General features: G+C 38.9%; 4 protein-coding genes and 1 long non-coding RNA gene across 7 annotated transcripts; 1 reads left to right on the top strand and 4 right to left on the bottom strand.

The window, feature by feature from the left end:
- Window positions 1–12,273: 12,273 nt before the first annotated feature.
- Window positions 12,274–28,041, bottom strand: BBOX1 (gamma-butyrobetaine hydroxylase 1). The gene is made up of 7 exons (XM_041485182.1): window positions 27,713–28,041; window positions 25,952–26,066; window positions 19,822–20,020; window positions 16,354–16,459; window positions 15,260–15,456; window positions 14,404–14,570; window positions 12,274–13,248 (listed from the first exon to the last, which is right to left on the bottom strand). The coding sequence occupies exons 1-7, from the start codon at window positions 27,932–27,934 to the stop codon at window positions 13,088–13,090; spliced, it is 1,167 nt and encodes a 388-aa protein (XP_041341116.1). The 5' UTR covers window positions 27,935–28,041; the 3' UTR covers window positions 12,274–13,087.
- Window positions 28,042–34,732: 6,691 nt separating this feature from the next.
- FIBIN (fin bud initiation factor homolog) lies at window positions 34,733–39,731 on the bottom strand. Of its 2 annotated transcripts, none has more exons than XM_041485007.1 (2): window positions 38,633–39,731; window positions 34,733–37,057 (listed from the first exon to the last, which is right to left on the bottom strand). In XM_041485007.1, exon 1 carries the CDS (start codon window positions 39,601–39,603, stop codon window positions 38,980–38,982), a length of 624 nt encoding a protein of 207 aa, XP_041340941.1. In that variant the 5' UTR covers window positions 39,604–39,731; the 3' UTR covers window positions 34,733–37,057; window positions 38,633–38,979. The 2 variants fall into 2 exon arrangements, 1 of the variants encoding a protein (XP_041340941.1); XR_005956616.1 differs by lacking the exon at window positions 34,733–37,057 and adding an exon at window positions 37,285–37,530 and having other exon boundaries at window positions 38,633–38,734.
- A 24,445-nt stretch (window positions 39,732–64,176) lies between these two features.
- LOC121363112 lies at window positions 64,177–73,041 on the bottom strand. Its single transcript, XR_005956637.1, has 3 exons — window positions 72,868–73,041; window positions 69,672–69,746; window positions 64,177–64,304 (listed from the first exon to the last, which is right to left on the bottom strand). It is a non-coding gene; the product is annotated as an uncharacterized LOC121363112 (long non-coding RNA).
- Window positions 73,042–83,915: 10,874 nt separating this feature from the next.
- Window positions 83,916–98,956, top strand: SLC5A12 (solute carrier family 5 member 12). Its single transcript, XM_041485057.1, has 15 exons — window positions 83,916–84,272; window positions 86,276–86,341; window positions 87,345–87,396; window positions 88,679–88,746; window positions 89,733–89,887; window positions 91,141–91,281; window positions 92,660–92,789; window positions 93,121–93,209; window positions 94,084–94,196; window positions 95,353–95,420; window positions 95,773–95,859; window positions 96,463–96,641; window positions 96,843–96,946; window positions 97,184–97,305; window positions 98,480–98,956. Exons 1-15 carry the CDS (start codon window positions 83,916–83,918, stop codon window positions 98,636–98,638), a joined length of 1,890 nt encoding a protein of 629 aa, XP_041340991.1. The 3' UTR covers window positions 98,639–98,956.
- Window positions 98,957–109,999: 11,043 nt separating this feature from the next.
- ANO3 (anoctamin 3) lies at window positions 110,000–211,532 on the bottom strand. Of its 2 annotated transcripts, XM_041484994.1 has the most exons (28): window positions 189,328–189,380; window positions 173,599–173,799; window positions 172,644–172,715; window positions 164,836–164,972; window positions 163,844–163,846; window positions 155,305–155,457; window positions 153,503–153,603; window positions 149,730–149,774; window positions 144,397–144,528; window positions 143,011–143,117; window positions 141,545–141,600; window positions 138,373–138,494; window positions 137,057–137,191; window positions 132,766–132,862; window positions 131,850–131,910; window positions 123,484–123,566; window positions 122,420–122,560; window positions 121,916–122,080; window positions 120,838–120,874; window positions 118,719–118,830; window positions 117,393–117,450; window positions 115,840–115,937; window positions 114,231–114,376; window positions 113,972–114,124; window positions 113,187–113,334; window positions 111,901–111,981; window positions 110,952–111,057; window positions 110,000–110,182 (listed from the first exon to the last, which is right to left on the bottom strand). In XM_041484994.1, exons 1-28 carry the CDS (start codon window positions 189,371–189,373, stop codon window positions 110,000–110,002), a joined length of 2,979 nt encoding a protein of 992 aa, XP_041340928.1. In that variant the 5' UTR covers window positions 189,374–189,380. The 2 variants fall into 2 exon arrangements, with proteins under 2 accessions (XP_041340928.1, XP_041340917.1); XM_041484983.1 differs by lacking the exons at window positions 163,844–163,846; window positions 189,328–189,380 and adding an exon at window positions 211,376–211,532.
- Between the last annotated feature and the right edge of the window lie 20,870 nt (window positions 211,533–232,402).

Below are 232,402 nucleotides of genomic sequence, written 5' to 3'. Positions count from 1 at the left end.
TGATGTCAGTTTGCAGGAGTCACTTGTGTCTCCGATAGTGGCCTTATTTTTCTTTGTTGCAATATTCAAACAATCATACATCCTGCACCCTTCACATCCTTAGGATTTATTTTGCCACTCTGATCCACAGTTCCCTGAATAGAAACCCCAGCATTTCCTTTGTTTAACAAAACTCATTCACCCTGGTTCTTGCTGTGATTTTGCACGAGGTGCTTGGTACTCTCATAGCAGCCTGAGTTTGTTGTGGTGTCTACTTCAAACGAGGTGGCATCCTGCACCATGTGGAACCTCTGCAGGCAGTCAGCTACTCGGGGCCACGTGCCTCTGAATAAAAATGCCGGCTATTTCCTTCGTTAACAGGACTGACCTGGGAAGGCCCAGGTTTGTGGAGTCAATTTGCAGAAGGCGCTTGGGCCTCTCAAAGCAGCCTTAGTTTCCCGGGGTGGCAGCTTCGAACTGGGAGACATCCTGCCCCATGCAGAACCTTAGCAGGCAGCCAGCCACTCAGAGCCACAGACCCTCAAATACAAATGCCGGCCTTTTCCCATGGCGGCAAAAATCTCCAGCCCAGACTGCTGATTCAAGTTGGCTACAGGTGCGGGGCAGCACACGTTGGAGGTGGTTGGTGGTTGGGACGGGGAGACATGCGATACACTTCAGAATATGAGGAGGCAGCTGCCCACTCACAGGTAAGAAACCTCTAGCTGTCATCACATTTATGCAAGTCGTAATGCGCTACAAGAATGCTAATGAGTCTCCACTTCGGGTGCAAAGGAAGGCCGCCTTGCCCACAGGCAATTTCCTGCAGTAGCCGGGCTGTGGTCCCTTGGTCAGCTACAACTGAGAACACCAAACATCACTGCACCATCTTAGCTGCACAGCAGCCAAAACCCAACAATTCTGCTACTCGCCATTCTCCTAACAATGCCTGGCTCCTCGGGCCGCACGCTTCGGCCGTGCTCAGAGGGTGACGCTGTTGTCCCGGGGGACAGCCTGGGTTAAGACAAGGTGTTTTGGCATTGCTGAAACTTGAGTGGACCCTGGCTCCTCCTCACAACTTCCGCAACTTTGCCCACAGGCAATTTCCTGCAGTAGCCGGGCTGTGGTCCCTTGGTCAGCTACAACTGAGAACACCAAACATCACTGCACCATCTTAGCTGCACAGCAGCCAAAACCCAACAATTCTGCTACTCGCCATTCTCCTAACAATGCCTGGCTCCTCGGGCCGCACGCTTCGGCCGTGCTCAGAGGGTGACGCTGTCATCCCGGGGGACAGCCTGGGTTAAGAACAGACAAGGTGTTTTGGCATTGCTGAAACTTGAGTGGACCCTGGCTCCTCCTCACAACTTCCGCAACTTAGAGCAACTCCTCAGCAATTCCTCAAGGCTCCCCGGGTGACACCGTCAAATGGTCAAGGCTTCATCACGGAGCCCTGTACTACTTCCCGAATTCTCACAAGAGCAACAAACCGGGCCTGTTGGCCAGTTGCTGAGAGGGTCTCGGCATAATGCCAGTGGACCAGCTAAAGCACACAAAGCAGAATGGAGGCTAAGAGCTGCACCAGTAATTAAGCCCTGAACAATAGCAACTGCTTCTGTCCACCAGCCACTGTGCACCTTGCCCACTTACCTTGACTGCTGGCATCTGGCTTTACTTCCTGAAAATAAAGACAAAGAACAATGCTGTGAAACAGAGTCACCACTTACGCTTCACCTGCAACAACAAACGCTGACTGACCTTCTTGGGGGAACCCACTCACCCAGCGTGGGGCGCTCTGCCACGTATGTCATCTGGCTGCATCTGAAAGAAGGTTAGGACAGAAGTCAGAGTGCTGCAGGATAACTCAACAGCTCCAGACATCTATAGTCAATCTACAAATCTCATCTGGAGGCCACCTACACCCTGCATTACAAATTTCCAGGCCCTGGGACTTGTCCCATTTTAACTACACCAGGCTATGCAGCAGGGCAGAGCAGCTTCAGCCCAAATACCCAGACACCCGTGACACAGAACAAGACAAACAAGGGGACACAACAGGGAGAGAAAGCTCTCGGCGAGAAGGCCCGCAACGAACGAGACAACGCGGAACAACATGACCTAGGTAAGACTGACGGCGAGCCAATGAGGCTCAGAGAACCCTGGAGGAACAAGATCTTAATTGAATGACTTACTCCAAGCACCACAAAGATGGATGCCTGAGAATCCTACGGTCAGAATGCTTTATCTTTGCATTTGCACAAGTCCTAATGCACTAGAATAGATCGTTGCCATGCACAGCTGTCGAGAAGAGCTCAGAACAAGACCTTTAAAGACATCTGACTGGATGCTTCTAAAGAGAGATGCTATGCCAATGACTGTCCAGGCTCCCAAGTCAAGAGTTTGAAGAAATCAGCACTGGGCCGAGTAGCACAGATATGTTAGATGCAAAGACGGACACCTGGATTTCTGATAAGCCTCTCAAAGGACTAAAGCAAAAGACATGCAACAGGAGACACCCAAAAGACACAGAAGGCACAACAGACAAGTGACACAAGTGACATGCACCGGGACTGCTTCCGGGACTGCTGTGCCCTGAGCACCTCGGCACCGTGAGACTTTTTCTTCATGTGGCCTAAGGGACCACCTCTTGCACATCCCCGCCTCCTAAGCTGCTACTCAAAAGGCCCTCCCAGCACCTCGCCTTCATTCCTCTGGGTGTCATAGCCCTCGACTTATCTCTCGGATGTCCAGGGATGAGAATCCACATCGTCTGGTGGGAAGGAAGGCCGCTTTTCTCACTAGGAATTTCCTGCAGTCACCGCTGTGGTCCCTTGGTCAGCTACAATCAAGAACACATACATAAATTTAAAAAAGAACAATACCTAAAAATTCCACCAAAAAAAGTCAACTCCATTTTCCCATAACCAAACGCAATTACAAAGACCCCATGTCCAATACACTTAAAAAACCCTTTAAAATCTATGCAAAAAAATACCCTTAAATCTAAAAAAGGCCTGCTTCTAACCAAATAAAATCAAAAAACCCATGTCTTGTAAACTGTATAAATGCATTAACCTAACAGTTCAGACCCATGAAAATATAAAACCTTAGTGAACACCATTACATGCTACCCTTATCACAAAATATAAAACAAAACATATTTCTATTACTAACCTAACACAAATATCACAAAATTTAACTGTAATAAAACCTAAAAAAACTCACTAAAAATAAAATTTTAAAATTCTATTTTGACCCAACAATTCATACATTCTGAACATGAGCTTCCTCCAAAACTAATATTTCAAAAACCCAAAAAACTCAAACATTTAAAATAACTACTACAATGCCAAGAACTATAAAAGACATAAACACCTAACCTCAACTATCTAGGACCATCTGTAATAAAACTTCTTTAAAAACAACCCAACAAACATCCATTACCACCTCAACAATACACCACCAGCAACACCAAGCAACTCAAAATACTCTAATCCCCCTCCAAAAAATATTCCAAAAATTAAAACACCAAAAAGTAACCAACAAAACCTACTCAGCTTTCAACAGCCCTGTTTAACCTATACACAAATCTGAAACAAATCAAAATTAACCACAAACTACTGTACCTTAAATAACTCCTGCTGCTCATCCTGGCTGGATGGTGACAGGGAAGGCAGCAAATCCCTACTTTGAGCCTCGTTCAATCCCAGCTACCAGTGATGGTGCAGCATAAACAAAGAGCAGCACCACAGGTCCTGGGGTAACTTTATTCCATGGTAAAACTTCCCCTCTTCAGCGTCCCAGGACCCCAAACTGGGGGCAGACAATGACTTATAAACGGGTGCAAGTCCCAAGGGGAGGATAAAATCTCTAACAAATCAGGAAAATTTGTGACACAGAACAAGACAAACAAGGGGACACAACAGGGAGAGAAAGCTCTCGGCGAGAAGGCCCGCAACGAACGAGACAACGCGGAACAACATGACCTAGGTAAGACTGACGGCAAGCCAATGAGGCTCAGAGAACCCTGGAGGAACAAGATCTTAATTGAATGACTTACTCCAAGCACCACAAAGATGGATGCCTGAGAATCCTACGGTCAGAATGCTTTATCTTTGCATTTGCACAAGTCCTAATGCACTAGAATAGATCGTTGCCATGCACAGCTGTCGAGAAGAGCTCAGAACAAGACCTTTAAAGACATCTGACTGGATGCTTCTAAAGAGAGATGCTATGCCAATGACTGTCCAGGCTCCCAAGTCAAGAGTTTGAAGAAATCAGCACTGGGCCGAGTAGCACAGATATGTTAGATGCAAAGACGGACACCTGGAGGGAAATTACTCAAAAGAAGGCAGGCTGGGGAAGAGACTGGCAGTTAATAAAAGGAGGAGTAAAAGGATTCTGGGAAAAGGACAGGGAAAAAAGGAACAGCATAAGGAAACTACAAAATTACAAAGCAAACAGTAAACATACCAATAAAACAAAAACACTACAGCAAACTCCACCACTAAACACTACAGTAACAAACTTATTACAACTCCAATACCAACTAAAATCCAGAACAACAAAATAACACACCACTATTAACATTACCAGTACATTTTTCTCCATTCCTCTAACAAACAAATACAAACTTCCATTTACCTTCACTTAAATAACATACAATACACCTATAACCAACTACCCCAAAAATAAAAACACAGTCCTAGCATCCACCATAAATTCATCCAAATTAAACTAAAAAAAACCTCCAAAACATTTACAATGAACCAACAATATTAGATAAAAGTATAATAAAAATAATTTAAAAACTCATACAAATTGTCCTAAAAAACAACTCTACCATCAAAAAAGCAAAACCAAAAAGCCTGAAAAAGATCCAATTCCTAAAAACAAAATAACAAAAGAAACAGCATCAAATTCCCACCAATATCATAAAAAAGTCAGAATAGCTCCACCAGCCAACAAAATACCCTAGCCTATAAGAAAACTCCAAACCACCTCAAAAACAAACACTAAAACACAATTCCTCCTACCATCCTAACCACAGTTATTAAAATGCATATTCTAGGCAAGAATGTCCTCTACCCTGCCATCAATTCCACATAATACAAATTACTCTCATCATACATCGCACCCGTATCAAAAATCTAAATCACACTAAAACCTTGAAAATAATTACAAATTAACCCCAAAATAAAAACTTTAATAATTAACTAACAAAAAAACCCAAAAACAAATAACACAAACTAAAAAAACTCCACCATACAACCAACTACCAGGAAAAAACCCACACTATGCTCTTTTCACTAACAATTCTTATCACATCACAAAAATGAAACAAAATTCAAAACCAACCCTATAGAAACCCACAGAGCAAATGTCAGAAACCACAAAAAAAAAAAAAAATCCAAACAACTTACTAAACTCCAAATTGTACAACAGACCCTATGTGTTATTAAAAAAAATAACCAAAACTCTATCTCTGCACTAACTCAAAGAGGAACCAATACTCTATAAAATTAACTTAAAAACCAAACAAATTACCAATATTTTAAAAATCAACAACAATTAAAAAATAACTACTCAAAATAACTACCTAAAAAAATCCACCATATAAATACCACGTCCCCAAAAATAAAGCTAATAAAAAACAAAATACATCAAACTAGAAAAAACTCAAAAAACTAAAATTAACAAAAAAAAAAAAATATTCCTAACACAATAAACCCAAAATGCCTCTATCCAATAAAACAAAAATACCACCTAGAAATAAACACGAAGCCTAAAGATAAATGTAAGCATAAACAATACCTCCCTAATTATCCGTAACCATAAAACATACGCTACAATCTAACAAACCAAATAAATAAAACCCCGATAATATACTAAGCAATAATGCAATTATAAATATATTTTAAACCTCACAAATAAACTACACGGCGCTACCTCAAACCAACTGAAACAAATGCTACATACTCAACTCACCCCAGTGAAAGCCACCGCAACAGAATTTAAAACCTACCTTCTACTTCGTGCTATGATCCATAAAAACCATAGTACACCTTAAAAAACATATCTTAAAAAAACCCATCTATTTTAAAAACATAATATCCCACCAAAAAAAAAAAAAATCCGACAACAAAACTCAAGTCGAAAAAAACCTTATCATCAGCACCTGAACCAAGAACCACAACATTCAAGAAGTTCACAACATCCCGTACCATACACCAACTGCAAACAAAACGAAACGATACAACAAATTCCTCAAAACCACGACATAAAAGAACTCTGAACAATTCAAACCCGCGCTCCCGGCACCGGAGGGAGCGCGGCTCCCGGCAGGAAAGCGGCTCCTCCGAGCCCCGCACCGGGAGCGGACGGAGCTGCCGGGAGCAGCGCAGCGCCCGTGCCGCCTCTCCGGCCCGGCACGGCTCCCATCGTCAGCCCAGCCAAATTCCCCTTCCACCTCAGCATCTCTCCCGGCGATGCCAGGAGCGCTCCCGCGCGGGAGCGTTTGGTGCCGGGCCACGGGCAGAAGAAGCGGCCTCAAAGGCAGCGGCACAGCCGGATTTCAACCCTGCACACGCTGCGAGAGCCGGAATTCCCTTCAACTGCACCCCCGAAACTTTTGCAACAACCTTGTTCATTGGTGACATTGCTCCTACTTTTGCAGTTACAATGGCAAAAAGTTTTGCACAGGGGACGGCAGAAATTTATCATCAGTGCAAAATCACAAGAGACAAAGGACTAAAATAAGTCTTTGAAGGAAGGCAGCTTCATTCCTTGTTTTAAATCCATGTGCCAATCATTAGCCTTTAAGGGGAAAGTTCATTTCCAGACATCTCTTGCTAGTCAAAAAATCTGTATGTCTGTGGAAGATGTAAAGAAGCACCTGCTTCTTCTCTTTGCAGCTTTTCATTGGCATCCCTTTGCCAATGCCACACCAGTAAATGCTCTGCTGCTGTAATAACATGTGAAGCATCCTTCTTTTCCTCCCATAAAACAAAAACAATCCTTCACCAGTCTACAACACATAAGCTGATAACAACAAAAAATGACTTTGACATAAATGGTGCTCACCTCGCTTCAACAAGGGCAAATAAATGTGTTCTCCCCTTTGATTTCATCCCCTATAATAGCAGAAAAAGAGGTTTTCCTCAAATTATGGAAAAAGAGGGATTTTTACCTCAATTCAAACCCTTTAAAAGGAGGGACAACAGGGCTGCCCCCTCAATTTAAACCTTAGGATGATGAAAATGGTGGGGCTACCTTCAAATCAAACCGTAATATGACAACATTTTTACCCTTCCATTTAAAATAGAACACAGGCACTCCCTATCACCCCTGTGATACCCCTAACACCCTAGAAAAGCCAATCAATACCTTGAAAACCACAAATGAAGGGGGACCCCCCCCGTTCACACACAGACAATAATGGAAGAAGAGACGCTTCCTTCTTTTTAATTTCTTCTGCCCTCATAACCGCCCTCCCCACCTTTTTTTTTTTTTTCCTGGGGCACCGGGGAGGGATCGCCAAGATGAAATTGAAAAGGGAACGGACAAAAGTCCCCGCTACAAATCCACACCGGCTCACCTGTTCGGCTGCTGCTTCCCAGCACGAAGCTTTGTCCTTCGGCACCTCCTTTAAGCAATGCTCCAAGCATCCAAGTGTGTATCCAGGTGTTCCCCCAGACTCCGTGAGAAGCTCTCACTGTCCTTCCATGAGGCAGCCCCGGGAGCCCCCCACAGACCCCTCTTCTCCAGCAGCTCCACGCAAAAAGGAGCTGAGGCAAACTCTCCCCCCTAAAACAGCCCCCAGCAGGAGCCACCCCCCTCACCATCCTCACAGCTCACACCTGGGGCTGCTGGGAGCCCTCACCATCCTCACAGCTCACACCTGGGGCTGCTCGGAGCCCTCATCATCCTCACAGCTCACACCTGGGGCTGCTCGGAGCCCTCACCATCCTCACAGCTCACACCTGGGGTTGTTGCCACGCACCAACAGTATCCCTCCCTCTCCAGAACACAGCCCACCTCCCAGAGACACAAACCAAACAATCCCCTGTGGGTGTTGGCTTTTCTTAGTCCGTCTGGTTACACGATTAAAGCACGTACATGCATTGATGGTCATTGAGGGAAAGCTTTCCAGTGGAGAAAACAGTCTTTGGTAGCACACTTTGATACACATTCAGAAAAAGCAGAATCAGCACCAACTCCTAAGACCCCTGCTGAGGAACCCAGCCCTCCTTGGGATACCCAGTGCAGCAGTCCTCAGAAAAGGAGGGGAGAAAGTCAAGCTCAGAATGGAAAAAGAGAACATAAGTACACCAGCCCTTAAAAAAAGCCTTCACACAGCAATAGTGAGAACCAGTCACATTTCTTCCTTCCTTGCTTTCTGTGATAACATAAATATGAAAAAAAAACACATGAAACACAAGGCAGAGCTAGGATTTTACAGGTCTTCATTTGGCAGTCTGGATGACAAATGGGTGAAGAAGTAAAATGAGAAAAAAAACATGACTCTTTGCCTTGTTTGGTTGCAACAATGCTAAAAGCTAAGGGCTTGTCCTCCAGCATCCACTGCCCAAGGAGAGTGATGTCCTCTCACAGATACATCCATTGTTGAGACAGCAACAGAGAGTACTGCAGGATGCCTTAAATGTAATGTATGTATATTCCCTACAGTGGTGATAACTGGGTTCAGTGAAGTTTAAAGCAAGTTTTTGTGAGTACTTATTTGTATATCTAGCCAGCTTCAGGGTTGTGCTGGGACCCTGATGCCAAAGGTTATGTTGACCCAGAAAGGAACTGGGACAGATCGAGGCTCCTCTACATCCAGCTCTCTGATGTATCCAAATTAATAGGGCTGCTGCAGCCATGTTGAGTTTTGAAGACAGGATTTTTCATTCCTGATTTAATATCTATGCTTAATACTGTGATGTTTTATGGTGCTTCTCCTGCCATTACTGAGCAGTGTTGTGATCCTTGTACAAGTCCTTGGGTCTGTATGCAAGGGCAACGTGAGGGATCTTGAATGGTGAGAGGAAGGTACTTGCTATTTCAGACCTTTCTTAATTTTTTTTTTTTTTAATTCCTAATAGTCCTAAATATGCCCTGGAAAGGAATCCATGAACTCATGCCCCTTCTATATTCAGCAACCTTATTTGAGAGAGCACTTTTCCCCTTACAGGAGGAGGAGCAAGGTGTGTGCTTATGAGCAAGGATGGCTGTGCACGGCAGCAGAAAATGTGAGCTCATCTCTCCTTTCTTAAACAAGAGCCTAAAAATACTGCTGAAATCACTCACTGGAAACATAGAATACAGCTCCTTGGCCACATAAAAGCTGACTGGAGCATTGCCTCTGTCCAAAACACTTCCAGATTTATATGCCAAATGAAATGGACTAAATGAAAATTCTTGGAAGGAAAAAGGAGGTTTTCAAGGATTAATGTTTCTTCACCTTACTCTGAATAAATAAATAAATGGGTAAATAGAACACAAATGCACTTACTGAGATGAAGCATTTGATCTGATGGGGAGAGGTGGTTGCAGAGCCATACTCCTGTTTGCTGTCTAATCTCCAGGATGTCTTGGCTGCAGATCAAACCCCTTAGGCAGCCCATAACCCCAACAGAGGTAAAAAAGGTCAGAGAGCACTGTGGCAACCCTTATTAACCCTTAGTCTGAGCTATCATGACTTTTTCAAGTTAAGTCCATGACTTGAGAGCCCCTTTCTAACCTATGTGAGCCACAGCTAGTCCACACCAGGTCAGCAGCACGGTCATCAGCTTGGGGCTTTGGTGTGCCCAGAGTGATGTGAGGCGAGTGGAGCTCTGCACATCCTAAGGGCATTGAGAGCAGAGCAACATCCACTTCTAATGAGAGGCAGCAAGTGCCAGCATGGGTTTCTTCTCCCCACTGGGGAGGCAGCAACAGGTGTGGATGCCAGGGAGATATGTTCCTCTGGGAAGGAGGAGAGGTCAGGGTCCCGGGTTTTCCCCTGGGGCACTGGAGTAGATGGTGAGAGTCCTTTCCACTTAAACTGGGTGTTAATAAGGTCCCAGTTCACTGGCTGCTCTTATGAGCAGAGGCTCACTTGCGGTAAAGAAGAGTCAGTGCCAGGCTGGAGTCCCTGGTGGAGGGTAATTTTCCCCGTGGCAGCAGCAACTCGACTGATCCCCTCTTGTCCCGAAAGTGAGAAAGAGAGAGCCAGGAGCTGATCCCAGCCCCTCAGCCCCCCGCCAAACACCTCAGGGCATCCCTGCCCTTCCCAGGAGAAAAGCCTCTGGCTAGGAGGCTGCGGCCAGCTGCACCCCTTGCCCCCACCTTGGACACTTTTTTCTCTCTCTCTTAAGTACTGGTCGCTACTACCTCTTAGGCAACAGACGAGAGAGAATTTCCTGAGAGAAAAGGAAACAAAAAGGGGGAAAAAGAATTCCTAACTTTCAACAAAGCTAGAGGAAGAGGTAGAGCCCCAGGTAGTTATGCGATCCCTATCCCTGGATGAACAGTGAGAGATGCAAAAAGATTTCAGCTGCCAGTCACAAGGTGACTGTAAAACATTTGGTTTACTTGGCAATCTTGTAGAGAAGCCAAGAAAGCGAACGGATAGGATGTTCCTCCTACCTGCCCTGTTCTTGCGTGCTTGCATGTCAAAGTGAAAGACACGTTGCCAGGAAGCAGCATGGAAAACCCAGTGGAGAGCACAGCGCTGAAGACAGCAAAGGACAGGAGGCAGCTGTGGGCTGGTGTGACCAGGAGCGGGGGAATTGTGTCCTGCTGCTTTCCAGCCGTGCTGTGGATGTCAACCAGCTCCTCCCTCATGAGCAGCGCTTCCAGGCATCCTACCTACCCCAGTGCTCGCTGCAGCTGCTTCTCACCCGCTGCCCTGCAAGGGCATTGTATGGCCTCTAGCACATTCTCATACCAACACTCCTGTTTGAATAAAAACAGGGCAAAGGAGGGGTATAATCTGAAAATTTCTGTGTCTTCACCATGTCTGTTGTTCTGTGATTTCCACTGCTTTGAATGCATCCAAAACTAACTTTAAAGAGATGCATAGCTTGATTATTGCCAGCATGAATAGATATTGGTTTAAATGGCTGCTTGGAAAAGAAAAATAATAGAGAAATCATCTTCTGTAATCCACATCCAATGTTTAGACCTGCCTTACACTCTTGCCAGCATGAATAGATATTGGTTTAAATGGCTGCTTGGAAAAGAAGAATAATGGAGAAATCAACTCATGCAATCCACACCAATGTTTAGACCTGCCTTACACTTTGCTTGAGCTAATGGCTAAAGACTTGTATAATGGTACAGCAACAAAGAAAATCTTCTGCCTTCTTTAAAGCTATTGGCCCCTTAGTAATTAAAAATAATTAAAAATACATTAAACTTTCGACTTTTGTTTAAGTTTGTTTACTTTAAAAGGGGATTTTTGTGTTTTCTGCATCTTTACCATCTTTTTTGTCCTACTGGACTGGCATATCAGCATGGGGGATGTTTTGCTGTAAGTTTGAAATGTGTGTCTAAAATATGTTAGACTTTACCACCAGTGATTTCATATTTCCAACACGAAAATTTTAACTATGGACTTGCCCTGACAGCTGGCTTTATGAGGGTGTAGATTAAAGTAAAACCTCATTTACCTTAAGGAGAATTCGAGACAAGATCACTAAGTCTATTCTCTGATTTGTGACAGAGAAAAATACAGTACAGAATAAATACATGTTTTTCATCCAAAACTAGGCATGTGCTGGAAAGCTGCATTTGATTTGTTTTGAATTTACAAGTGCAACCTTATCACAGCCAAGACAGCCCAAATGTGAAACAGGACTGCATCTCCTTTTATGCCTCTGGGTAACATGATTCTAAGTATATACACTAAAACTATTTTAGATGTATCTGGACATATTTATATAGATAAAAATTAAAATATATTTAAACTTGTACACCTAGGCAGCTAGTCCAGTTTTCTTCCCACAACAGGCATTTGGAGATTTCTCTGGACTCTGGTTTACCAGCCAAAATTAGTTGGTCCATGCAGCAGGTGGCTCAACAGCAGCAGAGTGGAGCCTGTGCTGAAGTGATCCACAGAGATGTGAGTGTACTGATCCGCCCAAGATGCTACTTACTTTCAGTAAACTTTAAACAATAGCTGGAAATCTGCTGTATAAAAGAAGATTTTACAAAGTATAGATGAAAACAGTGCTTTGGGATTGGATCCAATATCCATTGCTACAAAACGCAATAGGAGGAGAAGAAAGCTAGGACAACAGAGAAAAAACATTTTCAAATAGTAAAATGGGTATGTATTTTTTTTTCTGTTTCTTCCACAGCCCAGTTAGCTGATGTATCATTAACAGCACAAAGCTAACACAGCATTAGAATGTCTGGATTTCAACGGCTGAGTGAAATCATGTCTTTACAGCCCAAAAGCTTCTTCAGTGTTGTCTTGCAAACACTTATTGCCAGCTGATTCTTTTCTTGCTGCTATAAGATGGCAGGTAGATATGTAGAGGCGAAGGAAGGCACTGTGATCCGCAGTCAGGCCAGCGAAGTGATCACCTTTCAAGCCACTTTGCACACTGCTTTTATAAAAGCACATAAGCTTACAGACATAGCAATATATTTCCTAGATTCAAAGACCAAGGCACAGATAAACCTTAAATTGTTATGAACAAAATGTTTCTTAGCTTATAGAAATCAAAAGTATATTTATGACAGACTCATAGAATGGTTTGGGTTGAAAGGGACTTTAAAGACCATCTCATTCCACCCTCTCTGCAATAAGGATACCTTTCACTATTCCCAGGGTGCTGCAACCCCACCCAGCCTGGCCTTGAACACTTCCAGGGACTGGGCAGCCACAGTTTCTGCAAGCAACACGCTGCAGTACCTCAGCACCCTCACAGTAAAGAATGTCCTCCTAATATCTCACCAAAACCTACCCTCTGTCAGCTCAAAACCTTCACCCTGGTCCCAAGACAAGCCCTTGTCAAAAGTGATGTCAGTTTCTGGAAAGAAGACTCATTTTTTTAATATTGCTGTTGTGATTGAGGTTAGATAATCAACGTTTTGCTCATTCTAGTTAGAAGAAAGCTCAATCCCTATTCAGGACTCTTTTCCTAAGGAGCTGGAGCCTTGACATGACTACATCCCAGTCTGCATAGGCGCCTTCCAGGTGACGTGTCACTTCTGAACAGGATGGGTAGCTTTGGCGACCATGAAGCACACGCCAGTTATCAAATGTCAGTATGTCTCCTGTAAAGAGATTGCACAAATGTTAGAGCTGATTCCTTCAAAAAAATACAGAGGTAGATTCATATCAACAGCTAGCGAGCAATAATTTTAAGTAGCCCAGCTGGAGAAACACAGCAACAACACAGTAATTTTAACTTTCTCAACCAGAGAGGCCAGTCCTCTTTTGACATCCCTTTCACTTCTTGTATAATGAAGAGTTAAAAAGCAGGGTGGTAGAGGAGTCCGTATTGAGAAAATCAAGCCTTGAGGAGAATGCAAATCCATAGAGGTGAAATAAATAAAATGTGTGAAAATCACTAGGGTACATTTTATTTGACCAGTCTAGTACTATTTGTACTATACACATACATACTATCCCTGTTAAAAGATAAAAGAATTATCTTTTACCCATTTATTAAATGTTAAAAGAATTTCATGAGAACAAAGTAAAAACACTGAAAGTTAGGAAATCACATAATTAATGCTAGAATACCAATTTAATTTTTCTCCCTTGTGTGTCACCATTATGGTAAATCTTGAATGAAATAAACTCACAATCTTTCTTATCTCCTCATTCCCTCTACCACCATTTGCGTTAATCAACAAATTGAATGCCACTAATGTAATGTAAGGCACTTTGTTTTTCCAGTAATGTGATTGTACACATTATTTTATTGTGTGTTTCCAATGGAGAGAGATTAATTTCCTCACAGACATTTTAGACACAAGTACCACAGTATATGAGGCAGTCAGATGCAAAGATGAATTTACTTTTGTAGTATCTCTTGAGAGATTCATATATTTATTTTACTGCTGAGGAATGAAAGAACAGAGATTAAGGCCACACATGCTATCACACATAGCATTGCCAATCTATGGTGCTATTGATACATCCATTTCCAATACGCTTTGTAGCATAAAATACTGTTTTGTATTTAGTTTAGAGATACATTCGACTAATCTACAGGTAGACTATTCCCCCCAGCCACTTTTTTCTTCTTTATAGTGTAACAAAGGCAAAAGATATCTATGAGATGAATGTAAGAAAGCAGTAAGAAACAAAATAGATAGAAAGACTTGGAGTTCCTCTCAGTACTAGTGCTAGCAGTGTTCAAGTATTTTGACTGTCAGGAAAAACCTGTGAAAAACTGTTGTGAGGAGAAGCAACTTACTTACCTGGTTTCATCTTGAAAGTAAACTTGTGTTCTGTGCTGTTCAATAAATCATTAAATTCCTTTAGAGCTGCATAAAATGGCCTCACTTTTTCAACTGGTATATCAAACACTGTGTCTCTTGTTGCATTATTAAAATTGATGCGAATTGCTTGGCCTCTGGAATCCGTGCTATAAAACAAAGAAAAGGGGAGAAAAAAGGAAGGAAAAAAGAAAAAGGAATGTATTCTGCTGTTACTGAAACAGTTCAAGATGATTAAACAATAACTGAATTCTCCTGCTGGAATATCAGTATGTTTCTACAGTAAAATTCAGATTGATATTGGATTGGATTTTGCTAATTAAGACTAACTAGGAAAAGGGATAACCAGGAAAAAGTGTAGACATTTAATTTGCTCAAAGATCTATATTACACACTCTTTAATTGTAACCTTTTTTAAATAAATAGTATTTTTTTAATCATAAAAGAATATGAAAATTTGCATTTCATCTTCTGATAGTATATAATTTGTAATTTAAATATTTCAAATTATGACCTCTCCTTGGCATGATATATACATGCACATTGGCTGGCATTTGGCTGTTTGCTAACCTGTGCCTAGGAGTTACTCTAATTACCACCACTTCTTGTTTGTGTGTGGCAAAACCAAGTGAGCAGCACAATGCACAGAACAAGTCACACATTGGCCAAAAAAACCAGACTAAAGATCCCAATCAACCAACCCCTCCCAAACCTAGGACTACAGACCAAGTTACACCAGTGTTTTCCCACAAGGTGGCAGGAGCAGACCTTCTCCTACCAACACATCACCCACCAGATGACAGGGATTTTCTTTTCAGGTGTTGTTGAAAATACTCACTCTATAATCCTTTGTTTACAGTGCACAGCAAAATCGCAGTAATCCACCCCAACATCAGTGTAGTCTACAGCAGTAGAGGACAGGATCTGATATGCCTCAGGATTTTGTTTCTTCAGCTTGTTGGACACATGAAATCCATCTACAACTTCACTTTCACCTCCTGCATCTGTTTGCTTTATACAGTGAAGGAATTGAACCTGGAATGAATTAACAGCTCTTTAAAAAAATAGTTGGCTTGCATATTTAACAGTTTATTAGTATCAGTTCTCTCACATCTGTGGTTCTTTTATCCTGGTTGTTTATTTTTTTTTTTTCCCAGTGACAGACTGAGCTCTCATTTATTGCAGCTTCACAACACTCTGCCACCAGTATCACAAAGGCAGAAAATTAAAATAGCACGTTCATAAATCCATCCCATTGGGATATCTTCTAATGCTTGCAACCTGTTAGTCAGTGGCAAAGAGGTCTGGCTTCTTTCCTTTGAGTCCCTCTTTCTCTTCCTACTACTTTCCAGTTGTCTGGAACGATGTGAATTATGTGGATTACACTTTTATATGACAGGAACTGGGTGAAAACATCTTTTCTGTGGTTGTCCAGTTTTACAGAATGGCCCTGATTTTTTGTCTGTTATGAAAGGGCAAACAAGTATTTATCTTGCACCAATTCACAGAAAACAGAATGTACCATCTTAACCATATTTCTTTCTCTGTTCCCCTCCTGAGCTGAAGAGATGAGTCCTAAAATGTCACAACCTGACTACAGCATTTAGACACCTAACTTTTGTGAAATAATGACAACAGTATTCAAAGCATATAAAGGACCCAAAAGCTCTCTCATATGGTAATATTTTCAACACTTTGTGAATTGAATTTTAAAATTATGGGATATATGGGAGACATGCTGAATTTACATCATACTGTACAAATTGCACACCGTGTGTACATAATTCAGCATATGCAGATTAATATATTTATATTTTTACATTGCTCTTTTAAGACAGAATTCATAGCCACTGATCACCAACCATATTTCACACCACAGGAACATTTTCCTTTCCTTTTTTGTGGAGTAAAAAGTCAGTAAATTCAACTTACCCCAGGTGGGTGCTGCAGAACAGGGTAATCAGTGTGAAAACAGAGTCTCTCAGTTGTATAAGCTACATTGTTAGCATCTGCTTTGTCTTGCACTTGCCAAGTTGGTCTTTATAATGAAAGGGAAAAGAGAAAACATGTTAGAACATCCAGCCCGCGTGCCAGACAGTACACACTGAAACTGTGAAATCACAGTACAACAGTCACTTCACCTTTGGACATGAAAATATTGTAACATTATAACGAAATAAGGATTTAGCACTGTCCCTCCACCCCAACAGAGGCTTATTTCAGCAGTCCTAGATAAAACTTCCAGGGACATCTGGCACCAGGGCAGTACCTAGAAGAAGGATGGCTTTCTAGTGGTGGCAAAGGCCAGCTGGAGACACTAACCAAGAGGCTTCTGGCAGTAAAAATCATCCTAGATGCTTCAGAAATAAGTGAGTAGAAGCTGTCTCGTTTCTTTTTATCAACCTTTAACTTGCCCTCTGCCACATGGATAACATCATCAATGAAATGCAGAACTTGTAAAGGCCATGTAACTTTCCCCACAAGTTATTTTTAAGGCTTCATAATCTTAGAAAATATACAGTATCCTTTACCAGGAGATCTTTCCTGTAAGTTGAAAATTTGCTTCTGGAGAAAAATGTCTTGATAAAAGACTTTGAAACTTCTTCCCTTTCTATGACACCCTTGTTGAGAACTAGCTCTGTTTATTTTATTACATAGTTTCTCTCTTGGAATTTGGCACAATTCAGTAAAAAAGATTTCTGACAACTGCAGTGAAAAAAGTAAGTCACAGCTATATGACTGAGACATGAACACCTCATGTTGCTGCACAGACAAAATGTGTTTTGAGTGACACCACGCAGGAGAATTTGAGACCCAGAACCACAGGTTTTATTTACACAAAGTTCACATGATTGAAGACAATCCTCAGCAGATGCATGTTATAGATCCAGATGTTCATCTGGAAAAGTGTAATTTACCATACAGAGATGGTATAATTGCACGCACATAAGGGACCAAAAAGAAATTATGAAACTCATTTTCCCTTGTGGAATACTATAGACAAAATATGTTCCAGATGGTGTGCGCCTAGTTTTACTTCTTAATAACAGTTTAAAAAGAAAATAGGCTAAAGAACATGCAGATAAAATTATTTATATATAGTATATAAATGCTTTTGGTTTAGGAATGGTATTTAGTATAGAAATTATGCAAAATGCTAAAATTAGATTTCTGCAGTTTCCAGAGGGAAAACCCTCTTGAGTGTTTGCAAATGTGTTTAACTGCCTAGAAGAAATAGTTTTTATTATTTGGTACAGCACATATTCATCAGTACATTACTTAACAGCACATATTCATCCATCACATGACCTCAGTACTCAAGTATGATCATTTCAACCACACTTCCACAGTTTGACAGCCAAAAAATAGCCCCTTTTTATAATTCCTGTAATTAGTGCTGAAGGCAGCTAGATTTGCTCCATCTTTAATAGGCTATGGTGTCACTTGATGGATCTAAAACAATTTAACACATTTTAGCTGTCTTATTTATACAAAATATATAAAATTGCTGGAGTGATAACACTGTATAGAATCATCAGAAGCTTTTGTAAAAGCAGTCATTGCTTTTGTACTGTCAGGATTTGCAAGGGAAGCTGCTCCCCAGGAGCTTTCCTTCCACACAGGGAGCTTTGGTCAAAGCCCAAGTTACTGACTTGAAGTCAAAGAGGCTAATGGGGATCTCAGCACTGAATATGGAAAAAGCAACCTTACTTTGTCTAAGTCTCAACTGAGCTGAAGCATCAGCTTGGCCATGTTGGGTGCACAGGTAGTAAGGTTATGTCAGAGGACTCTGGGACCTTAAGGAGAGCAAAGTGGGTTGGAATGGTTTGTGGTTTAATAGTTAGGGTCAGATTTCAAAGCCCATTGTTCAGGCTGTTTGATAGAGTAGGAAGATTGGCGCCAAACAGGTGTAGCAATTTTTTTGCATTAGATAGCAATATGGGTTCAGTCTCCATCAGTAGAAAAACCAAGATGTTACCTCCTTAGTCCTGACAAAGTGCAGCACTAGGAACTGAAGCCACATTTGAATCATTTGGTCTTATATTTCATCAAAAGTCTATGTCTTATGCATATGAGACTTGGGACACATGTCCCTCTCCTGCTGCTGAAGACCTCCAGGTGATACTGATGGACTGGCTGTTTGCATGGCAGTGCTGGAGCCACCAAGGAGGGCCTTGACACCACACCAAGCACTGAACAAAGCTTCAGAACAGAGGAACACAAGGTCTAGGGCGTGAGAAGTTGGAGAAACGAATTGTGGTACGACTGGAGACTTCATTAATCCAGTTGGGTTTCCACAATTGAAAGAAAAAGGTTAATTTAAAAACATGGAAACCCTTGATGTTGTTATATGGCTGATAGAATGTTTCCACTTTTTACAGTAATGACATTTTAGGGAGGTCACACCAAGCAGACATCTAGACAAGAAGAAAGGCTTTTTTTCTTTCATGCATTAGAATTATATTCATTGCTGCTACATTTCAGTTTAAAACTCAGGGTTCTGTTGAGGTAATGTTTAATTTGGCAAGTTTGCCAATTCCAAGTTTATCCTTTTATTTATCATATTTTGTAGGCCATGTATTTGGCTCCCAGTGAAACACCAGGGAAATAATAACCCAGAGTTATTATTTTATTACAGTTGTAAAAGCCAACCCAGAATTGGATGCCAATAAGAACTGAACTTCTGTTTCAGAGATGAAAATTACGAGAAGTATTAGATACAAACATTTCTTCTTAGTTAGATGGAGGTCACTGATTCAGCTCAGCAAAATGAGAGTTGCCATCACAGTTTGTCTGCTCATTTAGTAAGTGCTTGCAGAGCTAGAGCTTCAGTTTGCCAGTTCTTGGCATCAAAAGGATAATTTACAAGTGCCTGCTTGTGCTCCCTCCAGCGGCACTCCGCTTGTTGGGATAGTCTGTAGAAAGCAGGAAAATGGGTACTCAGCCCATCTTCTTGGTGATGTGGGCCACAATACCATCATCTAAGTCTTGCCTACATCCATGACTCAAAATCAAACTAAGAAAAAGTTTCAGAACAGATAACTTCCTCTGTTCAGAACAGGACTGGATTAGGGATTTCTGGTTTTGTTTCATGGCATAGATAAGTAATTCTATCTCACTGTTCCCCTATATTCAACAACATTTGTTTTCAGGCACTTTTCCTTCTCTCAGCAGTTTTAGTGTTATTTCTGCTCTTCTTTTAATACCCTACCTGTAACAGCAAAGCAATTATCTTTTACAGTATATGAACTGGATGCCAAATTTTCTAATATACAGAGAAAAAAACATACACCTTTTTTTAACATATAAATCCACAAAAGAGAGATAACAAGCTTAGATGAAGAACATTAGAGGTGATTACAACACTGGCAAAACAAAAATTTTATAAAACAAACTCACCCATAAAATGTGAGACGCAGGAACCCAATCCTGTTGCCCAGTCTAACCAGTTCTCCCTGCCTTGTAGCAGCTCCCGTCAGCAGAACAATTCCTACTTTCTTTAGGGTGCACAACCACTTGTATGCACTTTCATCATTGCTCATGATTTCTTCAAAAGGTATTTTGGGAAGCTGAAGGTCTGAGCCCCAGTACTGACGTTCTGAAAGGGAAGAAATAGAGAAACAAGTTGTTTGCTGTTTTAGCATCAAAACTCAGGACACGGTCAAAGCAGGAAGTTAGTGGTATTTCTATGGATTTGTGAATATTCCTCAATCCTGCAAACCATCTCAAATGGGGTCCCTGAGTTTGCACCAATGACAAGCAAACTAATGATGAAATTCAGCAAGACACTGCAGTATCAGAATTTTAGGTCAGAAATTGAATGAAAGGACATTTTGAAAGGAATATTTTTTGCTAACAGTGCATCAGAAATGTGAGTATTCATTTTTCTGTCTGTACTGATGAGCCACAAGAGTGAAAATTTGAAAATATGACTGCTTTGAAAGTTTCTTGTCAAGGGGGAAAAACCAAGGAGCACCCAGAGACATCCCTCATTGGTCAACCCAAGGGCTTACTTGACTTCAGACGCATCACTTGGGACCATGATGGTGCTATCTGGGTTCAACCAACTAGCCTGCTTGAGATCAAATTCATAAATTTGGACAATGCTGGGGTCAACCACTTAGCCTATGGGGGTCACTTGAGGTCAGACTCATTGGTTGGGACTGCGCTGGGATTTCCTGAGTTGAGCCAATTAGCCTGTGGGAGTTACTTGAGGTCAAACTCGGGGCTTGAGACCGTGCTGGTCCATGCAGAGCTCTGTGAAAAAGCTTCTCAAAACGCAAGCCAGTCGTTTCAGCTTCCCTTGCCTGTATCCATGAAACACTTTTCATGCCCACTCATTTTCTGCCTCTCTGCTCTGCTGAGACCCCACTTGGAGTACTGCATCCAGCTCTGGAGTCTCCAACACATGAAGGGCATGTGGAGTGCAGCAGGGCATGGTCCCTGCCCTTAAACCTGAAGTTTAGAACAGTGTACTATAAAGCATGAAAAAATTTTATCTAGAATAATTGTTTTGTTTAAATCACAACTACCTTACTTGGTATTTTAACTAATATTCAGATAACTTGCCCAATCATCAATCACAGAGATCACACACTAGAAATGAGACCACATTAACATTTGTAAAATTATGCAGGTGGCATCACTTATAGAACACATGTATCTCTATTTATTCTATCTCTTCGATGGACAGGACCAATAAAAACTACAAATTCCAAGGAGCTTTCAGAATTGAGAACTCTGGTAATTTTACCTTGTGACTGAAGGACACACTATAGTTCAAACAAATGTGGATTTATTTTTTACCTCTTTCTAGATATAGGTAGGAAGCACAAGATACAATGTGCTCATAATTAAACCCCTGAACTCAGACACTACAGAGTTAGGGTAAGGGTTCTTCTTTCATCTGGCTAAGGGTAGTAGTTAGAGATGAAGGGTCCAGGAATCAGAACACATGCCCAGATATGAGCTATCCACAAAGAGCATCTTTTATGGTCTACCTGTGTTTCAGAAAAGCAGCATTATGATTCAATAAGCTGTTGAATTTTGTAACACCTTCACAAAATAAAAAAGCACAAATCTTGAGGAGACATATAATCTCACATCATTAAATTCCTTTTTGATACCACTCCATGGTCAGTTACTCACTTCTCCATTGTGTTTAACTTAATATACATCTTTTCATGCATTTAAAAGACAGTGAAAAAATAAAATATTAATGTTTTCCCTTTATCAAAAGTTAAGAAATTAAAATAGACTTAAGTATGTTGTATAAGTGTTCTAAGAAGATCTTTTGAAAGACAGAGCAGGTGAATAACCATGTGAAAACTATCAGAACATTTTTAAGTTTCATCTTTCCCATCCTAGTTTTCTTACTGACTTGCTAATAAATATTTTCCTGATTTTCCAGAAACAACAAGTAGAATTTCAAGGAATATATCAACAGATTTTTCTTCACTTTGGAAAATAAATACCTGCACCTGGAATTGAACTGCAGCTCCAGGAGTCCCAGGCTTCCAAGGGCACACGGACTGTAGTGTCCTCTTGTTCAAGTATCCAATGCCTATTGCTCTTGCTGGAAGTTTGACCTGATTTGGGATGACCCTTCTGCAGCAGGGTCTGCCTGTGTTGTCGGGTTTTCAGGTGGGTTTGGCTTTTGTTACAGACCTGTTCTTTGTCACAGCACTGCAGAGCAGCACATGCTCAGCATGCCAGGCTGGGACTGCCTTGGACTTTGGCAGGACAGACCTGCCGGCCCCTGCAGCTGGCCTGTGGAACCAGCACCCTCCATCCTCCACCCAAGCAGACCCGCAGCACTGGCCGCTGTCATCTGGCCCCACATCCAAACAGCTATGCAGCCAAAGGGAGGCAAAAGCTAAATTCAAAACGTTTCTCATATCACTTAACTTGAAGAGAAATAATTTTTCTGGGTATTTAGCCTTTGCCAGACTCTGAAATGTATTTGGGAATAATACTATAACATTGCCTGCTGACTGAAGAGGTATTTAACCTCTACCGTACTGCTACAATGTGGAAATTGCAAAGTGTCAAGGAAACTGAACTCTACACTGATACTCCCAAAACAGCTAATAAAGCTGAAGAGCTTTTTTTTCTTTAATGTTTCGCCACTTTGCATTTTAAAAACACCAACAAACAAACAAACATAGTCCCCAAACAACAACAAAACAAAAAAGATAGAGAGTAAACATGGTTCAATCCCGCCTTGCAAGGCTATAAACTCTTTCACTTTTCTCATATAAATTCCCTTACAGTGACAAGTGTAGCCAGCATCCTCAATGGTTTAGGTTTATCTCTCTTTGTAAAGGTGCAAGCTGGTACACAAATGCATATAAATCCTACCTCAAATTTCAGAGAAGAAAGAACCCAAGTTTCCAGCCCTTCAGTGACATGCTGATGCAGTCAAGAGCTTGGCCCTTGAGCTACTGCAGGAGCAGCCTTTCCCCCTTCACATGTGCCAGTGCACTCTATAATGACACCATGGTAAATACACTAAAAGCTAAATACACTAGAAGCTGAAACCTTACATATAGCTCCAAGTGGTAATACCAATGTGACCACAACATTTAATACTAAATATCCCAAAGTAAATTATTAATTTTAGCAGACAATTTCCCGCTAGAGTAAATTACTTCATCTAAAATTATTTTGCCTACAGCAAGTATTTTAATGTTTGTTGAAAGCCAAGTGTATTTTTGCTGTATTGTGAGTTATGTATATGGCAGCCTAACTCTTCATTAAGTCCTTATTATTTATTACTGAAGTATAAATTCAAATTACCAAACTTTAAGTAAAAAAAACTACTTTTAATTTCATCCCCCTAAAATTATCATCTCTCAGAACCTAGTAGAGAAACTGAAAACAGCATTGATGCTGTTAACGTCCTGATTCAAACTTTTACAGTGCAGGATATAAACATCCCGTATCATATTACCACATTTTAAAGAATTATCATCATTTGAAACCTTTAAACTGTTGTTTAAACCCTAACCTAACCTAAGGTTAAAAATATTAGGTACCACTACAGATTAGCTCTGCAGAATCTTCTCTTTCACCCAACAGGAAAATATGATTGTGATGTTATCTAAATTCCACCCCTTGAACCCCACCAGCCCCATCCTGTTGTTGGAATGCCAGCATGTTGGAAAATGAGCCCCAGCTAACACAATGGAGTTAGATACTGGATACTGGCTTACTCAGTGTCTCTCACAAGCACCCTCTACTACCCCCAGCATCTGAATTACAGACATGGTAAATCATTCCTGTGACATCTGCTGCGTAGAACTCAAGTAAACAGAAAGAAAAAAGAGTATCTTTGAGACATCACAGCTGTAGAAGTAGAATATGGCTCTTTGGCTGTTCTTTGGGGAGCATCTTGTAAGCTGGGCTGAAATGAGCCTTGATATACACAAATAGCAGATTTTGATTTTGCATATTGCATGGATAGGATCTGGGAATGTTTTAAAAGAGAAATCTTGACATACTGCCATAGAGCTATTTATAGTCACTTCATCATGCACTGAAAATCTGACTTAGTCTTCTTTTTGGGCTTGACACAATGTCTGACATCTACGTTTTTTGAATCAGAAACTACGATGGAAAAAACCAATTTTTTAAAAAGCAGCACTAAAAGCAAATAACCACTTGCAAAAGAAAAAAAAAAAAAAACAAAACCAGCCACAGCTGTGAATGTCAGCAGTGAAGGTTAACCTTTAACTACAGCAGTCTGGCAAGCTTGCATTTCTCTTTGTTGAATCAGCATGCAGGCTGGCATTTCGTACCACTGTTTGTAACATTATACTGCTGGGGCATGGTTAGCTGCCGAAGGGCATGTAATTTGCACTGTGCTTCTCCACTCACCACAAGGAAGTGTGTTCTAAACTTACCAAAATATACAACAAAAACAGATCTCAAACAGCCAGCAAGCAAACTCACAGCCTTTTTTTGCAACTGAAACTTGGGAAAAAATGCAAGAAGGTGTCAACCATAATGAGCCAGGGCTTGTCTGAGAGCATGAGGAAGAGATGAATGACACCACTAAAAAAAAGCCGGTTAATTGGTGTAACGTTTATACACTTAATTTCTTTAGACTGACCACGTGAAACAGAATTTAAAAAAGCATTGCCCAAAGAATGAAACAGATCTTTCGTGTATATTTTTACCTGGATGGCTCCAATGGAGAAGAGCAGTGGCACAGCAGAGAACTGGCTTCCAAAACATGCACTGTATTTAGATGCCAAGAGTAACCACTGTGCAAATGCATGCATGTGAAGGCAAATCACAGCCAGTTAAGACCTCATAATAGGTGAAAAGCATAGCATTACATCTGAAATACTGAAATCTCAGTAATTAATACCTTTGCCAATGAACACAACCTGAGATCTAGATTATTTTGTCAGGGTATTAATTAAAGCGATTTACATTGACCCCTTTGAAGACTACAAAATATCCTGCTAGCTTTCATAGGATATTAATTTTCACAAATAAAAGTTCTTGCCATCTGAAAAATTAAGTCTAGTTTCCCTGAATGAGGTTTGTATATTCACTCTGAAAGCATGCCAAACTCTTCAAAATAGTAAACACAACCGTTTATTTTTGCCAAAACTAAAGTAGATAGAAACTTTTATATTACCAGGGGGAAATAGTTCCATTCTGAACTATGAAGAGTCTTTTACAGCATCCACTGCAATGAATGGAGATATTTCTTATCTTTTAAACCAGTAATGTCCTATTTTAATAGATACTTTCTTAACACTGAACACAGATGCACAGCTTTCTGCAGCAGCAGATCTCACAGGAACACTGTCAAGAGCAATCACAGACATCTTGCAAGCTTTCACACTTTCATGCTCAGTCTGAAATGCTGTCAAAGTATTGATGATATGCATCATGCCAAACCTCGTGGGTTTATAATTATTCACTTTAAAGGGTAAGTGATTTGTACAGGGTAAATGTTACAAAGACAGTTGTACAAAATACTTTGTGATCAAAAGACAGTCTACCGCTAAAATACACACGGGAAGCAAAGCAAACACAACTTGAACTTCAGCACTACACACTGCCATGCTACACAGTTACTTTTTAACGAGAAGGCCATGAAAAAGGGGGGAAAATATTTCAGTTGTAACTCCCTTGCAATTCCAAATAATCTTTATTTTTATAAAAATTTAAATAGTATAAACATCACTCACACACTTGCGTAGTCACAGACCACTGGTCATCCATGGCTTATTTATGAGAGCTACTAACACTTTCTGGAAAGAGAAAGCTTTTAGGAAAGCGAGTGCAGCCCAATTAGGTGTACTTCTGTCAGGTAGAGAAGGTAGAAGAGGGAAAAGATAACCACGGGTCCCTGTCACTCATGCACAGCCTGGCACCGGGCACCAAGGGCTGCTGCCACGGCTTCAGCTGGGTGAGCCCGGTCCCCACACAGGCACTGTGTCCCAGGACTGTCAGTGTCAAACCCCTTGCATTTGGTCACAAGCATGGCAGACATGGCTTTAATTCCTACCTGGTAAAAATAAATCTGCTCGCATTACAGCTCTGGCTTCTTCAGAGAAGCATCGTTTCTTCAACCACTCAGCTTCATATTCACTTGTGTGCTCATCAGGCCACGTAATAGAGATCTTTCAACACAAAGGAAAAGGTGAGTTTAGGAAAAAACATATTTGAAAATATCATCTAGAACAACAAAGCCCCTTAGAAACAGCAGAAATTGTAATACTTAGATCAATAATATCAGAGTTAAACTTTCCCTGAAGCATGATAGCAAACAAGTAATGAAAATCCAGCTGAAAAATCATTCAAATTCCGACATTTTTTATAAATGCTTCATTTTCATTTCAACCCATGACCTAATTTGCTGGTTTGTGTGGACTGTTTCCACTGTGGGAGCTGCACTTAACAGAAAGAAGGGAATTGTAAAAACTGGCACGTATCACTGGGGAATACACTTCACCCCAGCTCAGAAGAGCAAAAATTTCTTGCAAAACACTGACAGGTCAGGAGAAAAGAAAAAGAACAAGACAGACAAGGATCTTGTGCTAGGGGAGAAATCCATCTCCTACTTCTGAAGTCTTCCCTCTATCAAATAAATTTTTAAAAAGTGTTGGTTTTTCAATTCCTAAAAAAAACATGGATAGAAAACATATGGCTTTGCTTGTCATGAACTGAAAGAGCTCAGTCCAGCACAGACCCTCAGCTGAATTTTTAAGGTGGATGAATATGTATCAATTCCCAATTCACATGGCTCTGCTCATTCACATGATGATAAAACACTACCAGTACCATTTTAGCATTAGTGCTGTGCTTTTATCAGTTTCTGAGTATAAGTGGAAGCAGACAATTCCTAACTTGCCTGATCAAATAATGAATTTATGTTGCATTCATTTTGTCTACAATCAACTTGGGAGCCCAGAATTCCTCACCAGAGACCCTCATCCTGTGGCTGAGGTACTCACACCTGAGTCAGCCTCTGCAAACTGCCCCTGCAGCAAGGCTGCCCCATCTGACCCAGGGCTGACTGCTGCATATTCAATATGTTTAAAACATCTTTAAGAGTAAAACAAAGGAAACTAGTTTGCCAAAGAAGCCATGTACTGCTTTTAATAAAACATAAAAAACCTAAATAATATACCAGGATTTTATATATCAGGAAAGACTGAAAATCATATGTAGGGCAGCTCCTGTCCTCTCTTGCTTAATAAGCTTCCATTTTTCAGGAAGAAATGTTAATGTAAATAAGTAGACAGGAATACAGACATTACTCCAATCCTGATTATAGGATTCAGATTTGGTTTGAGTGTTCATTCAAGATAAAGGTTATTTTGCATCAAAAGTTTGCTAATAAAGCTGATATTTTTGTTATGGATTAAAGTAATCATCATCATCTTGCCATTTGTTTTTCAGATTTTCAAGCCATTTAGTTAAAGAAAAAAGAGAGGAAAAAGTGTAAGATTAAATGTGCAAGAAATGTCTGTATTTTCAACAACTAGTGATGAAGAAGCATATGGCAGAATTTTAAAAAGCATTATTCTATGATAAAAGCTGAAGCTTGGGTTTATGCAGCCTCTGCATAACATACATACAGTGGATGTTATGAAGGTGGATATATCTGAATTCCCCAAATTGCGATTCTTCCTGAAAGCTTTGCAAATACCTGGTAAGGTTTGCAAACAAGCAAACCGTGATTAGAGCGTAACTCGGAATTGTCTCGAAGTTAGATTAATAAGCATTGTTAGACAAGCTCCACGAGAAGGTTTGCTTCAAATACCTTTTCGCCGCCTGCCAGAGCAACCTCCTTCACCACGATGTCCACATCCAGGTGCTCGAGGAGCAGCCTGCGCGCCCCGGCGGAGGGCAGGAAGCAGCGGGGGCACTGGCAGCTGTCCCGCAGCCACACGCAGGGGTAGCTGCTCTCGCTGCCGTCCTCCCACTGCACGCAGACGAGGCGGCCCCCGCCCGCAGCCCGCACCCTCCGCACGGCCGCGCTCATGCCCGGCGCTCCCAGCCCCGCGCCCGGCTTCGCTGCCCGGCTCCGAGCCCCGGCTCCGCTGCCCGGCTCCGCTGCCCGGCTCCGCGCCCCGGCTCCGCTGCCCGGCTCCGCGCCCGGCTCCGCTGCCCCCGCCGCCCTCCGCAGTGAAAACGTCACATGGAGACGTCAGGGGGAACTCCTGAAAGCGTTTGCCATTTGTTCTTTATATTTTTCAAGCCGTTTGCTTAAAGAATAAGGAGAGGGAAAAGTTTAAGCGCAGTTAAATGTGCAAGAAATTACTGTTTTCAGCAGCTAGAAGAAGCGTATGGCAGAGCTTTAAAAAGCATTATTATATTATATATTGAGTTCTATAGCAAAAACTGTTGTGGTGCACCAGTTTTAGTTGTTCTCTTGCACTGGGTGATTGGGAATTTGCACAGAATAGTTTTATATTGCACTGTATAGCTTATGTTATATCACGTGGTTTGTTATCCCTTTCCCCCGTCTCATGGTCTTTCCCTCACCTGTCCCGGTACCCCCGGTGGTCTCTCCCCTGGGTTACCCCTCCCCTCGCCACTCCTCACTGATATCCATTGGCTGCGGACCTCTCCCTCTGTCCCCATCCCGGGGGGTATAAAAGCTCCCTGCCACCAGGGAACACCCTCTTTTCTCCCATGGTTTGTCCGCCTGATGTGTGTCTTGGAATAAAGGACAACGTTTCCCACGTGGAGGAGAGCGCTTCCCAATCTTTTACCTTCGTCTATGAATTATCATGTGGGCAAGGCTCCATAGTTAGCCGGAGTGGACCCCAACAGCCCAGGGAACATGATTCTTCAGGGAACTCCATCACGGGCTCCTAAAACGCCACCAAGAGCAGCTTATTACTGAAGAAGTAAGTACAGCAATGTTGTACTTACAACAGTGTTCCAATAATTCTCCCTTCCCTTCCAACTACCTAGACTTCAGGAATAGTCATTACATGTCACTTACAGAGGGTATACTCAGACACATCTATTCAAAAATCCCTTCAATCTGATCCATCATCCTGGCTGTCTTTCGTTGCTACGCGCTCTGACCAGAGATGGTGCAACAGCCCTGAACCCTCCTCTCCCCGTGGTTGGGGTAAGGGTGTGTGCAAACAGCAGATGAGTCTGGGGGCCACAGCCTCCCCCACCCCAAACACAGCCAGAGCACATTCTCAGGACTGGGTCTGGCTTTCTTGTGGATGCCTTCTTCTTCCCAGGCCTTGTTTACTTCTCCCTGGCCCTGAGGTAACTGGACAGTAGTGTCACTGTTATCTTATCTCATGCTCCCTTAGGCAGCTTAACTCCCCAGTCCAAAGTTCCAATCAGGAAGCATATTCAGGAAGGGGTGGGCTTTGGTGGTCACAGTTTCATTATGCAGTTTTGCCATAAAGGGCAAGAAGTCCTTCATAACTATGTTTGAGCACTTAGCCATAACATTTCAGTCTCTCAGAGAAAGACACATCAAAAACAATTCCACAAACCAAAAGCCAGAGCTATCACTAACCATGTTCAAAACATAAAGCATGAAAGTACATACACCATAACCCCTGCTGTGGATACTATGGAATGGAAAACGCAAAATCCACCTCCCTGCAAGGAAAAGCTTTGTAAACGTGGCTTCAGCAATAGCAACCGAGTTCTGTGAGAGCTCCTCTCTCCTTTCACAGCCAAACCACTTTCTATAGATACACTCTTTTATTTAAAGCCAGCTGCATACTGTACTGCAGAACGATGGTCTATCCAGATCCTAGAATTAGGAAAGCTCTGGTCCAACGTTTTTTCTTATTCAGAAAAATTCAGGGGATGCTCCCTGAATCAATAAGTCATTACATACGTATTTTAATGACTTTATCAACATCAAATAGTGCATATTTAAGAATCTTCTCTTTTTGTTCTTAGGCTCAGAGGGCAACATATTGATGCTACCAGGACAAAAGTCTCGCCAGCTGTCTTTGTGCACAAAAAAAATGTCCTGGGCTTCAGTATCTTAACTCACAAAGGCTTACTGGAGTTATCAGATGGTTTTTCAATATTTTTCCTTTGCTGCAGTTTAGAACTAGGCTGCACAGGACCCTTGGGTCTCCATTTGTTCTATTTAATTTGATTGAGTATAGCAAAGCAGAATACTGTGGCTTTTTTCGTTCTTGTGTTTATGGATAGCAGTCCCATTGGAACCCAGTAATTGCTAATCCTCACCTGCAATGCAGTACAGCTAGTTTTGTGCATACAGACTTAAACACTTTTATCCAAAACTGTATTTATATCTAGATTGAATAGATTGTCTTTTCTACAAATATACATATGTCATATATATATATATATACACACATATATATGTGTGTGTGTGTATTTCTACCATACCACAATTTCTTTTGAACTGTAAAAGTATTTATATTGCAAGACTGGCTGCAGTGTCCTTCTGAGATTTTTTGGATTAAGTTTTATTATGTATGGCTGAAAAGTTGTGTTATGCTTTAGGGTTAAAAAATGAAAAATTCAACATGCCATAAACTTTTGCTACCTCGTTTCTGGATAGTTCTCTGTTCAAGTTTAGCAGTTTACCTGATGGTAATGAGTCACATTGCTTGACCCCTGAACAATGCTGAACTGCCCAGCACAAGGCATGGTACTCACATCCACAGAAATTGAGGCCCCTGAGCAACAGAAATGGTCGGATCAAATTATTCCACTTATCTTTCAATATGTAAGGAATTTTAGAACAAAGCACTCTTCCCAGAACCAACCACCCAGTTCCTTTGGGGACAGGGATGCTTGTCTCTGTGTACTAAATCTAGTAGGCACTCCTGTAGCTGTCTGCTCAAGAAAAGACCATGAGAACTAGAACTTACTTTAGATGTTTAAGGCCATCAGGAAGCTCCTCCAGCTTACTAAATAGGGAAAGCAGGAAAAATCCACAGGTCTGGATATACATATTAAACCCCTAAGTATTTAATTTCAAAGTTTCTCCATAATGTATTTCATACTCTCATTACATTCCTCTATCCAGGTGTCCACACACTGCTTTTGTACACAAATTTCTCATCTTATCTAAGGGGATTGCCAAATAATTTTAGTATTATTTGCATGCTTAGTGTTTAACCTAAGCAAAGGCTCTTCTTTAGCAAGGTGGTTATAACTACCTAGATTTTGTATACAGATATTCTATCAATATTTTTCTTCAAAATGTCAAAACATGGGACTGGAAAATATATCAAACCTTTACATAGGCCTCTCTTTCTCAGCTGCACCATGCACGACACAACACTTAGTCTCTCTGAGTGCCCCTGGCCTAATGGCAGTGAGGACACAAAATAATTAGGTATAGAAGCCCTAACTCCATCAGTAGTGCAGCAGTGGAAAATAGGAAATCAGATGTTTGGTACTGGGAGTGGCACCTATTGTCTATGCAGAAACAATGCCTATAAATTACTTCTTAAAAGAGAGTTTGGTTCCTGTTTCCAAGCAAGATTAATTTCTCCCATTAGGGTACTTTGGCAAAATGCACAATAAAGAGTTAGGGCCAATAGAATATTTTCCATCCAGGGACTGCAGCATGATCTGCAATACACCCCTTTGATTTCAGAAAGCAGAAGATTATGGTTCATGCTATGCCCCATGTGCACTACCTTGTCCTGTGAGTTTATATAAACAAGCTAAATAGATTATTAGACGTGGCAAATGATACTATTTAAGTATTAAACAGCACATCCTTTGAGCTCCAACAAACACGAATGGTGGCTCTAGAGAACTGCACGGCCAGATTATCTGATTGCCAGCCAAGGAGGAACACGTATTATTATAGGACAGAAGTGTTGCATTTACATCAATGATGGGTTTGAAGTCCAACAGTCAGGAACCACCTTGACAGAAAGTGCAGTACAAAGAGGAAAATTCTTCTTGGTAGGAGTGGCTTACTTCATGGTTACCAAATTGGAGACCGCTACAAAACACTTTTATGGCAGTCATTGTAGTGTGTGTACCTGCCTGTATTATGATTCAATGTTATAACTATTGTAACACTTTGTGCTGGAAAATGAAGCATTGAGACTTGCCTAAAAGAGACAGTCTCAAGAAAAGGGGGGACTGGACAGCTTGACAGACAATAGATATTTTCAGTTCCCCTTGAAGTTGCTAAATAGAGCTTAAAGACTAACTAGCAGAATAGATACAAGAAAGTAAAAGTAGACACAAAGGATGCTAAACATAGCTGCAACCAGTAGATAAGCAGATAATGAGGAACACGCTGGCTTTTGTGGCAAAGCCATGTAACAGGAAGCAGCAGTGTATGCCCTGAGATAAGTTCAAGGTGAGGTCATCTGCAACACTGGGGACACTCAGTGAGTATGACCACCAGAGACCCTTAGACAACCCTGTAGGACCACAAAAGGACTCCCAGTAAGAGGCAGATGCATGCAAATTAGTTGCAGGAAAAGTGGTGTTTGTGTGTTAGCTAGGAAGTATATTGTAATTAAGACGTACGATCATGGTGGAATAAATAACTTGTAAAGTTTCATGACACACCTGATTAGGGAGATACTGAGTGTGTTCAGCATGCTGAGAATAAAAAAAATTCCTACTTTCTAATGCTTCAAATTGTGTCAGAAAGTTTGTTTTCTGGGTGAAATCATGCCTGGTATCACTCTTGCCTAAATACGACATGTCTAGTGCCTTTGGTTGCAAGGCTAGACTACATCACCTTGTATTCCAGTGTCACAGCACATGTTGCAGTCCAGACGGCCAGGATACACACAGTACCACCACACAGTATCAGAAGGCTTTAAGCAACCACCCATACACAGTAACACCACACCATACCAGAAAGCTTTAAGCATCCCCCAAACGGACTAACACCATACCTCTTCAGAAGGCTGCAGGCATCTGTCCATATTGTCCTTTAATCCAGCTTTTTATACCCTTCATCTCACATGCAGTGCACCTGTGTGCCCTCTGCTCCCTGTGGGATTGGGCAGCACCCCGGGCAGCCCATGGCTCCTCACCTTCAATAGCATTCACCTGTGCTGCACAGCTGCACCCACTGGGGACGAGGCTTGGCCCCAGCCCCACTCCTGATCACCACAGAGTGCCCAGATGTGCCAGTGCCTGCAGAAAAAACACTTGTCTGATGCTGTTACCTCACAAGCCAACAGCAAATAGCACCATAAAGGCAGAGAGCCCCCTGTAGCCACCTTCCTTCATGGCTGCACAGCACTGCCGTGGAGACACTGCCTGAAAACCACTTCAGGCTCCCAGGAGGGAGGAGGAGTGGTGGTGGTGTGTGGAAAGAAACAAAAGAACCTGGGCTTTTAATACCACATGTCATCTACATCTGGTAGATCAGATGAAGATGGCCTCTTGTTCATTCACTCTTTTTTTTCTAGGGTTACTCTTCTAAAAGTAGAGAGTATGTAAGATATTAAAGTCACAAATCAAATAGCATCCTGATTTATGTGCAGATCCAGTTATGAATGATGAATTAGCTTGCATTTTGTTGTACCTCTGTTTGAATCCTGAGTAAAAAGTGCATTATTACACTTCAATACAAATCTCAGATGAATTACATTAGATTAGAAACAAAATCATATTAATAAAGAAAGGACAAAGCCTGTTACTAAGAAAAATTAACTGCTCTTCATTAACCAAGAAGCTGTCCACACAGAAAGTGTAAAGGAAATAATTCTTAATCATTACCCCAAAAAAGCCATAACAAGGTCTTAGATAAATCCAGCTGAGAAACTAAAAGTCCACTGAATTGATTTTTGTGGATTAAAACCTGACACTAAACTAAAAATCATAGTCACGGTATTTTTGAGAAGAGATAACAAGTAGACAGAAAGAAAACATCTTGCAGTTTGGAGTGTGTCCAAATTTTTAGTGTAAATTATAACATTTACACTCTATACCAAATATATAATACCAAACTATTAGTATTAATAATAGTAAATTTCTATTATAACACTGAAACTACTCTATGTTGGTAACTCCTGTCACAGGGAAAAATTTGCAGAGTGGAATATGTATGGAAAATATGATGCAAGTATATATATATTTTTGGTCATCATGCTCCTCACAATATTCACATTATCCACGTCACTGGGTAATGAATCTCTTCCCTAAGCCAACCTCCTCCAATGACTTTCCTCCCTGACCCTCCAAGAGAGTTTAGACACGAACAATGACTACTAAACAGTTCCTAAGCACCTACAAGGGGTGTACACAGTCTAAGGAAGGTTTTCATCTGAGAAAACACGATACTCTTGGCATTGTCTTTTCTTATGAAAGAATGTTAATGGCATGCTGGAGGCTGCCAGCAGTACCTCCCCAAGGTAAGGCAGTTTTCAAGGAGGAAAGGCTCTGTCCAAGCCACATCATTAAAAATGTAATGGTTATGGAGACCATATGTTTTCCTTGTTACAGACGTAGTCATTAAATTCTGTCTTTTCCAGTTATAAATTGATCTTGTAGGCAGGATGACAACTCAATGAAGAAAAGAAAATAGGCAGTTTTTAGTCTTTTTTTTATACATATGTTCTAATAACAGCTTTTAAAAGAAGCATATAGCACAGTCAGGTTTTTTTGCCAGTTTCACATATTATAGGAATGAAATGCAGACCCACAAATTGAACAATGTTTTGCTAATGGCTCACCAAAAAAGAAAACCCTAGGTAATAAAAAAACAATTTCCCCAATGAACTGCAAGTAAAAATACATTTTAAAAGACAGAAAAATTACAGACTTTGAATCCACAGGCTTACTTTAGGAATAGTTGCTGTGAAATGCACTCACAACACTTCAGTGTTAGCTGAAAATTTCTTTAATAGTCACAAAATTGACATTCAAGAAGCATGAGCAAGAAACTGGTAAAGAAACATGAAGACCATCTAAACAAGCAGCCACACCAACAGTAATAGACACATCCAACAGAATTTCCCCACAAAATACACATTTCCTAGACAAGATTATAACCAGAGCTCTGTAGCTCACAAGGTTGTTTCTAGAGACCTAGCCAGGTATATTTTTTGCTTATGAGGTTTACGTCTTGCTAAACTGCATCTGAGTACATGACAACCTAGAGGAACAACAATTTAGCTTCAGACAATTCATACACCCCAGCTTGGCACACATAAGGTTTTTTAAAGGCTCACCAAGGTTTTGAAAACTTCGCTCGACTTCCCTTTGTGATGATGGTCCTGGGTAAGTCAACCTGTGAAACTGAAAATTGCAGTTTTGAAATCCAGTTTGCACACTCTCCTCTGAATTCCTACCCATTAACTCAGCACAAGACAAGTACACTTTTCTTTCTCGAGCTTTTATTAATGGTTTTGTGCATGCTCTGAGCTTCTTCCGTTCTGTGTGTACCAGTGGATGTGAGAATGTCCACACCAGAGCACTGCCTTCAAAAGTGAGCTACCTGGGGAGAAGTGCAGGGGAGTCCCTTAGTGCCTTGCTTTGACTTCAATCCTAGAACGCTTTGAGCTGGAAGGGACCTTAAAAATCATCTCATTCCAATCCACCTGCCACGGGGAGAGACACCCTCCACTAGACCAGGTTGCTCGGGGCTCCATCTAGCCTGGCTTTGAAAACTTTCAAGGATGGAGCATCCACACCTTCTCTGGGCAGCCTGTTCCCCTTGATGAAAAACTTAAGTGAGTTCTCTATGACTTTTCCAGCTGCAGCACCTTTTTTTTCCCCCCCAGAAAATAGTCTTTTGCTCTTCAGCATGATAAACTCTTTAATAAATTCAGAAATAATCCATGTTTTGAAAATCATCAGAAAACTACAAAAGAACCCCACTGTCAGCTCAATTTTAGCTCGACCTTCTGCATTCTGAAAAAGAAAAAAGAATCTAGTACCAATATAGTATTTTAATATAAGAGAAGGACATAATGGGGATGACTACTGCTACAATCATCCTTTTAAAGCTCTCTGCTTAAAAGTAACTACCAAATTTTCAATGATAAAAGGACCTTTACTATTTAAAATAGGCTGTATGAAGATCCAGAACCAGGGGATCTTCATACCTCCCAAACAAGTAAGTTTTATCAAATAAAAAGCAAAAGAAAGACATTTATAAGATTGCACAGAGTATTGCAATATAGTTTTAATAGTTTTTAAAGAAAAAAATTGAATTTAAAACTTTAAACTGCTGAATATCACTAAGCACTCAGTTCTTGCAGACAGCTCTACAAAAACCATTTAATGTATCAGCTCTGACTCAAAAATTATATATTTAACATATACATTTGCTTAGGTCAGCCAAAATTATGTAAAACAAACTCTAGTAGATTTAAATGTCCTAAAAGATTTTTGTATTGGCTTCATCAAATCTGCATAAGATTGAACATTTGTATTAAATGCATGAACTCATACATAGACCAGACTCAGATATCTTCATTTTCTCTTAGAAAGGACCATTTAAAACCTTCCAAAATCAACGCTACTGAAACAAAATCAGAATTCTGCCATATTTAAAATAGAAAAATGTTTCTATTTTACTGAAACATAAAAAGTGTCAAGAGTTCATATATGATATGAAACATTAGTGTGGACTTGTTTCATTAGATGACAAATTACAGGGCACTGAGTGGAATGAGTTATACTATAAATACCCACACATCTCCTGCTTGGAAAAGTAAGCATTCTGCAAACATTTACTCTTTTGGTATGCTGCATGCATTGCAATAGTTTCAGCTTGACCAAACATTTGCTACTGCACATAGAATAGTCAAGCTGCTTCAAGGATATTCAAGAAGCTGTCTCTTATGCTACTACTGCTTTTCTATTAGGATTTGAATACTGCTCTCATATACATAAAAAACAGCACGGTCATGCCATTTCTGTTTATTTACTGATGTTATAACAAATAGTCTGATGCTATAACAAACACTGATGTTTATTTACTTCATGTTACAACAAATGACTCAAAGTGGGTAAAACACAGACTTAAACTTCCTTTAAGAAGCCTCTAGGCACTAATGGAACTGCATGACATCTTCGGGGGAGACACCAGTCAGGCACTTCTGGAGCTTGGTCCAGCCCAGAAACGCTATTATGTTTTGCCAAGACAGTGAGCACACAAGAATCCGTGACTCAGCTCACTCTTCTGGTGTGCCATCCATCTCTAGAGGCAAGGAAAGAATCAAAAACAAATTAATTTTTAAGAGCTGGAACTTGTCAAACAGTTTCTAACTTGAGAACAGAAAAATAACACTGAGTGGTTCCACCACAGTCAACCAATAAAACGTTTCCTTTTTTTTTTTTTTTTTCTCAGACAATCTTTCAAGGTACTGAGGACTAAAAAACGCAAAATGACATCTAAAGTATCTTGCCAGGAGGCTACATTTTTTTTTTTTTTTTTTCCCAGCCAAGCTTTAAAGGTACTGAGGACTAAAAAAACGCAAAATGACATCTAAAGTATCTTGCCAGGAGGCTACATTTCACTGCCTTCAGCAAAAGGAGCCCTCTGGTTCTGTGAGCACCTACCTTCATGAGACTTTCCTGGTGTCTTCAGCACTCTAGTCCAAGCTGATTTATGTTGACCCACTGCACTGCTGAGTAACTCACCCACTGAATGGTTTGCAGACTGAAGTACAACTAAATGGGAGCAGGGTTAACAAGAACAGACCTCAGAAGTACATCAGCTTCTCTTCCAGGGGTGCTTAAAAAGGCTTAAAAACTCAAAAAAAGTCTGCCCCGCAAGGCCTTTTGTATTGTTGCTTTTAATGAAACTTGATTACCTCAGAGTCTGTAAATTTTTATTTGTTTTTACTGAAAAGCAAGTTATTTCACTTGGCAGAAACTACAAACTTTCAATGTTTTGCTGAAAAGACACATTTCAACAGAATGTTTTAAAATCAAGAGCATCTCGGAAAGTAATAACAAAAATGTACTTTAACATTGTTTTCAAATATTTATTACAACAACCTATAAACTGATTTCATCCCAACAGGTATTCTGCCTGCAGTATCTGTAACCTAATAGCCACATTACCCAAAATTGTCAGTTAAACAGCAATGAGTCTAAAAACCCCACCCTCTTTCCCACCAGGCACTTTTGCTATTGTCCAGGACCACAAAGTTATATTAATAACTTAGCTAGCAAAAGTACAAAGTCACCGACAAGAAAAGTCAAATGTGCTTGCACAGACAAAACCTTTTCGTCTGCTTTAGAAACACGCTCCTGGCTCTCAAATCTGGGATCCAAAACTCTAATCAGGGCTAGGGCTAATTCTTTTTGCTATAAAAATCTCCACCAGCATTCTCAGGATCTGACATAAGCCTTTTTGGCTGCTTCTTAGGGTTATGATAGCTTAGAGTCACAGATAAGCAAGGCTGGAAGTACAAATCCTGCCAGAATAGTTCCCATCTTTCCAAACACAAAATGAAAATCACAGCTTTACGTAGTGGAACAACATTTAAGGAACATATAATACGTATCATTAGAAAGGAGAGCCAGAGGTTCACCCTGAAGGACTAACAACAAAAGCAATTGAAGCATTTGCTACACAGGAGTCTGGAAGGAGCTGGCCAGCACCTCACTTCAGCTACACTTAGGGCGGGTGACCCACAGCAGAGCAGGTGATACAAAAACAAACAACAGGGAATCAGACAGGAGAAAGCTTACTTCACTTTGCAATCAAAGATGGTATGTAACAGAGGGTAGATTTTTTTAATACGGGACATTAACTTAAACATACCTCGAACCTCCTGGTTTATAGAATTGGGCTATTTGTTTAAAAGGTAAAATAAATAAGGTTTTTTTCCACGAAGAAGAACGTATTTTGGTTGAGTTACTATCCCTGGAAGCGTCCAAAAAAAAATGAGCAAATGTGGCACTTCTCAGCATGGTTTAGTGGGCGTGGTGGTATTCAGTCAAAGGCTGGACTTGACGATCTCGGATGCCTTTTCCGAGCTTCCTAACTGCAGGCTTTGTCCAAGGAGGTGCTCCTTCCAGGCGGACGCCAGGGCCGTGCGTGCGGGGGCCCGGCGGCGGGGCTGGGGGTGTCTGCCGAGGCCGCCGCGGGTCGGGCCCGGCCGCGGCGGCTCAGGCGCGGAGATAGTCGTTCTTGAGGCGGCTGAGGCGGGCGCCGTGGCTGCGCACCGTCAGCGCCAGCAGGTCGTACTTGTCGCGCAGCCCGCTGGAGACGTGGCGGGTCTCTCGGAGCAGGGCGCGGGCGTGCAGCAGCAGCCCCAGGAAGCTGTCGCCCAGGCGGGACTCCTCCCGGCCGCCCTGCTCCTGGCCCTGCCGGAATTTGCCCTCCAGCTCGCTCAGCGAGCGGTCCGAGCTGGAGTAGGCGTCGCTGATCTGGGCGGACTCGCGGCGCAGGTAGGCACCGTAGCTCTCCTCCCCGTCCAGGTCGTAGGAGATGCTCCTGCCGATGCCCTCCAGCACCCGGCCCGCGTCCTCCACCTGCCGCCCCAGCACCGTCAGCTCTTCGCGCAGGCTGAGCCCGCCGCCCGCCGCCGCCGCGCCGCACCGCCGCTGCTCGCTCACCCGGAACAGCAGCTGGCACCGCTCGGGGTCGTCGTTCTCCTCGTAGTCCCCATCGGGGACGAAGTAGTGGTGCAGGCTCCCGTTGGACATCTCGGGGTACAGCGGCCCCTCGAAGTACCCGCGGCAGAGGCTGCAGAGCCCGAGCAGCCACGCCAGGCGCAGAGGGAGCCGCATCGTGCCGCGGCCGACGCGCAGCCTAGGGCCGCCCGTGCCGCATGGGGCTGCCCGCTGCCGGCCTCGGCTGCGCTGCGGGCCGCCCGGGCCGAGCACGGCAGCGCGGCCGGAGAGCTGGCGGCGCTCTGGGGCCGNNNCCCGCCGCGCCGCCCTTAAGAGCGGCAGCCCCGGCAGGCAGGGCCGGGCCGGGCCGCGCCGCCCCCGCCGCGGGCACCGGCCGCAGGGCCGCGAGCACCGCCCCCGCGGGGCTGTCACACGGCAGGGAGGGAGACGCGTACCCCTCTCGCCTCTCAGGGAGCTCTCTTTAAAGAAAAGCCTTTAAACCTGAGCTGCTCGGCTCCGCTCTTGTTCCCGTTAGAAACGACTGCTTCGCTAAGAGCCTGGTGTGAACTGAGGCTCAAACGCACGGCTTGGGACAGAGGGACTGCTCCAAGTTGCTCAGGCCACGTAGTTTGTCATTGATAAAAAACTTGGACGGGAAAGTGACGCAGGATCAAGTATAAAGTGTAAAACAATAAACCTTGATAGGGTAAGATGGGAAAATGAAACACAGAATTTGCTCTTAAACAAGATATCTGATATGTTCAAGGAAAACCCCAGTACAGTGCATCCTATGGGGCTCACTTCACAAGCGTTTCTTTTTCATGAAACAATATTTTGGGTGAATCTAGTAGCAGAATTGTAGCACACTTGAACCATGCACGTAACTTTTAGAAATCTCTCTTTACCATTTTTGAGTTGTTAAATCAAGCTGAGATCACAAAAAGAAAGGGTCTGTAAAGTTACCAACTCCTTTCGTATCATTTTTCCTCTTTCATGGAAAAAATCACCACCTTGCAAAGATTATACCAGATCCTGCAGTCATCCAGAGTTAAAACTCCTACTGTTGTTTGTGGGAGATTTGCATGCAACAATATTTATGCTGCCCTATAATGTAAGTACTTGAACTATCATCTTGACTTTCTGCATGTGGTAAATAACTACAGCGCTTACAGTTAATTTAGTTGGCAAAATAAGCCAGACACTTGAGATGTATCTCTGCTTTTTTTCACTATTCTTCTGGGCATTGTAGATTAAAGGCTTACAGGACTCAGGGGCCTTTGGGTCTACCATTTCTAATGCTGCCATCATTTTAGACGCCTATAATTCAAACTCAGTCTAGAGCCCCTTCCCCTCACATCAGCTTCTTTCTGTAATGACAAGCTGTCCTGTCTCTGCCACAGAGAGCAGCTGCTCATCTCAATTTCAACTGTACTGAGCTCCACAAGCTGCTCCCTTCTTTGCTGACTGTTCCTTGAGGGAAGGCACCTATTCCCATGTGTCTGGTAGGTTCCTGGGAGCTCAGTGGTGGACTTAACTGGAAGGCTAAGCCCTTTAATGTAAGACACAGTTACTGAGTGCAAGCTGTCACTTCCATGTGGCCTTTAATACTCCATGCTAACCTGGGATATCAGTGTGCCTGGGTATTGACTGCAGAGCCTACTGAAGCACTTCACATAAGCTCAGATGGTCATAAGACTAACACCAAGAGACGAAACCAAAAAATAAACCAAGCAGTCAGACAGCCAACACAAAACTAACCAGAGACAACAAGAGCAGTAACTGAAGCCTTCACTTACTGAATTGATTTATAAGTAGTCTCTGCAAGTTCTGGAGTCCTTTGAGATCACAAACACCTCAGGATGAGAAATATTTGCAGTGTCTAGGCATCTTCTCTTTCCAGATGTCTTTCTGTTGAGAAGCCCAGCTAGACAAGCTATTGTAACAGAAGCACTCCACTCATTTGGAAACATTTTAAATCTGTAATTAAGTTCACAAAACACTCATATAAATAGGTTGGATTAGGCTAAGGTACTGTGTTTCAGCTTTCTATAAAATGTTTAAAGCTTATTCAGCTAAGGCTGTTTGGTATTTGTTCTTGGTCTCTGTTAGCCCACAGGGGCTCCTTGAAACAATTCTATTCCCAGGGTGCTCTTGTTTCACCCAATGTTTTGTTTGGATCCCTGTTCTTTGCCAATCATAGTACATTTTCTTCATCCATTTCCACCCAGGTGGTATTACTGACAGTCAGCTGATTTGGCTGGTACTTGGGTTCTAGTGGACTCCCCTTTTGATGTCTCCTCATGGACGTACTGCACTGTAAATCACCCAGCTATAGCTTTGTCAGCATGGTTATGCTTTCAGCAGTGCCACAGAGAGTAAAAAAACCCCTAGCCTTACTAAATATGTTGTCTCTTTGTACATTTAGAGAATAAGAGGTATATGCTGTTTCCTGCTGCAGCTGCCTGCCTGCCACTGCTGTTTTCAATCGGGCACACATTATCCAGGTTTAATTTAAATTTTATATCCAAACAGTCTCACCCCAATGGAAAGCAGACTTGGAATGTCTATTTTTTTAAGGAAGTCTGCAATTCAGGATCTGCAGTCTTAGTGACTCAGGAGGCAAAGGGTTGGTAAAAAATGGAACTTGACGAAAGATACACAACAGCCTGATCCAAGGCAATACCTATTACGGGTCAGGATTACAAAGCAAGAGAATTCTAAGTTTTAACTGAAAAGCATCAAATGGTGGAAAAGATGAAGGCTTACACTGACAGAACAAGACTGTGAATGAGTAGCCACTATTAATTCCAAAATCACACCTAAAAGACAAAAGTCTCAAGACTGCAATGAGAAAATCTAATATGAATACCCTTAAACTGTCTATGAAACCATGTGCATGCAAATGAAAATCAGGTTATTTTTTTTCTGAAAGACATGCACTGAAAGTAACAATTACCTTTCTCTATCAAGACTTGAGTGAAGGGTCTGAAATCTTCACCACAGTTAACAGCAGCAGGCACACCACAGCAAAGGCTGAAGGAACAACATAAAAATCAGTCAGTGTAGAACTTTGTAAAGTAATTTCTGGCAATAGCTGGACATTCAGAGGGCAATAAAACTGAAGGAAGACAGAAGGGAATTTATCAGGAATACCAGAAACCTGGGTGCAGAAAATCAGGGAAGTGAGTGAGCTGCTTTTCTGCTGAATGTTGCATTTTCTGCTGGGAGTCCATAGGGATTGCTGCATGACATCAGATATCTGGGGAGCTTTTGGGATGCATCCAAGTGGCACACTCCCATGAAGGCCCTTATTCAAATCCTGGCATTGCCAAGAGACTGGTTGATTTCAGTATCTTATCCTCCATGCCTGCTCAAGGATTTAAACGTTCCTTTTGTATAAATGAGAGAAAAGTACAGGAAGCAAAAAGTAAAACAGCATACTGGTACTGTTCTCTTAAAAATACTTGGCATTATATACTCTGTTGTGGTAAAGCCACTGTTTTTGAACAGTGGCTAAAATAAACAACATTTAAAACAAAGTTTAAAGTAACATAAAAAACTGTAGAATTTACTCTGCATAACCTGCTTATGCAGCACCAAAATCAGCCTCCAGCCCAGAAATTGCCTATGAACTGATGGCAAATGCACAGCTCAGCATGGATTTCAGGTGATTTCAGTTGTACACATATTCTTCCTCAAGCTATGCTTCATCTTGGGTTTTTGGCTCACATGTAGTTGCTATTTCTGTTGTAGATCATGGTAAACTTTGCAACATCAGAACATTTCAGATGTAAATGGCCATTTATTCAGAGAACAGAAATATGTTATATGGTCCTAAAGGCCCCACAGGCTTGAGAGTATAAATGTTTTCTGACTACTGGCTTCTCTTTTCCTGCTATGAACTGTACTATGCCTTTACATAAAGAAACCTTGTTTTAAAATGAGACTAAAAAATATGTCTATGTCATTTCTAGTTGTAGGGCACAGTGCTAAATGCTCAAAGGGCATTAAAGGGGGGGCGGGGGGAGGCGTGAAATAGTCCATGAAGGAGTAATGCCAGGAATTTTTGTAGGAACATTGCCATAAGCACATACCAGAAATTATGTAAAGTGAAAAAAAGGTTTGGGAAATGAAGCTTTTATGACGAATTTAGTATTCATTCAGTATAACTTTGCAATACAGCAGAAATTCAGAATCAGTATGCTGAAGCACAAACCATACTGAGTATTCCAGGATCAGAAGAATGTCTGGGGTTTCACTGAAATTTTTAATTTCTCAAAAAGGCATATTTAATTTAGAATTGGAACAGCTGACCAACAGATATCTCAAAAACAAATTTGTAGAGAAAACAACTTTAATGTTAGCTTATTTAAGCTAACTGATTATGATAACCCTTTTCTCCTTCACCAACTTCAGGCTGAAACCGCATCTGTATCTGGGCACAGAATGCTCCGAGTCCATTAGCACTGGTCTGTCTTGGATAAGCATTACAGAGAACCAAATTAAAAAAACACAAGTAGCTATAGAAAGATTTGGTATGAGGCTGAATAAGAATTCAACTAATGGAAAAGGTCTGTCAGGCTCTTTGTCTCAGAAGAGTTTGCAAGTAATATTGAACCTACTTCAGTTTTAGCCAACACCAAAATGACCTTGGCCTTGGCAAAAAAATATGGAAAAATAGTTTACCACAGCCCATCTCTGTAGTGGGTGCTGGTTTACTTTATGGAAATATCATTTCCTTAAAGCAGAAAACTGAGGCTATGCTCAGTTTGCTTTTGTAAAGTGAAGTGATGCATCTGGATGCTTCCTAAGAAGGGAAAAGGTTAAAAGAGAGCTGAAGCAGGATAAATATGTACTAGTATTTTAGTAGTGCAGTTTCAGCCTGTTGATGAAAAATCCTGAACCCCAAAAGGGATATTGCTAGCATCTCTTCAGCAAGGTTCCTGAAGTGGAAATAATAACATTTCCTCATTGGAAATGAAAACACTTAAAAAACATCATTGCTGGCCAGCACATGGAGAAATTTTCCAATTACTGTAAATGTGGTTTGTTACAGAGACAGCATATCATGCTTTTAACATGTTGATTTGATTTTCAATCCTTTCTATGTTATTTTTAATGTTCTCTGTAAGCATGAAAAGGCTGCATGTGGAAACACATACTTTGCAGTGGTTACAGAAATATAGTTCACTAATTTTTTGTAAAAAAATGCTTTCTCCTTCCATCTAACCTGTTAGGAGTAAAATAAGATTTTAAAACCCCCAAAGTTTCTTTTTCCTTCTCTCCCTGTCTCACAAAGTAGAGAAAGCTTACAATCTGTCATGTCCTTCTCAGGCAGGGGTAGCAAAAAATTTAAATAAAAGCCTTGGAAGAAATCTAGAAGAGTCTGGTGAGGAAATGCTGATGTCATCTCCAGTGGGATTAATCCATTTATACAGTTTCTCAGGTTTTGTAGACCTGTGAGCTAATGTAGTCATTTGAGGCAGGGTCTTGAGAACATAAATTTTCTGAAAGCTGGATTTCACCAGGTCCATTCTTCAGGTCAATTCCCCAACAATTTAAACACACTAAAGAATTTTCAGTCTTACCATCTTTGTAAGGATGGCATTTTGTGATTTATAAGTAAACTTATACATTAAGATCAGACATTAATTCCTGAATAAAAGCCAGATCCTGACACATTTATACTAGTTATTCATCAAATTTCCTCTCCTCACTAATCTTTTGAAGTCTTTGCTTGTGAATTTAAAGGGGGAGCCTACCTGTTTAGGCTAACCAAATGCATGTAGTTTTATTAAACATGCCTCCACAGAGGATTAGCCTTCCTGCCTGAGGTAAAACTGAAATATATGTAATAGTATCCTCTGTGCAGATAAAAGTAAGATGAGATGGAAAATGTAAAAAAATTCATATGATGTAACTAGTTTAATCTCCTCTCAGCCATATCTTTCCAATTGTAGCATAAAAAGAATAACCCCCACCCCATGATTCTAAAGTAAAATTCACTTGTATTCACAGATCTATTTTTTAGGAGTTGAAAAATGTCCTTTTGGTATCCCAACACAGTCACTCTGATTTTTATTTCCTTGTTTTTAACGGTGTATTAAACTTAAAACTAGTCAGACTTTGTATGTGAGCAGCATAAACCCAGACATATGGTTTCAATTCATATATACCAAAATCTCTGTGTTAAAAAAAAAAAAAAAAAAAACAACCAACATTCCCTTTAGCAAACATTTTTATAAAATTCTACTTGAAAAAGCAGGTGAAGAAATTACTTACAGTCAGCTGTGTATTTATTTTTGTGCAGCCATGGTTGACTAGTCCACAGGTTTTTAATGACTCCGGGCACACAGAGCACTCATTCAGCAGCCTGAACAGTGCGTTATTCTCCCATGCTTGAGGCTGGAGCAGAATGCCAATATGGAATTTATACCTCCTACTAAAATTTATGACTTTTATTTGGAATGGCATGGCTTAGCAATTGGCATTCAAGGTTATTTCCTTGTGGCTTTGCAGGTCCTTCAAAGGATGCTGGTGAAATTTGCCTCTGCAGCTCGACCTGGAGCCCCAGCATGGTTGTTTGCCCTGACTCTGAACCATGGTGTGTGGGGTGTCTCTCAAAGCTGCAGGAATGTGACCTGCCTGCTTCCACATTGACAGTCAAAAAGCAAAGACCTATGGTTGGCTTTAAAGCTTGGGGGCTAGTTTAGGCTTAGGAATTATTACAGCTCCTCCAGCTTGGTTGCCTTGGATGGAAAAGCCCCACTGGGTGTCACTCACAGCCTCTGAACATCATGTTTGGTCTCACATATCAGTTTGTTCAGATTCTTTAATCCCACTGTGGTTTATGCTCCCAGAGATTGTGCCAGCTGTGCAAGCTTTCCCTAGGCAGTGGAACCCCAGTCTTTTCTGGGTGCTGAAAAGTCTGAGGCAGCAGTACTGTAGTACCTTGACAAATTTGGAAGGGTTTCCCACAAGATTAGATAGGTGATGCCTGAGCGTCAATATGCAAAAGGATCTCCCAAACCCACAGAAGCACACAGAAAAGCAGACTCCCTCTAGCAACAGAATGCTTCTGTTTCACAGTAAGTAGCTTTGGAGGCATTTAAACAATTCCCTATTCAGAGCCCTAAGAAGGTTCAGTAAAACCAAAGCAAATACTGTGACAACTGTTTGAAATTAAAATTAAGAGGGTATATTCAAAAAGAAGTAGTATCTGGAAGGAAGGACAGGACAGCCCATCCTCTCCACAGGAGCAGCCCGGAGTAAACCTCTGTGGGTTAAATAGCTGCAACATGTGCTGTCCATCACACCATGGTTTGGGTTGGAGGGGACCTTTAAAGGTCATTTAGCCCAGCCTCCCTGCATGGAATAGTGACCCACACTGCAGCAGTTTGTGGAGAACCGTTGCCTGTGCCATGGACTCACATTGGAGAAGTTTGTGGATGACTGTTTCGTGTGGGAGACAACACCATAGAGCATTTTCTACCATCCATGAGTCAGCGCAGAGGTAAAGTGCTGGCCATTTCTTTTGCTCAGCAATATCCAAAACCAGCTGTACAGCTTTCAGATCTGCAACCTGACTCGACCCACCTTGTCCCTCAAAAGCTTCTGTCACTCACTGTGTAGTCTCCATATAGAAGTATTCTATTTCTTATGTATTCCTACAGTATGTAAGGAACCACCAGTGAAGACAGTACATCACTATTTGTACTCTGGTAGCTGATTACGTGGTGGGGCCTCCCCAGCACATGTCACCTTTTCTTCTTCCTCTGATGACAACAGTCTGAAATTTTCACCTTCAGGACAGTTTGTGATGAATTCCAAGATCCCTGGGCAATTTGGGTGCCCAGTGTGTGATCAGCATGACTCACTTACTCCACGTAGCATCAGTGGCATGATGTGTGGAAGGGACTTTGTTGGATTTTTTCCAGTACACTTGGGTTTGATTATTTTGTTTTGTTTGCTTGCTTTGGGTCTTTTTTCAGGAAACTACTACTTACTCTATCTTGTTTAAAATTTAGTTTAAACTACTGTATTTCCTCAAATAATTCTCTCTTACATTTCTTACATCCAATCAATGTTTTGAATTACTGTACCACAGCTTCAGGCTCATGTGACCAGATGTGGAGGATCAGGCATAAGCACGTAAGAACTTTTTTCCTCAAACATTCTGACTGACAGTTGTGACTAGAAAGTTGCTAATGGATAAGAGATTCCCCCCAGAGTAGGGGCAGCACTTTGCTGATCCAGTTTTTTTTCTGCCTTCAGACTCATTCTCATTGCATCTGCATCAACTCTCCCAATGCCAACTCAGTTCCTGGAGGGCTTGATATGGCTGGTGTGGACCAAAAGGCATGAAAAATCCAGTTTGCATGAGAAGCATGCAGCAGGTTAACTATAAAAGGAAGTAGATCAGTCCCCCTCTGTTTTTCCTCCCCTTCTCTTTGTCTCACTACCCCAGATCTGGACCACCCTTGCAGCAGGACCAACAGAGGATCTAAGACCTAGTGATCTTCTTTCTTCTCTTTCTCTCTCTTCTGCATTTATTTCTCTCCTGTCTTGCTTTGTCTTGGAGAATTGTGGCTATCATATTATACCTATGATTCTATACAGAAGTATCCCAGGCGGGAGTTGGGGTCTTGTTAAAATGTGTTGCAAAAACTAAGGGCTTGTGAGCCAAGGCTTTTGAGACTGAGTAGTGGGCTAGTTGCCAGAGTTAAAACAATTCTACAGTAAAGCAGAAGATTCCCTGACACCTGGACTGGTGTGTTTGTTCAACCTGACAAGAATTTATAATGAACACCATGCCCCCTATCAAGCGGGTCATGACACAAGGAAATAAAGCTGTAGAGCTCTAGCTGCATAATAAAATTCCCTATAGACATACAAGGTTGTGGTAACACTAGTATTTCCTTTCCTTTCCTCTTTTTTTTTTTTTGCAGTTATTATCATACCTATATTTGACCAGCTCTAGTAGATGCTGGCAGTTTCACTGTGCCAGTGCTGCTGGGATAGGAAACAGGAATAAACAGAAGAGGTAAAGACTGTACTACTTGCCATACTTTTCATATTGGGGAAAAAAAACCTCTAGGCAACATAATCCTGTGTTTAAATCATCAGCTACAAAGGACAGAGCGACATTTGGCAAACAGATGTAACACACATATTGAGCTTTGGGACTTTTAAATATGTCCATGTTTCTATTGACACCTTTTCAGGATTCACAGTAGCAACAGCACACAAGGGTGAGAAATCAAGAGATGCCAGCTGACATTGGCTCCATGCCTTCAGCACGATGGGTGTCCTTCAACACATAAAAACAGACAATGGACCCACATATGCATGTCATAAACACAAGAAATCTTCCATGTTTGGGGTATCAAACACGTCACAGGTATTGCCCCTTCCCCAACAGGGCAAGCAATAGTCAAAAGGACAAACTTCACATGAAGAAACATGCTACAAAAACAGAAGAGGGCGAATCCAATAGGCATGCTTCCTCAAGAGCAGCCTGACAAAGCAACCTATGTTTTAGATTTTTTTTTAATCTGTCCAGTAGAGATGACTTAAATGCACATAAAAGGCTTCTGGGTCAGACCACTGATGGAGAAGGAGTTCACCCAGAAGTTACATACAAGGATGTCACAGTGATCAGTGTCCAGTTCCACTGTGAGCTTGGGGAAGAGGCTATGGGTGTGTTTCTTCACCTACAGGACTGGCTTCCAGCGAGACAGACCAAACCCAGCCAAGGACAACAATGAACCTCCTTGTCTTTCTACCGCTGTGCTGCCATCAAATGGCACAAGGGAGAATCTGCTGGGCCCACATCATTCAACTTCCACTGTTCCAGCCTCTGACCCGGTGGGATCCAGAGCCTCCTATCAGCACCAATGGAACAGAATGGGCAGGAGGAACTTGGCTTCCTCCCCTGGGTCAGGATATTGTAGATACATACAGTATTTACACTACTTTTGTTACTGATTTACTGCCTATCTGCTTAACATGGAATCAAACAAATGCCTCTTTGCCTTTACCTTGTGCTAACTTTTCTGTGCAGTTGCATTTAATATATGCACACTCAGACAATGCAAGGAAATTGGCTGCTACTACATTGCCAGCCATTCTGTTTGCCTCCAACTAACCTGTGGATGCCCTCCACCTCATTTCCCCCAATGTCATTTTACACCCATCTCCAATATAAAGCATTTGGAATGGACATCATGTAGAGGACAGCTGCCACAACAGCAGTTCTTACAGTACAGGAGGGTAACTGATTGGGGACCCCGTGGTATCTTTAAAGAAACTGGGACCAATACAACCATTCCCCTGTCCCAAAAGGCAAACTGCAGTATTGTTTGGTGTGATGGTGGGATGGCCAGATCATTAATTCAATATCATTGAGGTAATAATCAATCCTTTGTGCACAAACAGTTGTGGAAAATGTGGTTACCTGCTTTTGGCAATAGGATATACCAAGTAAAATTAGATAAGAATGCGACAATTGCTACTTCAACACTGCAAAAGCAACAATTGCTAATGACTTGTACTGCACACCGGTATCTTTTTGCTTTAGCTAATGATTTCTTGACAGAATATAGAAATGGTTTGGGCTTTTTTATCTGCTGATCCTTTTGTTTTCAACTAATGCATCACCTACGGAGATATGTGTAATTATTCTGTCCTTCTTCCATTTAAAAGAAGATTTGAAATTTGGGTACCTGTAAATCTGACTTGGTCTTGGGAAGGACAGGATGGTCTCTCGCAATTGGTTCGGTGAGTTTGCAAATTTCTGGGTTGGTTAATCTTTGCTACTGTTTCTGCTGCAATAATATTAACCACAACCTCTGTGGATATCACTGCCACTGTCACTGTCATTCCATCCAAACTGCTCATACCGTGGGACAAACTTTAACTAATATCACAAAACAGTTACAAAGATAAGAAAACATTGATAAAGAAATAATGGTCAGGTAAGATGCCTTGGAAAGTGCTCTTTCATCAGTAGGCAAGAGAGTTGAGGCCCAAAAAACTCATCTATCCCTGCACTGTGATTGGGAACATATCCATAATTCCTTATGTGTCACTCCCCTTCCGCAGAATGATACTGGGAGACAGTTAAAAACCACCTCCAAGGGGCCTTTGATAAAGCCTTATAACAGAATATACAGTCACTTCACACTCAACTAGAAGATCAAGTCAGAACTTTACAAACTCTGCAGGAACAAAGGTTTTGACATTAAAAACCACCTCCAAGGGGCCTTTGATAAAGCCTTATAACAGAATATACAGTCACTTCACACTCAATTAAAAGATCAAGTCAGAACTTGACAAACTCTGCAGGAACCAAGGTTTTGACAGATCTGAAAAATGATCTCTCTTGGCTAAATCCAAAAAATTGGTTTTCTGGGATAAATTTACGAATTTGGGTTTTCATTGGACTGAGTTGTCTAGCAATAATATCCTTTTTAATCTTCTGTCTTGTCCTTTTTAACATAATCAGAGCTGTTAAGAGCACGCAAAAACAAGCAATGGTTACCTTAGCCTTAACTATGACTCCTTTAAAAAGAAAAGGGGGAGGCAAAAGGAAACAGCAGAGCCTGGCACTGCAGAAAATTCCTGGGGAGCACGAGAGAAAGTAGATTACACACTATCTGAGAGCAGGAAGGGCATCCTGTTTCTTCGAAGCCTGCAAACCTTGAGGAAACTAACAAACTGTCAGGATTTATTACAGGCCTGCAGCCAGTTGTGTGCAAAGAACTGAACACAGATTCTCACACTAAGTGTGCAAGTACTATCTCAACTCTGTAATAAAATGATTCATTTTGCTCTCAGCTTGTGAGTGTAATTTTCATACGCTCCAACCTATAAATGTTCTTTCCAACACAAGCCATTATATGATGTAACTGGAATTCAAGTAAAGAATAACATTGTGCTATACAAGATTCAGAATTCAAACACAAATGTAACACTGGAACAGAATCAGACAAAAATATAGAAAAATAATTGGACCTGAAATGCTTCATTGGAGTGCCTCATCTCCAACATGTTTTCACTGAACCCAAGATAGGGATTTGTGGCTCCCCAGAAGAGCAGTTTCCCAATGCCAAGGCAGTTATTCCCAGGTGAAGTCCAGACACTACAAACATACATTACTCATTAGCAGCAGGTTTAAGAATGACTACTCCACTGAGCATCTGGAAGAGCCACTTTGCTTTAAAAAGCATTGAATTTAGTTTGATTTAACTCAAGGTAGACTTTGAGGAAAATATAATTTCCTGGAGGCTTGAAACCTGGCTTCTCAGGGACCTTCAGAAGGGAATTTTGGATCCCTGAGGATAGTCCTTGGCTGCTGTGGTGGCTGATGTGTGTAATCCTTTCCATTACCTGACTGCAAGCCTGCTTTTGCAGGATAAGCTGTCAAAGAATGACACCTCAAAATGCTTTATGAAGAATTTAACAGGAAATAATATTTTACTAAATCCTCAATCATAGTAAGAAACCGTCTAAATTTACTAACAGATAGCCCTTCAAAGGTAAACTGGTTTTTACTCAGTTCCCAGAATTAATGGAACATTCTTATCCCTAGTTTAGGTCTACTGTGATATTCCATAAAATACCTGGAACATTCTGCTTATGAATTTCTGATATTTCCAATTTCTGATTGGGCCATTTTTCCTTTGTTAATTTTCTTAATGCAACCAGTGGAGACTAAAAGAAAAGAATCCTTTATCTTAAAATATAAAAATTGAAGTGTCACCTTAAACTAACGAGTACAGCAGCCAGATCAATTCACTCAACTATCAAGTATTTTTACATCTCTACAATAAGACTGCTACACTGTATTTCATTCTTTGATTAATGATGTTCTAATAACGTTTTGGGACACTACAAATCTTAGAACCACAGAATGGTTTGGTTTTGAAGGGACCACAAAGATCATCAGGTTCCAGCTGCCCTGCCATGGGCACGACACCTTCCACTAGAGCAGAGCCCCATCCAACCTGGCCTTGAACACTTCCAGGGATGTGGCAGCCACAGCTTCTCTGGGCAACTTGTTCCAGTGGGTCACCATCCTCACAGTAAAAAATTTCCTCCTAATATCTAACAGGTTAGAGAAAATGTAATACAAAGAAGTTTACAAAGATATCTTTTGGTGCCAGTAATGACTATTTGTCAATCCCAAATATGTTTTACTGTAACAGTTGTTAGTTGCCATCAAAGCAATGCACAGATGAGGGGCAAAATTAAAGGAAAATAAAGTTACAAAAATTGCAGTAAGCATTGCTGAGAGGGGATGAAAATGGAGGATGGAGCAGGGTGGAAAGTTACAGACATAGCTATAACAATATTTAAAATTCCAGGGAGAAATTGCTGCTGCTACTCCCAGGATGGAATGTGGTCAGCATGCCCAACTTCCCACACACAGTACATGCTGAGGGGGCCTAAATGGAATGGGGTGAAGTGGAAACACCAAAGTCTTTGCCAAAATTCTTGCAAAAGGGGATACTAGGTGATACCTGGTACCTGATTAGCCACATAGAACTGTCAAACAAGGGAGGAAAAAGATTTCTTGGCATTGAAGCAGCAGCCATGGTGAGATCACAGACACCCATCCCCATTCCCAAAAGTTACCTCAGATGCACCACAGATGTTACCCACCTCCAAGGCACGACCACCCTGCATGGAACATGATATACGACTGGTAACTCAAGCTCCACCAAAACACAAAAATTAGTATAAAAGTAAGTCTAAAATGTGGAGAAGATAGGGAAGACTCAATTGATGCTTCTGGCATCAGCTGACAGGCAGAACATATCTTCTCCACCACAAGGACATCTGTGGGGTAAGAACTGCAGGCTGTGTGCAGATCACTTAGCTCAGGCTAGGTTTTTTTAGTGATTAGAGCTTGTTAGTGTATTGTTTTCAATAGATTTTTTTTTTTCAGCCAGATACTACCACCTTCAATCTTGAAACCTTAACAGTTTTGTTATATTAATGAGTGTTCCATGAATTGTTATGTGTGAGTCCTTCAAGGGGGCTCCCAGTTGCCAGCAGTAGACAACATAGTTGACTGCAGAGACCTGGGAGGGGGTTTCTCTTACCCTGAATCTTCCCTGAGGCACCACAAACCAGTTAAAGGTATTGAGACTTGGGAGAAGGTCCTTCTGTCTCCATGTGACCCTGAACTGCCCTCCAACCCACCTGAATTTTTAATGAAGGGCCTCCAAAACTGGACTCTAACAGACTTGGTTGTGCACAAGGGTCTCAGATGACCCAAGGCACTGACAGACTAATCCAATACAAAGGGTTTGAGAAAATATCCTCTTTCACATGACAAGATTTTTGAATTTACATGACACAGTTCATGCAAACGTTATAGTAACTTCCTAGAAAACAAAATAATAGCCAAGATTTAAATAGTGAATTGGAACAAAAAAGATTGCTGAGAAGAGTTCATCCTTTAGAAATAGCCAAAATATGTAGCTCACATATTACTATTTTCTTCAAAGGTAGGCATAATAATTCAGTTTTGACCTAGGTCTTTATTGACTCACTTAGCTAGACTGACATATGTCTTTAATACTTTAAAGTACATTGATGATTTTCTGATATAAACCAAAGAGCCCCTTATTTTCTTGTGATTTATTAGTTGTCTATAAAGACAAAATATACATCACTGATATGCATCATCTGCTCCCCCTCTCTTGTAAGATGATGCAGTTCAGTTTTTGCAAAACCTATTTATGCGACACCTAATAAGTTAGGTGACTACTAACTTAAAACTGTATGAAGAAAGACATGTTAAAACTGTTTCCTTTTACTGTGCATTTTTGTTCAGTATGAAAAGGGGAGAAAGAACACACTTTCATTGTCTGGAAAGCAGATGAAATTCTCATTAATTCCTCCTCCTTATATTTTAAGGTACGTTAGACATTTCAACTGACCAAAATCCTGAAATTCGAACCCAATTAAATTATCAAAAAGAGTGAATTTTTAATGACCATGGCAAAGCCCTTGTGTGCACTAAACAGAGCTGGAAAAATGCAGGATCTAAACTAACTTAAAAGGATGGCAGATTTCCACTACAAATAATGTTTTTGTTAATGACTGATGTCAATCTTGCTTTATGATTCCAACTGCTCAAACCCCCCACATTGTGATTTTATAATTTGTTATTTTAAGAAAATACTTATTAATGATTTTAGGGGAAACATCTTACCTCTAAAGTAATCAGCAAGCATTATATAATCCAAGATAAGTCTCTCCTTCCAGAAGTATTTAAGTATTGCTAAGGTGGAACACCAGGTGCTTCTACTGTAATAAAATACAAATACCCACCTTCAACAAGATAACTTCTTTCAGAACTGTTCTTGGAACCAACATAATTTAACATTTTCATTAGTGATTTTGCCACAGAGAGCCAGAGGATATTAACTAAATATGATGGTGCCCTAAAACAAGAAGACATTGGATAAAGGAGGATAAAGAAGAATTTATAACTTGTAAATAGAATCAGGATAAAATTCTGCAAAAATATGTGCTCTGGAACTAAGAGCATGAATTTCTGTCTTGAGCTTGGAACTCAAGACAGAGAACTCAAAGGCAGAAGAGGAGAAAAATCTTCAGATATTGATTGATCACAGGATAAGTAAACCACTCTATTACAGCTGTGGAAGAAGCTGAATGGAGTCCATTCTATTGCAACCAAGATATCTGGGACAGAAATAAATAACTATTAGTGTGATTGTATTAGCTGGACTAATGTACTTTGCAGCGTGTTAGCAGAAATTTCCTGTTAAAGCAAGATAATTTCAAATTAAACAATAAAAAAAAGCCACCATAAAACCAGAAATATCTGTCTTATGACACAGACTGGAAGACACACTAAAATAAAGCCTGAGAAGCAATACAGTTACTTTCTATAAATACACCATGAGCTCATAGGAACATATGAGAATGCTAACATATGAGAACGATTTAAGCTAAATGACTATACACGTGCACATACATCCAGCAAATAGACATAAACTGGAGGGAAATGAGCCATCAAAGAAAAAGAGCTCTTGAATGTCCTCCCAGTAAATCACCACAGGCCAAGGACTGATACAACTCAGAAATTAAGTTTGAGCAAATCGTGGAAGCAATTGTGTGCAGGGGCTGACCCTCAGAACACAGTGCTGCTTTCTGTGAGCAAAAGGGCTCACGGATGGACACCGAGGCCAGGTGTTTGCTGAGCTCATGGTGATGAGTAGAGGAAAGCCCAGGAACTAACCAGCACAATTCAACAACTCTGGATGACTCACAGTGGGTGCTCACCAGGGGAGCAGCTGTACCAGGACACGTGGAAAAACCAGAGCCAAGCAGGGGATGAATGGCAGTGGCTAAAACTGCAGAAAACTGCTAAAACTGCTGTGATACTGCTGGGGGGGATAGTGGCACACGAACTGGCACACGCAGGAGGGGCAGAAGGACACTGAAGGGGAGGTGAGTTACAGCTGGCTGGAAAACCAACCAGAAAAGGGTATCTGCCAGTTGTGCACTTGTTATTCTCCAGCTGCTTGACTTGAAGACCTGGACTTAATCTTGAAAATTCATGCACCTGAAAAACCAACTCTAAGATTTCTTGCACTGAGCACTTCAAAATACTGTGTGAGTTAGGTTCTCAGACCTCAACTGGCTTCAGCCTTCTGAACTGAAAACAGTCAGCATCTTCTATGAAAAACTGTCACACAAATGTTTCATTTCCAGCTGAACAAACATCTCATTTACGGATGCTACACCAAAAACTAAAGATTCACACTATTTTAGGCATTTCCCTAGTAAAAAACTATCTATATTCCTTGAGTTTGTTTTTTGGGTGACTTTTCAGCAAAACCTTTCAGCCTCAGCATACATTATCACAACTCAAGTATCTATGCCACTTATACAAAATGTCTAATCTAACTGATGCCAGTTCTTACTTTCAGTATCAGTACAGGGAAATAAGTCACTTATTTTCAGAAAAAATCCTGTGGTAGGTGGGGTTTTTTGGTTTTTAAATATAGATAAATACTGAAGGAATCTCTTTCTCTGCTGCCTTCTGAAAGACCATGCCATGCCTTATATATACATACCTACTTCCATCTTTTTTTCCCCCTGCATATTCATTGTCCACTCAAAACAGGCATTACTATAGTTCTTTCTAAACTTTAGGTCAGAATTTATTTGGTACATCCATTGTGGTGGTTAGTAAAACCTCTCAATTAAAATGTCATGTAGACAAGTAAACAGTTATACTTCTATTTGTGGAGGGCAGCTTAGCTGGAAAAAATAAACACCTGCTCCACTGTATTTTACAGTGAAAGAAGTAATTTTTCAGAGAGCATGTTGTTTTTTGAAAGGTGGATGCATACCTGTGAGAGGCTTTGTGTTTGCAGTGCAGCTGGAGTGGAGTCCAGGGCTGGTCGTGGTCTGCATCCACCCAATCCAAGGCACATCCAGAGCCACAGATTCGTGCACTCAGTGACATCTGCCAGCACTGGGAGGAACATTTGAAAGGCACGAGGAGTGTGATTACAAAGATATCACAGAAGATGTTTGATATATTTAGAAGATGCTGCAGCTGAGCTGTGCATCCCTTGCTGGGTGCAGAAAGGGTCTGCAGGGGCAGCTTGCGGGGCTCAGCTGGGGAGGGCACCCAATGGCTGCTGAAATAATTGAACTGACACACAAAAAGTGCTGCCTGGGAAAGAAGGAAGTGACAAGGCAGGCTTTGAGAAGAGGAGATGCAGCAGTGAGCAGCATCACCACTGGTGGCAAGAGTGAGACCCTGAAGGAATGTCCGAGTGTCACACACGTATTCTTGTGCCTGCATGCTGAGGGCAGGGTGAGATGGCTTCACCTAGAAGGAGGCACACAGATGGGACCTGGAAAAGTTGTAAACTTCCTAAATAGCTATCTTGTAATGCAGCTAAAGCTGGCACAACTCCCATCTACAGCAGCTGCACACTGGCAGCCTTACTATCCATAACAAGTTCTCTGACAATATCCAAACACAAGGCAGCTTCTGACTGTCGAGGTAAGTGGGTTTTTTTCTGGGTGAACACAGACCATGGAAAAACCTTGCAGGAGTTTTGAGAAGATTTAGTGGTGCTCACTTTCTTGTCCATGTCATCACCTGAGCAGCTTTTTCCTTGGCAATATCTTCAGACCTTTAAAATCTGTACTCTGCTTAGGACTCAGCATGTAGGTCCAAAAAGCACTCGTGCCCTGACTATCTGCAGTAGCCAGACTCTATCCACAATCACCACAATCACCACAAGGGATACAGCTAGGGAAGTTAAATCCAAATCTCAGAAATAATGATAATGTATTATGAATTTATATGTGATATAGCATTATATGGTATTATATATTACATAAACCCATAAACATATATTACAGTTCCCCAATTTCTCATGCCTTCCAAAAATGATAGTAGCTCTAGACAGAGTTCCGTATCCTTCCCAAAAATGACTGAACAATCCTGCATTGCTCCTTTTCTACTCTGACTTTTTCTCCTCAGGAAAAAAAATCTGTCCTTGGTTAAAATTATCAAATAAATTACATTGTTTTGATTTGGCCTAGTGTGCTAATAATTAGGAATTTGGATTCTCTTTTGATAAAGTTTGTTTGTGGCAATGAAAATGTAGGACTGCAACAATTAACCCTTGGCTGCAAGTTACTTTCTGTAATAAAGTGTGGACTAATTTTGCCTCTCTGGTAGGTTTAATTAATTGATTGTTTAAAAAACTACGTAATTACAACTGAAATGGTATGTAAGCTTTACCAATGAATCCAACTGGCTGAATTTCTTTGGTTGTCCCACTTGAACATCTAGTTAACACAGCTGGTTAGAAACTTCTCTATGTCTACTTGTGCAAATGTGGTTTTAGCTAATTTCTAGTTTGCATGATTTTAGTTGAAGCAAGGTAATCTATGGTGTCTAGACCTTCTTTCCCACATGACTCCAGCATGGGTGGTTTTGACCAGCACAATCCCAGCCTGTGTAATTTATACATCTGTAGTGTATTTTCTCTGCATGCGGGCCAAGTTCCTGTGTGGATGGATCTCTGCCAAAGAATTTTTCTAGTCCTTGTTTGATCACTCAAGCCATGATTCTAATACTGGTTCACTTCTTACTACAAACTGACAGGAACCAAACACAAATCTGTTTAAAAATATCCACTGAAAGTGTATATATATAAAAAAAATCATCTTTCTTTTTATTGTTCTGGTTTTATGCTTTTGTTGGTATTTTAAATTTGTAATTAAAAGTAATTTGTCAAGCTATTTCTCAGTGCTAGAAGAAGAAATCTTTTCCATTTCTTGGCTTCCTTTTGATTTCTTACAATGGCTGTTGAAACAATTTAATTAAACCTGAATATATGGAATGTGAGATGGCAATTTGTTTCAGGCAATTCTGCACAGACAGTTTTAAAATGTATTGCTCAAAACAAACAGATTCAAAAGATGCTTTAAAAATTTATTTTAAAATAAAATATGAATGATAATACAAGTCTAAACTCTAATGTCATCTCACCTGTAGATTTTGCCCATTTTGGAGAAAAAGTATTAAACTGATTGACTTTTTGAAAACCAACAGAACTACTACTACTGGATTTGCTTTCATCTGAGATTTTGTGTGCTTTAATTTCACCTTTGGCCCACTTAAACAGTGTGGAGACAATGTTTAATGACCAAAATACACAAAGAATTTTAGCAAAAATATGGTTGAAAAGGACATAAAATTACTTCAGCCTTAGGGCTTGGTCTTAACATGTTTTTCAGTAGTTCATTCAGAGGGACATATTGCATTTAATTGGCCGAGTTGTGACCCTTGGTCCTGTGACTCTCATAGCACTGGAATCAGTAGCTCACATTGGAGCTCATTTTCATGGGCTGTAACACTTGTTGTTAATAGAGCAACAGAACCACTTACAACTTGATGTTTCACCCACAACAAAAGGAGAAAGGCAACTTACATGATGCTGAAATCATGTTCCACTTCCAGGGCAGTGACTGCTCGAATCATTAGACAAAGAGAGAGAGGTGATGTGAGTCTGAAGAAATACATTTACTGTGATTCCTTTCCCCATCTCCAGAGCCAAGCACTGCATTCCAACCCTAATGTGCCTTGCTGCATTTTATCAACCCTTTTTGCCAAATCTCTGAAGCTCCTCTGGGGTTTCTTGAGTGGCTCGGGATGATGAGATACAGCAGATAGCTTTCCTGTGAGATTTCTGCTGTCTTTTGACAGGCTCAGGAGCTCTGAGCCCTATTAACCCTTTTTTGCTCACCATCCTTTCAGCTCCGTGAGGGACCAGACACAAACATGCTTTGTCTCAAACGTTCTGACTGTTAGGAGAGGAGAGGTGTAATTGGAAAAGAGGGTCCCAGGGAGGGGGGCAGACCTGTTCTCAACCAACATCCTGCTCCACCCTGGGACTCCTGCTCAGTCCACCTGTCCCTCTACTCGCTTCCCAGAGAAAGGCTCAAAGGGGCTGTCTGCACACGGGCAAACAAAACAGCAGGAAAAATCTAGTTTGCATCAGAGGCATGCACCAAGGTAACTGATCAGGCCCCCTTGTGCTCTTTTTCCTCCCTTTCTCTTTCACTCTTACCTCAGCTCTGGACCATGCATGTGGCAGGCACCAATGAAGTATCTAAAGACTGGTGATATTATTTGTTCTCTCTCTTCTGTCTTTATTTCTGTCCTTCCTTGCTTTGCCTGTGGAAAGAACAGCTATGATATTCTACCCCAGACTCCTTACTGGAGTTTGTTGCTAGAGTGAGGAGATTGTGGAAGTGTCTTGTGGTGTGTTCCAGTACCTTTGAAAAGCAGTGTTGTGGCTTGTGCCAGCACCTTTGAGAAGTGCTGTAGTGTGGCTTCTCAGCCAGCAACTTCGAATTGTGGGATTTGAGAGCTTATTAAAGAGTACTGTAAAAACTAAGGGCATATTAGCCACTGCTTTTAAGTGTTAAAATTTAAGGGCTTGTTAACCAGTGCCTTATGTGTCTAAATAGTGGTCTGTTGCTGAATCTAAGGCAGCTACATAACAGAAGCATAAGAGTTCTTTGACACATAATATCTGTTCAGCATGAGGAGGACCCAGAACGAACATCACGCCCCATACCAGTGGGTTGTGACAGCCTCCAAAGCAGCCCTTCTGCAGCATGTGAGACTTCATTAATCTCTCAAACAGCTATTTCCTATTTCATGATCCTCCCGGCACCAATATCAGCAGCATCGAGTGGTCCTGGAACAGGCTTTTCCAGGAAGCCAGGATTAGTTTCATTAGCCATTAGCCATCCTCATCTGAGCTTCAGGGAGGCATGTGGAAAATCCATGTCACTAAGGAAGCTACAGAGGTGCTGCCATGGTTTAAAGAATTTGTTCCTTATGGATATTTCTTTTCCAACCTATTGTATTGCTGGTGCAGTTTTCCAGCCTTACAAAGCCTAGGTACCAATAATCTCCTTCTCAAATCTGCTTTTCAAGACACACATTCTGCTCTTGGGATTCAGAAAGAGCCACTTGCATCTTGATGTCTGAGAATGCTATGGACTTATATATGTACATGTACACATACACAGTTATACATATACATACATATATATAATGCAAAACATCATCCTGTAGTCATCCCTAAATGGAAAATATTCAGATAGCTCACAATCACTTTATTAAAAACCACAAATTATATAATTGGTATTTATAGTCACAATCATCTTTCTTCACAGCAGAATTACAAGCCATATTTTTCATGATATGACACATGAAGGATGAGCCATATGTCTGCAAAACAAGGCATGTAAGTTGCTGTGTAGAAGCAGAATATTTGATTTTAAATATAATTCACAAGAACTCATGGGTACTTAGTCATTCCTAGCCTTTCCTACTTGGAAGCAAAACACACTGGGGTCAGATTCAGTCACAGCTCAAGATAACATAACTCAGATTAGTTCAAGGTGGTTACATTACTGTGGACACTTTTTGAAATCTCAAGACAAAAGCTTGTACTACAGATTATTTCAAGTGATAAGCCCCACTGTACTGCTGTGTGGCATCAGGAACAGAGCTCTTCCTCTGCTGCAGCCACCCACCCTCCAGCAACTTCTCCCTTGCTAGAGAGGTCCATGCAATTTCCCCATTTGGGTGAAAGTTTATCCCTCTTGGCAAGCAATAAAACCACCTCCTCTGGGGCAGTGAATGTAGTTTCAAACAAAAGGAACCTTTATTTTCCTTTGTTTCAATGATAATATATTCCTCTAGCACAGGAGGAAGGCAGTCTCCTTGTGGCCCCACTAGCACACAGCTTGTCCCACTGGCTGCACTCAGAAAGAGATGTCTTTCCTCTTGATGCAGCACCAGCTAAACACAATAGCTGCACTATTAGCAAATTTCTCTTTTCCACAGATTCTCTTCCATTGTTAAGTTCTCCCTGGGGTCTTACCAAGGTACTGTTGTGGACTTACCAGTTTCTTGATAGAAAAGATAAAAATTGCATTTACAGAGACCAGAGATATTGATATAAACACAGAATTCCAGATATCTGTGGATATCACAGAAAATGGAATTCCTTCCTTTTTAACCTGCCTCTGAACTTGAAAATAGTTTCCAGAAATAAGGAGGTTTTTGGTTATTCTACAAACTTGGTGGTAAGATACTACCACCAAACTAAAATGAACAAAGACTCGACTTCAGAAAATGTGAGATCATATTTTTATGTGTGGCCCACAGAGCCTTGAATTTGTGTTAGCCTTTAGAAAGAATTTATCACTCATGCCAATGGAATAGCCTCAGAGCCTGGATGCACAGAAATCTCAATGCCCATTGCAAATGTGCTTTCTATTAAAATTAGTTTCACTTGCAAATTCTTGTTCTCAAACAAGTTAATTGCACACAAATTGCACTGCGAAAACTTGCAGCTCAAGATAAAGCTGAGACCCAAGCACCAAAAAGTGGTTAAACTGCACTGAGAGTGCCAGTGATCCAGTTTAGCAATCAGTCAGAAGCAAAGGAAAGAGGCTTTAATCCTGGTCTCAACCTGCTGTCCCTCAGTGGACAGACCAGTGCCACAAGAGGCAGGAGCATCTGTAAGAAAACAGTGACAGCCTCAGAGCTGTCACACAAGCGAGGTCAGCCCTGTCCCCTCTCCAGCTCTTTCCAAGGGAGGGGAGAACCACTCTTCCTCAACAGCCCACCTCCTCAAATCTGCCCCTCCTTTCTCTCAAGACAGGACACCAAAAGCAAGAACCACTTCTGCTGTATTCCACACAATAATGTAGGGGGGATGCCACCTGACGTTAGAAAAAGTTGTATCATATTAAGCCTCATTGCGAGCTACTAGCCATCCATCAGGATGGTACAGCTTCACAGCAGATTAAAGCATACTAGTGGCTTTGCAATTCAAGCCTCAGGTTAATAATAGCCTTATCACAGGCTGAAATCCCAGGAGTGTCATCTCTTCCTCCTGGAAAGAGAAGATTAGTATTTTGCACGTGGTTTTCATGCTCATTTCAAACAGGATATAGCTTTAAAAATAAAAGGTGTCTTTATGTCTGTGATTCCAAAGTACTTTCTTTAAAAGGTAAGGAGATTGCTTTTATTTTCACCTTTTACTTGCTTTGAAAGCTGAGATGAACAAATAATTGGGAAAGCTAAAGCAATCCCCCGAATTCCATATGCATGTATTCCATGTACCTGTTTATACACATATATGTGTGTGCATGATATTGTATTAACACTGCTTAAGAATAAGTTATTACTCCTTATATTGAGTGGAATATACAAGACTTCCACACAATATTTCCAGGCTTCAAAACAGCACTTCAAGGCTTCAGTACTCTTGCAGATTAGACAGCAATTCATTTGGGATCTAGTCCACAAGAAGGCCTTACAGACACTGCATGAACCGTGTTGCAATCCTGTGCTGGAGTCCAAGTGGACATTCAGACACAGCACACTTCTCCCTGAGTACCAGCTACTCTCTCCATGTTCCTTTCCCCATCAGTGCATCCCCTGACAAGGTCTCAGCTCTTGGATGAATAAGGTTCTGCATCTTCCAACGTTGTCTTTATTCTCCTACTCCTTCACCTCCTGCTTCTCCTGCTTGTCCCCACAACTTCTCTGGGCTAAAGTATTTCCATGTGAGAGGGTGTGTTTTTGTGAATATAAATACTCTGTGTGAAGCCATTTGTAAGGCAAAAAAAGAAGTTGGATCAAGATAAGAGCAATATTTGAGATATCTGCAGAGGTACAATAAATACAAGGTAGGGTATGGTGAAAAATAGCCTGACCAGGTGCTTAAGGAGTTTAGACATTACTGGGTTTTGCTCTATGTGGTTTTGTTTTTTAATTTTGGAAGGTTACTAAGTTTTAGAGCAATTTCGCTCTAAAAAATGAATGGATATGACCTACACTTTATGAAACTATTTTCTATACCTTTCACTGGGCTTATTTTACATCATTGCTGCTGCTTTAAAACCGGTATTACAGATGGTGTTGTCAGAGTCATCATAAATAAATAAAGGTGTGAAGTGTGTGTAAGGTGCCCTGCCAGCAGGTTGCAAAATGGGGGTGAGGGAGTGGAGGACAGAAGGAGAAAGCAGAGGTACTTTGTTATGCTTTGCTGCAGGCAATGCCTGTTAGTAATGTAGTTACCTGTGAAATCTTCAGTGAAAGCTTTTGAAAAAAATGTTCATGTGGGGCTGTATGTGTCTTTATCAGGTACAGCAACATAAATCCATTTTTCTGTTTTCTTCTCTAAGAGCTCCTTGGACAGACAAAATAACTCAGCAGGAAATAAGACACCGTGCTGAAAAATTGTCCGCCTTCTACAGCTCTCCATCTGGAAAATAAATCAGGTAGAAAGAAAAACAGTAAATCAGGAGCAGTGGGGACTTAAAAAAATGAAGTTAATGTTAACTTAGTTAGAGGAGACTACAGAATGAGAATGATTTATTTTTTTTTCATTTTATTTTTTTTTAGTTCCCATCACCCCACTCCTCATCTGGAAAACAAAAAATCAAAAGAAACAAGAGAAAATACTGACACAGAGCTGGTGATCTTAGTGTGGGGAACATATAACCTGGTTTTTCAATTACATGGAACCTTTGAGTGTGTGTATTTTCCTTAGGTTTAGAAGCAGATCACTTTTTCAGTACTCCAGCTACTTGTGTTACTCTTCTCAATTTGCCTGAGTCCCATGGATGGGAGCTGGAAATAGTTTCCTTTTGCACACTGGGGCTTTGATTCTCCTGCTGTAGTAGATAAGCAAATCCCAATTAGACTGATGGAGACTTATTGATGTCTTTTTGTGGGGGGAGATTTGGGTTTCTGCTTTGTTACAAGGGCTTAAAGAAGGGTTGAAGATCAGACTTCATAGGCAAGGATGACTAAAGAGATTATTTGATTATTTTATTTTCCTTATGTACAGATTTAGATTTGTTTTGAGCAGTAAACTTCAATTGTTTGTTCAAAAGGTGGTTGAACAGCCCCTCTTTATGGCTGTCACATTAACGAAGCTTGGGAGAAGCCTCTGTTTCCTTTTAGAGGAGAAGATGAAGCAAAGCGCTCAAGGACTGGAAATGCCATCTGAGTCTTTGCAGCACAGATTTAATTGAAATTAGTATTACAGATTAGAAGCTGTTGTGGTTTGACACCACCAAACACCAGACACCACGGAAGCCGCTCGCTCACCCACTCCTTCCACAGCAGGGCAGAGGAGAGAAAATTCAACATAGAGTTCATGAGTTAAGGACCCAAAGAAAACACTCCAGGGGCAGAACAGGCTCATCCTAGAGGTACAAAGTGAATTTTGCTAACAAAATCATAGTGGGATAATGAGAAGTAAAATAAGCCTTTCAAAACATTTTTCCCCACCTCTCCCTCCTTCCCACAAACAGCACAAGCAGACAGGGTGTGAGATTTTGGTCAGTTCATCACCCAAGGTTTTCTTCTGCTTGGCTCAAGGAGAGAAGTTGTTTCCCTGTGAGACCGTGAGGTTTCTCCCAGCAGAGACAGTTCTCCACAACCCTCACTGGCATGGTTCCAATCTCACCAGCAGCAGTCCTCCCAAAACTGCTGTGACATGAATTCCCACCACGGAATGTAAATCTGAATTTTCAGAGCCCACTGGAGCTAACTAGCCAGGGAGCTGAGCAGGCCATTTGTCTCTGGCTTGTGTGCATCCCAAGCATCCAGCCTGCCCTGCTGGTTGATGCCAAGTGGAATAGGTTTTGCTTTGGGCTGTGCTTTGCTGCACTTGCACTCACCAGCACACTGGGACGGTGGGTGCAGTTTGCCACTGCAGCAATTACCCCCACCAGCATGGATTCTGATGGCAGTAAGCAACAAGGAAACATCAGTTTATTGAATTGTTAGCTGTTTCCTAATTTGTACATAAAAAATGCCCATAAAGTCACTACTGAGAACGTGTTTGTCCTGTGGGTTACTCTTACGAACATTTTCAGAAGGATTTAAGCAACATATAAAGAATGTAAAATATTATATATAAACTCTACAGTTAATCTCATTTTAAGTAATCCAGGCAGAAAGTGTCCTTTGTGACTGCCTGTGAGGATGCTGTATGCAGAGGGGGCTGACATGGCAAGAGTTACCTCCTGTCATAAAGTGCAAGGGTGCACGTTAAGCACTTTTCCACATTTTTCCACACCTGTATTGGAATGTCTTTACCCAAGGCAAATTGTTTCCACATACATTTACGTCAGGTTTATGCTGGCTGATTCAGCCAGAGAATTTTAGTTAATAAATTTTACAATATGTAGGGGAAAGGTAATGCCTATCATATCTGGAAAAAAATTAATGTTTTAAGAGATGTGAGTGGATCTGGAGTTACCTTAGTATTTTCTTATTAAAAATGACCTAGCAGTTAAGTTGAAAACATCCATCTTGTTGTAAATATTTTAATTGTATTTATTAGGAGCTGAAATTTACTTCAACCTTTCTTATTCTTGTAATAGCAGTGTTCATAAATGTGGTTAACATTCCACAGATTAAATTTTTATTCCCTCCTCCCTGGTCACATAAGAGTGGATTTCCCTCTTCCCTTTATGAGGAGTTTAGAACCAGATATTTTTCCCTTCTGCTTACCAAGGGATTAATAATATAAAACTTGGCAAGGAAATTGCTGTCTGTGAACCAGAGTGAACATTACTTGATGTAACCCAGATATAATAGTTTTTTCTGCAAGCTAAAATTTTTGAAGCACAAGGAACATAGGAATGGTTTAGTGGCCTGTGCAAGTCAAGAGAAAGTGACTTTAACTTGTAGGTATGAAGGAGAGCGTTTGCTCTGCTTTGGAAAGAACACTAAGGAAATAGGATTTAAAAATAGCTCCAGTCTGGGGGAAAGAAAAATCCATTTGAAAGAGTATGAAATTTCAGGGTGGAGTTTTTTGGTTGGTTTAGGTTTGGTTCTTTTTGGTTGGTTGTTTTTGTTGTCTGGGTTTTTTTTTCTGAAACCTTCCAAGTTTTTATTTGTTCTGGACTGGTATGATTCAAATCTTGATGGCTGCCAGGTCTTTTTAAATGAACATGAAGTTGGCAGACTGGGACTGGGCAGGCATAGAAGCACAGCAGTAGCAGCCATGATCTAGATGGAGCTGCTGCATCCCTTGTTTATAAATCCTTTAAACAGAGGACCAGAGAGGGCAGCTCTCCCCATGCTTTATATCAAAAAGTTCTCAGTGTGAAGTGAGGTCAGAGCACGAGTCTGAGCTTTGTCAGAAACCTTGTGTTTCTCTGAAAATGCAGTCCCAAAGTGGAACCGTTAGCTCCCTCCACAGTTATGCTGTTCAAAGAAACCTGGATTTGTAGCCACAAATGCTTCCTCAGGTGGGGTATGCAAGAGGATTGCCTACTATAATATTTTTAATCTGAACTTTGGCATTTTTCACTGTATATACTACATCTTCCTGAGGCTTTTTTTGTTCACACGCTTTCCTGTCTATACAACAATGAAGAACACGATCATGAAAATTTGACACAAGCAGCTCAGTCTCTGTTTTAGATATTGTTCATTTGTGCAAGCCAGTATCTGTGAAATACCTTTATCTGATCTCAGAGTGGGGTGAAAATGACTCAGATACTCAGCTTTGGATATGCACTGGCTTTTCATTTTTTTGGTGCATTTGTTAAAATTCTCATGGCACCACTTCTGAAGCTTGTCCTTCAGGTGTGTCAGCCACACAGTGCTTGAGTGGTGGGTATAAACTACTGCACCATGCACTTGTGATCTCACCTCCAGAGTCTGGTGTTAAATCTGTGTGTGCATATAACTACAATTACTAAAAAAAACTGAGTTTTGGTAGACAGTGGTATGTTGTTATAGGCAACTTTAACCATTTATAGGAAAAACTCTATATCTGGAAATATCTTGAGGACTTCAAGATGAGATACTTTTATTAACCTCTCCAGACTGTTTCTAGAACTTATTTAACTACTAGCTTTTGGTGGGTGTTTTTTTTTTTTTTTTTTTTTTTTTTTTTTTTTTTTTTTTTTTTTTTTTTTTTTTTTTTTTTTTTTTTTTTTTTTTTTTTTTTTTTTTTTTTTTTTTTTTAATTAAAGACATCAGTGTTGCTTTTGGAATTTTGCTAAACTTCCTCCAAATGCTGTGCATAATTGCAAATTCAGCTAAGTGTTTTAACACATGCCCGCGTCTATTTTTAATACCATTTTAACTAGTGTTTCACTTGGACCCCATATATTCTTCATGCAGTTACTGTACTTAAGCCCCATGGAGTCATAGATATTCTTGCAGCCATTTTCCCCTGACTATCCCTCACCATAAGGGAGTGCTCCCCACTTACGACAACACTGAGCTGAATGCTAATTTTTACATCCACAGCATGAAGGAGGAGCAAAGAAAACATTTCTAGCAGCATGGGGGCATCTCAGTGTCAGAGGGAGTGCTCTCCTCTGTGAAGCTAAACCTGTATCTGTCTTTGTGACGTGTTTCAACTTTTCACAGAAGGGTGTACCTGAAAAGTTAGGCAGAAGGACTTTGTTTGCCCAGATGCAATTGAAGCCGTCACATCTCATCTTCTTTTGAGCAGAGTTCTTTCCTCCTGAACCTTTTGCCTCTGTTGAATATTAACAGTTTTCTTTCTTTGGCACTTATGCTTGGTGCTTCATTCGTTCATTGTTGTTATTATTTGCAAGAGCAGCCTCTTAAACACACATTTCATCATCATCATAATCAAAACAAATTATATACATTTCCACAACTTAAACGTGCTGCATTTAGCGCTGATTTTTCATTCTTCCTTTGTTTAGGTTTTTGTTGGCATTTTGCATGCTCAGGCTTTTTTTGCAAGGGGGATGATAAACGTTCTGTGCCCCCAGGGGAGGGGCTGCCTGAAAGTTATTTGGCAATAGCTGTGGATATGTGGCTCCAATTTAAAATCCCTCTTTTTCACCCTTCAGTTGTATTTCTTTAAACAATACAGCAGAAATACAAGGATTTGTAGTCAGCTCTGGTAGGATGGTTGGATGTTGCTGCCAAATTAATGTCAGTAGCCTTTGAAGCATGCCAGTGACTGTGGCTATAACACGAACCCACAAGATCTTCCAAGGCAGATAGAAAGGCATGCTGGCTAAAAGTCTTGTGTTATTTTGAAATGGCGTTTTTGTTGAGTTATTTTTAATGTAATGCATAAAGAAATTTTTCAGTAGTGGTAACATTTTCAGCACCAACTATACTGAAATCAAAGGTAGTGTCTTAAGACTATTCATGCAAAGATCTGGGATTACATTTTGCAAATACAGTTGCATAACAGAAGAAGGAAAATAGCACATATAAATTTGCTTATAAATTTGAAAATTGGTACTTGTTTATAATTGCAACCATTCCTCAGGAATAAAACTCCACTTGCTCCTTCATACTGAAATGGCTTTACAGGCTGAGGTTTTTGATATAGTGATGCAAAGTTTGTGAATAATAACTAAAATAAATACAAACCCATTTCATTTTCTTTTGGTAAATTATCTTCTATTACTTTTTCATGAGGTCATGTACATACCCAAGGTATTTTTAATGGAATGACAAACGTAGGACTTCATCACATGTGCCATGATAACTGTTGTCCAACTTGTATCAGGCATTGAGGGTGATCAGACCTTTACAGCTATGGGTGTATGTGGAAGAAAAATTTGCTTTTTTTGGTGAATTCTTGTATCATTTGAAAGATACCTACCAGGCGTCAGAGCAGATATTCGGAGAGGAGCGGATATTCATTTGTCCACAAACATAAAAACTTGATTATCTTGTCCTAAACAGAAAAAAAAATTGTGTTGGTTAGGTCCTTCCTACCCAAACATACAAATAATTATGAGCTGAAAGGAAGGACACTGGAGACCAGTGAATGAATTCCTTTAGTGATTTAATGAGCTTTGAATTAGGTGCTGTGGTAATCAAAATGCACATAGCAGCAAATCTTTTGAAACACTCACTGTTTGATAAAAAAGTTGCAGACTCCAATTTAGTATAAAACTTGGTTGGGAAAATTTGATCGTTTTTCAGATCTATATGTTGTTTTTTTCTAAAAGTCCGAGGTTTATATAAAATTTGCTGTGTTTACATTAGCAAGCAATGTGGTGCAATAGATGAGCAGAGTGAGGTGGCCAGAGCAAAAGCCTCTAGACCTACATCATCAATAAAATGCAACCTAAAATGCAATGGGTACCACCATGACAGAATCCTATGGATCCCCTTTACAAACAAATGCAAAACTGTTAGTTTATTTATTTCAGAAGCCCTTACATAGTTCCTTTTTTTTTATTTGGTAGACCGCTCTTCACAAATAAAAGGTGCAGATTAAATTTATATTAATGTTTTATTATTTACAAAGAAACTGAGAAGCTTGAAATTGGAACCAAATTTCTTTTAGGATGAAAGTTTCCAGTCTTGAGCTTTACATGAAACTGTCCTTATAACAAAACATATTGGTAATGAGAGAGGAAGTGTCCCCAGAACATATCTGTATCAATTTGCTCTCAGCCACCTTTTGCTTGGAACAAAGGCAAACATATCCTATGCAGAAAAAGCAAAACAGGATTTTTTCAAGACTAACTGAAAGTCTCTATTACTCTCCACTTCTTCATGCTTACTCTCACATTCACAGTTCTTCTTAAAATCTCTGATACTGATACTTTTATGTAGATACTATTTGCCTCCCCACTGATATTTTGTATTTTTCTTCTTCACTTCAATCTGTTAAAAATCACCACAAATTACATCTCCCTTCTTGCTACACACAGTAGGCTCCCTGCATGTGCAAACTGCTCCTTTACTAATATGTAAATTTAAACTTATTATTTTCCTGCCAGCTTAGTATGACTGGATTCTGACCTCAAGACCTTCTGTATATTTCTAGTTTTGTCATTACCTTAAGTGTAATATAAATACCCAAGCCAATTCCTGACTTCCATTTTTTGGGGCCTGTAGCAGTTAGCTTTGGATGTAAGTATTTGGTTGGCATGCAGAAGAGTTTAAGATGCTGTTTTGTGGCAGATTAGTTCCAAAGGATTGGCAGAATTGGGCATCATCACCTCCTCATATCAGTGTTGTACAGAGTGGTACTGTAGTCTCTGAAAACAGAGCATGCTCTATTTTTATTATTTTTAGTTTAGAGTCTATCCTTAGTTTAGTTTAGACTATATCCTTAGAGTCTTTCATGGTAGGGAAAGGACAGTCCTTTGTCTGCTTTTGAAGCCTTTACTTAAAAGCACTTTTTTCTCATGACAGCCTCAGACAAGAGGAGGAATGTTCTCTGTAAAGCCCAGCAGTTGCCCAAGAATCTGCCACCACACAGCAGTAATGAGAGTTATTAAAGTTCAGAACATCAGAAGTGAGTGTTTCCAGTTGCAGAATATCACAGTCCTGGCTCGTTGCCACCAGCCTGTGCTCAAGCTGTTTCCATTTTTGCTAACCAGCAAAAGAATAACAGGATGTTTATTCCTTTTTTTTTTTTTTTTTGAGCAAGTCCTGCCTATAGGGCTGCATTGAGGTTAAGTGCATCTTTCTACTTTTTATTCTATAATTTGCAGAAAAGGGATGTGGTAATAAAAGATGGGGAAGAAGGAAGGACTGAGCAGTGTTCACATGGATTAAAGGTTTACTTTGGCAAAGCTCACCAGCACAACATGTACTTGCATCACAGGTGTTTTCCCAAAGCATCTCAGCTGCCTAGACAAGATGTCATGGCAGCAACTCATGTGTGCTCTTTACTGCTGGAGCAGGGCAAACATTTTGCTTAACCACAAAACAGCTCATGAAAAAAAAATATATAAAAAACCATGATGCTGTACTCTCAATTGTTTTCAATTACGTAAGTGATTCTTGGGGCCAGGGTTATTCAGATTTAGGCTGTCAGAGTTCATTCTGTCACCACAGGAAATGTAATCCTATAGCTCAAGGCAGAGGGAGAAGATTGACAGTGTGCTCTGAGCTTTAAGCAAATTGCTTTCCCTTACAGGATGGTGTCTGAGCTCCTGCCTCTCTTGTCTTTTTTTAGATCAGATTTGCTGGTAGCATGACCTTCTGGACAGGGGACTTCTTTTAGGCTGCTCTTGGGCAGCACTCATTTTGTCTGGGTCTGACTGACCCCTGCAATAGCAATCACAATTAGAAAGATTAGCAAACAACATGTAAAACTGAGTACAGTGTCGTAACTGTTGCTGAGGCCTGTCATGCTCAAAATCCTTGAATGCAAATTTGTATGGAAATTTGAATTATTCTGGGAATGCTCTCTATAATCCCTAAAATAATTATAAATGTACTGAGGTAGTGGAATGTAATGAAGTTGATATATTTTAACTGAAACCAGCACTTTTTTGTTTCTTGCTCTGGAACCTGGAATCAAACACTCTTCTCTGCTGTTGAATGGAGCTATTTGTAAATACCTGACACATTAATGATTTTGTTCTGAATCTATTCCAGGAATTGCACCTATCAACAGTACATGCTTATTGTATGAGAGCTTTGATTAGTGTTGGTGAACTGGTTTAGTAATGCTGGTACAGTTTATCAATTATTTGCAACTTGTAATCTAATGTAATCTAAAGCAGTCCTGCATGAGTAGTGAGATAGCTATTTGCTGTGAAAATTTCACTGCTTTCCTATTTTAATTAAGAGGAGTTTCCTGACAAGTGACAGATAGTTTGGGACATAACTTATACGAAACAATGCAGGAAGTAATGAAAATGGTTAATAACCAAGACTGAGAGACAGAATGCTTTTGTAGAAAGTCAATATTAATATTTTAAAGGGTTTGGAATATTTTAATGTGTTTTTATGATTTTGTGATCCCCAAAGAGTATATTAGGCAATGGGAAATTAATGGCTGTCACCATCTTTACACTTTAGGATATGTTTGTGTACAACACACTTACCCAAACCCTACGGAGAGCAGCTTTAACCCATGCAGTCATAGCAATTTGGACAGAGGTGGTGGGAAGTTGCTGGTATTTGATGAGAGGTTCAGTTTGCCCCACGGAGTTCTATGCTTGTAGAATATAAACTCTTCCAGTAGCTGTGTGTGCCATCCTGTACAAGGTCACAGAGACCTCCATCAGAGATTCTTGTGGAATACAAACTCTTCCAGCAGCTCTGTGTGTGCCATCCTGTACAAGGTCACAGAAACCTCCATCAGAGATGTGCTCAGGGATCTCTCAGCACAGGCGAGCTGGGATAAATCTAGTCAAATAACACCAGCAAATCCTGATCATGCTCTGTGGTTGCTGTAAAAAGACATTGGAAGTTCTAGTTCTTTGTATTTATGGACTTAGAAATTTGTATCATTAATTAGGCCTTTGAACTGCAAAGATGCATGAAATTTTACCTTCTTCATTTGCCCCAAGGACTTCCATCAGGGTTTGATTTCCTTCATTAATGAGATTTGGTACCAGGAGTTTTCATCCACTGAAAAATTAAACATACCACATTAGTCTATGAAAAAATATCAAGAATTAATATATAGCAGATGTGATATATTTGAGCATGAGAAAAGCATGCATTTGTGTGAATGTATTTCAGCAAAACCTTCTTCAGAGCATGGTGACAGCACTGTCAACTTGCTCTTGTGGGTAACACCACCAGCTTTTTGGCTATTCTTTCAGCAAAAAGTGACAAATTCTCAATTTTTAAGTTACTTATATAGAGAAGACCATGTAATTAATTGAAACACAATTGTTTATGAATCAAAACAAGGTATCAAGAGAGGTATTGTAACACTGAGTAGAATTACACACCAGTCCATGCAATTACGAAGCAATTGTTTCCCAAATGTTTCCTACTGGTTTAGATAGGATTTAAATTAAAACACAACTTGAACTATGGCTGTGAGGAATTTATGAGATTGGGTGACACTTCATGTGACGATGTTTATGAGCTTAGGCAGCAGTATTTCATTTTTTGAGTTATCTTGAGGATAACATATTCCTCATTTTTTAAAACTGTGAGAATAGAGAATTAATATATGCAAGTTTTTATTTCCTCCAACATTATCTAAGGTTGTCTTTGGAAATAATTTTTCTTTCATTTCACATCATCACGTGGTAAATCTAGACAGCTGATTCCCTGGAAGAAAAGCAATCTATTGGCTTATTTTGATTTCTGTCCAACAGAGTGCATGAAGAGGTAGGAGCAGCACCTGCCCTCTTCCAGGAAACTTTATACAGAGCATCAACAAGCACATAAAATCTTTCACTAAGCATCACAAGCATGTTTTACTTTACATTACCTTAGGATTTGTTTTAACATTTAAATATTAATCATTATTTATAATATAATTTCAAAATAATTATAAATAATCATTTAATATTAAGACAGCTTTGTTCACTCCATTCTTGGAAAAAATCCAAGCCCCATCTTTTTCAGCATTCTTTGTGCAGAACTGTCCTATTGAGATAGTTGCCACACCTGTATAAGCAAGATTAGGGACCTAAAAACATGAAGGGCAAGAATTATATTGGACTTCTGGCATGGAAACAAGTATAATTATACTAAATCTTACATAATACAAATATATAATAATTTAATATATTATCATATATAATACCATAATTTAATATAGGATGATATATAATACCATATAAATAATATAACACAAAAATAACTATATAACATAATCAGTAAAATTATACTATGTGTCAAATAGATTGTGAACCTTTAAAAAATAACAAAGAGATTGTGAACCTTTAACAAAATAACAAATTAATGCTGATTTATGCTCCTTAATAATGTGGGAAGTTGCTGAATTTGCCATTCAACTCATGCCTACTTTGAATTATTCCAAAAAACAGAGGAACCAGTATCAAAGCTCAGTGTGGTTTTGAGTTCAGTATTTTCTATTTAGCTATTATTTTCACACCATCTACACCCACACAAAGCCCAGAAATAATACTCACTAGAACACAAACAACTAAATTGTGCTGGCATAAGAGTCGTACCCCAATTATCAAGGTGTTTACTCAATAAATTATGTACACTCCTTAGGTCTTTTTTCTAAATCAGTCAACTCCTAAGAAAGTAAAGTGTAAGGGTGGTATTCTTCCTCTGATTTTTACTACTACTCATTTGTAAGCAAGATGTTTAATCACACTGCCTCTGTCTTCATCAATATAAAAGCAGATCAAACTCTGTACTACAAATTTCACTCACAGTTCCAAAGAGAAAAAACTGACTCCTTCCAAACCACTTGTTTTCAAAACAGTATTAGTCCAAGCCTTATATACAGTCATGTTCCAAATTCTTTACTATTATTTCCAGTTTATTTCTATCTCGGTTCTTCTCCAGACTTGTCAGTTCTCAGCTATTTCTGTGTCATGGAGCTGTGCCTAGTCATCATGTCTTAGGAAGAAAAATGAAGAACTATGCATATAGCAAAATTAATTCATGAATATTTAATGTACATACCAGTAGTCCAGTGAGGGGTCCTTTGTGTTAGCATAATCAAATTACCAGGTTAGATAACATTTTGAAAGCAAAGTGTCCTACAACTTGTCCTAGTTATAAATCAAAGATTACAGACTGTAAAGAGCATTTAGGTCAGAACTACCAACTCTTATACTGATGGAGCTGAGGAAAGGCAACTTGAGTGTTTCTGCATTTGTGAGGGGGATCCCAAAGGGTTTCCCTGTGCAGCACCCTTTGGCTACCTCTTCAAAAGCTCATTAGCCATGTCATTTCCAACAGCTCCAGTTCAGCATCTGATCTTTTTTTATTTTACCTTCCTATGGAAAAAGAAAATGAGAACTTGAATTACTAACCCAGAGCTGTGCAGCCAGCTGGCAGGAGCGAGGTATCCCATCAGAGGTCCTGTTTCCAAGGCTTCACCCGCAGACAAAGCCTGCTCAAAAAAGTAAATCTAAAAAAAGACTGCTGCCTTTCAGTTTTCCCTCCTCTCCTCTAACCAGAAAGCAAAAGTTAATGTTCCACAGATGTTACAGGGCAAAACAACACCAAAGATAAAACTACAAATATGCTAATTCAAAAACATCCAACAAAAAGCCAAAGCAGAAAATGCCCAAACCATAAAAACCCCAAACTTCAATGCAAACAGGGGAAACCATATAGTACCAAACTATTACCCCAAAATTCAGCAAGCTACGACTCTGCACTGGGTGTGTTACATACAAGAAGGAGAATCAAGAATATCAGTTCCAGAAGCCAAATGCTGAAAAATAATTCCTTTAATTTTCATGTCAAAAATTCTTTCACTCTGAAGTTGACTATCAACAGCAAGTGATTTATCCTGAATTTTTCAGTTGCTCTGTCACAGATTTAAAAGGAATCTAAGCCAGAAGCAAAATAATTGATCTATTCTCAAGCCTGCAGGGGACAGGCGAGATTTGTTTCACTTCTAAGTTTTCATTCCAACAAGGCAGCATGGAATAAATATGAAATAGAGAGATGACCTGTTTACATAAACATTTACATTCATATTTACATAAATAAAATAAAACAAAACAAAAGAGAAGTGTTTCATCTTAGAGAACGTGTTTAAAGAGCTTCATGTGTCCTGTGAGGACAAAACCCTCATCTCTCCTCAACAGTATATACTACATCAAAAGTGCAGTTTTCCACCATATGCCTTCACATACAGCAAAAATCTTGGTTTAGAATTTATTGCTGAATGGATGCTCATTTGCACTGTCCTTAATTTGGATGTGTTAATTACTGCCATTCCTAGATAGCCTTTTACTGTCATAATATTTTTCTTTTACATGTATGATTTCAGACATCAGATTTCCAAAACAGTTCAACATGTGTACTCGGAGTCCATTTCCCAAATGGATGAATGACTCAGACTGCATAAAAATAACACTAAATTCCCTGCAGCTCAAACAGAAAACCACCCCAAAGTATTTTGATAAACAATGAAAAAAGTGAAATCCCAAACAAAACCAATGTGACTAACAGAAGCTCTTCCCCTGATTCTTTCAAGCCACATATATTGTACAGTTGCAAGCAAAATCCTATTTATTCACTTATTTTGATGGTATTTAACTATGACTAGCTCTTCATTTTTTATTAAACTTTATTTATTTTAATCTAGAGGAAATAAGAGATCATAATTTAGGGAATTTAATGATAGCAAGCAATATAACAAACAGTTCAAGAGAAGCTATTCTCTGCAGAAAAATGCATAAAAACTTTTTGCTTTGTAATAATATTGCACTCTAATCTACATAAAGATAAGGATGTGAGGGCATAAGGAAACTGAAATTATGTAGGTAAAACAGGATTAAGAGATCCTTTTGAAATACACTAAGAATGAAAAGTGAATGTGACAATCTAAGTCAATAATGATTAAAGATGATTCCTCTCCAAGTCCTACTAAAGAAGGTGTCCCTCTAACTTGTATTTTCTGCGATGTGGGAAAGCATACTTTTTACAACACAAGTACACTGGAGTGTGTGAACCATCTCATCTGGGGGAAGATGCCATGCCTCTTCAGTGTTAAACACCTTCATTCCTCAGGCAGTGCCTGAATTTCTCCTTTACGCTGAGCAGGGTAGCACAGCGGCGAGGGGACGTTTGTGATCCTCAGCTCTGCTGTAACCAGGGATGCTCATCAAAGCTGTTCATGAACGGCACAGACCTTCTGCATGGACCCTCAGCTGCAATCCTGTGAAGTACATACTATCTGTCTATCCCTAGGATTGCGGCCTGACTGTTCCCAAATGCTTCTTTTGCAGGGTTAAGGTGGAATGTCTATAACTTATTAACAAATTAAGACCAAATCAGATTACTTTGGTTTTTGAAGCTTCTAACAGCACAGAAATAGTGAAGCACACATTACTTTTTCATTCTCCTGAAGTATGTTCTGCTTCTTTATTCTTACATCACTTGCAGCGAGATCTCAACCCCCTCTTTCCTTCCCAGCTGCTACTACTTTCTCCCCAAAGTGCTTTTCAATTCATGTATAAAGTGCCTTACTTTTGCTGTGCCTCTCACTCATTTTAAAACAAAGCAGAACTGTAATGCTGCTATTTTGGTCAGTCCTTGACTGCCTTCTTTTGCTGAGATACACTGGAATGCACAGCTGGTCCTTCTGTCAGTCCCCAAGTTTTACAACCTCTTGGCTTGTTCAGCAACTAAAAAGACAAACCCAATTTAACAGCCTTAGTCTGCAAAGCTGTGAGCCAACCAGAAAATAAGTCATGTTTTCCAAGAAATAAGTTATGTTTATTCATTAGTTATTAGTAAAGAGTAGTATCCTACTCTTCCCTGTAAGGATCTCAGATGGCCACTGCAGTATGAGTTCCCCCAGTGCAGCCCAGCCCTGCCTTCCCTCAGCCAGCCTCATTGCCTCCTCTCTGCCATGCTCAGCCTCAGGCATACTCCCTCTCACAGTCTTCCATTGACAAAGTCAGCAAAAAACCAAAGATGACCCAAGGACAGCCTTACCTCCTTGGTGTCCACACCAAGAGCACAGAGCCTTTCCAGCCTGTTCTGTTTCATCAGCAGATCTGCACCAGCTGTTTTCACACCTTCACCCCACTCTGATCTGTTATGTGCTCTATTGCCTGGGCTATCCAGCTTGTGATCTGACTGCAATAGACAATCATTGATTTTGGGTGATATTTGGATAGAAACGTCATATCTGTGTCATTTCTGGAGAATTATTCATTTGGTTGTCTCTATTTTCCACACAGACACTGTGGCAAATACTCCCCGAAAGGTGGGACTGGGAAATGTCCCATCCTGTTTTGGTGCACACCCCAGTTACCGTGTCAGGATGTGATGTGTCTCATCCTTGCTCTGCACTGATGTCTGCCCACTGGTCCAAGTTTATAGGCTTCAGAGGAAAATACTCCCTGAGCAGATGAGCAGCAAACTACTTTCCTATATCCCACTTTCCTTCCCACTGCTGGGAAGAGGCAGCTGGGAAGATGTGAGGATGGCTCAGGGCCTTGGGAGACTGCAGCCACAGAGGGACTCTCCACCACTGCAGTACTGAAGGGATAAATGATAACCAACATAAGATTTTAAGCTGTTGGGTTTTTTTCTTGATAATATGACTATTCACAATCCAGTGTTTCAGATTGTTTCTTCCCATTCAACTTTCTAGCTTTCTTTGTAGAAGAAAATCCAATTCTCAGTGTAAACCGTGCATTTTTCTCCTGAAAAATGCTCACGAAGTGAACAACTGCGTTTGCAAGCAGCTCCACCAACTTTGCATCCTACAACAAAAGTAGAGGAAGCAGGGCTGGATGGGTCCTGACCACTGGCCACAGAGGCCACCGGGTGCCCTGATGTGACCTGGCACTTCCAGGGAAGAACAATCCCACAGGAAGGACTCTGTGTACCCAGAGAATGATCTATTTTGTAACTCTAAGCAATACCTCCAGTTCCTCATACTACTGGACTATAATCATCTTTTTATAGATAAATGAGCAAACTTTCTGAGGAAAGAGTAATCATTAAAGAAGAGCCTCTTAAGAAAAACCAAAGTCCACTGTCAAGGAAAGATAATAACCCCTAAGTTTAACAGGATTTCTGGAAGACACAGTTTTCAGTGCATTTTTTTTTTGCTCCAGAATTTTATTTTTTCTCAAGAAACTAGTTATCACTTCTTTTTCACCTATCCAATCAAATGTGACTTAAATCCTCCAGTGCATAATTCTATTAATTTTTCACAGCTTGATATGGAAAGATATTGAAAAAGAATAAGAAAATAATGTAGTTGTGTATTAGGATACAGCAAAAGAGTTGGGTTTTTTAGCAATATATATTATTCACATAATTTATTCTATTAGCTGCATTTTTAGAAGGAAAAAAAAAATGCTTCAGTACTGCACAGGTATTTATTTACCTGACAGTTGCACTTGAAATGACTTCTAGTGGAAAGCAATGTACTAAACAGAGAAACTGTCTGACCTAGATGTTAGAAATCCTTTCCTTAGAGAAATACATGTAATTTTGTTTTAATAACTGTTTATGGATACTATGCGAAGTGTACAACCTGTGAGGAGATCTTAATTTTCTAAGTTAAAGCAAGTGTATTTTCTATGTATAGATCTAAGCATTTAGAGTAGCACCAACAAATGGATATCAACAAAGGGATATCAAATTTACATGTGACTTGATATTATGTTAGAGAATGACACATGTTTGTAACAGTGGACAAATCTCAGACTCAAGTACTGGACTTTAGCAACAAAATAAGTGCAGAAGATGAAAAAAATGTAAGTAATTTCAGAATTCAAAACTCATTTTTCTTCTTCTCAGCACTAGTGATCAGCCAGTCCTGGATCAAGGGTCAGGTCCTGGATCTGTTACACATGACAAATCTAGCAGATTAACTCAACTGAAGCCAGAAAAATGTTCATGATCTGACGACTGAGCATCAGACTACATGATTCTAGTCTGGCCTCAGACAGGGATGGCTTCTATCCTCTCAAACTGGCCTTGACTCCAAATGGAAAGCTCTCATTGCAAGGAGAAAAAGAAGAAAAAAGGACAACAAGAGTGGACAACGTAGCTGTGGTGTGAGAGCATTAGGCAGAGGTGTCTTCAGCTTCCTCCTAGGGAGCTGCTTGTAAATATGCACGGTGTGGCACATACAGCATCACTTTTCTGCATTTTAGGGTAAGGCAGGTGCGTCTTGCAAGCACTGCAAGAAATGCTCAACTCTCAAGCCAATAGAGCGCTAAATAAAGGTTTGTCTTTTCCCTGATCCCACACTGAAATACGCAATGGTAGATATCCGTTCACCCAGCTGTGTCTCCTCTCTCCTCAAAAGGCTATTCTCATGTTCCCCACAGTCAGGGGCAAAAAGGGACAGCAGCTCATGGAAAAGAGCATTCCTTGCAAGTTTTCCTGCCTGAGTGCAGCAAGTCAGGCTGCAGCTCATTAGTCACACCCTTAACTTTGCTATCCTCAAGTGATTTTTTCAGATGTTGAAATGAGGCCTGACATAGAACCTCAGATGCATAGAGCCTGGAGTGGAAAAGTGAAACATTCAGCCTGGAATTTCATGTCTGATTCTTGGTCAGATATTGAAAGAGGTACTGAATCTTCAAAAAGTGAAGGTTCTTCTTTGGGTTACCCTGGCTAAAAATTGGTTTCACAAGAGTTTGCATAAATAAGTTTAAAATAATCTTATTATTTCAGGGAAATAAAAATACCAATTATTTCCACATAAAGAATAACATCATGACAAAATAACAAGTGTTTCCATACTATTTAAAAATATTTTTTCTCCAGAAATTGTATTACTAAGCTCTATTATTTTTTCTGTCTGAGATTTAGCCAAAATGGTTATTCCGAACAACCCCATGACATGATGCTGAAAATGTGTCAGAAGACTATGGCATGATAAATACACAAATTTACATTTTTAGATTGATTTTCAGTTTGTTATTCCATTAGTTTTTTCCTACTTTGTGTAAAATACTATCATTCAAAAATTCCTGATTTTCTGCTGGAAAAAACATTTGTAATTTAAAAAAAAATTTCTGCAGGCTTATATTTATGCCAGTAGGAATTATTACACTACACTTATTTTCCTAGAATTGATATTACAGGGATCTTCCACTTACAGTTTCTTTGGTAACATGACTAGGAGAGAAACCTTCTGACTTAGATGATTATTTTCTCATTTGCTTTATGTTTTCATTTTTTATCCGAGGCTTTATAAACAGTTTCCCCAGTGCAGAACTCAATACTGAGTTCTCCGCCCTCTCAACACTGTAAGACTGATGAGGTCTTATTCAGATCATGCATGTTCAGCAGCTCAAATTTAAGAAGAAATACCCTTAAGTTTGAGGGTTTTGCATCTTTTTGTGAATTGACTTGATGTCCCTGTGATCAGGCTAGATGGAGCTATGGTTTTCCTGGTCGGCCCTACAAGCTGCATACAAACACCATTAAATTAGTCTCCTGCCAGACTGGGCTGGTGGCTGACCCCAGAAACTCCCTGTTGTAATGGCACAGCTCTTACCATTGCCAGAGACATTTATTAACAAAACCCTGTAGGTATGAAATAAAACACGCAGAAAATATCCATATCCACACTTAAAAGGAGAGAAGAGCAAAAGGGGGGGTGGGGGGGCAAAAGCAAAAAACCCCACCCTCTCAAAAGCAGAGCAATGCTTTGTTGCTTTTTTGGGAGTGTAACACACTAAGGCACTTGGTCTGTACAAAGGAGAAATATTAACTAGTTTTGGTTGCATACTCGGATAGAGTTGTGTGAAAACTCTCAGCCTGTTACCCACACTGACTCTGATCCACACCACGGAACGTGGCTCACTGCTGTCTCCTCTGGCCCCTCCATCTCACCACCCAGGGATCACAGGTCACACAGTGGTGTGCCATGGCAACTGCTACATCCATCACCTGGCTTTCATAGGGGTCATCAGTCCCAAAACTGCACTTCATATTTTTAACTTACGGGGACTAAAGGTGTTTTCTCTGCATGCAGCAATAACCTTTAAAGAAGTATCTTTGCTTTGGGTTTTTTGTCTTTTTTTGCTCACATTTGGCAATAAAAGAGGAATTTCAACTCTCCCCTTCACCCTCAGTCTCACCAAAATCAGCTATAAAATTGCACAATCTCTACTGCACACATGGGCAGAAGAAGTCCCTCTCCTGAGCAATGGATGGGAACAGGCAAGACTTCAGGCCTGGACACAAACTAAGATGCTACTGACACAGCAAAACCACCTCTATTTACCAATGACTTAGGAAAAAGATGTGTGGATCCATCCCTAACCGGGACAAGGCTGAGGGAAAAGGACTTCTGCTATTTAAAGCTCTCCAAGGTTACATAATTTCTTTTTAAAAATTTTCTTCACAATACACACTCCGCCCTTCCTTCAGGGCTGTGACTACACACACTACCTCTCTGTACAAGTTAATCCTTCGGGATGACAAATAATTTTCTGCTTCTTGGGAAATGCATTGGTATGGCGTTAATGAGGGTAAAATGAATGTTCAATTATTTAAAACAAAAACACAAAAGGTAAACCTAATAACTGAGTTTACAAAATTATGCCAAAGACATAGTTAAGATAAATGCTGCTGTTCAGTCTGGTTTTCTATGATTCTGTAGTCCTGTAAGTTCAACAAAGTCCAACAAAGTTTTATATGGATAAATCAAACAAGTAATTTCTCACATGAACCCATAGAAGCTATACTGTAAAGACAGTAGAAGTCAGTTAGAAATTAGTTTCTAACTGAAATTCACCCTCAGACAGTGCAGCACAAACCACACTTCTGTTCATCTGGAGGTCCATTGGGTTCCCAAACACCAAAGCTGAACTACAGCAGGTGAGGGGGAGCACCCATACGTAGTTTTAACCATTAAACACTTCAGTTCCTTATGGCCACCTTAAGTTCCAGAGGTTCTACCCAGGAGCACACTCAGCACCTCAAAGGACAGCTGCAAAGCCTACTGCTGGCATTCAAGATCAGTTTTTAACCACATGGAGAAACAGCTTCTCCAAAAATGAACTCACTAGTGAGACAACAGGCTTGTACACTGAGCTTCCCTTCCTTTCTCTCCCCGTTATTTGTTTCTCTATTGCTCTCATTTCATTACTTTAAAATGCTGAGTTGTTAGAAAATAGTTGGATCATGTCAATGTGCCAAGCTAATGTTTAACCTTAAACTTACACATCACAGATAAAAAGGGATTGTACTACAGATTTCACAGCTAAGTCCCTCATTTCAGCTTGCCTGGCAGAAGCACCGACAGTACTTGGGCCTATGTGTATTCCTCATTAACTCATCCTTAGCTACCTTTTCTTTTAACTCCTTAGAACTGAACTGGATTAGAAAAAGTGTTCTGGCTGAACACTAATCCAGTTTATTTTTTGTCATTGCTGAGCTACAGATAAGATTCAGTTTTGCTGTCAACAGAGTCAATCTGGTCAGAGCAGCAGACACCGTAAACCAGAAGCTTCCATCAGAGAATTATACAATTGGTGCAATGCCAAACTTTGTAGCTCCAGAAGTAAAAAAATTCGTGACTTGGGACTATGTTGTTTTTGCAGCACTATTTTTAGTCTCTGCCAGCATTGGAGTCTTTTTTGCAGTTAAAGAGAGGAAAAAGAAAACTTCAAAGGAGTTTTTGGTGGGCGGTAAGCAGATGACATGTGGACCCATTGCTTTTTCTCTTACATCAAGCTTCATGTCAGCAGTGACAGTCCTGGGGACACCCTCCGAGGTGTATCGCTATGGGGCATCCTTTGTGCTCTTCTTTCTTACGTATACACTTGTCATCATTTTTACTTCTGAACTTTTTCTGCCTGTTTTTTATAGATCTGGCATCACAAGCACTTATGAGGTAAGTAAAAATCATAAAATAAAGGCACTATTCTAGCATAACTAGTTATCATGCATATATTTTTTGGAGAAAAACCTTTGACACAAGGCTTTCTGCATTGTTTTACAGAACAAATATATTGATACATTAATTATTTTAGAAATATTTTGCATTATTTAAACTAGTTATGTATACTGCATAAGCTGAAATCACAGTCTAAGGGTCAGAGCTCCTTTTATGCACGTATATGCACAGACAGGACATGGGTTTACACACAGCACGAAATTAAGTTACAGCTGGAAAATACTTAAGCGTAACCAGATGCTTCTGGTCTTTTGAGTATTCTGCTCTGGTTTAGAGAGACAGACTTTAAGAACAACATTCAATACTATCCAATTCAAACTTAGTCTAGATATGGTAATCTTGGCCAAGTTACTATATCCAAGTAGCTGAGGTGGGAAGAAGAGAAAGAAGGTGGCAGGATTGTTAAAAAAAAAAATAAAAAAGAAAGAAGAAAACAAAAAAGTCAGGGCTGGAGAATGGATTCAAGCATTCTCCAGGAAAAGAAACTAATGACTCTTGAATTTTGTAGAGTTGCCTGGCATTTTGTCTGGAACACATTTTTTCCTCCATAACGCAGTTCAGTAGCAGCCCTTATAACTTGCACATCCACAGGACAGCTACTGCCCATTTGGGATGGCTTCTTGCTCACTTCAGTCAGCTCCTGCAAGCTTGGTTGCTCCTCTGTGTGCAGTTTCAACTAAGCATGAATTGGATGATGAAGGTGGGTTTGTTCACAAGGAACCTACTGGTAATAGAAAGGCTGCTAGTGCTCACTGAGCCCAAACCCAAGGAAGGAATTTGGTCAAACCGATCTGCCTGGGTATTTGGGAATATTTTCAGGTCAGTGAAGAGTAAAATTGACCATTGCTGCAAGTAGTTGCATCTTCTAGTTGGTTTTGATCCCATGTCAGAGAATTAATTACTTTTGTCATCTGAACCAGCAAAAGAGTCACTGTAGATGGAGAGACCCTTCAAGCATGCTGGAAAGATGACTGTTGGCTTCATAAATTATTTTTAGAAATAGGTCAAGTTACATAAATTAGCCATGCATTTACATGGCAGACTGTGGGGTTTATTATGCAAGAAATACAAGATCAGCACGAGAAAAATGAAAAAAAAAAAAAAACAACCCAAAAAAAAAAAAAAAAAAAAAAAAAAAAAAAAAAAAAGAAAAGAAAGATGCTTTGGCAGTACAAAGTGCACAGCCTAGAGACTTGTAAAAGAGAGAAAACTCGTCCACGCCATGCCTGGTGTCTGCTGGGGGCACATGGGACTGTGGCCCAAGAAGAGCCTCCCTGCATGGGGGCTGCCACAGGGCAGAGAGACTCTGCAGAGACCCCAGGTGGTGATTCAGTCTTAAAACCTGGGCTTTTGGGTCTAGAGATCCACTCACCTCTGCAGTTCTTTTGAAGGTGGCAACACCTCTCCACATCCTTGAGCCTGGAAGTCCACAAGATCTCCCTTCGTGCCTCTCCGTACTGGTGATGGGCAGATTTGGCTTTAGGCTAAGACAGAACAAGGGGGAAAGCCAGCTTAGCTCCTGCACCAGGAAACTCCATGCTGCTGCTTCACCATCTGCTCCACCTCCACTTCTGTCACTACTGGAGTCGATGCTATTTCTGCTAGAGATGAGCTCAAGTTTCCTCATTGTAGAGTGGGAATATACTTTCATTTGAAGTTAAAATTTCTTTGTAGTTCTTGGGATCTTCCAGTTATTCCTGGTGCAAAGAAGGTATTGATTACTGCAACCCAATACGTACCTGGTACATATGAGAAGATTGATTTCTTAAATGTAATTATCATTCTGTCTAATGACATTCCTGCTCTCCTCATTAGCTGCTCATAGCAACAGTGCCTGCAGTTTACTTGCACAGTAAGGTGTCACTTGGGGCAAACAGAAGGGTAACAGCTGTGTCACCGATGCTACATGTGCACTTTACTGAGATTACACTTTTTCCTAGTATTTGGAGTTAAGATTTAACAAGATTGTCCGTCTTGCTGCAACATTGATTTACATCCTCCAGACGGTAAGACAACACTGACTTTATGCTAATTTCACTCAACACTAATTTTCACGGGCTAGTCTCATACAGCACATTTTTTATAATGAGATGTTTTAATGAGCACTCTTTTTTCTTAGTTTTTTTTCACTTGAACTATGAATGCTAAAAAGAAAGTATGATTGTATTTTTAACTAACTTCCCTGACTTTTCCTGTTTAGTATTAAGAATGCCATTTTAGTTGTCTTTAACACTGAGATGTTGTGCTGTACTCTCATCTTGGTCACCTTACGTTCACTGGAAGTCTCTCTCTTCCCAAACAAATGGATTCTGTCTTTCTTGAGAAGCTGGTCAAGCCTCACTGGGTATGTTTAGTTACCCATTCATGACACTGAGGTGAACTATCCTATTTGAAAACTGCTGTACAAGGTATCCTGGACAGATGCCCTGCTAGCTGCGGTCCCATGACGGTCACTGCGGTGACCATCTTGAAAGGTTACATTTTTTATGTATTTAATGGAAAGACAGGATTTGATGTAGATTAGGAGACATTTCCTTCTGCATTAATTCCATTTTAATAATTCCCAAACCTTTGGCAATAGATCTGAATGCTTAGTGACTTTGATGCTTTGTTTCTCCATCAGTTCTCTCAGATGTTACACATAAAAGGTATTGAGTCAGTTACTTTGGGATTGAATGGAAAAATGAAAATTTAATTTCTAAGATCAATGCAACTTTATTTCTGTATCACTATTTGTATTGTCTGGAGATACAATTTTTCTGTTTCATGAAGGTATTTCTTCATGTACTTGTCTTAGCAGTAGAGAAATAGGTAAGACAAAGACAGATAATTGTGCTTCCCTCAGAAAGGAACTAAACACAAGATTTTAATTTTTAAGAGCTGAACAGAAAGCCATATACAATACAAGCTGATCTAAAGAAACTCCTAGATGTAGTATTTTGCTCAGAGCCCTACTCTAAACACAAGTTTTATCACTGAGCATTCAAATACATCATTCTTCTCCTTCAGATTCTTTACACAGGAATAGTGGTCTATGCTCCATCACTGGCACTCAACCAAGGTGAGTTCTTATGCTGCACTACACTGCTACCCCAAATAATCACACCAGAGGGATTGCTTGAGTAAAAATAGTAACAAAAATAGATAATAACCCAATCCTGCTCAGAGGTTTTATAATAAGGTTTTTGCCTTCACCTTGTAGCTCTGCATTTCTGACTCCCCAGGTTCCTCTTACACCCAAACATTAGGAGGAGCCTCGTGGTTGCTCTTCTGCTCTCCTTCCCACTCAGTACCACCTGAAGAGACTCAAAGCAAACAATTTCCCAACATCCTGACAAAGTTCACAGTACAAGCTGATGATCCAAGACCATACTATGTACTTTGATTCCTCCGTCCCTGTCTCTTGTATTCAGGTTTCCATGGGAATAACTCTTTTCCCTGCAGCCAGAGATGAATGCTGTTCTGCTGTCTGCCCTCAGACTTCTTCAATTAATATTTGCAAACTAGGCATAAAGCATCCATCACCATAGATGGGATCTGTAGTTTTACTGTCATAGGGCAAAAGGAATCATTATGGCCCAAATCCTGATTTTACCACAACTGACTGGGAAGGGATTGTGAGGCTCTTTTCTTTGTTCATTATCTGAGCTGCTTTCAGACTGATCCCACCATTCACACAGCGCCCAATTTTCTTCCTCTGTCATGAACCTGGATTCCACGTGAAAGTTCTCATTCATTATTACACCATACTAACTTTGCTAATAAGAGAACCTTTACAAATAGCTTGTGCCCTTACAGACTATGGCTAGTGGGAGAGATTTCAGCATCGGCCGGAACAAAATTTGTGCATTTTGTGTAAAGAAACTTTACGAAGCAAAATGGACACAGAAACTTGTTTTGATGAAGCCCATTTTAGCATTAAACCATTCTTAGATCTAGGTAATGGAATTTCCTTAGAGGTTGAGGGTTTTTCCATCTTAGGATTTTTGGGAATCTCTGAAAAACTTGGTTTCTCAAGACAAAGTTCTGGACTAAGAACAGAAGTGAAGCATTGCTTATAAAGCTCTGTCCCATCAGAATGACATTTTTGCTTTATGCAAGTATTCTTACTTTTGCTTGAAAGTTAGCTAATTTCAATTTGAAAGAAAACAACAATGCCAAACAGTATCCAGAAGTTCTACAAAACTTGAACAATCCAGCAAAGCTCCTAATAGACACGAAAGATAAAAATTACTAATTTTCATCTTTTATCCTTCTAAAGCTAAAGGATTACAGCTCTTCTGCTACTTTCCAGATGACTCATACCCATTTCACTAACAATTTTGTTTTCTTTGGTTTCGCAGTCACTGGATTTGATCTCTGGGGCTCTGTAGCTGCAACAGGAATTGTCTGCACTTTCTATTGCACTCTGGTATGTAACAGACATAACTGAACAGATGGAACACAGACAGTTAATTCGAGCATCCTTTAATCCTGACACACTATCAGAGAAGGATGGCTCCTGTGGAGAACATAGAGATAAATTTCTTCCACATTCTGTGTTATAAGGAAGTCTATTTGGAGGAAAAAAAAATCCTCTCTAATCCTCTGCTGTATATCTCCATGTTTAAACCAGACATCTTGAGACACACTGCAGATAAGGAGGCTATAAGCTTCCCCTGTCTTCTTTTGAGAAGATGATTCTTATCTTTTACAAATTATAGGCTGAAAAACACCGCAATGCAAATTGTGCTCAAGAACAAAGTGCTAAAACCTAGGAAGGATAATCAACAGGTCACAGAGCTTTACTTTTGAGTGGAAGCAACGTGAGACTCCAAATTCCAAACCAGATGTACTGTATAGATATTTGCAGTGAAGCAGCAGAGCCCTGTGGCTCAGGACACAAACTAATTGCCATTCTCATTGCCACTAATGATTTTTTTTCAATATCCCACTCCACTCCTGTTGAAAACACTTATGATGTGCTCCAGTACTGATTTGATCAAATGTGAAGGCTATGGAAGAAGCTGAATGGCAAATTTTCCGGAGCTATTTTTCTGTGTTGGGCTAACTGTGGGCTCTGAGAACATATGGAGACCTATGGGATGTAGGAACAGGCCAAAATTCCTGAAGCATTTGTTCCACACCATGACATGTTCTTCAAATGCATATAAAGGAAGCAGAAAAAAAAACTTTTAACTGAAAATAAAATTTCTTCTGTGCCCGTGGACAAATTATTTAGGCTGTGAAATTTTCTGACCTGCAAAAATACACACTTTGTGGGAGAACACAGAGCCCTGATTTGCTGGGTGCTGTACATACAGCTTAGGAGCTGTCAAAATAAGGAGTCTTGCTACATTTTTCATACTTGAGCAACATGAAAGAAGATTGGGGGTGTACAGTTTCTCTTTGTTCTAGGGAGGATTAAAAGCTGTTGTCTGGACAGATGCATTTCAAATGGTTGTAATGGTGGCTGGCTTCATGGCGGTTTTGATTCGAGGAACTGGCCTGAATGGTGGAGCAACCAAAGTCTGGGAAGATGCCCATGAAGGATCTCGGCTAAACATATTTGAGTAAGAAACAAATGATGCAAACCATTCCTCTCTGTATATTTAACATTCAGAAACCATACCTTCAGTAAGCCAAAAATACACAGACTTGCTATTAACCCTGGTGACTCAGAGAAGTTCATTCCTCATCTATTCAGCTATTGGCAACACATTTGACATTTAGGAAAGCTTAACTCTTTCAAGAAATCGAAGGTCTGCTGAACTGAAGGAGAGATTCGCCATTTTTCCTTGTGTAGCTACAAACGCAGCCCAATTATTCCCTCCAATTTCACACACAGAATATTCTGAGTTGGAAGAGATCCACAAGGATCAGCAAGTCCAGCTCTAAAGTAAATGGCCCATACAGGAATCGGAATCCAACATGAAACCTTGATGCTGTTAGCACCACGTTCTAGTCAACTGAGCTAATCTCAGTGGCTAATTGTATATATCTTTCATTTTCTATTCCCAAACAGACTGTGTTTTACTTGCACTCACCACAGCAGCAGGCAAAAGTGCACCAGTGCACTGGGATAGAAATCTGATCTTCCTTTGGCTGTTTGGGGCTTTTGTTGGTTAATCAAGGCAAGTCAGTGGCAGAATCCAGCAGCAAGGTCAAATGTTATCTGCTGTCCCAAGAAAGCTAAGGAGAACTACAAAGATTACACGTTCAAGACAGAAAGATATACTTGTATGAGTGAGATTTGCAGAGTAGCAGAATTTTGTTGTACAAAAGATAACAGAGCAGCTGAAGCAATTTCTCGTAAAGGAAGTTATATTATAATTATTACTATTTATGATTAATAATTAATTAAAAATAAAAATATTAATTATTATTAATAATAATAATTACTAAAAGTTTGCTGGATTTTTTAGAGTTTGGTAAGCAACCTTGTTCCTTACAGAAGATGGAGTCCCAGGCAGGATGGCTTGTAGGTCTGCTACAATATGACACAGGTCGGATGTTTGAGCATAAACACCCTTATAAATTTGGTTAATCTGAATTAAGTGATCCTCTGACTAGGTCTGAATGATATTTGTTTATCCTGACTCAAAAACAATGTGTTCCAATATAAAAGCAAAATACTTCCAAACTTGAACACATCAGATGTTGTCTGTTCTGAAAACAGTATTACCAATGCAGAATTTTTGATTCAGATGGTAGGACATGCCAGATAGTTCTGAAAAAACACCTACCTCTTGATGAAATAAATGTGTTTAAATAAAAAAAAAAATTAATTGTTTCTTTCTTTCTCTTCTTTCTTTCTTTCTTCTAGCTTTGATGTTGATCCTTTGAGACGACATACCTTCTGGACAATAGTTATTGGGGGAACATTTACCTGGCTAGGGCTCTATGGAGTCAATCAGTCCACAATACAGAGATGCATTTCCTGCAAATCAGAAAGGCATGCTAAACTGTAAGTACCTGTCATTAACCTATTCCTGCAATCAATCAAGAATTACACTAAGTTTGTAAGCTATACTGACAAACAACATATATTTATATGATAAATAAATATTGGGATGCCATTAGGTGGTAGTAAGCTAATTTTGCTCTGACAGTCTTACTACCTCTGGCTCGAAATTACTTAAGTATATGCAGAGGAAAAAGAGAAATCTGTCTCTTGCATCTTTTCAGTTTATGATCAGGCTGACAAACTAATCCTCAGAAGAAGAGTATGGCAAAGATGCCAACACTGAAGTTGTGCTATCTACAACCTCATTGTAAAAATGTATCTATTGGAACTCTGTATTATACAGGATTAAAAGTTGCTGTTGATTTAGTGGAGCACTACAGTACAAGGTACTGCCTAATAAAAATAAATCTTAATAATTTCTTAAAATTCTGCAGTGTGAAAATAATCAGAATCAGTGAAGAACATAGTGAATCTTCAGAATATAGATATACAGGTCTCAAGCTTTCTACCTGCCTCAACTTCAGCAGTAATATATGCATTGCTAGACATATTTTACTAGACAATGAGATTTTTTTCACACACCTAGGGCCAATTGCTTGCACATGCGGCTAAAGAATAAAAGGTAATAATTTTTTCCTTTTTCAGTTAGCTTTTTTGCTGTCTGTAAACCCATTAATTTCTCTGAAGGTCATGACTGTCTATTTGAATTCATCCTGTAGAAAATTCAGTGTCTGAGAAGCATTTAGAAGTCACACCAGCGAGAACATCACTAGTAACAAGTTGGGTTAACCTTTGTTTCCTGGTAGCACACTCTGAACTGGCTTTGGCAATAGATCTTGTGCAAGGTCATGTCCAGACATGATGCGAGCTCTTCAAATCCTGGCAGCTCTCAGAACCTGCAGGATTGCTGACCCACAGCCACACAACCTTCCCAGCAGATGCTGTCACCCACATCCATTCCATGGAACAGTAAAAAACCACCAAGACTGTTACTTTGCATGGTAACAGTGACAACAATATTCTGTGTGCTGTCAAGGGAGCACAGCATCAACATCAACATCTCCCAGCAGGCAAAAATCTGTTCTTACAAGGGACAGGAATGACAGACACAGCCCTCAGTGCAGCCCATTCTGTGCTGAGGTTAGTTGACTCTCCCAGCTCTATGGAGTTGGCTTGGAAACGTTATCCTCACCCGACTGCATAGGGATGGTGTACTTTTCCTTTGTTAAAATTTTTAAATCTTGCTTTGGATTATACAGCCAGATTGAATTATACAACCAGTTGGGATTAAGAGATCTCCCAAAAAATTTCAGAATAAATATCTTGTAACAGCTTTTTAACTTATCCTCCATTAAACCATTTCCCTCTTTTGCTCTAGGGCACTTTACCTGAATTTACTGGGACTTTGGACAGTCCTAGTGTGTGCAGTATTTTGTGGATTGGTGATGTACTCTCATTACAAGAGTTGTGACCCTTGGACTGCTGCTTTCATTTCCGCTCCTGATCAGGTACAGATGTCTGTTACAATAATCAGGAGCTTTGGGCTCAGATACAGCACATATCAGGACAGTCTAATTTGGTGCAATGCTCTATGTCCTTTCAGCACTCAGGGACTAAGGTGGGTGCCAGATCAGGGCTATAATATCATCTATTCTGGCATTCCTGCAGTATTAATTTAATCGAGTATTTTTGCCAAAAGATATCCCCTTTGCTCAAAATCTGAAACCATGTTATTTGGGACAACACCAGAATTCAGCACCATGCTAATAAACATAAAATGCTTTGCTTCCATCACCTTAATTAATTTCTTGTGTTGCTCTTGTGCTCCTTCCATCCCAGCTCATGCCATACTTTGTTATGGACATTTTTTCTTCGATGCCAGGAGTTCCAGGACTGTTTGTTGCCTGTGCATTTAGTGGAACTCTAAGGTTTGTGAATCTGAATTTACATTTTAGCTGTTTACGATAATTTCTTCAGGATCCAGAATGAGGTCAAAATATGAAACCCTACAAAAAGCCCAGCTGTTTCTCTTAGAACATTCTAGGAAGTAGCAGTAGTTCTTTGTTGAATTATGTTACATCCCTGGAGATATTTCAAAGACGTGGATGTGGCACTTAGGGACTTGGTTTAGTGGTGGGTAAACAGTTGGACTCTGTGACCTTAGGGGTCTTGTGCAACCTAAATAATTATATTATTATGTTCATGATGAAGTCTAACTCCACATCTCCAGTATCTTTTTATCCCAAATACATTTTAGAATAATTTTACCAATACAAAGAAAGTGTAGAAAAACTGAGTTTAACTTCCCAAAATACCCTTGGGAGCTGCTTATGGTGAAACAGTCTTTACTTCAGGTAACTACCACAATATCATAGTCAGGGGTATAAACATTTGCAGTAAGTCTATCTGAACTGTATTCACCAAAGACAGGCTCATTCACCCAGCTAGAAGAGTTGGGCCATTCATGGAGGACCAGGGCGGCAGTAGTGGTAACTGCACATCCTTCAATTTGTGAGGGAGTAAGGTTTTAATTCTGGAACACGTCTTGCAAACTTGTAAAAGGAAGGGTCAATTAGGATGTGTTTTTATCTTGTTCCATGCCAGCACAAAGCAGAACCCCCAGTAATTGCAGAAGCAGCAAAAACTTCCCCAGTTAAAGTAGCACATATGAAAAATACTATGAATCATACCATTCCTGGAGACCATTAGAGCTGAAAAAGAGGAAGAATTTCTATAGAAATCCAACTTGATTCCAGATTATATAGCTTCCTATTTACTTACCATTCTTCTCCCTTCCTACAGCACAGTAGCTGCCAGCATCAATGCTTTAGCAACTGTTACCTTTGAAGACTTGGTCAAGAAAGGCTTCCCAAACGTCTCCGAGAAGATGAGCACGTGGATCAGCAAAGGCTTGTGTGGGTACTCCAGATGAGACCCATTTCTCTAGCAGCAAAGGGCACTGCACAGAGAGACTCCCTCAGAAACAGGGATGTAACACTTTATAAACCCTTCAGGTGAACATCAGCCTTGGTAGCATCATCAGCACCACATGGCAGAGAAACAAATAGAGACTAGCATGAACAACCACCATTCAAAATGCTTGGAAAAGTGTGGTCTACTGAAAGTACTGGAAAATACTCCTCATAACACAAAAAGAATGTTAATATAGTTATTACCATATTACTCTATAGTAGTAATTATTTAGAATAATACAGTAGATAATTTCTATTCAAACTTAGAGTACTGCATAAGCAGGTTACTCAGCTTTTCAGAGAAAAAAGTATGAAAATAAAAAAGTAAAAATCCCCACAAAATATCATTGACATATCAAGCATCCAACATTATTTTAACTTTTAGGATATTTGTTACAATTATTGCATTAAGATCACAACCCTTTTATGAATACCATAATAATACCATAAGAATTCTATTAAAATTCATAAATATAATAAAAGCACCAAATCTATCTATTTTCTATCTTTGTAACTGCTTCTAGTCTTCTCCCTTCTTGTTTTTCCAGTTCCTACTTAGTTTTTTCACTCTGAACCTAGAACGATAATTTTTATATTTTTATAATTTATATATATTTTTATATATATAATTTATATAATTTTTTATATATATAAGAAAGATAATTTATGTCTGAAACCAAGGTGTGCTAACACAGAAGTTTTGGCTGGCTTTACTCAAGGCTGCTGCATACAGAGTTTCACCTACCATGAAGTTAAAACTGGTGTCAAGGGAAGAAAGCTATACTGTTTTATCATTTCTCAACTCATTTATCAGATTATTTTAAAAGTGACACTCAAAGGTAACAGAAACATTTCTATATGAGGCATAACTTCTAAATTCATTTTATTGCTATTGTTCTAGTTTGTGAGAAATATCAATCCACCAAAAACCCAACAAGACTTCATACAAGACACTGCTGGGTGTGTAATGATCTACTCTAAACACCCAATAAGAAGTGCCAATTCCTCTCTGCTGGCAGGTCACCTCAGACACTACTGAGCTAGAAGCCATCCCCACCATTACCCAGCACTGAGAACCTCCCTACCTTGCCTTTTCCAGGTGTTCTGTACGGTGTCCTGTGCACTTCCATGGCTGCAGCAGCATCCCTGCTGGGAGGAGTCGTGCAGGTATTTCTTGCTTCAGAAATGCAATTAAAAGAATAAGAATGAACACAAAATGTAATGAACTGTGCAAATAATGCTGCCAGCTCTGATGGCTGCTAGATTACCCAAACCATTTCTGTGGACATTTTGCTGAGAAGAGTAAGTGGGGGGAAAAAAAAATCCCCTAACTCCTTCACTACTGACTCACTGCTAGGAAACAATACTGAACTTGATTCTCTCTAACTGTACCCTGAAATCACTACCTATCCCTTCTCCCTCACCATTTTCCCAGTGAATATTACAGATCAAAATCAGAACTGGCCATGCTTCCCCTCAGCTGCTGCCCTGAACTCTTCTTTCTTCTCTGCATCCACAGGCTTCCCTATCCATCCACGGGATGTGTGGGGGACCCATGCTGGGATTATTTACTCTGGGAATTGTGTTTCCCTGTGCTAACTGGAAGGTAAGCAAACAAAAATCCTGATCTAAAAGAAAATCTCTTGGTTTTTTTTTTTTTTGGTTAAAACTCAATTCTGAAAATTGTTTGGGTACTTGAGCTGCTTTTCAGTATTAGCATCTGAGGATCTAAGATCTATTTATACATGCCTTTTTCCTGCCTAAATTTATCCTGTGGAATTTAAGTCTACGCAGCTGTGGAATAACTGGTGATTAGATTCCATGAAGGTTTTCTTAATTTTTTTTTTCTGAGTTTCATTAAGAAGAAAATATTATTCAATACTTGCACCAGCCTTGGGATTCCCGGAGTGCTTTCAAAAGCTTTGCCTTCATTCTTTTATTCAAAACAGCTCATTCCATATTGCCCCATGGGGATTCCCATCAAGGTTAGCAGAAGTAGAACTAAAATCTGTATCACAGCTTTAAGCACACTTCTGCTTCAAGTTTTACAAACAGAGAGCACTAAACCACCATGTTTTACACCTTAGTTAAGAGAGAACAGAATTTATTTACACCGTAACCCATCATTACCTACTCCTGGCTAATTCACATTCACAGAAATGCACTTTGCACGTATCATCTTTAACAGTATCTTTCTATACTTGCCAAGGGTGCTCTCGGAGGCCTCTTAGCTGGGATCAGCTTGGCTTTTTGGGCTGGTACCGGCTCTTTCATTTACCCTGCACCACCAACAAAGTCCATCCCTCTGCAGCTGTCTACCCTCAACTGCACCCTGGCTAACAGCACCGAGGCACTGCTAACAGCAGCTCCCACGCTGGCTCCCGAGAGGTATTTTTCCTATTGTTACCACTTTAGCCTATGTTCTGCCAAGTGTGTCCCCCCAGCCTGCAGCTGGGGTGCAGGCAGTACTGACAGGGCAGGATGGTGCCAGATGACACACCAGTTGCAGCTTGCTGTGCTGGTCCAGTCAGGCAACAACTTCAATGCAGCTGATGCTCATCACTAGCTGCTTCTGTCACCTCTTCACAGGCCTCTGCTGGCAGACACCTGGTACTCCCTGTCCTACCTGTACTTCAGTGCCATCGGCTGTGTGGGCTGTGCCATCACAGGGCTGTTGATAAGCTTTATAACAGGTTGGTGTTCTAAACATACATAGACCTCTATATACACATATATATAAACAATCATACCTTTGCAGCAACTGACCTGGCTGTTAAAAAAGCTTTTAAAAAGTCCAGTAGGTGACTTGAGACACAGACTCAGAAGAGGGCAGTGGGTTCTGATCCTGCTCCCCCATCTCATGCTCTGAGGCTCCCAAGGCTCATACCCAGCTATCCATAGACTCACTCAGTACTATTTTCTTTTTGCAGGACCTAGTAAAGGAGAAGACATCCCACCAGTGTTAATTAAGCCAGTCTGCAACCTGTTTTGCTTTTGGTCCAAAAGACTCAAAATACTCCTCTGGTGCGGTGTGCGGCACGACAGCCTGGAGGTGAGTGCTGACCCCGCCAGCTCGGCCCTGCTGAGGACAGGAGCCGTGGGAACACGGGCATGTGCCCACGTGAGGGCATGGGCTGAGCACAGAAATAACCAGCCTTCAACAGCTGCTCCTGAACTTCTGCAGGGGACGCTGCATAAGCAGCACAGACTGGAAACTAAATCAGCCAAACCCCGGTCAGTAGTTGCTCCTGTTTGTCAGTACCTGCTATTCCTATTTTCATCAAATATGGGGACTCAAGCCCTCAAAGGAAAGCCAGGAGCTCGCAGAACCAATGCCTTGGGAAGCTAACCTAGAGCAGAGGCTGGACAGAGCTACAGAATAAAGCAGGGATTCATTCAAAGGATCTCCTCCATGGATCCACCTTGGGCAGCACAAGAGCCCAGCCAGGGCTGCACCCAGGATGAACCCAAATGGTCCCAAAATGCACGAGCGCTCCCGGGGTCTCTCCCTGGGATCAGCTCTGCTCCATGTGCACATTGCAGTTCAGTGTCCAATTCCAGCTCAGCCCCTGCACTCCCATCCTGCTTGTTTTTCTCTCTCCAGCCCACGCTGTTTGTGCTCTTGGGGCTGAGATTGGGATCATTTGTCCTTGGTGCCCAGCTGGAGAAGGAATTGTTTTGTGTCCCTGCTCTGTGCAGAGAGCTCACCAACACTTAATATGAACCTCAGAAGTACACACTAAAGCAGCACAGAATCTGAAAAACATAAAAGCTGAAACCTGAGGCATCAAAACAGGGTCTGACCTCCCTCTCCCTGCTGGGACAAAACTGCACTTCACCCCAGACAGTTCACCAAGCTATTGCCTTGCACCAAGCTCAGAGGAAAGGACTTTAGAACTCACATTCTCGAAGCTCTCTTGCTGCTGTCATCCCCACCACCACAGCCCCTGAAGCTTCTGCCCTCCAGTGCAGCACCAGAGAGCAACAACCAGGCAGTGCTGCACTCACCAGCATCTGAGCTGCTCCTTCCCACCCCCTCCTCCCTCCTCAGCAACAGGGCCAGCTGTTCTCCAGGTGTCCCAAGGCTTTGTAGTTCATTAAAAAGGCATACAGAATGAACACCTTTTTTCTTCTTGCACTGTTTTCATAATTTTTCTTTAATCAAAGGAAAAAAAGCAGTGAATACAGGCTTCAAACTACAAAGGTATTTTCTTTCTTTTTTTCAGATGGACTTGGAGAAAAAACTGCCTGAAACTGCTGCAAATAAAACCAGAACAGATAGCACCTTCAAGAATAATACCAACAAAGAAAATAACCATCAGATCCGTGGTTACAATTCTGAGGAAAATTCATATACAAATATAAGCAGAGAATCTCGCCTCTAGAAGCTGAGGGACAAGGGACATTTAATCAAACTTTAGTTCTTCAGCTTCAGAAATTATTAACTTCTTTTACTGCACTTACCAGCTTATAGGTGACCAAGAGGGAGCAGTTGCTCTCTACAGCAATAAAGGCCAGATTTTTGTTCATTAATCTCTTGGCAGACCTGGGAAATGATGGGACAATTGGGTTTTGGAAGAACTGCTATTTCAGAAGAAATGTTTTATGAATTTTGTTGTGGAAGCTCTCACTCAGACAGAGCTGCAATACAACAGCATCACATGCTCTGTTCAGCAACTCATCACTGAAGGGAGTGTGAAAAGGTGAACTTGAGATAAATTAAGACTTCAGAGAAGTTTGTGAGATACCTCACTAAGGTGAGTCTGTGAGCTGCCCTCTTATGGAGGGAGAGAATAGAGGCCAGGCTGAGCCCACACCCAAGTATCACAAAAAATCTCCTCACAGGAACCCCGTACAAACCAGACTGGTCTTTCAGTCACTGAGATAACCGTTTGCTCCCTCTGGGGAATTCAAGTTTTCTTTATAGCTTCTCATTGTAAAAGCCATAGGACAGAGTAACAAATTTTACTTTGAATTCAGGATACTTCTTCATCTGTGTTAGTTTTCACCTCAAAAGGATACACTTCTAGGCAATAAAGGAAAAAAAAAACCCAACATTGAATGGTGATCATGCCTCCTAACTGATAATTCATGCTGAATTTTGAAAAAAAGACACATAATTAGGCAAAATAATCTGTCTGGTACACTGTCTTGAAAACAGAGCCCACTCAGTGCTCTCTTTCAGTGAAACACATTTCTTTGAAAACTTGCTGGTTGAAAATAAAAGCCAACAGATCACCTCTCACCTTGATTAACTTCTGGATATAGTTTTTCAATAAACATTTGTTTTAGAACAAAATTCACAATTGAATGAAACTGAATGAAAATCTCAAAGCCAACTCACGGACCCACCTGATACATTTAGCCTGTATTTCTGTGAAGAGCCCTTCTGTTGCTTTTGCTTTATCAGTGACCACCTTTATGATGCAGATCTATGTCAATCTGGTCCTTGAAGTTACTTCTCCTGTCTGGGCTCATGCTCTACCCCTGGAAGTGCTCCCAGGATTTTAATTAGAGAACAGAAAGAGCAGCCTGTAAATGACACTCCCTTGCTTGACAGTTTGTCAAGAAACTGAGAACCAAGTCAATATTTGTGTTAATCCCTTTTACACTGCTCTTATAATCTCATTAAAGCTTACAGCTGAGCCTGGCTGTAAGACAGCAGCTTGCTGTCTCACATGGCATGCTTTCTCTTCCTGCTTCCACACTTGGGATTGCTAGCAAGGCAAAGATGGAAACAGTAAATACTACTGTACCATTTCTATCTCATGGGCACACAACTCACTGATTAGGTTGTATTAGGGAAGTCTGACTACCATTCATAAGGATGTAAAGCAATTCCTGAGTGAAAGTGGCTCAAAACACCAATGTGAAGCCATATAGTCAGCTGGAGGGTGATAAAACTCTCTCTAGTCATAGTTAGAGAGTACCTGATTCAAGATCTGTAATTCTGAAGACAACCAGGTCTTCCCTGAATATTTCCTAAGGAACATAAAGCTTACACTTACAGCAGCATCGTTTCACAGCTTGGCAGCACTGGATGCACCACAGGCTTTGCATCTTCTCAAGCCATGTGCCCCAAGAAAATCTTCATTTATCCATTTCATGCCAGAAAAAAGTGAGTTCAGTTGGCCAGAGTGGCATTCTCTCCAAATGCTATTGAAGAAATATCCTGAAGGACTTCTCTTCAACTGTTTCCAGACTGATTTTGTTACAGCTAAAGCTGCTCACTGAGCTCAGGTGTTTTCTGTGCTTGTAAAAGCCAGCCGCAGCATGACACTAATTCCAACACGTGGATCATACACGACAACGTACGATGGCCAAAACCAGCAGTTCGTTATTCATCCTTCCAGCAAGATTTAAGGAGAAGTCCTAGCAAAACTGGAACTTAGAGAAATTCCCATTCCATTTAAATATTCATGACAGTGTTGTTTAGTTATCTTCTCATTTCCTCTACAGTCAGATTTAACTTTTTTTTTGACTTTGAGATGGGGCAACATTTAAAACTCAAAAAACCCTTGAAAAATCAGTAAAACTCTTCAAAAACACATCATTATATTCCACAAAAACCCTTTATCCTCACAACATTTTACAAAAACCCCTCAAAACTTTGAATAAAATTATTCTAAAAAAAATTGCTTTATTAATAACAAAATAGATTTTTCTTCCTTACAGGTCTCCAAAACCAGTTTTTACAATTATAAAAATTGTAAACTCTTTCAACTCTTGGAAAACTGTAAAACTTTTCAATCCTTTTCAAAACCTTTTAATTTAATAACAAATTCAAATTATAATACTAGTATTATTAAAAAGTTTAAAAATCAGCTCAAAAAATATTAATAATACCTTATATCATTACCTTTCATATGTTTATACAATTTTACACCACAGAAGTAACCTATATTTCATTTCTCATACCAAAACACTCTTCACTTCTCAAATTCGTAACAAAAAAAATTACAAAAACAAATAAACAATAATTATTTCAAACACTTTACCAAAAATTTTCAAACAAACAAAACTACATCATACCTTTTTTCATCAAAATACACAAACACACAAATATTTCACATTGCCAAAAACCAAACAAAACCCATTATTACTACTTACCTTAACTATCAACTTATACAACTTCCTACTTCTACAAAAACTGTTAACCCTCAAAAATTATGAGCTTTACAACTATAACAATAAAATATTACCAAATACCCATATTTTATGAAATTTTAAATATTAATATATCTAATACTTTTTGAATACAATTTTTACTTCTACACACAAAAAAAAAATCCAACCGTACTCACCAACACTTTCTGCAAACTTTTCCTTCATTAAATATACCCCAGAAAATAAAAACAAACAATAACCCCACACACACAACTCAAAAAGGAACCACATTTTTAATAAATTAAAATATTCACACTTTTTCCTGATTCCCCCACAAACCAAACAATTATTTTAAAAAATTCACATTCTAAAACATTCTAATATCACATTCTAAAACACATTTTAAATCAACAAGAAAAAATAACCCAAACAACACGTCAAATAAAATTAAACAAAAATTTATATATCTTTAATTTTTTAAATAACTCATTTACAAAACCTAATCCTCCAATTTTTAAACACTTTTTAAATAACACAGAAATGAAATTTTAAAAAATCATCTAATGTTAATGAGAAATCCTAAAACTAAAATTAAAACACCATTTCCACAAATAACTTAAAAACAAATTTATATTTATATTTCCACAAATACAAAATCCAAATCCCCACAAAAACCATAAAACCCTATCACACTCAAACTCACTCTAATAATTCCACAACCAAAAAAACCAAACACACACACATAAACCACGTAAAAAAACTACAATTCATGCCAAACATTCCTCATTCAACCTACAAATCTTAAATTTTATATTAACATTTAGACTATAAAAATTATTAATATCATAAAACTCTTCTAACAAAAACAGAATATACATATTTTAAAAATCCTGAAATATCTAAATCTATAAAAATATTAAAAAAACAACTTAATACCTCATAATTAACCAATCCCTAAACAAATACCAAAAAATTTACCCTCCACTTCCTGAGCCATTGATTCTTCCAGAGGCAGATCTAGCCTGTCCACTTTGGTTGAAAAACTGAGACTATGAAACTAGGCACAGATAAATCCTAGAAGAGATTAAATTTAAGAAATTGTTAGTCACTAGTAAAAGCAGTACAACATAAAGGACTTATGAATTTACTTAGTTTTATATTTATATAAAAACAAAATATTTTTATACTTATTTATACAGCTAGACTGAATTTGAAAACTCAGTCTAGCTGTGCCTTGAGGCCAAAATAATTGACTATTTAATTGTTATAAATGCCCGAGCCGAGTATGACCCTGAAATTACTTTCTTACAAGACTATGGTTTGAATGCTCATGAGCACTCACTTTTCAAGTATACAATTGCTTTTAATTATCTTTGAGTATCTGGAATAATAAAGCTCACAGCCTTTTTCAAAGAGATCCAAGTTTATTACCGGAAAAAAAAAGTAACCAAATGTGCATGATACAGCAAGTAGTTGCATTTTATATGTAAACGTTGATAAAGTAAACAGCATCCCAAAGACAAATTTATGCCAGAAGTGTCTTACAACAGTGAATCAGATTTACAACGTTTTCCTCAGTGAATTCTTTTACTTCTGGGGTACATAGCTGCTTGTAAAAGCAATCTTAAAACACAAAATAAACTGAAAGCTGACATGCTGGAGGAACTTTTTTACAGCTTTTGCACAGAAAAGTAGATTTCTCCAAAAACACTCTCTGATACTGTAAACTTGTTTTAAATATTACTTACAAAGTGTAGATTCATGAGTAGAAAAAATAGCTGAAATTTTGTTCTTACTGCTTACTTAGAAACCAAGTTGTATTTAAACATTACATAAATTTCAAATATATACACATTTTAAGAAATCTCTTCTGCTCATGATATTGCAAGTTAGCCAGGACTATCAGAGTAAAAAAAGGACTGAACTATTTTATTCAGTTAGATTCTACATGAGATTATTTCAAAGAACTGAAATTTCAGTGATACTACTCTAGGTAAAAATTAGAGTCAACGGTTTGGAAGATTTTTCAATATGCAACTCCAAGTAATTTAAATGGAATGAGAAAATAAAACATGATCTGATTTTTTTTTCATTATTAACAGAAAAATCATGGTTTTCTCAGTGGTTAAAATCTCCTTAGCTTTAGTCTCCTTTGGGTTTAATCCTAATTTCTCACCCTGTTGCATCCTTACATGTAGCTCAGGTCAGTAAGAATGCAAACTGCAGAGAACAGCTAGCACTACAGAGGTTGTATCAAGAAGACAGAATGAGCCAACAGAACCCACACAAGGTCATTTCGAGTGCAGTGCAGAGGGAATACACCATTACATTTCAAGACTACATCCCAGTGCTGGATTTTAAAAGTTCCTGTACACCATGGAACAGTGCAGTGATTCCCCTGCTGTGCCTTGTTGTGCCATTAGAGCTTTGTGCTGTTGTGGTAACATTGTGCTATTACGGCTATGCCAAGCTTGTGACAATCCAAATTTCTAGTAAACGTGTTTGCAATGGCAATATCAGATAAAAATTGTCAAAATGAACCCACTGTAGAAATTTTAGAATTATACAACTGTGCAGGGAATTTAGGATGTATGTGCATGTGTAGGAAGGGATGTGAGGAGAAAATACTGTGGTGCTTGAGGAAGTGACTTAAAGGACAGGAACAGCACAGGTAGAGGTGCCCCATACTGCCTCACACTGCTTCCTCCCACCAAGGCATACTCATTTGTAAAAAGCACCAAACAGACTGCTATTTGTGCACTTTCTGCTTTGGCATCTCAGTCAGGGACATCCAAAAACAGCCTGTAAAAAAAAAATCTGCTGTTACAGAATTGGCCAGGAAATGGGACTGTCACCCAGAAGGCAGTGTGCAATAAAACACTGGGGATAAGTAAAGAATGAGCCAAAGGAGAGAAAAAATAAAAGATCAGGAGGCCTGTCCCCATGCTTCATCCTCAAACCCCTATTTTTCAGAGCCTGTTGCAATTCTGGAGCAAAACTTGCTGCAGTGAACAGGAGCCCTTTGCTGCCTTCTGCTCATTCTCACCTCCACATGCTGGTTGCTGAATTTGACCTCAGAAGAACATGTGTTTTGCAAGCATGAGGTTGAGTATGAAAGGACTCCGGGAATTTTTTAAGCTACCAGATTTTCTACCACAGGAATATAGGTCAGAATTCATTTAAACACTTCCAAAAAGTGTCAGTGTATGCATTTTAGTCAAAGTATGCACTGGAGCCAAGTAACAGGTCTGCCTAGAAGTGGATTTCTATTTGAATACTAGAATCAGTCTTAACATCAAATCATTATTACAAAATGCTGCCCTTATATTTGTTTCAAACTTTGCCCCCAAACATTCAACATCAGCACTTTATGAGGATTCCAAAAAAATATAATGCTTCTGAAAGTACTACTACATTGTAAATGATTACTGATACCACTATTTTTTTCTCTGTCCATTTTCTAAATAGAAACTAAATAGAAAATGTGGGGTTTTTTTTATTTTCCATCAACATTATCACATTCCTAAGCAGCTTTTTGTATAAAATGAGGTTTTTTTTATAAGGCTATTGCCCAGTGTATATTAAAAACCTATTTTATAATAGTTTTAATGAAAATTGGTGACATTTACAGGCTAACTATGCTAATTTGCCTCCAAACAAACTGTGACATAATGCAAAAATTTGCTAAGTCCCACAAGGCCATGTAGGACTTGGTAGGTAACTCCAGTGGATTCCATGGCTACAGAAATTCTCTCTGGCAACATTCCCAGTTGGAGTCTGCAGTGGAGGAAGCCGCAGCAAGGATGGTGCATTACAAGCATTATTAGACTGATCATCTTAATGGCACATTAAGAATAAAACATTACCAAAATTCTTGCCTTTGCCCATATTAATACTCGCCCTGAGTCTGATTCCCAAGGTATTTTTCCTTCTGGAGAACATTTTATGAAGGAAACTTCTGGAAATGTACTAATTTTTCCATTAAGGTAATTATTTACTAACATATAATTACCAGTCTGTCTAGATATTTTCCTTTTGAGCTTTCCACAATCGAGGACACAATTGAGCCTAATTGTGCCACAGAACACAATTTGTTCCAACAAGTTGTTGGTGGAAAAGGGCACAGCTGATGTGTATTTCATACTAGTGAAGATATGTACTTCCAAAGAAACATCTAACAAAAAACAAAAGCTCACTTATCATCCATCACCAATACTGAAATTTTAGCCCTGTCACCATTTTCTCTATAACTCCTTTAATGAAAAGGGTTAGGAAAAAATTGAAACAATAACGTTGGAAAACATCATCAAAATTATCAGGTCCAATCTTTGACCAAATATCACCACGACAAATAAATCCCAACACTAAGTGCCACGTGCAGTCATTTCTCGAACACTTCCAAGGATGGTGACCCCGCCACCTCCCAGGACAGCCCGTTCCAATGCCTTCAATGAAAAAATTCATCCTGATGTCCAACCTGAATCTGACTGTGTGCAGCCTGAGGTTATGTTCCCTTGTCTTGTCCCTAGCTGCCTGGTAGATGAGGCTGACTCCCACCTTGCTACAGTCTCTTTCCAGGTAGTTGTGGAGAGTGGTAAGACTCTTCTGAGCCTCCTCATCGAACTGAACACCACAGCTCCTTCAGCCACTCCTCCTGTGACTTAATCTCTCCAGATGCCTCACCAGCTTCACTGCCCTTCTCTGGACATGCTCCAGCACCTCAGTGTCTCCTGGCACTGAGGGGCCCAGAACTGGACACAGGTCTCAATGCATGGCCCCACCAGTGCCAGGGGCAGGGGTCCAAGCAGTGCCCTGCCCCTGCTGGCCACACTGTTTCTGACCCAGGCCAGGATGCCCTTGGCCTTGGTGCCCACCTGGGCACAGCTGCTCATGTTCAGCTGCTGTTCCAGCAGCCCCAGGCCCTTTTCCACTCTGCCCCAGCCTGCAGCACTGCAATGGGCTCTTGTGATCCAGGGACAAGACCTGGCACTTGGCCACCCTGAGCACTCCACTGGCCTGGGCCATGGATCCAGCCCATCCAGATCCCTCTGCAGAGCCTTCCTGCCCTCCAGCAGAGCAACTGTCCCACCCAGCTCAGGATTGTCTGCAAACTCACTGAGGATGCCCTTGATCCCCTTGTCCAGATCACTGACAAAGACACTAAACAGAACTGGCCCCAAAAGAAGTGGTTCACTTGGAGAGCCACTCGCGACCAGCTGCCAGCTGGATAAAGAGCATTCACTGCCACCCTCTGGGCATGGCCATCCAGCTTTAACACAGCCAAGAACGCACCTGCTGCCACCTTCTCCAGGAGAATGCCATGGGTGACAGTTTCCAAGGCTTTACTGAACTCATCATGACATTTGCCTTGTTTCCAAATGTCCAAAGAAGGATGCTCAGTCATTGTGCTGTGGGAGCCTGAGCTCAACATTCAGGCAAGCCTTAGCACTCAGTTGTGAATACTCCTAATGCCTCCCTCTTTGCAGAGACAAAGTTCGGGGAACGTCTCATTAGGATGGCAAATAAAAGAGAATTTTTATCTTCCTTTTTTTATTCACCAAAATTCAGATCTCACACATTAGGCACAAATTTAGAATAAAAAGTTGTAAGAAATGAAGTGTGTATCACGTATCTGCACTTTGTGCCATTTCTGAAATGGAAATTTCTTTTGTCTGAATCAAGATGCAGAATTTGGTTAAGCATAATTAACACATTTTGAACAAATACTTCATATATAAAAAATCTAGTTGCTCATGCAGTCTCTCTAAGGGCGCATGCATAGAGCAAACTTTTCATAGATTAGATCTGCAATGATCTAAAGCATTTTTGCACAAACTGAGGTTCTAAAGCTTTGTCAAACTTCACAAATGCAACCTGCATGCATAGTCTAGTCATACGAGTCATTTGTTTGAAAAAACAATATTTAGAATATTAAAAGATCATTCACCATTCAAAAAATACATTATTCCTGAGGACAGTGTGTGCCTTATTCTTTAGGAAAATAACGTGCAGTCAATGAAAACAGCATACTGAGCAAAGTCTAGCAAAAAGGTCTCTGAGCTTAAGCAAATGGCTAGACAGTGGCAAGACCTTTACACACTGTTGATGTCCTCCAAAAGTAAAAGACAGACAGTGTGTTTCTCCAAACTTCTTGTGCTTTCCCAGTGCATAAAACACATCATGTCAGATCTACATACTTGCCTTTCATATACTCCTATATCCCAGTGTAAAAAAAAATTTCATAATACGTATATATGTAAATCTCAAATACAAAAAGGTTTTATTAATGTAGTTTTTCAAGTTCAATCGGAATTTGCCTAGGTATGTATTGACATGCGCCAATATGAATAGCAGAAACAAGAAAGTATAAAATAACGTTTCTGATTTTTGCCTGATTTCATCCTCTATCCTTCTAACTTGGGCCAGCCAAGACATTTTGGTTTTAGAGTAAAGATTAAAAAGAGCTCATTTGTGACCTTCTGAAGTATTCAGATATTATCGCAAGGTGGCACACAAATAAAAACTGTGACACACAGTTACTGCTGTCAAACAGTGCTTGACCATACATTGAATGAGACAGACAATAAATTAAATCAAACCTTGTGATTCTATTAGCACTGAAAAGAGTGCAGTATTTTTTTTCTGATAGTGACTCCTGAGAAACTTAATGCACAGCCCAGAAGGTGAAGGAACAAAACAGCCTTTCCAAAATACAGCAAGCTGTGTTCCATCTGCCCTTTATCACAGAACAAATGGGTAAGGTACCTGATTGGGCCAGATCTTCAAATCTCTTTCCTCCTTTCATGCAGTACTATAGATACTCCTACAAGTGCCTTGTCTGGTAACAGAGCTGAAATTAATCAAGAAAGCTCATAAATGTGGTGAAACAACTGAAGAACTTAAAAGTCTGATGGTTAGGCTCTCTGGATACAACAGATCCTATTTACCTACTTTGATGGGCTCTTGACTCCTGAAATTAATTTCAGTTAAATGAAATAAAATTATTGTGCTATAAAATGCAAGTGAATACTTGAATCACACTTCAATTGCATAGGATAATGTAAATAGCAAAAATTCAGGTATTTTCCTATTTGTCAGCAGTGATTTTGCTGCAGCTTTATCCCTAAAAATAATGTCAAAATTTGTAGACTTTGTAGGTACTGTGCTTTGCTGACTCTTGTTTTTTGAGATTTTTCTCATCCAATACAGAGAAGCATTATTTAAAACTGAACAAGAGAAACAAAACAACTGTAACTCTGTTTATCCATTTCCTTCCCTGCAAGGTATCCCTTCAAATTTGTTTAAACATTAAGCGCCTTTCCTGTATTATGAAATATTAGTAACAGACAATTTCATCACCAAAATGTGACTATTAACCACAAGCAACACTGCAGTATGCTGTTTGCACATAGAAACTGCAATTTGATTCTTCAATGAACATCTACTTTTTTAGTGATTTTATCAAAAAAATCCTCCCCAAAGTGTAAGAAGGCATAGTAATAATAATAATAGTGAATATCTTGTGTATGCATTTATATACAATCCATATACATATTTGCCTGTATCCAGCTCCAGTGTTATGATGTATTTAGGCCAATAAAAGAAGTGTACATTACTGCAACATTTACTATTACAACAAGAAAAACATTGTTACAAATTGCTCTTCTTCTCCTTCCCTGAACAAGCAAGCCACAATGTTCTACTGTATGTCTCATATATATCAGCAGAAGCTTGCATACTATAAAGATATAATTGCATTTTGAAGAGAAAGTCATTTGCACTGCATGGGAGTATTTCAAGTCAGCACTCTGTGAAGTCATGGAATAATTACCCAGGCAGATCAAGAGGAACAGTAACACAGAAAGCATGAAAATGACAGTTCTTTCATCCTGGAAGCATGTGGAGATGGCCTTCCACACACAAAAGTGCAAGGACAACTCAACAGCTGTGTAATTTTCAAACAGAAAATTACCTTCTCCTGGTGTTGCTGTTTTCTTTCTGAACTTAGACTTTTGGTTTTCAACTAGATAGATAAATTAATGACACTGATGTGCAAATCTTAAACTGCATAGTATATATTTAGCAGCCACAGACCCCTTTTTTAGGGTAGGACCACATCCACAATCTCAACAAGAGACTAGGACAAACCTGACAAAACAGTAAGCCTGAAAGATCAAGTCATGGCCACAAAGGCAACAACTGCTCTTTTCTTCAGAGGCATTACAGATGGAGCTGAGCAATCAGAAGCTGTACAAGTAGTGGATGTCACGTAAGTTGGTTTTAGTCATGCCCTTACTCTATAGGTTCACAGGTAATTTTCTGTTTTTTTCATGCTGATAGTATCTTCATAAACAGCATGAAAATCCATAGCCTTTTTTAAAAACAGTGTCCAGATTTTTACTCTGTCTGCACATTTCTGAATGCCAGTTGTCATTGGAGCTCATCACAGACCAGTTACAGGTAAGGCTTTTCATTGACATCACTGCAAACATGCATTTCTCTGTGCCCACCAAAGTATGCAACTGTACTGCCTAGCAAGAACACACATTCACCAGATCTCACACTGATGCCAGACGGACTTCATTTTGCAACTTCACTCTCCAATTTCAAACAGTGTTTTTGTTGTAGCATGGTAGTGACTAAGGCCATTCATGGTGATACTGTTTCCCATTCTTTTTCCTTTCTCTTTGCAAATGTTCCAGTTCAGCCTCATACATCATTTCCTGGACTAAGTATTTCTCTCTTCTCATTCTGTCACACAAGTCTTTGGGTATGTCTGGAATCAGGTAGGCAATGAAAGACTTGATTCCAAAAACAAGGTGCTGAAAAGAAAAACAAAAATAATTGCTTAACATTAGTATTCCTTAATAAGTATTCCTTCATAGGACTACACTTTAGAGCCTAAAAATCTGTGGCAAAACTGGAACTGAGATTCAACTTGTGACTGAAAGGCAACTCCTTTGGTTTTTTTGTAATAAAAACATTCCTATGTAAGTAAGTGATCTAAAAGAAATGGGCAAACGCTGAAGTTTTCTAAAAAGGAAAACAAAGGATAGAGTTAGTGACTTTAATGAACATGTGACTAGAGGATATGCTATGTTTGATCAACAAATGGCAACGCTACGTACAAGCAGTCTTTGTTCTGGGCTTATCATGGAAATAGGTAATAAGAGTCCTGGGTAGTATGCAATACATACTTCCAACTTAGGACATAGGTTTCTATTTTTATATTAGCCTAGAATCATCTATCATTCTCCTGACATATATTCTATCTTGCAATAACTGTGCCTAACACACACAAAACTTGCACTTCTTTTTTAATAAAATAGGAAACATTGGGCAGGGAACCAACATGATGTAGAAGATGACTGTTAAGGAAATATGATTTTAGAGGAGTTCTACAGCAAGTGCATGCTCTGTCAATTCTGTTCGAAGTAGCTGATAGTCAACAGTTTGGGCAAGACAATTTTTTCCTCTGTCTTGATTATAATGAACAATTGATTAAAACGACAATTTACTTATAGCATGACTGTAAAGAATCAACTCAGACCTGTAAAAGGTGCAAAGGGATTGCTCCCTTCCACAACTAACCTCAAACACTATGATGAAGGCCAGCCGTGCTGCCAGGACATGCCAAAACTGCAAAGTGAATTCATATGGAGTTGAACTCCATGGTGGGGCTCTGTAGTCTCTGTACCTGCAGAGCAAAGAGAAACCCAGTGAGTTACCCTGTGCCCTCTTGAGCAATTAAAACTTTTGACATGGTCAAGTAGTCTCTAGTTCATCCCAAACCTGGCTAAAAGGAGAGAAACTGAAGTGAAAACAGACTTCAAGAGGAAATAAACTGAAAGGGAGAGATGCCCAGAACACAGGCTATTAAATAAAGCTGTTTATGAGACAGTACTTTTTGCTTCCAAAAAAACAGAGCAAATGTTTTTTTTTTTTATTGTTACAAAGCTGGAGTGTTAAGTGTGTTGATTCTAAATTCTTGTCTTTGCTTATAAGAATTTGAGAGTCTCCAGACAAAGTTTGCATAAATGAAATATGATTCTAATTTTAAATAATGCTCACTGCAAAACTAAGTCAGAAAACAGGAGTGCACTCATGTCCTATTTCATTTTTGTGCTGTATTTCTTATATTCATCTTGCATAATTGTTTTCAATCTCAACCTGGGTTAGAGAGGTAACAAAAATTTTAATTGTGTATTTTAATTTATTGACTTCAGAAAGCTTAACAAAATTGAAACTAGGATTTTTACCCTTCTTGGCAGCTGGTAAAACTTTTAAATTAAGTAATTCATAGAAACATGAAAGATAATGGCTTGCAAGAGTCTTACAAAAACTTCAACACTGATTTCCAATATGTTAGCAGTGCATCCTACCACACACTCTTTGCACCTGAGGCCTCCATGTTGAACAAACATGAACTCCAAAGCTTTTACGGGCAAAAAAGAAATGGCAGCAATTTCAGCACTTTTAATTTACTGTTTAATTTAATGTCCATGCCTGTATTACAGTGAGTGAGAGCAAGGCAACGTACCGACAGTATCCTGAGTATCCCATCCCGAGTTCACTCAAATCAAATACTGACAAACTGCTGTTGACATATCCTTTTAAGCATCTGAAAGAAAAAGCCATGTGGGCAGCACTTTCTTCATAAAGTGGTTATACAATAAACATCCTGTATGCAAACATTTTCTGCTATCAGATACTGTGAACATAATACTTTATTTGCTTATCAGGACAAAAGCAATTCTAAAATTCAGGCAGAGAAGCAAAGTTTACTGGGGAAAAAAAAGGCTAGCACCTTTTTCAGCTATAGCACTGTTTAAAAGTCTATTTTCAGCACTTCTTATGGTTTTGCTTTTTTACCTGCTGGGAGATACAAACCAAAATTGTTGCTATAATGTTTTATAACTGTTTTCTAAAATTACTGAACTTCGAAAGATGGATAGAAAGGCAGAGAGCAGAACAATTTAACAGCCTTGCAGAATTGGCCACCAATAATGCAGCATACACAAAAAAATAACAGGTTTTATGAGTTTTCACCAACAGTAAAATGAACAGTGTATATATATCAAACAGTTATATTAAAGGCAAAAATGTATTACTATTAATTACAGAAATCATATAAATAATATTGATCTATGACTGTAGGAGTGATTTTTTGCTATTACTTGAAAACCACAGACATGAAAGATATCCTATCTTCTTTGAAATCTGTCTTGTACCTTAAGCATATTTGAAAGTCAAAGAAGATATAAGAACAGATGCATGAGGAATCCTTTTATAATCTGGATCTTCAGGTTTGCTGTAATACCTCAAACCACCACTGACAAAAGAAGAAGTAGAATTACATACTTCTCTCCTTAATGGGTAGGGTGCATCAAACACTAAAATTTTTCTGATACTGTCTCTTTTCATCCTATCCCACCTCACTATTTTTGCCCTTAAACTCTCTTTTCCTGTGACAGCCCAGAAAGAGTAAATCACTATTTTTGGGAGCATATATGTGTGTTTGGGAAGGTACTGGGAGAAGACAGCATACACCTACTTCAGAGAAGAGGAAAAGCTTATCTAGAAAAGATCTGAAAACTGATGCAATGTACAGACATTTTTGTTTGCATCCAGGAGGAAAGAGATGATTTTCCACTTATATAAAGAGCTAGTATGCAAACTCTTGGGAATGGCTAACTTACTCTTCACACCTGGGAATGTTTGCACAGATGAAAATAAATGTATCTGACATATGTTATCATAGAAATATAGCAGTAAATTGTGCTTCCACTCAAAAATACATGTATATATAAAGAATATCTTAATTACTTTTCTTGTCTGTACCCTTGATCTGTACAGGGACCGTATTTGTAAGCATAGACAAAACGTGGAATGTAATCAGAAGTAATGGCAATAACAAAGGCATTTGTGATGACAGCCAGAACTCCAATTCCTTCCAGAATTCCATACCAAATACCTAGAAACAAGAGAAATGTCAACAAAGTAGTCAGTTTTATATAGTCATATTAAGTCATATAAAGTCATACTAGTGATAATAAAGTCATCATACAGTTTTCCTTTCTTGTTGAGAATGAGTTGAGACAGAAAAACTAGCCAAGATGAAGCCATGTCCCACATTGCAGCCACCACCCATGCCACCCAAATGAAATCTTACAACAGGGCACACCCTGCCGAGAGGATACAGCCAAGTAACAAAGGCATAATGGCAATTTTTTGTTATGAAGGCCAAAGAGGAGGTTCTGGAAAGAGATTTCTTATTTAATTCAGTTTTGAATTACAAGTTAATTCAGTCCTTTTATTTAATTTCTGAATTCAATTTATTTTAAACCTAGAGTTCCACAAATCAGAAGCCAGAAATACTTTTAGCCTGTTTTCAATATTCAAATTATTATGATTCCTTATTGCAAACGGGAAACAAACTTGAGGAATCCTCTTTGCAAATCAACTAATGTCCTTTTGTTGCCAAAAAGGAAAGCTGTCTCTGACATCTGTTGGTTAGGTTACCATCTTGACACATTCAATACTTCAGGTTGTTTTCAAAAGGAAAACCCAAAGAGAGGCAGCTGACAGTGGCAGCCACTGGGCTCTCTCACCTATATCTGTTGCTCTTGCAGGCATGGGTCTTCGCCACTGAGTGACAAACTTGTATGCATCCAACCTGATTTCTATGATGTTGTTGAGCAGTGCCAGGAGAGGTGCCAGGGGGAAGGCAGCAACAAAGATGGTGGTAAAGCCAAACTGCAAAACTAGACAGGCATTTCTGTGGTTAGAAATTGGAAATTCAAAACATCTTTTAACATGCAACATAGTTCTACCTTCGGAAAAAAACCAACACCTCCCAGATTTGCTCACCCATCTCTAAATATTCATCCATTAAACCATGGAGATTCATAGGCTGCAGATTCCAATCTTTTTCCCACTGAGGTAGAGAAATCTTATTCTCCATTGATTGACCTCTTCTCTTCATTTTGCGTCGTGACCACCAATTCTGTAATAAACTTAATGAGATAAAGAGAGTATTAATGACTGTATCTGCTCACAGATTTAAAATATCTTCTAGTACTGGTCTGAAATAAGTGGGCCTATTTTGAACAGCATCTGGATGATGAGTTAAATATTTTATGGAAAATCTTACAATATCCTCTTAGATACAATGCAAAGAACTTATAAAAGTTCTCATAATTCTGCATTATAATTTTAATTGTCTTTAATGTTGTATGTTTGGCATTGTACAAATAAGCTTTTCAGAATATGGAACATGCTTGCATAGACTTTTTTTATTCTGGTAGGATTTACCTGAATGACTAAATAAAAAATAAAAAAATAAAAAATAATCATGCATAGCAAGTGCATTAATAAGTAAATAATGCTTTATTTCAATCCTGTAAAAGACAAACCAGGTCAGTGGAACTCAGTAAGAATGCCATAGTAAAATACACTGGATAGTAGAATACAAACATTTTTTAACAAACCTAAAGGTCTAGATGTTCTACAGAATACTTCTTTTCTTCAAGCCGGAAAAAGCATTTTAAAAGGTGTTACTGTATGTGGAAATATTTAAGACTATTCTTCATAAAGCTGTGCAAAGATCTTTTCACAAAGCAGTCATAAATATTAAGGAGATAGTAGGCTCATGAATTAAACTGTTATTTAAATAAGAAATATTATCTAGTACTGACACATGGACCAACTAAAGACTACTATTTGTTTCTAGATAATATGGAAAACAGACTAAAGATGGGAAATAACTTTCTTGTAAGTATTTTTGTACAAAGGCTGCACTTTTTTCTCTCACCCTAATTTAGCGTTTGGCTCTTGATCTCTCTTGTTACTGAAAGAGCAGTTTGTTTGTTTGAAAGATAAACTGTTGCCTATGTTGCAAACAATGGTTTTGTCAAAACAAAATATTTCTTTCCGTAACAGAATATAAGCACGTTCTAAAATAAATTTTATACAAAGTTAACATCCTGCTTGGCTGAGAAGACAGGAAGCCTGGCAGTTCAAGTAGGTTTCTCAATTTCAAAAATCCTCATTCCACAACATACAGTACACTGTCCCTCATGTCCAGAACAACTGCAATTGCACGTTGTGAGCAAAATCCTTTCTAACATATTTTCAAGGTTGAGACTTCAATTTTATCAGTATTTGATGATCAACATTTTACAGGAAACATATTCTTAGTTTTAAGACAAGTGTAAGTCTCAGCTCATTAGCCATTTCAGAGGCTAAATATCTCTGCATTATGGAAAATGAAATCATAATAAACAACTGAGATGCTTAACATACCCTAAGAATCTTTATCTCAGAGTGGAAAATAATGCTTTCCTTGGGAATAAAGTGACAATATCTGACGTGCAATGAGTGAAAACATTCTCCAAACATAAAACCACTTCTCCCTAGCATTGAATCATGCTAACACGTATTTACTGTTTTTAAAATGAACTTTAGCATCTGAACTTACGGATAGCCTAGTTCCATGAAGTTGTTCCACATTTGTTTTAAAACCATAATAACTCCCATTTGTAAGCACAGATCTATCAAGCAGCCACTAGGATGACACTGAAACGAAGTGGAAGAGATCAACAGCTAAAATCAGAGAATTCCTTTACTTTTTATTTGTTCAGAGTGTAAATAAAAATGTTAAGTATGTGTGTTGGAAAACACTAATCTCCATCTGCAGAAATATTAAAAGAAACGTTAATAAAATAAATATTAACAGACTTCAGCTGAACAACCTTTAGACATATTGTTAGATATTAGATCATATTGCCTCATTTAAAGGTATGTGAGCTAGATATATGATAAATGATACAGACCATTTCACTTCGACCAATAAGCACTTACTAATTTCAAAAAATGGAGCAATGTTTCCTTTGCAATAATCTATGTCTAAAGAAAGATTTACTAGCAGAATTTCTGGTACTGCTATGTTATCTAGAGCTATGTGTGTCTATATACATATGTACTGCCATATTAAAATGTTAAGTAATTACAGAACTATTTTTCAATTAATTGACTAAAAAGTTATAGTATTTTACTCTGTGGCTACCAAGTTTCAGTAGAAGAAACCTGTTTTTCAGAGAAGAGAAGAAACTTCAGCATACTGGTGAGTTGCAATTCTAACATTCAAGTTAAACTTTGAAAATACTATTTTTCTTCTTTTAGAACTCTGTAAAATTATAATTATTTTGGGTTGGAAAGGATCCCTTAAGATGATCTAGTCCAAACTTCTCCAATAACTATGGCCATTTTCAACTAGAGGAGTCCCATCCAACCTGACTTCGAATGTTTCCAGGGATAAGACATCCATCACCTTTCTCTAGATAACCTCTCAGTGTTTCATCATCCTAATAATAGTAAACTTGAAAATGATATTAAAAAAATCTCTTCCTTACAGCTAGTCTAAATCTAGCCTCTCTTAGTATAAAACCATTAATCCTTGCCCTGTCTCAACAGGCCCCACTAAAAGTTCATTCCCTTCTTTCGTGCAAGCGCCTTTAAGCACTGAAAGGCAGTAAAAATGTCTCCTTGGAGCCTTCTCTGCTCCAAGCTGTCTCCAACTCAGCCTGCCTTCACAGGAGAGCTGCTCCAGCCCCCTGATTCATTTTGTGGCCCTCCTCTGGGCCCATTCCAACAGCTCCATTTTTTTTTCTGTGCTGACAGAAATTTATCAAGTTGATTAAAAAGCTGATGGCTTTATATTTATGTCCTCAAAAAATTCCAAGTACCAGAAGACTCCAATCTCACAGGAGTCACAGTGCTTGTGAGGTAAGGGACTATTACTGATGGCTTTTCCCTAAGGCAGAGGCAGAAAGAACTCTTGTGCCTTGGGCAGAGTCACTCAGCACACTGTAGAACACAGAAGGAAAAACCCATCTCCTCGATCCTATCCATTGCTATAAATAAGAGTTTAATATTTGCTGCACTTGGAATAACAAAATCTTTAAACTGGGCTTCAGCCACTTCCTTTTTACTCATGGCAATTTCACAGGAACACAAAACAGGATTGTTTACCTCTTCCAGCCTCCATCTGTTAAAAAGCTTGTTGTACTTTCCTGGGCGGCCTGCAAATCTGGAAAATAAGATTTCTGTTTCTCAGTGCACATTCCAGAAACACCCTGTATCAGTAGTCATTTCATAACATCCACTGAATTCAGGAAATATCAACAGAATAAATCACACAGCCTTAAATCTGCTGTCTGTAAGATATGGAAGCTTCAGAATGCAAACAAAGACCATCATTTTGCAAGTGATCCTAAACTTTTATTACATCCTGAATAAAAATCCTAGCTTCAGAGATTTTAGATGTTAGCTATTCAAACTCTAATCTACTTCTAAGAAGACAAGCAAACCATTACAACTAATAGGAATTAACTGCAGCACAGGGATCTGCTTGCCCATGTGAAGTGTACACTTGATTTTTAAAACAAATCCCAGCTCTTAATGACCTCAATGAAAGTTATAAAAGAGAAAGAAACCCATGCCTAGTCCTGTTAGATACAGGAGAGAGCAATACACACAGAAATTTTGGTATTGTATGGTGACTACACCACTGAATGCAACAAACAGATTCTCACCAACAGTCTCTACTAGACTTTTTTGTTTCTTTGCTTGTTTGTTTTTGTCCGTTTTTTTCCAAACAATCCTGAAGTGAAATTATAATATAAAACTTTATAAAAGATACCCCAAAATATTCTGTAGGTTCTGCAGGAATGGTAAGTATGACCATAACAAAACTCAACTGAAGATGAAGCAAGGTTAGATCTGTGCTCTATCTCATGCTCTAACCTAAAAATACACACAAAAATTGGAGCCAGAATTTCTGCTTCCTGCTCTTGGATAAGATTTGCCAGGCAATATTTACTATTTACAGAAATGCATTCTTGGAAATGCAACTCAAGGAGAATAAAAAAGAAAATATTAACAAAGTCTATTAATACAGGGCTAAATACAGACCCACATCTAAGAAGTGGCTGCATTTTCAAAACTTCTGCCTTCTTATTTAGTAAAAAAGTACTGTACGTTCCTATAAAAAAGTAGAATTTTTACTCTCTAGTTTCATGAGTAAACATTTCAATGGTCCAACCCTTCCATTTAGAAATATTTAGTGTTTTAATTATGCCTAGAATCCAACTCATACCTAAACCTCAAATATTTCAATGGTCCAACCCTTCCATACATCTGGAAATATTTAGTGTTTTAATTATGCCTAGAATCCAACTCATACCTAAACCTTACAGCTCAAACTGTCCCTGTATTTTCTTCCAATCTATAAAATTAGTGAAGATTTTGAGTTCTGTGCAAGTTTTCTTTGAAGTGCAATTGGCAAAGATAAGTTACCTGCCAAGAAAAAAGGCGATGTAAAAGATGGAGCTGTTCAAGTTGACAAACTGGAAGAGGAACATTTTCAAGGCAAAGCTGTTTTCCCACTCAGATTCTGTTCTAGGGTGCTCTTCAGAAAGACACATAATATAACCAAAAATGAAATATACATTATATAAACAAAAATGAAATTGAGTTATGCGTAAGTTTGCTCACAAATCAATCAGCATTAGCAAAACAAATGATGGTTTTAATTCATGGTGCCCCATCATGTTGCAATTGATTTCTTTTCACTGCCCTGGCTTGAACCATGTTGTTTCTATGTGGAAACAGAAGATAGGAAACCCTTGGTTCAGAATAAAGCATAATACTATGGGAAGATAGCTGTTTCATTTCCATGAAAAAATTTGGAAACCAGTGTGAATTTTTTATCTTAAGATTAAAGGTATCTTGATGCAAAGAAAAAAACTCACCACAAAACCCAAACAAACAAAACCCAAACCAACCCAAGCCCCCAAAAAACCTGAAAGCACTTGGAATCAGTAGTGCTGCCAACGGAAGCAGAGGTGAAAGTCACCTGAAAGCTAGTTGATTTCTCATCCAAGCTTCTCACCTTCTAAATACTTCTGTAAAATCTTTACTTCATCCTTAAGAGTTGCCTCACATAAAGCTTGAGGAGGGCCAAACAGTTTATAATTCAATGGGAAAAGGACAGAGGTTCTCTCTTGGCTTGTTTTGGAAAGAAATGCAGAAATGTGTGGTAGGGTATAAGTGTTCTCTGTGGGTCTGCACTGCCTTGGATATCTTTCCTTAAGATTATTTATGTCTGAATTACAATTTGGTGGTCATGATTACAAATTAATTTTTACAAAATCCATCTTTGATGGACATATCAAATTTGGAATATAGTACAGTGGTAAAAGTTTTAAAGCACATGAGTTGTAAAAGCATATGAGTTGTTAAGCCTAAACTGCCTGGATTTGTCAGTTAAAATTTGTACTGCTTAACTACTCTGACGTACTGATGGCTAAATTTGGATAGAAATATAGAGGATACTACTAGCTTTATGCAAGGACAGTTGTTCTCAGAAGGGTGTCCTTTTGTCATGTAAAACACCTTAACAAGAAGAATGAGCTACCTGTCTGAAACACCTAATGCTCCATTATGTTTAATTCAAGAAATGTTTTTTGAAAAAAATTCTTTTATGTGTTTTGGGAAAAAAAAATGCTTAAACACTTAAACAATTATTTTCTTTCCCATTCTATGACCCGTAACAATACAAAATACTTTAAAAGGAATAGAAATAATTTTGCCATGAAAGAATACTTCAAAATATTTTAACAATTCGAGCAAGTTGACCATAAATTCTGCATTTTTCTAGCCCGTTCTACTGCCTGCTAGGGGAAGCACTATAAAGCTTTGAGCACCTCATTTAACACTTTAACCAAAAGAGGGAGCTGTGGAATTTAAGCAGCCAGCTGGCATTTAACCAAGACAAGATCACTTGCATATTTTGACACGGGCTAAAAGTGAGCATGTAAAACGAAACACTAAACAGTAACACATTGACACAACCAGAGATCTTAAATTTTGTCTTGGCTTTCTTGTTTTCTATAAGCTAGAAAGCTTTATGTCTGTGATTGAATCATGACTAGAGGCTTCATATAAAACTTTAATGTTATAGAATTGGAGCTACTATAAAATTCATGACTTAACATTTTTATCTGGGACAACTTAATTTTATCTTAACCCATTTTTTTACATCTGAAAGATCAAATTAAAAATTAATAAAAAATAAACCAAGCATTTGGGGAAAATAAAAAAAAAAACCTTCACATGCTAAGAATGAATAAGTTTTGACCTTCGCTCCAAAATAAGATTACTATTTTTCACTGTATACCATAAAACATTAAAATTAGAAGTATAAGAATAAATTCCTTAGTTTTATTTTATTCCCTCACTGAAATAACAATTTATTTTCTTTCAGTGATATTTCTCACTCGCTTAGGGAAATGCCAGAAATGTACTTCATAGATGAAGTCTTCAATACACTTCTTTAAAGGTAAATAAAGAAGTATACTATAAAGGTATATGCCACAGCCAGCAAGAACCATACCATTAGTACAGACCTACATACCTAAGTCTGTCAGGAGATAGGCAACTTTTTCATACACCTAAAAAAGAAATGAAATGGTGTAAGTATAGGACATCCTGGCTGTAGTGATGACAAATCCACAATGAAAACAAGCATCAAAGCATGGTATTCTCTTGCTCTATAACATCAAGGTATCACAGAACAGTTTTCCTTTGCATGAATATGGACACTGGCTGAGGATATCAGCCTTGTACTGAAAACTTCTCTCTATATATTGACCATCTCAAGTCTTTATTTTAAATACCACTTAGCCCCAGGCAGCTGCCAACTCTGAAATATATTTCCTTCAGTATACTACAAATAGCAAGTTATTTTTGTTAGCTTTGCTTGTTCACTTGAATATACATTTTATGATGTGGAGTGATCATACATAATAATAGAAATAACTAGAGGACTCTGATTGGAAGAATTATTTCTTATTGCAGTGAGTTCAATTCCTTAAGAGAATTAAAAGCCAATGCTTTCTGGGTTATTATTCCTTTTTATCTGTTTGTGCTTGCATGGGAACAGAAAGATGATAAATAATCATGCAGCTGAAATAACAGAGTTTCTGTCCGTGTAATGCTATAACAGCAAATCATTAAACCTGTGCTGTCACATGACAGAAAAAACTTAACACCAAAATCATCTATCACAGTGATTCCAGGACTGTGCAACACTGGTATCACAGCTGCATTTTAATAAGAAGTCATTAATCAAAAACAACCTAGAAACCAAATTCAGTCAAGAAAAGAATTTAGTTCCAGTGAGAATAACATCTCCAATTACAGATCTACTGCAAAAGGCAATATTAAAAAAATACAAATGTAAAATGCAGCAATCTGTACCCCTGTAACTTGGCGACATAAGCAAAGATGTGCAGTGACAAATTAAGGAGGAATTAGAGAAAAACATTAACAAACATTGCATCAGAGGAGAAAAATCCACTGCAATACTAGCTTCAGACACTGCTATATGAAAAAGCATGAACATGTATATATCTAATACATGGATAACTCAGTAAGCTTTTAAAAATTACTCTTTTAAATTAATTGCTCCTTTAAAAGAACAGAAGACTTACGACATTGAGCGACATGATGATCATAAAATTGATACAGACTCCAGTGCCAGATGTTGCAAACTGCCAATACTTCTTGATGAAATACCACTTGAAAGAAGCAAACTGCTCCATGGCTACCAGTCGATACACCACAACTGCAAACACTGCAGTAAGGACCAGTGAAATCTACAGGTATGTATTTATGAGCAGAGGTATTAGAATAAAAGGAATCACATCTGGAATTATATCCACTGAAATAATAAAACAAGCATTTTAAAGATTGATATTTGCTTTGGAGAGCAGAAATTGAGAGAACAAAAATCCAAGATGAGTTACAACACTTCTTTACTGTTCTTTTCCAGTATAACTATATTCCATCTTGTGAAACAGAGATCCCTGACCAAGCAGTAAGACAGGCAATCAGTTCTGCCTATGTTACGTAATGAACACACTCATGCTGAGTTACTATTTACACCAGAGTAAGATGAACTACAATACAATAGTTCTAATATTATTAAACATCACCATGAAGAATATTCCTGAGACAGACACCATCAGTCGACTGAGCTTATCAGGGAAAGGCTGAAAAGGTTCAGGTTTTCCTGTGATGGGATTTACTCTTTCCACTTGGGAATATTTAGCTTCAAACTGGGGACGCAGCTCTTCCTGGAACGACAGGGTGGATTCCATTTGTTGTATTACTGATTTCTTTCAAGAATCAGACGTACATGTGCTACGAAGTAGAACATTATACTGATACGGGTCATTTTTCTTCATGCTGCAACTCAAATACCTACATAATTTGCTCTTTTGAAAACCCTTGGAAGCAATGCCAGAGAGCAGCAAAGAACAGAAACCACAGGAGCCTTCCCCACTATGTGAGGGTGTTAAAAAGAAACATGGTCCATATTGCTGACTTAGGCACTAGATTGTCTGCTAAAATTGATAACAAAACTATAAATTAGGGCTAGCTATAATGGTGTTGTTTGTGTTGTAAGAGCATTTATTAAAAACAGCCACCAGCTTCTACCCATCCACAGAAAGCTGTAAAACAAGTGAAGTCTATTGACTTAATCTGCAATTAAATCACCAATACAGGTAAACCACAGCTATGCTGACTAGTGATTTATGGAATGTGTTATTGCTGATGCTGATAGCAGAATGTTCAAGGATAAGCTATGCCTCTCCAAGGATACAAAATCTAGTTTCTGTTGTGTTGCTTGTCTTGGTCCTATTTTTATGCAGGATCAGGAATTTCCGGAACAAGAAACCATGGAACTGAAAGGCATCTGTGCTGACATCAGAAGCAGTTCTGTCCTCTGTACAGGAAGTATTTGCACTCAGTTTTTCCAAGGATACTTTTAATAAATGTAGAATTATATTTAGAATTATAATGTTAGTTGCAAAAGGCAAAGTATCCTTGTACAATCTCAAGCATACCTTTCTATTCTACTAGAATATACTAGTGCTATAAATACAAATATGATCTCAATGACAAACTCAGATGACTGACATACAATATGGACTGAAACCGAGACTTGAACCAAGCTGATAGCATGGTTTACACATAAACTTCTGTTTCTTCTTACCTCTTCATCTTCCCAGTCTATGAGGTCCCAATCATAAGTCAATACAGCTCTCCGTCTTTTCCAAAACTCTAGAAAAACTGTTGCTGTGGAAAACAACTGTACTTTAATAACAGGGGGGAAAAAAAGGGCTACGCAGATCTTAAGAAAATCAGCAATGTAACATATCATTAGCCACTTTCTGATAGTTTTCCTCACAGAATCTGAAAACTCTAAGTAGCTTCAGGATAATCCCTGTTAAATTTAAAACACTACTTAACAATGTTTATCTAAGAAACGTATTTTTGTTGTCTGCAGTAGCTGCACAGAGATAAGTGCCTGTCAACATGAGACACTGCCATCCCTTTAAATTCATCATTTTGCTTTTCCTTTTATTCAAAACATAGAATCTTCTCTTGAAGAAACAAGGAAATACATACACAATGATATCTATTAATAAAGAGCCAAGAGCTATCTCCCTTCATTCAGTTCAAATAAGAACCTCACTTCTCTCCCAGCTAAACCAGTTTTATACTGCAGCAGTTTTGCTACCAGAATAATTCTTTGGACAATTATTTCTAATCTATGTGTGAGACTATAATCAGATTTTCCACGTACTTAGAGGTTTGGATAAGATAATTACACCCAATAAATAACTCCAAATTTCCAAAATTCTGTAGTCTGCCACTGAGGACAAGACACCTTGTTTAGGGTGTGACTCCTGACAAAACATGGAATTGTGCCATTGTTCCTTGGAAAACAATGAATTCAAGTAGGAAGTAAGAAAAATTACTTCCTTCTAGAAAGCCAACTGCTCAGAAGAAGGATTTCTAGCTCAAAATAAATAGGACGGTCACATATTCCTACTTTTACCTGTATTTCTGTACTATGTTTAATATTTTTTGGGTTTCTATATATACTTGATACATAACTAGTATCATAATTAGTTATATATATTATACCTATATCTACATAATTATACAGGACTTATTTATATATGCTCTTCACATTGCTTTTAACAGTGTTACATACTAAGAAGCTAAGCTGGGGATGATACACAACTCAATAAAAAGACCCAAACAAACAAATTAATAATACCTTATTCTCTCTGCCCTTATTCTCTCTGCCCCCTGCCCAAAACAACAACTAAAAAAAACACCTAAAAAAACAAAAACAACAAAACACAACATCTCTAAAAATCACCCACAGGAAAAAGCATAAGAAAGTAGGACAGGCTTGAAGAGAAAAGAAGTAAGTTACTTTTTTTCAGGTAAAAAAATTCTCCTTCATTCAGGTGGTGAAGTACCCACATACAGGAACACCCAAATAATTAATGATGCTTAAGAATAACTTATTATAGAATTTACTGTGCTGTCATATGAGAGCTCATGTGTGGGAGTTAAAAACTGGATGATCCCAATCTGTTTCATATATAGAAAAAATACCCCTCACCAAATCCTCTCTGAACAACATATGCTGAACAGACCTACTACAATCATGCGGCTTCAATGTGAGGTTTTCTCATTCTTCTCCATCTAACATTTGAAAAATTAATGCCTAATACACAGTTTACGGTTTTGTATTGCAAAAGAAGTTTGCACGCAAATTCAGCCTCATTCATAATCTCTGGACTGATTTAGTTTTCAATTTGCTCCTGGCAGCATTCATATGACACTCACTGCTCAAGACCACAAAACATTCTCCATCAACGTTCCAGGTTAATTGTAAAAATTCTAATTATTCACAAGGGAGCATAAATCTTTAGCGTGTTCTTAGAATTGCTGTCTGCCCAGAAAACATTGCCTTGAGAATACCACCCATATATGTTTCATTACCTCACTCCATAGCAACGTGGTTTTGAATTATTCCCTTCTGAGTATGAGGTCTGTTTATAGAACCATGGAATTTTCTTACAAAATGAAGCTTTTGTTTCAGAATCATGAAATGGGTAAGGGGTAAGATTGGAAGGGACTGGATCATCTGGTCTAATCTCCCTGCTCAAGGAGGGTCATCCAAGAGTTGTGTTCCTTCTCCAGCAGATGTCAAGGTAGTTAAAGTCCCTCACAAGAACCAGTGCTGTGACTCTAAGGCTGCTTCAAGCTGTCTACAGAAGACCTCATCCACTTTTCTCTCTTGATCAGCTGGCCTGTAGCAAACACCCACAAAAATGTCTCTCTTATGAGTAATCCCCTTTATTGTGACCCACAAGTTCTCCACTTACTCCTAACCCAAGTCAGAGCTGAACACATTCCAGGTCTGGCCTCACACAGGACAACTCTGTCACCATGTCCTTCCTGGTCTGTCTATCCTAAGCAGTGTGTAGCCCTCCACGACAACATTTCAGCCACGTGAGCTATCCTATCATCATCAGTTATCCTATCCTAACATCTCCATCAGCACACTGAGATCAATATTGCAATTGATATTGATCAAGATGAGATCAGTTTTGTTGATCATCAATATTATTTTAGGTGATTCTTATATCATTAACACCCAGGGACATAACGTCTCCAGCATCAACATGTGGTAAATCAGTGAGATTTCTATTGTATAACACTAACTTATTTTACCAACTTATTTGGGTCTTCACTGAGTAACTTGGTTTGGTTAAATAAAACCATAAACAAAAGTGAATTTCTTGCAGGTTCTGTGTAAAATAAACTTTCAACTCAACACCATGCAACCCTCCTGTGGAATGACTCATTTTTCTGCTCATAAGACTGCAATGGAACAGAAGCAATACTGAGGCTGGAGAAGTAAAAGAAACAAGTAAAGGAAATAGTTCAATTACAAAAAACCATCAGTCTCCAGGGCAACTAACTTCACAGAGATTTGTTCTGCATACGACTACCTCAGTAAGTCCTTCTACCACAAGTCATGCTGCACCAGCAGCTGCCAACATCAAAGAGAATGTAATGAAAAGAACAGAAATTATCAGTGGGGCAAAATGCATATCCCTGAGGTCCTCTGATGGCACCACCTTCTCTTCAAACGTAGCAATGGAAAAAAATGGAATAAATAACTAAGCCACAGAATATCCAGAGAATGTCTTTAGCAACATTCAGAACAACAGGTGACTTTTCTGAAGTGATCAAAAGCGCTGCAGCTACATCTCCTTCCACAGTGCCACCGAGTCATTCCACAGTCATCTACACCACCCATGGGGCTTTAGTGCTCCCAGTGACAACTCTTCAGTCAAACCCACCATGCTGTTCCCCATCAGTGTCGTTCTCACATCACCCATGGAGAAGCAGGACAGTCCTTCCCCAGATTTCAACCCCATTCAGCAGACAACAAAGCTAAATCAGAATTCCAGCAACCCTCCTACTGCATCACCAAAAGATGCCAGTGAAGGTAAGGATCTAACTAAAATCCAAGTGGTTTAATAAAACTATAATGCTGAAATAAAACCTTTTTTTTTTTTTAAATTGAACTGGAGGCTTTATGAGACACGTGAAGCTACAAGTGACCAAGCACAAACTAAAACTAAAGCTTACCCAAGCATGTACTTTTCAAATTATTTACTCTTTAATTAATTATTTAACACTTCCCAGAGTGGGAAAACCTTGTGACAGGTATTGCCTATTTTCACTGGAATGGACCTTCAAAGAAGACGTGTAGAAATTAGATTTAAAATATACAGCATATCAACTTACTAAAGTTCAGAAATTTTTGTGACCAAAGTTGACTTCTTAAAAACAGTTCCAAAGCAATTACTCATTGTGCATTTAATTACCAAGTTAAGTATGCGTGGGAAAACAATGGAACATAAAACTGTCACTGCACTTTTCTATCCTGCTATTCTGAATCAGGTCTTCAGGAAAAGATTAGAAGGCACCATAATTTTTTGCATTAATTAGTTTTCAAGCTTTTAACACAGGACTGAAAGTACAGTTTGTACTAAAAACTGAAGGCTCATCAGACTTTCATGCTTCCCATCATAGTTAATACATAGCTAATAATTACAAGGCACCTGATTTTTAGCTCACAATGACTGAAAAGGAAGGAGAGTTAGAGAGCAAGTTCACTTCCAAGAAAAGTATCTTGAGTAACTGAGCATCTTGAAGAAAAATTTTATGAAATTTGAGGGAAAATCTTGAAGAAATGCATTTATCCTGCTAATTCAACAGGCATATGAAGCATTACTGAATTTTTAACTTTGCACACTCAGAAATTGAAATTCAGAGACTGCAATTTTAACTGCTGTCTTAAATGCTTAGAAATAACTGCATTTGAAGAATGATTACTGGTTTTTTCTTCAATTAAAAAATAGTTGTTGATTCAGGAATTAAACCTGAAATCTTTTTATTTGATTAAAAACTCATTTAGCTGCCTTTTGATTTTTCCTAAACCCCCATTATTCCCCCAAACCTCAAGGATGGAGAGGTCTGCTTTCATTTCCAAGGGCAGAAACTCATAACTTGCAAAGTGTTTCAGAACCTTGCTGAAAAGTCTCACTTACTGGTTTTATAGATTTATTATTACCATTCAACTGTTTCATCTTTGTTTCTTTTTCTCCCAGACAAAAACAACAATGAAGAAGTAATAGCTGACATCTTTGCAGGAACCATTTTGGGATCTGTATTAAATGTCCTGGTTGGATATTTTACATGTGCTACAAAGAGGCCTGAGTCATTTCCCACAGATGGCTCTATGATGACACAAGGAGTGACCCAGGTAAGGAACAGTGCAAGGGTTTTGCATAAGAATGTTTCTTATTTCTGCACAGGGCTGCTTAAACAGTCTTGTCTTACTGAACTATTAGGATATCATTGACTCCAGCCAAATGAGCTTTCAACTGACATTAATTTATTATTTAAAAATTTTAGATTAACCAGTAGGCCTCTTAACTCTGTATCTCCTCCTTACAAGTTATTTTTTAACCTCTGAAATATCAGGAAAATCATATCTAGTATCAGTGAACCTGTTCAAAGAATTACGGCTAAGTTTAAAACTATAGCTCAAAAGCTCTCCCAAACCTTCATTAACTGAAAAAAAGTTAGACTCTTCAGTCATCCAATGTCAGTTACAAAATTAAGAATGAATCTGTTTTCAGAAGTAAAAATATTTTTAAGATGTTTAACAAGATGACTGCTTTTGTCTTCTCCATGAGAGAAGACATGTAAAAACTTGTACTGAAGTGCAATCACAGTCCAGACATCTATGTCACGTTCTTGGACCTTATTTTTAAATGTTTAAACAAATACTGAGAGGCCAAACACACCTTTTTCCCCCATAGAAAATAAAATCAAAATAAATTTCAGCATTATGCCCTTTCCAGCTTAAAAGCAAGAGCTGAAAGCTGCCAGAACATCAGATTAGGAAGCAGCTTTGAAAGTTGACCACCCATGTGAGTGCTGAATGGGTGTTGCTAGGACATGAGTTATCTTCTGAAATAATGAATCAGGGCCCTCATCTTTTGCTCTCCCATATGTCAGAAAGCAGTTAACTGGACTTACATGTGATACATGTGAGGGAGTGCTGAATTAAACCATGAGGGACCCAGCAGATACTGATTCACATCTTTCAAGCCATATATATAAAAATATTATCATGTTATTCCTTCAGTTCTTCACTAAGACAACTCTCTTGAACCATATGATAAGAGTCAGAGGTGCCTCACAGCAGACAAGACAGAGGAAGACAATGCAGGGTGCCCATCTGATGGCATTCCAATGGCTGACATCACACCATCCCACCCTTCACTTTCATTTTTCCCAAAACAACCTGGCCATTGTTACCTTACAGCCATTACTGTGTGAACAATGCCTTGAAAAGTAAGGAAAAATCTCAAGATAGACCAAAATACAACAGGCAAGGTTCAGTAGCAGAGCATCACTCCTCTATTTTGTAATTAAATTATCAACCTCTGCTTTTCCTGGAAGGATATTATACCCGCTTTCTTAGAAAAATAGCACCCAGGTAAGATTCTGCTTCGTGTAACTTTGGGCAGCAATGCAACAGAGAAAAATTTGACTGGGATTACAATGATATTTTAGTATCAATACAAAAAACATCCTCAGCTTCACCACTTTGAAGTGAACCTATTCCATCCTAATACAATTTCTATCTGATAAACTATTCAGGTCATTATTTTCCCAAATTTACATCTGTACCTTCTTCAGTGAATATGCAACGATTGATTAAGTTTACTTGGATTATTTAATTTGGATTATTTGAAGTTTGCTGGGGAGAATGGAATTACTGAGTAAAATAAGCTATGTCTAACCTTTGACTAGATGACACAGATTCAGTATCACTATCAATGGGAAAAAAGATTACAAGCTTCTATTCCTCTGTCAAACAGATCTGCTCTTTGAATTGCAGGCTAGATCTGTAGAAATTATTTAAAATGTGTCAGTACAGATTAGACAGAAAAAATTCTTAAGAGAGGAAAGGAATTATCTCTGATACATATATAGGTATCCTAAAAAGCATGGTCCAGTTCTGTCCAGCTAAAGAGTAAAATTATGATAGTATATTGCAAAAAATTGCATAGCTTATCTGCTTGCAATTACCAGACGTGTCTAAATAGAAATAAAGAATATGCACAAGAAACAATTGTAAAGGCACAGAATAAACAAAATAAAGTGCAGAAAAAACTAACCATGTGGGATATGCCCTGGTTATTATGCTCTGCTAAAACACTTTAATTAGCGTGGAGACTGTGCATCACACTGATGGAATGGAATTATCTCACTAACTGTCTGTGAATGTTGCCATGAGGTTTTATTCAATATGTGAGTAAATTACATGCACATACACCCCAGAGAGAAACTATATCAGTCATACTGAATATGGGAAAAACAGGCATTTATTTAAAATACTAAAGATTTCAGTCCATATATGCAATTTTGGGGTTTTTTTTTTTTGAGTTCGGTCATTAAAACAGCATGTGTCCTCATCAATACCAGAACCTGATTTCTAACATAGTATCCAGCACTGTTTGGTAGCAGACTGAAAATCTGAGACAGATTCACCTACGTTACATGAGAATATCACTCTGATGCTTGAAATGAAGCAAAATGTAATGCTTAGCTTTCACCTTCCTTAGCCCATATAATGCCATCTTTCCTGTGGTAAAGCACTGCCATACAAGCAAATTCCTCCTTACACTTGAATACTGGCCTCAGATGAAAATGGAAAGAGCTCTCTTGAAGAAGAGCTTAGAGATGAAGAGATGCTAAAAAGCTACCTGTGTTGTCTACACTGGTAACTACATAATTAAGTGCATTGTATTTTTGAAAGTAATAATTAATAATTGGAAGACAGTAATAGCAAGATTAGCAGTAAAAGAAGAAGCATCAATGAGGAAAGTAATCAAAGTGTGCCCTTTAGTTATATCATGTTAATTTTTAACAAGCCAATCATAATTTTACATGTATGGGGATGTGCTTCTGTTGTCCATGTAACTATTTGAAGTTTTACTGTTGTTCATATATTGCTACTTGCTTTTACCACACCAGCCTCCAAAATTTGTGACATTTGTTCTTATTTCTCTATAAGTGAGTCATTAATACTTTTTCATACACACTACATAAATAAAGTTGTTGTGTATCACTTCATTCAAAACTGTACAACTCTGGCTTGAATGCAGACCGCTCTATGTATGGGAACTAGTGTCAATTTCTCAGTGTTTACACAGACAAACATGTTCACTGGTAGAACCAATTATCTCTGGTTCTCTTCTGCTTCCCTTTTTCCCAGCAGGAAAATCCTGCATTATCAGCTGCAGTGAAAGCTAATCCTACTGAGGATTTCAATCTGTCTTTTACAGCACTATTACACTGACCTTCTACAAGAGGCAGGACTGGTTTTGGTAGCTCCTGCTCAGCAGTGTCCTCTGTGGAAGTGCCCCTGCTCAGCTTTGAGCTGCACAACACGATGTGTGCGATGGCAGTGGGAACATAACAAGAGATTCAGACTGAGAATTTAAATGGAAATCCCTCGACTGCAGTAAGCCCTTAACCTCAAACCTTGCCTGTACTTTCCTCTAATTAGCTCCTATAAAACCATCCTCATTTATTCTATAAGAATCCTCTAAAAGATCTGATTTTGATATTGGCTCAAGATCAGTAATACAATCCACATGTTTTCCTCTAAAAGGACTTGGACCTAAATAATATAAAATTCAGGCCTAAAGACATATAGGACCCCAAAGAAAATCATTACATTAGCTGTTTATACATATACATTTACACAGAAGGTGTTACCCATTACTAGCATAGAAATTTAAGCCAATGAAAATTTAAAAAAAATTAGTTTGCATGGCAAAATCATAATCCTTCTTTAACTTTTATCAAGAGCTATAATCTCCTTTGTCAAGTAATCATATAAAAGGGTCAGGTGAACTAAAAATAACAAAAAAAAACAAGTAAAAATGTACTTACCCCAAATTGCCATGAAAATTGCAAAGAAGACAGTCCCTCCGTTATCAAACAAATGTGTAACCTGAATTAAAAAATGAACATATCAGGAAAAAATAATACTGCCACCTCATCTTTCTCCCCAAATAGTCCCAGAGTAAATAACTGGCATCAGAAACGCAAAGTTAAGCATTCTCATACTAGCATGTTTCTTCTACCAAGGATTGTCAATGTCACACTCTGACTTCCATTATAATTTGAAATCTGCTGTTCCAGACTATCATTCCAGACTATCACCAGTCATTTTGTTTCACAGACAGAACTGTTTTGTTCCTGTCCAGACAGACTAAAATTTCATCCAGAATTCTTGTCATATGGTAGGTCAAACTTAATCTCAACCTTTTGTATTTTAAGGTTTTTATGAGCTAAAAACCCTCTTCACTTGTCTCCCTCTACATGCTTACTGCCTCTTGATTTCATTTTCTTCTTCTACCTAGATATTTTGCAATTTCTGGTGTGATTATTTAAGTTTGAAGAATAGCTTCTTGTAGCAAAATATTTAATTGTATAAAATCTTTGCATTAGTTTGACAGAGCAAAGCAGAAGCAAAAATTCAAATACAAAGTAAGCAAAGGAAACAGTAATAAGATAGTTAGAGAGGAAAGTAGAAAAACCTTACAAGAATTTTAATTATGAAGTCCTCACAGAGGAATTAATAAGTTGATGAAAATAATACTAATTTATTAATGCGGAAATGCTCACTGAAAGGAATTTTAGAAAAACCCCAGATCATTTCAGAGCACTCCCTTATTAGAAAGATGTATTACAAAGGTTGAAAACAAAATCTGCAGAAAAACAACATGTTTTTCAGGAAACTTGGTTGAAACAAGGGCAGCCATTATACAATCACAATTATTGACAGCAATAATACAATAATTACCTTGGCATATATGCAGCTTTCATTGAGTTTCTGTAGTGTGCAATTGCGTTCACACATAGGGCACATAATGGTTTCATTTGCCTCACAGATCTCTTTGCTGTAGTACAAAACAAGAAAAAAAAGGTTACAAAAACACTTCTAGCCTTCACAAGGTTTTCTGAGGTTATACCATTTATATTCTCTGTTTGTCAACAGTGCGTGCACCACAAAACTGGGCAAATAAAATAAATTAGAAGCGAATATTTGGCTTGGAAAGCCTAATCCCAAATCAGGAACCTGAACACTATGGGCTGTAGAGTAGCATACAGTATTTCTGGGCATCATGTTACACTTCTCATAGCAGCAAATTCTCTCCCAAATATCTCAAACAGAAAAACAAAAAATTGCTCACTACCCTTCAAATGCATTTACAGCCTATTTTTCTAAATTGTAACATACCAAACATTCAGAGGATAGACAAAACTGGTACATCTACATTGATCTCAATCAAATGACATCATTTGTATCTAACTGAGTAAATAAGAGAGACACCATGACAAGAGGCAAAAGTCAGTATGAGAGGGGGATATTTCCTCCCTGTTGGTGGTAGCCCTTCCTTCTTTTCCATTTCCAACTTGCCCATGGCAGCCAGACTTGAACTACAGAGAGAATCTTCTTGTACACAGAGGGCAGAGACTCATGGCCTTGTGCTGAGATGGGCTCCTGACATAAGCTGATACATACATACATACATATATATATATATATCTCACATGTAGTATATACTTATATAATGTTTATGTATATATATATATAGAGAGAGAGAGAGCCAACTGCTAGCAGACCCTGAGCACGGAGCAGAGGCAGGCACTTGGACAAGTCACAAACAAGACAAACTAATTCTTAGATGTGGCATCATTCTGCATCACCCTCAAATTACTGCTGCACAAAACCTATGGCTAGCATGGTAAGCAATGTTTGGTTTTATGGCAGTGCATACTCCTGTATTTGCTTATTACTTCTCTATTGAAACTGTGCTGGATATTGGGGAAAAAAAATTATAATTTCCTGCCTTCAGCCACTAGAGCTGGGCTGATGGCAGCCTCCTGCACCTGAGAGGTAAAGGCATGTTGCTGAGGAAAGTATCCTTCTGCAAAACTGATTTCATCATCTGTTAAATTCAGATTTTGAAGTACACAAGACAGATAAAAAATAGGGCTTTGGGATGGAATTTATCATACTTCAATCAACACTTCCTAACAGCCATGGATTCCTCATTACAGGTGTAATAAACCTGTTTCACATGAAACAGTGCTCAGCAGGTAATACTGAATCTGGGGCAACATGCCAGTTCTGACATTGCCATAATGCCCTAACATTGTGTTTCTAATTTCTCCTGGGCTTCCTGTGTTTAGATTTTTTTAAAGTAACATATCCAATTCTGTTTTTTCCTAATTGCTGCTGAACACTGCATTTGTGTATGGCGGTAGCTGCAGTGCTTAAAATCAGTTGATAGATTTTAACACTCTCACAGATGCTTCTCTAGAATTTTCTTTAAAAGAATGCAAAAACACCGGATAGATAATCTCTCAATCAGACTACAGCAATAATAAGAACAGGTGTGCAGTCCATCTACATGCTAATGGATGACTCCTGTCTGCTCGAGGTACAAAGTTTCTGTCTAATCCTTACTAACACCTTCCAGGCTAAGTAAAAAAATATGACAAGGAGTAGTATCTGTTACCAGCGGCCTTTAGAATTGCCTGAGTACACAAGGTGATACAGAAAACATCTACATATATTTTATCAGGCCAGGCATAATCAGCTTGAGCCACACATTTCACAGCTGTTCTGACTGACACAGTCCTAGCAATGCACTGACAGGACAGCGCTGTGTCATGGCTGACCAGAGGGACTGCACAGACTCACACAACCAAAGGCAGGCAGCACCTCCTTCACAGAATTAACACATCCAGATTGCAGATGTGGAGCTGCCACAGAGCACGTGGTTAGGACTTCTGCCATAACCCATCCTCTGACAGTATTCTGCAATGAATACTGACTAATGATAGCTATAATAAATATATGAATATTCACCTTCCCTTGCAGGCATACAGGGCTTATATGGGGGTTTAGCTGACTTTCAGTCTCTTGTTTCTGACATAGAGCACGGAGGCCTGGGACATGCTGGCACTCTGTGCAGCACAGCACCACACTGAGGTGCCTCAGGATGAGACCCAATAGAACCAGCCCCACAGGGACACACTCAAATGTGCTTTGTTTGTGTTTTTTTCTGCAGCTACTAAGCAGCAGCCAGGGGAAAAAACTGAGGACAGAAACCCTCAAAAGCTAGCCTACCTCTGCACTCATTTACAACATCCTGCAACCTCCAGCAAGGAAGATAACTGCATTTTTCTGTTAAATAGGAGTCATACCTGCAGTCTTCCTGGGAGAAGCATGACACACAGGAGGTGATTGCCCTGTTCTATTCTGTGCTGGTGCAGCCTCACCTCGAATATGGTGTGCAGTTTTGGGAGCCACAATATAAGAAAGATATAAAGCTCTTAGAGAGTCTCCAAAAGAGGGCCACAAAGAGGGCAAAGGGCCTAGAGGGGAAGCCATATGAGGAGCAGCTGAAATCACTTGGCTTGTTCAGCCTGGCAAACAGGAGACTGAGGGGAGATCTCACAGCAATCTAACAGCTTCCTCTCCTTCTGGGTACCAGTGACAGGACCAGAGGGAACACATGAAGCTCTGTCAGAGGTGGTTTAGGTTAGACCTTAGAAAAAAGTTTTTCAATCACAGGGCAGCTGGGAACTGGAACAGATTCCCCAGGAAAGTGGTCACAGTACCAAGATTGACAGAGCTCAAAAAGGATTTGAACAATGACCTCAGGCATATGGCGGGATTCTTGGGACTGTCCTATGCAGGCCCAGGAGCTGAACTTCAATGATTCTTGTGAATCCCTTCAAACCCAGGATATTCCATGACTCTATGATATAAAAGCACATAAGAGCTTGCATTTTGAAAGAATGAAATGATTAGAAATTTTGGTATTTCACTCGAGAAGTTGCCAATGACACACCTTTCTCTTCCACAAGGAAGAAATACTAAACTATACCTTGATAATAGTAGATTATGGCCCCTTGTTCCCCCTTTGTTGGAACTGTGCCATTGTACATATGACAAATACAAGACTGATAGCTCAACAGCTGTGGTTGAACTGTTGTTCAAGGCTGATCCTTGACTTTAGATCCACTACATTTTGAAGACATCTACGATAAAAAACAATCCTAATACAGTACATTAAAGATAGCATAATTTCCTGGCTGTTAAGTTTACTGCATTTAACTGGATTTAATGTGTTTCAATTTGTACAGTTTCTCAGGAGTTTGCTGTACAAAGCAAGCTAAAAAAAAAGTGTTCATTACAGCACTGTAGAATATAATAACTCACTGTGAAATAGAAGTTAAAGAAAACTCCTTAGATAAAACTTGAATATGGTCTTGCTCAAAGCCAGAGAAACAACATTTTCTATGAAATCTGACTCCAAGTATACATACAGCCTAAGCACCCAAACTGCTTGGAGCAACAGCTGCAATTGTAAGAACAGATACTGATACAGTCTGGTAACAGCTAATGGAATACTTTGCAGCAGACAGCAGATCCTCAGAGTTCCCAGAAGTACAGTCAGCACTTGAGCACCCTCATCACAGCATCTAAATTGACATAAACCCTTCCCAGAGCAAAATCACAAAAGTGGGAAACTTGAAAACTTGGTTCATTTTACGTGGTTGCAACCTCCCTGAAGCTAAGTCTCCTGGCTGCAAGTTATACTGACCCAGATAAGAACTTTGTTAAGAGTCCAAGTTTGCCACTATTAATGAAGAAGTAAAAAAAGACATAGGCAAAAGTTGAAGTTTAGTAACTGTACTACACTCTGGAAGTTATAGCAAGATGGAGGTAATAAGGGAATATGGGTGCTTTTTTCACCCATTAGCCTTAATTAGATCAACAACTACTGCAGTATCTGCAACATGAGCATTGGTCCTTACAGACTGATCTGTTTTCCCTCAGTGGGAATCACTGCAAGGCAGTGATAAGAATGGCCACTGCCAGTAGTACACATCTGGCTTGATGCAAAACAAATGTAAAAAGTGTAAATACATGACTCAAAGACCCAATATTCTATTTTGGTTATTCTTACATTATTACCATATCTGCAAAACATTTAAAAGTACAGCAATTTAAGTTTTGCCAGACTGTTCTTAATTAACAATAGGCTATTACATATTATTAAATAGAATTTTACCTTACTTGGCTGGAATCCATTGTAAATAATCCATAGAGGAAAACAAAGAGCCCAACCAGGGCAGCAGGAATAAGCATTCCAGTATACCATCCCAGCCAGGCAAAATACAGTCCAATCTTTTCACCAAAGTATCGCCTACATGAAAAGGAAACACACATACTGTTTAAAACTAAATTTTATGGTGACCTCTATCTCAACTATCACAGTAGTAGAATAATTCTAACAAGGAACTATCATTACAAGTTTATGGCAAAATTGTCACTTTACCAAACAGGTTTTTTTCCGGCTAGCATAATATTTTACTGACACTAACTGCAGATTTATGAGAACAAGCATACAACTGTAGTGCCTCTGTAATTTTCATGTTCTTGCAATGACTAAGTAGATGGACTAGTAGCAACATTATTAAACATAGGATAGATAGATAGATAGACGGATGGATGGATGTACACAGACACAAAAAATCTGGAAAGGGATAAAGTAAGTTAGCATGACCTAAGTATTCCATTTGAAAAAACATTTATGATAGATAATCATGCATAGATAATATGACATATTTCCAACTATTATTAGTGAAAACAATGTTCTGAAAACACAAGCTGAAGACTGAACTTTAATTCTTCAAAACTGGAGTATCAATTGCTAGAACAGATGAAATAGCAGTGATCAGAAAGTCAATGAAGGATGATAGAGCATAAAATTGTCTCATGGCACATACTTAGCTCCACCAATAAACGGTTATGACTCAGATCAGGAATAAAAACTTAAAGCAAGGAAAATGAATTACTGGTATTCACCATCAGAGGAGGAAACTGTGAAACCCAAACATCACCATTATTTAATTTAAATTATATGTATTTCTCTATTTTACATTTGGTAACCTACGACACTAAGTCTAAGACCTATAAATAAGAGTTATATAATAAGAGTTAAACCCACATGAAAAGGTTAAAATTGGCTTGCATTTTAAGTCCTCTGCATCTGGTAACTCTGATTGTCCGTGTGGATAAGAGTCTGCTTTCAAGGCTGCTCTCAAAGGAGATGAGAGTCTCTGATGAGCAGATCACATTATGGGTTTGTATTTTAAGTTTCACCCTGCAAATTCCTTAGCAGTTGTAACTACAGGTTCTTTAAGCAGACTCACTTGAAATTAACCTACAAAAGACCACCCAAAATAGGCAACTTAGAGAACTCCAGCCTTAGCCAATAATAGGGAATATCTAGATGTTACAGGAAAGCATAAGGAATTTATGAATATAGTTAGCACACTGTTGCCAGGCTTTTTGTACCAGAGAAAACCTTCAAAGTACTAATACCTGATTAAATCAAGAGGTTGATATTTATACCACATTCCCCATCGTGCCCAGCGCTCATACAAGAGGTGTCTGTGATTCTGTGCTCCATGTGTTTTGATGGGATGCCTGCTTTTGTGGCTTCCCTGAAAAAAAAAACCACAAAGAAATGTAAGGACAATACCAGGCACTATGGAAAATGTACAAGTTTCTTACGGATTTTTGATTATAATTTTAATGGAAATGTTCCTTATATTTAATAAATAGATCTCTTACGCTGGGCAAATCTGGAACATGTCATCAGGAGCTAATGTAAGCCTGACATAAGAGGCAGGGTTACATACACTTCTGAAATGACCAATTTCCCTAATAATTAATGACTGAAACATATTAATACAAGACTTTAAAGAAGTACTCAGCTCTGTTTTCATTTCACTAATAGATGCCTACTTGTATGCTTTCACCTATTTACATTTTTCAAGAAATGCTTGTGGTATATTTTTATTTCTTCTACAAAATTTTAGAAATTTCTAGTATGTCAGCTCTCTTCTCCTAGACATTTTCTCTCACTCACTAGGAGACAAAAGTCTCCTAGACTTTTCTTTCACTACTGTTGAAGGTATAGAAAAATATATTCTTTCTGTGGTACATACTTTCTAAGATGAAGGAAACAGAACTGGCATTACTTTGAAGCTACTCTCAAGGCATTAAAAGCAAAACAGTGTCAGTCTGATCCAAAAGGAGTCCTTCCAGGCCACGTCTGACATTTACAGACCACCTAAGAGACTAAAAGAATAGCCTCACCTTGGCAGTCAAAAGGTATCACGCATATTTGCTGGAATCATCTTGAGCAGAATCTCTTCCATTTGTAATTTGGTTCCAATTCTGAAGCAGGACATATCCCTTAGTTCAACTTTTTCCCCAAAAAACTTCCATCACTCAGCAACGGTAAAAAAACTATTCCAATTGTTGACTACAAGAGAGCCATGTAACTTCTTGTGAGGAAAGCAGAGTTCTCCAGCATCCACCTCAGGGATCAGACAGTTTCTTGACCCTGGCAGATGCAGGTAACTAAACCATTTAGATTTTTATCAGGTATTTGAAATCTTGAGCACTCCTTGCAGTTCAAAGAACACTATAAACTTGTTGCAATCTGCTGATTCTCTGACTTAAGAATGAGTTAAAACCAAAGCTCAACACAGCAAAGAGTCCAAGTCTACTCCTTTCTCCTTACAGTCAGCACAGCAGCATACCAAAGATGTCAACACTGAGTGTGACCTGTGCAGCACCTAGGAAGAGAACATCAACCTCTCACAGCAGGCTGGATAAATGACTGCAAAGCATTACCCTGTATTACATGTTTTCATTATTTTCCCCCTGCTTCTTTCTGCACTGTTATCCATAAAAGAGTTCAAGTCTCAGCATTCCCACTGGGATTGAGTTTTCACTTATTTGTTCATGTGGGGAAAAAAAAAAAATTGAGTGTTCCATCACTAGTCCTTAGCATCAGTCAAGGAGCAATTAAGGTAAGAGTGGCTTAAAACTGATTTTACTAATTTTGAATGAGATGTGGAAACAGTAGCTTATGCCATAACAAAGGAATGTATAAAATTGATATGACACCACGGCTTTGATGCCACAGAAAGCTTCACAGGCCTTCATGGTAGTACAGCCAGCTTTTCCCTGAAGTCAGTAATGCACAGCTGAAGCATTAACAATGATGATATATTATTTATCTAAAATACTCCTTCTCTGCATTCCTAGTAATTAATTATTAAAACTAAAGTATTTAATAATAAAAAAATTACTCTCAGCCATTTGTAAAGCCTTTGAAACACGAAACCAAGTCTCAATATTCAACTGAAACACCCAGAGTTCAGAGCTGCAATTGCCATGTTCCTGAGAGCATTTCAATGACTGAAGATGTGTGGCTTGCTTCTTCTTTTCAATATTAGAAGACTTCCTGAAAACCCTCTTAACGGGTTTTTAGTTCATTTTGTGGGCTTACAGTCTTTAGCAAACTTTTAAACTACTGGAAAAAGCACTGTCAGGTATAGCAGCAGGGGGGTTGCTGATACCACCATTTAGATGTTGATTGCTGCTGCCTGTATCTTATTTCCCAATGAGCATCTCCTGTGGAAAAGCTGCTTGGGTGAGCATTCAGGCAAGGCAGACAAGTCCACACACCACACTGACCATGGCTAGTGTGGCAAAGAGAGGCAGAAGGGCCTTTTGTAGGGTCAGTTCCAGCGAGGTTTATTCCAACACACCAAGGGGAACCAGAGACCAAGACCAGGCCATGTGCTCTGCACCAGGCTTTTATAGGGGGGACTATAGGGGCAGCACCGAGGGCAGAAGGGGCCGGCCAAGGGGTACCACAACCAGTGAGGAAACAGGGAAAGGAGAAACCAGGAGAACTTGGGACAAATGGGGAAAGGAACTGGGATGGATCAGCGCTGTGCAAGGCTCCATGGGGAAGTCTTTTCTGTCCGCCCAGGTACAGAGGGTCTCCATGGTGAATCCCTTCAGGGGAGGGCCCTGGGGGTCTCCCTGAGGGGGAAAGATCCTGAGGATTCCACAACTCCCCTGTTTTTTCTTACTATGAAGATTCCCCAGTGGATTTCTACAAACACTTAACAGGGAAACACAAGTAAAACAAAAACCAAATCCAGCTCCATCAACAGCCTGAATAGTCCTTTTGAGAACCATCTCTAAATAATACTCAGTCTCAGTACATATTAGAAATCATCCAGAACTATTCTGAAAATACTAAACATGAAATAGTTAAGAAGTCCCCCTTACTGTGATCAAGTGGCCAAGCTATTAGAACAACAAATCCTTTTGTAGGTGGCAAGCAAAAATAATTTAATACAACTATGGAACAATTTGGAACAACTGACACTCTCCTTAAGAACTCAACAGGAGTTCTTAATGTGCAGTTCATAAAAATCAGAAAAGAATTGTAATATCCCAGTCCAACGAGAAAATGTTCCAGGATGTTAATGAAATATCCAAATTACCCAAATATGGAAAATTTTAAAAGCCAATATTAAAGTAAAAGCTATAAATAGAGGAAGCATCAACAAATTACAATATGAAATTAAAAGTTTGCAGGACAGAATTAAAGTAAGATCCCAAACCACTAGTGGAAGCTTTAATCTAAACATGAAACTAAAAATTAAATTAACCAGGTTACCTCATGTGGTGGAAATGCTGCTTCATATGTTCCATTATTTAGTAACCTATTAATACCTAAAAAAAAAACCAAAAAAGCATTAGTTCAGATGTAAATTTTTCATACACATTTTTCAAGTCACATTTGGAGAATGTAACTTAGTGTTAAATGATAAGAATGCTGCTAAAGATGACAATCAATAACCCCACCAACTACTTCAGCAGGTACTACTGATCCTTTCAGATTTCTGGCTCTCAAACTGGAGAGCAACTTGCCAAAGCAACAAAGCCTGAAAACTTTCTCTCAGGGTTGAGTGCTTGTACCAGATTGACTGTGAGAAAATAGCTACATCACACGGTATTCCTCAGAGGATATAACTCAGTTTTTATGGGGGACCAGATGATCTGATATACACAGAGTGGAACATACAGACAGTCCTTGAGGCAGTGAAACCCCTGCATGGTTAAAAGCTATTAGGCAGCTATTTAGCTACCAGCTAAAACCTGGTATTTTTAAATATAAGCCAGCTGACAATTTCATATCAGAGCAGTGCTCTGTGCCAGACTGACTACTGCATTTTGGATCAGTTCCTAGAGTCTTCCTAAAACCAGATTTGTTGTACTAGCACAGCATATTATAAAAATTTAAGAAAAATAAATAACCCTTGATAGGCACAACAAAAAGACTCAATAGCCTTTAAGAGCAAATCTGTAGCCAAAAGTTTCCCCAAGAAACAGGTACGTATGGTGCAATACGGATTTGTCTCTTCAAATATACCAATTATACTAAACTAATCTTATAATGAAATTTCCCATCATCAGCTGCAAAGGTGTTAGATATGAACACTTATTCTTCCAGTTTTTCTTACTACTGCTTTTGTTCAGAAACTCAAGCAACAGTTTTCAGTAATTGGAATCATGCAAGCCTCTGCATATTTAATCTTTAATTCCTGCAGAGAATATAGAAAATCAGGCAAGCATCCTCCGGTCATTGAAAATGAAAATGGGCAATCAGACCTTCTAAAAACTAACACTGTATTATGAGTGTTGATATAAAGCGAATTTAGTCTTAGATCAGCTGTCTCTGAGCTACACAGACACCACAAATAAATCAAGTGTAGCACACATTGATTCTACTGGACTGAAACTGATGGATAGGAGCTGAAATACTAGGATCAGTCCTTGAAAACATTTTCAGCTTTCTGAGGTATATGTAACCCTTATTGTGGCTCTCAATTATGTAAAGTTACAATAATCTCTCCATTTCATTTTAATGAATGAGTAATTAAGTGAAAAATATTGCAAGTTTTCACAGAGGTATTTAGGTAGATAGAAAATGATGGGACATTGTTTCAACTCTGTTACTGTGTGAATGAAAAGATTTCAAGAACAGGAAAAAATTGAGTTTATTCAAATTATATTTTTCCAGGCAATTAAAGATGAAACATTTTATAGCTTTGGGTTAGGTAAAAAATACAGCATTCTCACCCATTTTGGATTTTCCATCTTCATACTTGGTTCTCTGTAGCACATGATGCACAATTCTACTTCTTGTGGAATTGCTGAAGAAGCTGTCTTTGTTGTTTATCGTAAAACTATTAAAATAATGAAGGTCTTAATATTCAAAACAATGGACACATGTTGAAACATAGCTGTTCAAGTGTTTTCTTTTTACAATTATTTAATGGATGTTTACATTCCTTAGACATAAGGTTATACACGCTGACAGCAGGTCCAATAAAGCTATCCTTATCACAGATTAAACCAAAAATATCATATTATCTAGTTAATTTCTGTTCTGGATATAATTAATTAAATAACGATCTTCACTAACAGTGGTGGCCTTAAATAACTTATGAGCTGACAGTTGTCTGTGCAGTGGAACCATCAAAATTACTATTAAAAAAAAAATAAAATCCATGCACTGGAAACTTGGGAAGCAGCTCCAGAAGCATTTTCCCTTAGAGGATCCCAGGATGGAGCCAAGTAAAGCAACCTTGGTCAGATGGCTCCATTCTGGACATGAGAAATGTGATATGCAGGAGCTTCTTCCTCCTCAGCTCTGCCAAAACTGATGCTACTACAATTCATTACATCAGCTGAGCTGATTGAGAAAAAAACACCAAAACCAGGGGATTGATCCAGTGCATTATGGTAAGTTACTGGGAAAAAAATTTGAGACTATAATGCAATTACTCTGTTTTTTGGGGGTAAACTCAGCTCACTACCATTTAGATTCTTTACTGAGTGGCAAAATCATGTTTATCCTTATTCATATTTCTACTTTAAATTAACTTTTCTCTCCTGAAACAGTTAGCACAAAATAACTTTAAAATTAAGAAACAGAATTTTAAAACCTAAATTTATAGGTACTGAAAAAATATAGGTCACATTTTAAATATAGCATTGTCAACATGCTGATTTGAACACGTACAGTTTCATTGTATAGATATTTGTATTTTCAGAGGCAACAGATCTTTTTAAATGCAGATCTGATAAGAGAGGGGAAAAAAAATCATCACTGGTCTTAGCTTGCTTCTGGTGTTCCAAATCTCAACAGGTTTTGCCTACATAAAGTAAGTAAGCACAGAAAACTTCAGCAAGTATTTGCATTTGTTAATGTAAAGGAACAGAAAGCCAAAAAACTTCCTAATTAAAATGGCAACATTCATCTTTCCATCAAATTATGTTACTGAGTGACCATCAAATAGCAAGTAACTAAGAGCGGATTTTCACTTTAAGAGAATAAAATCAAACATGATACTTGGTATTGCCAGTGACCATCTGTCAGCAGCTACCTCTCTGGCACTTGCTCAGAAGTGAGAAGCAAAACCCTTGTGGTCCATGGCACTGCCTCCCCGGCCCAGCACTCACTGGTGGATGCGAGCGCGGCTGAAGGGGGCTGTGTAGCAATCTGTTTCCTCCAGATCAGGCAGGGCCTCCTTATCCAGCTTCATGGGATTTCTTGGCAACCAGCTTTTCAGCTCTCTAATATTCCTCTGCAAACTGAGACAAGAACAAGTCAGATTTACACGCTCTCAATTCCTTGTCATTTCTATCACCAGCACTGCGTATTTATTGACATCGTACTAGAAATGAAATTAAATGAAAGCAGGCAACTTCAACATTAAGTAAACAAAAGAAAATAAGGAGTCAAAAAGCAAATTTATTTGCAATCCATCTTGAACACCTTATTCGAGTAAAACTCATCCTAAAATTAGTGGGATTATGACTCAAAATAGGACTGCAGTATTGAGTCTGGAGAAATTAATTTCCCAAGGTAGTTCATCTGGCAGAACTGCAGATGCTTGTGCTTTAGCCAAGAACATACCTAGCTACACTGAACAAAGCAAGTGAAACTCCTCCCCACTCTCTTGCCTGACAACGTGAACACTAAAATTCATAAAATTTTTAAGCATATTTGAGAGTGCTAAGGATCAGATTATGGTTTTCTGATTGCAATAAAGTTTTCCCCTACAAAATTTTCTTAAAAATCCAAGAGCTGATATTGCCTTATGAAACAGTATACCTAAATATCAAATAAAATAAAGGCTATGTTACACCAAAATGGTTATGCTGTATTTAGGCAAAAATACTCCCTTGATAAGGCTTCCTCTAGATTCTTAAAAATTGATGCTACAAATCACAAACAGAACATCAATGCTATATCTTCAATTAAATTACATACTGGCAACACAAATGTTTTGTTTTGTTTTTTTTTTTCTCTACTGGCACCTTGCCTAAAAGATGTTTCAGGACATCACTTATACATGGGTAAATCTAGTCAAGTGCAGTTAATTTTCACTTCAGTTGTGCCCTCCTTGCTCACCTACACCTTTTCTTATTCAACTGCAATGCAACACGGTTACTTAAGGAGTAGATCTCAAATTAAATGTGCTATATAATGACAAAATAAGCACATCAGAGATTCAGAAAAAGTCTAAACTTGAGAAAAACGTTCCCCAAATAGTATTTTTTTCAGTGGAATTCAGGTTCTACTCAATGAATATGTATGCATGATATATAAAGCATATATATTTTATATCCACAAGAAGTGTAAAGCTAAGCAAAAAATTATTTTCTCTGAGGTGAACACTTCATTGCATGTGCTAAGCAGAACAGCTAGACATTTTATAATGCTCATAAGAAAAAGTTATATTTTGTAATCTTTATAATATTTCATAATGTGAGTGAACCTATTTTCATTATGTTCATAGTAAAGACTAATAAGTGATGATGTGGTAAATTGCTCTCATGCAACAAAGTAACCCTTATGAAAATGCACTTCTTATTATCAACATCAGCAAAACCAGAAAACCGTATTTCACACAGTATCAGATCAAAATTTCAGCCAAATGTGGGAGAAGGATTTTATATTTAAAATTCTCAAAATTTTCTTCTGGCTATATATTGCAAGATACTAGTGCACATTCTGTTGTAACTGATACTGCACTTGAGGGTCACCACTTGTGTTCAACAGCAGCCACTGTAAGCCAAAGATCTCAATATGTTCATGAAATTGGAACACAGAATACAGTTCACAGGCAGGTGGATTCCTTAACTGTCTCCTTAATAATACCTTAGTGAGTGGATTATCTTTATTAGTTCCAGCAGCAGCTCACTTAGTACAGTTTATATAAGGGCAGTTTCCCCTTTATTCTCTTGAACCCTTTTTTCTGTTGTATACCTGCTGACTTTTTAGTCAAAATCCAGAATTCCTTTTTTTAATGAGGAAGATAGGCAGATGCATCAGGAAGAAGAGAAAAAACAATGCATCTAATTTCAGATTCATTCATTATGAAAGTACTTGAAAATTAGTTATGGGAAAAGTCTTGATCTCTTCTCCCATACAAAAATCCAAAAAAAAAGTTGATAAATATGTTAAAGAACACAGCTCTTGTTTAAAATTCATGGCTGCTTTCTTTAACATGAAAGACAGCATTGGAATAAATTAATGCTTGTGTCCACATTACATTTACAGTTTCTCTTCTGAGAAAAAATGTAGTGTCTTTAGTGCTAGATAGCATAGAATATTGCAACTGAGAAATGTATAAAAATTATCCAAGAGAGACATTTTTCTTACGTTATTTTACTGTTGAAGAAGAAACTGAATTTTCATGGAGCTTGCCTTTAAATACAAATTTTTGCCTAAATCACAGGCCTAAGTATTAGAATTTTTACTCAGAGTGGCTTTCTAGGCTAAAAGTAGCAGTTTAAACAGACTGCTGACTTAATCTGTTCAATGTAGCCTATTTAGTGACAGTGAAAGCAGAGAGAGCTGCTCTGGGGAAGTCAGTAGTTCAGGCAAGGAGATAAAAAATGTCCTAGTGGAATGGTGCTGCAAAGTTATGGGATACTGCTTCAGGTATGCTTTTACTGAAAACACTCCAGCTGGTGCTACAGGCACGCCTTGGACCAAGGGACACCACTCTGAAATGCATGTGCATTTCATTCTCAGCTACACAATTTAATATTTTATGAAGATACTTGTAATTTCAGCGTTGCTCAACTCCCATTCTCAGTTCTACCCCCCTGATTTATTTGGTTGGTTGGTCTTTTTTTACAGAACAAGTTCACCCAAAAATCCTTGCAGATTATGTTTACTCAACAGACTGCAATGCAAAGGAACACGGTGTGTAGATCATATTAGCATTATCTGATCGAACTCATGGAATGAGATACCAGAATTAAGCAGCTTCACCAGTCATGTTAGGCAGCTTTGACAGCAGTCATCACCCAGCAGTTTGTTTGGTGTTTGTGTCTCTCAAGGCTGGCCAGAAGTGTCAGCTATATGCCACCAAGTTACCTGGGCACAGTGTGTTTCCATGTACTGCAATGGGAAACACCTTAGGGCTGACAGATTCAACATAACAGACACAATCATCACTAAAAAAAGAAAATTATCATACCTTGGTTTAATGCAATGATATCAACAATTTCACTTCAGTGTGCAGACTGAAATCCCAAAGATTTTACAAGTCCTCTTGCAAAGCAAACTTACTGCGGGTCAGGTGCTAAACAAACTCATTTTTGGTTCTCTATATTTAGAAGTATTAAGTAACTTTATCATTACAGTGGGCAAAGTGAAGCTGCATACTAAGACAACTATATTTCATTTTCTTCTCCTTCTCATCATTTACCAGCATGAAAACAGCAGGTCCAATGTGGCAATTACAAAACAGTTTTACTAGATTATTCAGTCTTCAATCTGAGAGTTCAGACATTTTTGATACCCACCCTATTTACATGTATATTTCTTTCCTTTGAGAAGACTTTCCAAATACTGCTCATAATGAACATGATAGATTTATTTCTCTAGTGTGAGTCTATGGATAGCAATCAAGCTTCATAGAATTAAATACAATGTTAAGGGCTTTTTAAATGTGTGTAAATAGAGAGACCACATAGATACTACATAAAAGAAATTAAGTATTAAATTTTTCTTGTCCTTTCATTAATCCATGTAATAATCTTTTGCAGACCTTTTAAAGAACATTTATAGATACATATACACTTATCATACAACTGTTTCAATGAAGTTAGAGTAAGTGTACATGTCACAGCAGGTCTGATATACTAGAATTATACTAGAATACTTGGTATTCTTAAATCATAGAAACTTGATAACCTTAATATTTTGATATAACCTTAATATTTTAATATAGTTCTTCACTGTAGCTCATAGAAACTATACTTAGAAATTTTAACAAGAGATGAAATAAATTACAGAGAAGCAGTTAAGCTGGAAAAGCTGCAAGATGCAAGGTAACAATGACAGTTGTAGAAGTAAAAGTATGCGACGTGTATGTCAGCAATTTTAGAGTTAGCTTTCAATTTTAAATACAGCTTCTTTCTTTATTTCTTTTGTTTCACACAATTCCTCTGTGCACTGAATTATATAAAGTGCCAGAAAATATATGCATAAAAATATTCATTCCCCTAATTCTCACCAAGTAAATGCATTTATCTCAAATACAAAATCAATTTGGCTTAGAAATTACTTTTTACTCGATTCACAGGTAATGTGCAATTTCAGTTACATCTTTCAGATATCTGTCCTTCTAAATAAGGAAAACAAAAATTTATGTAATATCCAGGACCCACCAGATGGATTATAGATGAAATGAGACGATTTGGAAGTAAAGCTTGTTGATTCTGCCTTTTATTGCAAAGCATTTCACTTAGACTTTTCATAATGCATGCTAAAATGGAGCAAGCATGGGAACTGGGAAGAGGACAAAACGCAGTTGTAAATCTGTGTTATAAATTGGCTTACTTCAACATATGTTATCAGCTCAAATGTTTAAAGTTTTCTCACTTTACCATTCTCCTGTTATTAGCTGATCGTCTTGGAAACTGTCATCATGAGACTCCCTAAATTCTATCAGAGAAATGAGAGCTCTTTACTATCTCAACTGACAACAAGAGAACCTAAATCAAAAGTGATCTCATCTCAAGATCCATCTCAAGAAAATCTGTGATGGGGAACTCTTTCAGGATATTTCCCTCCTGTGAAATATTTTCAGGTATCTTTTCTGCTGGGGATTAGGATTTACAAGACATAATTATGTCTGACTTAAGCGATGGGGACTAACTACAACTCGGTGTCCCCCACTCTCTAGCACTCCCTGACTCCTTTCCCCTGCCCCTACAGCCTCTTGAACCCTTCTTCTGGCTGACAAAAACACCAACAGCAGCAGCAGCTAGCTACAAGTCAGTTTTGCAAGTTGTCTCAGCTAGCAAACAAAAATTCAAAGCAGCCTTCAGCATGTGGCATTAATTTGTTCCCGATCACGAGGACACAAAGGAGAAAAATTATGTTTGCATATCTAAGGAAGTAGCTGACTGCCAGAATCTGAGACACACACTCAAAAGTATCCTTCATGCTAAAGAGGTATGCCTTGGTGTCAGCAGATAGAAGGCCAGAGATAAATTTGGTGTCAAATCCTTGCTGCTAAGATAAGGTCTCTTTTGTTTGTTTCCCTGGCATAAACATTTTTACATTTCTAAAATGAGAACTGGCAAAGCTTTAAAGTACTGCACCTTGTTGCAGATGAATATTTTAACACTTTGAGCTGACATATTTTTGGTTTTCAGGAAAATAATCTAATTTTCCAAGCTTCACGGATAAATTTACAACTGCGAATGGGTTTTCTTTAGCAGGGTGACTATCTGACAAAATTAGAAGCTACACATCACCCACCAACCTGCCCATGGTTTTGCTCCTCCAGTCAGTGTAATAACATTTTTTCCTGAAAGAACAGCAAAAATCAGCAGAGATTAATCAAATAGGAGACAGTTGAAAAGGACATGCACGTTACAAAACAATGCTAGACATTTTAAAACATGCAGTTTCATAGACAAAAATATGAAAAAACACTTTAAAAAGGCAACTGAAATAGAATAAGTCATTAACAATAACAGTTTTACATTTTTCAAGTTTGTTCTAAAATGACATTTTAGATTTGTAGCTACTGACAATAACGATAACTGATCAATAAGTCACTTAACAGCTCTTTTCTCTCCACCCTTCACCACTTATAGACACTTAGAGAAACAAGACCAGAAATTCCCAGTAAAGTCTTCTGAGAACAGTTATTCTGAAACCAAATTGAGATGTATTTGCCACATGGTTATATTTTCCACATCTAGTTTCAGGCTTTCAGGCTTTTTTCTGGCCTCCTCCTATAATTTCATATCACATTTCAACCACACAAAAGCCTTGATATTGCAGATTCCTCAGGAGTTAGTAAGATCTGCAACTGCACACCTGGGCAGTATGTGAGATTTATTGAAGTACATTACTTACATTGAAGATCCACTGAAATTAATACCTTAAAAAGAGGGTGAAAGACTCCTTGCCTGGAAAATTCATGGCCACTGGAAAATTATGTATGTACCAATCTGCAGACTATTGGCAGCCTGACACTTGGTACTGCTAGGCAGGATTGTAAATGAAGCAATGCAGAGTATTAAAGGGTTTTCAGACTTTTTTTTTAACAAAACCCTTATTTAATTCCCTTTAGTTACCCTTAGCTGTTTTGCACAGATGGAGTTCAGCTGTTACAGATACAAATAATTTGTTAACTACAAACAATAATAATTATGCATTGCAAGATACTTGTAGACAAAATTAAAGCTTTGCCTCAGTTCTAGAAACAGATAGTAGTTGTATTTCTACTGGCAGACCATATACTTAACAAAAATACCCATAAAAGTTAAAAAATTGTAATTCAGTCATGACCTAGCTTTGATGCTCACACAAACCCTGTTTGAAACCATGCTTCCAAATAAAGGAGCATTGCAAAGTCAGCCATACATACAAGACAGTAATTATTACTACACCCTGTCTATTGAAATTTTAGAAAAATTTCCTTCTGGAATTGAAACGCTGAGATTCCATCTATAGTACATATATGATACATATTATATATCTGCCAACACATTTTCCTATAATGCCAAGTTAAAGCAGTTCTGGGGTTGTGGATGAATCTCAAAAGTATTTTTACTTTTCAGAAACAGAGAGAAGTAACCTGTGTGATAATAATTCTGTTCATTTTGTTTACATTCCTGGATTGAGCAAAATGAAACTAAATAGTGTGAATTGAATTCTTCATGTGTAAAGAATCATAACATATATGATATTGACATATGGTATATTTTAGTGACTATAACTAAAAGTCAAAATTTTGCGAGACTGTGCAAGAGCAAATGGGTATACTACACTAAAATACTGCAGCGAAGGTTATCTGTCATCTTTAACATCTTTTTGTACTAGAACTAGTCAGAAACCACGGATGAAACAGATAAAGCCTACAAGAAATAATGTGTTTTTTAGAATTACAGAATGTCTCAGGCAAGAAGGGACACACAAAGATCATCAAGTCCAACTGTCTTCTCTTCTTAGGCCTACTTAAATCTACCTAAAAACGACCTGAAACTTTTTAGGAGGAAGATGCTCTAGGTCACTGAGTAATCACTAATTGTGGGAGAACTGTAGCATTTGAGGTTCTTTTGTCCATTGAATGGTTATTTCAGGAAAACAATATACACCATCCAGGTAGGAAACACTTCATTAATAAAGCAAGTTCAACACTTCAAACACAAATGTTCTTAACAGAATATGCAATTAAATTATAAAATGTGTGGTCCCAGGATGTTGTTACAGGAGTGGAGGTTTATATTTTTCCATCCATGAAAAAGCCATCCAGGCAAATATCAACAAAGATGAAGACATGAACTCTAGTTCTATAAAGTTTCTAAAGCACAGCCTTCTAAGAAGGAAGGTATCATGAAAAACTGCTCATTCTCCTTTAGAGAGACACTTCAGAAAGGCTGCTGGCAAAGCAGGGCAGACCATTCTTTAATTCTGCTACATCCAGCTTGTGTTTGTTTGTAAGAGAATTGTGTTGAGTCTTCTGTTTTAAAAGGTACAGAAATTCAAGAAATAGATTGAAATAGTCACACAAGTTCTAGGCTGCAATTTCATTTAAATTCCTATTAAAATCTTTTTAAAGATCACAGGAATGTTGACCAATTTACTAGTTCTCACAGTTCTGTTATGGAGGTAGAGGTGGAAAAATTTCCTCCCAAATGTATGTATTTCATTGTACAGCAAAACTACCAAAAAGGTGAAATGGCAAAATTTAGTATTTCATCTACTTTTGGTTTACTAAAATGAATTGGATAAAAAGAAGCCAAAGCAACACTCCAGGAATAACACTTTGGGGAAACACTAAGAGAATATATTTACATGGCATTTAATAATATAACAAACAAAAACGATTTAGAATGCCTTCCAAATAAAGCAGGATTGCAAAAGCCAGCCTTTTTGTCCTGAGAGCACTATCAATCTATGAATTTACTGAAATTATGAAGAATTCAAACCATTGCTAAAACACAATTTTGTGAATTAATATATCAAAAGGAGGAAAAAATAATTTTTAATTGCAATTTTGATTATTTATGTTACCCACATAAACACTTCTATATTTAATATACTGCAAGCATTTTTTGAACTAGATAAACTCAAATAGCACTATAATAATATTTTTAAACATATGGAAGATGACTATTACAGAAAACATTTTTTTAAGGAAAGGCCTTCAAAGGCTTAATGGGATGATGTGAAAACTCTCTACAGAACTGGGTATGCGGAGCAAGATTTGATGCATGATGATTCACAGTCACTGCTTCTGTCTTAGGACCAATGCAAGAAAGCCACAGTGCCATAGCATAAAAGACTGAGCACTTGGCAGTTTGAGTGGGAAAGGAGTACAGGCATTTCCCATGGGTCACACAGCTTTGGCACCTAGTTACCACTTGAACTCATGCACACTATATGCTCTCCTCTCTCTCTAAGAGCATTATTAATCAATTTGAAAAGGCACATTTTCTCCTTTAAAGACTCAGGTGTTGTTGCAGAAAATATTCACCTGTCCCACAAATTAATAATAATTATTCATTTGTTCATATGATAGAACTTGTTTTGCATTCAGACAAGGAACTCAGTTCAGGCCATTATTCTGCCTAAACAAAGCTACTGGACCTCAGTTTACCCAAATTGTGACAATAAGTGTTATACTGGAGACACAGAGGACACCTCCTGTCATTTCACCTGCCTTTCAGTAAGACTCCAGAAAAACCCTAAAATCATGGAGGATACTCAAGCTCAGATGGAGAATATCTGAAACTCTGCCAAGAACATCCAAAACAATGTGTGAACTACTGTTTTCTAAAAGACATATGTTCCATTTGATTTAAAAGGCAAGTTTGAAAACAAGTAACACAGAGTGCTGTGTAGAAATGAGCAAAGAACAGAACTTATTTTTTTCTCCTCTCTCCCTATCACATCACTAAAATAAATATGAGCATGCCTGGCTACAGGGCAGTAAAGACTGCATTTTTAGACATGAGTAAGTGATGAACTTTCAGTATTAAGCACTAAATTATAGGTTGCTTAAAATAGTTTCCACAATACCTGAAAGGCATCCTGATGTTCATTCTCTCTGCATATTTGCACAATGTCTCCCACGGACAGTGAATTTTAACAAACATGATATCACTGTTGGTAACAGCTGGCTGTAAAGAGCAGTAACATGCAAATACATATTAATAATTTAAACCTACAGCAACCACCCTTCTAGAAGCATTCTTCAGGGTCAATTTCTGATTTTATGCCTGAATTGGGCATGCAACTCTGAAAATAAGTGCTCTTCTAGACAAAGGAAAATCAGTAACCTTTTTCCCTTACAAACTCTGTAGTATATGTAGACAAATGGGACAAAAGGAATCTGTAGGGAAAGATCTGCTGTCAAGACTTTATGCAGCACCTTTTTAGATGGAATTCATTTTACAGGGAATTAATTTTAAATCTCAAAAAAAATCACCTTAGATAAGCAGACTGAAGACCATTCTGTGTGTCTCCCATTAAAGGAGAAGTATGGTCAGCTGCTAGAGACATGAGAACAGATGAGAGAAGGCTCCAGGTTGCCAAAATGGTAACTCAAGGGAATGATTCAATAATTGAGTTATCTGCTGGGAATTTTTAGATGTGTATGAACTGGGATGTGTATGAACACATACTGTGTATGAACTGGGTTTTTTGTTCAAATTACCATGTGTACTCTACACAAATGTTTTTCATCACTAACTTATTTACACATAAAACAAGAGTTTCAGCCTTACAGACTTCTATATTCACCTTCTCTTGTGAACACTTCAGTTCCCCACCCTTTTCCTAGATGTATTTGCTTGAGATCTTATCACTAGATATTTTGGTATTTGAGTTCAGTCTGATTAAAGCTTACAAAAACCTGACTATGCAACGTTTGGGTAAGTAAAGGTAAAAGAAAATGTACTTAAATGGTTAATAACACTTAACATGTTTAGAATTTTATCTACATTTTATCCATACTACTACCACCTCAAATATTTTACTTTATCGAAAGATGTGGATAAAATAAAATACTTGTGGAAAACAAAATATTTCAGATCTTATAAAACAATTTGTTTCTGAATGTCAATAATTCTGAACTGACAAAAGCTAAGATTTCACTATTTATTTAAATTGGATCAAAACCAGATACTTTTTCTACCATACTGTAACAATTCTTAAAAGCCTTAAAACCAAATTTTAGTCAGGATGGTTATTTATGAATATTCAACATGCTATATTGTGAGCTCTATCTTGCAAGCTCATTGCTTAAACCCAGAAACATGTATTAGAATTCTACTGAGATGAAAAATCAAGACAAAAGACAAATGAACAATAGGAGCTTACATCAGAATGGACTGAACATATACCTGTTCTGCAGGTCATTCCTGAGACAGCAAAAATGCAAGGCAATGTTTCCCTGGCTCCATTTTCTTTCATTTTTTATTAATACTATTACCAGCCACAGATGAACCAGAACAGTGACAACCTTAACCCCTTGAGAAACAGTGAGACATTTAACACCAGGCATTCTGCTCAAAGACACAGAGGTTATGTATTACAGCAACAACATGGGTTACTGAAGCTGCTTCTGTTCTACAGGCATAAGAAGCTGAACTTCTCCCTCTGTACTGCTCTACACTTCTGTGTACAAGCATGTGTCCCCAAATCATTTTAAACACACACTAGCAAACTGTTCTTCTTATTAGTTTAATACTGCTAAGCAGATGATGGCAGCAGCCTGACTGGAAAGGCTTATAATTTTGTCTGGAATCTTTTATGAGTTCAGTAAAGCAGGATAGTATTATAAAGGGTGTTTTTTATGCCACATAAGGTACAGGACTCACCTCCCGTTCTAACATCAGCCCTTCTGCTCTCAAATTCTTCTCAAACGTGCTTCTTTTTTCTACCTGTGGACTTGATTTCTTGTAGACCAAGATGTAGTCAATGCGCTTTTTGCCATCTTTAAAGAAGAGTCCTGATGATGCCATGGCGTCACTCTAGCAAACATAAAAGAAAAATACTCTAAATATGGCATCTATAAAGATTAAGAGCCCCACTGTGACTTGTATATGACATGGCACTTCCTAAACCATGGAAATAGCCACATACCTAAAGGGTGATGAATATGCAACAAATTCAGAAGAACAAAAAATTTATATTCATCAGTTGCTCAGGATTTCAAATTAATTAGAACAAAAGAAAATAAAATAGCTCTGCAGAGCCCATATTCCAGTTATTTCAGCTGTGCAAAAACTCTAAAATTCTTGAGTGGTATTGATATGAACTTTTGTTTATCCCTACTTTCAATTGGGAATTAAAAAAAAAAAAAAAAGTCAATTAAAGCAATTTTCTCAGCTTTGTACCTGTGCAAACTTCATAAAACAAACATACCTGTATTTTCTCCAAGACAGAAATAAATGCAAAAATTTAAAAAGAAATGGTATTGATTGGAATGTTTGCATAGATAGCCTAGTTGAAGTGCTTTTTCAATGCCATGTTAGCAATGTTTCAATCTTGACTAGTTCCTTCCCACCGTGCTTGCAAACACAAGGAATTACCTGACCTTGATATGGAAAACCCTGCTTTACATGCTGCTGCTGAGAAGCTATTTTTGCATTCTGTGCTTTGCATGATTCAGAACAGACACCAAACCAACTGATGACAGACTACAGAATGACAGATTTACTAGGTTAGGATGGACCTCCAAGACCATTGAGTCCAACCAAGCGCCACTTTGTGACAACTAAATCATAGAACTAAATGCCAGTCGTGTCTCAAACACTTCCACAGATGGTGACCTACCACCTCCCAGGGCAGCCTCTTCCAATGCTTAACCACCCTTTTAGTGAAAAAACTGTTCCTCATGTCCAATCTGAGTGTCTCCTGGCGTAATTTGAGGCCATTTCCTCTTGTCCTCTTGACTGATAGAAGAGGCTGATTTCCCCATCTTGGTACAATCTCATTTCAGGAAGCTTTAGAGAGGACTCCTCTTCTGACTGAACAACTCCACCACCCCCAGACACTCCTCATAAGACTTAATCTCTCTAGACCCCCCCAACAGCTCCACTGCCCTTCTCTGGACACACTCCAGCACTCTGATGTCTCTCTTGCAATGAGAGCACAGAGGGACAATCACAGCCCTGATCTATTTCTGATACAGGCCAGGTACCATTGGCCTCCTTGGCCAACTGGGCACACATATTCAGCCAGCTGAATCAGCATCCCCAGGTCCTGAAATCTTTGAAATCTGAAAAAGTAAACTGAGAAACTATGATCACTTTCTGGAGAATGCAGCACTTATTTAAACATAAACCATCCAGAAGAATGTTAGTTTCAAGAAGCATACATTACACCCATCATAAATGAGTCCAAATGTTTATGAATGCTGCATCTTCCGAATAATGGGATGACACTAGTCTTAAAAATTAATCCTACTTGGATTATTTAGACACGAAATTTCCAATACTCAGTTATACCCAACAGGGACATTCTCTATTCAAAACTAGAACCATGTATCAGTGCATGATATCAACATTATAAATACTGGATATCAGCTCACTTGTTTCTATGTGAAATGTTTTTCTTACGCCCACATCTCTCACTGCCAGCTTTCTACACATTTAGTGCTTCTGAGAACTCCTCAGTCTGCAAAACCTAAACCATTCTAACAAGATTCTTTTTCTTTCTTTGCTTTTTTAATTCCCAAAATAAAAAATAACAACAGTCTGTCTCAGACCATCTACCGTTACAAAGGAGTGCATCATCTTACACCTGGGAACATTATTTAAGTACATTAAGCTTCAATTTAGAATCATAGACCTCTAAGATCACTGAGTCCAACCATTAACCCAGCACTATACCATGTCCCCAAGGGTCACATTACACACCTTTTAAATACCTCCAGGGATGCTGATTCCACTTCCCTGTGCAGCCTGTTCCAATGCCTGACCACCCTTTCAGTGAAGAAGTTTCCCCTAACAGCTGAGCTAAACCCATCCTGGTTTAACTTGAGGATGTTTTATCTTGTCCTGTCACTTGTTACTGGAAGAGGCTGAGCCCCCATGGCTAAACCTCCTTTCAGGTAGTTGTAGAGAGCAGTAACACCCTGCCTGAGCTTCCTTTTCTCCAGATGAACAACGGCAGCTGCCTCAGATGCTCCATGTAAAACTTGTGCCCTGGATCCCTCTTAGAACACACTCCAGCACCTCTGTATCTCTTCACATTCAGATAACTAATGTCTGAAGTCCAAATTAAGGTAGTAAAGAATGTCAACCAATACTGTTTGTGCACTGAATATAGGGTCTGTCATCGCTTCTAAGAATTCTGAATGGGAACGGTAGTAAAACCATTATTTTTTTATAATGTTGTAGATTTAATGATCTAAATCTATAAGATCCAGAGATTTGAGGGTGAGGTAGTAGACTGAAGGTTCAAAAGTGCAAGTTTAAATATGCAAGTTTATAAAACACAAACTTTTTCAGGTTCAAGACACAAGCAATTAATCTGCTCTTCAACAATGAAGGATTCCTGCACAATTATTTTACAAAACCAGACCAGGGCTGCTTTTATGGTTCATGATGCAGGCACAATAAGATACAAAAAAGCCTGGCCAAAACTCCCCCAAAGGGGAGATCTATAACTTCTCTAAAACATTTTCTGCTCATGCAATTGCTATACAGGCATGCTGCAAATTACACCCACGTTTTGTAATGCACTTATACTGCCTTTCTTTGATTTATTATTTCTAGCCTTTCTTTCCTCATTACTGAAACATCTGATTTTATTCAGTCTTAGAAAAACATGCTTTGTTCCTCAGATTAATGACAGTAACCAAATACGACCTCGTACTCATCAACATCAAACAGAATTATTTGGGGTCAATGTTAAAGACATAATGAGCAGTGAAGACAGTAGAAAGAAATCTTCTCCCTGTTTATCCCAGACCACTTTCAGAGAACAACCGCCACAGGTTGAGAAGTGCACTAGTGAAGCCTTTACGACATTCATGCAGGGAACCTGGCCTATATTACACTGATTTCATGACTGATTCCTTTTAATGCTACTGGCACCATTAATTTCACCCACAGGTTGAGAAAGTGCACTAGTGAAGCCATTTATGACATTCATGTAGGGAACCTAGTCTATATTACACTGATTTCATGACTGATTCCTTTTAATGCTACTGGCACCATTAGTTTCACTTTTGTGCTATTCACAAGCAAGGTGACCACCTATATTAGCAGTAACGCAGTAATTACTTAAGTAATTAAGTACCAGTAAAAGAATTTATATGGTTGATTTGTATGGATGATTTAGTTGCGTTTTTTCAGTTGATATGAAGGAGCTCCATAACATGAAAGGGCAACAGGGAGCAGTAATTTCAATTAAACACTTAAGTCAGGGCATATCATCTATACTAGCACAAGGAATCAGCTATTAGTACAGTGGGCATTCAAGCACAGATCGTTTATTATTTATCTGCTGGTTTAGACCAATACATTAATTCATTCTTTCACCTTTTTCAACAGAGAAAAGGATCAGAAAAGGAGAAAAGCATCAGAAAAAATATTTTGTGCAAAGACCTTACTCTCCTCTATTCTGTTTAAGATTTCCTGTTTCACCTGAAAAATGTGTATAAAAGGACTAATCAAAATTCTCTCATCCTCTCCATCACCTGACTCCTCCAGATTTTTTGAAACAGTACCCATCTGTTAAGCTTTCTTACATTTACACACATATGAAAACTCGTTTGTTTTGAGAAAATCCTTTTAGAGTATTGCAATATAGTTCAGATAGCAAGCTCAACAATTTAACTTAACCTTGTTCTTTCAAAGACTTTAAATAGAAGAACTTTAAATAGAAGAATAGAAGAATAGAATAGAAGCTGTGAGGCACCATTTCACTCAAGCTTGTCCATTATGCAGAATCGTAATACACTCAACTGTGAGGCACCATTTCACTCAAGCTTGTCCATTATGCAGAATCGTAATACACTGGCTTGCATCAGAGTAAACTATTACTGAAGCTTTGATAGCATAGATCTGCCGCAGTTTCTTGGTTTTATTATGTGTCAACAGTTTTGGTTGCGTCATAGTTTGTGGTTAGTATAACAAATCACATGACACACTGCTTTGAAGTCTGAAAGTGTAAAATTCAAAATACTGCCACTATCATTCAACTGAAATTTACACAAGGCAAAACACATCGATCAATTTAGCCTAGAAAAAAGGAATTTTGGCTCAAACAAAAAAAAAAAAAAAAGGTGGAAGTACAATGCAAATATTTAGTAAAGCTATAAAATAAAATGCTTTATCTGAAAGTTTCTAAGCACATATCCAAGTTAGACTTGATCATTTTGTGTTTGTAGAAATGGATAAGCCATGAACAGATTTACTAGAATTATCCTTTCAACTACTTAATTTCAAAACCAGATGGATGATTTTAAGTGTATAATGGTTTAATGTTCTTCTTGTGCAAATAACCTAGGAAAGAAAACTGGGGACATATTTGCATATGCAAAGACATCCAAACTATCCTGGGCATCAAAGACAACAAGACAAGCTGCCATAATTACCCACACCAGCGCATTTCTGTGAGACTACAGTGCTGGGCAGAACAAAGCTTTTTTTCTGTGGAGACAAAGACTTCCAGAAATATCTGACCTTCCTAATTAAACTGCAGTTTAACCTTTTTAGGAGTAAACTAAAGGATTAGCAATTACTTTAGCTTACTCACAGAGGATATGTTTTTCCATTTATAGTCTACTCAGACTTACAGGGTAAGCATGAAAAATGCATTTGTATATGTTATGAAAAACATCTGACTTCATGAAAGGAGTGGGTTAGGTGATATGCAAAATTTTTAAAGGAAGTCTGTTCAATATTACCATATGAGGGAGCAGCAATGGAGGATGTTTGGAGACAGGAGGGGGGAGGCTTTTTCATATTTAACCTCTTCTAATTTGCTCTTGAGGTCTAATAGGGATGTCTTAAGAAGCATACTAACATGACCACTGAAAATTTTTATTTACATGTTTCTTTTCAAACATTTTCGTCTTTAGGTTGAAATTACTTGCTACTTACCCTCAATTCCCTGAAATATTTTCTGAGCTTTTTTTTTGGCTTTTTTTTTTTTTAACAAAGTCTCACAGGAGATGAGAGCCAAGCACTAAAAGCATAAGCATGAAGTCAACTTTTGTTGCACTTTACGACATCCTTCCATTCTGGGATAATGATTTTATCTGTTATCATTGTTGTTAGGCTTTATTCACTCCTGTGTTATTAGACTGCATTTTTGGACTACCAGATAAAGGCAGTAAATTAGGCTATTGTATAGGTAGCATTTCTTCATAGTTCCTGAATCCACAGTGATAACAATGCAAACCTTGTTCCAAAAATCCTTTCTTTACCTTTCCAGATAGCAAAATGCATTACCTAGATAAAAAATTTACAGGATCAGAGAGAGTAACACTGATGTAGTGACTGGAAGCAAATTGAAGAGCAATTTCTCAAATATTCCTATCTTGCTACTAAACATGCAATAGCAATAGGTAAAGAATTGGCTGTTACTGATTTTGCCATTTCTCTGGGAAAACATTGCCTTCCACTCAAGCTAAAGTCTGTTTAAGCCTGCTTCCCTTTCCTTAGCCAACTAGAGCATTTCAAGCATCAACCTTCCACTCAGGGACCTTCTCGTTTTCTACATTTCCCATGCAAAGGAGATACTACTCATTTTGGCTCAACAGACACTCACTGGCCTCATTTTTCCTTGCGAGACCCCTTGGCAGAACCACATACATAAAATTGTACTTTCTGTGCAATTTCAAGAGTAGCTAGTGATGAAAAGTTGGCAGAGATGGATAACGATGACAGCTTTTTCATGGGTCTGAGCAACTCACAATTTTTCAGTACGAAATCTGTGGATTCTGAAATATACCAACCTACACTATAGGAAGCAGCCAGTTACAGATCATAATCATGCAAACAAGAAAAGTAGACGAATACACTGGCAGCTGGCTGCTATAAGAAAATTATCTGATTTTTCAAAGCTTTAAAATGTAACAAGAAGAATCAGATTTTATGGAGATATCATGCATGTAATCTGAAAAACTAAACAATTCCTGAAAAAAGAAGTGCATTGACTTTCATCATGTCAGCAAGACATGCTCACTACTGCTGAAGTATCCAAGCAGCTTATTGCTCAGAAAGATAATCGCACCAAGAAGTTATTGCAAACAAATTTTTTCGCAATTTTCCCCACAATCTCTCAAGAATACAACAACCCTTCCAAAACAAGCAAAAATTAGAAACATTAAAAAGAAGAGAAGAAGAATATGCCTTTATCCATGTATTCCTGGTCAATGCAGTGTTTCTCATTCTCATTATCTTGTCAGACTGAGGAGACTTGTTACTGTGACAGATCAGTTTACACTTCAAATACGTGACAGTACTCACCAGCTGTGAAGCTGTACTGCAGTATTCTGTGTTTTCAGCAGTCTCAGAAAGAGTTAGAAGCCTTCTTTTGATAGTTTTATATCAATTTGGGGAAGAAATTTCCCTAAGGCTTTTTAAACTAATTGCCACAAAGACTTCTATAATAATCCAAAGGCAAAACAGTAGTGCTCCTTTCTAAGACTAATCTAAATTCCCCTTGACTTTTTCCTGTGGAAGCAGGCAAAGATAAAGGGAAGGAGAATCCTGCTTGGTTGCTTCAGGTGCTGGCTTTGGCTGGGATAGAGTACATTTTCTTCACAGTAACTGGTACAGGGCTGTGTTTTGAATTTTGGGTTTAACCCAGCTGGGGTTAAACCACGACACCTCATTTGCAAAAGCAGTCCTTCTAAACGCAGAAGGAAGTTTCCAGAGTAGTTGTTGTGATAAAAGGAATTGTCAAAATCAAAAGCCAGAGGCACCATGAGAAGACTGTTTTTAAACTCTGAACCAATTTTTTCAGTAGGTCAGTACCTACGAAGACTGCAAGATAAAAAGTGTATTTTTGTTTAAACTTAATACAAATATAAAACTCCTCTTTAAACTTTAAAAGAGAGTTAGTTTACTGGCTGACTATGAACTTCATAAGCATCCTGAATGCAGGGCTTGGAAAAAATACAACTAGTGGTTATTTTATATTTTACATGGAAATGGAAAAAAAAGTATTTTGCTGTAGCACAGTGAAATCCCTGTTACTAGACAGACAGTACAGCATCTGTTACTAGATTGTTTTGGCAGCAGCCTTACCTATTATTAAAACTATTTAGTGCTCAGTAACACGATCTAAATTCTACAGACCCCACATTGTTTTTCTGCCTTTTCAGCCACAATTAACATAAAAGGCTTTGTCTATTTAATCAACAAAATCAAACAAGAACATCCATTATTATTTGTCTTTGTTCAGCTAGTCTTGCAGAAAGAGACAAAAAAAAATCTTTTAATACAAGAAATTCTCATTGCAACAGTTTAGATTAAAATGTAACCCAGGAAAGGTTACATACATGACATATATATGTAATTTGTCATTCCTGAAGTTGCATTTTCATGTCACAGATTTCCAGTCTGTAAATACAATTTCCTCTAAGCCTATTTAAAAATAATTAGATAGCTACTACTATAAAAGATTTTTCTAAAAGCATCCTATGAAATGAAGCCTCAGAGGTCACATCTACCTGTGTTCCAGAATACTGCAGTAATGAAGATGAGTGTGACAAGCAATAGAGCTGTTGTAGGACTCACGAAGAAAGCATTCAATGCCAAAATCACAAAGTGCCACAGGTACCATCCATGAAACAACTCTGAAATGGTCTCCTGAAGAGAATAGCACATGGGCTGTGAGTACAGCAGAGACGCTTACAGTAATTCAAGCATTACTAGAGATTTGTAATACAGGATTACTGATGGCTACAGTAAAAAAACCCTGTGCTGCAGAATTCATTATTTCTAGAATGTGAAGAAGAAAATTATTCAGAACTTCTTGAGGTCAAGTCACTTGCCATATGTATGCAAGCAGTTAGGCTTGGAAAGGAGATGGAAAGGAGAATTAAGGATCTTCTAGTTGAAAGTATGACTAAAAAAAATATACATTTTGTGAACAGAAAATCCATCACAATTCTTTGACATTATAGTGGATTAACTGCTGGAGAAAATGCACTGTGATGAATAGTATAACCATGCAATTACTAAGGAAGACAGCAAGCCAGATTTATCTGGTGAGATGAGATGGCTTTTCCAGGGCTTTAGTTGAGGTTCCTGACAATGCTCCTACATTCACCTATGCATAAGTGAGTTTTATCTTTCATTCAACGTGTCTAGATATCATTTTGATACCGCTTAGAAGGAGGATCTTATACTCTATCTAGATCACTCCTGACTGACCATTTGCTACATAAACATCCTTCTACTCTCTCAGAATTTCTGAGGCCTCCCAGACAACAGGAATTCCACTCCATGCTCAGAATTCTAGATCCTAAATTCTGTGCAATATAAATTTATTGAAAGAAGGGTACTACAACTCAGATGAGTCAAAAAAATGCATAAGAATCCCTGATTTTATATCATTTTGCTTGATTTTAGTACAGAGAATTCCATTCACTGATTCTATCACTCAAACTATAATATTGTTACTAACACCCTCCAAAATCATCAGGATTAATAAAATCCTCAACACTGTCTTCTTAACATTAGCAAGCAAGGCAAAACTCCAGCCTCCAAATAAAAATTAGTGCAAAACTTTTTAACCTATTCATACATTTTTAGCAAACAACATTTGTGTTCATTACTTCTAAATTACATCATTCTCTTTCATTAACTAATATTCTATCCTCTATTGCTTATTTAGTTCTCTTTGAACACCCTAATTAGTCCATATTTTTACTATCTCTTTCCTCCAGCACACATACTTAGTCTCTTCTTCAGTTCTGGTTTCTGCAAAATGACCTTGCGATCCAAAAATCCTGCACTCCTTGTATCCAATTTCAACAGTACATCTCTCTTCTCCCAGGCTTTCTTCATTGAAGCATATCAAGTTCAGTTTTACAAAAGTAATTTCAGTTTAACAAAACTAATTGCAGTAATTTTATGCAGTTGTGTTCCCATAATAGCAGCTCATGACAACTTTACTAAATGCTAACTAAAAGTGATTTAAGACTTAACACACTGCTTATGATTAATTAAAACAATTAATTTCAAGTTATATAAAACCATAAATTAAAATTATTTTAGAAGTTTTATGATTTCCAACAATTTGGGAGCCACCTAAGTTTCTTACCATGAGATGCCTGTTTGCTTAGGCTGCAACATATGCTGCTTTAAAAACTGCATTTTAGAAATACTTAAGCACATTCTGACAGTTGATACAACTTAATAGAATTTTGTGTCCATTACCTTTAAAGATGACTTAGTTCGAGGTTCTGTTCTCTGCCTGGTGAGCTTATTTTGAATAAGCAATGACTGATCAGTACGAGCATCATAATTCCCATGTTCTGAATCATCTGTGTATGTATCTTTGTCCTTTCCTACATCTGGAGGAAAACCAGAAGAAAACAATGAGCTCATTTTAGATTATAACAGATACAAACAAACAGCATTATTACAGACACAGTTGAATATTCATCTTATGTATACACTTGTTAATAACGCACTTATTTTCCTGTTAAACCTTCATACTTGAAATGTTACAATATTCATCTTAAATTAGAAGTGACTGCTATTTTTAGTAGAAGGTCAATAGAAATGGTTTCTTTTATTAGCTTTCAAATAAAAAAATCCATAACCTCCCTTGCAGTAGTTCTAAAAAACAAAAGTAATATGACTATTCAACTGCTTGACTCACAGCTGTTGAGGCTCAGGATGTTTCACCAAACAGGCGGCAGAGCCTACAGACCAAAGTAATATTTTAAATCTAAACAAGCAACTGAAATGCCCAGTTCCCCTACACACATGCAGATATACCATTGGAAAATTTGCACAGTAAGATATTGGAGTAAGTGCCCGGAACACATTTTAATAAGTGTACCTGATGCTGGTAGGAGGCCTTCATGGAGGAAGTGTTCGCATTCTCAATGGATTTAGTTCTAATTGCTCAGGTAAAGCTTTTATGAAAACTTAGCTGAGTATCATAAGAGAGCTGCAGGAAACTGAGGACCCCCCTCAGAGATCACCCATACAGTCCATCAAAGAATCAGACAATTCTTGCCCTACACACCCAGCAGGAGTAAAATGAAGGGCAATGCCTGCGCAGTGCTGGACTGTATGTTTTAATCAATGATGGAAAATGGCTAGTCTTGAAAAAATATGTTAAAGATTAAAAAGATGGAATCATCATTGCCACACAATTTTACCTTGGACAAATCGGAAAAAGAAATATATTCAGACAAAAAATTTACCCACAAATCCCGAGTCAAGATCCCATATCAGCTTTCACATCAACATGGGAAAAGTCAGGTGGACTAGGAACAGCGTTTAGCTCAGTAATTCAAAACCCTAAATAAAAGCCAAGAAAAAAAGTCGTGGTTGCTGTGGGAACCACAATCTTGAATTTCATGGATCTTAAATTCATAAAAGTTCATCTGCAACATTTAAGTATTTTTCATTAACTTGTTCAGTTAAATTCTCTACACTAAGCACTACAGAAATTAAAAAAAACAACCACAATTATCTCACACACCCTAAACATTTCGCATTTCTGAGATGGAATATTAAAAATCAGAACATTTACTGAGTGCTAATTTTTCCTCAATTTAGTTACTACATAATTATACTAAATGTTCCCTTGATAATTTCTAACACTGATATTAACCATGGTAAATCTGTGATGGGATTTCTTAATGTACAAACCAGCTTGTTTTAATTGTCAATGTGCCTAGTTCAGGGGTTTTATTTATTTTAAACAATGATGTAACTTGATATACGACTTGCTCTCTGCTCAACAGAAATGAATGCAGTTTAAAGAAGGCTTCAGGTAGGTATATAAAGTAGGAAACAGGTACTTAACAACTCTGCAGATTTGACTTATGCCTAGGTTAGATGAGCTCTTAAGTTTTAGGAGTCAGTAAAATGAAGAGACAGGCCTATGAAACCTAAACTAGGTCATTTAAGCTGAAAGAAAGACTATACTTCTATTAAGAAATCTGTTTCTATGAGGGAAGTTTTAGAGGATTAGACATTATGAGTACACCTAGTACTAAAAAACAAAAAAACTTTTGCAACTTTTTAAATTTAAATAACTTGAAGTTATGAAAAAAGTTTTCCCTCTGTGCCCAACACACTTTACCTGCTAAACATTTTTATGCTTTCAAGGACATATATTTCAAATTGCAGTATCTCCCTTCCATAAAAAAAAAAAATCTTGCACCTAGAGACATCTCCTATTTTTCCTGAAATGTAGTCAAAATTTGTTTTAGCTAAACAAAAACCCAAAACAACCCTTAAAATGAAATAAATTTATAAAGAAATGTTTTCTAAAATTCACAGATACTTTCTATTCTATCTTTCAGCAGTTAATGACTTATTTACACATAAAAGCACTCTCCCACTATGTAATGATATTAATACAGTAAAAAGGGGAATATTATTTAGCACTTGAACATTCCACTCAAACTAGCCCCTTGAGGCTGTAAGCTGCTGGTCCCTGCTCCACCATGAACCTCCACGGGCTCCAGGGGCACAGCCTTCCTCACCATGGTCTTCCCCACAGGCTGCAAGACCACCTCTGTTCCTGCTGAAGTTGCCCTTGTGTATTTTTTTCCCCCTTCTCAAATCTGTTATTCCAGAGGCACGTCCACAGCTGCTGATGAGTCCAGCCTTGCCAAGCAGCAGGTCTGCCTTGGAGCTGCTGCCACTGGCACCACCAGACACAGGGGAAGCTTCCAGCAGCTTCTCAGAGAAGCCAGCCCTGCAGCTCCACCAGCCACCTAACACTGACCACGCAGACCCAGCACAGCTGCTCAGGTAAAAGAGTCTCACCGACACAAACCCAACACAGCTGCTCAGGTAAAAGAGTCTCCCCAACGCAGACCCAACACAGCAGCTCAGGTAAAAGAGTCTCCCCAACGCAGACCCAACACAGCAGCTCAGGTAAAAGAGTCTCCCCAACGCAGACCCAACACAGCAGCTCAGGTAAAAGAGTCTCCCCAACGCAGACCCAACACAGCAGCTCAGGTAAAAGAGTCTCCCCAACGCAGACCCAACACAGCAGCTCAGGTAAAAGAGTCTCCCCAACGCAGACCCAACACAGCAGCTCAGGTAAAAGAGTCTCACCAAAAGAAACCCAACACAGCAGCTCAGGTAAAGGTCTCACCGACTCAAACCCAACACAGCAGCTCAGGTAAAAGAGTCTCACCGACATAAACACAATGCACATGACCCTTCACAAGACCTCTCTGTGAGTTTCCAGAGTACCTACTAACAGGAGAAAGATGTAAACATCCTTCTTTGTACAACGTCTTACCTCCTTCAGGGGCTGTTCTCACAAGCAGAGGCTCACCTGGGGCAGCAGAAGCAGCTCTGGGCTGGGCTCCAGAGCAGCAAATTCCCTCGCTCAGCAGCCGCCCCAGCCCCGTCCTTCACCTGCCCAACTCTTGAGCTATCTCCCCCTCAGAGAGAACCTCTGGGACAAGACAAGTGCAACCAGATGCCCTCCTCCCCTGAGGCTTGGCCACTTCTTTTGTTTCCCTAAGTACCCAGTTGTTAATGCGTCCTAGCAACTTATGGGAAAAAATTCTATAAGGAAAAAGGAACGAAAGGAAAGAAACCTAACCCTCATCAATCACAAAAACCTATCAACGCTTCCTGACATATAATTTGGCAACACTTAACGCATGACAGCAAGATTTGCCCTATAAGGTCACTTACATGATAAAACGTGGAAGACTATTTCATTTCTGAAAATCCTTTACACAATAACGCATAAGCATTTAGTTTAGAAATAGATAGCTAGGTCCACATTTTGAATCTTTCTTTTCGGGTCTTCTTAACTGCTTGGCTATCTTTCTTACTATCATACTTTTCTGAAGAGCCAAAAGTGCATTTCAATTTTATGACGGGATAAAAAACACTTGTTCTGATTTCTCTGTATCCTGTAATCCAGTGATATATTTTATACATACACAGTAATGTATGGTAGCAAATGTTTTTCAATTGAAATGTGGCATAGTTATGGAAAGAAAAATTAATGTAAATATTCCTAAATTGTTTCTGTTTCATAAACTTGATATGACAACTCTACTCAATACTTTGAGCCTTTACATATTTAAGGATAGACTTTGCAAAGCTTTAGTAAGAAAGAGATTATTGGTCAAGTAAATAATCCCCTTTTGTCCTAATTTAAATCCTAGGAAAAGCATGGAGAAGAACATCACTAGACAGCTAAACAAATGACATTGTGATGGATTTAGGTATTATTTTATTTTGCTGTGTACCTGGAACGCTATATTAAACAGATAACATAGAAATGTTTTCACCTACCTGTGCATATGAAAAACCATCATAATTACCAGAACAACAGTGGAGCCACGACATACACCAAAGGCAGCTTCAAGCATCTGCTGCTTATTGCTCATCAGCCCCCCTTTTGTGCCCTGCTGTTGATGCAGTGCAGCTGTGTGCCCTCTGCTCCCTGTGGGATTGGGCAGCACCCCTGGGCACTCCATGGCTCCTCACCTTCAATAGCATTCACCTGTGCTGCACAGCTGGAGCCAATTAGGGATCAATTAGGGATCAGCCCCACTCCCAATCACCACCAACTGTGCGCCTCCACATGTAACAAAGACAGACTTTTCTCAATGTACAATTTCTTATGGACTTTCAGACAGTGGTAACCATTACACAGAATATTTCTATTTTTTTTAAAAGGGAGCCAGTCATATATTACTGCTCTTTAGAGGAGTTAAGATAGTGTACAAAACTGCTAGAGGCAGATTAAATGTCTAAAGCACATGAATATTTTGAACTGCGTACTAAGTCCAAAAACTAAACCTTATTAGGTTCCCACGAGCACTAAATAGATTACATAGCTTCTCCATCCATACTGCCAGCTCTCCAGTCATGAACCAGCTCCAATATGGGAGCTGGACAGCTCTGGGTACAAGACAAACTGTTCTCATGCAGCTTTTCAGCCACCTCACTACACAACCAGAACAGATGTGACAGCCCTTATTCATGTAGGCATGACCACAAGCTTAGGATAAAATTATTCTAGAGGGCATAATGGAAACACCACATTTCTGCTGAAGCAGAAACTGAACCTGGTTTCCTTGAATCATATCTTCTGTGATCTTTCAGTCCCTCTTTTTATATAAGCACTGTATGTACTGCACAGGTTATGCATATATATACATACATATATATATATATATGCCCATTTCAATTTATCATAACATCACAAAATTGACTTACAAACACTTCAATAATTGAGCACTGAAAAGTAGTTTTTATCATGCAGTTATAATTCTTTGTTGGATTGTTAGTTTTGGTTCAGCTCTTCATTTGTCACTTAACTGTATTGCAGCATAGCATATAAATATGCTGTCTTTTATATATAAACTCTGTACTAATTGGATTCAAGATACGTTCAGAATACAAGGTATCTGTCACAGCAAAATTGTTAATTATCTAGGAAGGCTTTCATGTCCTGCTAAGAAAGATGAGTTATTATGCACAAATCCTCATAACTAATGTAAGGTAGGGGAAAAAAAACAGAATTGAAAAAAGAAGAAATTAGTGATGTTTTACTTGCTACTGAGTGTTACTTTTGTTCTTATTTCAACCCAGTAATGTCCACCTTCTGTGTCTGCCACCAGATGTGGGGGGGAGTGAGTGAGTCAGAGGGGCATTCCATTATGCCTGAAACCTCAAAGTTCATGTTATGTGTGACAGAAGCTCAATATTCATCACTTGGATCGAATGTACCGCTTCCTCAAACTAAAAACACTACTTACCACCAAAAACTGACAGAGGAAAAATAACACAAATCCGCCATGTCCGTGATCCCATGTATCCCATTTATTTATGTGTAATTAACAAAGGTGTAATACATCATCTTTTTACTTCATAAATCCATTAACATCATCAACTAAGCTTGTCCAACAGATTTATGGCCTCAGCTGTAGCCAACTGAAATAATAGAGAAGCTTTCCACTGAAGTCCTTCATTTGATGCCTGCTAATCTCCTCCACACAAGTTCATTTTGCCTACGAACAATTCAGGAAGAGGAGAAAGCCATTTGTCCTACATTTCTACAACACTGCCTAATTAAAAATTCACCACATTCACTTAATTCAGCTTTCTTTCATGCTCTCAGGAGAGCAGTTCGAAAATATTCACTAAGGTGATGATACCCATTAATCAACCTTCTTTTTAAACTGTATGAAACTGCCAGAGTACCTACAAAGCATTGTATATGATGATCAAAGCTGAGGCTGCAATATTCCTTTTTCAGGTTGATTTTTTTACTTCCCCTCCCCATCTACACCCAGACTCAGGATAAAATTGAAAATTTTAGACTTGGAGACAAATTCCTACCCACATAAACACAATATTTAAGGACCAACAAACTGTATTTTGAAGGCATACAGGCTATTTTGTTACATGCACCTTTTAACTGTCCCTTATTTCTCTTCACGGATCTAACAGAAAATGCTGGCAATTCTTATTACTGACCTCTGGCATTTATTTTTAAATACTGTTTTCTTTCTTGCTTGTAACTGACTAACCTAATCAGTTACACTTCTATAACTGTGAAAAACTTCCCAGATTTCACTTATCTAATTTGGGATTGACTCAACATGGGCAAATTCATTAATCAGGTTAGTAAAGGGCAACTATTTAAATACTTTTCCTTCCAGGAGCGTAGCTGTAGCCAGAAGAGAAGAAATATCCACACCAAAATTTAACACAATTTGGAACTCAAAAGAATCAGTCTATCTTTTCCTGAGTTGCTGAGCCCTCCATGTATCTTTTCAGGTTAAAACTAAGTAATGGGAATGAAAACCAGCATCAATTATTAAAAGAAAGAAATACTGCTGACATATATAAATACACAACAATATCAGCATGTGTATGTGTAAGCAATTCCATACATAATAAAACAGCACAGGATATTAAAAATAGAGCAGGATATTAAAAAAAAAAAAAAAGAAAAAGAAAAGAAGGAAATTGTAACAGTAAAAACTCCTAGTATCCACGTTTGCCAACCAATTAGACTAGGAAAGGGCAGCAGCTTTAACTGGAACCTAAGACATGATTTTCTTATATAATCTTCATGCCAAATTTTTGGTCTGTGCCATGATTTTGGAGTATGTGGTTTTGAAGGAGTATCAATTTCACTATTTCCAGTAGTTACCTACTCAGGAAACCCTGAGAAGCCCTCTTATCTATCATACATTTTAGGCATCAAGAAAAGCCAATGCTAAATCATGTGGGAGGTGAGCAGACCTAGCTTTCTGAAAACAGGTATCTTTCATTCAGCATGAATATATGATTTCTAGTCTGATGTTCATCAACTGTGAGCAAAAATATCTTTCATAGCAGTTGTGCAAGGTGCAGAAATATCTTTGTGTCTGTATGGGTAAAATAGATGGCAACTACTTCATCTTGGAACTTGTAAATTACTACCCATGTGTGTATTTACAGATTGAATTTGCAGTTACAAGGACGGGATTATTCTAATAACAACTTCTTTCCTGCTTACTCTGACTTAATTACAGTATCAAAATGATAGCAAAGCAGTACAAATATGGCTATTTTCTGTTACTTTTTTTTTATGCTTCCAAATGGTAACACTTTTTGTACGTAAACATCTAAAGCAAATATACAGAATATCTAAAAAAAGCACAACAATAGAACTGCAGCCACAATAACAGTGAATGACATGAGTATAGAGGAAAAATAAGTGAATAATAACTTCAAAGGAATTTCAAGTACACTGTTCAAAACTGTTTTATGAAGGACTGTTATGGGAAAAGGATACACTGAGCATATGACACTTAGACTCTGTGTTCAGCCCCTACTTTCAGTCTAAAAGATGAACAATATCAGGAAATTTATGACAGCACACATTTCTCTAGTCACACTTAGTCTCCTCTTTCAAAAAAATTGGAAGTTCAGGGTAAGTATGGCCTTTCCACACTTAAATACTGCAAGCATAGTCAAAGAATCATTAAGTTGTCATTATTTCAGTTGAGACAACAACTTACCTAAAAATGGATCACCATATTCTGTATTAGACAGCTTAAGCAAGTTGCTTTCCAAAGTCTCCATCACTTTAGCTGAAATAAATGCAATATCTGTATCAGCATTCACATGTATTTTCTAAGTACAAAAATCTTTACTGTAAAAAAAACTTTTCAAAGCTGTCAGTAACTCAAACTCTTGACTGAAATTTTGAAGAGCACTTTCTATCAATCGAAAAAAGAGCAAGATCACTTTAATGAAGACTTTCTGTCTATTACTGAGAGAAGTTTAACTCAATAAAATAACTCACTAGAACAATAATTAGTGCCTAGTGTCTATCAACATTTAGGAAAGACTTATCAAAATCTACTACCAGATGAGTTAATTTATCCCACGAAGGTTCACACAGATCTGGCAATAGAGGATGGCAAGAGTTGGCAACAGGTGACACAGTGACTGGGGTTCCAACTATATTAGTTTCTCTGATAAGGCACGTGTATCTGTTAAATTAGAAACCCTAAAATAAAAGCAGTTCCTTATTCCACATGAGCTAAAATTTGGAGGGATGTTCTCCAGTTGTTCTCATTCTTTCCATACCACTCTTCTCTGATTCTACTGTTCGTGAATGAATGCATCTCCTCCTACATGTTCATATATAAAGACTTTTTTTGCCTAAAGCCTAATATTTATTCTGTCTCCTCTACGACAGACTACAGAAACCTTCATACTTTTCTCCAGCATAAATAAGCAAGACTTTTTGTCTTATTATCAGTGAGATGGAAATAATGTCATCATTGAGAAAAATAAAAATTAGTTTAAAACTCACTTCAAACATCATAAAGATTCACTCAAGAACCTGTTAATATAGTACACGTAGCTGTTTTCTGCAAAAACATTTCTTCAACAAACCGTAGATATCTACATAAATCAGAGTTGATCAGAGCTGGAACAAACTCCTGCAAGAGAAAAACCTCCTACCTCGTTCTGACACCACATCCACTGCAGCTGCCGACGTCCCTGCACTCAAAGGCTGGGGCTGCACACGGTTTGGCTGCAGAAATGACGAGTGCTTGCTCAGGCTCTGAGGATGCGTCTGGCTCTGGGCAAGGCATGGCATAGATCTTCTAGAAGGTTTTAATGGGTGCTCTTTCACTGTCTCGCTCTTGCTCGTATTCATACCTGAAGTAGCCAAAAGAAAAATAACATAATAAGCTCCAGCATATTGGGCCATGACAAAGAAAGATGGCTAATTATGAATCCTCTTAATAAGCCACTCCTCAACTAAACAAAAATGCCATGCTAATAGGTTTGAAGTTATTAAAAAACCAACGTGATGAACTAAAATACAGGTGCTAATAGTATTCCATTCTGTAAATTATTTACATTTTCCTTTGAAAGCTACAAAAATTTGCCCTTCACCATTATGGAAATAAATTAATGTTCTTAATCCTTTAACCTGTTGGGTAACCTTTGTGAAAAAACACTGTAGAACAACAAACAAATGTAGCAAAAATGACCCCAAACATTCCAGGGTCAGTTAGAACAAAGCAGCTGTGACAATTTTTTGTCTCCTAAGAGTTGCTGCTGAGAGACCCAGAAATTAAGTAGTTTTCCTAAGTTTACATAGAAGAAAAACACATTATTATACGCCACCTGATTCAATACAGAGCACTGACAAACACAATCCTTGTAGAAGTAAACCCAACACTGAGCAAAACCCAAGTCCAGCAGTGTAGTTAGTGTCTTTCACTGTACTGTTTTTCTGCTTGACAGAACAATTTACTTTATCGACAGGTAAGCTTCTGTTGCCTCAGAAGATACCATAGGTCCTTAAATAAGTACGTGCAGAAAGGCATCTGCTTCTTAACAAAAAGGCTGCTGTGTGCCAGCAGAGAAGCCAGTGGGCACTGGGCTGGTGTCCTTGACAATGCCTTGCTCAGAGCAGAGCAATCCCACCTATGTCTGCTGTGCTACCTGCCAGGTTTCTAGGGAGTCTCCTAAATGAACGTTTATTAGACAAAAATCTGCAGTAGTTAGACACAGCAATGGGTAATACAGAGTCATATATAAAGATATATACTTCGTAATTGCTCTGGATGGCTTCAGTGATCGATTGCTTAAGCAGGGATAGGCTGCCAGTAGCTATGGACCCCACTGCATAATTATTAGTGTTGCCAAAGAGAAATGTTTTTCATCTACGCTGGAGTCAGTATGTGTGGCAAGATGAATCACTATTACCAAAGAAATTTATGATAATGCAAATAACACATACTGACATTCAATTTTAACCCCAATTTAAGTGATACATATAAAAAATAGAATGCAATTATTTTATGACATAATGCCTCAATTCAAAAGAAAATTATTCCCTTTTGCTCTCTCTTACTCTATACTCCCTTGTGTCATTTCAAACAGATTTCTTCACACCATGCTGCTTCTGCTCGAAGAAAGTGAGTCAAAGCAAAGTAATCTCACTGCAGATTTGCTCTTCTGTTATTGGTATGAACCACCTTAAAATTTGGAAAAGTTAATTCATACTCTGCTAATGTGTCAGAGTCCAGTTCTGTGATGTGCTAGATTTGATGGCACTTGCTGCTGCATGCAAATGCTTACCCAGCACAAATAGCATGTGGCTGACATCAACTGGATCACCAAACTGATGCACTGAAATTATTTTCATTCCTTCCTCTCTTTTCCATAGAGTAGTTTTCTAGACTATGTATTTCCAGCTAGAACTTTGTTATACAGTCCTTGCTTGTTCAGGGATCTTTTCATCTGCAGTAGTAGAAATGCATACACCTAGCAGAAAAAGCCCAATAGACTTGTTTTGCTATTACAATTCCATTTATTCCTTCTTTCCCTACTTAATATTCCTCTGGCAGCTAGCATGAGCATGGAAACGATTATAGCATGACTGTAGAAATTCCTCATGTCAGCAAAAAAAGGTAAACAATGTTTATGGTTTAATTAGATGCTGCCTTTTTTATTTTAGCACTTCTGCCTTGGAAAGTCGTCTTTCCAAGGGGATGCTGGGGATTCCTGTAACTGAGGCAAATCTCTCCGTGGCTCAAAGCCAGAAAAGAGAGCTGTACTACAGCTGTAGACCAGAACAGAGAGCTGCACTACTCACAGCTTTCTGATAGGTCAGGCAGGAAAGATGGAGCTAGCATATGATAAGATTTTCTGGTTTTTAAAGTAGTATGCACAATTTAATTGCATGCTCAATATTATGCCAATCTAGAAAGACTCTAAATAAAGCAACCTCTCAAAGGCCTTCAGGTTTTGCCATTAGAAACATAAAGGAAAAATTTTGTTATGCCTCATTCTGTGAAATACAGACTCAGATGATCATTTTGGTACTGTTAAGGAAAAAATTTGTCTTTCATTCGCTCCTTATTTTAGATGAGGAAAATCTGGCAGCAAGTCCCTATTAATTGTTAACTCAATGCTGGAAGCAAGGCTGGATCCGTGCTAACCTCATAAAGAACAGCCCAGTAACTATTCCCCATTGAATAAATCCAGCATAAATCTTAGCATCAAAAAGGAGTAGCTTCTATATAAGCCAAATCATAACAACAGCCTTGGCCTGGTTAACAAGCTACACATCATGGGCACTGTGCTGCTTGAGGCCTTGCCCTGAACAACGCTTAGGCACCGATCTACTAACAAAAACACAAATTGCTTATTTTGGTCACTATATTTTCAGTCATAACCAATACTGCTCTATAGATTTCCAGTGAGAGGTGAAAAACTACCCATAACCCTCCTCCCTTCTCCTCCAAACCCATCCCCAGGTTTCATTTACAGAGAAAGACCTAGTTGTGGTTTATAACAAATGCCAAGCTCTTGGTCCTATTATTCAATTCCAGTAAGGTTGATTATATTCAGCTGAAAACTTGATGCTGGCAAAACTTCAGTGGAGAATGGCAGGCAGGCAGAAGGTACTGGGGACAATGACCTGGCTAAGGCCTACAGTATTTCCACGGGAAAAGTGCTGCAATAAAGCTGAATAAAAAAGTGAATTCATGCCAGAAGATACTTTTTTGGAGGGGGGGCATATTCTTTTCCCTGACACAGGGTTATTTGAAATGCTTAAGTTATATTTTTAAGTCTTGAAAAAGTTCTGCAGAAAAGGTGCATGCATTTTACTACAACTTTCAAAACACTGCCTATAGGGTTTCAAGCATCTGAAGCCTGAAAGGGATCATAACCTCTGGCATTACTAATGGCTACACCAATCAAGCATCTCCTTAAAATACTTATTTCTACTAATTATTAGTTTCATTAATTTAAAAGTTTGTAATTTTTTCACAGTCATCTCATTAACTAAAAAACACAGCACTCCAGAAGGTTAAAAATGTTTACTGAACAAACAAGCTCATATGAGGAGCCTCAGCCATATAAGACTTCAGTTTTTCTCAACCAGAGATGTTGGCATCCTCTATTCAGTATGAGCAACACTACTCTTGTTGAGTGGGAATGGCTTTGAACAAATGGAACAGCAATTCCTTCAAATACTGCAAAACACACTGTGTTTATGTTCCATCAGATAGACTGTAGCTCCATCCGGACCAAGATAAAAACTTAAACTATTCTAAATCTTGATGACACAAGCTCAGAATCCTAAGACCAGTACCTTTAAAATTTCCTTATTTAACAGGGCTACTTTTCACTGTGAAAGTCCAGTGTAACTCCCAAGCTTTTTCAAGTGGAAGCTTTAAAATTGATACCTTTGTCCCATAAAGTCAACTAGTAACAAAATCAAAGCAAAGGAACACTAGCTAGAAGCAGAGCTATTATACGTTTCTCTCCGAAACGCATTTGGTTGAGACAGATCTGGAAGACTCCACATCCGAGGTTCCAGACAAGGCTAAGGAAGAGGAACACGGTATGCTGATGTGAGACCCAGAAGAAGTGAGGAGTTGGGATACCTAGAGGAACCTAAGGATACCTAAGGAGGATGCTCCTTAACCCCAGCTGCCAGTTTGCCCCGTGACAGTCAGTTTTTGTTCTCGCACATTCGTGTGCTCACACTGAAACAAACTGAGATGTGATTTTGCTGCCCATAGCCATGTATGAAAGCCACACTGATTCTGGCAGTTTATGGCTGTATTATTATTGCTCACCTGAGAACTCCTCTGCAGATCCTTAGAGCTCTCAGTCCTGAAGAGCTGAGCATTTTTTTCATGTTTGAACTGCAGTGCAGGTTCCTGGTAGCTTTAAGTGACTGCTGAGAGTCAGCATGTGACAAAGGCTGCTTGGAGGAAGGAGCAGGATACAATGGAAAGCCTGTTTAGCTTTTTTTCCACCTCCTTCAGCAACCTTTGTACGAAACTCAACTCACCTACTTGAACATTAGGCCCACGTGGGCAGCTCAATGCTGTGGAGGTGTACAGAGCTATTTTAAAAATCTGTAATTTTATAGTTTTCCTAAATTACAGAGGAAAAGTTGAGATTATTCCTCAAGTACGTAAAAACTCTAAAGGTTAAATACCTGGAAAAAAGTTACCCATGCTCTTTCAAAGCTTATTATTTAAAAAGAAAATGATATCCTTTCAACAAACCCAATTAAGCAAAATGTACAGAACTATGTAACTCTTCTATGTTCATCTTTGCATCTGATGAAGATTTCAGTATTACTGGAAGATATTTTTTATTTGCATGCATAATACATTCCATTAATGTTCTCTAACTTAATGAAGTTACGGAATTGCTCATATAGAACATAATTCTTATCTCTGTTTCAAAACTAGATGCAAATGCATTTCAACCATTATTTTGTCACTTTTTAAAATATACACTGCATCTTCTTTCATAAAAACATGGAACATCCTTCCACCCCATCTCTGACCTTTGGTGAAAAAAGATTTAATTTGCAAGAGGTTCATGAGAGGCTAGAGAACAACGCATCCTGTAGGATACATGTCTTAATACACACATACACACACAGAAGAAATTAGGAGTGACAAAAGGTCTGTCCTGACAATGCCCTTCATTGAACACACACCTCCATCATAAATGCATTCAGATTGATTTTATCTTTTACAAACAAAGCATCCTACTGAACCTATCAAGCATACTGAAACACTTTAGTAAGAGTTACAAAATACCAAGACGACCCTATTTAATTAAAATTCAGTTAAATCAATTAGATCATCTCAAAGAAAAGACAGAATCGTGTTTAACAGATGTTATTAAACTCATGCCAACTTACTAACTGACATTTGAAATTTGCAGCTTTCATTTCAGATTTGCAAATACTTCTTACAAGCTAAGAAGCTTATCTGACTTTTCTATGTATGGCAGCAATTAAAAGATACTTTCTCTAGTACTGCAAAACTTGCCTCTCTTTCTTACAACACTGTCCATAAAATTATTAACATTATAATAACTTCTGTGGAATTAAATACAAAGGAAGCATATCCAACACAAAATCAGAGTCTAAGTTAAATGCACAAAAAGTTTTTCTGGAAGTGATTATTGACCTTTTTAAAATTACTATTTCCATTTCAGGATTTGAAAACCATGTCTATATATGTCAATGCATAAAAGGGGGGAAAAGTAAATACTTTCATTTCATAAGGATGTAAAACAAAAGCAAATATAATATTAAGAATAGCTGGCACTAAAGAGATGGGAAAAAATTGTCATTTGCAATTAACTCATTTCATTTAACATGAAGACTCATATACCTATTAATTTTTTTCAAATTTTCCTGAAGCACAATTCAGACCAGTAAAACCTGACTAAAAAGCCCACTCTAAACACCAAGCAGAGTGTGTGGGCCTAGTGACCAACCTTTGAGAAGCTGCTTTAGGAAGGTTAAGGATTTATTCTCTTTTTGTTTTGCTACTAGTAGGACACATGGCTTGATTATAGCGCTATTGCTGGCAGCTTTTTAGGCCAAATTAATTCAGTGTGTTGGGTAAAAAGTAAATTAAAACAGCACAGTTCATCTACAGCTGGTGATCTGCCCTTCTTTGACTCATCTACACCTATAAGATCTTCTAATAACAGCCAGAATTCCAAATTAGCAGGCATTCTGTATTTGGAGCCCCGAGACCAAAGTTTCATAGATGACCTGTTACCTATTCAGTAGTTTACAAGCTTTTGCTTGTCAGGACAAATGTTAATCACCAGCAGCCAAACCATCCATCCTTCACACCAACTGACAAAGCCATGCATACTTATTTTGAACAGTTTCCTCCTCACTTTGCTGGTGAAACCAACAAAACAATTTCATTTAGAAATTCATGGCTATTTGCTGTAATAACTGGCACTGCACTTCTCAAGAGGTTGACTCCCAGTGGTGTCAGCAGTGAAGCCCTTGCAGAAACAAAGGCTGATTCCTTCTTGAGCTCCTTTGACAATGGTGAAGCTAGGAGGTCAAAGGAAGAGATTATTCCTCTCTAGTTAACTCTCCTGCAGCCACATCACAAACAGCATTCAGCTTTGGGGAGCTCCTGGTAAATAACAGGGAGAATATAAATTTTCAGTTCCCTTCAAGTTGCTGAACAGAGCTTCAAAACTTATGCACAAAAAAGATAAAAGGATGCAAAGGTATGCGCACAGGATGATAAATATAGCTGGAACCAGGGGAGAAAAGATAATGAGAACTACAGTGGGTTTTTTGGCAAGTTATGTAACGAGGAGCAACAGCACATGCCCAAAGAAAAAGCTCAAGGAAAGGTTGCCTGTAATACTGAAGCACACAGTGAATACAACCACCTTTAGAGGACCCTCCAGGGCCATATAAGGACCTCCAGTAGGAGGAAGATGCATGCAAATCAGTTCTAGGAAAGTGATGTTTATGTATTAGGTGGGAAGTACAGTGTAATCAATGTGCATGATCATGATGAATAAATACCTAGTCGTGAAGTCTTGTCACACACATCAGATTGAAGGAGACAGCCTTCTAGCATGTCCAGTGCTGATAAAGAATACCTGCTTCATGATGCTCCAATCGTGGTAGAAAGTTCCCAGCCCATTTCAGTATCAGCTGAACATACTGAAGGGTTACAAAGATGGCTCAGAAGCTAAAGGGCATGGAACAGGAGGAGCAGCTGGTGAAGCAGCACTTCACCTGAGCAGTCTAAGAAAGCTTATCTGCATATCCAGGCCACCCTGAACATAACTCCACCACCTTAAAAATGATATTACCGAGAGAAAGAAGAGCAACATAGATGCCTCTCCCTTTATTCAAATAAAGTTACAGAGCTCCTGTGTCTCCCTTTTGGACATAAACTTCTGACATCATGGATTAGTTTTCCTGCTAAAAGCAAAACAGCATAGCAAAGACACCACACAGCCAAAACCACTTTAATACACATTTCTAGTGGAAACCGTATTCAATCATCACCTAACAATCAGTAAAAAATTAATGACAATAGTAGCAACAAAATGGTGTTGCCCCTCTCCCCTCCAGCCCTTCACCTCTGGAAAACAGTGTAATTCAAATGGAGAGAGAAAAGAAAAAGAGGAAATTACCATAATGAAGATAAAAGAGGCTAAAGTAAACTAAAAGTCCAACAAAATGTATTTTTCATGAAGGTATATGCTTTGAGGATATTCTTGAAGAAATCTATGAAATGTTCTGGACAACGCTTCTGATTTTAATTCTGCTGTTACAATTTCTTTTTGCATATTAATGCTCACATAATTAGTCTTCTAAACAAAATATTGGAAAGTTGAAAAGGAAATTGGAAAGCCTCAAAAAGAGTTTAGCACTGGTATAAATGCTTTTCAAAATTAAAGGGGTAGTTGTTTTGAAAGCACTTCTCTATTTTTTCCCTTGTTAAAGGGAGAAATTACTGAATAACCAGTTTAATCCATTCCTTTGTGCCTTGCTTTGCCTTCTTTCCATTCCAGGCTGCAAGAAATTTGGATTCATTCAGGGCAGAAAAGACTGACAGCAAATACCGAGGATGGCCATAGGTATGAAATTAATCATGTCTAATAGTTTATACATAAACTGGATGATGGCACTGATAGACCCTAGATAACACTCCAGAACCAACATGCCAAAACTGAACAAAAAGCTACAAGTGGCAACCAAGATGAAAAACAGCCCAGTCAGACTGACAAACAAATCACTGTCACCATGAAATGAAAAATCATTTTTCTCTCTAAAGAAACTCCTTCCATTAAAGTACAAGCATTTATGAATGCATATTTCAAAACATTTTTTTATGCCTCAGCTCAAATACAAGTCAATCTCAGGTTTATTTTGAGATTTCCTACAATATAAAGTAATAAAAAGTTGTAGATGGTCCCTTCCAACACCACAAAAGAAGAGAAAGTTTTCATTAGTCCCTTCCAACACATTATATTTAATTCAAAGTAATATCCTAAAAGGTGTTTGCCTGTGGTTCTGGTTGGTGTTGCTGCTGGGGTTGTCTTGTTACACATAAATATACAGTAAAGAACCGTTATTCCTTTCCCCATACCTTTGCCAGAAAACCCTGTAATTTCAAAGTTATAATAGTTTGGAGGGAAGGGTTTCCATTCCAAGGGAGATTCTCACCTTCCTTAGCAGGCACCTGTCCTTTAAACCAAACTAAACCGCCCACAGCTAAAACCAGACTTCCTTCTCCCAGCTTCAGTAAAATTAATTCATTAAAAGCACTGACTCCATTAGTTTAATGAACCAGAAAGCTAAGAGAATAAAAATATTATATACATTAGCCATCTGGATTATGAAGACATATTATAGATAAAGCTTCTAAACAAACAGTAAGAAGTATGGAAATTTTTGAGCAAGAGTAATTGTACTGAATCAGACATGCAGTGAACAGAATATGACATCTCAAACATATTCTTACTTCAGAGCTTGCCATCACCCCAGGAGCTCTCTGGAGCACATGTGACAAGCTACAACTCCTCTGTAACTGTGATGTGCTTAAAAATTTTTCAATGCAGATTTGAGCGAGCTCTAAATTCCTTTGTTTGCGCATCCTTCTTGTGCTAGGGTGCCACACAGGAGTCCAGTAAGAACAACAGACAAGATGCAACAAAACACGTGTGGCTTTGTCCCGTGTTGTCACTAACGAAATCAATGAAAACCGTATGAACAGTGGCAATTTGTTGTTCAAAAGGGATTTCCACAGATCCTCTTCAAAGTACACTTCCTTCTCCTGAGTACTGATGGAATCTAACTCAGCGTGCTTTCACGGTATCTTTGTTCCCACTCACAAGATCCTACCTTTAAGCAGAGCAAACAGTTACATAACAGACATCGCTATTTGCCTGATGTAGGAATATCAGACATGACCCAAAAGGAAAACCTAAGGCATCAGTTTCTTCAAAACCTCACTTAACTACTCAAATATACTGTGAATCAAACTGTGACCTCACCAGTCAGAAAAATAAACAATTCCTCTTAAGTAACTGCAGTGGCTAAAAGCCCTAACAAGACAGATGATAACCCAGATTGAGGCCGACTCAATCTCTTTCCGAGAAAACAGTGATGAATTTACATTCATTGTAGCTCAGAGTTGTTAAAACATTGCTGTACACTGCAGTTTGGTTTTGAGTTCACCTGTCTCTAATAAATAATCTACTGCAACATAGGCAGTAGAACATACAGAACTGACCTAACTCCAGAACAAGTTTGGTAAAGATTTGTAATCTGGGCAATGTATATACATATATATTCTATATATGTATAATATATACAATGCTTTCTGCAAATGTTATTGCATGTTTGACTCAAGACAACACAGGCACTCTCTTCAGTTTAGACAGGCCAAAGCAGAAGACAAGGAATCTTCATGTTGCTCAGCCACCTTGTGAATTTAGCACATCCACTCTCTGCTAGCACACTATGTCTAAAATATGGATGGCTAGTTTTTTTTTCATTACTTTCCCAGTTATTACTTAGCCATCTGCATTAACTGTAAAGCAAGGCTCTTAGTACTGTTTTTGTTTAGCTAAAACAGTGTTTCAATTTCTCAAGTTATTGGAATTTCAAAATACCTCTAATCATAAAATATGTTGACTAGTGCTGATTTTGCAACAAAAACTGATATATCCAAATACTACTACAACAGAATACAAACTGAAAGGGCTGTTTCCTTTACACTCATTTAGCAGATTTCAAAAATGACAAAAAGCAGAATAAATAAAGCAAAACATGAAGGCAGATCAGGAATCACAACTTTGTGGTATATCCAGTGAAATATAACTGACGAGGGTCCTAAAGAAAATGAGTGGTGGCAAGGGTTGCCTATTTTCACAGGTCCTTATTCAGGCAATTTCGAAAAGCTCTAGAAGAGGTACAAGGTTTGTCCACAGATACAACTGTATCAAGCTATACTTAGAATGTAGGAAATTAATGCCCAGACATCTAATCACAGCAGCATCATCTTTAACTAGAGAGAGTTATGTGATATCCCAAAATTTTCCGATAACCTTAGCTTTCTCATTTCAAATATCCATTCAGTGAAAAAAAAAAAAAAATTACTTTTTTCTACAGCACTCATACCCCTGCATAATATAAGGTTTAATATGTCATGTTTAGTGATTGTTTTCAAAAAGCTCTGTGTTTTTTCAAGTTACAACCCACAACAGTATAATCTGGAATAAAAAGACATATTATGGGCCCTTCAAAGGTGTCTGAGTGAAAAAGATGGAGTGCATCCTAGGTTGAGCAGTCATATCAGGTAAAAGAAGTAAGAGCAAATATAGCCTTATAAAACATTGGACTTTGCCTTTCAGTGCCCTGAAAAAACATTTTAAGTAACACTGTTTAAATATAGTACTGTCTTTAGGGACTGTATTAATAGCTGCATTGCTCTCAGCTTTCAGAGTTGACTACGGCACTGAAATTTTCTGTGTATGTTAGTGCTCCTTGAAATGACAACTCAGGAGCTGAGGCCAAAAAAATTGCTTCATTCACACTGACATGAAAACTTCGCCTTTCTGCTCTGGAGAACAGTGACAAAGAGTCACAATCTCTCATAAATTTTTGTGTGACAAAATTCCATCATCTAATAACTTCCGCAGTGTCTTCAGAATATTAAATTTACTAGGTTCAGTGGAGAATTTTGAATCACAAAACCAAGTTCCTGAATACTGAAAACTCTGGAGCAACATAAAATGTGATGTATACAAATTCCCATTGAAACTCACAAGCAGTGCAAGTCAGTTTCACGTGTTGTTTTATAAAGAATGCAGGTCATTAAGAGCTTAAAAAGTAAAGGAACCATAACAGAACACTTTACTCCACAACAACAGTGGCTCTCAAAGTAGCTCCAAGTGATTGAACAAAAAAGTCAACGAAGCAACAAGCTACCCAGTGAAGGCAGAGCTATTCGAGCTTCTCAAGCCAATCCTCAATCCCTCTAATTCACCCTACAAGTGGCAATATACAAAATGAAACAAAATATTTGGCACTGACAAGAATTGGAATACATCTGTAAGCACACCTTTTATGAAGATCCCTGATTTCTTCAGAAGTCTTAATTCGAGCTATTTCAAGATTAAACCCTTGAGAGGCTAAATCAGTACTCTCAAAGACTGAATGAGTATTGAAGATGAACTCCTTCCTGCCTCATTGAACCAGCAAACACTGAACTCCTTGACCAGACACGTGAGAGGCACCCCAAGTTAGCCACTGAATTTCAATCTGCAGTCCACATTCTTAAATCTCATACACCAAGATGAAAGCAACTCCATTTGAAAGCACAGAATATCTTTTCTTTCTCCCAGCACTGAACTCCTTCATTAAAAAGCTCTGATAGAGGTATTAAAAAAACAACACTACTCAGCAAAAGCACCCAGCAAAGTATGCAGGAAAGCATAGTCTGTGTATCAGGAAAGAAGTCCTAGACATTTTAAATTTTAAGCATAATAATTGCCTTGACCTGCACCTTAAACACAGGTTTATTGAAACCACCCACCATGTATCTGTTAAAAGAACCCACTGCAAATCATGTTGCCTTTCCTCCTGAAGAATACAAGTTCTCAGTAGTCCCCTAATAAAACAAGCAATTGCCTAGCACCTGTCCCACACCTATTATGGAAACCACAAAATCTACCCTAAGGCTGCAGCATATTTTTATGTTCTACATGTAAAAGATTATGATTCCTAAATATCTATCTTTCCCTGGAATTATTAAACTATAAATGGCGGTAGAGATTATCTTTGCTCTTATCAACATTATCTTATTTCTCCTTTATGAATAACTATTAATTACTTACTAGTTTTAAACAAACCTGTATATTAAAGTAGTATATACAGTAATGTACAGTATATATTACCTGTATATTCATCTTTAAGGAAGAACATTATTCTTTTGTAAAGGATGGTTGGGAAGAAACCGGCAAATAATAAAAATTTCTTTCCCTCTCCTCTGACGTAATTCCTCAGAGGCCATAGGTTGCATCACTTTTTGAAAAAGTAAAAAGTATGAAGGTCTACATTCACTAATATGGTTTTTATCTGAGAATATTACTAAGGAAAATAATTTCAGAAAAAAAACAGTTTCTGCCAAAGCAGAGGTTAAAAATAGCCAGAAAATACTATACAGATGGCTCAACAGATCTAACACACTGCTGTGCCAAGACACAGATTAGTCTACCTCTAGGACACTGCTCTTCTCCACAGACATTATCTTTGGATACAAGTAGAAGAACAAGAATTGTGGGGGTGAAGAAGAATTAGATTATTTTTTTCAACCCTGTGTCTTTTTATAACACTACACTGAATTCTGCTGCAGGTTTTGAAACTGAGGGTTTCACTCTGCATACACAATTTGAACAAAGAGCAAGACAAAAAGATGGCAGCAGCCTCCTACTCTGCACACCTCCTCACTTTGTCAAGAAGGGAAAGATAAATCAAAGAAAAACAACACCTAAATTCTAAACAGCAACAAATCCTTCAGGATATAATTTGTTTTCTTTCTTGCTTTCTTTCTTTTCTCCTTCCTCCTGAAGGCTCCTAGACACCCAAGAGACTGGAGAACTTCATCTTCTTATTCCTCCAAACCTTGTAAAAACAGCTTTGGTACTGAAACCACAACTTCTCAGCTAGAACAAAGTGCTCAGCGTAAGTGAGAGGAAAAAAAAATGCTCTCTACCCCATTTTGTTTCCCATTTTAAAAGTTACTCCTCTTTAGCAAGGGAGTTTGAATATTATGTTACCTGGCCATAGGTAAGTTCTGTTTCTGAAATGTTTAAAATTATCTTTCATTAGTTTTCAGGAACTATGAGACTTATTGACGTGTATTTTTCCTATATGATTGAGAATCCACACAAAAATAATGCCCTTTCAATGCCCCGCCAAAAAACGAAGCTTGGTCTTAATGCAAGTGAAGCATACAAGGCACAGCTGTGATGGGCATTTGGCCATTTCATGAAGATTACCACTGATTCTGCAAAGAAAGGAAATTTAGGGCACAATTTAGTCAGCAGCTGGAAAACAAACAATGCACTTAAGTCAAAATCTCAGCAACAGTAAGCTAGAAATTACAGTAAGCAAAATATTAAATGTTAAATAAATTTTAACTAAAAATACTAAATTAAAAGAAAAAAGACACAATGTTTTTTGCTGCTGAGATCAGCGTCCAGGAACTTCAAAGTACCACATGCTCAGCTTCTTCTCAATACCTCATGGTAAGATGATGAATTCTTGATTACCATTTTTACCGTTTGCTTAGTTTTGCTGCAGCCTTTTGCTCAAGATTTCATGTTGTCCTTCCCCATTCCTAAAAGCTTTAGGCTGAGAAAAGCAGACTGAACTCAGGCACATTTTGTACAAAGCACACTGCATTTGAGAACTTTGGGAATGCCACAGTCATGTTAGGCAATGCTGTACAGGTTACCCAGCTCCATGAAAGCATCCTCTCTTTTCCAAAGCCTCAAGACTGGCAAGGTATCGCAATCGGGATTTTTCGGGAATAAGGAGATGAGAACAACAACTGGCAAAACTCACTTAATTTTTACAAAGTTTTATGACTTGTGCAAACATAGAGTTTCATAAAGCACAAGTCAAAGAACCTGAACATAGTTAAAGTTGACAGACATTGTTGAAAGAGAAATTGAACAAGAAACAAGTTTCAAAGGATGGCCTTGCCAAATAAGACTGGATACTTTGGAGAAACAGAACTATGAAAGATGCGTTGTAGCAGGACCCACGAGGGGTAATTTTAGATAATTGGCTTTAAGGCATTTACAGCATGGTGTGGCTAAAGCTGATAGGAAACACTTACAGTGTATTGTAATTAAGAAATAGATGGCTTCTGATTGTGTTGGTGTGAAATATAACATCTGTATTTTCTCACCCTTCACGCGAGACTGAAAATGGAATAAATTTTTAAAACGCCTCTCAGTTGCCCCATCTCTGGGTCAGAAAAGGGCATACATAATCCGACTAATGAAAGTTAGTTTTGGGGTTTTTTAAAGATTATTACAGAACAGCTGCATTTTTTCTCAAGAGCCTTGACAATGATTCTGGAGCTGGCTAATCATTGCTGTAACGTAAGAAATATTGTCTTATGAAAAAGTAAGGACTAACACAGTGGCTTCAAGGCTTTAATGCTTTTATAAATGTAGACTTGACAGTTGAAAAAATACATTTTTATACTAATTAATTACCTTTGAGCCTGACTAAATTAGAATTTTTACAGTCTGAGACAGCACCACTCATTACTCCACACAAGACTGGCATTAAATGCAAAACCTCTACAGCAAGGAAGTAAATTTATTATGGGATTACCAGAATGGAAAAAGCACTTTGAATTATTTATTTTTAAGTAACCAGTCAAAGAGAAGAACTTGAATGAGGCAAAATCCAATAAGCGACCTCATGATTTATGTATAAAGAATACCATTTCCTGTTATAATTTACAGTACACTGCACTGTAAGAATAAAAAAAAAAATGTTTGTCAATGACTGAAAGAGAACAAAGTGAGAGAAATCTTGGTTCATCTGACCCAATCAGAGTAGAATTAGAGAGAAAAAAATATAGAAAAATATTGGTTCCATGATCAAGAAATAAATAAAGTTCACTGAGAGAATTACCTTTTTTTCTAACACGAACACAATACAGGTTTTATAGTGATGATAATCACAACTGGAAATTCACCTTTACATTTACTGACAGCAAAGAGCTTCTGTTTGGCAATTAAAATCCCAAACAAAAAAACAACTCAATACGTGGACTGAACCTAAGTTGTATCTGCACCCACAACACCAGAGCCCTGCTCACAATCACAGCTCCCATTCTTCCTCTACTTTTGCACTTGGGTAACAGGATGACACGAAGACTAAAACCTAAAAGCAAACCTAGTAACAACGGCAGTGAACTCAAGAGGCTGAACGACCTGTCTGCATCGCGCATGTAAGCATCTTCAGACTCACCTGTACAGCGAGACCCAGAGCAGCACCGCCTCTCGGGCACAAAAACCGGGGCGGCGCCGGGCCGAGGCCGGGCCGGGCCCTTCGGCGCCGGGGCGCGGGCAGCTCCGGGCTCGGCCCCGCCGCAGCCGCACTGGCACCCGGCAAAGCATCCCACAGCATCGGTGTGCTCCAGAGCGGGACCGGGCACGGCAGCACCGCCGGGCAGGGCGCAGGCACACACAGAGCCAGCGGCACCCGCGGCCGGTCCCGCCCGGACACCGCGGCCAGACGCGGAGCCCTCCCCGAGGCTGCCCTCCCCGTGGCGCGGCAGGTGCGCGGGGCCTCCCGAGGAGCGGGCTCGTACTGACCTTTCTGCTGGCGAAAGGACTGGATGGAGCCCGAGTGGTGAACCATCCTGGCGGAGAGCAGCCTCCCAGCTGCCAGCCCGCCGGCTGCGGCGGCGGGGGGCGGGCACCCGGCGGCACAGCACGGCACGGCACGGCCCGCCGCGCAGCGGAGGCCGAGGGAACGGCTGGGAAAACCGCCGAGGGGATGGCTCAGGGAATGGCCCAGGGGATGGCTCAGGGATGGCCCGGGGAACGGCCGGGGGGATGGCTCAGGGAATAGCCCAGGGGATGGCTAAAGGGATGGCCCAGGGAACGGCCCGGGGAACGGCGCCGCAGCCCGCGGGGGAGGCGGTCAGGCCGGGCCCGAGGGGCGGGCGCGGAGCCGGGGCTGTCCCTCCGCCCGCAGCCCGGGCCGGGAATGCTGCCAGCGGGAATCGCTGGGAAAGGCTGTGCGCACCCCGCTGAGGAGGAGCGGGCCCCAGCCCCGTTATTCCTATTGCTTAGCTGTACCCTCGCCTCCCTTTGGAAGACATCAGGTGTTCCTATTGAGGCGAAGGACAGCGAAGTAAAAATTGCACCTGCTTTACGCGGCAACGGCTGCATTGGAATCTCAATGTTGTGAGTTAAGTTGGTGTTACATCTGTCCTCACACCGCATCCCTAAGTTGCATCATAGCTTTTTTTATTTCTATGTATTTTATAAAAGTTGGAGTCTCAACCTTACTGCAGATAATTTTTTACAAGATACTAAATTACAAATTCAAGCCTAATGTGGCCCATTTCTTGGCTATTTGTATCATAATTTCCTCATTCTCTACAGTGTATGCCAGTAGCTCATTCTGGCAACAGAAGATTCAAACTAAAAAGGGCTTAATTTCTTTCCTTTTTGCTCTCAGCACACATGATTATCTCTGGATTCTGAATAAGTTTTATGATAGCATCCTTCAATTCCTGTAGAATGTTTTGGGTTTATTTTTTCTTTTTTTTTTTTCCTACTACAATAATCTGGGGAGTTTGGTCCTCCTAAATTGATTCAGTCAAATATTCTAGCCTGCATCTAGCAGTATCTATATCCTCTTCTCCATTTAAGGATGCAGATATTATTTACTCATCAGAAGTTAATTCAATCACCTAACTAGCACAGGTCACTACAGTATTCCTTCGAAGCCTGTGGTTCCATTTGTGTCCTGTCAGATTTCCTCTGACAGTAAAGGCAGAACTTCCCCATAGCTGACTGGGACTTGTCATGTACAGTCTGCTAAAAAAATTACATAATTGCCACCCCATACTACAGTCTGTACTATAAATTGTACTACTTTGTCTATATCAGTGTAGTTAAGCAAATAAGATGGATACACACTTTTTTTTTTTGTGTGTGTAAGAATGTTTTTCCACTATGAAAACATATTAAACAGCAGTATATAAACCAATACATCCATGCATGTAGAAGGGCAGGCAAAATAAAAATTGCATCCAAACTGGCGAGGTATTCCCCAGCACTTTTTTTAGAGTACAACAGAGACTGCTCTTACATAACATGCAGCTGACACATCCAATTCATACCATACGGGGGAAAAAAATAAACTTACCTCCTCAGGATAGCTGACCACATTTCAGGTTGGTTTGCAACAATTGCAGAAGGTTTGTTGTTAGTTTAAGAAAAAGATGCAGAAGCTATAGTGCTTTAGTTTGTATCTTACTCATTTTTTGGTCTCCAGTGGCTGTCTGCACAGTGAAGGTAACAGATGAGGCATTCCTCTGCACTCCTGCAATTTTAGAAAAGCTTCTGAGAACAGCTTTTTCCTGCTGAGATACAGCACTATAAATGTTGCACGGCAGAATAAGTCAGCCAGCTGACTCTTGCTGATCAACAAGTTCTGGCAAACTAAAAGCAAGCTAAAAAAAGAGGTAGAATAAAATCTTTGTTGTTTACTTTCAAGCTTTAATGTAGACATCAGAGTGGATTCATAGAGATTAAAACCAAATCTATACCCTGAAAGCCAGCCAGGAAAAACAGAGTATAATAAAAACTCTTTAAGCTCTATAAACATATGCAATCTGCAAATGCAGCAAGAATGAAATGTAGCTCTTCCACTGTAATGGTCTAAACCTTTGTCAGGTTCTAGGGCAGATCTATTCTTCGGGAAACCTTGGCTGCAATCTTTTGACTTGCCTATGAAGTAGAAAAGCAGTATACATTATGCTCCATCTCTCAGCAGCACAAAACCAAGGGGGGCCATTACTGGCTCTCCAGTGATAGTAATTCCAAAATTCAGAGGGGAAGAAGAGGGGCTCATAAGTAAAATTACAGATGAAAGAGATTATCACACTCACTCTTGGAAAAGAGGCTGTCAGCTGCCTGGTACTCAGGGCCATCCTTCTAATTTCTGGTCCACAGTCCTCCACAAGGACTTGCAGAATGCCTGAGGTCAAGCAGATTTCACTGACACTAGTAGATTTCACGCAGATTTCACTGACACCAGTAGATTTCAAGCAGATTTCACTGACACTAGTAGATGTCAAGCAGATTTCACTGACACCAGTAGATGTCAAGCAGATTTCAGTGACACTAGTAGATGTCAAGCAGATTTCAGTGAGACCAGTAGATGTCAAGCAGATTTCACTGACACTAGTAGATTTCAAGCAGATTTCACTGACATAATACACAAGATGATGGGAAGAGAAAGCCAGGGTAAGGCAGTGCTCAGAAACCCTGTACAGGATTAAATACTGAGACTAGAAAACTATAAATTATATACATTATAATTATAAAGCTCTATTTTTAACAGTAGGTGGTATGTGTGCATGAAACTACGGATAAGACAGCTGAGGCTAAGGTCTGCAAACGAGAAGAAAAAAATACCTCTACAAAGGTAATTAATTTTTAAATCCTTCACACTGGCAACTAAGTTTAATAATTGTAAAGTATGATCATATGAGGATCTTGAAATATAGTTCTTTGGTAAATAAGGAGAGCTTGAAGATCTTTTTAGAGTGCAGACAACAGAAAAATTAAGGATTGATGGCTAAGATATATAAGAAATGCATACCTTCTTAGGCTTCATATGCACGGGCTACATTGAAATAAAAACCTACCCTCAGAAGCACTGTCTAATAAAATATTTAATTATATTATGCTATGTCTCACATTTGTCTCTGTGTAAGTTTTTATAAACCATTTCTAAAACCAATGAAAGAGTGATCAGGATCAAACAAAACTAGATTAAAATCTTCTACCTTGACAATCAACAGAACCAAAATCATGACTTAAAGGCTCAAGGTTGATCATACTGAATTTTTTAACCTAAGTTTTAGGTTTTTAGTTTTGACAGTGAGATTAATTCTCTGTGATAGACATCCTTTTTCATGAGATAGTCTTTGCCAGAAGAGATGAGGAAATAATATTTGTTCTTGCTTCATCATAATACATTTAGCCTTGTGAAAATCTGTATTACTTGAGATCTGTAAAACCTGGAAATTATAAGAACAGGAGGACTGAGTTGTTGTGCCACTAGAACAGGCTATGAGAGAGACTTAATGCTTTAAATTAATTTTTGTATTTCCACAGTGCTTTTCAGAAAGTCAGATGAAATAGAACCATAAATTAAAACCTAATTCACCTGTTTTGTCTTATGCCAATTATTTCCTTAAGAAACATAGCCACCTCAAAGTTGACTACAGCCAGTGTTAACTATTGCCCAGAAAGAAAATGGACTGTACTCCAAAGAAACTCATGAGGTTCAGCAAGTGCAAAATCCTGCCCCTGAAAAATCCCCATGCATCAATTCATGCTGAGCAGCAGCTCTAGCAGAAAGGACCTGAACATTATGGGAAGCACTGCCTTGAACACCAGCCAACTGTGCACTTGCATCATAAATAAAGAAACCTTAGGAGAAACGGAGCCAGCAGATGAAAGTGGTGTTAATCTCCTTTACTTGGCATGACTGTAGCTGTACCTGCAGTTTTGTGTCTGGCTTTCCCACTTCACGCCCACTCAATTCAGGAAAGGTGTTACAAAATTGGAAAAGGTCCATAAAATGCTACTCAAGAAGGTCAGGGGTCTACAGTAAATGAACTGTGAGAAGCTGAATAAACTAGGCTAATTTAATATGAAAAACAAGAAGTTCCAGGAGCCTACCACTGCTGGGAAACCACTTGCAAATGCTACAGTAATAAACCCTTTGTAGTCCTAAATGATCTGGGTAGTGACAATAGCCACACATGATGGCATGGGAGGCTCAGACTGAGCACTAGTAACAAGTTTTTACAGCACTGGTGATATATCATCAGACCATGTAACCCAAAAAGAGGTGAAATACCTGTCCTTGAAGGTTTTCAAAACATGCCTTGACAAAGCTGTGTCTGACCCAGTCTGGTGATGGCAATGGTAAAGCTGCAGAACAGGAGGTTGGACCTGCAACGGCTATAATAAAGGATGTAATAAAAAAAAAATTCAAGGGAGTTGGAACCAGATTGATTCAAAACAGGAAGTAGACACACAATTTCAAATTGTAATTAAAATAAATCAAGTTAATTTTTCATATATACACTGAAGGATTTTGTTGACTGTATGCTTATGCAGCTTTATGAAGGACAAAACAGCAAGTGATATTAAATGTCCTTTCTCAAACATACTAACATCTAAAATTCTTGTGAAGTACAATTTCTTATCAATTGGTAAGAAAGATTTGGAGACAGGGTGATTCTTTACTGTAAAATGTCTGAATAACAGCATTAAATATTTATAGCAGCACCCAAATTTATTTATTTTGTTATCAATTTTTATCTAATACATTTAAATAGTATGAAAAATCAGCGTTTACAGAATTGTTGAGTCCACCTCTCAAGAAGAGCAGTTCTGTACTACTTAAAGTTCTGCAATGCAAAAATCATCTTGTTCAATATTTGCAGTAATGTTGTTTCCAAATTTTTTTATCTTACTGACAACAGTGAGAATTTTGCCATAGAGAGTAACATAATGATCCTCTCATGAAGCTGTCAGTCACTATGGAAAAGGTCTAGAAAGCAGATTTGCTAAAGTATGTAGTAGATTAATTAAAAAACTGAACAACATATCGATAAAGATTTTACCGTCTGTTGCTAAGACACAAACTCTTGAAACCTCACTGATTTCCATGTTTTAATATTCCATTTCTATGATAATTTAAGAGACATTTTCTGCTGGTATAGATAGAATTTTGTTAAATCCATGGAACTGTGTTTTCTGATATAAAGTGTTTGGGATTCAATTCTGTAGCTCATTGCCATTGCATGCTTCCTTTAAAGCTTATAGTTTACTTTTATACATTCATATTTGCATCCCAATCATATCCCTGAATGGAGTTACTTTTGCAGTATGAGATTAATTTATCAAGCTAACATGAAAGAGAAACAAAGAAAGAAACTTTACAGTCCATATTTTTAGTAAAATTTCATTTTTCTCAGTAAAGAAACTCAATTATGTTGTTAAATATTTGGGTCAAACACTAAACTAGAATTCTAAAGGGTTCCTCATTCTTGTGCCTGGTATACACTGGAATCCTTGGAACATACCTATATAAAAGTGAAAAAATGAGTGAATTGTTCATTGCTAAATACCCTTATATCATAATGCAAAAAGATTATAAAGAAAACACTAATGTCAAGAAACAGGTGTAGAGGAAAACTGAATTTTAATAGCAGCATCTAATTTACATACCTATACAAATTTTTCAGGTAGGAAAACTTCTATATTGTGATATTTTTCTCTTCTATTACCATCTTAGTTTTCTTATTTCACATTTTATCTGAAGCAAACTGCAAGAAAAATTATTCTCCTTTAGCTCTGCAGTACCAGCTATCAAACTGCTGCAATGTATTTCTGAATCACGGCCTCATTTTTCAAGCAAGGAAGAAAATAATCAGCTAGACTAATAAAAGTCATTGTCAGTGACAAAACTATCCATCATCTAATTTTGTTTCACAGTGTAGGCCTATTCTGCAAATGTGCCCATTGTTTCTTGAGTATCATGTTCTTAGTACAAGGAGCCTCAAGAACTACTGTGCTAGATGCTTGTAGAAACAAGACATTGACAATAGTCCTTAGCTGCATAGTCTAAACTTACTTAAAAAAAAAAAAAAAAAAAAAAAAAAGCTGCCATATAGGCATTTCTTCCTAGATTTAGGAAAAGTTTCTTGCCTAGTCTCTAAGATCTGGTCTCCTGGGTAGTCAGCTCTTTGGTTTAGAGGTTAACCCTCTGTTACTGCTTAGTGCAGTTTTGACAGTCAAGTCTTGGATCACCTTCACACTACTTCTGTGTAGAGAACCTCTTAGTTATTATTTTTAGTGGATATAAATCCATTTCCTATTTGCTGATGGCTCATGGAAAAATTCAATGAAAAAGGAAAAAAAGAAAAAAAAAACACTTATAAAACCATACACAGTATATTCATGTTCTGAGCAAAATGTTGCAAAGGCTGAATAACCCTAAGAGAACAAATCTAGCTTGACAATTACACAAAGTTAAAGTTTTTCACTGCTCCTTTAAAAGTTATATAGCTCTGCCATCACTTTTTTTTTTCTTCTCCACATCCATAAAGAAAAATCCCATCATACTCTCTGTAAACTGACTGTCCTGTTAGGAATGCATACACAAAAAAAAAAAAAAAAAAAAAAAAAAACAAAAACCCCCAGCTACTGCCACAAGCATTTATATGCCTGAACCTCTTCCCTGGTGGTGTCTGGCAGGAAAAATGGTAATAACCCTGAGGAATTGTTCTGCAGGAAAGGAGACAAGACGGTGAAAGTGTTTATGCTGCAAAAAGGAGCATGTGTTTGCAGAACAGAGCAGCAGGTGAAAACCTGAGGTAAACAAGGAATGTGGCCTTGGATGGTTGAACCTTTTTCTGCCCTTTTATTTCTGTCATTCTGTCAGGACTGGAGAAATAAAATGTGTGAAACAATGCTCAAGGATGGTGGGAGGAAAATGCTTGCTGATACCTCTGGGCAATAACTGTTTGAATATGAGGCACTTGTCAGTTTTGTATTGATGCTTTCAGAAGAAGATTCTGGGAGAGACATCAGGAAAAGGAATCATGCTGCAACTGCCTGCAGGGCTTTGTATTTATTTCAGATAAATTGGTTAATTATTTAGCTGAGTTATTTATGCCATGGGGGTATTTCTTTCAGTGTAAGAATACGCAAGGATGACTGATAAAAATAAAGAAAATTGAATGCTCACAGAACAGCTCACAGGTACTGTTCTTCCTCCTTCCCAGGGGATTGCTCACATGAACTCTGTGCTTGTGGAGCTGTATCAGCCTGGCACCTAGAGCATCTTATGCACAGAGAAGGATTTATTCTCAGAAAAGGTCAGAGACAGGACTTGAAGCATGCATTGATGTAGTCTCCTTTACAGGCCTGGATAGAGAGAGCAACAGAGATAGCACAGAGGTAATGTGACAATAACATGGATGTAGATTTTACAATTGCTAGGAAGCAGACTATTGCTTGCAGAAGGCAGTGGCTGGCAGGAGCTACTCCAATTTTTTTTTCTTTTCTTTTTTTTTTAAACAGAAGCTGCTGAAATTAGAAAATAATCCAGTTACAAGTAATTGAAAAGAACAATTTTAAAACTGCATACTGTTTTGATCCATAAATTTTGTCCTCTAGGGATCAACAAGGCCCTGTTTTAACAATCAGTGGAGTAAGGGAGAGATAAGATATTAGGAATATTAAAAATTTAAAAACCTCAAATGTTTGCTTTCTGAGCCTTCCTGGCCTTGGATTTATCTGTCTGCACCCTGCCCACACCTGGGCATTCAGCCCTAGGTTTTCCTCCCCTTTTCCTTGGTTGTTAATGGAACTGCATCTACCAGTACCAAAGTATCATGGTGAAGGTTCTGGAAAGTATAAGAAATCATTCAAATCTCTGCTCTCCCAAAGCCTATTTCACACCAATTGAATATTTATGTGACCACTGGGAAGGTATTTGATGTCATTCCAGCTGAGTGAAAATTGTTGCTGTGACAAACATTTAATAATTTATACAAAGCAGTGGCTCCCAGAATAACTTCTATAGGATTAAAAAAAAGAAAAAAAGAAACATCTGGTAGATAGGAGACACCTGGAATTTGGGAGGTTTACTCTACTCTGTATGAGACATAGCACTCCCACTATCACAGACAGCTATGGCAGCTTCTACATCCTTCAGTTCTTGGCCGTGAGCCCCCCAGCTGCTTTGCTGAAGCAAAAGCATTGATATGAACATGCCAAAGGCATTAAGAAATTTTCCTGAGGAGTTGTGCTCGGTGTGAGTTACACTCAGCTGAGGGGTTGTGTAAGAATTCTGACAGCACCAGGCTCCAGCAGCCAAACAGACAAGAGGATGCCCACTGGTAAGGCTGGGGTTGATCTGGGTAAGCCTGCTTACAGCAGAAATTTGGCTGGATTGATACCATATGTGGTGCTGGGAGATCAGAAAGGAAGTTTACTTCCAATTTTCAAGTTTTCTGCAATGTCTTGGCAAAAACCTCCCTTGCATCTCTCCAATGCCGTTCTTCCTGTAAGTATCTACCAAAAGAAAGACACATTTGGAGAACAAAATAAAATTGAGCTGCATGAATATCATTTGTAGTTACAAGCAAAAGTTGATTAAAAGCACTCATGACATGCAAGCTACTTAATCTTGTAAGGCTGAAGAATTGACTAAGATCCAAACACAGAGACTGCAGTTTACAAAGGGTAAGAAAAAAGAGTGGAAACTATAGGACATTAAATATTAAAAAGCATGAAAAAGAAGCTAAATACTTAAGAAAATGGGTTGGTAAGCAATATGTATATGTGTAGCTATGATATTTTATGAAAAATCCTTTGCTAGGATTTTTCCCCTCTTGAGGAGCTGAGGGCTTCAAGAAAGAAATGTAAACAATAACTGTGTGCTGCTGTGGAATGCAACAGGTGCATCTTCCATTGGTCCATGTGGATTGTTTTCACTTGATAATTAATCACAGCCACCTGTACCGAAGCTGTGAACAGTCACAAGATTTTGTTATATATTCTATTTTGTTCCTGTTCTTTGTAATTTTCTGATCATTTTTTTTCTCTGTTCTTTTAGTATAGTGTTAATGTAGTATTTTAATATAATATATATCATAAGATAGTCAATCAGCCTTCTGAAAAAACAGAATCAAACCTCATGTCTCTACACATGGAGTGTTCTCCTCAACATATATGTACACATATATAGATAAAGGATAAGGATGCAAAAACATAAGGAGTTTTTGCATTATCCTGCTCTGACTTTGTTAGTAATAAATTCACTTTGTACCTCTAAGATGAGCCTGTTTTGCCCTTGGAGTGTTTTCTTCAGGTCCTTAACTCATGAACTCTTTCCTCAATTTTCTCTCCTGTGCCCAGCTGCGGCAGGGCAGGTGAGCCAGGGGCTTCCATGGTGCCTGGTGTTTGGTGGTGTCAAACCACAACAAAGCTTTTCACCTCTCTGGCTCAAAGGAGCTGTAGCAGTGATCTTTCAGCTGCTTTGAGGGGAACTGAACCCCACTTGCTAGTCCAACACCAGAGAGGTGGGACCCATGGGAGCAGAATCACCCCATGCCAGCCCCAAGCCTTGGGGAGCACCTGTACACTGAGACAAAAGGCCAGGCATGAAGCAGCAAAAATCATAAAACTGGAATTCAGAAATATGTTTTCTATCTGAGCCAGACATCTCCCTGTTCATTTGTGATTAATTAGTAAAATCAGTATAATGGCTCACACAATCAAAACCAGAAGATCTTCACTGTGGACTACGAAACCCCATCTCTTACACCCTGTTGCTCCATGGTGTAAACAGCTATGTTTGGTTTAGCCAGAGACACTACAGACATTTTTATTAACTCAGAACAGCACTTGCTGAAAGCATAATAACATAAATTGAAGTTCATGCCATCTCATTTGTAAAATAGTGTTAAGCAAGTACCACACACCAAGTATTGTCAGCAAAAAAAACCTGTCAAAGCTGTAATTGTTAGTAGATCACTACAGGTTATTTTGTAGTAGATCTTGACTTTTTTTTTTCCCCTCTGCACATAGCTGATCTTGGTTGTACTCTTCCTCCCAAACATATTTACAGCTTTTAATGATAACGGCAGAGAGAAATATTTACCCATCTTTTCAAAGGCAGCATGTACAGGAATCTGCAAGCCATCATGCCAGCAAACTATCAACAATGCCAGATGGCAGGAGATTTCTTTAATGCTTTCCATTCCACCATCAGTCATTCCCTGCTGCATAACACACGTATGTTGAGTCTCATCTAAAATCCATTGAAGGGTTTAAATACATTTGGGCATTGTTTGTAGCAAAACATATTTTCACCCCAAGTATTCCTACGCCACCAAGAGGCAGCATACCTCCCCAGAAGGGAAGCCCAGCAGAGGACTTTGTCCTTGGGACACAGTGCTGCTGGAGCACCAAGTGACACTGGGACAGTGCCTTGGACAGGCAAGGTCCTGTGTGATGGCAGCCACAGCACAAGTTGGTTTGCAAGCTCAGGCTTCAAGCAGGCAAGAAGAAAACAGTGCCCTCATAAAATTATCTGTGCATTCTACATGCTGTGAAAGAAAACATGTCACTTTTCTGAGAAATTGTCAGGACAGTTTGCAACCCCAGGTTTAAAAGGCTAGTATGGGGTTTACGTATTATATAAACTGTTAATTGTATTCAACTCTTCAATTCTTCCCTTCAAGAGCTAAACACAGGAGAGTTTCTGTTTATTTGAAAAGACAGACAGCATTTTATCAACTGTTGACATGCCTGCTCTTTGAAATAGGACACCTATCAAGCCAAGTCCAGCTACACCCCAGCAAAAACAATTCTTATTTGTTCCATTCTGGCATCTGGGCCAGGAAGAACTTGAGGAAGACACTTTTTCAACTAGTTCCACCAATTTTTCCTTTAGGCTACTATGCCATTGACTCCAGAAACCTGAAAATAGCTGGAGACATCTGCTCAAGGTCTCTCCTGGGATAAGGACTAGAGCAGTAGCTGAGGTGTCATTCAGTCAGCCTTTCTTATGCCACTCATGTTTCCAAAGCAAGAGAAAAGGAAAAGCCAAAAGAACAATCTCAAGGTAGTCTATAAATAAAGTAACAAACTTCAACCTAACTCCTTTTTCAAAAAATTAACTATTAAAAAAAAAAAAAAGAAAAAAGAAAAACCCCACCAAAACCACACAGCAGCAAGCAGAAATACATCGTAATTCACACTATATGAAGCAAATACAGAACTTAAAGGCATAGGTGCAAAAGAATTAGCTTTAACTGCCTTGTGCCTTACTGGACAGGAAAAAAAATTGTGTTAATAAAAATAATGCAAAATGCTTTTCTGACACCCAAAATATTTCCAAAGACAATTTAGTTTTCAATCAAAAAAATCAATCATGCACCACCAGAAGTTCTCAATTGTTTTAAAATTTTGAAAATACCTGCCTATTGTTTCATGAGACACACTTGCATGCAGTTCAATTTAGTTGCAAAGATTTGTGGAATTATAGCTTTTATATAGGAAGACTGTTGCACAGAAAAGAACAGTGGAATTTGCTTTCATGTAACAAATGGAATATTAAAAGTTACAGAACTGTACATTTAAATGTAACCTAAAGGCCAAGTTTCAAAATTGAAACTTGTTATAAACAATAGAACTGAGCCCTCTTGATAACTTAAAATACACTTCTTGCCACTAAAACAACATTCAAAAGACAAAAGGTAGCATAAAAGATAACAGATATTTTATCAATTGATTATTTCATCAAGTTACATTAACCAGGAAACCAATTATTGCAATAAATAATACTTAATAAAACACCTCTTCCTCCTTTTAGAAAACAAACCCCTCAATCCCAGAAAAATTTCAGCCAGCAAACAGACAAGATTCTTTTTCCATGTCCTCATAAACCACCATGGAGTTTAACTCTGACTTAGATTACCATTTAGTCAAGGAATACCAGAACTGTGGCCTGCACTTACCGTGATAAGTCTAGAACTTGTTCGGTTTTTTAAGCCCCAAAAAAAAAAAACCCTCTATTAGATTCTACTTGGCTTGGATATCACATAGTCCAGACTTGAAACTCGTTGTCCAAAGATTTCAAGGAAGCACAGGCTGAGCTTTTGTTTCTTACAAAACTCATACAAAGAAATGAATCAATCATTCTGTGAACACAGATGTAAAAAAACCAAAGCATATTTTAGCTATTGATCTGTACAGTCACACATCCAGACACAAATCTCCCATCATGGTAGTTAAGCAGAAAGGGAGTCAGAAAGGTTATTGATAGGAGCATACACAAGACAAAAAGAAATTAGCCATGAAGCCTAACAATCAATTTTATGTTCTGCAGAAAGATTTCATTATAAGAACAGAGGCTAAAGTTCTCAGAACCACCATGTTAGCACAGTAATTTCTGGTAAAGTAAATCAGAGAGGGCTTCCAACACCTAACACCTAAAAAAGCAAACAAAAAAAGATTACCTGAATATATTTCATTATCTAAGTAACACAATGCTAATCTATTTCTAGTGATTGATTCCAGAGTCCATCAGTGACATGCACATGCCAGGATCACATCTTTAAAGAAACTGTTGGATCATGTTTTCAGTGCTGGATATGGGCTTCCTCACCATCAATAGACCATAGCTTTTCCACCACTCTCCAGCTTTTGTCCTAAAAATTCTATGTGGAGCGACAAAGTTCAGCCAGGGCAAAATTCTGCATTCTTCCTGAGTAAATTCACTACAGTTTTCCGAGTGTGTTGCTTAGTGTGGAAACTGTGTTTTGGATTGGCTCTGAAAACAGGGTTGATAATGTGGAGATGTTTTCATTACTGCTGAGCAGTGCTCACATGGTGTAAAAACGACTTTTCTGCTGCTCTCTCTGCCCCAGCAGAGCGGGCTGGGGGCACACAAGGAGTGGGGAAGGCACACAGTGAGGGCTGCTCACCCCAAATGACCCAGAGATGTGCCACCCCACACGGTGTCATGCTCAGTATGTAAAGCAGGGGGAAGAAGAAAGGGGAAACATTTGGAGTGATGATTACATTTGATGCAGCCCTGCTTTCCAAGAGATGGCTGACCACCTGCCCATGGGAAGCAAGGAATTAATTCCTTTTTTTGCTTTTCTTGCCTTCACTGCTTTTGCTTTACCTATTAAATGGTCTTTATCTCAACCCTCAGTTTTTCTCATTTTTATCCTCTGGATTTTCTCCCCCATCCCACTGGTGGAGGTGTGAGCAAATGGCTGCATGGTACTTAGTTACCCGCAGAGGTTAAACCACAACAACAAGAAAAAAGACAATATTAAAAAATTAACTTTCTTTCCAATTCTTACTTCTAAATAAAGCAGAGACAGAGACCACCTCTATAACTTCATCTGTAGTGCAACTGTAAGACTACAATTTCTATGTTAAGAAAATACTGGAAACTCCAGTCTCAATACTGGTCACGTCTGATTTTTTGATTAGTAGAAATTCTACAAGCAATCCTAGGTTTTGTATAACCTCCCAAACACTGCCAATTACTCTGCCTCTGATTCCAGTGCCCAAAATCATGCCAAAGAACGTGCAGTGAGAAGGCACCTTGTAATACATCAGTACCTACTGCAAGAAGTACAAGAACCAAACCTTGAAGATATCAAGGAATTGCAAAATGACAGATGCTGACAAATTATTGCAAACTGAATTCAGTGCCTCCACAATTATGTTCTTCCTCTTTTCAATGTGAAAATAGTAACAAACATTGAGTCTATTGGTAGCCTTGAAACACCACGAAAGGGGCCAGATGGGAAAGGCTGAAGAGTAAACAAGGAAGCCACAACTTAAGGTCCCGTTGTTTTCTAGCCCAAGTTAGCACAAAGCCTTACAGTTTCTGTGGAAAAATCATCCATTTGGCACCACAAGAAAAAGCTGCGGTCTCAAAATGAGCAACAAGTCAGAGAATTTAAAAAGTGGTGAAATAAATGTTAAGGTACTGAAATTAACCAAGAGTTAAACTACTGATTTTAAGGAAGAAACCAAAGATGCATGTTTAAAATATATTACACTTACAAATAATTATCACTTCAAAAGTGGAAAGGAATGAGAAAACTGATTTAAAAAAAACCAAACCAAACAAAAATAAACAAAACCACAAACAAATCCAAAACCAAAAAAAAAACCACCAAAAACCACCATGCAATGTGAAGTGAAATTCCCAAATGAGATTAAACCAAAAATATTGATGGGCAGATGAGGCAAGTTACTTTCGTGCAAACACCAGGAAAAATGTAGGAATTTGAGCAGAGAGGAAGATTGTTTCAAGTGCTTTAAATGAATAAAACAAAAGGAAGAGGATAATATTTTCTTGTTGTGAAGAAAAATGAGAGTAACAGACCTTGTTAAACTTCGAAAAATGAGATATACAGAAAGAATACACTGGCGACAAAATGGGAAACAAGATTATGAGTCAAATTCCTAGTGTTAGTTATTAGTGTTTTCAGGGATAATCATAAGATCATCAGTTCTAGAGTCTTTTTTTCCTCCCAGACTAATTTTGCACCCTTTACCTCTGGCAGGAACCAGGTGAAGGCAGTGGTGTGGCAGCATCTACCTCAAGTGACTGAACTCTGCATTTTCCCCAAGCTGAGTGCCATAACTCCTGCAGTGCTTCAATGCTGCTAAGTTGGATCAAGTGGTAGGACATCTTTGAAGACAGAAACCTGATCAACATGCTTTCCTATTTTCCTTTCCTCTGAAATAATAGATACTGATTGCTGCCACCACAGGATACCAAACAAGGGATTTTGACCTGAGTCTGTGTAGGAATTCCTTTGGGTTCTGAAGGGCAGAAGAACATAATTCCCTCCCAGACCTCCCCATTATCTGTGCTTTGCTTTTCCCAGCACAGCAAAGGAGCTCAGAAGGAAAGCATATGGAAATCAAAATTAGAACAGCAGAAAACAAAATTGTATAAATATAAAAGTGATAAGCATCACATTGAATTCTACTGTAACAAATACTATGAACAGAAAGAGAACATGCCAAAAATGTGTTGTATTAAACACCGTGAATTTTGAGGATGATGAGATATCTATAAATAAAGAAAAACTATTTCTACTTGTTTAAATGGCCCTCACAATTTCCTTCCTGAGGAAAGTGAAGAAGCCAGTCATATCCTGTGTGAAAACCATGTATAAACTGTATTCTTCCAGAAATGAAGAAAAAAGGTGAAACCCCCTGAGCATTTTTTACATCATTTAGTTAAATTAACCAGAGGACAAGGCAAAATCACTCTCAAGAAGAACAAGATGCCAACATTTGGAATAAACTCCATTCAACTTATTTTGATTACCTATAAATTGAGAAGATTTTATGTGCTCCTTAGTTTTTTATTAGGAAAAATAAAATGAGTGCATAAACCTAGAGAGTTTGTTATTCCTAACTGCAGTATTGAATTACTCCGATTTCTGTCTAGTTTTGACAGAACTTTTAGTCAATTGAAGTGAGCAGCAACAAGTGGCAACTAATGCTAGGTGTTCTATAGAGTCTCAAAGAGCAGAAAACCCAACCATCCTAGCAAATTCATTTTCTATTTCCATTGTTTTTTATTTTATGGGAGAAAACTTCCAGATTTTTCTCCCATAAAGCAGAGTTCATGGATTTTTCAAGATAGACATTTCTAAGAAATACACAGGTCAATATAATTGCACTTTGATTGATACACCTTAGGAACTGCCTTCCTGAATGACACAATAAAGACTGGATTTAATAAAGCCAGTCTAAGTGGCATTCAGTTGGAAAAAAAAGACATTTTGCCTTGCCAAAGCTGACAGGACAAGAACCTCTATTCATCAGTATTTTTCTCTTTAAAGCCACACTAACAGAGCTTGCCTTAGCCAGGATCCTGGAAGAGAAAGCATGCAGACCTTGTACATCTCATCCTTGGACAAAAGAGAATCAGGCAGTAGGAACCCAGAGCATGGCAACATGAGATTTTGATGGTGGTTCACTTAAATGATTCATTAGTTCCCTTAGTCAGGTTCAGCACAATGATTTTTGGGTGAAGGAAGGATTGAGTAAATTAATATTTCTACAAGGGGGTTTTCCTTGGACACTTTTTGAGTGTCAAAATCAAAACCTTTAGAATACAAAGGCAAAGGTGTACCAAAAGAAGATGAGAAGAAGCTTAAATGTGGACTGACTAGTTATTTTAGTGATTTCATGAATTTCTGATATTTATTTCTTTCTCAATGCTTAGGTAGGGACAGCAAAAATCAGTTTTGGCCTCTTACTCATGGTCCCAGTGCCATGCCCACTATGACTGGCCTGTTATTATCAGGGAGAAAAACAAATTAAGGAAAAGAACAGTTAATGTACCTACCAGAAGAAGACTTTGCTAACAAGAGAATTTATTTCCTCCAAGGAAGAACCAGAAACAAAGTTTTTTCAAGATATTCAAGAAGACACTGTAGAAATCAGCATGTATTTCAGTATTCGGGTAGAACAAACAGCTCATCTTCAACATACATCATTAAGTGCTTTTGAAGTAAATTTGGTAAACAATTTACCACCTTTTTTGTTAACAACACTTTAAAATAATTAATATTGGCATCTGACTACATTCTGAGTTTACAGAAAGCCCACTGCATTAAAACACAAAAGTATAGCAGCAGAATAAGGAGGACTACTGCTTACTTAAAAGATTCATGGTACATCATGAAATGTAGGGTGCTATTTTGAAGTGCTATTTATTTTATTTTCATACACAAAATAATGCATGCATTTTAGACATAATAATCCTAAATAGTCAATTAGACATAATAATCCTAAATAGTCAAATCTTCAAAACAGAAGCCTGGGGCTACTTAATTCCATACAGCCAGATAGTTTTGACATAGTTGTCCTGCCACAAAAGGTGGATGTAGTTGGATCTAAGTGACTCCAACACGCCCTCCCCTCTTCCCCTCAAAAGGCAGGAGCACAAAAATGAGAGAGATCTAAATGATTACAAACAGTCTTGCATATATAGATATATAATTCCTCAAGATGTCAATTTCTTTTACCAGCAAGACAGCACACTTTAGGACTGAGGTTAATAGGTAGCCAAATCCTTTCTCACCATATACTTTTGGGAAAAAACACTTGAGTCTTCCAGAACCACTCAGAACTTTCTATTTATAACATTCAGATCCTGCATAGATAACTCCATACAATTCTCTCTCCCCCATGATGTCCTTTCTAAATTTTACTAAACTTGTGTTTTCAGGAAGAAAAATAAAAACAGGTTGTGGTTTTTTTTGTTCTTTGCTTATCGTTTTGGGTTTTTAGATCAGATTAACATAGGTAATATTACAATGCTGGTACAAATATCAGAAGGGTTTATAAAGTCTGCCAGAGTTTCTATACCTTTTTGGTAGTGTAGTAATGGAACAACCCATATTTGGGGTTTCTACACTGCAAGCAGTAACTTATATACAATGTACTAAGTGACCTGACTGCATATTGTCTAGACACAGCCATCAGAATTTAGAGTTAATTCAGTGTTCAAGCACGAAATACAACTGTATTCTGCATCAGCAGAGGAGCATCCTGTACTTACCAAAGTTACTGATTCATGGCCATGAGTCCATTCTACTTATGATGCTCACAGGCTTCAGACTTGGTGTTTTAAAACACGTTGTTACAATTCCATATAGACACATAACTCGAGACTTATAAGAAGCCTGAAATTCCTCAGTGACCTCCCCATCAAGACTGAGTCATTTGGCATCTTCTAACACACTGGAGACCTGCTTATCAATTTATGCTCATTATTCAAGTAAAAAGGACTTAAGCACACAGATAAGATGCAAGTATTTCACTGTTGTCTTCAGGCTTTGCAAGTGTAAGACACACTGTGCTACAGGGAGAGTGCTCAGACTTCACTCTGGCTTCCATTTTTTCACTGTTGTTACCAAGTCTGCACTCATCTGTTTTGCAAGTGTTGACCTCAGATTTCAAATCAAGCCAAGTTTGATCTGTGAGGTCAGCATATTCTTCGCATAGGCATACTTCTGTTGCTACTGAGGTAGTTTGGGAAATGAAATCCACTATTACAAGTCATTAGTGTCTTTTCTTGGAGTCTGCTGAACAGCCCCTTTCTCCATGGAAAGTAAATAGCCCATTAAATGAAGTGCATGTAAATGAAGTAAATGAAGAAGATAAATTATGCCTCTGGGAAAAGTTAAATTTTTGTATTCAGTTTAGTTTCCATTTATCCACACCCTGCAAGGATAGAAGCCATGATTCCTGGGGCAGAGGTGAATGCCTCAGTGTGTTAAGCCTCTCTGCTAACTCTGAATTATTCTTTAGATATAGGCTCATTTTTTGTATTATTAATGAAATTCTAGTTCAGAGGGCAGTGCCAAAGAGTGACAGATCTTCCAGTTGGAGCTCATGGTACATCTTTAGTCCACCCCTGTATGAACTAATATTCTCTTCCTCCCCCTTTCTCTTCACTTGCATTCACCATAGAAGGCGCCCCAAAAATCTCATCAGTGAAAGAACCACACTAAAGGCAAAAGCAAGTAGGTGTTCTTCTAGCCTTGTATCATTCTGCTACAAGTCACAGGTCAAACCCATGTGGTTTCATGCATTTCTAATTTCAGGAGAGTTCGAGGGCTGCACTCTGACTTGGCCAATGAAGATTGCAGGTCAAGTGTTTTCAGTCTCTTCCAGCCAAAAAGAGATGAAGTGGAAAAGCAAATATCAGGGATAACAGGGTTTAAGTCTGCACAAATATTTACATCTGCAATATTCAGATCAGCTTTGCTGGCTGTGAGAAGTCTGAAGAGCAAATAGACCAGGTCTTGGAGGAAATTCTACTCCCTCCAGTACAACAGAGAAATGGTTCTGTATTTCCATCTTAGGAACAGCCTGTTGTCCTTTGGTGAAGACAAACTGCTGTAGCTGTGATACTTGCATTCCATATATTGTATTAAAGGTTTTTTTCTTTGTGGAGTAAGTACCTTAAACATCAAGATAATCTTGATTTTTTTTTTAAATGATTGTTCAACATCTCTAAAATTGACATTTTAAAATAAATAAAATTGACAACCGCACATTATCGGCCATGTCTAAAGTGTCACTGTTCCGTACAAGCTCTCACCCAGAGTCCAGGCAATCTGAGCACCATGGAAGTCTGGTCTGTTCCTGGGGCATTCATCAACTGATCTTGGTTATGAATTTCATTCCTTAAACCAAGGTCTCAATATTTTCTGCAAGTGATAAACCCCTAAATATTTCAATAAGGCTCTACATAGAAAAAAAATTCTGTACTCAGAACTTATCAATACTTTAGTTCTTTTTCTTCTTTTGTTATTAACCTGCAGTATTGACGTATATACAATGTATTTTGATGTATGTGCAGATCCCCAAAAAACTACCAGGATTGGTACTTTTGAAAATAAAATTGAAAATAAAACAAAATAAAAATATGGTTAATGCTTTTCTGTCCCAGCATCATTTCCTGAAGATCAGAGCGTATTTCAGGATACCACTTTACTTTGTCAGTGTTCACTTTCTGTATGTCTTATGTTTAAAAGTAGCAACACATCAGTACTGGAAAGCTTTTCTTAAATGAAATCTCTGTATATTTAATTCTCTGCTTTATATACCAAAAGAATTATATGACAGGAACTTCATAATAAATTTTAAACTATAACCTCTCAAAAGAAACAATATTGTGAACAGCAAATTGAAGAGAAGAACAAGGAGGTGCTCTCTGTTACTGCTTTTCTGTAGGTCAACACTGAGTACTTCATGTTTCCATAGCTTACATACCCCTTCCTAGCATTTCCTGGTGATATGAACTATTTTATGAGAGTCCTTGAAAAATTGTTTTTAAAAAAACCAGTTTAAAATCTCAAGTTGGCTGACACTAAATATAGAGATTCCCAAGGCGGCAGCTCTGTAAGTGCAGTCCCCTGGGGCACAGAAACCAAACCTCAGGGTAGCACCCAGATGCAGGATGTTGATTTCCCTGGAGGTTTTCATATTACCATTTGAAAAAAAACCCAAACAAACAAACCACACCAAACCAAACCTAAATTCTAAGAGAAAAATTTCTGTCAATTACCATAGCTTGAAATGTTTTTCTGCCTGACAAACAGCATTGTTTGCACTTCTCCATTCAGACTTCAACCAACACAGCACCACACCAGAAACCACAAAGGGCTTGCCTAAAGACTGGTAAAATAAATATACCAAGGAAAACTTTAGAAAACAAAAAAAATGAGACGGCATTTCCTTTAAGTGATCATTCGTAGCACCCCAGAACACTAAGACAACGCATCAGTATTCATTTGATTCTGCTCATGATGCAAAAATAGAAACCAAAACATTTGTCAGAGATGTTTGTTAGCACTCTGATTAGATTCTGCTATTCTGCTTTGGGAATATTAAAAAGTGTTTCTAACAAATACTCACAAGACAAAATCCTTTTTGAAAGAAAATATTTTTTTCCTGAATGGAAGAATCAAACAAGGAAGTGTCTTTTTTTATTACCTCCTTCATGCAGAATTCTGAGCAACAGTATGTTGCCTGTACTGGAAGTTCATTTAATTCTTTATCAACAAGATAGGCTAAAAAGGCTCAATTGTCATTTAAGGAATATAGCTCAGCAAATCACCTAGCACATGCACAAGTTCTTTGGTGACACTGGTAGGGTTAGGAGAGGTGTTTTAAAAATTAGGTAATAGGATCCCAGAGAAGCAGACAGACACCTAATTCCTGACCTTACAAACCCTGCTGATGTACTAGAGAAAATTTCAGGAGTGCATTGACAATGAAAATTCTGTTTTACAAAAGTTACTGAAGGCTTTAGAGAAAGGGAAATTAGAAAATTTCTATTGGAGAAAGCACAAGCCATCTGCTTTTCTTGCAAAGGAAAGATCCCAACCATTCGACCATTTTAATGTGTAAGAACTGAATTTATAACTGGAAAATATTCCAGTTTTTCCACTTTCCACTTGTTGCAAAGTTGAAAATATCATTTTGATTTATTTGATTCATATCTTCGCCTACTTCAGCCAAATTGAAAGGTGCAGACTTGCACTGCACTTCAGCTGTCCCATTACAGGATACAGAGTGTCCATTACATTCAGATATTCTCCACTTGCCAAGCCTGTGTTTTGTTCTGGGCAAGTGAAAACATGATGAAAATAAAATTACTCTTTGGCAGTTGCGAAAGCCATAATACATACGTAGTCCAAAATAAATCAGAGTAGCCACTTCCAGAAGGGGTTTCCTATGTGAAGAACTACCCAATACTTAAGACTTGTAGTAATTAACTGCAGATGTGTCCCCTTAGTAATATTAGACAACCCAATGCAGCTACACTCTGTATTTTTTCATGACTATGAATTTTGGAAAAATCCAATACTTAAGACTTGTAGTGATTAACTGAGATTCCATTAATTAACTGCAGATGTGTCCCCTTGGTAATATTAGACAATCCAATGCAGCTACACTCTGTATTTTTTCATGACTATGAATTTTGGAAAAACTTAAAGTTTCACAATGCTCACAAAAATTGACGTTTTTATGGACCTATTCTACCTGTACATAACACCTGCCCAATACAAAAACAAGCAATATGCATTTCCCTCTTCAAGAATGACAAAAAAACCCAGAAAAAAGCAGCGACGGAGCCACAGTGATGGGCACTAGAGAGCACAGCTCACAGACACACTTTGCCAAGTCTCCTCTCAGAGCAGCAGCTCAGGCTGCTCTAACTTACACAAAAGCTGTATCATCTCCTATGGAAAGCTCATCTCCCTGTAATGCCAAGGTTACAGGCTCCTGGGCCACCCCTGCCACGTTCTAGAGAGTTCAGGAGACACAGATTCTTTTTAAACAATCAGTTGTTTCCACCTTTTATCTAAACTAAAAATTAATTCCTATAATGCTTGCACGACAGCAGCAATTCCCACGTTTTCCTTGTTGGGTCTTACAGATTAATTGCCACATGTTACATGAATAAATAGCCACAGATTTGAGGAAATAAGTCATATAAATGTATGCTTACCAGCTGGTGCAGAACGTGAGCAGTGAAGCTGAAAACCATGATGATAATCAACACGTGATTGACTGGATTTGCCTTGCTTAAAATCTGGCTTGGAATCCCTTTTGCTCTCAATCTCATCTGATGAAATCTTATCCAGTTCAATTGTAACAGCTGACATTTTGATAGCTTCAGTAGACATCAAATTAAAATAAAAAAAAAAAACTGAATGAAAGGAGAAGTGAGTTTTAGTTCAGCTTGTCCAAACTTGCAGTCCGAAAACAACCTCCTATCATAAAGAAAAAAACACAAAAAACCAGATTGCAACAGTGCAAAAAGTTCAGGTACTTTGTTTTGTTTTGTTTGTTTGTTAAATCAATGACAAAGAAACTCTAAACTCTATTTCCATGAAGCTGTTCTTCCAGCTCTGGAGCATCTGACAAACATTGCAGCTCGTTTCTAAAACGGAAAACTGCTACTTCAAAAAGTTCTTCTGTTCTTGCAGTGACAACCACGTTATGAATAGCTGCCAGAAAAATAGCCAGGATAAGCAGGGACATTTGTATGCCTGCTAAGCTGGGGACTTCCTAAATTTGAGTCCAACTCAGATGTTGCTCCCAGCTGGGAGGGGCCAGCACCAAGGGGAACCAGAGCATCCCAGCCCGTGCTGGCACCTGTGCCTCGTCCCTTGTGCCACACTCAACACCCAAGTCATTGCATGGCACATGGGCAGGAGGATAAATTACCAAAACCTATGTGTTTTCCTTGAAAACGAGTAAAAAATGCATCACACTTTCTCTGCTTATTATTTTAGAGCCTTGAGTATAAAAGACATGTCTTTCTAAGAAAATATTAAGAGTAATATTAAGGAAAGTGGTTTAATCTTTCAAACTTGTTAATGATTACTTTTGTTTCCTTAAATGCAACTAAAACCTCAACACAAGGCATGAAAATGATCCATCTCTTTCTAACCTGTCCCAGCAGAGCCTGAGCACTCCCAAGTGCCAGAGGGGGAACCCAGCTGGAGATGCTGAGCGGGCAGAGCAGCAGGCAGGGGCAAGGAGCTGCTGCAGGGCAGGCACGCTGCTCTGAGGGATCTGAGAGCACACTGCCAGCTCCTGAGTCCCTCAGGGACAGCAGAGCACACGAAGCATGCTTAGTTATTAAAACAGGCACACGAGAAACACTGCCAGACCTGAGCTCCAGGAAAGGGGATGTGCAGTTGCCAGCCATTAGTTTGCTATCCCCTTCTTCTTTTCTCTTTGCACAGTGAGGGTGAGGAAGACAAAAGTGCCAACAAAATATCTATGCAGCTATGCAGCTTTTACTAAACATTCCCTTGTCCTGCAAAAGCAGGACAAATCCAAAATCTTAAACGCACTCGAAAAACATTGCAATTAAACATAAATCAGGTTTTAAACTCAGCTGCTGGTGGTGCTGTCCTAAATAATCTCAATGCACGCAGGGGAGGCTGCATGTGCTTACAGCAGAAACATATCCTCAAACAGGACCCAGTTATATTTTAAAATAAATAAATACATCTATTTACCAGCAGGGTACTTCTTTAAACATTTAGGTTAAGGGAATTTCTATGAGATAATGGGACATGACTGCAGCTAGGAACCCAAATGAGGTAAAGAGGCTAATACTAATAAGTAGAAAAACATGGAAATGGGACTGTAAAAATCAGTCAGAGGGGAAGCTTTCCAAGGAGACCCAAAATATGTGACAGTTTTGCTTTCATTTCACTTCAATTAATGCACATCAGGGGCAGGAAAAGCTTGCATCAAGTGTCACTAAACAACACTTTAGAAAGGGTTATATAACAGGAAAAACAAGTGCGGTTTTTGGAAGGCAAACCCAGCATGGCTTACACCAAGAAAGGGAAAAGGCAAAAATATCAGACAAAAAAACATTGCATTTTTTTTTTTTAATAGCCCTCCATTCCAGTTCCTCTTAAACATGTGAAGTCTACTTGTGTCATTTATGCTGGCTGAAGTAATCTTACTTTGTCTTCCAAAAGAAAGTTCTCCAAATAAAAACGTTGGCTGCAAATTTTTCAGAAATTTTACAGGAGGTAACAGCCCTATCAATTTATTTAAAGAAAATAAAATCCATAGCTTAAATTGCACTTCCCTGCTCATGAAAATTTAAAACACATATTTTACATGGAGGTGCTACATAAATGAGTCCGGTGTAGTAAAACTAGTGAAGAAAGAAGCAGCTCAATCCTCTACAGGAAGAACACCCCAAATGCCCAGAGACTGGATAATTTATTCAATATTCAGTGTCCCAAGAACTTGATTTTAGCTTTTGCTGGATTCTTCTAACTTTTCCTGGACATGTAAGCAATTTCCCTTCCCGTACCAACCTTTACCTGAAGGGTTTGTGTTTCTCCAGTAACATCAATGTCAGTGTGATTTAATTTTTTTTCCCATTACCATGCTGCTGTTAAGTTTCCCATCTAACTCTGAATATGTAAATCAGTCAATATGACTTGACTTCAGTCAAATTCTTGACTGAATATGTAATAGGAGCAGTCTGTGACTGTGCCACACCGGGGTCACACAAACCCAGGGCTAAACCAAGGGTGTTTTGCTCTGGGTAGATGCAAAGGAGAAAATTCAACCCAGATATTCTCAACTACACAAAAGTTTACTGGCTAACTACAGAAAATGAAGGAACATTGGCAAAAGAGTAAAAACAACATCACATCACTTACCACAGCACAACTTCAGCCCACTGAACACAGAAAACCTTTAAACTCATTTGATGTTATGTTCCCTGAAAAGAGTTAGAAGAACAACAAAGGGGCAGGAAAGGCAGGAAATTTTTTTTTGCAGCTAATTTTGACATGCCTTTTCCATTAACCTGAGTAGGAAATGCAAGCAAATTAAATCCTCCCCTTGGGCTGCACAGGGCATGTTCCTGCCACTGCTCAGCCCCACCTAGCACAAAAGCTGGGGTGGGAGAGCTGGAAAAAGAGTGTCAGGGAGCTCCTGCACGTTACAAGAACCCAAAGCAGCACTGCTCAGGGCTGGAGAGCCCAGGGGTGAGATGCTCTTACTCAGCACCTGATGCACCACTTGCACTTCCAGCACGGACACCTGGAGTTTGGCAAGCCTTGGGAATACGAGAGGGGTTATGGGGCAGCAGGAAAGGCACCAGGCAGTGCTCCCTGCATCCCTCAGCTCCTAACATCAGGGCAATGTCACACTGCACAGGTAACTCACACAGCTCTGTGCTACTCACCACTTGGGAACAAAACCTGAGGCTTTTCTGACTTTCCAGTCTGATTTTTCACCATTATTTAACCAGTTTGCACACAGTAGCTGTTGAGTCAGTTGTTGCTATGAGTCACAGGTTGATGTGCTCACCAGTGCAAGCAGTGGCACTGAAGGAAACAGTCTCACTCATGCTGTAAGGTACTGACATCCAGCATGAGAACGCAAAGGAAAACTGCTCCTAAACTTCAGGGGTTAAAATACAAGAAAATAAACCCATGATTTTTCACTAAGTATGAGACACTTTTCAACTATAACTGTTTCTCATAATAGTAATCAGTCAAGAGACTGGTTTAAAATGTTTATTAAACCAAATAATCAGGAATTTGCTATGGTAACACTAACATTTTTTTTATAGTGAGCTGTATTACTACTGAGTGTAAAAAAAAAAAAAAAAAAAAAAAAAAAAAAAAAAAAAAAAAAACCACCACAGTTTACCTTTCCACAGTTGCAGAACAACCATAAGAACTGAGAAAAGCCTTTTTAAAGTATGAACTTCTGGAACTATTTGTTTCCAAGTTGGAACTTGAAAAACTGAACAGCTGTAGATACAGGACATGATCTACTTTGTAGTAATCATAAAATCACAGAATAGCCTGGGTTGGAAGGGAACCACAAAGACCACCCAGTTCCACCCCCCTGCCGTGCACAGGGGTACCTTTCACCAGCCCAGGTTGCTCAGAGCTCCCTCCAAACCCGACCTTCAGCACTTCCATGGATGGGACAGCCTCAAATTCCCTGGGCATCCTGCCTCACAACCCTCTTGAGTCAAGAATCCCTTCCATGTAGGTAACCCAAAGCTCCTCTCTCTCAGCTGGAAGCCCTTCAGCCCTGTTCTGTCCCTGGCTGGACACCCCATCTTCCCTGGAGGCTCCCTTCAGGTGCTGGGAGGCTGCACTTGGGTCACCCCAGAGCCTTCTCTAACGCAGGCTGAAAAAAAACAATCCTCTCAGCCTTTCAATTAGGCCTCAAAACCAGAGATTTCACCCGAATAATAAGGGAGATTAGGTTTTGATGCCGTGCCCCCTTATGTTAATTTGTCACCCCACATTCTCTGCCAGCAAATAATTACCAGCCAGTCCTAGCAGGCTGACAGAAGGGAACCTCATGGCTTGCAAAGATAAACAAAGCACATTGTTTCCTGTTTACACTGGACATGAGCTTTATACAATTATCCCCCCAGTTAGCATTGAGTGGGCAATTATCCTGGCAAACAGAGGCACATTGATGGCAGCCAGACAAAGGCATCTCAGAGCAGCTCCTTTGCCAGGCCACTGCAGCAGAGCCCCTCGGAATTCCTCAGTCCTGGCTGCCATCCCAGCACCATCCCTGCTCCAACAAGGGCTGCACAGTCATGGGGGAGCAGCAAGGGAAACAGTTTTCCTAACCTGGCAGAATTTAACAGCACAAACATTTTTCCTCACCACAAAAGGAGTTGAAATCTGGAGGGAAGAGTGTGCACAGACTGAGTATGTGCAGCAGAACAGAGTGCCTGGGGAGAGCAGTTTTGCTTTCCATCCCTCTGAAATGTTTCCATTAGATTTTCACCTCCTTCATCCAAGTGAAAGCTGCATTTCAGCAGCGGAATGGAAAAAAAGAGAAAGCATTAAAATTGGCACGTCAAAGGACTTGTTTTTTCTTAACCCCAAATCCATAGAGCAGGAGCCTCAGCTAGCTGAATCTTTCTTGGCAACAATTCCACTTCGGTGAATTTGAAGGCTGCTCTGAGTGCACTGGTGCCTGCTGGTCCCCTGCTAACCCAGGATTTCCAAGACACCAGAAGCTGAGATTTAAGTCATAATCTGGCCAATTCTATTTAGCCTTAATGCTTTCCCTTGTGCACAAAGAAAAAGGATATTTCTCTTGTTATCTGAGCACAAATGAAAATATGATTTTGACTGTAGAACATCTCACACTAAATATTAAAATAGCTACTACCTTATGTACCTGAAACCCCAAATCTTTAGACAAAGATTGAACATCTACAGCAAAACTGATCTTTTAAATTCCTACTACTGAAACTCTTCCCACTATTTCAAACATTGTCTCCGTAGCAATAGCTACAAGCAGTGTCTTGAAGGAAACCAGAGCTGCAAATATCTTGATTATCCAAATTCCAGATTTCCTAAGGTAAGTGAACTGCACTGTGAGAGCTGGTGCTGTGCACTTGTGGACAATGCTTATTCCAGCCTGAATAATTCCACTGCCTTACTGAGGCACAAGTAAAGCTCCAGCAAAACAACCTCATGCCTCAACAAAATTTAAAAAGGGACAAATTCTCCATTTAGTGGATCCGAGTTAAGAATGAAATCTAAAACTCAGTGATTTCTAGGAATTTAAGTTGTTTTCATTCTGTTCATTTTTTTTTCCATTCTGGACACTTGTAGCCACAGACAGGTCTGTAATCCTCTTCTCACCCACTGCAAATATACACTAAAGAAATGAAAGCTCACTTGAAGGAAACTCATTACACAGGCATGTTTTCTTCCAGAAACAGAAGAAAGCTGTGAGAAGATAGGATGGTATTCATCTCCTCCCTTTGTCTTTTGGTGTTTGATTTTTGATGGAATTTCTGAAGGTAAAGTAGTATAGCAAAAGACAGGAAAAAAATAATTTTGAATCTGCTTGAGTTAGGAAAATACACTGGAGAAAACAAGAGAAAGGATCTTCACACTTCCACCCTTTTAAGCAGGAAACAAGCAGAGGGTGGATGCTTTTTAATGAATGTAATGCTGCTTTTACCTCCCTGTTTTCTGGAGACCTGCATCTTGGTTTTGGCTGATAATAGCAGGTTTCCTGCCACTAACAAGGAGGTTCCCTGTCCTCCCCAGCTCATTTGGCCTGGCCATGCACACACCACACCCGGTGGCTGCAGAGCCCTGCAAGAGGCATGGTGAGAGCTGAGAGGAGAACACCTCCCCTGTGCTTCTCCTGAACTCCTTGAACCCCAGTCCCCGGGGGAGCCAGAGCAGAGTGAAATCCATTCTCATGGGGCTTTGGTTAAACCACTCAACTGAGTCCTTGCACAGGCAACCCCGTGCAGAAATACCTAAAAACAAAACCAAAAGAACCCTCAAACCCAAGGCAAAACACATTCCTATTTCTGCTGGCAGTCTTGGAAAGCAAGGCTAGAGGATGTTTTCAGCTGTCATCCCTTGCTGCACTGTCCAGCTCATCAGCACTACCCAACACTGCCCATGGCACCCTGGTGCATTTTGGCCACCCAGTGCCTGCTCCACACTGCAACAGTGAAAAGTGAAATAAGTGCTCAAAGCCAGTGCTTCTGACTGCCACAAACGCAGTAATGATGTCACCCTCTGGTGGTGACACATTCCAGCAAGGAACAGAACTGACAATTGCAAAGGAACACATCCAAGTTGGGTTTACTGTAAAAAGAAAGTAAGAACGTGTCTATATTTCACCAGAACATCAACATTTTTATCTCGTTTCCATCTGGTACTGTAATGAGGGAAGCCAGAGCTGTAACAGGAGATGTGTCACATTATCTCTGTTGTGCTTTTCCCTGGAGCAGAAGTGCATTATGTTTAATTGTACTCTAGAAATTTTAAGATTAGTGCACAGAAAAAATACCCAAGAACTAAGATGTCTTAAAAACTTGTTATTTGTATTGTAAACATCAATTATCACACATCCAAACTCCGGCAAGTATGATAATTCCACCTCACCAAACTAATTCATTCTTTAATCAAATTTGAATTAGGGTAACAGTGAGAAAAGAGGCAAGTTTGTGAAAAAAGATGGGCAAATCTCAGCTCTTTGTATTTTCATGTGTATTTAAAGTCAGTTGCACCAAAAGAGGAACAAAGTGAGGAGCAGACCTTTCCTACTGCATGAGGAACGAGCAGCCAAGGACATGCAGGAGACAGCAGAGAGGAACCCTCCCCAAAGTCTTATTCTGCAGCTTCCCACTGAGGGTTTCAGTCTTCCATCGACCTTGAGGTGCATCCCTGTGAGATCCAAACCCAAACCAGCCACAAGTGCTGGGACTGCAGCATCGAACCAGTGTTGAGCAGCTCATTTGCAGAGACTGAAAAGTTTAATTAAATCCTGCCACATTCTCCAGGGCTCCAGGCCTCCACACCCACAGCTCCCTGCATCCATGTGCATTATGTAACACTTTTCCTTATGACTTCAGCACATTGCCTCAGGCCTCCCCTGCCTTCTAGTATTTCTACATCAGCAGCCCGAGTTTCTACCAATCCACAGCAACACAAAATGTACTTTCATTCTGGCATTTCGTCCTATTTTCAAAAACATTTTTAGGAATGAGTCCAAGAGAAATCAATTTTCTCAAGTACTGAGCAGTTTCTGATTTTGAAAATCTTAGCACATTATTTAGATGGCCATCCATGAGCCCACAGGCAAGTTTTCAGTACTGTGAAACAAAGACACACACTCCTTTCAGCACCACCAGTATTTGATAATTTCACAGCCTTATACATTTTGAAGCTAAGTCCTTGAAATTTTTACTCTGTCCTCAGGCACTCTTTAAACAAAGGGTGCCTACATTTACTGAGTGGAAAGGTGATAGGAAAAACTTCTTACAGTGAAAACTACAGAAACAAGGAAAACACCAGTTTAAATGTTGAGCCACAGCTGGCAACCAAAGGGTCAGCACCTTCAGCAGAAAGGAATCCCTCTTCCACTGCTTATGTTATTTATCAAACGCATTCCGGGACTCCACTTAAACAAGATCACCATTTCTCCACTTTTGGTTTTGTTTGCCTCTAAATTCTGAGTAGTTTAGCAACAGCTGGGCTAAGCAAGGAAGTTACTAAGGGCTGTCATGACCCTAAGTGCCTCTGTTTTCTTTGTGGCTCCTTTACCCAACAACCAACACCAAGCTCTGCTCTTTCCATTGCCCAAAACTTGGCCACACTATATTCAGATTAAACAATCCCAGTCCTTTCAATTACTCCAGCCTAAAAGCAATCACTGTCCTCAGCCTTTGTGAGCTTTACAGCTTGTTGGATTGTTCTTGAAACGTGTCGGCTCTCAAAAGCCAAAGCCATGGAGAAAGAACAGAAACCAAAATCCATGTGATCAGGCAACCATAACACACAGAGCCCAAAATAACAGGGAGGCTGTGGCCGTGTCTGACCTTCTGAACCTGCACAGGGACTGAAGCAAACAGCTCAAAATCACATCCTACATGGGGCATACTGCTCCTTTATCGTAGTGCAGAGGATCTCAGTCCACAGAGCCAGGATTTTAAACCTTCATGGACTTGCTTCAGATGCCAGGAACTCCTTCACATTTGGAACAAGATTAAAAAAGGTCACAGTTGAATTTCATTAGCTTATATGGTCAAAACCAATTAAGCAGGCAGTTTCACTGGCTGCAGACATTCCCTCTATCTCCTACCACATTTCCACTCAAAAAGGAACGTGCACGAGTGGATTTTCTGTTCTAAACCTCTTTAAACATGGAGTTACTCAGGCTGACCCCAAAGTACCAGGGCACAAACTTTTATTTAAAATATACTGGCAATTCAACAAGAAGTTTCTTACAGAGGTGTTATCAGCCTGCTCAGATCTGCACCCAGCCCTTAACTCAAATAATAATAATGTCAACCAGTTACACTCTGATCATCCCTGTAGAAACTGAGCACTTGTAGCCCTACAAATAACTACTAACCAAACACACAGCTGTGTTGCTGCTGACAAAGATATCAGAGCCCTTCATTTAGATCCATATATGCAGGGCATTATGCCACCAGTATACCTACTGACCAAAAATAGTGATTTTTGTGAAGATAAAGGCCCCAGGAAGTGTCAATAAACCGTAACTTCAGGCAACAAAGCTTTGGCAGCTTTGTTGGGTAACAGCCCCCTGCATAATTACCCAAATTACATGTACAGTCACTCAGGATGTTCAGTAGCTGTTACTGCTATGAGCTGAGCTAAAACTCTGTGCAAACTATAATAGCTTAAGCATTATAGTATTTACATTAGTATAAATGCTGCCCTCAATCCAGCCTAAATACCTGAGATACAAAATCAAACTGCAGACATGCCACCTTCACTCCAAAGAATTTTTAGGTTTGCCCAGGAATTAATAGAAAGAAAGATTTTGAATCTGTGAAAGATTTTTAACAGGCTGTGCAACTGTGACGCCAGGAAAGGAAAAAAGAGGGGAGGAAAATCCTGATCCCCTTGTAGCTGAAAGTTCTTCTACAGCTGGCAGCAACCCAGACCAGATTTTCTTCATGAACAGACCTTTACTTAATCAAAGAGTTTCATTGGAGTAAAGAGAGGAGCATTACAAGAACTATGTACAGTCATTTTCTCTCACTCCTCCTAGGAGTAGACATCCTTGTATGCCCATCCTTACAGGCCTCCAGCAGCAGAAGCTACCTAAGATCTTGGCAGAGGTGGGCAAATCAATAGGTAAAAAATACCAAAACGGTGCAGTTTGCCATTTTCTACTGGATAGTTACTGAAATAAGCTTTTTTTTTTTTTTTTTTTTTTGAAGAAAACAGTTTTGACAACAAAGTGAGATGTGGCAGCCAGACCATAGAGAAAAGATGAAACATGAAAATAAAGGCAACTCCTGCATATTGGTAGGACAGAAGGGCCAGAGCATGAACTGTTCCAGCAGTTGATTTTGGCCCTCTGTCCTACTTCCTTCAGGTCCACTGCTGCCAGAAGTCCTGCTGGGCAGAGCCCAGACTCACTGAGCACCAGCAGAGACCCTCCACACTGGGATGGAAAGGAGCAGATGAAAAATATGAACCACCACTTGTTCCAGGCCTCCCAAACAGAACCACATCAAGGCACACTTCCTTTGCAGGACCTTATTTAAAATCCACGGAAGTAAAAGTGGATGTTTCTCACTGTAAACAGGGATACTTCTATTTCTGTTGTTTGGGGTTTTATTATCATTCATCCAGAAGACTGATTTCTTTTTTTTTGTTTGTTACAACCACAAGAGAGAAGATGAACACAGGGGACTGAGAGTGGTTCAAACGGGGCTGACCCCAGGTGAATTCAGCTTGTACCAATACACTGTTTCACCACCCTCTACTCTCTGCTGTTGGCAGCATCCATAATGCTCTCATTACAACATTGCAAAATGTTATTTTGCAGAAATGTAACTCTGCAGGCAGGAAAAAGACTTTGCAGCAATCGCTCTTTCTTCTAATGTATTAAATTGTAATGACAAGTCCAATAATTTACTATGATCAGGACAGAAATCCTTCAGCTCTGACATCTGCCCACTCCTATGACACAAAGGACGATCATGATCTTTCAAAAAAATCTCTCTTCATCTGCCTCCTGTCCCACCCTTTCAAACAACCAAGTTATGCACAAACACTTGTATAAACCGGGAGAGGGAACTGAACCAAGACCAACACCCTCAGCTTCAAAAAAGATGCTGTTCCCTTGTGCTGTGTCACTTGATTTTTGGATCCTGATGAAGTACAAAACAGAGCAAGAAGCATAAGTTTTGCTGATCCTCAGTTTTTAACACTCAGGTTTAATTCAGGGCTTGAGCTAAAGGGCCTTACTTCAGAGCACTGAATTTTAGAATCACCAAGGCTGGAAAAGTCCTTTAAGATCAAGTCTGTCAACTTACCACCACCACTGTCACCTCTAACCCTCTAAGCCATAAAGCCCAGGAATTTTTACCTGCACAAGATTTTAAATGCTGTCATTTATGATTTCAACAAAATTTTGAACTCCTCTGTATACTGTGCCCTCTTTCTAAAAATTGCTTGAGCTTCCCGTCTCAAAAATTGGTCTGGCTTCAGACACTGAAATAGGATAATTCAGAAGATTTCTCCTGATACTTCACCAAGTGCTAGAGGGCAGCAAATAACAGTGCTACTCTTCACAATAATTCTGATCACAGCTATATCCTATGAAATAAAAACTAACAAAAATGCAGATGCACAATGACTCTATTAACAAACAAACAAAACCAAACGGAGCCTGGATGTTTGCAGTCTAATGAGACACATAAAAATTTAGAATGAATCTGACATCTCATCTTCACCACACAGACTTAACACATGGAGTATAATTTTTTGTATTTCATGTGCATATCAATATAGAAAATACAGCCAGAGCTTTTGCCAGGCATTGAACAGCTCCCCTCCGCTGCTTTTAATTTTTGGAACCTCTTTAGATGTGCAGATTCACTCTTTTGTAAATATTTTAGCCAGTCAGAAATATTCAGCAATAGAAAGAACAGTAAGGTCACATTTTTGCTTTCCGTAGCAGTTTAGTCTTCCCACAACACTTTTTGAAATATTTTGTGAAAATCAAGCCTCTAACAACGTAATTAATCAAGCCTCTAACAATGTAATTAAACGTAAGCTCTCTTTCTGCTTGGATTAGATTAAAACATACAGATGAAGATTTAAGCACCTGGTGACAGGAACCCTCTGCAGTGTTCAGAAGTTGCCTCCTTAATCTGAAGGAACTTGGAGAAGTTTTTTAAAGCACATACACCAACACAGAAGCTCATAGGTAATATCTACAGGGAGCGTACTAATTCCCTGAAATAGGAATGCAAAGGAAGCCCGCAGCAGCATCTGAGCATACGTGCAAGCTCAGGCCATGCCAAACTAGCTGATCTCCCAGAATTGGCTGCACATTAATTGTTGCACCCCTCCCTTGCACTGGCCTGGGGACAAAAGCAGAAAAGTCCTTTTCTTCCCCTGCCTGCCTGTGCCCTGCCTGTGCTATCAAGGCTTACCTGGAAGAGGAGAAAGAGGAGATAAACAAAATATTATTAGGAGGTTCAGTAGTCAACTACAGGAGAGAAGGCTGGAAGGTAAGAGGTGTCCCAGAGATTAAACATTTGCATTCCAAAGCACTTGAGGAGAATGAGCTTCCAGCAATAAGAGAACCTAGAGATGTATCTGGGCCCAGAATTCAACTAAATCAAAGAAAAATCCCATTCGTTGCTATCATAATTTTCATCTAAACACAATAGATTGAAAATGTCTTTAGAGCCAAACTCCTTGCCATTTGCCCAATGCACTAAGTGATATTTTATTTTATTTATTTGCTTCACAATCTTCTTATTACTTAAATCAAGCTGAACAATTCCATATTGTAAAAAAACTAAGGCTAATGGGAACAGTAACATTACCTTCTACTGAGTCAATAACTGGACAAACATCACAGACATTTAATTGATGCTAGGATTGCTTTGTTTGATAGAATTATTTTCAGATTCAAAAGTGCCCATATCCCTTCTCAAAAAGCAAAATTAGTGCTATAGGGTATAATTATGCATTATATAATAATTATATAAATATATATATGTACATTTTAGGTACCTAAATCCAGAGAAGGTTCTCACATGCAGGGGTGGGGGAACAGGAGGTTTGCCAATTGTGATTTTTATGTCACGTCTCCAGCTCTTTTCAAGACTTGCTTTAGCAAGGATCATACCATGTCCAGGATATCACAGAGCACTAAGACATCTAGCGAGGGAAAAACATACTGCAAGCAGAATTGCTGTGTGTTATGTAAACTCAGCAGAGCTGGTTCAGTTATGAGATGTCTGTGGGATCACTGCTGCAGGTCAATTATTACCTCAGGATTTTTCCCTGTGAATTTACAGTTCTGACAGCTCCCAGGGAAAGAACTGCCTGCACCAAAACCCTCCTGGTGCAGGAAGGAAATGCAAGCTTTCCACAACTTTGTTGACAAAGCATAACAAAAATCTGGAATGACTTAATTCCTGATTCAATAAAAAGATCAAACTAATTTTTCTCCCTCTGGCCCTGGCAAACACAGTTCAAAAAAATCTGCCATCATCAGCTTCAAATACATCAGAACTGCTTCTTGGTGCTCACAAAATAAAGAAGATTAGTTCAGAGCAGATCCCTTCATGTTCTGCCAGGAAAATGTGTGTGGAAAATGACGTAGGAAAGATATGACACCAAAACAGGAATAAGGCTGGAGAAACAGAAATGTACTCCTTCAAACTGAAGCTGAAATTATCAAAGAACCACAACAAAAAATGGAGGGTAAAAAGAAATTGATCAATGTATTGTAACAGGTTCACTCGAAGTTGCAAGGTTTGGAAATTATAAGAAACATTCAACCACCTTGAAATTGAAAGTTTAGGTCAGATTCCCCAATTTATGTCATTTTCTTTATCAATTTCTCTTTTTTCAACCTAAAATAAATAGTATTCACTTTTGTACACAATAAGTAGCATATACACCACATCTATATTTCTTTCCCTGCCTTTCACTTAGAAAAATATAATCTTTAAAGTAGGAGCAATAGTACAAGGATTTATTTTTTCCTTCAACAACTTCAGGGGAAAAATAGGTATTTTCCCTGTCTGGTGGGATGTAGGCAGACCTTGCATTACCCACTGGCTGGCTGTTTTACTGGCCACACATTCTTGGTTTAGGACTCTGCTTAGGTTTTAATTGCTTAAGTTGGACCGGGTATTTTCAGATTTCTTGGTATTTAAACTTTGCTTTTTGTGGCGTTGTGAGAAAATTTTGGATTAAAAAGCATGGGAATCCTGTAAATCTTGAGTTCAGACTGACTTCAGTTATCTAAGAGATTTTCTGCCTCACATCGATTAGGATTCCGTCATTAGTTATTTTTACATATCAAACTACTTTTTTTACAAATCTCTTGTATTACAATCCAGCCAGAAGCTCCTCAGCCAGAATTTCTCAGAAATTTCTAAACATCCCACTAGTTGCAACACGTCTGTGTTTAAAAAGGTGTTTGCACAGCTCCTGGAGAGCAGGAGAAAGCAGAGTTAGGTAAGCGAGGAGCATTAGTGAGTCACAGGCCGAGGGACAGACATCACAAAATCTGAGGTTATATACTGGATATTTCACCGTCATGGAAGAACAGATTTTTCAAGTACATTAATTAGATTTAGTTTAGAAGATCCTGGTTTTTTCACACACCACAATCTCCAACACTGCAGTATCATTACTCCCCAGCACTATGAAAATTTAAGCAGACCCTCAACTCCCTACCTCCCCACTGTCCCAGCTGCACAGGCTCCAGAAGTCTCCCACAGGCTTCTTCACAAAAATCATCTTCCAGACGATTTGCAGGGAGTTTAATTTAACAGAGTAAAATTTCACTAGTATTATTTTTTGCTTTTGTTTGTTTTGTTGCAGCAGGCAATGCTGCTGGGGAGCAGATGCACGAGCCACCCTGCCCATTGCTCTGTGACCCGTTTTGGTCCTGCTCAAGTGACACTGGAGACTCCTCAGGGACCGAGGATCCTCGTGCTCCTGGTGACTCTGTCCTACCCAAAACCTACACAGCCACAGAGACAAAATTTGTCTTTTTAACTTCTGAGACCTGCTTCTCAGTTCTCTCCATCTGACAGAGTTAAATTAACTATGAGACACTAACAACTGAAATCCGACAGACGGGGCAACTTATGTCTGGGAGGAACTGGAACCCACACAAACAGAAATTGAGTTTTGACTGACCAGCAGTGTTGCTTACCAAAAAGCACAACATGCATTAGTTGACAAACTGCTGGAACAGTAGTTTACAAACCACAACAACAAACCCTCCTTGATTTTCACAGCAGCTTTAGAGTTCGTCCTTTGCTTGTTTTTAATGGAAGTGGGATGAAAGCCTGGATTGTAAGGAAAGAATCCCCCAGGTAAGGCTCAGAATGAAGCTGTGACAGCGCCTGTGTCAGACCCAGCTCACCTCAAGGCCCAGCAGCTGCTGCAGAAGCCGTGGGCTGCAAAGGCACAGGCTGGCCCCGTGGGGCTGCTGAGCAGCAGACCCTCCACAGCAAACACCTCTGGAAGGGCAGGGGCACAGCATGGCAAATCCACACACCTCTGCCATCTCACCTGCCTTTCCCAAAGAGCTCTGCTGCAGCCCGAGCACGCCAACACGGACTCACAGATGCAGAACACGGTGGGAGCAGTTTGCAAGGCAGGGGCTGCAGGAGGTGAGATGAAAGCCAACCCAAGCAACTTTTATTTTCCCTTTCCTTCCAATTACTTGAGAGAAATTTTAGGAAAGGCTTATCAGGTTTACACTGCTGAGCAACTTCTCAAAAATCTTTGACACTTAGACACATATCATAAACTCACTACCTGAGAAAAAAACCCCAGCCTTTAAAAGCACTCTTGAAAGAACAGAGCACTGCAAGCCGCGATGTTACAAATCCAGCTACATTTAAAATCTGTGACAGGCTCTCATCCCTCCCCTCCCTTCTCCAGCAACAGGGAGAACTCGTTTATCCAGAAAGCTGGATTACAAACTCTGCCTCAAGCTTCCCTGAGCCAAGGTTTCATATTAGACTGCTTGAGCTGCTGCTGGTTTTTTGTCTTATGGTTTATGCTTTTGATTCCCCTAAAAAACTACTGAGACAATCTGGGGTGGACTTAAAGTGCAGAAAAGTAATCTAAAAGTTATCTTTTGTGACCACTTTAACTAAGGAAAACTTTAACTAAGTAATAACTTCCCTGTACATAGCATTTATTTGTGTGGTATTGCACACACATAATTAGTTATAATTTACTGCCAAGGTTTTTCTGGGGCTTTGTTTTTGAAAGGGCAATCACTTCTGGCTTTTAATGTTAGTTCCAGACATTGTTTGAACTTGGTTTATGCTCTACCAGTAAGTTCTTAGTATATTATTTTTAAAAGTTCACATTTCCAATTGGATTTCGTTGCCTAGCAGAGCATGCCTTTAATCATAATCGACACCAACAACAAGGCAGCAAAGTAAGAAACAAAATTAAACCAAAGTCATGGAAAACAGGTCATGATCTGGTTCCTAGATAATATTTAATTGCATTTGCTCGAGACAGTGCCTTTCACAGAGATGCATCACTGGAGCAGTCAAGCACTCCTTTACATGCCAGCCACTACCAAAAAGCCAGATTGTTTCGGACAATGGAAATCTCCCCTGCCTCGGCTGTGCAGCCCAGCCCAGCCTCCCACACCCTGGAAGTGCACACATGTGCTCTGCACCTGGCAGGACAAAGTGCCATTTATGAAAGCTAGCACCTTTCAGACATGCTGTAACTCTGGCAGAGGGAAGTTACTTAACATGTCCTTGATCTAGCAAAGATTCAGATATATAACTCGTGAATTTTAAATCAGGCTCTTTGATTTCATTACAAGGCAGCATTTTTCACCCATTATATATTGTCTCAATGTTAATTAAAGAGCATACTGTGTAATTCTATGAACGATACACAGCTAGACAAGAATCCTCTTTTGAGAACATAATTCAAAAGCTCATGATAATTCAATTTACTTCCCTTTTGTGCTAAGAAACTGAAGTAATACTAAAACTTAGCCAAATGTTTTTCATACATTTAAAAACACACACATATATTAAGACTGTGAGAGAAGTACGTATGAAATCGCTATGTAAATAAAAAAGTAATTTCATATATGTTTCTACTCATGAAAAAGTCCCAAGATAAAACAGAACAAAAGTGCTTCACAGTATTAGCAGGAAGGAGAGAACAAACCAATCCCCAGACAGGCTTTGCAGATCATATCATCAGCTCATGAGGTGTGTCTTTTGCTTCCCAGTGATTTGGTCTAGCAAGTCTAGACCGTAAATCCTCCTTGTACAGGACTTACACAAAATTTACAACTGAACACACGCAAAATTAAAAGCAAACAGCAGCACAGTACTGCAATACTTGTGAAGTCAAAATGCCAGTTCAATGTTTCCCTTGCTAGCCAGCCTCTCTGTGGAGCACACAGGAAACACAAGTGCAGGGCACAAATGCGAGTTACCATCCACACCTGCCAACCAGCTGTGTGCAGCAAAAGCTGAACTCACACACCAAGGGACACAGTTGTAAAAACAATGTTTTAGCATCAGTAGAGGACCATCATTTTCACTAGCACCACATTTTCCCACCTCAGGTATTTCCATTGAAATATCACTTCCCTGAAATACCATCCAAATTGCATCCAAACCCAACCTAAAACTTCCCACAGAGAGCCAGAGACTAAAATATTGTCCACTCAGCATTTAACACACAATTTTTAAAAAATCATAAATATGATCAAAAGATTTTTCACAGACCTTCTGGGAAAAAAAATCAGAACAGTGTCTCTCAACAGTCACCTTGCTATTTTCATTCATTTCACCCATGGTACCCAGGTGAGACAATATATTACCTCAGCTGTTTAATCCTTCTGCTGGAAGTATTTCATTTTGAGGATATAAGTAAAAGTTCATGGATCAGAGACTAAAACTCATATATCTTATTTTCCAGGCCACTGGCTCTGGAATTACTCTTACCTGCAAGCTATTTTAGAAAAACCACAAGCACTGCAAGAGGAATGCCACAGGTTTCGAGAGGAGAAAGGCCAAATTCTGTGAATCTATTGACAAGGACAGTGCATGAACAACAAATCACTGGTCTTACTTAACTAGGCATGAAGCAGATGAACACTTTAAGTGACTGTACCAAGCATTTAAACTGTTTTACAAGGTGATTATGCCTTTAAAGTCAAAGGCTTTAAGGTAAGCAGCAATGACACTTCTCAATAGTTTTAAAAGGCACCAAGTTATTATCCTTACTCCTGTTTAAGCACTTTAATCCTGAAACCTTACACCTCTGAAGCAATATTAGAAGAACCCTAACAATTTCACATAGGAGGAACACACCGAGACCACCTGAAATAACAAAAAAGTATGGAGATTTTTTTTTTCAAAGATCTGTTTGTGCTGGAATCTTGTGAAACATGATCAGAACATGCACTACATTCAGGAAGTTACATAAAATATTTTCAATTTTTAAAGCTGTTCAGCCTAACATAGAAGCAAAAATAGTTTCCTGGTCAGCATTTAAGCAAGAACTGTACAAATAAATCAATAATAACATCAGCCTAAAAAAACCCAGTTAAGAAAAAAAAAAAAAAAAAAGAAAGAAAAATAGCAGCAGCAGCATCTAAATCCTAGAGTTTCTTCGAATTACATTTTCTGTAACATTTTGTATTAGTAGCTGATTAAAGCAGTACGAAAATACATTCCTTCCCAAATTCATTTGGGTTATATTACCCACTTTCCCTCCACCAAGAATGCTGGTAGTTTTACCCTCCCATTTGCCTTCCTGAGAAGTAGAACTTGGATATGAAACACACCCAAGGTCTGAAAGCCATTTGAGTTTAAAGTAGGTACAAGGAGGTTCCACACAGGTTATGTCAGCTGCAGTGGGCTGGAACATGACAAAGAGCCAGCCAGAAACTTGAACATTCACCCGTGGATCAGTGCAGCAGCTTTGGCACTTAGCTCTATAAACACCCCTGCCCAGATTCTGCTGCTGAGGGCACCACAAGCTGTTGGCACGCACATTTGGCTTGGGACACCTCTGACAAATGGTACTTACACAGAGTGGCAGAGCAGAAAGTGCTGGGCAGGCACAGTAACTCCCTTTTCCCAGTGCAAGACTGCATAAACTTTGATATTGAGTGCATAAACTTTGATATTGATGCAGCAGAGGCATCATACTGTGCCCAGTCACAGCTGCAGCCTCACCTGCCATCCATCCACCTTTCATCTTTGTTTCCTGCATCTGGCATGCAAATGGTTTCGCAGTTTTGTTATCAACACCTTTGTAGCCAGCAATGCAAAGCACAGCACTGTGAGAATTGCTGTGGGGAAATCAACTCCAGCTCAGCCAGACCCCCACACATCCTACAGATCTGCCACTGCCTCCCTCAGTGCACTGTGAGCTGTGCCCAGCCTGGCACAGATAACCTAACAGAGAGAGAAATCCCTTCTGATCAGGGAAAATCAAACCATTGCTGTTTTGTGGCACAAAATCTGAAATTATGCTACAAGGCCAGCCCATGTTATTGCATAGTTGATATCTTGATCAACCCTTTAAACCAGTTGCTCTAGTGTCATGATTTTATCTTCTAACATCTGAGAAGTAATGGTGTAAATTATTTGCCACAACAGCTTAAAATTATAGCCTTCTGTGGCACACAATCTGAAATTATGCTACAAGGCCAGCCCATGTTATTGCATAGTTGATATCTTGTTAGAAAAAATCCCAACGTTATTTCTCTTCTTTAGCAAAACCATTATGTGGATTGAACTTGGGCCAATATGTGCATTCAGCAGCTATCTTGCCTTAACCTTTTGCTGTAATTTATTTAGGACAGAACTGTCTTTGCAATAGTATGGATAAGCTATAGCAAGGGCCTCATTCTATTTTAAGGGTTCTAAGCCCACTAGTTCATTTTATTTCACTACAAGCAAATAAATCCAAAAAGAAATACAAAGCCATCAACATACGCTCAGATAATTATGTCAACACACCTTACTGGTGGTCACATTCAGAGAATCTGTTGGAGAAAACACTAAAATAGCATATGACCCTTCAACTAAATCAGAATCCCAAGAAATCTCTGTAAGCTAATCCAAAGTGAATCATTCGCATTACACTCAAATACTGTCCCTTTATCTTAAACATTCACAAACTTCACGCAGCTCACCTAATATCAGAGCAAAGGCAGAGCCACAACGACACCCAAGGAGGCTTTAGTCATCAGCTCCCCTTTTGTGCCCTGCTGTTGATGCAGTGCAGCTGTGTGCCCTCTGCTCCCTGTGGGATTGGGCAGCACCCCTGGGCACTCCATGGCTCCTCACCTTCAATAGCATTCACCTGTGCTGCACAGCTGGAGCCAATTAGGGATCAATTAGGGACCAGCCCCACTCCCAATCACCACCAGCTGTGTGCCTACAACTTAACTCTAGAAAAAGATGGACACAGAGTTCTACATCCTGAAGACAATGTGCAGTATTCTGTGCGCTTCTACTTACCAGAAACACAGTTTGATGTTTCATGTATTTTACAGATGTCAGACTTATCCTAAATGCATACAGTAAAATTAAGACTTTGTGTAAGTCTGAATGCAAACACAAACCAAATAATCTATCAGTGCAACTGTAAGGTGTTGCAGTCTTGTTAGCATTTTCCATTATCTAGAAAGAACAGACACAGGCATATTGTATAAACTGATTCACCCAAAGTAATGGTATAAGTATTCTATGAGGTATAAACTTGACATGAGATAGTTTAGTATTTTTTACCACTTGCTAGGAAGAAATTAAAACATAATATTAAGCCCAGAACTAGATCAACAGAACTCTTACATTCCAGAATGTGACTTAGTGTGTTTTCTTACCACATAAGTTTTATAACGTGCAATATACTTTTTAATACTGTAACTTTTTAAGGATAACAAGGCATTTCTCAAAGTGATACAACTACAACAGGAAAAATAAGTATTTTTTTATTTCTGCTTTTTCCTTTTCACCATTAATAACAGAATTGTTGAGATTGGAATGCATCTCTAGAAATGGTCTAGTCCAACTCTATTGTTCAATAGAGGGCCAAGTGGAGAAGTTTTCTCAGGGCTATGTCCAGTCAGGTTTTGAGTATGTCCAAGAATGGAAACTCCACAACACCACTGGCCAATTTTTTCCAGCATTTGATGACTCTTCCTGTTAACATTTTTGTCCCATGTTTAAATGGAATTTCCTGTATTTTGATTTCCACTCCCCGCCTCTTCTCCTCTCGCTGGGCACTACTGAGGAGAGTCTGCTCTCTCTCTCCAGCCGTCAGGGATTTACGGGATTGCTCAGATGTTACTGGACCTTCTCTCCTTCATGCTGAACAGTCACAGCTCTCTCAGCTTCTGTCTGTCAGGTGCTGCAATCCTTTCATTACCTTTGTGGCCCTTCACTGAGCTTGCTCCAGAACATCAGTGTCAGTCTTTTCCTGGC

Source organism: Pyrgilauda ruficollis, unplaced genomic scaffold (genome assembly GCF_017590135.1).
Source record: "Pyrgilauda ruficollis isolate IOZ18807 unplaced genomic scaffold, ASM1759013v1 scaffold118, whole genome shotgun sequence".
NCBI lineage: Eukaryota > Metazoa > Chordata > Aves > Passeriformes > Passeridae > Pyrgilauda > Pyrgilauda ruficollis.
Note: the sequence above shows the minus strand (reverse complement) of the source record. Positions and strands in the feature narration are given on the sequence as shown.

What these genes read in the sequence shown, in the direction of transcription:
- ANO3 (XM_041484983.1), bottom strand. Translation starts at nt 211,532, where the DNA reads ATGTCAGCTGTTACAATTGAACTGGATAAGATTTCATCAGATGAGATT. An exon ending in GGCTGATGTTAGAACGGGAG is followed by an intron (nt 153,604 to 155,304) that starts GTGAGTCCTGTA and finishes TGCTCTTTACAG; the next exon opens with CCAGCTGTTACCAACAGTGA. An exon ending in ACAGATGGAGGCTGGAAGAG is followed by an intron (nt 115,938 to 117,392) that starts GTAAACAATCCT and finishes ACTTCGTTTCAG; the next exon opens with TGTCATCCTAGTGGCTGCTT.
- BBOX1 (XM_041485182.1), bottom strand. Translation starts at nt 27,934, where the DNA reads ATGAGCGCGGCCGTGCGGAGGGTGCGGGCTGCGGGCGGGGGCCGCCTC. An exon ending in CTCTGGCAGGCGGCGAAAAG is followed by an intron (nt 26,067 to 27,712) that starts GTATTTGAAGCA and finishes TTGTGTTGAAAG; the next exon opens with ATCTCTATTACGTGGCCTGA. An exon ending in TGTAAACAAAGGATTATAGA is followed by an intron (nt 14,571 to 15,259) that starts GTGAGTATTTTC and finishes TTTGTTTTATAG; the next exon opens with CACGGATTCCAGAGGCCAAG.
- SLC5A12 (XM_041485057.1), top strand. Translation starts at nt 83,916, where the DNA reads ATGCCAAACTTTGTAGCTCCAGAAGTAAAAAAATTCGTGACTTGGGAC. An exon ending in GCACTTTCTATTGCACTCTG is followed by an intron (nt 88,747 to 89,732) that starts GTATGTAACAGA and finishes TCTTTGTTCTAG; the next exon opens with GGAGGATTAAAAGCTGTTGT. An exon ending in GTTGATAAGCTTTATAACAG is followed by an intron (nt 96,947 to 97,183) that starts GTTGGTGTTCTA and finishes TTCTTTTTGCAG; the next exon opens with GACCTAGTAAAGGAGAAGAC.
- FIBIN (XM_041485007.1), bottom strand. Translation starts at nt 39,603, where the DNA reads ATGCGGCTCCCTCTGCGCCTGGCGTGGCTGCTCGGGCTCTGCAGCCTC.